Below are 216,964 nucleotides of genomic sequence, written 5' to 3'. Positions count from 1 at the left end.
GACCCTTTACATACATGGAACAATCCCCATTTCCTTTCCCTACCTGTAAATGCTACTTACAGCAGCAGAATCTCTCATTGCCAACCGATGAAGATCGGCGACCGATACCGACAGTTCCGATTCTCCATCCGATACAGTCGGGTCCTTATCCATATGTTCATAGTGGAGCAGGATCTTAAAAATTGACTCGTATAAATTTGTTCATATATGGTTAAAAACATCTTTAAAAGTCGTAGGTTTAAATCTTTACTTTGTATTTGTGATATAATACTGCAAATAATACGATATATTCATGAATATGTTGCGAAGAGATGGGTCAATCCCAATGTAGTCTAACTAATTAAAAGAACAAAATTAGAAGAGGCCAAAGCGAGCATAGTTCAACGGTAATTGACATATACCGAGGTTGTGAGTTCGAATCCTGTACTAAAAAAAAATAATAATAATAAGTGAGAAAAATAGTTTCTATCGATGCTTGTGGCTACTGGCTAGTCATACATATCTAAAAATAACTGAAAACTTAACTAATCGAGATTGTTAATTAGGCTATTTATTAGAGTGTTTGGGTATCTTTAAATATCAATTTGTATTTTTCAAAATTATTCTCAGCTGATTGAGCAAAAGCTTATTAATATTTATATTTTTTTCGACAGTAACATAAAATAAATATGTATTTTTAAATACTATAAAAAATTTAAAATAGTATAAAAATAGTACAATTCAAATGAAAGTCAAATTTAAATGTAATAGGTGACTGAACCATGACAAGTCAAACTTATGATATAATTAAAAAAATTGAAAAATAGTAACATTTAAAAAAATCCCTTAAAACTATATTATGGAATAAAATTTCTCCTTTTTTTTTCTAAAAATAAAGAAGGTTAATTGTCACGTTTTGCACCCATCAATTTAAAATATCAAAGATAGCCTAGCAAATTTTGGATGTTCAAAGATTTGGGCAATTTCTAGGTCTAATTTATATAATATTAAATCTATTTTGTTGAGACGTTTTATTCACATTTTTATTCTTCATATTATCACAACTTATTTAGTTTGAATATCCGTTATATTTATCTAACAAAAATGAGAATTAGAGAAAGTATGAAGTAAAATCGATTCAATTAAGATAAAGTCATGAGTTCGAATTCCATCTCTAGGTATACTAAAAAAAAAAGGAAAAAAAGAGTAATAAATACCCGAACATTAGGTGCTAAAATGAAGAAATGAGGAAATGAGAATGTAACATACTTTATCTTTCAATAAAAGAATTAATAATGATTTTTAATTTTAGCAAGGTCAACAAATTAAGGATCCATTCTTCATCATTAATAAATAATGACACGAAAATGGAGAGAAGAACAACTCCTCATCATTTTCAAGGAAACGTAACCCTTTTTTTTATTGAATTAATTTTTCTTTTCACATGCTAAATTTTAGTCGAACGACTTTGTGCATGTGTTTGATTTTTTCAATAGCAACTATTTTGCCTTTGAGAAGGTACATATTTCTTAATTAAAGGTCTTTTTCATAATTTTATTATTTAAATTACCTAAAATACTTCTTATTGTATATATTTGGCAAACTTTGAGGACTTTACCTAATTTTATTAACTATTATCTAAGTTGTGTGGTATAATTTCATTGGTTTAATAATTAATTAATTTGTTATTATTTTATTTTTATCACAAACAACTTAGTTGTCAATGATCCACTAGTAAGCATTCTATTTGTGAAGATAAGATAAGCCAATTGTATAGCTATGAAAGTAAAAAAAAAAAAAAAGTTAAAAGGTAATCACAATAATGAATTTGAATATGTTATCAAGTTGGACTAACTCAATGAATTATGTTTATTTTTCACTAATAGTGTTAAATTTTTAAGAAGGGTTTGAAAAGTTAAAAAATGAATAATATGAGACTAGACACTTTTGATCGTATAATGAAATGCTTTGAATTTTTTATAGGAAAATTATATATCATGTGTTATAACTTAAATTTACATGAAAAATATATATATCTATGTGTGTAAATATATATTTTACTCATATAGTCAATATCCTTCAATTTTTATCCTTGAAATTAATAATAAACAAGAAGAATGGAAAACTCATCATTATAAATTTTTATTAAAATTGATTCGCATATCAATTGATATATAATAGTTTATTCCCTAAAAAAAGATTTGATATATAAATTTATTAAATTATTTCACAAACGTGCTCTTAATGACATTTCGTTCAAGAGACAATGTCTCACATACAAATAACAAGTTGTTATCTCATTTTCACATCATCGATGACACCAGAACCTCTATTATATTTAAATAATTTGTCAAATATATATATATATAAAGTTATAAATTAAAGCCGGCATTATCCGTCTTCTTGATGATTCCTAAAAAGAAACAATCAATTCAAGATCAGAAAATGACACTCATATACTTTATAGTAAATATTTACAATATTTTTCTCAAAAAAGAAAATGATTTACAATATTTGTTAAATTTTGAAAAGAAAAGAAAACCAAACGTATTTGGCTTTTTAACCTACTAAATTGGCTCTATCCACGCGGTATTGATTTCGAGAAATAAAAAAATTTACTTTGATTTAAACCTTTATATTAATTCATTTTCATTTATTTTAGTACTTATGACCTTAATTTTTCATTAATCATTTAACAAAAAATTTGCCTATATACCAAGTTTCTATTATATAATTTATTAAAACATAAATGAGAAAAGACTAAAATAGTTCTCTAATGCAAAGTTGATGTTAGGACAAGGGCCTCAAATAAAAATCCTTAATAATAGGGTATTTGTTCCATTTGAGATTAAACCCCTGTGTCAACTTTACTTTTAACTTTACCTAAAAAAATTTGTATCGATAAGATGTAAGACTATATTCATTGTTTGAAAATTTAAATATAAATATACAACCAGCGAAAAAACATCCAAGTTGTGAATCAAGATAAGATTTAAGTTCAAACACAATGAAAATTTAAATATAAATATAGAACCAGCGAGAAAACATCAAAGTCATGAATCAAGATAAGATTTAAGTTCAAAAAGTTTAACGATCGAAACGTGAGATAATAATATTCCGACTAATTAATTTTATAATCATTTTGAATATTTCTTTGGTCTAGAAACATTTTTGAAAAAGAATAGAGAAGAAATGAAGTGATGGGCACTCAAGAAAAGTAGTTGCGTAATGGATGACACAAACATTTGGTTGGTTGCTGGTTCCCCATTCCCCATCTCTCGAATATCCCATTGCAAAAACGTGCAAAAAAAGTTGCCCATTTTTTTCCTCCATTGAATCAAACTACTAGCCATCAATACTTCTCTCTTCTCCAAAATTTCACGAATAACGAGCGAAGATTATAATAAATGGAGAGAAAACGACAAGGGATTTGAGCACGGACCTCCCACTCTTATACCATGTTAATTACAGATGAATAAAGCACCACTAAACTAAAAAATTTGAGCTGATGTGTTTGATAAATTTAATTCATTTATGAATATTTCAAAAAAATAGTTCATAAACTCTATGGCTTTTTTGGTGTCAAAGTTGAGAAGTAGTCAGATCACGAGACTCATTTACTTACGAAACTCACATGAAATTAGTAAACACAGAACAAAGAATTGCACTCCATGGCTTTGACTTTGGCTTTGGCTACTCCTTGCCATGCCATCGCTCCCCGAGGTCGGATTTTTCTTTGTGGTATTTTCACAAACACCTTCTCTGTGTAAATGATGAAGAAAATTTTTTGTTAAGGATCCCACGTTGAAAAAATAAGTGACCTAACATGTGTTTATAATAGAAGTGAGTTATTCTTTTCATTGTAGATTAGTTTTAGGATGAAATCTCATTAATATTAATAAGCTTAACCTTCCACCTATGATATATTGCAAGTTCCCTTGTTCTTTTGATCCCTCTTGTTTCTTCGATAAACGTCGAGATTTCATTTTTATGAAAAATGAAAATGTGGACGTTAAGTGGGATATTTTTTAGAAAGTTATAAAAATACAAAATTCATAATAAATATAAATAATAAATAAACATTTCCTCATTAATATTTTTGTATATTTTGCTGATTTTTTTATATTATGAAAATATTAATTCACTACTCATTGTGGATGTCGAACTTAATTATGAATATATTGTGGATGTCGAACTTAATTATGAATTTATGAAAATGTTAGCCTGTGAAATTCAGTGCCCTTTTTCGCACTTCCAAAATACCCACTAAAAACTATGAAAAAAATGATGAAGGTATATTTTTTCTACTCATCTTTGTTTTATTTTGTTTTATGTTTTTTTAGTGCAACAAATGTGAGTTGAAGATTCAACCTCTCGACTTTTGAGAAGGAACAAGATGCCTATTACTAAGTTATTAAATTCATATTGGTATCAATGTTATAGATTTAAATATTCATTTGTGCTAAATTAGTAAATTGAAACGACAACAATAAATGACTATATAAAAACACAACATGAAAGCAGCTAAAATTCTAAATATTCGACTTTACCGTTTAACTAATATTTTTTGAAACCTAACCCATTAAGTGTTTAGATCTAACATGGGGTATAAAAGAAAAATAATTTGAATTCAAATCTCTCCGCAAGTCAATTCGAACATAGCTTGATAGATAAAATACTTATTGCCTAGAGGTTGAAGGTACGATCACCGTTAAAACTAAAAAAAAAATAAAAATCGAACCTCTACAGTATCACTCCTTTTCCTATTATTTCTTCATTAAACTTTATAAATCGAGTCAAAATTAAAGTGGTTAAGAAATTGAACCAACTCCAACTTTGTGCTAGAAGGATTATATTTGTAGAAGATGATTTAACAACACTTTACCGACAAAACCAAAAGGGAACCAACAAGAAATTTGTGCTAAACCATTAAAAACACCCATTTTATTCCACATCACCCTTTTAAATATGATTTATAATCTTATTTTCGTCTCCAAATTTTTTAATATATTTTTTATTTTCTAAATTTTGTAGAAAAATTCATTTGGTTCGTCCTATTTATTTCACACGAGATTAAGATATATGTTTCTTTTGTCTATATGAACAAATATTATGAAAAATTCATTTTTACTTTAGGTGGTCTAATTTTTTAAATTTATATTAACTCACTAAGCTTCATAAGCTTCACGTCATCCCAACTAATTAATCATCGACTAATTTTAACATTCAATAGAAGAAATAGTATAATTAAAAAAATAAGTTTAAATACTATTAATGTTCTTTTACTTTCCACTTTTGATTTATTCATTTTAGTCTACATACTTTCAAAATATTCTTTAATCATCGTACTCCCACAAGGTTCATTTTTGTCATATACTTTTCTATTTGAAAAATTTTAACACAAATTCTATATATACATATGTAGTGGAGATCTTTTAATTCAAAGTTATGGCTACATATTAAAAAGGTTATTTAATCTAGTATTACATTGAAATTGTGATTAAAAAATAGTAAAAAAAACAGGACCAAAATGGACCATTCAAACCTACAAGACTAAAAGAGTGACAAAAGCTAAAGATTACTAAAAAAAACTTCAAATCCAAAGTTAAAAATACATGAACCTAAATAATTTTAAATTCAAAAAAATATTAATTGAAAAGAAAATTAAGAACAAAAACATATATATATTTAACCGTTATTTTTCCTCCAACGTCACACTGACTACTAATGGCTTTTGAAACTTCTTGTCTTGGCATAGCCATCTCTGTCGTGGAATCGATCTCATTACAGTTTGCACACATTATATAAAAATGTTTGATACTATTTTTAAAAGTTCTAGAATTTAATTTTTAAAACAGAACAATAAATAAATAAATAAATAAATAAATAAATATATATATATATATATATATAAATGAAATCTGGAAATTATTTCTCACATATAATGGCTGACAGTTATATATAGATGAAATCTGAAAATTATTTCTCAGATTGAATGGCTGACAGTTGAGTCAGTGGAAAACATCAGAACCAGAACCTTAAAGGCCGGTTTGATTTTATTTTTATTTTTAATTTTTTGTTTTTTAAAAATAGGATTGTTTCGCAGCCAATCAATTTTCTATAAAAACTATTTTGAAATTCTATGTAAATTTAAAATGTATATATATAGTTCCAAAAAACTGATTTGTATCTTTCAAAATAATTTTTTTAGGTTGATACTCAACTCTTTTTTTGTTTTTCTCGTATTATCTCTAAAAAATTTATTTCTGGCTATAAATTTGTTTTTTTTCTAAATTTCTTATTACAAAATTTATTTTTCTCTTTTTTGTATTTTTATTTTATTTTCTAATCGATTAGTTTGATTAGTTTCATTTATCTATCTAAATATGTGATATTTTTTCTAAGTTTTTTCTCTCTAAAATTCTTGTAATGATTATTTGAGTTGATTGGTTAACGCAAAATGAAATAAAACAAATACAAAAGTTTTGTTTATTCCATTATTTAAATAATAATCAAAAGCTTCCCTTGGAAGTTGTCAAAACCATGTGAATTGAAAAGTAGTTACTGTGTCCTCAAATAATGATAATAAATTAAGTTAAAAATTACCTAACATCTAATTAAGTCCTGTCAAAAAAAAAATAAAATAAAATTAAGCACGTGGAATATTGTTTAAAAAAAACTATACTTTAAATCACAATCCCATGACCAAATTAAAGTTTGTTCAAGAAAAAAAAAATTAAACTGATCAATAAATATTTTATAACTTCTGTGTTTGAATAATAATCCACAATTTTGATCTTTTACCTATTCTGTTTTTCTTATTTGTGACTCTTTTTGAAACAAGTTTAGTTAAATAAATATTATTTAATTTTATTGTGATAACATTCAAACGTCATTTTTAAGGATAATTTAATCACTTTTAAATTGTATTTATTGCATAGTGAACGATCAGTGATCTTGATCAGTGATCTTTGTACTTGAACAACTCATTTAGGTTTCCTTAAAAAAGAGATGAGTTGAAATTAAAAATTCCTTTTTTTTTGTAATTTTAAGTCTCCTTTAAAAAAGTTATACTAATTATGGGAATAAGTTTTTATACTAATATTGAACTGAAACCAAAATTTAATTAATGTTATATATTTATTTATTTTTTGAGTACATGTGGGGTGAGGATCGGACTCACAATCATTTGGTTGAAAATATATGCCAATTGCTACTGAGCTAGGCTCATTTTGGCGTTAATACTATTGGTAAGAAATCATAATTAATTAGAAAAATATATATAATTAGTAAAATGGTGATCATGATCATTATAGCACAATTATACCTTATAATAATTATCTAAAATAACATGTCGTGAGTTTGAACCCCACATGTTGTACTAGAAAAATATTGTCTTGGGTGTAGTTTACTATGACTCCTATAGTTTTAGATTAGGTTTTTTAATATGATGAAAAGATAATTAAAGTATTAATATTTATGTTTTTTTATTAATATTAAATGTTATGTTTTTTTCCTCAATAATATTAATATTTATGTTAAAAATATTTCACGATAATTTTTTAAAATAAAATAATGAATATATACTTTATTTTGAAATTTTGTACTTAAAAAGAATAAATTGTTGATTAAAATATTGTTTTCTTCCAGTATTTTCGGAGTCCATTATATTTTAGTCTCTATACTTTCAAATGGTCAAATTTAATATCTATAGGCTCCATAAATCTTGAAATTAGTCTCTAGTATAAGTTAAGAGTTAACGATAAGGACTAATTTTAAGATTAATTGAAATTGCACCGTAGCGACTAAATTTAGTCAAAGTGACTGAAATGAAAAGGACTCTTAACTAGAACCAAAATAATGATGTTTGATTTTTTTTTCCCTTTTAGTAAAACTTAACCTAAATTCTTTTAGTACAACTTAACCTAAATTACGACATTTCTTGCCAATCAGAGCATAGATGGTAGGTGAAGGCATATGTATCCAATTATGAAGTTGAGAGTTGGAATCTCCACCTCCCCATAATGAAATTTTAAGATGAATGAAGATGGGTTTTTTTAGAAGTCGGATAAATTAGCGAAATCGAAAAAGTCCATCTCTTGACAAAAACTCATCAGTATATAACATACTACAATGACTCTTTAAATTAAAAAAAATGAAAACAAATTTCCAAACCAAGTTGATATTAATTTAAGGTATTACACACTTGCATAAAAATCCTATTGTGATCCTTCCGTAACACCATGGTAATTACTTACTTTTTAAAATTTACAAAGATCAAAACAGAATTTTATGAAAATTCCAAGTATGGAAAAATAATATGTAAAAATGGAGTAAGTGTAAGAAATCAAGGTGTACAAATTTAGTAAAAGTGATATATTTGCATATATATAAAATATAATATTTTATGAGAAAGAAAAATTCTTGTTCGGAAGGAGCAAATTAAAGTCTACCTTGATGAGATAAGTATGTATAAAATATCATTAAGTGAGGACAATCTGATACTTTACGAGAGGATCAATTAATTATCTCCTAACAAAGTGGTATCTTCATGTCGTGTAAGTTTATGTTCAAAGTAGAAAATATTATACTATTGTAGAAATATGAAGACATCGGTGGGGTGATCTTTATCCGTGTCAGAAAGCGTTTATTTCCCGCTACTTGTAGTTCCATAGACAACATTAAAAACGATGAACTTGTCATTTATGGGAGTGTATAAATAGAGAAAGGCATTATGGTGTTTGATGGCATAACAATAACAAAACTGAAAGGATCATTATAAAGATGATTAGCGTAAAAGAAATGGCAAAAAAGAGCTCAAAAATCCCAGAAAACTTCATTCGTTTAGATCAGGAGCCTTGTTCAAGCTCAGATCCTGGTTCCTTCCCAGTGCCACCCACCATTGATATGAACCAATTGCTCTCTCACTCTGAGTCTGAGCTTCAAAAACTGCACTCTGCTTGCCAACAATGGGGCTTGTTTCAGGTACGTGCACAAAATAAACTCTTACTTTAATTTTCTTTGTTTTTAATTAGGATTAACAATTAATTAATGAATGAATTTATGTAAATGACAGTTGGTGAACCATGGGGTTAGGCGTTGTTTGTTGGAAGAGGTGAAGCGTGAGATTGAAGAGTTTTTTGAGGTTCCATTGGAAGAGAAGATGAAGTTTGGAATAAAGGGTGGAGAAGTTGAGGGTTATGGAAGCATGGTTCTGTCCCAAGATCAGAAACTTGATTGGGGTGATAGGTTTTACATCATAACCAATCCTATTTCTAGAAGAAGACCCCATCTTCTTCCCCGCCTCCCTTCATCTTTAAGGTCATCTCTCTTTCTCTCTTAAATTAAAACAGTATCGATACCAAAAATTTATTAGACACAAAATTGAAAATCGAATTTCTATCATGTTGAGAAGATCGATATTTTGTTTTTAGTTTTGTGCTTCTAAAAAAAATTGTGTTTGTTTTTTCATAATCTCTTAGGTGTTTTTTTTTACCTAATAATACACTTGAATTATTAGTCAGAAAAAAATTAATTTCTTTAGATTCTGAAAATATTTTTAAAAAGTTGATTATAAAAAAAAAATAAAAGTGGTATGTAGGCTAAATTTTCCAAAGTAAAAAATAAAAAACTTGTATTAAACAATCTTATCAACCTCAACTTTAAAAATTTATTTAAGCATGAGATCCTGTGGTACTGTCTATGAATTTAAATCTTTAGGTGACCTTAGTATAAAAAATCTTTGATGTCTTTTGAGTTCGAATTTTACCTTGATGTTGGTGTGCCCTACATAGGTGTTGAAAAGCTAAAAGCTAAAGAGCTAAGGATTTCAAGTTATAAAAAAAATTTATTAAAAATTTGGAAGTATAAGAATTAGATAGAAACAATTTAACTTGGTATGGTTGCAGAAACACGTTGGAATTGTACTTGAAAGAGACGAAGAAGATAGCAATGGCGTTGTTGAAGATGGTGGCAGGAGGTTTAGGGATGGATGTGAGGAAGATGGAGGAGTTGTTTGAGGACGGGATGGAGGCGATGAGGATGACGTATTATCCTCCGTGCCCGACACCCGAGTTGGTCGTCGGTCTGAGGCCGCACTCCGATGCGACGGGGCTGACCATCTTGAACCAGCTCAATGGAGTGGAAGGCCTCCAAGTTAAGAAAGATGGCGTTTGGTTCCCTGTGAGTTTCATCCCGGATGCCTTCATTGTCAACGTTGGAGATATTCTCGAGGTTTACCACATTCACTCTCAAATTTCATTTCTTTTCAATTTTTTTGTTAAGTGCAACGATTCAGTAACAATTATAATAATAATCGAGATAATTCAGTCACGGTCTCCACCGCACATATTGTATTAAAAAAATAAAGAAATCAAAATTTTATAATAACTAGAAACAGGAATTCAGTTACCCATTACATAAATTTGTATGGATTTGAAAAGTTTTGGGAGTTCCGTAAGGTCTTCAAATTTAATTTATCAAATGTTTTTCTTAATTAAAATGTTCTTAAATATCTGCTTCTTTCAAAAAAAAAAAAAATAATATATATATATATCTAATATAACTTGTTGCATTTATATATTCGATGACATGAATTTTATATCGTGGACTAGTACATGGAAAATACATAACTTTTTAGGTATTTTCTATTTCAAGAAATTAATTTGTGAGAAATGGAGTAAAAGGTTGAAATTCATAGTAATTAGCCATAAAAAATGTCTAGATAACTTGTTATAAATCATTTTTAAAAGAAGTTGGAACTAAAATAAAATTTTATAATTACTAATAATTATAAGTTTTTGAATGATATTATTGAAATATAGGCCAACTAAAACAATTTTAGCTATATAGGGTGAAAAGTTGGGATATATTTTAGCCTTATTAATTAGAAAAAAAAATTATTTTGCTCAAAACAAAAGATATAAATGCTTATTCATCTGCATTTAACCATATCAGCATTAAAAAAATTGAAATCTAAGATTATATTTTTTTTTATTACAAATAAATGTGGAGATAAAATATTGAAGTCCCATTATTAAGACATGAGCAAAATGCCTTAATTGTTAAGTTATACTCATGTTACTTAATTTTTTTAATATCATATTAAATTAGCATTATCAAAGGGTTAGGATGCTTAAATCACGATAAACTTAATAATTTAATATATCTCGAAGACACCTAACAAATTGAATTTAAAATATATTCTCTACATGTAACTTCACTCCTTTATTAAATATGTGAGGAAATGAAAAATCATTTTGAGAAGTAAAGTTTCCTAATTTTCTTCTTTATTTGACTGTCATCTTCAATTCTTCCTAATAACAGAGATTTAATTTATTTCAACAAAAAAAAAGAAAAGAGAGTTTCAATTCATACTTTTAATATTTGAAGATCATCAAAATGCCCCTTTGAATAAAGTTTTTATTTTTAAAAGATTAAGGTCATTTATTGGAACAAAACAACTTTTGTTTAATTATTCTCACTTTTCACGAACACTTTTAAACCCCTGGTAATTTTCTCCATTTCTGGTTTCTCATTTCTTGTTTTTGCTACTCGATATCGTTTCTTTGTGAGGGCAGATTGTGAGCAATGGGTGTTACAGCAGCATAGAACACAGGGCAGTAGTGAACTCAGAGAATGGAAGAATGTCAATAGCAGCATTCTACAATCCCAGATTTGATGCAGAGATTGGACCAGAAACTTGCATTTTGAGCCCTCAGAATCCTCCAAAGTTTAGGACAATTTTAATGGAAGATTATGTAAAGGATTTCTTCTCCCATTCTTTCAATGGAAAATCCCACTTGGAGAGAATGAAGATCCCAACCCATCACCCCAATGCATCTGCTTAACCATTTCCTTCATATATATATACACAAATATATATATATATATAGGGTTTAATTTTGTATGAATAAGCATGTACCATTACTTATAAATTACACCTCTTATTAATATTTGTGTCTTGTGTGTAATATTATTCTATATGTACCTATCAGAAATAAGAGTGTTGTATTAATGTATTTGTATTTGCATTATTTCTACACTGTCAGGCCACTGAACTTAATATATAGATTTATGTTTCTATTTCAATTCTAATATTTTTTAAATTATATTTTAAACTATAATTTTTTTTTTGTCTTTATACTTATAAAATTTAAGTATTTTTTGTCTTTGAATTTTAATGCTTATTAAATATTGAATATTCATTAACTTTAAAAAATTATACCTTAATTTTTCAACTTCTTAATATTTTGCTTTAATCTTCAAATTTTACATGAAAATTATTTGAATCTTAGCTTCTGATTGGTAAGTACCTGTCTTTATCTAAGACATATATTACTTGAAAAGTAAAAAAGATTTTTACTTGGGTCTACAAAATTGTTAACATTAAAACAACAAAGCTTAAAATGAAACAAACACAAAAATAGAAACATTAAAATCAACGAACAAGAATATAGACAAAAATTGTAATTTCACCTACCACTTACATTTAAACCAGAATCATAACAGAACCCAAAAAAAGAGAAATAGACAGCTGCAGCATCTAACATGTTTATTCACTTAATTTTAATTTTTCCATCTTTTTTTTTTCTTTTTGAGGTATCCTTGTCATTTTTCTGCTTCCCATTCATAAACTTCGGGCTATACAACACTACTTACTTCAGTTAGAGAACTCGAAAGGTCCTAAATCCTAACTCCAACAAAATATTGAATACCATTTACAAATATTGCTTCCCATGCACCAAACGGCAAATGGTCAAGCAGTCAAATTCACTCCCCTTAATAAACATAGATGGAAGTCTTTAACTTCTGGAAAAAATCTCTACCTCCTCCCCACAGATCATTTCGTCATCTTCGTCTTCCAGGTATTCATCCTTGATAAACAAACCGAGTCGTTCTAAAGGGTTCTGAAACTGAACCTTGTCAAATGACCTCTTCACCATTGCAGATGCGATACCACGGTGATGTTGGATGAAGAGGACTCCTCCACAGAGCTTCTCCAGCTCCTCTAGAATTTCTAGATTACGGTCCAGTTCAACAGTCCTTTTAATCTAAAAGACAGAAGCAACTGGTAAAGGATACTTGCTACGTCTATTGAATGGAATAGAATATAATATTAGTGATAGTAAACGCCAACGTACCTTCTGAACAGCCATACGAGAGGCTTCTCTTTCTCTGTCTCGTTGCTGTTTCTTTTCAGCCTCTGCTTTTAGTCGCAAGGCCATGTCAGCAGCCTTTATTTGTGCTTCTAGACGAGCTCTCTCTGTAGAATTTAAAGAAGAAAATGCACAATCATTAGTGTACGAGCAGTGTGATGCATAAGAAGTTTTAATGTGAAGCATTTTACGTTTTTATTTTCAAAAGAACATTAAAAGCAATAAAGCATTTAAAAGCAACTGTCATAATAGCCCGTTAATACAAGAGCAATCTTATCTCAAACTCAAAATGTGATTGTTGCCAATCACATTAAAATCCAATGGAATATTTGAATTACATTAAAATTTGATTCTCGGCCAACAAAATAGTTTTCCATCTAGAAATTTTACTCCATAGCATAAATTTAATGTGTTTTTAGAAATATCCAAACATAGCATAAATTAAAATTTAAACTTTCAACTATATTTAAAAGTATATATTTAGATTTTGCTATTCATGTAAATGTCTCTTTATTTAATCAAGTAAATTCTGATAGCAGTTAAATACTCAACAAAAATAACGTCCACTTTAATAACGATGAAAAGGTTGCATTTACCTTCACGCTGCCTCTTTTCTAACCTCTCTTTCTCCTGTTGCATCTTGAGTTGATCAACTTTATCACCCTAATATGGATGAGGCCAATGTCATTATACCACTGTAGACTATCAAGAGCTAAACGGTCACAACACCTTTGATTTGAAATTAATGAACTTACAAGATCAAGAAGTGTCTTCTGTTGAGCTTTCAAAATGGTTTCAGCAAAGCGACTCTTAAGCATTGCAGCACGGAGAGCCTTCTTTGGTGAAAGCTGAACATCAAAAATTGGGGTAGAACTCTCTGCATCAAGTAAGAAGAGATGGAGTAAATCCGATATGCCTGATTAAAAGGCTCACCATATGTTAAAGATATAAATAAATAAGAGACAGAGTACAGAACATAAACAATGAGAATGCACTCAACGAATACAAACAAATGCTATATCTAACACACTGAGATAAACTGACCTTCCTCGAGAGTAACATTTGCCATTAGGGTAAAAGACTGATCACAGGGAGGTTTGCTTTCATCCTCCAAAATACTTCTAATCCCTTCACATCATTCCAAGTAGTACGAGCATTATCAGATGATAAGGATATCACTACAAATAAAATTTCCCTTAAGAAATATGTGAACTGACCATCAGAATCTGGATCTGACTTGGACGTCTGGGAAGCTGACAAGCTCCTTGTTTGAGAATCCTAAATTTATATGTAAATCATCTAAGTGATACAACAATTTGTTAATGTTTATAAAACTCAGCCACAGTTACATACTGGTTTGCAGGGACAGGGACCACCGACATCTGGATTTTCTCTTGGCAATAAGCTCTCATTAGATTGATCTAAATAAAACACAGAACTAATTTTTTTAGACAATTATCAGAATAAACATAAAGAAAGTAATAGAAAAATCAACTAACCACCAGAAGATGCATGGCCAAAATCCAAAGAAGAGCAGCACTGACATGGAATGCTACCACATCTTGTACACTTACTGACAACCTGTCTCGAAGTTTGTTTATCAAAGGAGCTACAACCATGTTTACTGCCAGTTTCTGTGCCTATGAGATACATGGCTAGTTAGCTCCTTTACAGGGCCATAAAGCAGAACTTTAATCTGCCACTTCATACCTTTATGGAAGTTCTTCCTGGGAGGCTTGGGCGCACAAGTTGGAAGTGTTTTAGCACGATCAACCTGTAACATGGAAAAACTTAGATGAACAAGTTCTAGAAATGTTAATGAGAAAACACAGTCCATTAAGAAAGACAAGAACACTGCCCAATTCACCATGAGTGTTAACTAATCAAGTAAACAAAATGAGATAAAACCCACTATACCACTTCTAGTGTATCACCAACTGTACAACTTAAAAATAAACTTCTAGAACCTTAAATAAAATGCATGGGTATTACTTGCCTCAGCACCATTTGAATTTGAAGACGGCTTGGTGAAACTCTTTTCAGATAATATTGACTTCTTATGCGATAAAATATTGTGAGAAGATGGAGTTCTGGAAACCTTTTCTCCTGCTGGTCCATTTGGAAGTTTTTCACGATGAAGATTTGATTTTCCACTAACCCATTTTTCCTTTATCTGTTCCCATCTCTTCTCAAAAACTTCGTTAAGTTCCTTGGCCATCTTATGAACACTGTTATCAGGAGGATTGTAAAGCATGGCATTCGAAAATGTCAACCTAATGTCAGCTGCAAATTCTTCACTTGCCCGATACATATTTCCCCCTAGTTTGGATTTGACAGTTCCTAAATCCATAGGATCAGTGATGATTGAGAAGTAGTCAGGAATTTTCAATAACACAGGATCCACAGGCTTGTTGAAAACCCAACCACATGGATGGGACATCAGCGTTTTTAAAATCGAAGAGCATTGTTGTGTTGTGCTCCGGTCCAACTTCTGCTTCTTCTCTCTTGGAGATTCTATATCCTGAGTTGCTTTACGCTTAACATTGAGTGGGATAGAAGATTTTGACTTGCAACAGGTAGCAGCAAGGGTCTTACCAGTACTGAAAGCATTCAATGAATACTTGAATGCACTATCCACATTCAACCCATTCCTTCCAGTAAATGACAACTTCTGTCCAACAAGCTTCCCAAAGTCGCACGATTGTGGACCTGGATGATCTTCAACTCGTTTTCCAGAAAATTTAATTTTCAGCTTTTTACTTGGTACGATGGTTTCAGTGGCAATCATTTTGAACCAAGAAATGTCAAGAAATCTGATACTAGGAGAAAGCTAGATAATTAATCTTTAAAAGCAACCAAGACCATCAGAAAAGCAGCATCCCTCAAACAAACAAGGAATGATGAACGAACTACTGATCTCGAAATTAGACCTGCATAAAGCCAGAAAAGGAAAGGAATTTTAATCTTAAGAGAGATACTTAAGCTATTAGATAACTAACCACAAAAACAATGATGGGGTGTTCGTGTTATAACATCTCATAATCTCATCAACATCGTACAAAAGACACCCTGTATCGCTATTAACAAATAATAACAGAACATGTCGTAACAAAAATTCGTGCCCTAGAAGATCTTCAACCTTTGGTGGAAAGACAAGCTCTAAGGCAGTAAAGATCAAAAGTTTCGTACTTAGAACTAGGAAGAATTTCTACTGGTAGCGAGTCGAAACCCTGCAACTTAAAGAAAAGTCAGAATCGACGCTCGCAAAGCATCCGCAGCAAGAAAGTTGAGAGTTAAAGATCTACAAGAATATGACAGGTTAAAAAGAAAAAGTTACAGAGTTTCACAATCTCAATATTAAAACTCTGAAGAAATTTCTTGATCCAAAACGCCGAATGAAGATTTCTCGAAGCGATAAAAAACACTAAAAACAGAGAGAGAAAAAGAAACAAAGAACAGACGAACCCTATAACATATTCTGTCAACTCGAGTGAATTAGAACCAATAAAGATAAACATATCAAAAGCAGGCTCCAATCTGAAGAAACGCCGGTTTGCGGACGGCGCCGGAGAAGAGGAACTTACCGGAATCAAGTGGAGATTGAAGAGATGCAAGGACGGAAGCAGCGGAGGAAGTGGTAGAGAGAGGGCGAAGAGCCCCCCTCGAAGAAAACACCGCGCGAAGAGGGCGAAGGAAGAAGATAAGTCTAGGGTTTATGGGGCTCTCTCTGTTGAGTTGACCGTCTAGTGATTAACAGCTGTAGGGTTTTTCCCTCCACTTTTCTCCCACCCTCTCGTTAATATTTCGGTAAATTATTTACATAAATTTAGGAAACAAAATATCTGTTTTTATTTTTAACTAGAAATAATTATGTGCCAATTTTGCGGCTCTTTTTTTATTCCTTTTTGTAAGATCGTATATCTTTTTAAGGCGATTTATATTCTTTCCATTTTTTTAACAAGTCAAACGAGGTAGTAGAGTGTCTTTGTCAGCTTAGCCAGCGATGGTAAAAATATTCTCGTGGTATCCGACTCCCGCAGGTACTCGACTCGATCGGATCGAAGAATTCTCAATTTAACCGGCAATGGGAGAGGATTCCCTGCTCCGTCCCTTAATATTTTATTATTTTTTATATAATAATATTAATATATATTAATTTTATAAATACTTTTATTTAAAAAAAAAACTCAAACTCAAGCTAATATCCCATTTAACTACTTTTTGTTCACTTTTTATATATTCAAAATAACTAGTTAAATAGTTTTTAAAAAATTGATTTAAATTTCAATTTTTGCTAGATACGAAATAATAAAAAATATCAATTTTCCGTGGGAACCTATCCCCGATCGTGAAATCCCCGTTCCGTCCCTATCCCAAAAATTTCGGAGACGAGAGGGGATGAGGGAAAAAATCTCCAATGGGACGGGGATGGGGCTGGCCCCTCGACCTTATCTTGCCCCGTTGAGGCTCGAATTGATTATTTTTTTTTTTAAATTGATTTGTCAATTTTATAATTTCTTGATCTTTCTTTCCTGAATTTTTATGTATCTTTCTACTTTTCTTTATCTACTATTTCACTTATTTACTACGAATCCCTCAAATTATATAAACCCAACAAAGTAAACAGTATAAAAGTTAAGTAGATAACACAATTTTTTCTTGAAATTTTATCCTTTCACACACATTTTTGTCATTTATTATTCAATTTATACTAATTTTGTAACTTATCCCTCTATGTCTATATATACTTTTTTTTATTAACCTACGTAATTCAATTAGTTAAGATATATTTCTAAAGGTCATAGGGTATAGGATACACTTTTTTCTTCACTTTCATTTTATCTTAATTGTCTAAGGCAAATAAAATTACACACAAAAATGTATTACTCAAGCAAATATATTTTCATTTTGATATATTTATATGAATTTGTGTCAAGTTTTACATAAAGTTATACAAAGTTGTGGATTTTGCTCCAGCATATTAGTTTTCCCAATTATGTATAAGCTCCAGAGAACCTTGGGGAATGTTTAGTAAATAAATGCCATCATCTTTTGCATACCAAATGCAAGACTGAAAATTGCATCTATAAGATAACCACTCGTCTTTCTCTCTCCAAAACACTTCGAACGATGCATGTAAATTCTTTGGAGTTCTAAAGGTGCACCAATAAAGCATAGTCGAAAACATATTCTCTTTAAATTGCTATTGGAAGTTCTGGTCGACTTTCAAAACATGGTTGTCCAAATCATTGTCTTTTGATTTGCAATGGAGGAACAGAGCCTGATCCGAGCTCAATTTGTTCACAATCCCCACTCTCCATGAACTCAACGGTCGTTGGTATTTTGAATCCTCCAAAGGTGAACATGACTTTCCTGTTGTCATCAGTATCAGAATAAGAGATGAAAGTACATAGAAGTTTAATAAAGAATCCATTGTTTCTTTCTCTCGATGGGTTCTTCAATTTCTCCTTTCTTATAGGTAGCAAGGTTGAGAATTTGTTCGTCTAATTTTAGTAATGTTTAGTTTTTTTGTTAAATAATTTTAAGGTTTTATTATTTAAATTATTTAAGTTATTAATTTGGTACGGTAATCTCTATAATTAGAGGTTGTTTAACCTTTTTGAATTAGTTTTTAACTTTATCTAATAAATGATTAATTTTCATTTATTTGTGGTTAACCACCAAAATTTTAGGATTAGGCCAAGAATATATATGGTATGGGTATTGATAAGGGGATCGTGTAAGAACTTTTTTTTAAATATTTTCCGACACCTCTCTAAATAATAAAAAAAAAAACTAACATGTAAAATGAAAACTTAAACTAAAATTTTTTTTTTTTTTTGACTAGAGCCAAAATTCATTTCTCTACATATCAATTTGGTATGAAAAAGAAAATACAAATTTTAGTCGATCTTCTCAAAAAAAAAAAATTTATGTTTTTTAAAAATAATAAATCAAAAAGAAAAAGACATGACCCCTTGCAATATATATTTTTACCCTTTTACTTGCTCCCTTTCTCTTTGTCCTCTTCATGTTATTTCGACATCTGGTTTTTCATTTTATAAATAAAAAACTCAATAACTTTTATATGATTTTTTTTAGCCCAAAACGAGGATTTATCTAAAAGAAAAAGATGCCACATGGACTATATATAGGGATTGAGCATAACTCAAGGTTAATTGACGTATATCTTCAACAGATTGTGAGTTTCGATCCCCCACCCAATATGTTGATAAAAAAAATAGGGACTCATGTTCAGTCATAACACGAAGCAGCCACAGAGGGAAGTTTCTATCGCAAAGAATCAAAGATCGGAAATTTCTATCGCAAAGAATCAAAGATCTCGAGTGAACTGTCTCACAAGCTAAGCTATCCACAATTATATTAAATTTCTAGTTGAGATGTCTAAGCTCCACGTTTAGAAAATTCCTCCTAAGTTTATGAATTTCTAGAACCTAAGCTTCAACTTCAAATTTGTAAGTAATTGCCTCAAAGCAAATTAATTCCACTACAACTCGAAGGAGATTCAATAAAACATATTTTATAAGTCTATTTTATATATAAAGCATTAAGATATATACTATATGTATACCACGTATAAAAGAGTACCACATTCCCACATGTTAGTACCAAAAAAACAAGATTTTGTAAGAGTATATATTGATAATAACATACTTATACACATATACCATATTTACAATATTATACATACTTTATATACTAATTAATTAACTTAACAATTATTAACTTTAATGGATAAACCATTGAAAACTCAGAAGTTCAAATTACAAATATGTACATAGCTTGCACATGTATATATTAGAATATTTGACTAAATTAAGGTAATAGATGTCTTCGTCGGCATAGGTAGGCTCGAATCAAAGTTTTTTCTTTTTCTTTTTCTTTTTTTTTTTGTCAATTTTATAATTTCTTCATCTTTCATTCCTGAATTTTTATGCATTTTTCTACTTTTCTTATCTACTATTTAACTTCTTTACCACCGATCCCTAAAATTATATAAACCCAAAAAAGTAAATAGCGAAAAACTTAAGTAGATAATACAATTTTTTTTCTCGAAAATTTTTATCTTTTCACACACATTTTTGTCATTCATTATTCAACTGGTATAATTTTTTAACTTACCCTGAGTTAAGAAAGATATATTTCTCTGACAAAGAAATTGTAGGTTCAAATCTCCACCCTTCGTATTACTTACCATAAACTTTTTTTTTCACTTTTTTTATCTTTATTGTTTGAGGCAAATAAAATTACACAAAAAAATATTACTTAGAGACAAATATATTTTCATTTCGATATGCTTAAATTTCAATTTATAAGAACTTGTGTCGAGCTTTACATAAAGTTACATAAGGCTGTGGATTTTATTTGAGCATATTAGTTTTCCCAATTATGTATAAGTTCTAGCGAACCTTGTGGAATGTTTAGTAAATAAATGCCATCATCTTTAGCATACCAAATGCAAGATTGAAAATTGCATCTATAAGATAGCCACTTCTCTTTCTCTCTCCAGAACACTTCAAACGATGCATGTAAATTCTTTGGAGTTCTAAAGGTGCACCAATAAAGCGTAGTAGAAAACATATTCTCTTTAAATTGTCATTGGAAGTTCTGGTCGACTTTCAAAACATGGTTGCCCAAATCATCGTCTTTTGATTTGCAATGGAGGAACAGAGCTTGATCCGAGCTCAATTTGTTTACAATCCCCACTCTCCATGAACTCAGCGGGCGTTGGTATTTTGAATCCTCCAAAGCTGAACCTGATTTTCCTGTTGTCGCCAATATCAAAACAAGAGATGAAATTACACAGAAGTTCATTAAAGAATCCATTGTTTCTTTCTCTCAATGGGTTCTTTCAATTTCAATTTCTCCTTTCTCATAGGTGGTAGCGAGGTTGATAATTTGTTGATTTAATTTTAGTAATGTTTAGTTTTTCTGTTAAATAATTTTAAGGTTTTATTATTTAAGTTATTTAAATTATTACAACGAGGATGGTAAAATCTCTATAATTAGAGGTTTAACCTTTTTGAATTAGTTTTTAACTTTATATAACGAATGGTTAATCTCTGTTTATTTGTGGTTAAGCTACCAAAATTTTGTGATTAGGACTAAAAATATATATATTGAGGGTATTTATCAGTGGGATCGTGTTAGATGTTTTTTTAATTAATATTTTTTTAGATCTCGTTAAATCAAAAACTAACATGGTACAATGAAAACTTGAACCAAAATTCATTTCTCTACATATCACTTTGACATGAAAAAGAAAATACAAATTTTAGTTGATTTTCTTAAAACATAAATGTTATGTTTTTTTAAAAAATAATAAAGAAAAAGGAAAAAGGCATACCCCTAATTACCATTTATATTCTTACCCTTTAATTTCTCCCTTTCTCTTTGTCCTCTTCATGTTATTTCAACACATTTGGTGTTTCATTAAAAAAACAAAAAAAAGAAAGAAAAATCATTAATTTTATATGTTTTTTAGCGAAAAACGAGGATTTATTCCAAAGAACAAGATGCCACATGGGCTATAAACAACGACATATGTTCAGTCATAACACAAAACAATCCTGAAAGGAAATTTCTATCTTAGAGAATCAAAGATCTCGAATGAACTGCATTGTAAGCGAATCTATCTGCAACTGTGTTAAATTTCTAGTCGAGATGCATGAGCTTTACCTTCACGAAATTTCTCCTAATTCAACTCATGAATTTCTAGGACCCAAACTTCAGCTTTAGATCTGTCACTAATGGCCTCTATGGAAATCTGACTCCACCATAAGGAGATTCAATAATACATACATTATAAAGTATATAAGATATATACGATGTGTGTATCCCATATAGGAGAGTACCACATTCCCACATGTTGGATGTATAGAAGAGTATATATTGATAATAACATATATACGATTATTTAAAATACTATACATACTTTATATACTAATTAACTAATTTAACCGTCATTAACTTACCAAAGCGAGCGTAGTTCAATTGTTATTAGTATATATCTCCAACCAGGAAGTTAGGATGAATTCGATCCCTCGTTCCCACATGTGGTACTAAAAAATGTATGTAGCTTACATGTATATTAGAATATTCGACTAAATTAAGAACACCCGTTATCTCATCATTTTGTTTATTTCTTGCACAATAATACAAAATCAATATATATTAAAATAAGTGAACGCTACAATAATCAACATGAGATGTGCAATAAGACTCGATGAATCTTATTATATATATATATAATTTTTTTTCTCATACATTCTCTAATAATAATACTTCGGAAAGCAAGATATGTAGTTTAAACTATAAGAAAAGTAGTCGAACTGAGTATTGCTCAATTGATTAAGCATCTATCACCAATTAACCTTCCCAATTATGTATAAGCTCCAAAGAACCTTCAGGAGTATTATGCAGATAGATACCGTTATCTCGAGCAACCCAAATGCAAGCGGTATAATTGCACCGATAAGACAACCAATCATGTTGCTCCCTCCAAAACACTTCAAATGAGGCATGTAGGTTGGTTGGTGTTTTCAAGGTGCACCAAAAAAGAGTGGTTGAAAATGCATTCTCTCTGAATTCCCATTGAAAGTTCTGTTCAACCGGCACGTAATGGTCGCCAAGATCGTTGTCTTTGGATTTACAGTGGACGAACAAGTTCTGGTTTGAACTCAATTGGTTCACAATCGCCACTCTCCATTTACTGAATGGTCGCTGGTACTTTGTGTTTGTGGAAGCCAAACATTGCTTTCCTGTAATTGTCAAAATCAAAACAAGAGATGAAACAAAGTAATTTACCAAACAACCCATTCTTTGTTTCACTTAATTTTCCCCCTTTCTACCATTGATGCCCTCAAATTGAGAATTTATATATAGTTTAGTTGTTGCAGTTATTATGTCAACTAATTAAAATTTTCCCCTTAAATAGAGGTATTAAATGTTCTGCCTTAAATACATTTTTGACCTTAAATAGAGATGGGAGACTTTTAAAGAGATGAGTTTTAAATTTCACGAAAAGTTACAAAAACTACCGTGGAGTTGTTAGACTCTACAAACAATACCTCACAGTAGGTGATAACACAAAATGTCATGTCATTGCTATTGTGTCATCTTCAAGGATATTGTTATTATTACTATTATTTAGTATAACAAATGTGGGGATGAGAGATTGAGCCTCCGACTTTTGGAAAATGAATAAAATGTCTAAACCGTTTAGTTTGCTCGAGTTGACATGCATGCAGTTAATTTCATACCTTAGATGATCAAAATTGGTGCATTGTACAGATATATGATCATTCACCTTCCTTAAATCTACGATGTATTTCAAACGGCCTTCCTATAATTAAAATCAATTATGCAATAAGTCCGTGATATTAATTAAAGGAATTTAGGATTAGTGTCACCCAAAGGTGCCATCAGTTAAATTTTTTCTTTTGCTGTTTTGCATCATGTACATGCAGTTTCATAAAACAATATTTTGTTTAGGTAGAACATGTGTTTTTGTTTGTTTTGTTTTGTTTGTTTTGTTTTTTTTTTTTTGTCGTGCGACCTGTATTATTATATATGTGTGAGAAGTTAAAAATTATGGAAGATTTTATATGTTAAGATTGAAGTTTAATTTACGGTAGATTTGAAAGTCATATTTCAAAATAATTATTTATTTTTGAAAGAGAAAAAAAAATATTTTGGTGTAAAATAAATTTATTTTGTAGGATTGCTTAATACCAACAAACTTTTAAATAAAAAGAATAATTTGTATGTATATAATTACTGATTAATTTTTACGTGTGAATATATATTATTGTCTCCAATTATGGGTTTGTGCCTTCGTGGTTTTGAATCACTTTTTTCTTGTTCATAATATAACATTCTAGAAAAATAATTTAGATATAGATATGTTATATATTTAAATTAATAGAGATTAAACGAATGAAATCAAACAAACAAAAATATTAAAAAAATTAAAAATAAACATGGGATTATAGCTTTTAGAGGTTACCTTTTGATATACATGTGTATAGATACCGTGTGAAGAGATTCATAATCAAACAATAATGTCTTGATTAGATTGATCAATAACAATGCTTAGAGATTCATAATCGATACCGTGTAGCTTATGTTAGCAGGATTCCTATGGTCGGAACTTGTTACTAAGGTTGAGCAGCGTTGCGATTAGTGCATGCATGACTCGAACTCTTGACCTAGTGGTGTTGGTGATACCACAAGACTCCATATTGTGACCTTTCCACCAAACCATCCCAAGAACATTTGACCTAAATTATTTTGGTGGCAAAACAATAAATATTCCCATTTTCATTTTGTTTTTGATGTTGAAAGTAAACGTTTCTTCATTTGTCTTTAATTATCTCAAGATATATCCTTCAAATTTTATTAAGAAAATACTACGCCCTTCAAAAATATTTCTCAAATTCATGCCACTAATTTGAAATATTTATTAATATCAAGAAGACATAAAAGATAACTTATTATTCAAAAAAAAATAAGCATCCCTATCGGTGTGGATCCCAATTGATTAATTTTCCCACTTACGTACAAACTCCAAAGAATTTTCAGGAAGATTCACTAAATAAATACCATCATCTCGAGCAAACCAATAACCATTCTTGTAACCGCATCGGTAGGCAAGCCAATCCTTTTTCTCTAATTTCCATGAAAAATTTTCACCGCTTGCAACCTAAATCGTCATTGCCTGATTTGCAATGAAAAAATAGAGTTTGACAACATGCACTTGCCAACCACTAAAAGGCATTATTTTTGAGCTAAATGCCCAACTTGGCTAACCCATCGTGGCTATTAACACAACAAGATATGAAATAACACCATATTTTGCCGAGGAATTCATGCTTCTTCAACTCTAAAAAAATGTTTTTTTCTTCACCTTGTTTAATTTTAAGGGTGGACCAGCTGTCCCTTTTTTATACCCAAGAGGATTGTTTATTAATGGACACTCTTAAATTCTAATAGATATTATCGAGTCATTTAAGAAATGTTGATTTGCTAAATTTTATCGGATGTGGTGAAGTGTATGATGTGATTTTTTTTTAATTTTTAATTATTAATTTTGGTGGCATTTTCCAAATTGAAACATAGCTAACAAATTTCATTATTTTCATTTACCTTCGTCCAAAAAAAAATTATGCCATTAGTTAATCCGTTCTTAAATTTAATATATATTTTTTAAATAAAAAAATTAATTAAATCTTGTATATGCATTGTATTTTCCTCAAAAAAGAGAGAAAAGGGATATGCATTTGTAGTAGAGATATATATGAATATTCACCTCCCTTATTTAAGACATGTCTCAAACCTTTTTGTTAATTAAAATCAATTATGCAATAAATCCTGTATAGTCATTAAAGGAAATTATGATTAGATTATTGTTGTTTTAGCTATAGTTATATTCCTAATATGATTAATTGTTCTAGATTATGATTATTAATTGCTTGGCGCTGTTCAATTCACATGGAGAAATTACACAGCAAGAATTATGCATCAACTTATTGTGATTAATTTCTTAATGTGATTAATTTCCTTAGGTTAGTTTTAGCTATAGATATCTTCCTAATGTGATTTCTTGTTAGATTATATGTATTTGTAGTTATTAACCAAGTTTGTTGTACTAAAAAAAATTATTAACAAGGTTTTAAATATCGATATTGATAGAAATGTGGAGTCCTCAATTTCATGGAAATGTCGATGACAATATCAATAAAATGTTGATACTAATGATATTTCTGAAAAAATTATAAAAACAAACGAATTAAAAAAATAAATTAATTAACAAATAAATATGTTACCAAGTTAAAAATGAGTAATATTAACCTTTGTCTATATTAGACAGATGCATCAACTTAATTAAACGTAATACACATTTTTTTTTGTTCTTTTTTAATACAACTAACATACATACGTGGAGATTCGAACTCTCGATCTTTTGGTCGAAGTTTAGGTATCTCATGCAGTTAATCTAAGCCAGATTGAAAATATGAAGTTTTATGACTTCTTTTTGTTTTTCACTAACTTTGAATTTATTTGAATTATATCATATAATTTTGGAAAATTTTAAATTTTATGTTATATGTTTGAAAATAAATATTTATTTTATACTATTTAGGTAAAATCCTCTAAAAATTTTGATTATTTTCTTCCTTTTTCTTTCTTTTTTCTTCTCTTATTTCTTGAGTTAAAAGATTTTCTATGCTAGGATTGAAGTTTACAGTAGGTTTGAAAGTCATGCTTCGATTATTTTAAAAATTAATAAAACTATTATGATGTAAAATAAATTTAACTGTTTTGTAAGATCATTTATATAAATAACTTTTAAAATAAAAGATAGTGTTTTTTTAAACTATTCATATATAATTATTTTTTAAAATGTATTTTGTAAATAGTTAGCTCAAACATAACAAGCTGGTTTCTCAAATCACTTTTATTTCATTAATAATATAAGTTCCTAAAAAAATAATCTAAATATCTTATAGTTTTAAATTAATACAAAGATGAAATAAATGAAAACACAGACAAAAATATATCTTTTAAACAAGAAAGAGTAAATGTTGACATGTAAGTAAGCCTCTATATATATATATTAGTTGAGAACACAAAATAAATAAAGTACAACGGTAATTGACACACCTCAAAGAAGTAATTTCTTAACATCACATTAGCTATCCTGTTTACGCACAAACTCCACAATATTATTCTCAGAAACGTTCACTATATAAATGTCATCATCTTGAACTAACCAAATGCAAGTCTTGTTGTTGCATCTGTGAGAAAGTCAGCTGCTTTTCTAGGGCCAGAACATTTGCATTGACACATGTTTGTTCGTCGAGGTTGCAAAATTACACCAAAAAAGAGTGGTACTGAAGAAGTTTTCTATAAATTTCCACGAGAACTTCTCGCCCACTTGTAGCACATGGTCACCCAAATTGTCATCACCAGATTCGCAATGGAGGAATAGAGCCTAGCTCATCCAAATTCAATTTGTTATGAATTTGCACCTCCCAACGAGTGAACACCCCTATCGTTTTTGAGCCTGCCCAACATGGCGTACCCAACATTGCTATCATCACAAAAACGTATGAGACGATGCAGTAGTTTACCAAATGATTCATTCTTCTAACACTATTTTTTTCCGCCTTGTTTCAAGTGATGGCCACTCTACCCTCCCCTTCTTATATAACCAATTGGGTGTGTATTAATGGAACAATTTTAGATGCTAATAAATAATTTGTAGTCATAAAAGAAAGTTAGATTGACATATAAAATTTTAATTTATGTCGTTGTTGGAAATGCAATCAAAATTCTATATTGATCAAATAAACGGACATGGATTAAGCACTCTACTCGAGAAATATTTCATTGTAATCCTGCCTTTTTTAGATTTGTTCTCGTAACTTTTATTCCAAAAGAGGAGACCTAATTCCAGTGAATCCAACTAATCTCAATTATAGGTTTAAGGAAATATGAGCAAATTCCTAAATATATTATATTACCATGCGAGGCCGAGGCAACATGAAAAAAGAAAGAGGGAACAATCCATTGTTCTTATATTTAACTTCAAGTTCAATAAATAAAGAAACAAAATCACTAAATCAATACTCACAATGTATCTGGAATAAATTTCTTTAAATTTCACTTTTCTTTTCCTCCTTAAAATCTAATAATATCAAATTACAAACGCAATGGTAAAGATCTCACATGTGTAAAAAGATGCTTGACCTAACAAATATTTATAATATACATGTACTACTTCTCTCCTCTCGAATTGGTTTTCAGTTGGAACCCATGAATATTGGATATGGTATCAGAACTCAACAAGTTCGAACGAGCATCAAACTAAAAATGGAATCTAGCCAAGATCGAGCTCAAAATAAAACAAACAAGGGACATGTTAAGTTTATCCTATATGGAACAAACAAAGGACAAATTTCTCTAACTCCATAATTGTTTTAAGATGGAATTTCATGAATATTGATATTCAACCTTCATTTTGATTGCTGAAAAAATTACAACAAAATGTCTTATAAATTTGATATGGATGAAAATTAAAACTTATGATATTTATTTTAAGAGGGATCGGATTATTAATGCATTATATTGATTGATTTGGGCAATGCTAGAACGACTTTTTAATTTGACTTTGAAGGTTAACTTCACGAGTTATTGACATCTAATTATAAGAACTCAATTGAATGAAATTAAAAGCATAAATAATATAAAATGGACTCGCTAATCATTTAGAAAGATATAGTTTAAAGATTATCTTTTCCAAAATTTTAATTAGATACACTTGTGTTAGGACAATTCACTTTGAACACACAAATTGTGATTAATTTGATAATTACAAATTTACACTCATGGATTTTTTCTTTAAAGTTTATGTATCTTTTTTTTCCTTTTTTTTTTTTGATAAAAAAAATTTATACGAATCTTATCCTTGCAAAAATGGTATTTTAGTAAGCCCATTAATACATTCAACCATATTACATAGTTACATTCATATATTGACCAAAATTATTTAAACTTGAAAGCAACCTTTATTCTTTTGTCTCTTATTATCTCAAGACATAGTTTCCAAAAGATTGAAAACTATTAATATTAGAAGAAAGAAGTTAAGTTACTTTTTTATCTTATAAAAATCTTTATAGATTTATTAAAAAACACTTGCATATAGATTTTTAAAAATTACACTAATATTATTATTGATGTGTCATAGAAGATGGTTGTAATTACAATGTGTATTTAACTCTCATTTCAAACTATTAAAAAGAAGTATTCTAAATAACTGTGTGGACCTCTAAGTCTTTGCAAACAGATTAATTTATTCCCATCTACGCACAAGATCCGTAGAATTTTTAGGAGTATTCACTAAATAAACGCCATCATCTTGAGCAAACCAAATGCAATTCTCATAATTGCAGTGGTAAGCAAGCCAATTGCCTTTCGTCTCTCGCCAAAATACTTCCATTGCCACATGTTTGTCGGTTGAGGTCCTAAAGTTACACCAAAACAGAGTGGTTGAAAAGAAATTCTCCTTGAGTCTCCAGGAGAATTTTTGACCCCCTTGCAGCAATTGGTTACCCAAATCGTCTTCCTCTGATTTGCAATGGAGGGATAGAGTCTGACCCGAGCCCAATTTGTTGTAAATTTCCACCGGCCAATGAGTTAATGGCCACATAACTTTTGAGCTTGCCCAACATGGCCTACCCATCATTGCTATTGTCACAATAAAATATGAAATGAAGCAATAGGTTGCCAAATGATCCATTTTTCTCCTCGTTCAACGTTTTTTGTTTCAAAGGTCGGTCATTGTCATCTCTCTTATACTCGACAAGAGTGTCTACTAATGAAACAATTCTAGATGTAATAAAATAATATGTAGTAAGAAAAATAATACTTAATTATGCATACCTGTAATAGTGTAATCCTACCTTTTATAAAACTTTCTCTTAACTTTTATTTTAAAAGAGGAAAAGAAGTTTATCAATATAAACAAATTCAAATTAAATTCAATGGATCTCAATCATAAATTTATAGAAATTCCAACAAATTTCCTATAATATCTCTTCTGTTACCGTTATAGATTGGGGAAGAAGGGAAGATGAGGCAGTTGGTTTGTCTTTAGATTAACAAATTTATATTAAAAATTTGAGGTTTTAAAATTTTATCTCTAATTATTTCTCCTCAAAATTTTCAAAATTATATATACAAAAAATTGGGGTGAAAATTGTGACCCGCCCTTTAAAAATTTCTTTTAGCATCGCATCAAAGTTTAAAGTGATTATCATCTCTTGTTTGGAACTTTTTATTAATTTTAAATTAAAAATTAATATCGAATATTTTTTCGGTACAACAAATATAGGTAAGCTTTTCAATTTCATGAACTATTGACTTAAATAAAGGTTACAATTTTTACCTTCTATTCAATTTTTACTTTCAATAGGTGCTCATTGTCGGCATCTAAATAATGTTCCATTAATAGATATTCCATTATTTTTTTAGTACAATATGTGGAGGTGGGGATCGAACTCACAACGTCTTCTTGATTGGAGATATATGCTAAATACCATTGAGTTGTACTCGTTTTGACGATACCATGATAGTTGTGTTTTTATTATTTCTTTTAAGAATATTATATGAAAAACATAAGAATAAAATCATTTAATCTGTACTCAAGACCATTATTTTTCTTTTGTTTTACTTATATACTAGTGCAGAATTTGTTACTTTTACACTGATACATATGATTATATATTATCCTTTTCTGTCCCTCGAATTATACTTTTACAGTATTAAAAACCGTTAACAATCTAATAAGAGTACTTTAGTTTTAAAAATATAACACTTAAAAAGTATTCTCAAATTCCGAACTAAAAATATCAATATTATTAAAGGGAGAAGCGTTAAAATTACAACATGTGTATTAATTTATTTCAAACTACTAGAAAGAAATATATTCCCGATAACTATAGATATCTATGAAGTCCTACTATAACAATCATCGGGCAAGCACGAACCTTATGTTCTAAATCTTGACTAATTTTCCCATTTACGCACTAATTCCTTTGAATCTTTAGGAATATTTAGTATGTAAATGCCATCATCTTCTGCCATCCAAATGCACATCTCATTGTTGCATCTGGAAGCAAGCCAAGTGTGTCCTCGTTTCTCTGGCCAGAACACTTCCATTGCAACATATTTGTTTGCTGAGTTTCTGAAGGTACACCAGAAAAGGGTAGTTGAAATTAAGTTTTCTTTAAATTTCCAATTGAAATTCTCACCCACTTGTAGCAAATGGTCACCTAGATCGTTATCCTTTGATTTGCAATGGAGGGATAAAGTAAAGCCCGGGCTCAATTGATTATAAATCACCACCCTCCATGGACTTAAGGGCGCCATTACTTTTGAGCTTGCCCAAGATGGCTTACTCATTATCACCGTTGTAACAAGAAGATATAAAATGAAGCGGTAGTTTACCAAACGATTCATTCTTCTTCTATTCTAAATGATTTCATTTTCCTCTTTTTATATCCAACGAGTGTAGGAATTCCTTTAAATTTATATTTGAGATTTTGGATTGATTTTACACCTATACTTCTTCCTTTAGAATAGAAATTATGAGGATATACAAGGTAGGGTTGGGATGAAAATACATGAAAAGTCTTGTTGTCATTTCCCCTTGTGCATTGAACAACCAAGGCAACTAATAATTAAAAATTCTTATAATATGGAAAACAACCCACGTTAAGAAGATAATCTAAAATAAAAAATAAAAAAAAACCCAATTTGCTTTTATTACATTTCATTTATCAGCATTTAACATTGGTGTATTAACATATATACATACCTGTTGTTGACCAACGACGAGGTGATGAGTCAATGTTTGAGTTGAGGTGCACTCCCGATTAGTCTAGGTGTGACAACATGTAAATAAAACTTTGCATCCATGTGAGGCTCAACTATATACATACACTAAAACTTAAATTAGTACAAGATGATCGATATTGAGATAAGTTTAGTGAGGTCGCATACGATTACATATACCTTTATAAAGAATGGGATCTTTGGGAGAAACATTGCCCTTCCATCTCGACACTTTGTACCCGATGGCTAGCAAATTTTACGCTAGTGACATGCATTTGTGTTTCCAGGTCAGTGTAGAGTTTGTTGGAGGAAATAATGCAGCTATCTAATAATTATCTTAATCACAAATACAAACAATATTTGTTAACTAGTGTCAAATCAAGTTTTGGTTCTAGCTTGAAATTCAAATCATAATAAAGTTCTTCCTACCCTTAAATAAAATTAATGACAAATAGAGCTAATTATAATAAAGTCTTGTCGTCAACTTTCTTTGTTCATTATCAACATGAATATACACCAATTGATGAAGACATATGTGTTCGACAAAAAAGTTATCAGTTCGAATCTCCACTGCCGCATGTTGTAATATTTATTTATTTAACATTTTGACAATATGCATTGAACAATACAAAGTAATTAATTGATAATTTTTAATGAAAAATACTCAAGGCCATGAATATCTATCTTTATGCTCAGTCATCAAAATTTGACAACTCATTTTTTTATTAAAATAAAATTTCTTTTCTTGTTTTTTTTCTTTATAGGTTTTCACGGATCAGCATTTAAATATTTTTTTTTTAATAGTTTAATCATAGGAATATAACAACCTCAAATCAAATCAAGTAAGTCCATTTTTTTAATCATATTTTTATTATTACTATTTTTTTTTATGATAAGATTGTTCCACTAATAGATACGCCGACCTTTGTAATTTGTTATTGAATATCACCGATAAATTGAGTTTTTATTATTTTTTAAAGAATATTGTATTAAAAATCAGGTTTCAAGTAATTTATTTCAAACCGTTTGTTACCTAAGACTTCAAATCCTATTTTTACGTAAAAAAAATATTTAGATCAAAATGATTGGATTTTGTTTAATAGAATTATAAAGTAAATTACTTGTCATATTTTAATTTCTAATTAAATAATTTAGATTAAAAGCTCGAATTAGCTTTTCATTTCTAACGAACATCCCAACAAAGAAATATAATTTAGTTTATTTCAAATTATTCTCATTTTAAACAAGATAAAAAATTTCAAATCATATCTCGGATTTCAAATGTTTCTTGACGCCAAATCAGAGAGTTAAACTGTATTCAAGAATCAAGACCGTTGGTTTTGTTTGGTTGATTATATACTAATGCAGAATTTGTTATATATTTTACCTTATGTCTAAGATTATTATCCTTTTTGTCCCTTGTAATATATTTTTACAATACTAAAAACGTTAACATGTAGAGTTAGAATTTAAAAAAAAAAAAAAAAAACTTAATTAGTTAGTAAATATAAACATAACTTAGCAGTAATTGACATATAATTTTCTTCTTTTATGATCGAAAATTCAATCTTTTGTATCTCCAAATTGTTATACCAAAAGAAGTTAATTAATTAGTTTTATTTTTCTTTCAAGAACAAACAGAGTATTCGATTCAAAATAATAACACTTTTAAAAAGTATTCTCAAATTCCGATTAAAAATATTATTATTACTAAAGGGAGAAGGGTTGAAATTGCATCATGTGTATTATTAATTTATTTCAAATTATTGAAAAGAAATATATATGTTTCCAATAACTATACATATCTATGAAGTCCTACTATGATAATCATTAATTGGACAAGCAGAAACCTCATATCTGACTAATTATTTTTCCCACTTACGCACAAATTCCCTTGTATTTTTAGAAATATTCACCAAGTAAATGCCATTATCTTCTGCAACCCAAATGCAAGTCTCATAGTTGCATCGGTAAGCAAGTCAATTATGTCCTCGTTTCTCTGGCCAGAACACTTCCATTGTCACATATTTATTTGTCGAGGTTCTGAAAGTACACCAAAAAAGAGTGGTTGAAAATAAATTTTCTTTAAATTGCCAAGAGAATTTCTCACCCACTTGTAGCAAACGGTCACCTAGATCATCATCCTTCGATTTGCAATGGAGGGATAAACTAAAGCCCGGACTCAATTGATTATAAATCACCACCTTCCATGGACTGAAGGGCACCATTGCTTTTGAACTTGCTGAGGAAGACTTACTCACCATCACAATTATAATAAGAAGATATAAAATGAAGCAATAGTTTACCAAATGATTCATTCTTCTATGTTCTAAACGTGTTCTTTTTTCACTTTGTTTCTAAGAGTTCGGCCACGTTTCCAGTTTTTATATCCACCAAGTGTAGGAATTTCTTTAAATATATCTATATTTGAGATTCATTTGCATCTCCATTAATCTACCAAAATAATCTTTGTATACCTAAACTTCTTACCCTCCTTTAGAATAGAAATTATGAGGACAATATATACAAGGTAGAGTTGGATGACAATTCATGAAAATTCTTGTTGTCATTTCCCCTTCTGCATTGAACAAAACAAAGGCAATTAATAATTAAAAATTCAAAGGATATGGAAAACAACCACACGTTAAGAAGATGATCTAAAATTGAAAGAAACCAATTTGCTTTTATTACATTACATTTATTAGAATTTGACATTTGTATATTAATCGATATACTCATTGTTGACTCAAGATTCTCAACGAGGTATTGAGTCGAGATGGAGATTCTCGACCAAGTGTTGAGTCAAATGAGTGGGATGAGAGGATTAGAACTTATGACCTCAAGGTCGGAGACATATATCAATTGAGCTAAGTTTATTAATTTGTTATTGAAAATTAGTCGGTTGTTTTTATTTCTTTTGAGAATATTATATTAAAAATCTAGAAATAATATATCATTTAAGCTATTTTCAAGTCCGTTATTTTTCTTTTTGTTCAATAATAAGCTAATGCAAAATAGATTTACCTTTATATCTATGATCGATTGTGTTATCCTCTGTGCCCCTAAAAATATAATTTTACAGTAGTATTGAAAAGCATTAGCACTGGGGAAAAGAAACCTCATTTAGTTTTATTCTTCTTTTAAGAACACGAATTTGATCCTTTAAAGCATGTTTGTTAATATTTGGTTAATATTTCAGTTTCTTATTTATAGTTCCTCTATTTTAATAAAAAAAAAGAAAAATAGAATTGCATGCACCTAGCTAACACCCATTGATTCAAGAATTGATAAAATAATATTTTTATTTATGTTGTTACAGATTGGAAACCAGAATAAAAAAACAAAAAACTTAGGACCCGCCTGATAAGATTCTCGTTTCTTATTTCTCGTTTTCAATTTTATTAAGAATCTCAAATATTTTCCAACTAATTATTTTTATTGTTTTTCATTTTTGGAAATATTCTTAAAATTGTTCAAAAATTTTCGAAACAATCAAAACAAGTTTCTTACTTCCGTTTCCTACTTGTTACAAAATATAAATACAAATATTATTTGATCATCATTGAATTCGTGAGTGTTGGAGCTATATATGTAATTCTGTTTTTCTTTATTAAAAATAAGGAAACAAGAACAAGAACAAGAAATGACAACATTACCAAAGGATCCTTAATTATTTTTTGTTTCTGAAATTTCTATATAAGTTTGAGAATGTTTTTAAAAAATGAGAAACAAGAAACATAGGACCGTTCGTAACGTTCCCGTTTGTTGTTTTCGTTTCCAAACTTTATTAAGAAGCTTAAGCATTTTGCAACTAAATTTGTTTATTGTTCCTTATTTTTTGAAAACATTCTCAAAATTGTATAGAAATTTCGGTAACAATCAAATCAAGTTTCTTGCTTTTTATTTCGGTTTCCAATTTGTTACAATACATAAATATAAATATTATTTGATCATCCTTGAATTCATGGGTGTTGGGTTATACAATTCTATTTCTTTTTATTAAAAATGAAGAAATAGAAACACGAAGCGAAAATATTACCAAACGAGCTCATAATAATTATTAAATACTTAGATTTCTTAATAAAATGGAATACAAGATATAAGAAAAACCCGGTATGATCAAATGGTCCCAGAGGAGTACCTCATTTTAAAATAATAGCTATTCTCTTGAAATTACATCATGTGTATCAATTTATTTCAAATTACAAGAAAGAAATACATTTTCAACGACTATAGATATCTATGAAGACAAACCAATAACAATCATCACGCAAACACAAATTAAACCCATGTTCTAAATCTGGACTAATTTTCCCACTTACGCACGAACTCTAATGAATTTGTATTCATATTCATCAAGTAAATGCCATCGTCTTTGGCAACCCAAATGCAAGTATTTTGATCGCCACATCTGTCAGCAAGCCAATTGTGTCGTTTCTCTGGTCAGAGCACGTCCATTGTTACATATTTGTTTGTTGAGGATTTTAAAGTGCACCAAAAAGAGTGGTTCCAAAGAAGTTTTCTCTAAATTTCCAAGAGAAATTCTCATCCTTTCATAGCAATTGGTTACCTAAATCGTCATTTTTCGATTTGCAATGGACAGATAAAGTTTTACCTGGACTCAATATGTTATAAATCATCACCTTCTATCGACTGAATGGCTCCATAGCTTTTGAGCTTGCCGAAGATGGGTTACTCGTCATCACCATTAACACAAGAAGATATAAAATGAAGCGATAAACTATCGAAGAATTCATTCTTCCTCTATTCTAAATACTTTCTCTATTCTCTTCTTGTTTCTATGAGTTTAGCCACTTTTCCCCCTTTTTATATCCAATGAGTGCAGGAAATTTTAAATCTATATTTGAGATTTATTTGCATTCATTAATCTACCAAAATATATATTTTTTAAAATTTATTTGTATTTCTAAACTTCTTACCCTCCTTTAGAATTGAAATTATGAGGACCATTTAAGGTTGGGATGACAACGCATGAAAGTTCTTGTGTTGTCATTTCCCATTGTGCATTGAACAACTAAGACGACGATTAATAATTAAAAATTCAGATGATATGGAACCCATTACACCACCACACATTAAGAAGATAATCTAAAATGAAAAGAAACTCATTTTCTTTAATTACGTTTCATTTTGTCGGGTGTTAATAGACATATATGCTGTTTATATGGGATTTTCGATGAGGTGCCGATCAGTCAGCGTCTGAGCCAAAGTGGACTCCTGATTAGCTTAAGCGACGATCGGTAAAATGTTTGGCCACGTACACTCTAAAACTCAAGTTAGTCAAAGATGATGTTTGAGTTTAACTTATCGAAAGGATTTGTTTCTTCCCTTGTTAATACTTTAATTTTCAAGTTTTGACAAATTTTCTCGATCTAATTTGGGAAATTGACCAACTTAACCTAAAAAAGTTTAGGTTTTACTCAAATGACCTGTAATTGGAAAATTCACTTTTCTAACCCATGTGATTATTTAAAAAAAATAAAAGAATGTAAATTTACTATCACACCCCTCATTTGAAATGTAACTATTTTAGGGGTTTTTTTTTTCTCTTATTCCCTGATTGTGCGTGAAATACGAAGGGATTTTCATTTCCTTATTCCTTGATTGTGCGTGGAATTGCAAGGAGGGATTTTCATTTTAAATGTAACTATTTAGGGCTTTATTTTCTCTTATTCCCTGAATTCGAAGGGATTTCTCAAACGGTTCCTCCCTCTCACCAAGACACCAGCCGCCCTCCCTTCTCTCCATCTCTTTCCATCTCACTCTCTTTCTCTCGCAATCTCGCAAGCTCTCCCACTAAATTGAACTCAGGCGTGAATCGAACGAACTCGAGCGGGTTTCGTACAAAATCCTCAAATCAAACAATCCCTGAAAATCTCTCAACAGAAAAGTAAATCCTCAAATCTATCAATTGAAGAAAACAAATCGAATCGTTTTACTTATAAAAATGTTAGGATTAAGATAATTTAATTAAACTCGAAGATTCAAAATGTTAGACAAAATATGGCAACAAAAATCTCCTAGAAAATCTTTAGTCTCGAGGAAAATCGAAAAGATCTTAGAATATCTGTAATTTTGGGATCGTCGATCTCTTCCTTAAAGATTGAGATGAGTCGATGAAAGAAGCCCCAGCGGACCCCAAGGATAAGGAGAAAGGAAAAGCAGCCGAGCAACCGGTCGAATCGATTTTGAGTGTAGATAGAGTAAAATCTACAGGGGTCATGCAAATACATAGGCCCCTTCTCTTTTGGCCGCCTCCACCCAGACAAAAAAGGTGAGCGCCGGGAGCGAAAGGTTGCTTGCTTTAATATCCCGTAGGAGCACCAGAAAGAATGTTTTACAGTTTCTTGAGGCTAATCAAACAATGGCAGATAATTCGGGTGTTAAAATTTTCTATTGTTTCAAAAAAGCATTGGCGATGTCATCCCAGGATTTAAGGGTAGATTTGTCAATCTGTGTGAACCATCGCCCAGCGCAGCTTTGGCAATGTTGTTGATCAATTCCATAATGAGTACTGTTTTACCCACTCCAGCCCCTCCGAGGGAAAGGTCTCCATTCCTACGGCGGTTTTGTCAACGAACGCGTCTCGGGTAGGAGCACTCGACCCTTTTTAAATGCAAAGATTTTTTGAGGGTTTCCTTCCAATTTCACGTTTGCAATATGAATGAATAGTAAGTTTTTTTTATAGTTGGGTCATTTGACAGAAACCTAAACTTTTTTAGATCAAATGGATCAATTTCTCATCCAATTTAGTGTTAGAATTTCTTCAAATCTATTATTTTTTAGATTCATTAATCCACTAAAAGAATGAGTTTGAATTTATTTTTTATATACCTAAACTTCCTCTCTTCCTTTTGAATAACACTTACGTTCTAAAAAAATGCATTTGATCCTCGCATTTTTTGCTAAAATAACGATTTAGTCTCTAAACTATAGTTTGTAATGATTTAGTCCATATACTTTCAAATTGGTAAATATTTAGTCTCAAAACTTTAGTGTGTAATAATTTAGTCAATATAATTTAAAATTTGTAACAATTTAGTCTTTGCCATAAAAAATCTCATCAAAATTAGATGTCTATTATTATCATACAACAATTTAATTTTTGTAATTTATAAACACATTTTGTTCTCCATAGGTTTATCGATCTACGTATATAAGAAACTTAACAAAAAAAAAAATTTACAATAGCGACTAAATTGTTACATAAATTCTAAACTACAATGATTGAATTATCACATACTAAAATTTAGAGACTAAATTGTTACCAACTTTCATGATATCGATCTACATATATAAGAAAAGTCTTGTTATAAACTTTTCTCTTTTAGTACAACATGTAGAGGTAGAGATTCAAACTCACGACCTATTGATCGGAGATAGGTACCTTTAACCAATTAGATTATGTTCATATTTTCATTTTGTTATCAAATTTCCTTATCCATTGAACAATCAGGTAATTGATAACTTTTAATTGCTTAACCACACGTTTGGAAGATAACAACCTCAAATTAAGAAAATGATCAATTTTTCTTTGATGATTTTTTTTTCTTTTGATGATAATATTGTTCCAGTAATAGGTACCTGATCCCTCTCGTAATTTTTTGTTGAGTATCATTAGTAATTGAGTTTTGTTATTTCTTTTAAGAATATTATATTAAAAATATGAGAATAATATATCATTTATGCTATATTTAAGTCTCTTTTCTCTCTTTTGTTGACTTATAAAAATAATGCAAATTTTGTGATATTTACCTTCATGTCTATGATTATTCTCCCTTCTGTCCCTAGAAATAAAACCATTAAAATTATAACAAAACAAACTCAATTACTAAACAAGAACCAGAACAAGAACATGAGCAACTATTGATCATGTAGACACCATATTTGGTCCGGCTCGCTTTCGTTTTTTTTTTTTAATTTATTACTAATTTATTTATTTTTTTTTTAATTTTTTTTATGTTTATTGATTTAGTTTAAAATAACATAATTTACTTTATTATAAAATTTAATGTAAAGTTTTAATTAAATCAAATTAAGTTTTAAAATTAGATTTTATTTGAAAATAATTGGTTTTTTTTAAATTGATTTTAAGATAAAAAAAAAAAACAGTTCTCCCCTTTGATTTTTCCTTCATACGTGTATCCCCTCCCCTTCTTCTCCTCCCTCTTTTTCTCTCTTCTCTTCCCCTTTTTCTTTTTTATTGTTAGTTTTAGGTGTCTTTAAGGAGAGCTGCAGTGGGGAGGAAAGACGGACAGAACCCATATAGAGAAGAATTCACTTCCTTCTTTCTCTCTACCATCACCTTCTCTTCCTCTTCACCCAGGCCGGCAACCCCGACGATACACAGACTACACAAGTCCCCGGTGATCACAAGTTCAGACAACCTGCACCACAGTAATCTGGCGCAAAGTTCAACAATCGACGCACGGATCACCGACCACCTGAATCTGACCTCGAGTGCTCTTTCACGGTTTCAGACCCGCGGGCACATCCAGAATTTCCTCACTGCAGTACGTGGTATAGAAAAATGTTGTTTTAGAAATGATTTGATTTTTTTTATATTTGTTTTAAATAAGCTTGTTTTAAATTTGATATATATATATATATATATATATATATATTTTAAAATAAATTTGTCTAAATATGATTTGATAATTTTTAAAATAAGAAATATGATTTGATTATTTTTAAAATAAATTTGTTTTAAATATGATTTGATTATTTAAATTTTAAAAACAAGTTTGTTTTAAATGTTTTTTTAAATAAAATAAATTTATTTTTTTATTATTATTATTATTTTTAAACATTTTTTTTAAATAAAGATTTGTATGATAAGAATTAATACTAAGTTGTATCATATAGTGTTGGCATAGTGGTAGGTTACTTAGGAGTAATTCACATGTCTTTGGTTTGAGTCTTTGCTTGCTTAAATTAATGTTTTTTTATATCATTATTTTACCAAACAACTATTTTAGATAAAATGTTTTTTTTAATATAAAAAAAAACTTTCGAAAATCCCAATGACAGAAATTGGATCTTTCCAATATTCTCGAGGTGATAATTTGTTTTTCTAATGGTCTTTGCGCCACTCATGCTTGTTGGTGCATATTTTATCGTAAAATATGAACCAATAAATTTGAGACATTTAAAATCAAACAAGTATTTTTCTTTTTGGAGCAAAGTATAATAGGATAATTTTTTACAAAATATGGTACCGTTTTCGAACGGGTGTCGTAGGGTGCTAACACCTTCCCTACGCTCAACCGACTCCAAAACCAAAATCTGTTTTTCGTAGACCCAAGTTTTTAAAATAGGTGACCAATCACACCTCGTAGATGATTGGTGGCGACTCCAAATCCTAATCTCGAAAGAGACCCTTCAGGGGATGATGTCGGCCGCTCCGCGTCGCGATGACGTTGCGACAGATTATATTTAGGAGTACTTAATTTTAAAATAATACACTTGAAAAATATTTTAAATCGAAAAATATTCTTAAATTTCGATTTAAAATATTTATAAAAGGGAGAATGGGTTGAAATTACATCATATATGCTTTGATTTATTTATTTCAGTTTATTTGAAAGAAATATATTCCCGCTACAATAACAACCATCGAGCAAACACAAATTTTATCTAAATCTTTTACTAATTTTCCCAATTACGCACAAACTCTTTTGAATTCATAAGCAAATTCACTAAGTAAATGCCATCATCTTGGGTCATCCAAATACAAGTATGTTCATAGCCGCATCTGTACGCAAGCCAATCGTGTCGTTTCTCTAGCCAGAATACTTCTATTGTCACATGTTTATTTGTTGAGGTTCTTAAATTACACCAAAAGAGAGTGGTTGAAAAGAAGTTTTCTCTGAATTCGCAAGAGAACTTCCCACCCTCTCGTAGCAACTGGTCACTTAGATCATCATCCTTTGATTTGCAATGGACCAATAAAGTTTTGCGTGAACTCAATACATTATAAACCATCCACCTTCCATCAACTGAATGGCTCCATAACTTTTGAGCTTGCCACATCACCATTATCAGAAGGTATAAAATGAAGTGATAGTTTACTAAATGATTCATTGTTCTTCTATTTAGAATGCTTTTCTTTTTCAACTGGTTTTCTAAAAGTTTGGCCACTTTTCCCCTTTTATAACCAAATAGGAATTATTTTTTTTAATTCTATATTTTGAGATTCGTTTGCATTCATTAATCTACCAAAATTGTTTTTTTTTCTCTTTTTGGAATAGGAATTATGAGGACAATTTATACATGGTAGGGTTGGGATGATAATACATGAAAATCATTTCTCCTTATGCATTGAACTATGAAGGCAATAAATAGTAAAAAATTAAATGATATGGAACACAACCACTCGCTAAGAAAGATAATCTAAAATGAAGAGAGACCAATTTTATTTGATTACACATTTCATTTATCATCATTTAAAATTGGTGTATTAATAGATATACCCCATAATCTGGTAGGATTATGAGGGTGGAGTGGACTCCCAAAAAGTTTAAGAAATGACTTGCAAAAGTTAAAACTTAAAAAACATTTAGGAGTACTTAATTTAAAATAATACTCTTAAAAAGTATTCTCAAATTTCGATTAAGAATATTTATTAATATTTATAAAAGGAGAACATGTTGAAATTACACCATGTGTATTAATTTATTTCAACTTATTAGAAAGAAATATATTCCCAATGACTATAGGTATCTACGAAGCCCTACAATAGCAATCATCGGACAAGCACAAACTCCATCTCTTAAATCTTTACTAATTTTCCCAATTACGCACAAACTCTTCTAACTTTATACCCGAATTACCCAAATTCATCAAGTAAATGCCATCATCTTTCGCTACCCAAATGCAAATATGATAAGGGCCGCATCGGTGGATAAGCCAAGTATGTCGTTTCTCTGGCCAGAACACTTCCATTTTCACATATTTGTTTGTTGAGGTTCTTAAAGAACACCAAAAAAGAGTGCTTGGAAATATGTTTTCTCTAAATTTCCAAGAGAAAGTCTCACCCGCTTGTAAGAGATGGTCACCTAAATCATCATCCTTTGATTTGCAATGGACCGATAACGTTTTGCCTTGACCCAATTGATTATATATCAGCACCTCCCATCGACTTAGTGGCTGCATAACTTTTGAGCTTGCCGAGGATGACTTACTCATCACCACCATTAACACAAGAAGATATAAAATGAAGCGGTGATTAATCAAAGGATTCATATTTCCTCTTCTATCCTCAATGCTCTCTTTTTTTTTCAACTTGTTTTCTAAGATTTTGGCCACTTTTCCCTTTTTATATCCAAAAGAGTGTAAGAATTGTTTCTTTAATCTATATTTGAGATTCATTTGCATTCATTAGTCTACCAAAATATATATTTTTTAATTGATTTGTACACCTAAACTTCTTTTTCCTCCTTTGGAATATAAATTAAGAGGACAATTAATACGAGGTAAGGTTGAGATGATAATACATGAAAAATTGTGTTGTCATTTCCTCTAGATATTGAACAACCAAGACAAATAATAATTAAAAATTCATATGATGATATGTAACACAACCACACACTAAGAAGATAATCTAAAATTAAGAGACCAATTTAATTTTGTTATATATTATTTCATTTATCAGCGTTTAAAATTTTGTGTTTTGTCACTCCATGTGTTTAAGGTGAAGTATACTCCCAATCAGTTTAAACAATGACATGCAAATAGAACCTTGTACATCATTGTGGTACTGAACTACACTACACCTACATTCCTAAAGCTTAAGTTAGTTAGAAATGATGTCGAGCCAACTTAAGTGAGGTTGAATAGGATTATGTAACTTTATAAGGAATTGACTCCTTCGGTGGGAGAGCTTTGAGAAGCATTGTTTTACTATTTTGGTGCTTCGTTTATACCTGTGGCACCCACACTTCCAAATCGATGCAAAATTGGACTTTCGCTGGGACAATTATTATAAGTAACTTTGCTTGACCTTGCTCATCCTCAACCTATTTGAGCTGGGTTCAAACACGTGCTTCTAGCAAGAAGCCCATGTGATAAGTTCTAATTCCGCCTAGAACAACTGTCATAAAATTTTATGAGGGTAAATAAATTTTTGTTAGTCTGGATAAATTAACAAAAAGAACCTAAAACTTAATCGGGAGATGATGAGGGGTTTTCCACGTGATTAATTCTACCATCACTGATTCATCTTATACGTAGAAGCCTCGAGAACTATGTAGAAAGTAGAAGGAGAAGGATAGGTAGAGAAAACATTTCAAATTTCATAATTAATACTTATAGATTATGGGCCTCAAAGGGAGAAGGAAAAAATACTTCAAATTTCATAAGTAAAAAGTGATAATAAAATTGTTCATATTTTCACATTTTAAAGGCAAAATCAAGTGAAATGGAATTTTAAAAGATAAAAAATAAAGGAAGAGATGAATGGCTAAGAAATTTGGATGGGTGGAGAAAGAATGAACGAAAAAGAAATATAATAAGAGGATTAAGAGAGAGTCTTTTTTAGAGAGAAATGAATATTTGAGAAAAGTATAATCGGTAAAGGTGAAAATAAAGTATTTTGAAAGAAAAATAATAAAATATAACAATAAGTGAAAAGAGAAATTGGGAGAAGTTACGTGAAAGTGGAAGAGAGAGGGAGAGAATACGAGAAAATTTATATATGAATGACAAAATTGCACCAAAAATAATAATGAGAATATTTAAATTAAAAGCTGTACTAAAAGAAAAAGAAATGCAAAATGGAGGGAGAAAGTTTCTCCTTTACCCTATATATATATATATATAATATAACATACAATTAGCTAGAAAAATAACAAAAAAAAATTATTCTACAATTTTAGTAAACACCCTAATAAGTTTCTTGTTCGAATTTCAGAAAAGAATTATAGTAAATAATATTAAAAATTTTCATTTCGATTATTCTGATTTCTAGTAACTAAATTACGCCTATATTTTAAATAGTATCACTTATCTATTCTAAATGCAGAATTTTAGAGGATTAAATAAAAGTTCTCTTGACTTAAGGGAAAAATGGCCATTAAATTAAATTATGGAAGGACATTTTCAGAATTTTGAAATCAACCCATACGGCGTCGTAGTAAAGAAATCTTATCTGCCTTGAATTTTGCAGTCTGTATACTTCACAGAGTCGGTAGCCGTGCAGTGAGCCACGTCATTTACCCAGATGTCTGGTACTTTCCCAACAGCTTCATTTACACGTGGAGCAATATTACTGGTCGGATGTACACGTGGCTTCGTTGTCAGATAATTTTTTTTATTGGAGCTTTTTTTAATTATTTTTTAATGAGATGTCAAGATAACGACTCGTATTTTTCCTTCTTTGTTCTTCTTCTTCTATTAAATAATTTTGCAACCAAATAAACAAATTCGTGGAACTCAGAAGTTTTAGTTTGAATAATATCTTTCTTTATCAAATTATATGTTTGGTTTCAGTCATCGTCTTAAGAATACAACATTTATATATTTCTTTTTTGTTCATATTTTCTAAAGTGAAGGGCATTGCTTTTTTCTTTTTAATTCAAATTAAAGTTTTTAGTTTTTAAAATATTATCTTCTAGGTTTTACAATCCTAAATATCATCTAGAATTGTCCTATACTCATGTTGACATTTATGTTGACATTTGATATGATGTGTTAAAAAGATTAAAATGATACATAATAAATAAATATTCTTATTATTTACTCAAACTATATATTAGTCTAGAATAAAATAAAATATATTTTATTTTATATAGAACGAAACCTTTCTTCTATGGTAATCAGTTTACAATTTATTTTATATATTCTTTTTCTTTATATTTATAGTTGTTGTTCCGTTCTCTTTTCTTTAAATTATCCATTATTCTCTTTATTTTGAGATGAAAATAATTAAAATTCATGAACACCGGCTCTCAAATTTTGTAGTTTTATCTTAACTTTTAAGTTAAATAATATATTTTATATTTTCAAATTCGTCCATACAACCAAAATATATATAGATTATCCTTGCCATAACGAATCATTAATTAAAATATCATATAAATCATCACGACGTAAGCTCACAAAAATATCAAACTATCATATAATTGAAATTGTAATCCTTTTTGCTTTTTTTTCTTCTATTTTCTCTCTAATATTAAGTTTATAGTCAGTCTACGGCTACCTAACTATCACCTGAAATTTAAATGGGCCTATTTATAAAGTCGAAGGATTCTCATATAAACATAGTCATCTCATAAAATAAATTAATTGTAAAAATAGAATAAATTTTTTGAAAAGATGGAAATGGAAATAGGATTAAAAAAGAAGAAGAAGAACCTAGTTTCATTTATTGCGTGAAAAGACGACCTAATAATGAAACATGTTGTCTATCTTTCTCTCCTCGTGAAAGTCTAGCTGTTGATGTTGGGACTGTCCAAAACCAGTTACCTTTTAAAAATACATTATCATATATCTTTTTAATTCTGCCAAAAATATTAACAATAATATTCAGATGCTCCACCCAATCTGTAAACATGCATTTCTCCACATAATTAATTTTATGTTCTTCACATGAAAAATTACACAACCCCGATGTTAATTAATATGGACAAAACAAACAACATTAAACAAACAAAACTCTTCCTTCAACCTTAATCATGGCTCCTCTGTCGTCTGCCAGATTTACTTTAATTATTCTAAAACAAAATACGACATTCAAATAATCACAATCTTTTTTGTTTTCCCCCCACTATTACATTTGAATCCTAATGGCTAATCTCAATTCGAAAAAAAAAAAATGAGAGAGAGAGAGAGAGAAACAAAAAGGAAGAAAAATGGCTTCCCTTTTGTTTTACAAGTCGAGATTTTTACAATGAAATCATATTAATTTGGATTATTGGAATTGGGGTCAAGTTTCTAGGAATCCCGTCATTCGGAGAATTGAGTTTCGAACTTGGCTTAAATCTCTTCCTTTAAGAGTTCTTCCGTTGCCCGTGCAGACGGAGAAGGCCATTTTTCCGGCCACGCGCCGCCCGATTAGCACGTGCGGCGGAACTATGTCTTCGCTGTCCCATTCATCCTCCAGCTCCTCCGCGTCGGAGGTGTAGCGGAAAATGGATTCCGGGATTTGGATGGGGAGAGAAGAAGCGGCGAAATCTTTCTTCTTCTTCTTCTTGTTGGTGTTGTTCTTTTTGGAGTTCTTCCGGTGGGCGGCGGCGAGGAATTCGCCGTAGTCGATAACGCGGCGGCGGTGGTGGTGGTGGTCGGAAAAGATGATGTCGGATTCGTGGAACTCTTCAGCCATGGGAATGGAGAGAGGGAAGAAAAGAAAGAGTGGGTTGTGAATGGAAGGAAATTGTGAGAAGTAGAATGGAATTTATAGGAAAATAGGAGGGGCCGGGGGGCATTGGGAAAGGGAGAATCTTTAAAATGGTGGAGAGGGGAGAGTTTCGATGGAAATGTGTTTGTGAAATGGCGTCATCCAAAAGCCAAAGATTATGACATTATGTGTTATGCTTCTTTATTTTATTTTATTAGAGGGCCTTAAAGGTGGGTATAAAGTATAAACTCGAGAGGTTATGACATTAGAGGGTGTTTCGGATGAATATTTGAAGTTAGACACACATTTCGGACGAACGAGATTCTTAACTATGTCAATTCAAAATTATAACTTTCGTGAACTGTGATATCATCATCTTAATATTCATAAGGTTTCATCTCAAAATTAAACAGTGAAAAAAGCGATTGATGTATTTATAAAACTTTATTGTGTCTCTAGATCTACACTAAGCTGATGTTTTTTTATTAATAAGTGACTACCATATATTTAATGTTAAATTATTAGATTTTATATATATTAGTGTTTGACATTGGGGTTTGATTTTGGATTAGTGGGCTGGGAAAACAGCTTGGTTGCGTGGGAAGTGAGGGATTTTGGTGTGTTGGGTTGGGGTAGCTTAGCTTGTTTGGCTTCAACGTTGACTTAGCTAAAAATAAAATATGGCTTACTCTTTTTTCTTTCTTAATTATTGTTATTAATTTGGGATTTATGTTTCGTTTAAGGGTGCATCATATCTTAAGCTTTTTCCAAAATAAAGTTTATTTTATATTCGATGTGTGTTGGAATATTGTCATGCAAGTACTTATCCAATTCTAATGTTTCTACCCATGTCATCTCTAAGAAATTTCCTGGTCTTTTCTAATCTTTCTCTCTTTTTTTTTTCAATTCTATTTATTACTGTATTATTCTGTATAATTATTAGTGGTTGGTTGATTTTTCTGATCATTTTAATTGAACCAAATCTACTTTCATTTGTCGTGTAGGATTTCCTCAGAAAAGCCTATCAAGTAGTTGTGTAATTTCGTTGGAGATATATTTTTATACAGTAGTTTTTTTAAAGTAAAACGTTTATTAAATAACAAATTAATTTTATCTAAAGTTGAACCAAGTCCTTAATATATAATTGTTTAATTTAAAAATAGAAGGCGACACAGAGACTCCACCTCCGTCACTCATTATTTAAGTTTTAGTAGAAAATTGTGAATTAACGATCAAAATTCTACCCATTTTATTTTTATAATTACCGATAATAGCTGGAAATACGTGACAAAACAGAATACTAATTAGCAACATATTATTTTAAAATTTTAATCCCCATAGTCAGCGCGCCGAAGGGGGGCCGAGCCGAGGAACATTGGCTTACAATCGAATGATTAGATTGGGAATCCCGAAACGAAGAAGGCGTAACTGTAAAGGTAATTAGCCGCATCCGACGGCTCATGCGCCGCGTCGACGGTGCGGGGTGGGGGCCCACAAACTTTATGTTATTAATTATTAGTTATTATTTAGTAATTTAGAATTAGGTTTACCATGTCCCGAAGCTGAAAAAATGGTTTCGAATACGACAAGCCACTAATTATCCCACACGTCACCCCATCCCTCGCTTGCAGGAGAGATCCCGCCCAATCATTTTTTCCCTCTTTTAAATATTAATTATGTTTTCTATCATAAAATAATATTTTGGTTTATAACTTTATTTTAAAAGAAAACTTATAATTAAATATATAGTATTTAAATTCTAATATGAACTCATTCAATTAATTAAGATATCTATCTTCGATTTTTTTCAAAAAAAAAAAAAAAGATATCCATCTTCTATCTGTTAATGAATTTGAATCTACCTTCTCACATGTTGTTGTATTAAAAAAAAGTATAGGGAAAAATAGGAAAAATGATTAATTTGGAAATGAAAAATTGTGGAAACTGAACTAAATTTTTTTTTTCATTTTATATTTTTATAAGACATAAAACAGTTTGATGGGAATACAATTTTAAAAATTATCAAAAAGAAAATTATATAAAAGAAATTATCTACTTGAACTAAATTAGTCAATGTTAGAGTTTTTTTTTTAGGGTGGTTAATAATTTTAAAGTTCAGATATTATTATAGTCCATGTAATTTTAAAATTTACATTTTGGTTTCTATTCTTTTAATTTTTGTCTATTTTGTTTGCTAGACATTCGAAACATTTATTTTGGTCTCTATATTTTTTAAAATAACTGTTTTTTTCCATATTATGTATTTTATCTCATTTTTCGAATCACAATTTCAATACGACAAAATACTTCATAAATTATTTTGAAATGTATTCATAACTAGCTTTGTATTAAAAATTTTCATTAAGTATAAAATTTATATTAAACTTTTAAAAATGGAGACTTAAAATTGTTATGTTTCAAAAGAACATGAATCAAAGCAAACGTTTGAAAATACATTAACTAAAATGAAAAATAATTAAAAATACAAAGAACAAGATACTTAAAACTTTTTTTTTCTACTTAGTATGCATATACTTCAACTAGCTATGTAATTCATAGTATTGGCCAATCAATAGGAGATGCAAATATAATTCCATATAAATTTTGAAATGAGAAGGATTTATTTTTATTGTGTTAGTAAATAAATACAATATGAATTTAGTTTTGAACCAAACAAGTGCCTTTACATGATGAAGAATACAAAGCGAAAGATACCAAATATTGTGAGAGTGCCTTATCCCTTGTTTGTGTATACTATATATTTTATTTATGTTGATGATGTGTATACCTAAATTAGTTTTGTGGTGCATTCATCTCTATCATATAATTTTCTAAACCACATGCTCTAATAAATTGCATTAATTAATGGTAGAGCATGTATTTTATATATTTTTGGCCAAACATAGTTAGGCCATATATTTGTAGTGTTATTGCACCAAATATTGATGTAGATTCAACTTATTGTTGTATTGCCATTTTTGTGTCTATTAGGAATAAAAGCAAAGAAGCTTCATAATTTTAATTTTAATTGATTTATAATTATATAATCTCGACACATATGTAAAGGAAAAATGGAAAGGAAAAAAAAGCAATAAATTATAAATAAAAGAACTAAAGCACCAAGTAACTTTCTAAAAAAAGAAAGAAAATAACACCTTAGATTAATTGTCATAGATTTTGTATCCCATGTTGGATCAAAATGAACAATTTGGTTTTAATTTTCTGAACCTCCTTTGAGCACCTATTCCTGTACTCAGAACTCGATATTCATATGGTTTTAATTTGGTTTTTTTTTTTTACTAATCAGCTTATTTTTTCTATTTTAACTTTAAACATTTGATTTTCATTCATCAAAACTCCAAATTTAAATAAATACAATAGGAAAATACACATGAACCTAACCAAAAAAAAGACCAATCATATAAAAAATCTCAAGCTTATCAATAAAATACCGGCATTTAATTAATTAAAAGTATTCAACACAATTGAAAGAATGAATACCCACAAAAATAATTTTATCTAACCATAAGAATAATATTGATATACAAATCTTAATTGAGACTATTAAATGTACTACTAATTTAATGAATGATTTAAATTGTACGACCCATTCAAGTGTAAAATTTGTTAAATTATATTATTAAATTTCACAGCTATTAAATTAATATCTGAAAACCAAAAACTAAAGAGGACTCACACACAGACACAGCATCTACTGTTGTTTTACCAAATATATATTTATTATTTATACTATATATAATATAATGTGTGGTGTATATAATTAAAGAGAGAGATATATAACTAAAGAGAGAGAGAGAGAGAAAAAAAAAAGAACTAAGCGGAGGAGATAGCAATTGGGCTTCTTACAAAGTGGATTCCATCGGTCCAAGCGAACCAACCAAATGAGTAGCCGCTCCCATCAACACCACCAATCTCCGCCTTCCCACTTATTGTGATCGTGAATCTCTTCCTCTGCCCCATTCGCGAGAAGTACAGAACGCTGGGAGAGGCCCTCACGCTCACTCCCGCCGGCGCCGACGCCCTGAAGAAGTACGCGCTTTTACTCCCCCCCACGTTCCTCACCGTCCTCACAACTCTCACGCCGCCGCCGCCGCCGCCTCTCAGCCTGGGGACGGCCACGGAAGGGTAGTTCAGGTCATGTGCACGTGCACGCGCCGGGCACGTGAAGGAGGGGTCGATGGAGTGCGCCATTTTGAGGGCGCAGAGGTGGACGAGGTAGTCGGTGTAGTTGGCGTCGTAGACGAGGCCCGGGTCGGCGGCCTTGGAGGGGCGGAAGTGGCCGGAGCCGTAGGAGAAGGGGGTGGCCGGGGCGGAGTGGTCGGAGGCGTCGTCGGTGATGGGGCGGCCGTATTTGTTGGTGGTGGTGGCGGTGGTCATGAGGGCGGAGCGGATGGCGGCTTGGGACCAGGTGGGGTGGATGGCGCGGAGGAGGGCGGCGGCGGCGGCCACGTGGGGGCACGACATTGAGGTGCCCGAGTAGAGATTGTAGTGGACGACGCGAGGGTCTAGGGATTTGGGCAGTTTTGTGGGGGAATCCTCTCCCGACCATGCCGCTAGAATGTCCACTCCCGGTGCTGTTATGTCCGGCTGCCATCAACACCATAACCACACTCAACTTAATTTTGTTTTTGCATTTTTATCAAACATTTAATTTAATTGTGGTGGAGGATAAAATAGGAAACCAAAGGGTTTTTCATGTTAAATTGAGTTTCAAGACTTGCTTAAAACTTTTTCAAGGTTAAACCTAGTGAAGATGAGATGTCTTCCCCGTTGAAAAATTAATAACTCACTGTTTTTGCATTTATCTATAGTTGTCGAACGTTTGAAAGTGGTGAGGATAAGGACTCTTCCTCACCAATAAGAAATCAAGTATTCTTTTATAATTGAGTTTCAAAACTTGTTTAAGACCTCTTTAGAGTTAAAAGTCGGAATATAAAGGGACGACTTTGAAACTTTAGGTACCAAATTTCGTACACGTTTAGAGTTAGGTCATTAAACAACTTTGAATCTAACTAATAGGTCTCTAATAAATTCGTTAATTTCTAAAAATAATCTTTTTATGTCTATCTCTGAATTAACTTTTAAAGTATTAATAAGTTTTAAAATTTTCAAATTTGTGTCCCGGTTCCTAAAATTTTAAAAATATCTACTAAATCTAAATACTTTTTAAAATTTAGGAATTAAAAGACATTTAAAATCCAATTTTTTAGACGTTTTAAAAGTATCTCAATAGACATTATGACGAAAGTTGAAAAGGGGACAAAAAATTGGTTAAACGATCGAGATTCATGAACAATAACTTTGAATATATTTGTAAAAATAAAAAGTAAAAATACCTTGAGAATATGAGGGTCGATGGGATTTGGACCTCTGCTAGAGAAGTTGGCCATGGCCGGCGCTGGCCTGGAGCCGTAGATCGTGATCGGGGGAACAATAGTCGCCGTTGGATTGGTTCGAGATTTGATATATTTGAGGATTATATTTGCATCTTCGTAAGACACAGCAGTGGCCGGAACAAAATGGGGATCGGCGTGCAGCTTACGTCCGACCGCCGGGACGTTTCCGAGAATCATTCCGGCGCCACCGGACCTCTTCACTTCGAGGCTGCCGGCGTATCTGCTGATTCCTTCTGCTCTGTAGCACAGCACTATTTTTCCTCTCGCTTTCTCGTGTGAAAGCGACCCCGCAACACATACTCTGCAACAACAACAACGTCAACAAAAATCTTCCTTCAAAACTTTAATTAACGTTTGGTATCTATATTTTTGCTAAATAATGATTTATGTTAATTACAACGGTATCCCTGATATTTAAATATCTCCACAATAATATGATATTGTCCGTTTCAGGCATAGTCTTACGGTTTTGTTTGTCCTTTCTTACTTATATATCATGATCATTCCCTCCCCTATCTAGTGTGAGACTTGTTTGCAATCATCTTACAAACCCTACAATTTAATCATTATATTTATAAATTGGTAACAATCTCGTTCCTAAATTTTATTATATAATAATTTAGTACCTATAGTTTAAAATGTATAATAATTTAGTCTCTACTGTTGATTTTTTTTGTCAAAATTAAGTATCGAATTCTATCTTATAATGATTCAATCTTTGTAATTTTGAATATTTGTGGTTTTTCATCGATTTATCAATCTAAATGTATAAAAATTTTAAAACTGCTGACTAAATTATTACATACTATAATTTGAACTTATAAATCATTACAAGTTAAAGTTCAAGGGAACTGATCGTTAAGTTTTTTAATCTTTAGTAAATGATCTAAACTAAGATATAAAAAATTGAAATTTAATTTGATTTTAGAATAGAAATACCCGGATTGGTTTTTTGGTACATGCGGCTTCATTATATCTCCAGCATATACTAATGGGTACATCTTCTTCCTCTTAAGCATCGATGGGGCCACTGATAATCCCTAATATAAACAAACCAAAATTTTCAATTAAACTTTTATTTCTTCAAATAAATAATAATAATAATAATAATAATTAACTTAATTTTTACCCTGATCTTGAATCCATTTCCCAGAATTACGGGAGAGTAAAATTCCCTGTCCACAGTGCTGGCTCCGACGGTGATAATCCACGGCGCGAAATTGGACAACGCGGACGGCGTGGGCCCGTAGTTCCCGGCGCTACAAGACACCACAATGTCCTTTTTAACGGCGTGGAGGGCTCCGATGGCGATTCCGTCGTCGGTGTAATTGTACGGATCCGCCTTTCCGATCGACAGGCTGAGAACGTCGACGCCGTCGGCGATGGCGTCGTCCATGGCGGCCAACACGTCGGTGTCAAAGCAAACGTTGCCCAGAATTTTCATCTGCTTCGGAATTGCCCAGCACACTTTGTAAATTGCCAGCCGGGCACCCGGGGCGCCGCCCGACGCCGTGCCCCTCGCCACGCCGCCGAACGCCGACACGTTGAACACCCTCCGGCCGCCGGCGGTGGAGGCTGTGTGTGAGCCGTGGCCGTCCTTGTCGCAGGGTGATCGGTAGTCCTCCGTTTCATTTAAACGCCCAAAGTAATTCTCGTATCCCTTCAGGTAATATCGTGCTCCAATTATCTTCCTGAAATTTTCCGATTACAAATTAATACAATAATAATTCAACCAACGGTTCTACAGCCTTTTTTTTCCTTTTAATTTCTTTTTTGAGTCATTAAAAAATAATTGTTTGGTGAAGATTCAAGCCTTTCACTTTTTTTTTTTCAATTTTAATTAAACACGTGTATATTTCCAATTTATAAGATCATGCATTAAAATTAATTATGAATTTATCAATTCACACTGAATAATTAAATTTTTTATAAGTATTAAATTGAAGAATTCTAATCCTACAAATTTTTTTTCAGTACAAATCCTACAAATTTTTTAAAGCAATAATAGTAACAAAATTAATTATAAAATATTTATTTTTCAATTATAAAGTAACTCCAATATACTTGATTGGTACATGTGTTTGAAACTTAGAAAGAGAAAATTAAGTTGAAGAAGATAGTAAAACTATTAAAAAATTCCAAAATATCTGTAATTCTATTACTAGGTAAAGTTCAAGTAAAAAATTTTATAATTTAATTTTAGAATAAATCAACCAAACTTTTTATATTATAACTTTTCACATTTTTGTCGCTGTCAACTTTATTTTAAGGATAATTTTTGTATTATATTAAAAGCTAGGGTTAATATCATAAAAAGAAAAGAAAATCTTCAAATTTTGTACTTTCATCAAAAACTACTTTGATTTTAATATTAATTGGACAAAGAGAGAAAAACAAAATATTGAAAATATTTTAAGTATAAATTAATTAACATGGCACCTCACATTTTATTTACAGTGTTAACTGATCTGAAGAGAAAAAAGTTTGTGTGAATTAAGATAAAAAGTGAGAGAGAAATAGAGAGTTAATTAGTTGGAGGGAAACAGAGAGAAAGTGAATAATTGAAGAATAATTGCAGAGAAAATAAATAAGAAAAGATAGAGGAATTTGAGGGAAGTGATAAGAAAAAGAGAAAGTGGAATTTTGGAGAGAGATATTAGAATTTAGAGGATGAGAGAGAATTTTGTCAAACTAATAATGGAATTTTTTAAATTAAGAGCAAAATATGGAGAGGGAGTTCCTCCTCTTTTATACATGCTATACATATACTTATGTTGGCACCAATCACCATTTAACTATATACTCATGTTGGCGTGCAACAAATTTATTTAATAAATGTGATAGAGACTTGTTGAATTGTTTGGATACTTTTAGAATAAGAAATAAGAGGACAAAAGATGAAGATGAGGGTCATAAAATTGGCTTTATCCCACACCACTATCTGATCTGATAGAGTAAGATGTTAATCAAATATGCAAGTTCCTATTTTTAAGCATAAACATAATTTTCTATTATTTTGTAGAGTCAACCATAATTTAATGAGTGAAAGAGTGTTTCAATAAAACCTTATTCATGAAGACCTTTAGTTCGAACATTTTATCGAATCTTAAAAAGAAGCAAAACGACGAAAAGGGGCAATAAAAAAAAAAGAAGAATTATGGACCCATATGGGGACATTTCTCTTACCATCCATCATTAGTTTCCCATCTCTTTGCTCTTGTTTTTACTTAATAAACAATCCCAAGAGGGGAAAAAAGTGGTGGTCAATTCCAATGAAGTAGGAAGGACAAGTTAGTGGGAGGAACAGTAATTGGTTTTGATGGCAAATTAGACCAAAACCACAATGGGAGATCAGCTAGAGAGATAGAATAATGGTAGAAATATTCGAGAAAGTGATGGTTCGTTCTGGTGTTGGAAGTGTCCCAAATATAATGTAGATTCCACAAGATGCATGGCCAAGAAGATATTGGAAGAAAATTTGTTCGATTTTGAGGGCAGAAAAAGCCAAAGTCTCGCAGAACACACAAAGCCACAAAGTTGTAAAAAGGTGCCATGACAATCCAACGCAGGCCACCACGGGCTATATATGGTGCTGGCCAAGAACACTAACCAATCCACTGCTCAAAAATTCCAATTGCTAACTTACAAAACCAAGTGGGTGTTTCCCCCAAATTCTGTTTGGTTCTTTGTGAAGCTCAAAATTTTGCTGATACGTTGAATTCAAGCACAAGTTAAATTATTGCCTAAGAAATTTGTGTGTTTGGACTCTAAACTCAACAAAATTACCCACTAAAATCAACCAAATCAATCCATCCAAACTTAAAAGACTTTTTTAATGGCTTAAAAAGAAATTAATAGGTCTATGTCATTAATTTCTTTAATTTGATAAAACAAAGGGAGGAGGTGAGAAAAATTAGATGCCTATGAGTTGACCATATTCAGAGCCTGACAACAGAAAAGAACCATCACTGATAGGGACATATTAAGAATCCTATATTAAAAAAATCATATTAATATTGACATGGTATTAGAGTTCAAATTGAATTTTCTCTCAAAAAGAAATTTGGTGGGGAGCCTAGTCATCATCCGTAGAAGAAAAAATCCTACGTACATCCTAACAAAATTTATAAGATTTATGAGCTATTCCTCCCATTTTGAATTCCAGTTACCAAACCTATCAAAAGAAAGCAAGAGAGGGAGAGAGAGAAAGGGATGAGAATAATGCACCTATTACAATGAGCAGATTGAAAGGCAGGTCCTGTTTGGCAGATTCCTCTCCATGATTTTGGAATGGGCCCCATCCCTTTATCACTAAAGCTCTTGGATTTTGGCCACACACCTGAATCACAATATATCATCAAAACAAATTAATGCATCATCTCTTCACATGCAACCAAATCCTTGCTATGCTAAGCTAGCTACACCATGTCCATTTTCCATCACCAAACTACTTGTTCATTTACATATAATAATAATAATATATTACACAACACAAACAAAATCCACACACACACAGATCAGAAAGATTCTGCAAAAAGGGAATCACATGGGAAACAGTGAAGAAGTAAAAGACAACAAAAAAGTTGAAAGTTTTTATTTATTTTTTTACCACTGTCAAGCATCCCAATGACAACATCTTTCCCAAATTTAGCTCTGGAAACCAAGTCATTAAGCCTCGGTTTATCCTCTTCCACCCCTGAGAACTCCCACGACCTTGTGGTTTGAGTGCTGTACTTCTCACTCCGAATCACACGCACAACCGAATCCATTTCTGCACCAAAAACCAACCCGTCAAACAAAATACACATATCAGAAACATGGCATTTAAATTTTTGTTACACTACTCCTAGTTACCTGAAAGTTTAGAGGCTTCTTCTGAGCTGAGGACTGCTGCAAAGCCATTGATGCTGTGTTTGTAGCTGTAAATAAGAGACGATCTTGCTTCTTCTTCAGTGTCCTTCACAGAGGTCAAATACGAATGGTGGGTTGCTTCTATTTCGTGCCATGCCTTGTCTCCACGGTGCTCCCCAAAGTACACAATGTAAGCCGCCTGACAATACATCAAATAAAGTTAATATCATCATCACTTTCTTTTCATTTTTTTTTCTTTTTTTTGCAGCATTATTATTGTTGTTGTTAGTATTAATTATTAATTAGAGAAGGAAATGGGACCTGGTCGTTATTTGGTGAAGGAGAGGCTTGTTGAAAAAGGAGGAGGAGGAGGAGGAGGAGAAGGCAAACGAAAGTTGAATATTTCTCCATTTGATTGTTAATGGAAAATGCAGAGATTGAAGAGTGAAGAGTGAGATTTTTATATTGTTTTTCGGTAGAGGGAGAGAGAGACGATAGGGACATTTTGCAAATATATTTGTTGTGATTTTCATGCCATCTCTCAATCCCAACCCACCCTCACGACGTTACCGATTATCTGTTATTGATATTTATTATAAAATTATTCCTATTTTTCTTATCTCTGCTTTTATTTTATTTTTATTGTTAAAAAAAAGAAGATTTAGAATGTGATACTCTCGAAAGTCGTGGAAACTTGTTAGTTACTTAAAGCTTGCAACATTTTATTAAATTTCAACTAATTGCGTTGCGCTCTTTATTTAAGGAAAAATTTTCCTACTTAAAAACATTATTTTAGTGGGGAAGGAACAAATTGTACGCAATGGAACCACATCCCATTAGAAATGTCAAAATTTCTCGTGAGATGGGACTCCGCGGGGACCCGCCCCAAGCAAAGGTAGAGTGATGAAGAAATTTTTTTCTCCATTTTAATTTTTGAAATGGGTCTTCTCCATATATCATTGCGAATGTTGAGTTATTTCCACCACTTTTTTTTTTTTTTTTTAAAATACATATATATAGTTAATTCATTGGAATGTATTATAGATTTTTTTTAGTACAACATATTGGGGAGAAGGTTCTTGATTGGAGTTATCGCTGAATTATGCTCGCTTTGGCCGAAAAAAATATTATAGATTTGTGGGGGTAGGAAAGAATTTTTTATCTCCACCTTACCAAATTGACACCCCAACCTCCTATATCAATATTGAGAGAAATACCTGAGTATCTGTTTTATCACAAAATTGATCAAGTTCAATTGCAAACGTGAGATTTCTGTTACCAACATACAAACGACCAAAGTGATCTATTCTCAAAAGTAATATATATATAATTTCATCTACAAATTTTTATTTATAGAGAAGAGTTCCTGAAAAAGCTTCCAACTCGCTGCATCCACTATCTAGTTGTCTGGATTTAACCAAATCAAAAGAATTCATTAAAAGAATTCATTTAGTTCTTCTGGTCATCACAGGGTGAATAAAAGATCTGATTCGTCTCCAGCGCTGGAAGGAAGAAAAAAAAATCTTCAAAGGGTCAGATATGAAAATTTTCTCAACTATTTATGATTATAATATCTTAACTTGTTTAGAATTGTTTGAACGTTATGAACTTCTTCTAATTGATACGTGTGGAATCAAATCCAATAACGATAGAGAGATTTGAGCTATAAATGGAATCTTCATCCCTATGAGTTTTCATGGATTGGATCCAAATCTAATATACTCTCTATAATTGGATTCCTTTTTCTTTTCTTTTCCCTGGATGAAACCTTTAGTCAATTATCCGTAGGGAATGGTAAATAGAGAATGTAATTAATGAAAATAAGTTTCTAAATTTTTCATAATGCTTTAGAACATAATGAGAACTAGTTTGATTTTTTTTTTTTTTTTTAAACACTACTCTGAGAAATCATTCCAAATTCACTTTGAAAACATCATTCACCGAACAAATTCCAGTAAAGGATATCACACATATAAATCATACCCTTACGTTTTAGCATAAAGTAGAAATATTTGGCCATATTGTTTTAGATGTTATTTTTGGTTTATAAAGTTTTGTGAGTATTGTTGTTACAAAAATGGGGATGGTGGGTGACAAATGGGTATAGGGCTTAGGGATGGGTTGATCTTAGAAAATGAAAGAGATATGGGCTTGGACTTGGACTTCCCATCTCTCTCTCAACACCAAAAGTCCAATTTTTTGGCTCACAAAGGACCATCCATTTCCCATGCGCTACCTATGGGAATTCTCAGTTGTGAGTCACACCATACCTATATGGAAAAAGCTTCCTCAGTACTATAGCCAACCCTTGCCTATATATGGACCAAGTTTTTTTCTCCAAAAACGAATCTCGACAAATATGCATCAAAAATATTTTACCAAGATTTTTTTTAGTTCAACAAATATGGAAACTTCAAAAGACTGAAAATTATTGAATGAACAAAAATGAAAATAGTTATATACCCCAGTAATGTAATGATACTGAATGAAATATTTTAAAATTAATAATAAATTCGACACAATTTTTAGTTTAATAAAAACTAATTTTAGGAGAATTTTTTAACCAGTCATTCCTGCATGGTTGAGATTTCCGTCATCACTATAGTATATATCCGCATATATACAAGTTGAGTTATAAGATATATCCTAATCAAATCACTATAATATATATCCTCGTATATACAGTATTTCACACGAAATCAGAAATTGAAAACAACCGTTGGAACGCAAACCTTTCGATCGAGAGATGAACTGCTCTGATGACTGAGAAAATTAGAGGCAGTCGGAGATGAAGGTAGGTAGACGTCGGCCGGAGACAAAGGCAGGCATAAACGATCGAGGAAGAATAACCGACGGAAATCTCCTTTCGAAGGGAGTAAACGCAAACGAAATGCTCTTGCGACAGAGAAAAATGGAATCGGCCGGAGAGGAAGGCAGACAACGACGAACAGTCGAAAAAGAAGAACTAACGGTCGAAGGAAGAAGAAAGGGGTGAGTTTCGAAAATAGATGGTTTTTTGGGTTTTGAGATTTTTTTTTTTTTAATTTTGGAAGGTATCATTGACACATTTTAACGGATTTGGCATCCCAATTTACTAATTCTAGATTTTAATAATTATTTAATATTGAGATGGATGGATCATTTTCAATCTTTAAGTAATTATGATTTCTAAATAGATCATATATTACTAATCCCTTTTATTTATTTATCATAGCCATATTATATTTAATGTAGTTTTATTCAATGTTCCTTTTTATTTTCTATTTACCTTTGTTTTGGAAAATCGATGTCGTGTCGCTGATTCTTACAATTGGAGTTCATTACTTAAATTGAGCAACATTAATCATGGTTCGAACTTGAAACTTCAAAGCAGGTGGTCTCTCAAGACTTCAAGCACTTGTCTGACCATTTTCAAAAAATTTCTATTGGTGTAAAAACACTGGAAAATGTTTCCTATTATTTGAAAAATATTCTTTTTACCTGATAACACAATTTTGTATAGCAAATCTATATATACATATATTTAATGAAATTTTTGTTAAAAAAACTTTTTATTATGTCTTAATAATTTAATCATGAATAGAAATCAAATAGATGACATGGATCAATAAAATGGTTCCTGAGAAGACGTAGATAAAGAAAAACTAAATATTTAAAGTTTTTTTAGTACAATACGTGGGTTGGGATCGAATTTGAAACCTCTCGATGGAAAATATATATGAATTACCACTGAGTTATGCTCTCGCTTTGACAACTAAATACTTAAATATTGATTGTTTTTTAATTCAATTATTGATTCAAAAAGTAAGGTAGATAAGACCATACCCACATTTGTATTTGTGTTGGTAAGCCTAATAAATGATACCCTTTTATTATAATTGGAAAAACCAATCAATCATTTCTTTGGCCTCACATCTTAATTGCAAATTTGCAAAAAAAAAAAAAAAAAAAAAAGGTTCATAAGATTTCACATTGCTTTTTTCTTTATTAAATTCAAAATCAGAAAGATGGAGATAGAGTTTTTTTTCCCCCCTATTTTTGAAAAAGAATGGAGTAAGATAGCTTCCAAAGGACATATAAATAATTAAATTTAAATATATTGATTTCTATGTCTAGTAAGCATAATTAAACTTTGGACCAAAACTTGGTTTAATTTTGTTCAAATATTACATTTACCCGTGAAGGGACAGAATTCCAAGTTCCAGCTCACAAATGATAAGAATAAATAATAATATATAACATCTAATTTATGAAATGTAGTTTCAATTATTTGCCCATATTTTGTATAAGGGTGAGTTGGGTATGAAATTTGGATTCTATTCTTATTCTATTGACAAAGTTATTTTAATTATTTTTTAATTCTATAATTCAAATAATGAAAATTCTAAAAACGTTTTTCGGATTTCAAATTGAAATTTTAAAGTAGAGAACATTGAAAAAATATAAATACTTTGATAAATAAATTATTTCATGCTGTCACTCAATTTATTATTTTTAAATTAAAATATTATAAATTATATAATATTATAAAATAATAATTATATAAAATATATGTTACTTTGAAATAAATATTTAATAGGTAGCTACACTAATTTACAAATATATTATCAAACACACGTGGATAATTTTTTAAATTGAAAATCCATGGAATACAACTCCATATCTCATCAAATCTCTTGTTTTCAAATTGGTTAAATTATATTCATGTTGGGTCGTAATTATGTTAAATTTCTATGAAAAAACTAATTAAAAAGATTAAGAGCAGCAATCAGTAGAGGAGGTTTTTAGGTAAAATATTCTTCACAGAATTAAAATAAAAAAAAATTGAAATTTGGGAGTGGACACGTCGGTCAAATCGGAAAGGATTTGATTGTCAAAGGTTGGCAAATTGATAGGCCATGTTAGTTGTTACTGGGCGTGGACTTCATCCCCCAAACATTTAATTTTGTCACCCACTTTGCTTTTATCTTCATTTATTTCGTTGGATACGTGGAAACCTTTTACTTTATTTCGTTGATCTTGACATTTATCCAATGTATCTTACTCCTTTAATGTTCAAATTATTATCAACTAAGATTTCCATCAATTCTTTATTATCCTTATTTTATATCTAAGTATCCAATCGAATTTATACGCAATCTTGACTAATCTCGCAAGACAGCAGTCTAACTTTACAAAATATTTTTACGTCAAAAAATGTCTAAGAAATTAATTCATAAGGTAGATAGCCATCATGAAATTTGAACATTGATTCTTTATTAATTACTAATTACATTGTTACGTGAAAAATTAATATATTATAAAGTTTTTATTTAACCTTTAAATTTGTTTCCACCTCTTAGATTACCTTATCTATCTACCTAGATGGCCGAAGTTTTTCTTTCTGTTTATTTATTTATTTATTTTTGGAAAAGAAAATGCAGTGCGGGGGATCTTTTTCATTTGTCAAAGAATAGCTTTAAATGATCCTCCCAGATGCAGCTACCGACAGACTCTATCTTACTCAATTTCAATTTTCAAAACTAAGGCTTTTTTATGTACATTTCTGCCAAAACCCAACTGGACGAGTTGCATCTTTTTTTCGTAATTAGTGAAAATAATTATGGAGGATGGTTTGAATCTAAATAGAAAAAATATATATAAAAGTTTTTTTCATCTATCTCTATTATTCTATGTCTTATCTTGTTAAGTGATATTTATATTCTTGCTATTATATGGACGGATAGCGTTCGTTCTAGCCTCCTATTATTGGTTAAGTAATTTTCTTGTTTGTGTTCGTGTTTTTTGACGAGTCTCTTTTTGTTTCCTCGCACCTTAATCCTGGACTGTAAGATTCATACAATAATACTTTGAAAAAGAAAAATTATTACAGGGAGGAAGAAATTTGGAGTAGTCAACTTTCCAAATCAGCCGCCTTCATAGTTCATACTGTGGAGTCTCATGCATACGCGTGAAATTAATACCAAAGACTTTGTCTTCGTTTCCTCAACTGTAAAAGCCAATCCTTGGATCCCTTCTATTTAAACAATTCTTTCCCTTTTTGAATTTCCATCACTACTTTCCACTTCAACTCACACTCGAGTTTAATTTTTGTCTTTGTGGTAGTGTGGCCATGGCGCAACTATGGAGTCTGCTTGTGGCGCTTCTGATGACTGCATTGTGGCGCTGCGACGCTCAACCCCAGCCCCAAGTCCCTTGCTACTTCATTTTTGGCGACTCTTTGGTTGACAATGGCAATAACAATGGGCTTTCTTCTTTGGCCCGCGCGAATTACCTCCCTTACGGCATCGACTTCCCCCGCGGCCCCACTGGAAGGTTCTCCAATGGAAAGACTACCGTTGATGTCATCGGTATCGTCATCTCACTTCACTCCTTTACTTAACTCCCCTCCTTATTAACGGCATGTTTAACTGAAAAATGTTAAAACATAAAAGACTAAATTGAAATTTTTAATTAATATATATGTGTTGTACGTTTGCGGTTGACAGCGGAGTTGTTGGGGTTCAGCAGCTACATCCCTCCCTATTCCAACACCAGAGGCCGAGACATACTCAGAGGAGTGAACTATGCTTCTGCAGCGGCAGGAATCAGAGAGGAAAGTGGCCAGCAACTGGTGAGATTAATAAATTCGAATCATTACCCAATTAATAGTTTTTAAGAGTTTGATATATATGTGTGTGTGTTTTTCAGGGAGCTCGGATTAGCTTCAGTGGGCAAGTAAGAAATCACCAAAACACTGTTCAACAAATAGTGAACATTCTTGGGGATCAAAATGCAGCTGCTGATTACCTTAGCAAGTGTATATATTCTGTTGGATTAGGCAGTAACGATTACCTTAACAACTATTTCATGCCCCAAATCTACTCGTCCAGCCGCCAATTCACCCCGGATCAATACGCTCAAGTTCTCATCCAACAATATACTCAACAATTATCGGTCAGTTTCTTTAAACCACTTCAAATTAACGAAAACTTCTCACTGAGATCATGTGAGACTTTGGTCGCATTTCGAATGTTTGAATTGGATTTTTTATTGGTTTAGATTATGTACAACAATGGAGCAAGGAAGTTTGTGCTGTTTGGAGTGGGCCAAATTGGGTGCAGCCCAAATGCATTGGCAAATAGCCCAGATGGGAGAACTTGTATACAGAGGTACAACTCTGCCAATCAAATGTTCAACAACAGGCTTAGAGCCCTTGTGGACCAACTCAATGCCAACCAGCCTGACGCACGATTTATCTACATTGACTCTTTTGGGATTTTCCAAGACATCATAAACAGCCCTTCATCTTTTGGTAATAAGTTCTTCCAAATTTCTCTTCTTTTTTTGTGTTTCTTTTTAAAGAGTCATCTTAATAATGAGGATATTTTTGACATGGGGTTTGTGTTTTGAATGTCGGGTGGTGCAGGTTTTAGGGTTACAAATGCTGGGTGCTGTGGAGTTGGGAGGAACAATGGGCAAATAACATGTTTGCCTTTCCAAACCCCTTGTCCCAATAGAAGGGAGTATCTATTTTGGGATGCATTTCATCCAACTGAGGCTGGAAACACCGTCGTCGGAAGAAGAGCTTACAGCGCCCAACGACCCTCCGATGCCTACCCGATCGACATTCGCCGCCTTGCCCAACTCTAGTTCGGTTATCGAACTAATTTTATGGTTTATGCATAAGTTGAAAGAGTTTTTCTTTATCTTTAATTTCTTCTGTTTTTCACCATTGTTCCAAAGAACATGGTGTGCTGCTTAATTTACCACTTATGTTGTTGTGTATGTTGTGTATTTAAGGTTTTGAAATGTAAACTAAATCTATAATGAAACAATTAATCAGTGAGAATATGAGAATATGAGATATGTTATGATCATTTAACTTGATCTTATGTGGAGAAATGCTTCATTTAACATTTTTGAGACAAACAGATTGCCTCGATATTTTAATATATGAGGTAACTTTATTTTTTTTAGTACAAAAAGGTGTTAGGATGAAATTGAACTTGCACCCTTAGAAAAAAGAGGCAAGATGTCTTAATTGATAAGCCATACTCGCGTTCGTATTCTATTTTTTTTCATTTATTTACACTTTTTACAAGTCAATGTATAACTATCATCAATTAATTTATATGAGCTCTTTATTTACATAAATCGATTTTAATAAATTTATGAATATTAATGTATGTTTATGAAATATAAATGTAATTTAACTAAATATTAGAGAATGATTTGCTTAAAATGTCAATAAAAAAATAATTTAATCTTCACTGACAGCATATATCCGCTATACATTACATAGTTTGGGACAACAATCTTGTATTAATTAAAGAAAACAAATTTTAAATATTGTTATTGACAAATAGTAAAGATTCTTAACAAATACCTTTGCAAAAAATCAAATATAATATTAACTACGCTTACACTTATGCTTTATTTGGGAAAAAAAAACACATATTACATTTATTATATAAAGTGAAATTTCTCTAATTTTCTAATAGTATCATCTTTTTAATGAGAATCAATGATTACTTAAGCATCAGTTAACAAATAATACCTCAAGAAAAAAAGTAAAACAAATAATCGATCTTTTTTTTATAATAACAAATAATCAATCTTGATTTATTATTATCTTAGTAAATCAATCTTAATTTATTAGTAATCAATGAAAGATTTAAAAATCACAAGCTAAACTTAAATACAATTCAACTGTTTAAAACAAATATTCTCGGGTTCAAATCTCTAGGAGAGGAGTAAATAAGAATTACATTTGCAATAGAAGAAGAAGAAGAAGAAAAAAAAAAGAAAAAGGGGTAAGTTCGAAGAGAAAATGCTTTGAATTTGAGTTAGGTTTGAGTTTCCAGTTTCAACACCGTCAATAAATGAGCATTTATTATTAGTGTAAAAGCAAGGGCATATGTGGAATTGCACTTTTCTTTCTGATAAATATGGAATTGCTCTTCCTTTTTTTCCTTTTTGGGAGAAAATTTTCATTTTTCCATTGTATTTTTTAAGTCCAATTTTACCATCGTCAAACTTGTTGTTGATTAAATTTAACCTTAAACTTCAATAAATATTAAAATCAATATTTTTTATTGTGAATCAACGAACTAATAAATCACAAAAAAGAAAAATATCTAAAACAACTAGAAAGCATCCAACATAATCAAAATAACCAATATCCACACAAATAACATCATCTAGTTACCAAAAATAAAAAATAATAAAAATGCTCTTACATGACAAAAAAAAAATATCTTCAGCTCTTTTTTTAATAATTAAAATTGATATCAAACCAACAAATAAATTTATGAATATAACACAAATCGATAAAAAAAATAAATAAATACTTGCTTAAAATTTTGAACCTCGTCGCATCCGTAAAAATTTGAGGAAACTAATTAAAACAAGTTAACCCCGCTGAAAAATAAATGTTCAAACTGACCAAAGTAGCTATTAGATTGATAATAAGAAATTAAAATGTATAATAAAGTTAAAAATAATTAAACCATGGTTGGATTCCCCACCACCTTGTACTAAAAAAATCATTAAATTTTAAACTTTACTAATTCAAAATTTAAACTTTATTACTCAAAGCATTTCTTAAAAAAAAAAATCAAACATAATTATATTTAATGAAAAATAAAAAAGAAAAACATTACCCAACAATTTATAAGAAAAGGAAAGCATGAGATTCACACTATTTATATCTCCTGTTTTTAATTCATTATTACAAGTATTTGATTATTCTAATACAACGGCCAATAAAGATGAGCTTCCTTATATGACGGACATATATATATATATAGTATAATATGTAGGAGTGAGGCTAAACTCATGACCTTTTGGTCAGAGATAGGTACCTTTAATATTCATAGGTTCCTAAATCATTATTGATCCTATTTTTAGGACCAGATGCTTGTTTGAACGTTTTGGGTTTTGATAAGATATTAATATTCATGATTAAGTTTCATGTCAAAACCAATTGACAATGAGAGGAGTAGCCGATGTCTATTATAAACCATTGTTAGGTCCCCTTTTATTTTCAACGTGGTTTTCTAACATACTCTGGTATGTTTCTCTCTTTTTATGCTTGTCAAAATATAAAACACTGCTATCGAAACTCTTATTTATATCATTTTCATCACAATACACTCAGACCAAGATTTAAATCATTCTCTTTTCTCTTCTTTGTAACTCAACATGACTAATCTAACAAACTAAAAAGTTTATCTTTTAGTCACTCTCTCATTTCTCTTTAGTAAGCCATTATGAAATATCCCTCTTGATGTTCTACTTCTACCATTTTTTATTATTTTTATTATTTTTATATTTTCAAGCTAAAAGTACAATCAAAAGCTCTCGATCGAATCATTCTCTTTTATCAAGCCATTATGATACATGGAGTTAAGGGACACAATTGCTTCCCACTTAGTTTATCGTAAATTCAAAAAGTAAATATAAAATAATAAATATTGAGTAGTTTTTTCTATTTTTCCCTCCAAAGCTAAGAATATAAAATTTTGCCCCTTTCTCACAAAATTCCCAGCTCTACCCCTGAAACCAACTGATTGAAAAGTTTCTATCTTTAATTCCTGCCCATCTTCTCTTTAAGCAGCAATTATGTAATAGTAGAAGCAGAAGATGTGAAGAAAAAAACCAGAGAAAGTTGAGACAGTAAAAGCAACAAGACAAAGTGTGAAAGAGTATGTTAGTTGTTTGTGTCACAGACAAAGACATAAATATAACACACAGAAAGGTTATTAATGGTGTTTGGATAATGCATGCAAGACAACAACATTATATATATATATATATATAAATTTATATATTAAGAAGTCTTTTTGAGTCCAGAAGCTAAGACTTTGTTTAGGCATAGATGAGAATTGAGATGGTCTCCAACTTCCATAAGCACCTTTCAATCAGCAGATGAGGCACTCCTTATAATCCACCAACAACCACACACAGCTTCAAACCATATTATTATTAACTGCAACCAAATGTTTGGTCAGTGTTTTGGTTAGAAAGAGAGATAGAATTTAGAGTATGGCTTCATTATGTAAACTGTAAGATAGATCAGAAACCTTAAACTAATTGAAGAGCCATGTTGTCTTGGCGTGGATACTGATGATTATTATTATGTTGTAAGCCGTTCACTTGGAAGAAGTCCCTTGGATCGTACGGATGAGATTGCATCAGCTCGAAATCTCCCCCTATCATGCTGGCATTTCTTTCACTCTCGGCTATCTGCATCCATATTTCTATAAACTCAATATTTCTCATTAAGAAACACAGAGAGGAAGAGGAAGAGAAAGAGAGAGATAGAGGGACCTTGGCTCGAAGCAGCTGATTGTTGTTGTGCAAATCAATTTCCTGTAAAGACCACATTTTTTCATGTCATTCTATAAATATTATCCTTTTTAGTACTTTTGCAACCAAGACTTCAAAGGACTAATCTTTTCTTCAAGTTATAGGAAAATCAATGGAACCCGGATTGGAAAATTGAACTTTCATACAACATATTGGGAAAGTTGTCCCATTTTTATCACAAAATTACTCTAAATTAGCTGTGACCAGACGTTGTAGTTGAGAAGAAGTTCATTCGAGAAAAAAAAAATGAAGGAATGCAAAAGGGTCAGCAAAAATATGCCCTGAACATATGAAGGGCCTACGAGAAAATTACAAACACCTAAAAAATGAACCAAATCGATCCTTGACCTAATAAACAAGAAAGAGCTCCAATCTGGGGAGAGGAAAAAAAAAGGGTTAGATTCTGATTCATAAAGTCCTCCATTTATTGTTTTGACGCTTATTTGTTCTTGGTGCTCTTTCTCTCCATACTCATTCACGTTGGTGCATGTTCTTATCAGCCACACAAGAATTTGCACTCGCAGTTTCCCTTTTGTTTTGCTTCAAATTGATCATCAGTTTTGCTAAAAGATTAGGTTAAACTGTAGACTGAAATAGATGTTCTTCGTGCTCTTGAAATTTAAGTTGCCTCAAATACTGGTTGTAGTTTGAATTCTTCAAATGACTTTCCAACTCAGACCCTTCATCATTCGATGCACAGAATTTCAATTTTCAATACCAATGCTTCACTTTCCTTCTATTCACACACACACACACACACATATATATCTAAGAAATTTCTACTTCCTCTTAAAAAATTAAATAAACGAAAAATGGCCTAGTAGTTTACTCTTTAAAAAGAAATTAGATGTATTAGTTTTTTCTCTCCAAATTCAAATACCCAAATGCAGTAAAAGGTTATATATGTTTCAAAAGAAAAGACCACAACAGAAAACATATATAATGCGTTCATATTAGAAAACATGCAAAAGAAGCACTTCCCAAAAGGATGAGTATCAAATTAGGATTTGCAAGCTTACCCTTTTCCGCATATACTCAATTTCAGCAAAGAGGAGCTCATTCTGGAAGAGAGAGAGAAAGGGCAAAAAGACATTGTTAACTTATTAAGTTGCGTGTTATACTTAAACTAACAAAAGATACATATGAAAAACGAGGATGAAAACCAACCTTTTTGGACCTAATTCTGCTAATTCCTTTCTCTAATTTACTCTCCAGGCTTTTCAGATCTTTTACACTCAAAGAACTTAGGGACTCACCCAGCATGTTCCTGGAATCAACATTCGTTAGAAGATGATGTTTTTGAAGTTGGAAATGATCATGGAATGGAATTGGATTATATTAGATTCCTTTAAGATACCTGTTTGAGTTCTGCAAATTACCAATCTGGACTCGAAGTTTGGCAGCTTCTTGCTGATAAAACTGGCATGTAATTCAATAGTAAGCAACATATCATAATTCAATCATAATAAGTTGGTTACCAAAATAAAAAAGCTGGACCCAGTTTGAGGGATACAAAGTTGGTTTTTGTACGTTTTTTGGGACTGGAATCTCAATAAAAAAGATACCTATTAAGGAAAAAGCCAAAAGCTTAAAGGATTCTTGTGGCTAGTATTTTATGGTCTAAACCATATGGTTCATTAGGGAATAAGTAGTTAGGGTTAGGTTATTAAAATTTGTGGTTATTTGGTGGGATAAAGAAAGGAATTTTAGCTAATCAGAATTCATTATCAGCTTCATGGAAAGCATATATGCAAAATATGCATCTACTGCACTGATAATTGCTTGGTGTCTAATTGATGTCAGTGATCAAAAGGGTAAGATAAAATGTGCATGCCCTAAGATTAGTATTTTTGTAGTTTTATTTTTCTATTTAAAGTTAGATTCGAACTTATGATATTTTGGTCGAAAACATAGGACTTAACCGCTATTTAAAATTACTCTTAATATATTTCTCATGATAATTAGCTAGATTAGTCCAAATACTTTTAAAAAGAACTCAAGCAGTTTTTTTTATTCAAAAGTATTTAGGGAACTTATAAAAAAAGTGTTCAACTTGAAAACAATATCTAAGAAGTCATTTCAAACATTTAAAACTAATAAGAAATTTATATGTAATTGTCTCAATCATTCCTATCCGACTTATAGTATGTTTTGGATGATTTTTTAGGATAGCGTTTTTAGGTAAAACATCTTTTAAAGATGTATTTAGTGCCCTAAAAATACTTTAAATTTTTACTAGAATCATAAAAAACTCTAGTAAGATTCCAAAAGCTTTTTTCGGTTAGTTTAATTTAAAAGTACCTTTTACCTTTTAAAAACCTATAACAAACAACCTCTAGATTTCTTGTGCTAGGAATTTTCATAAAACCAATGTTGCTTAATTTCCAAATTTCCATCAGTTTAGTTGAAGACAATCTCTTAGACCTCTGGAAGTATTTAGAACAAGTCGCTCTTGTGTATGTGAATAAGAAACAATCTTAGAGAAATGTAATAAACCTGCACAAAGAAAATGTGTGGGCTAGGGTCCCAATTAGCCAAATTAAAGCTCACACAAAAAATTGAATACAGAAATGGAACCCCTACATGAATAGATAATTACAATTTTGTTTTGGTTTTCTGTTTTTAAAAATTTAGCTTAGAAACCCTCTTTCCACCCATGTTTTTCTTTAATTGGTTATCTACTTTTTGATAACATTTCCAAAACTTACCAAAATTTGAAAACTAAAGAAAACCAGTTTTTAAGGAAGGTGAAAAAACATATACCAAGTAAATAGTGAGAAATCAAACAAGACCTTAATATAAACGTGCACTGAATTTCAAATTCATAAAAAGTTTCAAGTTTCCATTCGTTATAAATGAAGCTCAAGAATTTCACTAATCGTTCCTGCATATTTTAGTTGACCACCCATTATCAGTATATAATCAGTCAATTCTTCTTCTTGAATAACCATTTCCTTTGGACTCAATTGTTTGACATATTATGTCTTTGCCTTGTAAAATTTATCCCTTTTTCCCAAACTATTAAGTTACACTCATATTAACCATTCCTCTCTCTACATTAACTAGAAATTGAATTATACCTGAGTGTTAGCTTCAGAAGTAGATCCAGTGTTGGAGGAATCTGAGGAGGCCTTCTTGTATCTATCAATTGTTGCCTTCACACTGCCATTAATCATATTATAATCCAAGTTAACACCAAATCACAGTGATTACATAAGACTAATTAATCATGCGTCTTGATTGAACTATATATATATATATATATATATATATATATATAAAAGGACGGCATTGAAACATGTTTTTGATTCTCAAAATGGGACATCTCTTTTAACTGTCACATTAACCCAACTATCTCAGTTAACTGAATCCTATACGAAACCCCACAAAAAGCAAAGTGAATGATAGAAATCACTTCAAAGGGTCAGTGGTTTCTCAATGGATGTGATGGAATCTAAAGTAAAGGAAAAATAGTTCCCAGATTTTAAATATCCATGTTTTCTTTACCGATGCACTGATATGATACCTTAATTTCGTCGAGCCGGTGATTGGCTGTCTGAACCATGCTGGCAGAGATCACGCATTATGATTGGCTTAATCCAATCGAGGGTTAAGGATTTGCCAAGTGTCATACACACATTTGTACATTGGATAATCTGCTTAGTTACACCCTCTTATCCACCTCGATTCAACACAAAACCAATTTTTTGTTCTTAAAAAACAAGAATGGCGGTGAAAGCCTTCTGTCTCAAACTCTGTGTACTTCTCAGCCGTCCATTTCTATCAGTGATAGCAGGAGCTGTCCTATTAAGATAAATGCTCTAGCTCTCCCATTTGCTCTACCAGTTTCCGTACCCTATCTTCTCTCTCTCTCTAAAAAAAACACTTTTATTCGTATCCCCTGTTGATTTCTTCTTACTTTGTTCTTCAAGTCTCTTCTCTTGTTAAAAGAGAGGAAAGAAAGAGATTTTGGTACATGGGTATCAGAGAGAGAGAGAGATCTATGGTTTTAAAAGAAAATTGCTGGGGAGACTTGAAATCGAATTGAATCTGAAGTAAGAAAATAAAATGGAACCCATTTTAGAAATCACGACAGAACCCTTTTGTCAGAGAGGCTGAAAACTGGAAAAATCTTGTGTGACGTGACCAAAGATTCTTGAAGCCCTAGACGAAAAGGCACAACCAAACCCTAAACCAGACCAATCCCATTTCCCAAACAATGGAGACAAAGATAAAACTTGTGTAAAGTTTCTGACTTGCTATTGGCTGGGTTTGATTTTGGTGGAAAAGCTACGCCCTTTCTCTTCTTCCATTTTATTTTTTATTTTTCCCCCTTTCCCCCACCTTTCCAACAGAGTTTTAATCAGGGTTTTGTTTTCTTTTTAGAGTTTAATCAGAAAGTTACCTCTTAATATAATATTCCAGACTATTAACCTTGATGGATTAATTAATATTTTGAAAAATGAAGAAGAGGTATGGAATTTTTACATTCTAGTTTTGAAGGAAACCCCAATGGGGTAGTTAGTTCCATTCCATCTTGACTTTGGGTGATTGGTTGGAAAAGGGTGTTTTATCATGTTTCAAGGAAACCCACAAGTTCTTTTGTTTCTTTTTCCCTTCTTTTGTTTGAAACCCTAGTAAGCTTATTGTATATGGTCTTTTCTTTTGACAAGTTTTGAAACTGTACTTTTTTCTTTCTTAATGTCCAACTGACGTTTCTATTAAGGAAATGTCAAGGAGATGAACGGGATTGGACTAATGAAAGAAAGAGAGAGAGAGAGAGCGCTTTGTGGTTGGGACTTCCTTCATTTCAGAAATGACATATAGAGAGAGAGAGAGCAATGGAAGTAAAAGGAAAGAAATAGAAACTTTAAACAATGGAGGAAGAGGTAAAGAAGCTGATCTCAGAACACCTGCATAATTTTACCAAAACCCTTACTTCTTTCCACCTTCCAAATAACCATTCCTTAATATGCCCTATCTTTCCATCTGTTACACCAGATCTATGTATCCACCATACCAAGAACCAGAAAACTCATCAATTATAGAAAAAACAAAAACAAAATCAGAAAGAAAAAACCCCCAAAGCTCATACAAGTTAAAAGCAGCTGAGGGAGGAAGGGAAAATAGAGGAAATTTTAATTGCATAGAAAGAACACAATCTTCCAGAATCATTAGGTTCTTAACACAACCCAGATTCCCAAAATCTTGGCCCTCCACAAAAAACCTAGAGCTGAAAAGTTCCCACACCCAAATCAGCAACACAAATTTGGGGACACAAAAAATCAATCACAGAAAGAACCATTAGAACAAAACAGTATAAAAGTAGACATTGGAAATGAAACAAATAGCCTTAATAGTGTTGTGTGGTTTACCTATTGTTAGCATACTCATAAAGGCGGCCACGGCTGGAGAAAACGATGAGAGCAACCTCAGCATCACATAGAACAGAAAGTTCATAAGCCTTTTTGAGCAGCCCATTGCGTCTCTTACAGAAAGTGACTTGACGATTGGTTGTATTTTCGATCCTCTTAATCTCAATCTTCCCCCTCCCCATCTTCCTCTGAGGTGAATCTGACATCCTTTCTTCTTGATTCTGGAACCCTTTATTTGCTACTAACCTAAATCAAATCCAAACAGAGATCAGCTATCAATCAAAACCCAAATCTTCATTTTTCATTTTTCATTTTCCCCTCTACTGTTGATCCCCAAAAGAGGTGGAACAAAAGAGAAGATATGTAGAGAAAGATGGGACCAAAAATCTGCTCTCCCAGTCTCCTTTTTATGGATTTTCAGGTGAAGGAGCAGCATAATCAAGAGCTGAATCTAAGCTTTCTTTTACGAGACATACAGATTTGAGACACTGAAAATAGTGCTCATGGATTGAGATTTTTGGTCCTACTATACTTTGATTCACTAACCTGTTGAGGAAAAGAGCTGGTTGGAGGAGGAACTTTTAGGACAGCCAAGAAAAAGGCGGTTTGCTGTCTTTAATGAAACCTCTCTACACACAGCTTCAAGTCTGAAAGATTAGGGGAGGGAGGAGAAGAGGGAAATGGAAGGAAGGTAGCTAAAAGGTGAGTGTATTTATAAAAGTAAAGAAAATGACCCTTTATCAGTTATAGAGAGGATTATTTAACAAATCATTCTACTTATAACTTAATCCAGTTCAAACTTTTTAGCTGTAAACTTTTGTTATTGTATATTTGATAATGGGGCTTTTCCAGAAACAAATTCTTTTTTATTTTATAAGAGTAAACGATGCAGCAATAGAGAAGGTTAAAGATGTAAGAATCCATTATATTAAAAAATCTTTCCTTTTCCCTTAATCATTCTTGTGAGTGGTGACTGTTAAGGTTTGGGCATTCTTCTTAATTCTCTAGCTCTTTCTACAGAGAGAGAGGAAAAGGACTTATTAATGGGGTTGACAGGGATGTTGGAATAAGTTGCATTATTGGGATTGATGCTAAAATTCTTTACAAAGATTAGAGAATAAAAACACAGACAATAACAAAAATCAAGGATAATGACATATAGCTTTTATTATATAGAGAGCATTCTTTATCATCTCACAATGATCTTCCAAACTAATACTCTCTCTAGACCTCATTTACATTCATGAATCACAATAATCATTGAAACCCAAATATAGTGTTCTTGATCATATGTATATGTTCAAATACCTTTTGAAGTGTTTTTGAAATGTTTAAACAGAGTGATAATATTGTTGAAGTTATTGATCAGTGTGCTTTAATAAAGGTAAAAAAAAAGAGTGACATGTGATATGACAAACTAACCCAACTCCTCCATATCCATTTCTTTGCAATGGCAATAATAGAAGCATCCTCAGCCCCATACCATACATCAAAAAAAGTTTCCATTTTCTTGTATGCTGAGGGGCCATACATTTTTTATTTTTGTAAGCTCCCATCCTCCATTACTAAATGCCAACCCCTTCTTGTTTTCTTTCTTTTCTCTCATATTGTCACTCGACATTTAAAACTTGGTGCGTTTTCATTTCGTATGGTCCGATAACGATGATTCGACCTGGTAAAGAAGTTCAACTTAACTTTTTTCGAATACTCAACTCAATTGGATGACAACACAGTAATGACAAGTCACTCGAGTGATGGTGGTTCCAATATCATTAGAGATTGCCAAGATTGTTCAACCCATTAAAAAAAAAGAAGAAGAAGAAGAAGCATCCATAAAAATAGATGGAGAAACATGGATGATGGATTTGCCTCAGCATCCAATTGGCCAATCTCACACGAAAGGTTCTTATTAGTCCTGTGGACAATGGCTGAACAAATCACAATGCTCCTGGGAAACTTGGGATATATATATATATTTTTTTAACTTCAATAGTTGAAGCATATAAATGTAGTTTAGAAGTTTAATACTTCTTAGGCTCGTTTGGCAATGTTCCTATTTTTTGTTTCTCGTTTTCAATTATATTAAGAAATCTAAGTATTTTGCAATTATGTTTCTGGTTTCTCTTTGGAGTACATCCTCAAAATTGTATAAGAAATTTTGGAAACAACTAAAACAAGTTTCTTATTTCTTGTTTCCATTTCTAATTTGTTCCAAAACATAAATAAAAAAATTGTTAGATCATACTTGACTTCATGGACGTTGGAGCCATACAATTCCTTTTTTTCTTTTTAAGATACCGAACTATTTCATTTACAAAAGTATGTGAGAAACATACAAAGATACAAGGAGGTTAGATAAATGCACTCCAATTGAGAGAAATGGTAGAGATATTGTAATTACAAAAGAGGTTGGATTTGGAGGACCAAGATGAAGCTAAGACCTTTATGTCTTCCCAGAGGAGAGAAGATGACTTAGGCATCAGCAAATTGGTCAGTTGTTCCTCCCAACCAAATGGACCATAATATCGTAATTACAATTCATTTTTATTTATTAAAAATGAAGAAATAAAAACAAGAAACGCAATTTTACCGAACATCTCTTAATTTTTTGTCCACTCCCTCATTATGCAGATATGGTATCTATTATGTATCCAGAGAAACAGAGTTGGGATTATTTAATCAAGATTCATTAATTTGGTTTTCGAGCTCATTTGCTTCAATCATTTGGCCTAATCCTATTCATAGATTATTGTTCTTTGATGATATTTTTTAATCAAATTTCGTTTATTAGTCATTATATTCTTAAACTATTTTTAGAAGAATGGTTGGACCAAAATGTTATATAAAAATAGAAGTATGGTTTAAGCTATTGATTTTCCAGATTTAATGAATGAACTGTAAACAAATATAAATATATAAAAAAATTAAATTAAATGTTCTGACATTTAAATTGTAACCATTTCTTTATATAATATTAGATGGAAATTTGAATTTATGGACTTTGAAATTAGGTATACTAAATCTTTGATTAACTCAACCATGCTTAATATAATTTTGAACGGTTTGGAGTTAATTAACCACTCAAGAAAATCAAATGAATGTCCAAGTTGATTTTTAAGGTTATGTATGTTTTTGCTTTTTATTTTTTATTTAAAAGTTAAAGTTTTTTTTCCTACAAATTTTTTTTGTTTTATTTTTTAAATTTCATTAAAAAAAAACTTTTCTCGATTTGGTTAAATTATACAAAATTCCTCTTAATTATGAGGTTGGTTTCAATTATATCCTCAACCTTTAAAGTTGTTTATTAATTTTTTTCGTTAGAAAGAAAATGAAAATATGACATGCAATAAAGTTGTAAAAAGTGTCATATACATGGGCACAAGTAGTTTCAATTATGCTCTTAAACTTTTGAATAAGTATCAATTATACTTATACCTCATTATTCCTTCTTCCTTCCAAAAGAAAAAAAAAATCATCATTATCTCAAAAGTTTCATTTGAACTTATAATCTTAAAATTGTTTCAAAACAATCATTTCAGTAACTTCCCCATTAAAAGGAAGACAAATATGTGACATTAAGATGAGTTGTAAAATAATAGAAGTTACACATGAGCACAAATGGTCGTCAATTGAATTTTAGTCATATTCAAAATGGTGCCGATTAGGGAGATAAGTAGATTATATTAAATCATTAATGAATCCAAGTTTTGAAATTGAGAAACTACCATAAATTACATACATGGTCTAGTTTCTAATTCGAGTATGAAAAAAAAGGGAAATGAAATTAAAATTAGGAAGAAAAAAAGAGAGATATATTGGTTGTTTGAAGACTAGAAAATCATCTCCTTTTTTCTACCCACAACCACAAGGAAGGACCATTTTGAGATGGAACACTAATGATTTTTTTTCGATAGAGAGAGAGAAGAAATGCAATAATACAGAGTTCCTTTTTAATGAAAGTTCCCCATATCAAGGATCACCTCACAAAATTTCTTCTCTCTCTCTCTCTCTCTCTCTCTCTCTCTCTCTCTCTCTCTCTCTCTCTCTCTCTCTCTCTCTCTCTCTCTCTCTCTCATCAGTTTGGTTAAGTCAAGATCAAGACCTAAATTACAGCAGACAAACAATCCCAAGAATTTCACTTATCATTCATTCCATTTAAACTTTGCTCTTAATCAAAACTCAGCTTCAATTGCTTACCAAAAACAGATATTTCATCATATTTTTCAAGTCTTAATTTTGTGTTCAAACAATTGGAAGTTGGAACTCTCTCTCTCTCTCTCTCTCTAAATTTGCAATTAGAAACAAGTACAATGGGAAAAGGCCAATGTGTTTTATATATTCTCTTGAAATGGGACCACAAAACTCAAAAAGTAGTGTGAATTTGTACTTAATTTCTCAAAAGATGCTGTGGTGAAGGGCATTGAAACTCCATAAATGCCATATCCCGTACCTATACATTTCAACCTTCCCCTCTTCAAAATTTTCCTAATCTCTGCATCAAACCAACTTAATTTCTTCAGCTAACTCAGCTTAACTTCACCTTTACTTCCAACACAAATCAATAAATAACCTCTCAATTGAAAGAGGCTCCTACCCTACGCCTATCACAAATCGACATTTGAAGCGCTTTTCTAGCGTATTCTTAATAAACTAGCATTTTGTATTATGGATGTAGGTGGGTCCGTTTTTGCAACCAAAATGGCCGTATAGTTCAACATGTAGTGGCTCGTAGCCCATCCCCTATCGGTCCTACCTCCACGCCGCTGCCAGATCTTCCCAAGGAAAAAAGGTGTTCTATAAACTTCACACTCAGCTGCCTCAATCTCCAGGCTTTGCCATATGTATGAAATCAACCTCTCACTATACCAATTACTAAGTACGGCACTTCACATTCAACATTCAATTTGGTTTCTTTTCTTCTTATCTCTATCTGTGACTTCAACAAAAACTCCATAATTAGCAGTTGAGTGTGAGAAGGGATAGAGAAGAGCAAACAAAGCATTAATAACACACAAGGCAGTTCTGCTCGACTGACATACTTTTTTCTGCAAAGCTTCCTTTCCAGCATGCTGAGCTCTATACCTGAATAAGTTGCACCTCTCCTTTGCAAAAGGAACATAAAATTGGCAGTGCTTTTATACCTTAACGAGAATATGTTTCAAAGAAAAGCATATGGTGAAGCCGCTGTGTAATATTTGGCTTTCAAGCCACATAAACAGAGCACACCTTCTTGCTAAAGCTTTCACTGAAAATTTGTCCAATAGAAAAATCTGACCAATTTGTTGTAAATTGGAGATTTTGATGGAGGTTGCTTGGCCTGTTGCAATCAAAGAGACATGTAATGAGAATAATAACTAGCTTTTCATATTTTTCTTCAATGTTGAATATTGGTCTAAAAGTGTGCTCTTGTTTTCTATTTTCTCATTGTCTGATGAAATTTTAGTTGTCTCTTTTCAAGGAAGATTTCCTGAAGGTGGCCATAAAAAAATTGTTATAAAGTTGTGGTCAGGTAATTCTACAAATCGAGACATTACACAGTGCTATTGCCTTCAAAACGTTGACCATCAAAACTGTTAAAGTATAATATAAAAGAAAAAAAGGCATTGCTTGGGAGACTAATAAATTAAAAGGTACGAAATTTCTAAAGGCCATGTGATGAAGAAGCTAACCAGAAAATCTGATTTCCCACGTGTCTCTGATACGGTTGCTTGGCCCGGAAATGGAGATTTTAAGGAATGGATGTTCTTAAGATGCAACAACCAGTCTTTTCAATCTAAAAGAATTGGGATTTTCCAATTTGCCAAAATGAGCTATTGACAACCAATTCTCCAACTTCAAATTCAACCCCAGAATATCTCTGATTGGAGGCTTTGCAACCCACAAAGAAAAAATCTTTGCTTCTTATGTCAGCAATTTAGTTTTCCCATTTTTTTTTTTTTACCACAAGATCAGATTTGAAATTGAAACTTACAATTTGGTACTTTCCTGCCACATGTACCTATACCTTTGTCAAACTTTTCCAATTTGATGACTCAGATTGGCAAAAGTTGGTATTGGTATCTCCTGGATGTGCACATTAAGAGAATCAACTTCAAACAGTAATCAAAATGGATATTTCTATATCTTGTTTGTACCAACTATCCAATCTGAAGGACCATAATTTCTGCAAATCTTAATATCCGATAAGTGGAGAATGAAGGAAATTGCCACTTCGAGTGTACAAGAATTCTCTGAATTAGTCATTATCTTCACATCCACAGGTTTCCTGAAAAACAATAACTTTTAGAAAGAATGAAGCAATCTTTTTTTAATCAACAAAGTTGGAAGATATTTGGGTGTTTCATTTAACCAACCATGATCCTGCAGTACAGACTACAGCCACAACTTGAAGGTTCTGGTTTCACAATTCCTGAATTTGAGACTCATTCAAAACTCAAAAGTAGTACTTAATAAACAATGGTGCACGTGTTTATCATCCCAGAAACCGGAACCAATTTTGAAATCAATGACAATTGATGCAATTAGGACACTGACAAAAAAGTTACTTCTGACAAATAAGTTTATCACACGAAGCTGGGAAGGTAAACACAGTGTGGGACCGAAATCTGACTAATTATATACTACTGGCAGAAGAATGTGTTGATAGACTGAAACTGCTTCGACGGGAACGATCTTTCTTCAACATGGCCTCAATATTTTGGAAGCATTTCAATGGCCTGACCTGTATGTATTATGTTGAAGCCAATAAACCTTCAGAATATTTCCATATTCGGTCCAATAAAAAATGCTAAAAGAACACCTCTGAATTATGCAAGTAGGATAGAATAACTAATGAATCTTGGACAATCTTCGTGTAGAAAATGACCAGAAAGATAGTGCCACGTGAACAAGTATATGGCTTATCTTCCTTATGGATGTACATATCATCTTGTGCACTAAAACAATGCTAGGGAACGGAGCCGAGGAAAGCAGAGAGGCAATGAGTTACCTTCCAGCGCCTCTTATGACCGAATCTGTTGTAAATGAATTCCAGCTGTGATATTATCTGCCTAAATGTTGGTCTCATAGCTGGCATCTCATTCCAGCATTCTTCAATTAGCCTGCAACCAAATTATTTTCCATTGAACAATATGAATATGTGGATTGATGAAGAATTGATTCGACTCTGAAGGCAATTTGCAAGTGAGAAGAATCGTGAAATAATTCTCTAGGCAACAAAAACAGTTCCAAATTTCCAATGCATGATAGCTGGGAGAACCAGCCTCGCTCAAGTGCATATTACCATTATATAAAACAGAACTTCCAAAATTTAAACAAGTAAAAAAAGGGAAATTAAAATCCTGACTAATTCTGACCGATAAGAAACACATGTACAAAAATTATCCACTAAAAGTCAAAAACCCAAGCCCAAGGGCTTCTCAAGTACGCCCCTAATTTTTTAATTTTAAAATAAAATAAGAAACAAATTGGATATTTACCATTGCGCATAACAAATTAGAATTGACATACTTGGGTAGATGACTTACTCTTTGAGTCCATTTTCATAACGTTTAAGTGGTGCTCTAAATGGTGGACGTTCTCCTGCTGCATACAATTTAGGAACTTCACTATCTGGCGTGTCAGCAAATGGAGGACGACCTTCAATCATCTGAATTATATCCAATCACTAATATCAATGTTCAAACTTTCGAAGATAGAGAGAGACTTACTTAAAAGACTGTCTATGTTTCAGATGATTTATATGCTCAAGCATATTGTTCCCTTAAATCCCATTAATGTAGATTATTATTCTCAGAACCAGAGAACTACACGTCAATAGTGAAATAAAAGCATGGATGATACATTTATCTATAATGTGCAAGCATGTAACGCATACAAAACGGTTAAGGAGAGAGAGAACTGTAGCATAAAATTTCAGAAATCAACTGCATATGGCACTATAAAGGAGACAAAACCAAACCAATACAGGTGCAATCGGTAGCCTTTTCTTTTTAAACCTTTCTTGGTCATTATGTTTCATAAATAAATCAAAGAACTGTTTCTCCAAAGAAGAATCTCTCTCATTGCATAAGAGCACAATGGTGCCACGCAATCAACCTTCATGAGGTGTGGCAATGTTATGCAGTTTCTGAACTAGAAAGCCATTATTCATGTCAACGTCTTTCTAAATCATTGAATGCTGCATCAACAAAGATGCTGCCATTCTCTAAAATTAAATAAACTGAGCTTACAAACATGTGCAACCACAATATACAGAGTTTTAGAAAATCATTTGCCTACTAATACATAAAACAAAATACAATTCAAAAGAGGAACATGTACCTCTTGTAGAATCAAAGCAAATGAAAATACGTCCACCTTGGTATCATACTTTTCATTTTTGAAAACCTCCGGAGCCTCATACCTTCCTGTAAATAAAAATAACACACCTGAGTTCCAAGCAATATATATCACGTGTCATTAGACTTCACAAGAATTAAAGGTTGCTGCATCAGTAGGGCAACATATGAAGAGTTATTTATACCAATAAATCGTATATTCCATTTAAAAGGAAAAATAAAAAACTGTGTTGTTGTGTTGTTTATGGACAAAAACAAAAAGTTGTAGATAATATCATAATTCATGACAAAAGAACTCACGAGAAGTCTCTGAACAAGCCGAAGGTCTATCTTCTTTAACTGTCAATAATTTGCTTACTCCAAAATCTGCTACTTTCAGGTGGTCAGAATCATCCCTCAGAATATTTCTGAAATCTTGATCAAAGCAATATTAAGAACTGTCATCGGTTTCAGAAATTTGGTGAAAGAATTGTATTCTCAAGTTCTACAAAGAATGCTATGTGTAATCCACGCTTGTAGGAATGCACAGAATTTTCAGGTAAAAGATCTGTGGTATAAGAAAGCTTACGAAGGCTCAAGATCACGATGAATAATTGGTGCCGGCTTGTTCTCGTGTAAATAATTCATCCCCCTGATTTTTTTCCCCAAAGCAGATGGAAAATTGAATTTAGAGCAATGACTACTGGATACAAGGATCGTATCTTAAATAGCAAGAAGTTTTACAATAGGAATTGTGGGATGCATAAAGAGTGAATCCATCCACCAATCACTATTGACGAGAACTTTACAGATTATCTATAAAATGGTTAATAACTTGGTTTCACATGATTTATTAAGTTGAAAGTCCCGTCAACAGCTCAACCCAATTCTCGTTAATCAAGTGTTCTGATTGCTTTATTTCCAAGGCTGCTTCATAATGGTACTAAGTTTTACTAACAACTCCCACGAGAGGACATGAAGCCCAAATAAAGCTAAAACCTAGCATGTAAAAACTTCTAAGAAACCATGATGACCTAAGAAACCATGATGACTCTTTTTTCTGTTCTTTTACTATTATACTTCAAAGAAATCAGTTTTTTTTTTCATTAGATCCGAAGTTAGAAATAGATATCACCTTTACATAGTTTATTAGCTCTAGAGATGAAAAAATAGATTGCAATATAATGTCCCACTTCAATAAAACTTGACTAATAACGGAAACTGCATTTCTAAATAATAATTATGTATAGCAGCCCAAATTAAGTTCTAAAAGATTAGAACAAGTAAAAACTCCTTAAATTGAGAGACAGACCTTGCAATATCAAGGGCAAGTCTCACAACAGTCACTGTTTTTATTGCTCCTTTTCTTTTCAATAATGCTCCAAGATCTCCCTGTAACAAAAACAGCACATTACAAAATTCAGTCAAGGTTCCAATTTAAATTTATCAATCTCTGAATTAAGTATATCTCTCTATTTTTCCACATTGAATGATTGGAAAAACCTTAGGCAAATATTCTGTGACGATCATCATCGGGCAACTTTGAGTAACAGCACCTAGAAACTGGACAACATTGGGGTGTCGTATTTTCTGAAGCAATGCAAGTTCATCCCTGAAAGCCCTCCTGTACAAAAAAACTGGTCTAAGTGCCATAAAAGCTACAAAAAGATGTGAAGACCAAATAGGGAGATTTAAGGACCCACACTTTATCCTCATCAGTGAACAGGTCTTCTCCAAGCTCTTTCACAGCTACCTCAGTTCCACGCCAAGATGCTACTCGGAATGTTCCCTAGAAGTGTTTCCAATATGCAAATGACTAAATGTTTGAAGGCAGAAGATGGAAATAATAGAACCTAGTTAATAAAACAGTCTAAGATAACTCTAGCTACTGTGACAGACAAATTAGCATAATGAAAATGTTGAATCGAACACGTAAAATTACACTTTACCACGACTTGGAATACTGTGGTTCCAAAACAAAAATTCCACAAAATATGAACGAGGCATGGCAACTGGCAAGTTATATTTCATTGATATACAAGAAACTAATTCTGAGTATCTCTTGTCCATCCGATGATATATGACAAATAGAAAGACAAAACATAAAATCAAAAATAAATTTGGAAAGAAATGAATTTTCACCATTATTTTATTTTCTTCCATTTTCATTAAATACAAGCACATGGGATTTTACCTTGGAAATGTTCACACTGTTGGTAAAATCAAGTTCCTCGGGATCAATTTCATAATCTGGCACTTCACGGGCATTCTTGACGAGCATGGGGGCCACCTGAATTGGACCATTACCTTTCCCAATCAATCAGAATTCACCAAAATTGTGATCAATCATACAAAGTTATGAATTTGTGATCATACCAGAGGCTCTGCACCATGCTTCTCCAAAAGTTTGATCACATCGTGGTTTTTGTAATGTACAGCATCCCTAAGAGGCTGTTAAGGAGGCAGTAGACAATTTAACATGGTACGTATGTTGTCACGAACATTTTGAATATTTAACATTGTATTGCATCAGAAAAGGTAAAACGCAAACAGAGATCAGATCCTGTCCCATATCACCAACTTCCCAGCAACAGATTTTACAAAGTCCATTATGTTTGATGTTACGTCAATACATGTATGAACTTCAATCCACGTGATCGCATAATTGGCCGGACTTGGGATTGGAATTGGAATTGGGCTGGAGTAGAAGTGGAACTACTTTTTCGTGCAGTTCTTTACATGCAATGCTAAATTTAGAAAGGCAGAGAGAGAATACGACATTTTCGATTTCGAAGACATTAGTAATGGAAATTTAGGAGAGAGGCAGAGCAATGTTGTTAGTTACCGTGCTCCCCCAGCGATCCTTGGAGTCAACTTCAGCGCCACGCTCCAGCAACAAAGCAACAACGTCGGCGAATCCCTGGCAAGCAGCAATATGCAGAGCCGTCCGGTCATCGATATAATGGAAATTAACATCAACTCCCGAATCCAACAGTTCCTTAATTCCTTCCAAATCGCCCTCATTGGCTAAATACATCAGCCTCACCCTCGGATCTATCCCCTCCTCAGTTTCGTGCTCCTTGACGAGCTCCACCAAATCATCAAGGTGGCCATCCGGCGCCAGGGACGACTGTTTACCCAACTTATACCTCACCGGACTCTTCATTTGCCCAAATAAACAGCGGAGGATGTCAGAATCAGAACCAAAAGAATGAAACAGGAGTTTGTCCGGGAATGTGGATTGGAATCGAAAGGAAAGGTTTAGGAGGGTGAAGTTAAACCCTACTGTATCAAAAACCTGACCCCAATTGGTCGCTGGATCTGAAGATGCTTCACTGTAATTGTAAATTGAAATTCTGGAGAATCAAAGGGGGGCTATTAGAAAACTGAATAATTAACGAGAAAATGTGAGAGGATCTTGAGGAAACTGGGTGGGCCTGGCGATAATGATGAGGACTGACCACTACTTTGTCTCCTGAGTTCTGAGTTCTAATATGGAAGTTTTAACACGCGCTCGCTAGAAGCGCGTGGATAGGATGCAGCGGATGTCGCTGTGGAGTGGAGTGCTAGTGCTCGTAATTTGAGAAATGGCGATTGCCGTTGAAATTGGTAAAAGGATTTTTTGCCTTTCTTGTATGCTTTCTTTCCGTCCATTACACTCTTATTTCTGCTAAATAAATTGCACTCTTATTTAGAAAAGATTGTTTTTTAGTCCAAAATGTGAAGTTCTACCTTAGAATTTACCATTTTTCTTTGTTGTCAAAAATGTTTCAATCAATTGAATTAGATATTGTTATCAAAGTCAGAGTCTTTCTTTTATTCATTTATCTAAGCTCAACCATGTAAAAAAGATTTGTGGGCTCATAGTTCAAATCTTATTTCCACATGTGCTAAACAATAAAAACGTAAAGAAGATTTGAATCTTACACGTAATATAACATCTTAACTAATTGAATTACATTTAGATGGTTAAATCTAATTCATGTTGTTTTATTATTCTTATATCAATGATTAATAAATACACGTTAAAATGAGTATAGGTCAGCGATAATTGGCATATATCATCATCCAATAACAAGTTGTGAGTTCGATCTCTTACCCCACATGTTGTACTCGGAAAAAAATTATTAATAAATATATAATTAATTCTTTGAAATAGTATTAATTAAATTAATGTTAGCCCTCTGTACTATGGGGATACAAAGGTGGATCCCTATCCTACTACTAATGAGCTTTTTTTTAAGAGTATTACATTGTAAGCAAAGGAAACATATTCAAATTCCAAATTAACAGCATTCAAGTTATTGGCTGACTTCGAGACGTCGAAAATTGACCTAGTTGGTTCCCCTTTACTATGTCAGCTTGGGCCAACCGATGGATCAATAGGTTCTGTCGGTCAAATCAGATTTTGTAGCAGTTTTTTTTTTTTTTTTTTTGTGGGGACACCGGTGCCAAAATCATGGGCAGGCTTTTGTGCGAAATGAATAAGAAAAAGACGTAGAGGCCTGGGGAATCAACGATTCGAGAGACGGGAAAAAGAATAATGAAGAAGGTGAAGAAGAAGAATGAGGTGGATGAATGAGTGGAGAATGAAAAAAACGAATAAAGATTAAAAAAGATCATTAAATGCTAGCGGGTTTTCAAGGGTTTAAATTTTTAAAAAAATAAAACATAAATGATTGTTCGAACTGACCGACCAACTAGTCAGTTATGTAATTAAAAAACTCTCCAATCAAATCTTTCATCAAGCCGATCTTTGGTCGATTTTGGTCAATCTGAAAAATTGGTCAATCAGATAAATTTTTCAGAGTTATTTGCCCACTCCTACTTAGCACCCACGTGGGTGAATGGGAAGGAAGGGAACACAAATTTATTTGTCAAACTTCATGTTACAAACTTGTTTTCTACCAAACAAAAGAGATTCATAACAACCTAATTACCAAGCTTCCAGACGTGGCCTTCAATCCCTTAGATCTAAAAAACAATGTTATTTTTCCAATATCAACAACAGGTTGGGCTAACTTTTATTTTCATCAGTTAACAAGTCTACAGGAGTAGAAACATTGTCGAAAAGACGATAAACCAAGTAACAGGACACTCTTAAAAGGGACAAACAAAAACAAAAACAAAAACAGAAACAGAATCGGAAGCTAACTTAAACGAAGATTGTATTCAGTAATTTTCTCCCAGGACTCTAGAGTTTCATCTTCGGTGTCTGTTTTGTACAATGCAAGTCGGGTAACTGGGAAGCTCAGGCCAGTAATCCCTTCATCCAATTTGTCCGCTATATCTTTCACCTTCGTCTTTTCTTCATCTGTTAAGTGCGCATACAGTAGGCTCAAATGCGGCATGTAGGCTGATACAGAGATCACATTCATATTATTAGTTTAGCTAACACTTCATTATTCTATTTCTTTATATAAACAAACCATAGTTCTTTGTTCTATTCTTTTCCATCAGATCATTTCAGCGATTTACACAAGGTTGCAACAGTAGCCAATCTCGAATGGATGTTAATTTGTTTGTAAATAAATGATGTAAAACAAGAAGATCAGAAGGTACATTAATTCAACGTCTAAACTGGACAACACACACTAACAAAAGTAATGTTTTCACGTTTATTTCTGATAACTCAACTCAACTCCTTAGACCATTTTGGAGATACTTGCCAATCAACATGCTTGTCAAGTCGTAATATCCGGATGCTTGTGCTATAAAATTAGTCAGGTACCTAGAATCGAATGTGATGGTAAGGACAACAGTATCCAAAGATACTTGTCTACTTTAAACATAATCCCCCCAACTTTGCTTTTTGGTGGTTCACCAAAAAGACTTCATATCAATAGAGATAATTGTCATCACCTATATAACATAGATCCTTCCATTCTCTACCCAATTGAAACTTTGTTTGTTTACAATCCTCACGATCCCAACAATCCTCCCCTAAAATAAAGTGTCATTTGTATCTCGCCTCGAATCAGATATAACCCTCACGGAGATGATAATTGTCCTTCGACCACTCCCTTCCCTAACAAATGTAACTTTGTTTGCACCCTTAAAACCCCAAGGTATGATACATGATTAGATTTAACAACCAACAAGCTATATTGTCTCTGATAAAGTTGTATATTCTAACATTGAAGAAGATAATGCATCGAATTTGAATAAAACATATCAAAACAAAAAACACAAATGAATACAAGATAGCTTACGGGTAGAGTTCTTATAACCAAAAATTCTGCAGCAGTGTGAACTAATATCCACGACCTGGAAATAGAAGGGCAGTGAGAGAAGAATCAAACAGATAACAGAAAGATGAAGGGAGGAGGGGAAGCAGATGCACCTCAGGCGTAGGACGAATTAGGAGAAAAACGCACTGGTAGAAGAAGGTTCCAGTGGCCACATGATCGACGGTGGCTTGATAAGCCTTACGCCCCTCGCAAGCGGTGCGGAATTTGATGAGGGCGTCGTCTCGGGTGAGAGGGATTGCCCCAACGACGGTGATGTGTGGCTCGAATTGGGGCCCCCTGAACTCGGATCTGAGGCCGCTCATCAGAGTCTCGATTCTGACAGCCACATCTTCTGGAGGAAGAGCCCACACAGAATACACGTTCTTCTGCTCTTCAGATTGTTCGGTTGGGTTCGCCATCAGAGCCGGAGCAGATCAGAAGAGAAGCCGAAAATGCAACGGAGTGATAAAGTTGGGGTTCGATTTCTGTTTGATAAAGCAATTGGCGTTGACCAAACCGTTGTGAGAATTTTGGGGAGGTTTTGATTTCGAGGACGATGACGATGGCAGTAGCAGTGATTGTTTGTGACTTGAGGAAGGGGAAAAAAACACTTGGTCGACATGTCGTTCTGGATGGATATTTGTTAAGTTGCTTCGGTTACGGGCTTATGGTCACGTGTACTCAGGAAAAAGGGGGAAATTTTGGCACTCGATCCCATCCCACCGGCATTGCCAATGCATACGGGTAATTGAGGGGATTCAACTCTATTCCTATCGAATAAAAGTATATGCTTTTCCTTTTCTTAAAGAAAAAAAAGGCGTGAGCCGTGAAAGATTAATTGATTAAATAATATAGTAAATTAACTATTTGGTAAATTTTATTGAGCTATTTCAAAAATAGCATCAAATTAAATGTGTATATATTTAAATATGGTAGGTTAGAGGCTATTTATTGTTTGTCAACATGAACTTAGCTCAATAATAAATGTACATGATTTAATTCAGTAGTAAATCGTCACATATATATGATCAAATATGATCATGAGTTATATATATATGATCAGATCATGAGTTAGAGAGATCACCTGTCATCGCCTGCCAACATGAACTTAGCTCTTAGCTCAGTAATAAATGTACATGAAATTAGTTGAGTAATAAATCGCAACATATATATGAGTAATAAATCGCAACATATATATGATCAAATTATGAGTTATATATATCAGATCATGAGTTAGAGAGATCATCTGTCAAGTATCAACATCAAATACTGAAAACCAAGTTACAGTTGAACAATTGAGCTATATTCTATCTTCTAGACCTTTGCTAAGTTGACAAATTGAGCCATATTCTATCTTCTAAACCTTTGCCAGGAGCTTTAATTTCCGCTAAGTTGACAAATTGAGCCATATTCTATCTTCTAAACCTTTGCCAGGAGCTTTAATTTCCATATGATCCATAAGAGTCGTGGGAGTGCGGTTGAAAACTGTGGGGATGAGAAAACTTTGTGGGAGTGCGGTTGAAAACTGTGGGGATGAGAAAACTTTGTGGGGATGAGAAAGCACAGAGTACTTTGTTTTACTGGTATATCTTTATAGGTACTTTGAGATACACCTTTGTTTTACTGGTATACCTTTGTTTTACTGATATATCTTTGTAGATACTTCGAGGTACACTTTGATAGGTACTTCGAACTTTGGTACCCTATCACATAGTTTGATAAGGTACTTCGAACTTTGGTACCCTAGTTTTACTGATATATCTTTGTAGGTATATCTTTGTAGGTACTTCGAGGTACACCTTGATAGGTACTTCGAACTTTGGTACCCTATCACATAGCTTGATAAGGTACTTCGAACTTTGATACCCTATCACATAGCTTGATAGGTACTCGTATACCTCAAACTTTGGTTCTATTGAAAACGGCCTTGTAAGGAGGAGAGAGCAATAGTGTTGAAATACTTCTTTGTTTGGTAGGTACAACCTCCACATGTACTTTTAATTTTGGGACACCTCGTCCATTGTAGGTCAAACTTTAGTAGAAGATCAAACAAAGTTCAAAATTTTATCAAATATAGTGAAATTTCTCAACTTCTCAAATTTTGAGAAGTTTAAAATGGGATGCTAAGGCCCCATTTGACATTTCGTTTTTCTGTCTTTCACTCAGAATTTCAGCTCTTTGATTTTAAAAATGATGCAATAATCGAAGCCTAAATAATCGAATTACTATGCTCAAACCCCAAAAACCCTCAAGACCACGTAGATTGACTAACGTATGACACGTAATATATGCTCCACAGACATGTAATTAAGTTGAATAATTAAAATGCCACTTTCAAGTTTTTAGTTCTTCAATCTTTTGCCACGCTGGATCCTGGATCCTGGTCAAATACCACCTCCACTTACCGGATGGCCGTTTAAAAATTTCCCTCGTTTATTCCGATAATTTCACCGTTCAGCGTCCAATTACCCTTTTTTTTCCCTTCTTATATCCTAAAGTTGAAAATGAAGATGCCAAAGTTTTGGCGCTGTTATTTACACAACGAAAAACTGTGCGACTACGAGACTCACTCACGGGAAACGCGGTGCCCTTAACTTCATTTCAGTGCCGACAATATCAACGGCGAAACCCTTGCCATCGTGCAGCTTCCAATAATCAGCCTGCGGATTGATCCACTCCGGCTCCTCCAACTCCACTCTCGATTTCTTTATCGCCTCTGTCGATATGTTGTACTTGTCGTCCCTCTTCTGCACCAGCTCCTCCTTCACCACCCCACCATCCGCCGCTTGCGGCGACATCATCAGCGCCGGAGCCCCCAGCGGCAGCTTGTCACCTGTGTAAAAATACCACAAATGAATGGCCGGCCGCCGTCCATCTCACTTGTTTTAATTAACTTAAAACTATAGATACATAATAATATACCTCTATCCACCTGCCACGCGCACCAGAATTTGCCGTAGGTTTTGGCTAGATTTTGCAGTTCTGGCTTGGCTACCATCTCCGGGACGCGTGGCTGAACAAACAGCCCTGATTTGATCTGCGCCGTTCCTTAAATTAGAATTAGAAACTAATAATTAACGCCTAATTTTGGTATTTGGTATTTGAATTATTAATTTGTTAAAGAAGAAATTAAAATTAACCTCGTATGCATGGGAATGCCAGAGCTTCTGTTCATCTGGAGACAGAGTTTCGAATATTTCATCAGACACAATATATTCGACGCCTGAAAAACGAGAGAGAGAATCAAACTTCTGTAATTAAGAATTTAAGAGCATAGAGAAAATTAATTAATGTGGTGGTGGTGACCGATGAGATGGGCGTCGGAGGCGTCGGAGTCGTAAAGGGCGCACTGGAGGAAGTCCTGGTTGACGCGGGAGACGTAATGGTGGGTCTCGATTTGACGGCTGAGATCGTGGGCGTAGAGGGCAAAGGAGCAAGCGTGCTGGCTGATCTGCTTCACGGGCTTCAGCGATTGCATCATCTTAGCCCCTTTGTCCAGCAGCTGCTGCCCCATCCTCATTTTCTCGCCCGGTGGCTGCGGCTGCGTCAGATGAGCTGCTGCGCCTTGGTCCATCTTGCTCTGGTTCTGATATCTGCGGTTCCCTCCGGTGGGATAATTATGATATATAATAATGAGATGAGGAGAGAATTAAAAGGAGCCACGTTCGGGTGCACGTAGCACCCAGGTGGCTGACCCTAGGGGATTCAGTTTCATGCAATATGCCAAATAATCATTTTATTGACATTGTTTCTTGAATATTCATTCATTTTTCACATTGTTTTAACTTCTATTTCAAAGTTTGGTTCAATTTAAAAGGATTTAATTTGATGTTTATGGTCTCAAAAATTTCAGTTGGGTTGTATAAAATTACAATAATTTAATTAACTATACACCATAATCCGCTAAGAAAAAAAATGGATTTTGCTAAGAACAATACTTCTCATATTGCACCGTTCACCACTCGTTTTCTTCAAAGGTTTATTATTTTGAAAAAATAAAAATTCTATCTTATACATATTCCTTTTTCTTAAAGGTACAAAAGTTAATGGTGTGCAACTATGTTATACGGAAATAGCATTTAGCAAGTATGTCTACCTAAGTTAATAAAACAATTATTATTTTTCAAAAAAATAAATAAATAAAATAAAACAATTATTTGATGGTGTATTCATTTTTTGTTAACCATTCTTTTAACAATTTTTTAATTCATTAATAAAATTAAAAATTCTAAAATACTATTAATCCAATTAAAAATTACCCAAGGAATTTAAAAGTTAAAATAATTAGTTAAAGTTTTATGGGAAGAAGTTTTTAAAATTTAGAATATAATATTACAATATTCCAATTTGAGAATTCAAAACTTCACCAAAAAAGCAACTAATAATACTTGTACTTAGAATATTTTAAACTAAGTGAGAAATGTAACAAATTTTAAATAATGAACGGTCAGTGGTTAGGATCATATATAAGTCCAGTAAAAAGTTAAATATTTTCCAAAATAATATAAGAAAAAACTCCATTCCAACTTTCAAGAGTATTTTCCAAAATAATAAATAATAGGTTAAAAGACACCTTGCTACAAAATAATTTATAGTCTCCAAACTTTTGTTTGAAACGATTTTAGTCTTTCTACTCTTAAATTGATGACAATTTATTCGTTGTAGTTTAAAATTTATAATAATTTAGTTTTGAAATATGTTTCCATTTAAAAGTGTCTATTTTTATCATATAACAGATTTATTCTTTATAATATATAAACACACATGTGTCAAAGTATATCCAGTTGAGCAATAATTGACATGACCATCGGTCCATCATCTATACATATATAAGAAACTTTAACAAAAACATTTTACACCAGAATTAAATTATTACTGCTAAAATTCGTGAACTAAGTCATTACCTTTAAAATTACACATGAACTAAATGGTTGGAAACGAAGTTGAGGGCTAAATGGAGGAAGAAAGTGTTTTTTAACCTGTCTCTCATGGCTTCCTATTGTCAGCATCGGAGATGGCGGGCTTATTATGGTTTCTGTATTTGTATCTCTTTGCAACAAATAAATAGATCGAGAAGTTGATCAAGCTCAAGATTGAAAGCAGCCAGTAGAAGAGGTTCAGATGGTTCCGATTAATGTTGTTTCCAATCAACCAGCCTCCACTGCTTGTAATCCCCTTCGTAACACTGTTCACAACCTTCACAACTATGGTGCTCAAGAAGTAGCCCAAGGCCATCGAACTCCACAGGAAGCAAGTGGACACGGATTTCAGGGCTTTCGGCGCCTCGGAGTAGAAGAATTCCAGAAGTCCCACGTACGTGAACAGATCTGCGATTCCGAATATGAAGAACTGAAAGGATAGCCAGAACGTGCTGATTGGCAATGGCTGCGATACAGGGGTTGCGTCCAGCATGTTGTGGTCTCTCGCCACGCCCTTGCGCTTCACTTCCATTAGCGCCGCGACGGCCATGGACATGCTCGACAGAACCAATCCCACCCCTACTCGTTGCAAGTGGGTGATTCCGGTGGGGATGCCCGTGAGCTTTCGCGCAAAAGGTACGAAAATCCTGTCGTAGATTGGAACTATGAGGATGATGAAGGAGACTGGGATGATGGGGAGCGAGGCGGGGGGGATGTGGAAAGAATTGGTGAGTTTTGTGTCCATGGTGAGCCCTTGTTGGATGGAGAAGGTTTGGAGCTGAGCCAAACAGAGGGTCATTACAATTGTGCAGCAGAATATTGGTACCATACTCAGAATTATTTTCGCATTCTCTACTTGGGTGACTCTGCATAATTTCCAAGGATTTGAAGCTTCGGGCGTTTCAACTTGCCCTGAAGGTGTTTGTTGAATTGCCGCTTTGTCTAGAAACCTGTACATATTGGTGGGTTATCCGAACGTTTAATTCTATTGTTGGACTGCCAAATTAACAGAAGGTTCAAATACACAAAACCTGTAAATGTTTCTATGAGGCAGAAAGTCTTCTTCCGTAGCAGCCTCCTTGTCCCTGACAGTCTCATAGAGATCTGCAGAGTCTTCAGGGAGAACAAGGTTTCTATTACGAATGGCTGCACCATAGACCTGAAAAGAACATTCGTATGGACAGAAGTGAGAATGTATTTGGATGAAATTCTTTAGAATGGAACCTCAAACTCTTCTTTTACTCTGTTATACGTACATACATACCTGTAGAATTTGGACTATTGCACTAGATCCAGAAATAATATGCATCCGATACAGGGGTATTCCAGCGACAAATATGACCACGCTGAAGAAGATGGCTGCAGAAGATACCCCTAAACCCCAGTCCCAACCTTTATAGTCTTGGATCCACACAATTAGAGTTAAACTAACAGCACCACCGAGGCACACTCCGAGCAAGAGGTGGTTGAAGAAGCTGGACATTTGCATTGCTTCCTTGGGGTCCTTTTCATCAAATTGATCAGCACGATGTGATGGTAATGCGGCCTTAATTCCTGCAGTACCAATGGCCAATATGTAGAGAGCAACATAGAGGAGGGCAGCGTTTCCGCCTTCAACTGTCTCGCAGTGGGACTGTTTATCAAACATATTACAAGGCGGTGGCTTGAGCTTTGGGTAGTGAGCTTGTATCATGAGCAATATTAGCGCCTGAAATAACAGTTGCAGTTAGAATATGGTGGAATGGGAAATAGGTAGCGGGGGCGGCAAACTGAAGCCAGTGAAGTTGGGCAGACCAGAAACTCGAGGCAGCCGGAAATGATGACGGTTTTGACTCTGCCCAAGTATGTGTCTGCGAGAATAGCCATCAGAATAGAGATAATGTAACCGGTACCCAAGTAATTTGTCAGCTGGTTGGCCGCATCGGCTAGTTCAAAGTGCATCACAGAATTGAAATACGTAATCAAGTTCACTGCAAGCGCAAAATTCGCCAGATTCTCGAAACCAAATGCAACTGCAACAGAAACCCAAAAGGTAAAACAAGACTGTCATGAACTGTGTTGTGATTACAATGGAATGCAGGGGTGTGAGTGTAGCCAGCTATGAAGCTCGCTCTGTCATCTTTCTTTTTCTTCATAGGCCCCCATGTTATGTTAGAATATGTTTGGCACTACATTTGAAAAACTTGATGAGCAAATGATTTTTCTACCTAGTATGAGAAAAGATGATCTGGTTCCTCCATGTTTGTGTTTGAAAGCTGATCTTGCCTTCCAGTCCACCTTTCCTTCAACTACCTCAAACTTCTCCTGCATTGAAATCGACAAGCAGTTAAATTATGCAACTTACGAGATCAGCAAATGGAACAAAAATGGTTGATCGAACTCAATTAGAACTCAAATGAAGAGATCAACATCAAGCATACCATATAATTTTGCTAGGATCTACTGGTGTCGTGGGGCAGTATACTCGATAATAGTTACAAGCGATGATTCAGTTTAATATGCATATATAATAAAGGCTTTCTTATTGCATGGGAAGGTAGTGTGACGTCGGATGATAGTTTTGTTCCTGAAAGCAACATGCCTCTACTTTGTTTGTTTATAATCAGTTGCCGACTTTTATACAGCTATGTCGAGATAATGAGTCTCTCTGTTTTTCACGATAGTATGATATTGTCTATGTGAATCTAAGTTTCCATTATTTTGAGATTCAAAAAGCTTCTGCACTAATTGTAGTTAAGATCTTTTACTTATATATTCAAGATCTTTTCCACTTTCCTTGCTCTGTTGTTTCATCATGCACTTTTGTTTCATTTTGATCAAGTCATCATGTCTCATGTCAACAGTAACTTCGTCATTTGAATCATTCAAAGTGAACTCTAGTAAGCATATAATTAAATAGATCATCGCGAAGATGTCGATAAGGAAGCTTCAATTACTTGTACATCTAAATGCAAAATTACAAGCAGAATCAATTTGGTAATGGTCCAAAAGGGTTGGCATCATGAGGTAGAGGTTGACAAAGTCTAGGATCTCATTTAGAGGGGTTTGTTTGTTGGACACAAGATTTGGTTGTTACTATTTAGCCGGACGAAAGACAGACATATGAGAGAGTGGGAATGTAGGGTCTGGAATTATGTCATCAAAATGACATCTTGTTGGTGTTACAAAAGGAGACATTCAAGTCAAAACAAGACATAACCAATCATGATCTCACATGAATTGTCTAATGTTTGGAGTGTACATACAATTATACAATATGATTTAGCTTTGCTGTTTACAACCTCAATGATATTTGTTCTCTTTTATATTGAATATGTTGTTTATGTAGGTGAGTATTTAGTTTAATATTTTGTAGTTCTTTTTTTTTTTTTCACAGGTTTAATCTTTTTTAGTTAGTAAGGATTATTTTGGACTCATTTGGTATTGCTGTTATTTCTTTTATTTCTGGTTTCTAACTTTGTGTTTATTTTTCTAATTTCCCCTTTTCTAAGGGGAAAAAAGAAGTGTTTGATAACATTTCTCATGTCTTATCCTCTTAAAATTTAAATTTAAATATAAATAAAATTATAACATTATATTTAATATTGATTGTGCATTTTTTAAATAAAAAGTGATAAAATATTAGTTTTATCTATGTCTTTGAAAAATTGGTTACAGGCCAGAACCATAAATAATAGTTTAGATTTTGTTGCTTACAAAATGTGTATATACAATTTTGAGATAAAAAACAATAAACAATAACATTCACTAAGACGTGTTTCTCAAAAACTAGAAATAAGAAATAGGAACATATTCAAAAAAAAAATTAATTTTGTTCCTAATTTTCCATCTTAAAAAATTATGCTGCTCTTTTCTTGGTTATTTTAAAATTTACACCTTAAATTGTTTTAAAATCATTGTCAAATATTAAAAAATAAGAAAAAAATGTAGCTTTCAAAAAATTATGAATTAGATGGGAGATAAATACACTTTCTTTAGTTATGAATTATGAATTTCATTAATTCAAAAAATACACTTTCTTTAATTCAAAAAATTATGAATTAGATGGGAGATAAATTATGAATTTCATTTTTTAGATTTTGAAAATAATCTATTTTAGTCTCACCATTTTTAGAGAAAAAAGGACATAGGCGTTTTAAGATGGTTTTAATCTTATACCAAAAATAATGATTTTATAATTTTTAAGGTGACATGGAAGTTAATTCTCGAAAAAAAAAATCTTTTGATATATTTAGCAAGATTTTAATAAACCTGAAAATTGAAAAAGGGAAAAGCTTATATTATTTAAATTAAAAAATAAAAATTGGTTGTTATCTGAGGACTGCTCAGCGGGTACCGTTGAGCCCAAGAGAATAAGCCCGTTATCCTTCCACCGACAAGAGAGGGAGGTGAACGCTGCTCTGTGAAACCAGCCTCACGCAGTGTCCTCCACTCTAAGCCCATCAAACTTTGGGCCTTCGCCCAAAGCCCAATGATCAACTCTTTACTTGTAACGGGCGGGCTAATACACAATCTCTTGTAGCTCTACCCGATGGGCCGAACTAAGTTTCAACCACTTTAAAGCCCCCGCTTGGGTTACAAGCCCTCACTACTGAGCTCGGCGATGTATGGTCTCGCAATCCGTATTATAAAGAAAGGATTTAGTTTCAATTCTATCAATGTGGGATTCTGGCTTAGAACATATCTCATCAACCATATAAAAACCTATTATGTATTATGTATTGTGTATCCATTTTTACTCTAAACTTCTAATTTCATCAAATTGTATTTTAATTTAGATGAATATTGCAGTCTCTATCTTAAATTTTAATAAGAAGTATTGCAATTTTTACAATATGATATATTTTTGTTCGAAGAATTATGCGATAATTTCTCATGTGCACCCAATGAATTATAAACATAATTTTGGTATGACATTAATAGGTTTTAAACAAAAACAACTTGTAGAGATGGTTTTAAAAAAAAAAAATTGTAGGTTTTGGAAGTGTTATCTAATAATCAATTTTATGAAAAGCTGGATTTTATGTATTTCTAACTTTTCAAATATATTTTTGAAAAATTAAGCACTATATACAACAATCATAAAAATTTCATTAAATAATTTTATTTAGTTAAAAGCTCTTTTTGAAGACAGAAAAAAGGACAGGCTACTATAATTATCACAATATTCTTCTTATAATAGAGTTTGAGTTGGGGTATACTTAGAGGTTGTTGTGCCCTTCTAACAGTATATCCATGTTTCATAAAAGAGAATAATAATAAAAATAGAAAATGGTGTTCTAATCCTACTTTTGATTATCAATTTGCAGTAAAGCCATTGTCCTCTAACAAGAACTGTGATTAATGCAGCAAGAGAATGACTATAATTTAATGATTGTGACAATCAACAAAAGGAAAAAATGGCTACAAACTAAACTAATAAGATGTACAATGTAGGAAGAGGAGGAATAAAAGAACACATGAATTCCTGTGCAAAAAATGCTCAACTTTTGTTTCTAGTTCGTAAAGGGAAAACCGAAGAAGGATCGATGATCAGTAGTTCAGCAACGAGTACTTGATGCGCAATACTATCCTTCCCTTGTCGACCCCAAGCTTAGCCCCAGTAACCAACCAATGACCTGGAATATCCTGGGGTCCCTTTGACATTTCAGTCAAATCGACAATTTTTGCGAGTTTTCCTGCATTACTTGAACTGTCTTCCTTTTTATCTTCAGAAGTTCTTGTTTTAGAAGATGACGAGGCACCATCAGATCTCAGTGGTGTAGCAGGGATGGAGGGACTATGATCCCAGACTGATCGCCGAATCGTGCAGCCAGGTACCTTTGAGAAGAGAAGTTTTAGATATAATACGTTTTTCGCACCGAAGTCCCAAACACCGAGCTGCGCTCCAGTTACAATGTGAACACCAGACAAGTCTCCAATGTTGGCTTCTGTGTACTCTATAGGCGCGGTGCTTACATGTGAGAAGTTCTTCCACTTGATGGGTTCAAACCACCGGCTGTCCTGCTCCTCAGGGCCATGCCATTTTGGGGCACCTATGGCGACATGTGAGTCCCAATGGGGTTGGAGAATCTTTGGCAGCGACACAAGATGTTGCAGATGGATAGCGAGTCGGTTCTGCTTGCAGCCTTCGAGGTTAAGCCGAAGACCAGTTACTGGTTTACGGCCAACAGTAATCTGCAATAATAGGGGGTGATTAATAAGATAGAGTGAAATAGAGCATGTTATGGAACTGGATTGAGAAAGAAAAGTTACAGCTTTTCCCAAGAAGATATTTATATTAGTGTCTAAAACACAAACATTTAATGCAAAATACAACCATTTATGAACGCTATTAGTAAATTTTGACTTCCCTACATCACCGACTCTGTTACCATGGAAGCACCTTAAACTTTTACTGTCCAAAAATGCAAGAGTATTATTTTTCATACCAATACTTCATCAGCAGAACCCCATCTGATTTAGAAACAAGGTCAAACTCATTTTGAAGGCAGTAGAATTAAGGAGATGGAGAATACCTGATCTGGGCTAATATAAAGCTTCGGACCCATCAAGCTGAACTGAAGTGATGGACACAAGGGCTCTTTTCTTTGCAGGTTAGTTTGTTCAGGAGCCCATGCCCTACCAATTTGAAAATCCAAAAAGTACTGCAGATCCTCGATCGGAGGCTTGTCTGTTAGGATAACAAAGGTTCAGCTATTTAACTAAAATGTTGGAACAAAAAGCAAGGTATTCATATCAAGCAGCATTAACTAACGCCTACACAATGCACGAGCAAATATTTAATATTTACAGTGTTCTAGTGAATTTCATGTAGAATAAGTTACTCTTACTTTTATTGAAAACATTACTTCTTTTTCTTAAAATGTCAAAAGAGGGAAAGGGAAGTGGTAAATTTGACCCTTTTCGAACATCTAATACAACTTATGAGGAGGATAAGCCATCCCCCAACAAGAGAGGAAAAAATAGAATCAGTCTGCTGCCACCAAAACATATTTCCAAGCAGGTTTGTACTTCTCCTTTATTTGTTAAGACTGATAGAAGTGCACTTACATTCCAAATATAGGTCAATAGCACGGGCTAAGTGCTTCACACCAGGCACTCCTTCAAGCATGGAGACGATGGGGGTAAATGTCATGTTAATCACATCTGGAGCCGTCTTTACAGTGTCTGCCCATTTGGCATGACTCTGAACAAGATCATCACCACCTCTTCTCCTAAAAATTACAGTAACATCCTGCAAGAAACCGGACATCATGAAATTTTTTCTTCTTTAGACTCAAGTTAACAGAAGGAACGGTTTACTATAGTTCATTGAGGTCCCAAGATATACACTGCAACTTGACAGTGAAACAATTGCTTCATAAAAATGATTGTTTACTACTAACCTTATCCTTGTAACTCAAGGGGCCAACAGTTGACTGACTTTTGGAGTCAAGAAATCGCTGTTCCCCAACCTCTTTCACGTAGTGCTCAATCTCGGACTCTGACAAAGGAGATGACTGGTGTTGCCTGATGTATACCACATCTCTTCCACCAATTGTCGCTGATGTAATGATATGCGTACCAAAATTTTCAATAAAACTGATGAAGGAAAAGAAATCCTAGTTATAAATTATTTTCAAGTCACCACTACTTATGAAACTTGCAAGCGCAGATACAGAGGACCAACTTACCTTAACCTCACCCTAACCTCTAAAAATTTACAGGGGTTAAGCGTTCAGTGTAAAACGTATTTGCCAAAACTACATGATAAAGGTTAGAGGATACACATACTTTCCTTTATGTTATATAAAGTATGTTACCTTCTCAAAAGATGGGACTGTGATAAAAATTGATCATGACACATACTTTCCTTTATGTTATATAAAGTATGTTACCTTCTCAAAAGATCGGACTGTGATAAAAATTGATCATGACTTGAGTCATCTAGGTGTCTATAATAAAATACTTTTGAAATAGGAAGGAAGACAAAAACATCACCACTACACCAAAATATTGAATTATTTACTCATCACTCAAAGCATGATTAAGGTCCTTAATGAAAGTGTTCACTTCCTATTTTACAGTCATTAAGTCATTCTTTCACATGCAAGGCAGCCTTTCACGCGAGGAGGGTATAAATGCAAATTATTTCTACCAGGCAAGATGCATTGTCTCATGACTCAAAAATATTTAAAAAGTGATGCAGACTTAAGTTTTATCTGGAAGATGAAGTGTTCTGCTTCGAACTTAATCCCTCCCATGAAATGAATTTTGAGCACAGCACATCCAATCGCAGACAAGAATGGACGGCTTACCTAGCCAAGGACACAGGATCCCATGTATACGGCACAGCACGCTTGATATCCTCCCGCAAAACTAAATTTGAGTTTTTCAATTCAACTTTAAAGAGAGGAATCAAATATCCAACCATAGCAAGTGATTTTGTAGCTGCAGCGTCAACTTGCCAAGAACCACTGAAATTGAACATGGCATCGAAGCTTCCAAGTGGAATGTTGCCTGATATACCCGATTTCTGGTTGAAGTATTCTGCCATCTGAAAGTTGAAGTATCAATGCAACACATTACGCATTTGAACTTCAGATTAAGAGCCCTTTCTTTTTCAATAGGCTTCCACATGGACCTCATTGATATTAATTACCCAGTCAAATTTAAAACTAAGTACAAAGCAGAAAGCTTCCTCCAAAAATAAATCAAAAAACTGTTGGGCGTAACTTTCACAACTCAGTAGCAAAATCAAGTCTGAAAAATGCACCAACATTATTCACAGAGCTGCTTGAACTTAGGGTTTGAACCTTTAACTTCATTTCAAGCTTGTCAAATACCCGATTTGATCTCTTTTACTGTATCCGCCTATCAGACATTGATCAAGTTGCAAACTTACAATGATTTCAAAAATAATTTTCATAATGTACTCTTAATAGTTATACCAAGCTTGTGCTTTAATACACTCTATAAGGACAGCAACAAAATTAATTAAACATAATGATAAAGCTGTAAGAATGAGTCATTGGGTTAATCGAAGAACTTATACTCATACAAGATCATCAAAAATCAGACCACAAACTGTAAAGATTGACAGAATCATATATGTACAGGAAAAAGGAAAAAAACAACAGCAGTAGAGTAGAGATCAAGAAGTGCAAGTCCCAAAATTGTAAGGATTCAAGTATCAGATGCAAACAAGCTGGAGAGGGAGAAAAAAACTGAAGCAATAAGCATTCAGGAGGGCAAATACAAGAAGGGATGAAAAGGGTTGATCAGAAGAAAGCCAAAAAAAGGACCAATAGAAAGAAGAGCTCCAAAATGACCTTGTGGAAGGTGCAAACGGGGACGTTTTCGGTTGCCCTGTTATCTGAAGAACACTGAATATCATCAGGCACATTGGGAACCATAACCCCATCAGTCAAAACTAGATCCCTGGTATGGGCATCATCGAGCTGAATCAACCTCGACCCAGGTGTTCCTTTGCAGTAGAGAAGGCGAATATCGGCGGTGACATCGAAGCCACGCCCTAAAGCTTGGATGGAATTGGAAAGTGTGGCGGTCAAAGCGTCCATGCTTGAAGTTGAAGTAGCTGTGCCGGCGGCGGTGGTCTGAGAGGCGAAGGGATCTTTCATCACTGAAGGAGAGGATGGGGCAGAGAAGATGAACCCCCAAGGAATTACTACTTCGCTTTCAGTTGAAAATTTCCATTACTCCCTTGGGGAGTTCAGAAAACGATCTTTATGATTTGGGTTTTGTTTTGTTTGTTCATTTATCCCTCTTTTTCATTTTTCCTTGAAAATTTTAAAAAGAAAAGGAAAAGATTTTATTTTTATTTTATTTGGTAGTGGTGGGACAGGTTGGACTTTGTCATTGCTGTTATTGTTTTCGGTTGTTCTTGTTCCAACCAGAGGCACATAAATTTGACTGTCATAATTTCAAAAACGAAGAACGCGTTTTTGTGTGTTGTTCCAATTAGAGCAGAATTGAATATGGGGGATTCTGGGTTGACTCTCCCTCTGCAACCTTTTTTTTTTCTTTTTCCATTTGCTTTGGTTTGAATAACATCACGTGACATAAACTTTTGAGAATAATTTTTTGCCTGTTACATAAATAAATATTGAGCGAGCCAACCTTTCAAGAAAAACTGTAAACAGATCATATGGTATAGATTCAACTTTTACTGTGAAGGTATGTTTGACATTAAAGTTATCCGTTATTCGATATGAGATTGCTTTTGAATTCAAGTTGATTATAAAAAGGATAAAGATGTCTTAAAGATGTCAAAATTCAACGGTAATTAGTATATATCAATTATGTTTTTTTTTTTGACAATCTAATTTTTTATCTTGTTGAATTATGTGGAGGGTGATACCTTTCAATCTATAGTTCAGGTAGTGTTTTCTCCCCTTAATCAAAATCCGTCCTTCTACAAAAAAAAGGGGGATATAGAATAAATTGACTTTATAATTGTACTAAAAAAATTTGACTTTATAATTATAACTCAACGAAGCTTATAAGGGTTATTATTGATAAAGAGAGTGCAACTAGGAAATTCCCTTTTAATATTGTTCCAAGGGTCTATTAGTCGTTACTTTTGGGCCAATTTATTCCAAAGTTTGCTGGACCAAAATATAACGGCCCAGCCAAGAAGAATATGGGTCGCTACATTGTGGGCTGCAAAGATTTATATGGTAGCTCATGTTTTTTTAAAAAATATTTTATTGTAATTTTGAATTGTTTTAATGTACATAATTTAATTGCCAAAAAAATCTTTTTTTTTTATATAACATATGGGGAGGGGAACGAACTCATAGCCTCATAGTTGGAGATATATGTCAATTACCGCTTGCTTTGTAATTGCCAAAAAACTTTGTCTCTAATGTTTTAATGATTTTAAATTTATCATGTAACTTAGTTAAATTTATACTCAATAATGTAATTGAAATAAAGGTAATTCCAACCCACAACTTTTTGATAGATGATAATAGACTAAACTAATTAGTTAAGTTATACTTGTTAATTGAAATAAAATAGTGGATTGAGGATTTGACAATCAAAAAAAAATTATTTTTTTATGACGTGAACGTATCTTAGTGTTAAAGGTTTGTTAATAGGAAAAAGAAAAAGTTTAAATGTTTCCCTCACGTTCTTCCTATAATTACAAAAACACATCTTTAAAGACGAAGGTAGATTGTATGAATTTAGAAAGGAGAAATTTTGCATGAAGAGGAAAGTGTGGTATTTAGTAGTGACGTGATTCGAAAATTTTGATATATTGAAAATAGAACTAAAAACTTTGAAGATAACATGAACGAAAATTACACGGAGAGATGAAAAAATGAGCTATTTTGTTTTGTTTTTTTTTTTTTTTTTCCTTCCCTCGTCTCGAACGTCCCATCATTTTGAGAAACTTCATCCGAATCTTGTGTATTTAAATCTCAAAATTTAGAAAGATGGGTTTGGCTTTGGATTGCGCATTTCGATGCAACATTTGGGAATGGGATCCCGTGACACCAAAGACAGCGAAAACGGTGATGGCTTCTTCGACACTCCCGATGAATTCCCGTCGGAGGAATGTTCTATCACCGATCAACCTGAACTTTCCACTTCAGGCTCCTCCGTTTCCCATATCGGAACCGTCGCAGACCCATCCGAGCCTTCACCGGTGCCTGAGATCTCTTCTGAGAATACCTCCTCCGCTGCCAATTCATTACGCCGTCGGCTATCTGTTCGCCGCAGACTCGCGGGCGAGAATCCGAGTTCAGATTCCTCTATCAGTTCTGTAACGAGTACAATCGACGGTTCGAAGAAGATGAGCCCCGGGGAGAAAATCCCAAAAATTCACCTGAATTTTAAAGACGATGGAAAGCAGCCCGAGGGATCCGAGTCTTTCTCGGGACAGTTCAGCTCGTCGGGAGGTTCGAGTAGCGTAAATGAAATGAATACTGAGGTATCGACGGTGACTACCGCGGAGGTTAACTCGGACGGCGACTCGGGCGATTCGGTGGTGGAATCCGGCGATTCTTCGTCAAGCATACTTGTGTTGATTTCGGGATTGCTCCTCAAGGCAATTGGGGCTCAACTAAGCTTCTTTGTTTACAGTATCTGCTTTCCCCTGTGGTTCTTATATCATTGTTACACGTTTGTTTTCCATCCTTTTCAAACGATTAAGCTCGGGAAAGCATATGTGACAGGAAAGGTATTTGGAGTTTGGGAACTTGTTTTTTCTCTTGTCAGTTCCTTGATATTTGAACGGTTGAAGGAGCGCAACTCTCTTTGGAAAATTGGCCTCCGCTGTGTGTGGGGTTTGTTGTGGTCGGCTTATGTTTGTTTCATTTTGTGCGGTCTCTTGATTTCGGCTCTTATTTTTAGTGGGTTTCTTATGAGGTTCTTAGTTCAGGAGCCTATCAAGATGAAAGAGATATTAAATTTTGACTACACTAAACACAGTCCTGAGGCATTTGTGCCGATCTTGCCTGATTTAAATAATCTTAATGGTCAGAATTGTAAAGAAAATATCGCAAGTGGGAAGACCCAGTCACGGGTTATCCCTCCTGATCACCAATTGCAGGTCATTGTCTCACTAACATTGCCGGAGTCTGAATATAACAGGAATCTTGGGGTCTTCCAGGTATGTCTTTATTTATTCTGTTTAGGGAGTATGCTTTTTAAATTATTACAAGTAACATAATTTTCTGATTCTTTTGTTGATATGTGAACCCTTGATCTTCATTGAAGTTGAACGATATTATTTTCTCAGAACCAAGAAGTGAACTTGGTATAATCATAACATTAATCGAATGGATAAGATTGGAAATGAGGGTTGAATTCACATTGAGCGTCGACAATGTTAGAATTTGCAGTTTTTTAGTAGAAGAAAACTATAAGAAAGTGTGCTTCTGAAATGAGAATTAATCACTTTGTCTAAGCTTCAATGATCAATTTGGTTGGATAGAGAAAGATATGGGAATTGTAGCTTAATATTCGATGAAATAGGAACTGCCAAAAACTGTATTTATACATCTATGTTTTCTAGTCATGTGCATCAGTTCCTTTCTGCATCATTGTTCCATGAATTTTAAATGAATATAAAAAGAAACGCCACATTAAGAAAAAAAGTTCAAAACAGAGGAGCCTCCTGCAACAAAAATAAGGCTAATATAGTGGTTTTAGTTGTCTGAGTAGAAAAACGACAGGACATTAGATTAAAACTTTCTAGAGAACATTTAAAGAGTTTTCTAACTGTGCGAATGATGAGGGTGGGTTGGTGAAGGCTAATAGAATCATTAGGATCAAACAATCGCACATGATCGTTAATATATCATTAAGTATAGCTAGATTTTGATTTTACTTTGTCTGAAAATTCTATTTTCAGTTATCAGTACCATCAATGGGTGTATATGCTCTCTCTTAAGTGTCTTTGGACTATGTGTATTATGTGAATCCTTGTGGGATATTTGGTGGTTATGCTGCAGGTAAGAGTAGAATTCCTTTCTGTTGGTGGTAACATTCTTGCAAGCTCAAGCCATCCATGCATGTTACAGTTTAAAAGTGAGCCCATTCGCCTTTTACTGACCATCCTGAAGCTTGCACCCCTTGTTACTGGCTATGTATCAGAGACCCAGACACTGAATCTGAAGCTTGGAGGTTTCACCGAAGGAAATATACCGACAGCCTGTCTGCGGGTTACACTTGATCAGCGAGCAGAGTTCAGTCCTGGTGCTGGTATACCCGAAATATACGATGCATCCTTAATCCTTGAATCTGAACTTCCCCTGTTCAAAAGGATTATATGGTTCTGGAGGAAAACTTTATATGTATGGATTAGCATGACATCATTTATGATGCAGTTGCTTTTTACACTGGTCTGTTGTCGACCGATAATCCTTCCGAGAATAAGGAGAAGCGGTGGATCAGCTAATGCGAGCTCCACGGGCAACGGCGCCTCGGCACAAGGTTAATAATTTTGTTGCTCATGTATAAACCCAACAATTCCAACATTGTTGGTTGCTACACACCTAAAGCTAAATATTTAGTATCACCAATTCTTTTATTATTCTTCTTCTTTTGCTTTGACTTGTATGTTCTTGGTCTGAAGTGAATGAGAATGAGAAAGTAGCAGATCATATTTATGTCCTCTTTACAGCATTTGAAACCATTTCAATTGAGCATGAACAATTTGGAGAGCAGTGTTTCTGTTTAACCTGCATTGGAGTGAAGTTATGTTAAACTGTTAACTGATCCATTGTGTGTGTGACCCGATAGTTGGGAAGATGCAAAACCTCAATAATCTTTGACTTGGAACCTTTTATTAGAGTCATAATCAGATTATTGTTTTTTCTTTTATGTTAACTTGAAGCAAGCAACTTGTGCATTGATGAACAGTATTCATGTGAACTTTCATGCAGCCATCAAAATTTGAACTTATCCTGATCCAAATGGTGGATTATTAGTTTTGCACGAGAATCCCAACACCAATCTTTAGTTATGTGAAATCAAATACTCGTTCATTTGCAATCTTTGAATAAAGTAGAACAATTTATCACAGGAGTAGCATGTGAGTTTCTCCATGCACTTTTAAGCCATTTGAAGTACAAGAAAGAAAAATTGGTGGCACAAAGACAAGCCTTTCATGATGAGGATCCATTACGACTTCTGAGAAAGGAAGCACTTTTGGTGATCTCTCCTAGAGGCTTGTCTGTGAACCTAATGGTATTATAGACCAAAGCACCCGAAATCGCCCCTAAAACAGGCGCTATCATGTAAATCCATAGCCCTTTAAATTGTTTCCATACTATAGCAGGTCCCAAGCTTCTGGCTGGATTCATGGATGCTCCAGTAATTGGCCTGAGAGAGAATAAATAGCTTTTTACTTAGAATAACATCGGTACCGGTACTGATGCTCTTACAAGGTGAACAGATTAGGCAAGAGATATAAAACCCAAGTACAACATTGGTCTGGAGATTCATTGTTCAATAACTCTCATCAAAAAGAATATCCCATGATAGTGGTACCAAATAGTTTTCTTGGAAGATATAAAAATTTAATACCCTGCAAACATCACGTTGAGCAGCACGGTAGCACCGACAGCAAGTCCAGCAAGTTCGCCGATCTATTAGATCAAGAAAGGTAAATCAGTTATTAGTCCGGAAGAAATTGTGAGGAGAAGATGAAGAAGAGGAACTAACGGCTCTATTGTCAGTGGCAACACCAGACACCACAAACATGAGGTAAAATGTGATAATGAATTCAATCACAAAGGTCTGCAAATACGAGTCACTTGGGAGAGTCCCTGCAAAGTGGTCTTGTTTTCCACTAAATATTAGCCTAAGTGTCCCACTTGCTAATGTTGATCCAAGAACTTGAGCCACCACAAATGCAGGCACCTGCAACAAATTTTTGATTATCTCCACATCAGAATTAAATTAGCATACCATTTTTGTCTTATTTGATTTGAGATTTAAATCGAATAAGACAAAAATGGAAAAGGTTTTGATTTTCCTGTTTTACAGGTCAAGAATAACTTCATTTCCATATCAAACCAAGCAGGAAAAAAATGGAAATGACAAGAGGCTGGTTTACCTCCTTCCATGGAAATCTCTTGGTAATGGCAAAGGCTATGGTGACAGAGGGGTTAAAATGGGCACCAGAGATGTGGCCAACGGAATACACCATCACCATTACAACTAAACCCCAAGCAATAGAAATCCCTGGGAAGGTGATAATTCCATCTGTGCTCAAATTCACCACTACTGATGCTTCCCCTGCAAATATCAAGAAATATGTCCCCACCACCTCTGCAATCAACTATTTCCACACCAAAGCAAAAATATCAGCCATTAACGAAAACTTGGAAATGGGTTTTCCACCATCTGGATTATATGACTTGATTTCAAGATTTTCAGACTTAACAGAGAGAGAGAGAGATGAGAGAGACCTTCTGAATGAAAGGAACAGAGACACAGTCAGCTGCGGGATCATCTTTCACATTCAAAGAAACACTGTGGTGTCCATTGCTTGATCCTGAACTTTGAGCCATGATTGGTGGATAAAGAAGCAAGCAGAGAATTGAGAATCAGAGGAAAGAAACTTGCCAAAACCCAGATGGAGAGTTGCAATATATAGAATCCCAAAAGGCCAAAATGGTGAGAGAGAGAGAGAGAGAGAGGGGAGTGATCAATGAAGATTTGTTTCCTTGTGGTTATGGAGGTTACTGAGAATTGCGATGAAAGAAGCTGGGAAAGAAGAGGAAGTGATAAAATTCACCATTTAACATTGCTTTACTGGATATACAGAGAGATATGAATGGCTTTCTAATCAAAATTACCAATTTTGCCACCCCCCTTACCTGCCCCTTCAAAGGACTTGGGGGCACTTTGGACCCAATTTTTACTTGGTTTTAGTATGGGGCAATCTGATTCTTTAAAAAGGAAATCTTTTTTGAAGTTTCCAAATTCAAAGCTGTCAAATGAAGAAGAATGTTGTTTCATTGGATATGGTTTAAAAGTGGATAAAACCACGAAGTTCTATTTTTAAGCTATAAGATAAATGTTTTCTAACTTTGGAGGGTTTAATAAGTTGGATTTGGTAGGAAACAATGCTAGCTTGAAATAAAGAGGAATGAACGGTCTGGTTTTGAAGAATTGTATGCAGTTAAATTCTTTTACAGGTCATCACTTTGGATCCTATATCAACAAATTCACCCGTGCCCAAATGGCGCATTTTCAAAATATTTTAAAAGTAAGTAATTTCTTTTCTTGGTTTCACAAAATTTCCTCCGAGTTGTTACGTCTTGGGAAGATTGATGTAATTTCACCTTTTGCTCATGTGGCTTAATGATATTTCTCTTTTTTTTTTTAAAGTAAGATGAGTTATCGATTTTCAATGGTGATAAATACTCACTGCGAACAGTGGAGATTCAAATTCATAATCTTTTGGATATAAGTGTCTTAATTAATCAGTTGAGCTATATTCAAACTGACATTTTTTTCATCGTTTTTTTTTAGTTTTAGTTCGAATACTTTATTATCTGTAGTTTGTACTCACATTTTTCAATGATTGGCTTATACGTGAGGTGGGATTCGAACTTCGAACTCACAACCAAAGGTTGGAGATTTGTGTATCGCCTATGCTCGCTTTGTCACCTCAATAGAAATCTTTTAACGTTACATTATTGTTTGATTAATTTTATAAGCGTGGAGTATATAAAATAATGATCACATTTGTAACGTTTTCTTTTTCCTCATTTTTTGTTTTTTCTTTTTCCAAAATAATTATCTCTGGTAAATATTTTTTGTTTATTGTCTTTTTAAAGAAAAAATGACAAAAAAAACATTTTTTAAAAACTATTTCCTTTCTTGTTCTCTAAAATTTTATATAAAAGTTAAAATTTCAAATTTAATATTCAAAATTCTCATGTTATACTTATTTTTTTTTATATTCATTATGCATCCCCTATGTATAAATGATATAATAATGTTTTTATCTCTCCTTCAAGAAAATTGGAAACTAAAAATAGAAACAAAAAAACAAAAAAATTGATTTTATTTTTTAATTTTCTACCTAATTTTAAAAACGTTTCTGGAAGATGAGAAACAAGAAATAAAAACAACTCCAAATTGAAAAAAAAAAAAAATCAAATAACCACTACTTAGATATACCTTGTGCATTGATGAACAGGATTCATGTGAACAAGTTCGACAGCCATCAAAGTAATTTGAACTTATCCCTTATCCTAATCCAGAGATGTGGGATTCTTAGAGTCCCAACACCAATGAAGTTCATGTGTGAAATCAAATACTTGTTTTATTTCAAAAGTAAAACCAAAAACAATTTGGTATTCGGAAAAACATGCAAGTTTCTCCTCGCACTCTAAGCCATCTAACTCTATTTCTACACTAAATTTTGAAGTACAAGAAAGAAAAAAAAGGCATTTTGCCATAACCCCTGCTTTTCAAGGTGAGGCGCTACGACCCTGTCCTTTGAGAAAAGAGGCACTTTTAGTGATCTCTCGTAGAGGCTTGTCTGTAAATCTGATGGTATTGTACACCAAAGCACCTGAAATTGCTCCTAAAATTGGAGCTACCATGTATATCCACAACCCTTTGAACTGTTTTGACACCAAAGCTGGCCCCAAACTTCTCGCTGGATTCATTGATGCTCCTGTAATTGGCCTGAAAAAAACACCATTCACAAATAAATACATACCAAATACAAATGGTTGGTTCTACTTTCAAAATCCTTGCAAGATATCATAATTTAATACCCTGCAAACATGACGTTGAGAAGCACTGTGGCGCCGACGGCAAGTCCAGCAAGCTCACCGATCTGTAAGATCAAGGAAGGCAAGGCAAATCAGTGATTGACTAAACAGAGAAAGTTTGAAGCTTTGAAGCTTTGAAGATGAGGAACTACTAACGGCTCTATTGTCAGTGGCAACACCAGACACCACGAACATGAGGTAAAATGTGATTATGAATTCAACCACAAAGGTCTGAAGATATGAGTCACTTGGGAGAGTCCCTGAAAAGTGGTCTTGTGTTCCATTAAATATTAGCCTCAGTGTCCCACTTGCTAGTGTTGATCCAAGAACTTGTGCTACCACATACGCTGGCACCTGCAACAAACAAATTTCGATTAGCACACCCCTTTTTGTCTTGTTGGTGAAAAACAAACCAGATTTGACAGAAAAGGCTAGCACAAGAATCTCCCTACCTAACCTCCCTAGAATTCTCACCCAAGTGGGGAAATTTTTGGGTTTCTTGTTTTGGGGTTCAAGAAATTTACCAAACGAAACCAAGAAAAAAGAGTTGGTTTACCTGTTTCCATGGAAATCTCTTGGTGATGGCGAAGGCTATGGTGACAGCAGGATTGAAATGGGCACCGGAGATGTGGCCAACGGAATACACCATCACCATTACAACCAAACCCCACGTGATTGAAATCCCTGGGAAAGTGATGACTCCATTTTTGCTCAAATTCACCACCACTGATGCCCCGCCGGCAAATATCAAGAAATATGTGCCTACCACTTCTGCAATCAACTGTAGTTTCCACCACCAAGAACAAAAATTTCAGCCATTCAATCACAAATCCAGTTAACTTAACCAGAGCTTGAAAATGGTTTTTCGTTTTCCATCAAAAACAGAGAGAGAGAGAGAGAGAGAGAGAGGAAAGACCTTCTGAATGAAAGGAACAGATATGCAATCGGCTGATTCTGCGTTGGTCACGGCTGTGGAATCATCCTTGATGTTCAAAGAAACAGCGTGGTGTCCATTGCTTGATCCTGAAATCTCAGCCATGATTGATGAAGCAGAGAAGTGGGATTCAAACAAAGTGGCAGATTTCTTAAGATTAAGCTCTGATTTTTGTTCTTTCCCAGGATTGTTCCAAAACCCAGATAAAACAGGTGCAATTTATAGAACCCCAAAAGTTAGAAATGGGAACAGGGAGAGAGGGAGAGAGAAGATTGACCAATTTACGTTTGTTTTCTGGTGGATATGGGGGTTACTTTAGTATTATATTGCAATCACTTTGACATTGTAGATATCGTTGAAAATTGTGATGTAATAAGTTGAGAGAGAGAAATTGAAATTCACAGTTGAACGCTGCTTCGATCCAACCACCCGCCGGATATACAGAGGGAGAGAAATGAATGCATTTCTGATCAAATTTACCCATTTTATCTCAATAACTTGGGAGCACTTTGAACTCAAAATCTTTGCTGAAATTTTTGGGTTTTTTTTTGGTGGAAGTGTCAAAATTCAACGCTGTCAAATTGGAACAAGGTTATTTCACTGGATATGGATAACAGGATTGACCATAAAAAATCCCATTTTTAAGAGACATGCATATTAATATTAATATTTTCTAATTTCGGTTTAAGTTTAATCATCTGGATTTGGTAAGCGGCAACTCAGTATCTAGGTATAAACAGTATGGTTTTTAAGTTTATGTTGGAAAATGGAAGTGGTTAATACTCCGAAAAACTTAATATATCTTAAGATAATTTTGAATAATTACTCTCCTTTTTAATGTCGGTGATTAAATTTGATTCAATCATTGTCCAACTGGGTTAATTGAAATTTTTTTTTAATTTTTAAATACACGTATTATCGGCTTATTTAAGAATTTAATCTTGTAAAAATTACTTCAAACAGTTAAATTTATTTTCTTTGTTCGTCTAAATTTTAAAACAATTTTCTAAAAAGTCAAATATAAATAAGTAAAATAAGTCTTAATTCTCTACCTACAATTTTTCTCACTACCTTCTTTATAAATACATTAATTCACTCACTTCTTTCTATACCCACATTTTATAATTTTAATGAGTTAATATTAATCATAACAACTTATTCTCTAAAAATTGTTTGAAAGTAAAAGTCATAAAAGAAAGTATTGAATAAAATAGAATTAAAATAGATATATACATATAAAATTTTATTGACGGTCTCGACATTCTTGTGCATCTCCTTGCGACTTGGATGCGTCACTAGATCAGGATCATTCGCATCTTGTTGGTATTAAGGAGTTGCTATCAATTCTTCTAAGTCATTTTTAATCGTGTTTCTATTATCTCACTTTTTCATCCGGGCGTGGTGTTGGTAAATTGAAAATTTTGAGTTAATATAACTCTGATAAACTCGAATTTGAATCGTTCAAATCGAAGAATTTTTTAACGACCCGTAATTTATGCAACTTAAAGTAGTAAAGAGTTCTGAAAGAAAATTTTGGTGCGTCTTGACAAACCCATGTGTTTTGTGGAGTTATTTTCCCATTCCTTTTGGGCATTCAACCGTCAGTGGGTGAGTTTGATGTTCAGTTGGGGTAGGCCTAAAGCTAAATTAATAGCACGTGGGACCATGTTTGGACAAAGGTTATATGGCTTTTAATTTTATGGGCACATTTCCAAATTAAATTAAAAACAAATTATAATTTAAATATATTATCAAATACAACGAATGGTATTCATATTCAATATGAATGACTTCACACTTTGTCATTCATTACGTGGTTTAATTTTATGTATATAGACATTATAATCTTGTTTCTTGTTCATTTCTACAGCGCACAATGGAAAATTTTCAGTCCCAATATCTTTTGCTGGGTTATATAATAATTATATGCATAGTTGAGCTCTAATGATTGTAATTATTGGACTTTTGGACTTTTGATTTTCTGAGGGATACTACCTAATCGAAGTTTAATCCTACAATTAATGGTTTTAATTAGCTCAATAAATGGAGCGCTTGTGTATACGACAAAATAAGTTCAATTATGAACCATCTAAATATAACTCTACTGATTAAGATATATATCTTTGTTAAAAAAGTCGTGGATTCAAATCTCCACACCCACATGCCGTTGTACTAAAAAAAAGTTCAATTATGTGTAATTAATATATTAGTAACATTCTCCACGTGCAAATATATCAAAGAAAAAAAACCAATCCAAATTTATTTATAAAAAAAAAAAGTTAAAATAATCTTAGTTTATCACCAACAGAGGAAGAACGTAAATGGGTGATATACGATGGTAAAAAGAAAATTATGTAAAAAATTTTAAATTGGCATGTGAAACATAAAAAAACAAAAAAAATTGTTATATTTGTCAAATAATAATAAATTGGTAAGTGAGACACTTAAACTAACTTTTCTTGTTATTTATTTCTAGTTTTATTGATAAACTTAAACATTTTACCATTGTTTATATTCCTTGTTTTTCATTCGTTTTTATAAAGGTTCTCAAAATTGCCCATTAAAAAAAAAGTTCCCAAAATTATATAAAATTTTGAAAATAAAAAGAGGATTAATTTTGTAACATTCTTATTTCTTGTTTATAGTTTTATCGAGAAACTTAAGCCTTTGTCAATTATTTATGTTTCTTTTTTTTCTTCATTTTTTTAGAAACATTCTCTTAATTGTATAGAAACTGAAACAAAAAAATAAGGTCAATTTGGTAAAGTTTTCGTTTTTGTTTATATTTCTTTATTTTTAATAAAGAAAAATTTAATTTGCATGGCTCCAACACCTCGTGACCAAATAATATTTATATTTATGTTTTGCAATAAATTAGAAATGAAAACAAAAAACAAGAAACTTGCATTCATCGTTTTTAAAATTTCTATATAATTTTGAGAATGTTTCCAACAAATGAGAAACAAAAAACATAATTAGTGGAAAAATGATTAGGTTTCTTAATAAAATTTAGAAATAAAAAACAAAACATTTTTAACTTTTTATTTTTATTCTCATTTTCAGTGAAATAAAATTTTGTCTTTTAAAATGTAATTATTTTTTTATTAAAAAAAATAAGAAAGGAGGAAAAAAAAAACAGCCCTAGTCTTAGAGTGAAAATTGGTGCAAATTTTGAATTAATTGATGAAGGAAAGTGCAGTCAATCATGAGTCATGACCCAAATTTCCAACCTCATCTTAAAGAACAGTTTAAGTTATGTTAAATTAGAAAAAGGAATTACCATTTTCAATGCGCATGCAAAATCCAACCTCCCATTATTTCACACTCCAATCCCACAATCACCATATCGGAGAATTTGGAAATTTGGAAATTTGGAATGTGTAGTTTATAATTTATTAATCAAAACTGATTAATAAATTATACATACATTTTTCAAAATAAACTCATTACTAATTATTTCACATTCCATAAGTGACATTAAGTATTCCAAATATTTTATGATATGTAAGTGTAACCTTTACTTTTGATTTCTTTTAAATTAATTAAAGGCACTTTTTTAAATTTGAAAAGAATCTCCAAAACCTTATTCTCAATATCAGAAAATATATATATTTAAAAATTATTTTCATTACTATACTTTTTTAGGTTTAAATCCTGTAATTTTAATCGTGTAATTTAAAAAAGTGACAAATTTTAACAAAAAATTCATTCACAATGGACACAAATTTATAGCTACACTGCAAAAAAATTAAGTAAGTAAAAAGTCAGGTTAAAATACTATTTTGGTCTGTGTACTTTTCGCTTTGGTTTATTTTGGTACCTTGTAGTTTTAAAATGTTCGTTTTGATCTCTGTACTTTTAATAAGAAGTTTACTAATAGAGACTAAAATGATCATTTTTTAAAAGTACTGGACAAAAATGAACATTTTCAAAGTTTAAAAACTAAAATAAACTAAAGTATAAGTATCAAAATGAACATTTTCAAAATACGGGGACTAAAATGAATCATAGTAGAAAGTACAGGGATCAAAATAATATTTTAACCATAAAATTATGATTAAAAAAAGTTTGAAAGTACAGAAAACACGAAATTGATATTTTGAAAGTACAGCTAAGATACCAAAAAATTAAGATCAAATCAGCATGTCAAATATTAGACTTGTCAAGATACTTGTGATTGCTTTAGCGGTGAGGAATCTACTAATTTTTTCATAAATATGATGCTGTTCACATGGAATTTTTCTCAACTTTAGTTACGAGAAAAGTTAAAATATGACTTTTTTTTTTTTTTTTTCCGTAGTGGAAGACCTGCTTTGATGGGGTTCCCATGATTCATGGAGATCTCCTATTTGGTTTTTCCTCCAATTAAAGTAATGGAAACAAATAAATAATTCAAAATTGTGGTCTCAAATGGCAGGCAAAGACTTATCTTCCTACATTTATGTATTCCTCTTCCAAAATTTATGTAATTTACTTATTCATCAACTTTTTTTTTTTCTTGTTTTGAGTAAACATAAATTCTTCAACTGAATGTATGCCAAAATTGTCTAGCAATTAATGAATATTAATGTTGAGGATAGAATTTCAACCGATTCATTATTAGAAATACTCCCACGTCAACAAATCAAATTAATTCAATTTAACATAATTCAAACCATTAAAACATAAAATAATTTTCTACGAGGTTAGAGATTCAAATCACTAATAGGATGAATTAAATAATAATAATAATGATGAAGGATAATGAATAAATCAAATTAAATTATATATATTTTTTCTCTATTTCAAACATAAAAAATTTTCGACTACATCCCTTTATTTAAATTATGTTTCCTTTCGTCTATGTCATAAGTTTTATCTAAAAATTAATGGGATGAATATATATATTTTTTATATCCATGAGTATTCGGACTAGTTTACGTGCATCTCGATTGGACAGCCTACGACATTTGGTGCCCGAAATTACTAATTCCTAAAAATTCCTAAGATAGGTGACCATCATGGGGTTTGAACTAGCCTCTTTGGATGAATTAGAAATTGATATATAAGATATTAGCTAAGGTTAGTAAATTAGAGGGAATAAGTTGGAAAATAAGTTGAAACTAAGTTGGGTTAATTTTAGCTTTAATGAAACAAAACAGGTATAGTTAATTGATAAAATCAATATTATTTGATTTTGTAGAAAGAAGTGGATTGGAAGCATGAAATGATTATTTTAAAATATAAGATAATGGTCGTATAAAATATTTTTTGAAAAAGAAATTGTCTCCAAATAGATGAATGAAATGAGATTGAAGAGATTTTTCTGGAAGAGTGAAATAACAATTCCCAATTTCGGGGTGGACTCATACTTTGAAATTTTTTTTTATTATTTATTTTGTTCAAAGGTCGAATAAAATTACAAAAAAATAATAAAAAAAAAGGATGTAAGCTTGAGGTAAGGCTCAACAAAAAGATTATAAATAAATCAAAGCCAAAAGAAACAAAAAACAAAAACAACAAATCACATCCTTGGGTAAAGCTAATCCAAAATCAACACCATTTCAAAAAAACAATATTTTCCTCTCTCTCCCTCCAGTTTCTTTATTCTTTGAAGTAAAAATGCTCTAAATCAATTAAAGTTGGTTGATTTTTAATGATATATTTTGTTAATTGAGAGGAGTGATTCAGGTATTTATTAAAGTTAAAAAAAGGTTAAATTATATTTTTAATATTTATATTTTAACTTTAATTTCAATTTAGTCATTTTCTTTAATTTTTATTAATTAGAAAACACCACTTGGACTACATTGGATATTGGATTCTAGTAAGCTATTACACTCAACAATCCTCTGAATAAGAGGATATTTCAAAAAAAAAAAAAACAAAAGAGAAATAGGAATCTAAGTTTAAATCGATTTGATATCTCTTTATCAATTATTCGATCTCCATCCTAAGAAGCTTTGAAACCTTGAAATTTCAATTAAGCTCTTTATGTCTTTAACAATTTGACTATTATATCTATAATTTGCTAAAAGATTTCCACATCTAAGAAGTAAAGATAAAAAAAAAAAAAAAAACCGAATTTAGGTAACCTTGAAGTAAATAATAATATATATACGCACACACAATAATGTCTTAGTCTTAGAAGTTAATCCAAATTCATGCTCTACAACAGTTTTGATTGCTAACATTAAGTTAGATGTTTCAGTCTCTCCCCTACGTTATTAACTACATAAAAAGATGATAATTACATTTTGTTACTCCAGTAATCATAGAAGGAGGAACCGGATTATTGAGTAATAAATGTCTTATTTATTTAACCACGCAGTATCAATCTAAATTGTTTTTTTTTTTCCTCCAAGTACAAATTACAATGTAGGGTTAAATACTTGACCGGCTGAGATATATTTTGGTACCAATTCAATACTCCCAAAAGATTTTTACGAATATTTTAGAGGTACTTCCAAACACTGACTTTGTTCTCAATTGGTTGCCCAGGTACTTGGGAATGGTGCCTGCTTTTGGCTTCGGATGCTATAAAAGGCATTTGGGAATGGTGTGCGATTCAGCAAGAAAAAACAATGCCACCATTAGATGCCAACTGAAGCTCTGGTTTGGTTTCTAACGTATGAGGACTTCAACTGAACCTCTGGTTAAAGCTCTCCTCAATAGTCCCACTACCATCAAATCCAGATCCCAGGCTCAACAACTCCACGCCCAAGTCCTCAAACTTCAACCTTCTTCTCTTTCCAATCTCTCTCTCCTTCTCTCCCTCTACTCCCACATTAATCTTCTCGATGATTCACTCCGTCTTTTCAACACCCTTCACTTCCCTCCACCTCTCGCTTGGAAATCTATCATCCGTTGCTACACTGCTCATGGCTTTCCTCATCAGTCCTTGGCTTCTTTTATTGGAATGCTGGCTTCTGGGCAATATCCAGATCACAATGTCTTTCCTTCTGTTCTTAAATCTTGTGCATTGCTTATGGATTTGAAGTTGGGGGAGTCCGTTCATGGGTACATCGTTAGGATTGGTTTGGATTTTGATTTGTATACTGGCAATGCGTTGATGAATATGTATTCCAGACTGCGGTTTCTGCAGGGAATTGGGAAGCAGAGACTTGCTGCGGGTGAGGTGTTCGATGAAATGTCTGAACGGACACAAAGTGGTAGAAATGGGTCTGGCTTCCTTGGTAACGAGGGGAGAAACGTGAGTTGCATCGAAGCATTTCATAGTGATGATTCTTGCGGAAACAGGGAGTTTGAATCACAAGTTGTTGATATCAATCAGAAGGTCGAATTAGACCTCAACCAGAGAAATGAATATAGCGAATTGGAAGCCTGTAATATTGAGGAAACCAAGGATGTTTCTCATTCGAAAGGGCGCCAAAGTGAGGATAGTGTTAGAAAGATCTTCGAGATGATGCCTGAAAGGGATCTTGTCTCGTGGAACACCATAATTGCAGGAAATGCTCGGAATGGTCTACATGAAGAAACTTTAACGATGGTTAGAGAGATGGGTGATGCTAATTTGAAGCCTGATTCATTCACTTTGTCTAGTGTGCTTCCTCTTATTGCAGAGTATGTAGATATTAATAAGGGGAAAGAGATACATGGATGTGCCATAAGACAGGGTCTTGATGCAGACATTTTCGTGGCAAGCAGCTTAATTGATATGTACGCAAAGTGCACCCGAGTAGTGGATTCATCTCGGGTATTTAATCTCTTGGCTAAACGAGATGGGATCTCATGGAATTCTATCATTGCAGGGTGTGTGCAGAATGGCCTATTTGATGAAGGTCTGAGATTTTTCCGCCAAATGTTGGTAGCTAAAATCAAGCCCAAGAGCTATTCCTTCTCAAGTATTATGCCAGCTTGTGCTCACTTGACAACATTGCACCTAGGGAAGCAGCTCCATGGATACATCATAAGGAATGGCTTTGATGACAACATATTTATAGCAAGTTCACTAATCGACATGTATGCGAAATGTGGGAACGTTAGGATGGCCAGGCAGGTCTTTGGTAGGATGAGATTACGAGACATGGTATCATGGACTGCCATGATTATGGGATGTGCTTTACACGGGCATGCGCTGGATGCTATTGACTTATTTGAACAAATGGAAACAGAAGGAATAAAGCCCAATTATGTGGCCTTCATGGCTGTATTAACTGCCTGTAGCCATGCCGGATTAGTTGATGAAGCTTGGAAATACTTCAATAGCATGACACTGGAGTTCAGGATTTCTCCAGGTGTGGAACACTACGCTGCTGTTTCGGACCTCCTTGGACGAGCTGGAAGGCTGGAGGAAGCTTATGACTTCATCTCTGGGATGCAAATGGGACAAACTGCGAGCATATGGTCTACTCTGCTGTCTGCTTGTCGAGTTCACAAAAACGTTGACATGGCCGAAAAGGTTGCCAAAAGGATTCTTGAAATTGATCCCAAGAACACCGGAACTTATGTGTTATTAGCAAACATATATTCTGCTGCCAAGAGATGGAAAGATGCCGCGAAATGGAGAGCCTCACTGAGGCACACGGGCGTGAGAAAGACACCAGCCTGCAGCTGGATTGAAGTTAAAAACAAGGTACATGCGTTCATGGCCGGTGACAAATCCCATCCATATTATGAGAAAATAAGAGAAGCCATGGAAGTTCTAATGGAGTTGATGGAAAAAGAGGGTTATGTGCCGGATACAAGTGAGGTTTATCATGATGTGGAAGAGGAACAAAAGAGGACTTTGCTTTACAGCCACAGTGAGAGGCTTGCCATAGTGTTTGGTATCATCAACACGCCAACCGGGACGACGATTCGTGTCACAAAGAACCTCCGTGTGTGTACAGATTGTCACACTGCAACAAAGTTCATTTCAAAGATAGTTGGGAGGGACATTGTTGTGAGGGATAACAGTCGATTTCACCATTTCAGAAATGGAATATGCTCTTGTGGAGATTTCTGGTAACAGAACAGTGAGGAGATTTTGTGATATGTATAATTTAATATAAGTTGGAAGTTTCTCAAGGAGCACAGTGTAGGGGAAAACATCAAACACCTTGCTTTTGGAAATGCCTCCAATCTAACTTCTGAGGAAGACTTGGAATTTCTTTCGTACATAACAAGGAACTTCCGATCCTCTTACACATTCTTTCTGTTCCGTGCTTGAATTGCCCCAGCAGGTGTGAAAAGAATACAAACACGATCGACATGTCCTTTTTAAAATTATTATAATATTTTTACCTATTTTGACATTTACATTCAAATTAAAATAATTTTTAGTTTATGATATTTACATTTAAGAAACAATACGAAAAAGGTGATTAAATATGGAATAATCAAAAGGAAGTACATGTTTTTTTGAACACATGTAAACCAAATAAGCATTTATTTCGATGACTCAATACCTTATATAAAAAAATAATAAATAGCCAATCTAAATGTAATTGAACGGGTTAAAATATTTATCTCAAACTAATAAGATGGTAAGTTCGAATTCCCACCTAAAAAATAATGATAATAAATAGTTGCGTTGCTGCATAGAAAAAGTATAAATAAATTTAATTTTTATTATTTACCACTCTCAACATATTTCTGTGTTTGGGGAACGAAATTGTTAGAAGGTTGGATTTGGATCTCTTTCTTTTTCTTTTATTTTCTCCTTCATTCTTTTACTTTTTTTTTCAATGGAAACCTAATTGCAGCCGTTCGCGAGTGAAATTGATATTTGGATCTTGCAGGATCTTTCGCTCGCTCATCTTCTCTGCTTCGTCGCTTCTATCGCAACTACCTCGAAAGCGAAAATGCAGGTACGAACTGCAGACGAAACCTCTTATTTGTTGTTTCCTTTCCTATACTTTTTCATCGCCAATTTTCGGTTGTGTGTTCTTACTAGAGCAGTAATTGTTTCCTTTTTTCAATTTCCGCTTATTCAACCCTAGGGAGACGATTTTATAAGTTATTTTTTCCTTGTACTTGTTGCTCAACCAATTCGTTTAGTTGATTGGAGGCTTTTCTCTGATGTGATATTCCTGAATCCAGTATTTGTGGGATATGAGGAATTTGATACTGTTTCTCCGTGTCCGTGGAATTAATTCTCCACTTAGCTCACGAAGGAAATGAAAAAAGATATACACCTTTATTAAGGGTTAATTTATTTTCAGTTGCTATGTGAATCCGAATCATCTCATTGCTCCGGATGAAGTGAATAACAAAGAACTATAACGATTTTATATTAAGTCCTTAATTTCTTTATTAATTTTCCCATTCTATTCAGTTGTTTATTTGTGTCATATGCGGATGTCAAACCTCTTAATTAATAATTCGTCTTTCAAATTTCAGTTTTGATTTTGGATACCTGTCATTGCTTGAGGTTGCTTTAGATGGACAGGGCGCTGATATTGATTTCTCATATTCGATGCAGGCCAGCGATAGATTTAACATCAATTCCCAGCTTGAGCACCTTCAGGCTAAATATGTGGGAACTGGGCATGCTGACTTAAATAGATTGTTAGTTTTCTTATTCCTTCCGAGTCTTGATCTTATATTGCTTTGCATACTAGTTTTCAAGTCTCACTTCACATTCTGTGTGTACAGTGAATGGGCCGTCAATATTCAGCGTGATAGCTATGCATCTTATGTTGGACATTACCCCATCCTAGCATACTTTGCTATATCAGAAAATGAATCTATTGGGAGGGAACGCTACAACTTTATGCAGGTTGATATGTTTTTTTTCATTTATTTTTATTTTTTCTATTTGTATCTTTACTAGTGAGTTGCTGTCACAACCCGCCTCAGATTACCCCACTGTACCCTAAGACAGATCATGCTGATGGTAGATCCCAACTATACTATGGAACCCACTGCCATTCTCCCCGATCTTGCATTTAACTCCCAAAACTTACCCAACTAGCTCTACTAACTGGCTGTAATGGGCTGTCGAATGAGATCATATATTTTGAAGTCTAAACATTTATTTTCAAGTTTGTTTTATCCAAATTTATTACGAAATTTGTCGAAATTTTTATGATTATCTTTCAGTCAAAGTTGTACTATCCACAATTTGATTTCTAAAAATTAGTTCCATTCGTGTTAGTTGGACAACGGGTTCCAAACCTTAGTTGGTGTCTATTGTCGGCACATCACACCCTAGGTTGGATAGGGGGTGATCTAGAGCGGGTCGTGTGAGTGCCCTTTGCAGGTTGCTTTTTTGTTTAAGCTAATCCTATCTGGTGGTTTCTGCGTAAAATTGTTCTTATCTCTGAAAGTATCGATTATTACCTTCTGATGCACCATGTTAACTTGCCTGTGCCTTCCACCCATGAATATGAGTTTTAAACCCTATTTGTTTCTTATGTAAATGTTCGTTTCATTCTTTTCTATTTTTTGTTTTTCATCCCATCTATATGGATTGTTATCTTCGCCTGAACAGTGATTCAAGTGAATTCACTCATATTGCTTGAGTTTTCTCATGAACAGTGCTGTAATATATGTTGCTTGAGTTTCAAAGTGTGGAATCATACACATCACGTAACTAGCGGTCCTTTTCTTAACAAGGGATGGCTAAATTTCATTGTATTTCCTCCTCGATTTCATATAGGACATAATTAAATGCACAGTGGTTGTTTTTCTTGACATTTTTTTTCCTGTCTGCAGAAAATGCTTTTACCCTGTGGCCTTCCTCCAGAAAGGGAAGATGATTGAATTGTTATTAACAAGTTGTAGTCAAAGATTGCAAACGACAGATCTTTGTTGGGTTGATGAGTTTCTCCTTTCTGAACCAACTGTGTTTGGTTAAGAGATGGTAGGAAGTGTGAATTATTTTCTCATGTAATGTTCTGGTCAAAGTAAGAATTTGTTTCCACTTTTCCAGGACACATGAAAGTTAGTGAACTTGTGTACTTATACTATTTCTCGTATTCCTGGCCCTTTTTGCCGTTCAAAATCACGGATAAACTCAAAAACTTAAATTGGTAGACTTCGATAATTTTAATCTTTTATAGATGGCTTAACAATCTTGAAGAGCAGGAACTACCAGCTAAAACTGTTATTACTTTGAATTTAAGATTTACTTTTTTTTTTCTTTGACAATTATTGACTGCGTAACTATGAAACCATAAGTATCAAGTATTTCATTGGAAAAAACAATCAAATGAAAATTTTTGTTAAAAGAAGGTTAAACAAAAAGTTCGATTATTCAATCTTTTAGAATTATGTTGTATTTTAAAACAAGCTCGTGTCTATGTTTGTAAACTTTAATTCTGTATCAATATGTCTGTCACTAAACTTCACATCTAGCGCTTGTACAGTCAAATACCTAAAATTGTTTTAAACAATTCATATAATCAGGTGTATCTTATTGATATGAGAAAAATGTTCCCAATGTAGTTTACATCAAAGTCATACTTTCTAGTCAGTTAAACAAATTCAAATTCAAACTTGAAAAAAAAAAATCCCTAACAAAAAAGTAAATCAAATCCTACTAATTCAAGCTTGAAATAAATACTGCTTTCGAGTGGAATCTACATCAAATCTTACTTTCTTGTTGCTTAAACTTAAAAAAAAAAAAAAAAAAAAAACCCACCAAACTTTTAATATTTAGAAACCAAACTTAAATAGTATTTCTTAAAATTAAAAAAAAAAATGAAAAAAGGTAAAAAGATGAGGAAAGGTAAAGAAGAAGTAGCCAAGTAGGGTTGTAGCCAGTAGAGAAACGGTATTTGTTGGTTTGGTTGGAACTGGAAGAGGTGGTGACAATTTCTATTTGTTTTTGGGAATAAATAAAAAACAAAGCCATTTAAAAATTTGAAACTAAAAAAGAACCTCGCTTTCTTTCTAGTTTCTCCAGTTCTGCTTTTGTTTATTCAGTTTAAATCTTGCTACGGTTCCGAACCAAAGCACTCGACCGTTGTACCGAACCTAACATTAAAAATCTCTTCTCCCTGTTCCCTATTCCCTATTCCCTAATTCAGTTCAAATCTTGCTCCGCCTCCAAACCCATTTTTTGGCCTCCAACAACAATCTAAAAATGGTGTCCAAGATCATCAAAAGAACCCCCACCAGAGACTGCCGCCGCCACCGCCGCAAATCCCCCGTCAACGCCAACAATGCCGTCGCCACCATCGGCAGCTCTCTCTTCACCTGCCACCGCCGTCTCCTCAAAATCTTTTCCAAGTTGATCCGCATCACCACCCCCAACCGCACCAAAGGCAAGGGCTACAGAGCTTTGAAGAAAACCTCCTCCGCCTCCGCCTCCGCAGAACGCCGCATCTCGCTCCCCCTCCCTCCCCGGACCCTCCTCTTCGACAACGCCCTCCCGCCTCTCATCTCGCCGGCCAAGCGCACCGTCTTCCTCGACCTCGACGAGACTCTCGTTCACTCCAAACTCGACCCGACGCCGGAGCGGTACGATTTCGTCGTCAGGCCCTTCATCGACGGCGAACCACTCTGCTTCTATGTGCTCAAACGCCCCGGTGTGGACGAATTTTTGGATGCTCTAGCCGCCAAATTCGAAATCGTGGTGTTCACCGCCGGATTGAAGGAATACGCGTCCCTGGTGCTCAACCAATTGGACAAGAAATCCGTGATTTCTCATAGACTGTATCGGGATTCTTGCAAGGAAATCGACGGGAAATTCGTGAAGGACTTGTCTGAAGTTGGGAGGGATTTGGGAAGGGTAGTGATCGTGGACGACAATCCAAATGCATACTTCTTTCAGCCGGAAAATGCGATTCCGATCCCGTCGTTCATCGATGATCCGGCGGACGAGGAGCTTGGGAAATTGGTGAAGTTTTTTGAGGTATGTGATTGCTACGATGATATGAGGGATGCGGTGAAACACTATCTGAGTAGACAAGAAATTTGAATTCTGAGTGTGAAATCTGAATCAGAGGAGTTTCTTGCTTTGTTGATTGAAATGATTATGTGTAGTTGAACAATCACTGTTCAATTAAAGATGAGAAAAAAAAAAAAGCAACTTCTTCTCTGCTTCCTCAACAGATCAAAATTCAATTCATAGAGCGTTAGATTTTGCATCTCCAATTTGCAGATCAGATTGGGCCTTTTTTTTTTTATATCGGTTTTGTAATTGTTCATGATTATTGATTATTAATAGTGAAATTAGTAATTAGTAGATACAGACTGATGGAAGTAAGCTCCAATCGTTATATATAAAAATTGATTTACCACTTGTCTTGTTTAGAGGACTTTTTTTTTTTAATAATGTTTTTAAATAAAATTTATTTTCCAAAATAATGCTCCTTTCAAGCTTATTATTAAAAAAAAAATAATGTGTTCTTTTCAAATTTATTAAAAAAATAATGCGTTTGGACCGTTATTTCGGAAACATGTTTTAAATAAAACATTATAATTAGTCAAGAAAATATTTTAGTTTTTATCGATTTTAAATAAGTATTATATTTCTTAAAAGTTATTTGAGACTTAGAAGTTTGAAAATTGATTCAAAAAATTATTTTAGTTTTCTAACACATGAGTTTATATTTGACAGCAATGTCTTTTTACTACAAAGATATTGAGGAGTGAGAATCCAAGCCTATGTCCACCGAATATAAAAAACCTTACAGCTACCTAACCTGCTGACATCCCAACAAAGAGAGTCATTGTTTTGTGTCACCTCCACTCATTTGGGAGAAGGCATTCCAGTTATCTCTCAAATTAGGGGCATTAAAGCGATCGAGCAGGAGAAAGAAATAAAGAAAACTATTGCACACGCCCCTCATTCGCCTTTTACTAATATAATAGAAAGCTTAAGCTCTTCCAATTGATCTCCCGAGAAGCCTTCGATGAACCGTCTATAGTTTGATATATACTAAAAAAAAAATTTGGAGTAGTACTAATCTGAGAGAATCGTAGTTCGTACACCTTGTGTGGCGTCTCCCAATCCACCACGGCTTGCACGCACCTTCTCTTGATCCAACCAACTCATGTTGTCACCAATACAATGCCCAAAGAACTAGACCTTATGCAAAGAACCTTTTTCACATAGAACGGATTTTCCCGGGTCGAAAACATTTATCTTAATCACTTAGTTAAAATTGACTTGAGGTAAATGCTATAATTTGAAGATCTTTTTTATCTAGAAAAATAACATGCAGAAATCATAACACAAAATTCAAAATTTTAACCTTTTATTTTTATTTTATTTTATTATATATATATATATATATATTTAACTCTGGAAGTTGTCCCTCCAAAAGTTAATATATGGAATTAACTTTTTATTCAATGATAAACTAGACTAATTTTTTGTCAAATGAAAAAATGAAAAAAATGAAGATGAGATAATATATATTGACAATGGAGGAACACAAGCATGGGATGGGATCAATGATGTGGTCAAATCTATTATTAATATTGCTTGTCATTTCATGAATTTTTTTTTTAACTAAAAAATATATAGAGTGTAAATTTAAACTTCTCACTTTTTAATAAAAAAATATATACATTTTATCAATATATATGCACCCACTTGACCCGTTATGGAAACAAAAATGATAGTTAAGAATTGCTATTAAATAAATCAAATCTAATTGACAACCTAAAATCAACAGCATCATCAACTCTCAAAGTGAGTACAGTGGCATGTACAACACATGTGAGATGAGAGATTCGTTAGTCTCATTGTCCATTTCTAATCTTTTTTTTTCTCTTTTACTATCGTCACATCATTTTTTTAATTTCTATAGTATAATCATAATTATTTTTTACAATCATTACTATATATTTGAAAAAATCGTTCATTTTTCCTCTTTTCTAATGAGAAATTCAAACCTCAAACTTTTGAGGAGGAAAGTTATATTTTTTGACCAATAAAACTATGCTCATGTTAGTGCCTCGAAATTGTTATTATAATATGAATGGAACAATAAAAATATAATATGTATGACATTTGATCTTACAACCATCTAATCTTCAAAAAAAAAAAAAAAGAATGTCAAGGTGAGCCTAGCTTAGTGTTAATTGACATATATCTTTAACCAAGAAGTTGTGTGTTCAATTCTCCACCCTACATGTTCTACTCAAAAATAAAAAGAAAGAAAAAAACAATCATTAAATCTTGATAATAGATATTTTCCCATGCACTCTCCATTACTGCCTCCCCTCCATTCTCAAGTTGGGGAATGGCTATTAATAAATTTATAGAAAAAACTGACTCGAGATTAACTCGATCACTTACTCTTTTTTGAGGTTTAAATTCCTCCACCTTTTATTAAACTAAAAAAAAAAAAAAAGTTACATATACACGCACCACATAGATTACAAATTATAGCTAAAAAAGATTAAATTTATTTAATAATTTTGTGAGATCGTCAAAATGTCAGTTACGACGCAATCATCAAACGGCCGTTAAAGTTTCAACATCTCCGCAACTTCGGGTGCCGCTTCGTTTTCTACGCCTTTCCTTTTCTTTCTTTACATTTTCAAATTAAAACTAAAAAGCAATTTTTAAATATTACATTAAAACAAAATTAATAATTATTATTCCCTTGAAAAATCTGATTATTGTAATTTGTAACGAACGACGTTATCTGCGAAAAAGGAAAGGAGAAAGAGAAAAAGAAAAAAAAAAAAAAGGAATTGGCCTTTTCGGACAACGACAACATACTTTCACAGAAATTTTTGAGGCAGTTCGAAATGATTTGCTCTGTCGATCAAAGATGGTGGACTGCTAATTTGTCTCTTAATTCGGGAGCTGACCGATTATGGCGAACGGAAGTGGAAGCGCGACGTTTGGTAATCCTCTTTTTCTTCAGCTGACGACTTGTTTTGGTAGCGACTGCGGAGACCGAGAGATTATTTACACGATGGAGGGTCCTTTGATTTCTATTTCCCAATTATTTGAGAGAATTTTCAGCTACACTTGACTGCTGGGGAATTCACTTTCATACAAGTTTCTGTTTGGTCGAAATTTGGGAACATTGCGGGAGACTTAAGGTTTTTTATTAGGGTTTCTTAGCCTACACTTCAATACTTGCGGGAAACATCGATGTTGTGAAGATTTTTCTTTGTGGGGGATGTAACAGTTTCTTTAGGTCTCTTTCAATAAACCCTGTGAAACTTGAAGCGGAGGATTGAGCTTTCGGTTCTGAATTTTTGTTCAATTCCTTTTCTTGGAATTCCAATTTCCAAACTTCCGGAAACTGGGTTTGTTCTGAGGGTTTGAATTTAGCGCTTTATGGTTTGTGATTGGGGGTCTTGAGATTCAGGATGGACGAAGCTCAGGGCAGTGCGAATACGTTGCCTCCTTTCCTGACAAAGACTTACGAGATGGTCAATGATCCTTCCACAGACCCGGTTGTCTCCTGGACTTCTAGTAATAAGAGCTTTATTGTATGGAATCCACTGGAGTTTTCGAGCGACCTGCTGCCGAGATTCTTCAAGCACAACAACTTCTCTAGCTTCATTAGACAGCTTAATACATATGTAAGTCAGTACTTAAGTCTGGCTGTCCCAATTCATTTTACTCATAAGCACTCATTTTCAGATTTCTTTGATTGAATTAGTTATTGATTTCAATAGGGTTTTAGGAAAGTGGATCCGGAGAGATGGGAATTTGCAAACGAGGATTTTGAAAAAGGTCGGCCGGACCTTTTGCGGAACATCCACAGGCGAAAACCGGTTCACAGCCATTCGCTGCAGAATGTGCAAGGACAAGGATTGTCATCTTCATTACTGGATCTTGAAAGGAAGAGATTTAAGGAAGAGGTTGAGAGGCTTAAGCACACCAATGAAAAGCTTCTTTTGGAGTCAGAGAAACATGAACTAGAGCATCGTGAATTACAGCTGCAAATGCAATCAATGAAGGAGCGGTTTCAATGTGTGCAGCAGCAGCAGCAAACATTGCTTTCTAATGTAGCGCATGTTTTGAAGAAACCAGAATTGACTATTTATTTTGTGCCAGAATCAGAATCTCATGATAGAAAGAGGAGGTTGGCATCAGTCACCTACTACTACAATGAATCCAGTGCTGAGGATGATCAGATAGAGCATTCCCATTCAATGTCAAAACAGCATACGGATTACTCTTCTGCCTCAGATCTAAACATGGAGCAGATTGACCAGTTAGAGTCATCCCTGACATTTTGGGAGAGGACCATTCATGATGTTGATCAATCTATCACTCGACCTACTCTGAAGTCCAATCAAATCGAAAGTGGCATCAAAAGCCCACTTATTCCTTCTGTACAACTAGATAGGAATCTTCAGTCCAAGTCACATGATATTGACATGAATTCAGAGCCTGTTGGAAGTAATGCTTCTGATCCATTTGCCTCAAGAAAAGAAGCTGGTGAAACCACTGCAAATATGCGCAATGGGGCTAATGATATGTTTTGGGAACAATTCTTGACCGAGAATCCTGGTTCATCTGATCCTCCAAGAGTTGCATTCGAAGGCAAGGATTCTGATAACGGGAGAAAGAATGAGAGTAAATCCATAGGCTTTGGAAAACTTTGGTGGACTGCAAACAAGATAAATAACCTTACAGAACAGATGGAACATCTTACTCCAACTGAGAAAACGTGACATTTTGATATTTTTTTAAGTGTTGGTGCCCTTGTTGCCCACGTGTAATAAATTTAGGTACTAATGAAATCAATAGATTGTCGATAGATTGTGCAGCTATAAAGAGCATTACTGTCTGTGAGATTTAACTCTTTCCTATGAGCATCTTCTTTTTTTACTATTTGATTGTGAATAGTAGCCAACTATACAATATCTTGTGTCTAATTCTTTCCTTTGGACTTATCCTGAATGTGAGGTTTAATATGATATGTACAACAGAACAGGCATGATGCATCAGATGGATGAACGAAGGAAACTTGTATGTGGAAGCTCCTCATCCAACTTTCAATTGTTTGTACTATAAACATACTTGCAATTTTTTTCTCCTCTTTGTTCATTGAAATTAGCTTACTGTCATTTTTTAATAACTTCCAATGGTGTTTCATTTTTAAATTTTTTGGTCACAAAAAATGAAAACGTTCATAATGTGTTGATGATAATCTTGGTTTTGACGATGAGGATGTTGCCTTCTAGTTCTACCCTTTGAGATCAAACATTGTTTAGGGTGGTGGTAAATAATTGTTGGCTTATCTCATTATTAATTTATCACATGATTTGTTGCTGTCTTAGTTAATAAAGAACATCTTTCCATCTTCCCATGCTTAAGACGTGATACTCTTGTGTCCTACTGACAGGCCATAGTCGTGATATTTTTGGACTGCATCTCTCTTTCTTTCAAACTGCTAATAGTTTTCTTTTTTCTGTCTCTTCCCCAAACTTATGCCCTGGGGTTTAGTATTCAAGTAAGAGTTGCTGTCTCTGCAGCCAACCGTGGTAACGCTGGCAACTCAATATTCCTAGGTATCCTTGAACAATAATTTTCTTCACAACTTGATTTCCATCTACGATGCTGTTTCAAATTGGTGCTGCAACTGAAAGGATATGATGTTTGGAGTTTCTTATATTGTGGATTTATCAATTTAATATCAGTTTTGACTTATTCGATAGGTATATACACTCTAATCTTTCATCATGGATGTTATTAATGTGGTTTGACTTGTACAAACTCTGGTGACAGATTCAGATACAAACTAATGTGGTCCCAACTACAGGGACAAAATTAGGTTTATTTATCTTCGATACTTGGCAGGTTTACTCTTTAAATCCCCCATGTTAAAAATACTGTAGCTTTGTGCCAAATCACTGGAAGAGATTTGACCAGGAACTATCATGATTGCTGATATTTGTAGAATTATGGCTTCAGACTATCACACCACCACCCCCCCCCCCCCCCCCCCCCCCCCCCCCCGAAGAAGTACAACAATAGTAATTAATGGCATCATAGGTAATTTTGAATGCACAACAATCTGCAACTGCTGTTCTTGAAAATCTCCCTTCATCAGGAGCTGTTGCTGTATCATAACCTCAAAAGCCTTTAGTAGAATCCTTACAAAGTTGCAGAAGTGGCTACTGGTACAAGCTATGGAATCACTTGTTGTCATGGTTATACTGGATTCAAGTGTAAGCAAAGGAAGAGAGAATAGCTACTTTTACCCACTTAAAATTTCTTCTCATATATGTGTTGTTTCTGTTTTTCTTTCAGGTCATGAATCCCATGCTTGCTTTATGTTTAATGTCACCTTCTTTAATCAGTTTGGTCATATATATTTTGAGAAAAGAAAGAGCAAGTTTGCAGTTGTATCCTTCAGAAGAAATGGTTTTTTTGCTGTTGCAGTTTGCAGGACAATCCCAGGGCCCTGTTTGTCTCGAAACAGAGTTATTTGTTTTGTTTGTTTCAAAACTTGCAGTGAAATTTTTGAGGATGCTGATGAAGATCAATTTGACAGAGCTGATCTCCTTATTCCCAAGCAGAATCTTTCTTATAAGTGGAGAGGGAGGATCCGTTTTGGGTTTCTTTTTTCTCCCCTCGTGGTTGTAAATTTTCAGGATTTTTTTTCCAGTGTTGTATATCTCAGAAGTATTTTGCAGACTACATCTTTTAATGGAATTTTGAAAATTATATTAATTTTTAAAAAAATTTTCTTGATGTGGTGATGAGCTAATTAAAATTAAAAAAAAATTGTGATTCCAAGATGATATATACACCATAATATATATATATATATATATATATATATTTTTTTTTTTTTCAAACTTGTTCCTTCATTAAACATTTAGTTGTTGTACAAAAAAAATATTAATCATGAATTAAGTTTTTCGGACAGAAAAACAATGTTTACATAATTTCATGCAAAAGTACATAAATTAAAATTTCATACACAAAATTATGGTTCAAATTTTTATAGAGGACAATTCTCTCTCCAATAGAATTCCATTTTCAAGTCATCTAAAACTGGCATGACTTTTGATTTATTTTCAAAACACAACAAAAACCAAGATTAGAAAAAACTAAACCAAAATCTAGGTGTGTGGATCGATTCGAACTAATTTAACGAAAAATAATTAGCTACCCTTTTATTTGAAGATAATAAAATTGAGATTAGTTGTCCTGTCTTTTCAATAAAGAAAAAATATTATTGTACTGTTAAAATGAATATTGTCTAGTCAGCTTTCCCCTAAGTTTTCCTTTTTTGTTATTTTTCTCTGGAATTCTATAAGCTGAGGCAGTAGGCAACTCCACAGCCACATCCGCCGCAGCAACACATCGTTTATGGTTTGCTTGTTTTTTCAACAAAGTCGTTTATTTATGACAATTATTGGACCAACGTTTCAATTTTTTACTCAAACTTTAATGATAATTATTTGTACCATGCCCCCATTTGCTTCAATTTATTGTCCTTTACTGTCTGTAGCAGCAATCTTTTAACGTTTTGGCAACTCTGGCAGCCAAATCCCCAACTTGGCTCCAATTTCTTCACTGAGGATTGCCAGGTTTTAAATATTTGACACTGTTTATAGCCAGATGGTCTGTTCAATTGGACCCCAGATGCCATATTCTACAATGGGATTGAAACAGCAGCTTTCTCTTCTTCAATTACAAAAACTCAGAACTTTGCTTCTTAAGGAAATGGAAAGGGTTTCTGAGTTTGTCTATTTCAAGACGATCCTGTCTTACACTCGTAGAACGGTTCACTTTCTGTAGCGTAGCTCTCTCGTTCCTCATATCAAGGACACAAAAAGATGAAATTCCGGAGTTACACTTCGAGACCAGGGACAATTTTAATTCATAAGCACAGGAAATAATGAGCATGGAGAAATGTAAAAGAAAAACAGTAATTCAACATTACATTTTTGGAGTTTATTAGAAAGAACAAGGGCTAGTAATGTTTATAAACTAAGATGTTTTCAACAGATAAAAGTTCTACATTTGTCTGTAACTGGCTAAACAAGTTGTTCATTACAAGGGAATTGCTTATGTAATTCAGAATCTAAAGAAGCCTGATTTAGATCGAACCATACTTGCCTAAATACCTTGATGATGAGATCATGATATTGATCGGAATTCAATGTGAGATAACAAGCCAACAGTTCTTCAAGCTCTTCTGCTTTACTGATCCTTCTCTCCATGATCATCTCAACCATCGAGTCTCGGAAGTCTTGCTGTGGGTCGAATGAAGATTTCACGACTGCAAAGCTCTCCAAGTCGGTCTCATCCTCTACCGTGCTCTCTCTTATCTTCTTCTTCATCTTTAACTTGGCTTTCTTCATATCTTCCAATGCTTTGATTTTGCAGATCTCAATTTTAGTGGCTGTTCTAGGAGAGTAAACTCTGATTTTTCTTCTGCCTTTTGGATTTTTCTCATTTGAGTCCTTCCTTAAGTACATTGATTTTCTCTGTCTCTCATATCTTGACTTCAATTCTTCAATCTTCAACCCTTTCATCCTTTCCCAGTCTGAATCAATTTCAATACCCAGCATGTCAAGTTCATCACTTTCCTCTGCCTTCATAGAAGAAAATACACAGTTTTCTTCTATAGTTCCTAAACCGAAACTTTTTGACTTGGTGGATTGAACATACTGATGCTTCCTTGAACTTTTCAATTTGGTTCTGTCTCTCCCACTTGTCCGAACTCCAGATTCTTCTTGCAGCTCCAACATTTTCTTTCCCACTGATTTTCCTGCTCTCTCCTTTGCTTTATCTATCTCGCTCTGTGGTTTAAACCCCTTCTTCTCCACCAGTTTTTTACCCAAATTCTTGAAGTTGCCATTTTCTCTGTGTCTGATCCTCGGAGTTCTTGATTCAATTTCATTCTCCCTTCGCAAAATCTTCTCTTGGGTTGGACCCTCTCTCCTCCTCCTTCTCCTTGTCATTCTCGAAACCATGTCCTCCAAATTCTGAATCTCCTCCTTTCCTTCAAATTCTGTACATTTTGATCTGCAGCTCCTACAACTTGTACGTGGAAGCTCATGCTCGTCCTCTGAGTTGTACCTCACCGACCTCAAAATCCCTCCACTCTTCCTGACATCAAAATCATCTTCTCCAAAGGATAGCTTCCAAAAATCACCATTATCTCTACAGAATTGACTGCGATTCCCATTTGCGTGATCTGGCGAGTCGGTCCGATTTGCAAAATCAGGTGATTGAAAGCAAGGAGAATTTCTCTTCTCAATTCCCTTTACTTTTCTGGGTCTGGCTTCTTGGTTGCTTTTCTTTTGCTTGAGCTTTGAGAGCCACGAAGCAGGCAAGATATTAGACATAAAAGAAGGCCTAGAGGAAGAAGAAGAAGAAGTGGAGGAAGAAGATGAAGGATTATGCGGTTTTCTCCTACCCCATTTCATAATTTCAACAGAGGAAGATAGGTTTCCGTTCAATTGGAACAAAAAAAAAAGGTTTCTTACGTTAGAAAAGTTTTTGGGCTATGGAACATCGAAGAAGAAAGTGATTCCGGAGAAGATAATGGCAGAGAGAAGATGGTAGCAGTTATTGAGACAGTTAAGCTGTTAAGTAGGAACGTGGGTTTCATATTGGTCTTTTTGCTATTTTTTTCAAAAGAAAGACCCGCCATAAATCCTGTGACCACTTGCTCACTTTTTATCACTTTGTGGATGGTTCTCAACCTAACAAAGAATTAGAAAGAAATTAGGAACAAAAGAACAAACATGGGGCAAAAATAAAAAAGAAAAAGAAAAAAAAAAGCCCATTTCTTTATTTTTTTCGGCTTGGCTAGAGCAAATAGGCTCTAATTTACAGAACGTACAAGAATCGGCTCTGTCATTATCACAAACACCTGTCGGACAGACACACCAGGGAGAAAAAATGGGGTTTCTTTACTACATTTAACGTCACATATCAAACATTCAACATGGAGAGGGCCTTGGTTCTAGTTTTGGGAATTCCTTGTCAAGCTTTAGTGATGGAATTTTATTGAGTTTCCTGTCTTTCTGCTTTATTGCTTTTTCCTTCGCTTCTAGATTTTCCGACTTTTGCCTTTAGTCAAAAGCCGAATGCAAGTGGTCCAGCAAGCTGACTGGGTAACCAAAGACCTGTAAATTTCCCATGGAGATCACAAACCTTTTTTGGGCCTAAAATGGACAGTGGCTCCATTGGACTCTGGGTTTCTCCTATCAAGAACAGTGATCTAGAATGTTTCTAATAGCTACTTTGAGTGGTTGGTGAGAGAGTTTCCAAATACATAAAGTTACTGTTCACAAATTTATAATGATAGAAGACAAATATCCATGTGTGGGCGCTTCCACATGAATGAATTTCCATCTGTTGGAGTGTACAAGTCTGGTTGTGTGGACAATATAATGGACGTGCATTTGTTGAAACTGTCCAACCTACGTTGCCTCAGAGGCTATATAGATGGAGAGACAGTTTGACCATTACTTTTCAGCTTCACCCAACAAGTGCTGTGAGCTTCTTGCAGATTATGTGTAGACAGCTTTTGAGAAAGTGAGTTTAGCAAATGAAGAGGAATGATTCAATTCAACTGTTTCATAATCATAACCTTGGTTCTAATTAGGCTGTTTCGCTTTATGGGTAACAGAATACAGCAAATAGAAATATAAACAACTAGCAAACAACAGATATTATGTTGGTGAGAAGAAGCATTTATGGAATAAGGCAAGTTTAGATGAAAAGGTAGTAGACAATTTCATATCAGTCTAAGTTGGAAGTTGGAAGTTGGAAGTTGGAACTTCTGGTGCCCACTCTTCCTCTGTTATTACTATTGTTATTATTATTTTATATTGTTAAAGAGTAAGGAAGTTATCTTAAATTCTACTATGAAAATTTTGAAAAATTGTTCTGGTTCACTGATTCTTTCCCCCTCACTTAACAGGAGAATGGAGTCATGATGTTTAAAGGCCTTCGACTTAGGGGAACTTCAACGGTCAGGAACTGTATAAAGCAGCAGAGAAGCTTTGTTTATATAGCTAAAAGCAGCAGTTTTCATGCATAGAAGGTACAAAATTGCAGCTTAATATTCCGCAAAGGAAAAAGTAAATATGAGTAAGTATGAACTACTTGCGTATTCTGTGAAAATGCCCTGGAAGAAAGCCTAACTTCCCCACGTTCTCCTGCATCATCATATTAATTGATTCCTGGAGATAAAAACATCTTCAGCATTCATTATGTTAAAGGGTAAGCTGGGGCACCAGTTTGACATGATGAGGAAAGCAGCCTCTCATCCAGAGGAAGATGGATTGAGAGTGAAACCTGCACTAAACTGTTAGGAGGGGACGAGGGCAAGAAAAGCTAGCTGTACATCAACAGAAGTATCTTTTTTACTTCATCTATCAATTCTCCAGACTCAAGCTCACTCCAAAGCTGATAATATGAAATTTACGTCAATAATTAGCTTTCTACGTGGACAGACAGTGTTGCCAGATCCAAATGTAGAAAGGAAAAATACGAGATTGACATCAACAATTAGATCTGTAACTCAGATGCATTACTACATCTAGATGCATAAAGGAAGAATCCACGAGGCCTCAGAAAGTAAGTTGGTAACCTATCAATCCTCCATGACCTCTTCTAATTGCAGAGGTGTCTGAAAAAGGTTGGAAGGGAAAATTCATGCATTCCCTAACAATTATTCAAGTGACACAGATTTTAGAAATAGAAGTCCTTAAACATTTGAATACAAATATCAGATACAATTTCAATGAAATCTGATGTCACTCTGTTAAATGCTTTCAAGATACTGATTACTGTGGAAGTGAAGTTAGAAGTGTATCGTAAATCTCAAAAGAACTAATCTTACAAGGCGGAAATTGAATTTGAGGGGGCAAAGATCAAGCAAATGAGGACTGCATTCTATAATCCTCTCCTATTTTTACCATGAAAAATTAATAGATTTCATAAAAATGAATTCACAGATAAAAATCAGCCTAGTAATCAACATGGGGCCAAAAAAAAAAAAAAAACTAAATACAACTAAAAGAAAAAACGAAGTTAATCAATCCCCAAAACAATTCTCCCTCTTCTTCCTTTCCGGCTGGAATTATTACCTTGCCAACTAAGCAGAGAGACATTTCCCACAGGAGACAAGTTTCAGCAATGACTGTGGCCTCCGAGTTCTAATTTTTAAACGTGAGAGCTGCACAGGAAATTGTCAATAAGTACATTTTTAACAGAAGCGACAGAAAATAGGCATTATTTGCTATTATTAATACCACATATTGACTGCAACTTATACACAGAACCAGAACCTGGGAATAACGGTCATGAAAGGCAAAAGGTCATGGGACTGTCCTAGCAATAAACAACAAATAGGACAACTGCATTGAGCATACGATTATAACCTCCTCAAAGAGAAACAAGGACTCTTGCTCAATTTTCTAAAATTTAGTCAAAATGTTGGGTTCTCAATATTGAAGCTAAATAACAGTAAAGTGACCAAAGTGATACAACATGCTTCATTATCATCAAACAGAAACCTTGTTTAACTATAAAATTACTAATCACACGGATGGAGAGATTAGCATAATTAGCTCATTTTCCTCTGAATGGTTTTGAAATACTTATTAACGGATCAGTTTTGACAATCAACCTGCTCAAGCCAAACTGAGTTATGTAAATAGTGATATATACGCATAAGAAAGACGCTGTCATATATGATGAATATAAAAAATAGTTAGAATTTCCAGGCCCAGACAAGAGAAAGTGGAAGATACTAGTATATAGAATACCCTCCATCATCCAACTATTACCAAACAACATCTGATGGATATTATTTTCCTCAATTTATCTTTTCCCTGAGAAAACATTGATGCTACTGTATGGCTTTGGAAATATGACAGTCAACACCAAAATTGCTCTAATATATTATCTCCATTAAGCAAGGACAAAACACAAGACCGCGAACAAAAAATCATGAAAATGGTTTCTTGAGATTTATGACAAACATTTGTATCGTTATGTGGCCTCACTCTACTATGATCAGTGCCTTGAAATAAGTAACAGAAATGAGAAATTGTAAAATGATGTCTTCCACCAAAGGAAATGAATGAAAGACATCCATCCTAGCAGAGTTAATATCCTATTCTATTGAGGAAAAAAATTGAGTTGTGCATTTTCTCAAAGAAACACTGTGATATCAAGACTGAAAAAATCCATTTATAAGTTCTATTAAATCTCTTTCTTGACCTACCTTTCTTCGAGTTACTCTAGATGCTTTCCAACATAACAAGCTTCTTGATTGTGGTTCAAGTCGCCTGCACAAAATGTTAAAAATAAGAAGAGAAGAAAGAAGTTTAGAAATTTGAAAGTCGATAAAATTTTGTGAAACATAAGGAAGCAAACCTTATCATCAAGGTCAATTAATAAAATCGGCTTCAAAAGAAATATAGAAACAAAAAATGGAAATATATTATGCTTAACAAAGAGAAACTCAGCACATGTAGAAACTAATTTCCATATCTTTGCAATTTTGAGTAATAAAAAGGCATCCACATTAGCTTCAATATAATCATATAAGCCACGCGGTGTATCCTTAACAGTTTTTCTTTTAACAAGATACGAACTTTTCATTGAAAGTATGAAAAGGAACAAAAATTGTTCAAAGATACAAACTCCCGAACGAGCGAGAGAGAAAAACTAAAAGAATCTGTATCCTTAACAGTTAACAGTTCTCTGTTGTACATAGGATTGGACTGTAGGAGCTTGTAAATTATAATGGCTAATATCACCCCTCTCTGAATTATTTAGAGGTCCCTTTTTGGTCATGTATATATTTCTGAACTTCATTATTCGAGTAAACTTATTTAGTGTGTGTCATGCAATTTCGTTTTCTATATTCAATGAATTATGCTCTTAAACCTATATAAATTTCGGTAACCTTTCATATCTTTTCCTGACATGAGAAATATTTTCTTTAACAGCCTATAATCTACCTCATGTTGCTAAGCGCACTGCTTTAGATGCATACACTCTAAACGAAATTTAAATATGTAGCCTTTTATAGGACTAAGCTCATGCAAGTAAAGCCACAGCCTATACAGTAAGGCCAGTTAGACATAAGCTTCATGAACAGGTTTTTTGAATGCTGAGATTGCAAAGTAAGAGGCTGTTTGAAAGACTTTTGTACATCTTTGCTTTCAAAATTATGATCAGATTACTCTTAAAAATTAATGTGATAGTAAAAACATTCATATCTATGATGTTAGAAGGAATAATAAATTTGTGATTTAAAATATGTCAACTATAACATAAAAAAATAAAACAAGAAAAAGGGTCTAATAAAAACACATTTTAAAGAACTTTTGTTCTATAAAATAGAAAACTGTTTTGATTTTCCAAAGAACCTCGAAAGCATGGGAGTTCTTTTTTTTTTTTTTTGCTTTGCCAAGAACCTAATATCATACTACAAGAAGAATTGAAACTTTGAGATTGCAATACGTACAAGTTCTCCTGCTCAAGTTTTTCAGCTATAGATACAGCTTTGCGTTTGGACCATCCACTTCGCTGTGAACATCCTTCTGCCTGCTGAATAACATGTGCCAGAGATACTTTGCTTCTCACAATACTTTGACTCTGACTTTGAGCTCCGCCTTCCCTTCTTTCTGAAATTGATGACATGGTAGAGTTCTTACGTGAGACTGATACTTCTCCTTGCGAACCTTCTAAATTCCTTTCATTTGATTCTCTTTTATCATTATAGGTTTCCCTTGGTGAAGCATCAATTTCGACAATTTCACCTCTTCCAACCTCACTGGAGCCATAGTGCAATAACTGAGCTTGAGGCTTATAACCATTAAAGTCCCTAATCTGCAATGAACCATTCTTGGAGGCAGGTAATGTAACCGACGAATGATTCCCAACTGTAGTCTCCCTTTTCAACTCACATCTAATTTCAATTATCACTGAGGACCCAAGAGCAGATTCAAATGCTTGTAAGATTTGCTCTCTCAACTTCTCTGCTTTTGATTTTGCATGATGTGAATTGAATATCAAGCGCACTGTTGGTGCTGCCAAAAGAAATATAGTAGATAATCAAAAGTCAAAACACTTGGCTACAGATGTTAGAATAACATTAAAAAAATTTAACACGCTTCCAAATACTAACATTAAAAAATTTTAACATGCTTCCAAATACTGACGGTAAAATTGACTTTTGAAAAATATAAATATTTTTTGATAAATGAAGTGAACCATTGGGGCATGAAAATGTGCAAACAGGATGCAACAAAATGTACCTGCACCAAAACTCACGGATGCAAGCTTCCCTTCTTGAATCAAAAATTCTTTAATACTATTTATCCGAATTTTTCCTAGCACCTCCAACCAAATTTCTTCAGTGTCTTTATGAGTTTTACCAGAAACCTGCTTTCCACTAGACTTGATTATATCATCAGAGCTTGCAATTGTCTGCTGAGGAGCCACGCCAACTCCAGTATGTTTTTTTCTGTCTAAACTAATGCCTTTGGCCACTCTATTGTCATATGAATCATAATGACCAGAAAACTTAACATCTGTTGACAATCCTTTCCCACTACCAGGTACTTCAACATGCTGGTCAGTGTTCCTTGATACACCCCTTCCATTCACATTATTCAAGGCTAAGGGACTGTGATTAAAGCTAGTGTCAGCAGAACTGGACAACATATACTGCTGATCAGGAGCAAGTTGAAGTAATGCAGCTGTAAGCCAGGTTAATTTATCATTAGACATTCTCAATTGCTTCTCAGCTTCAGATAGTGTTTTCAGAGCTTGACGTAGCTTTTCCATATCTTCTTTGGATACTAAAACGCAAAAGGAAAGTGCATCGTCAGTTTGATAGATGATAAAGACTTGAACTAGAAAAAATAATAATAATAATAATGTTGCTTGGGTTGTTGGCTTCGTAAGCAGACCGTCATCCTCTAGTGTGCAAGTTCAACTCCAATTGTGGTCATTTTAAAAAATAAAGACTTGAACTAGTTAATTAATTAATTGAAACCAATGAAAGGCAGCAAGAGATGGCGCAAAGTTCCAGATGTAAAAGCTTAACATAAGCAACACTAAATTTGAAAAAGAACCAAGAACCATAATGCATCGAAGGAAAGAAAAATGCTTCAATAATAAAGTTACAGGTGAACTGGATTAATGAAGGTCCTTCACATTTAAAATAGGAAAGCACATGAACCACCTAAATTTAATTTTACTCAAAACGAAGTCATCACAAATTATGTAAATGTTCTTTGACTTACATGGCTGACGTCGGAAAAACTTCCTCCGAGGCCTTTCTTTCTTGAAATCGTAACTACCAGCAAGAATATCGGTAATTACAGTTGCAATTTGTGACATCAAGGCCATTGGTTCCACACCACTTTCAATTATCAATCTCAAATTTTTCACAGTGTTTACTGTGTCTGCAGACAGAGCTAGGTCAAGAAGATCCACCAATTTTTCGTCAGAGATGAGCCCAACCTGGAAAGAAATTGGGTACGTAGAAATATAAGAATTTAAACAATAAGAACATTATTAAGACTGTAAGGCAACTAAACAATGATGATTAAAATTATAAGATGCGTGTTCCACGTGCACCATGTAGCAGATTCAAGTTTAAGAATTTAAACGATAAGAACATTATTAAGACTGTAAGGCAACTAAACAATGATGATTAAAATTATAAGCTGCGTGTTCCACGTGCACCATGTAGCAGATTCAAGTTTTTAATAAACCAGAATGAATATTCGTATGGGGTTCTTAAAAGCAAATATGAGGGTGAAAGAACACATTTAGGTTTGCATTCTTTTACAACAACAAACAAGTCAAGAACTAAAAAATAAAACAACTCAAGAATTACCAGCCCAAGATCACTTTCGCTCTCGCAAAAATTTCATTTCAAACTTCAAATTAGGCAGAAAATTTTCAATCACTAGTGTCAAGGCATGAAATAGTAGCCTCTGAAAAGTTTGAACCTAACTCTTGCACTCTTTGGAATTAAAATATATAACTCACCAATTCCTGAATTAGAGGAACAGAAATTCTCTGTCCAAGCAAACTCAGCTGCTCAAGAGTCATTTCAGCATCCCTCAATGATCCATCAGATCTTGATGCGATAAGTTTTAGTGCATCTCTGTCAATTTCTAAATTTTCTTGGGTTGCAATCCACTGTAAAGTATGGATAACATCAGCATCCTTCAGCTTGGGAAAAAAGAATTTCTGACACCTGGATATGATTATATGAGGTAAAACATCAAGACTTGAACAGACAAGGACAAAAACTAGACGTCTGGGTGCTCGGTCAATGACCTTTGTGATGGCACTCCAGCAATTGGAGGAAAAGCTGTCACAATCATCAAAAATGAACACTGTATACTGTGATGGAAGCTGAGAAGCTATCATATGGTCAAGTAGTTCCATAATGCTCTCAAAGTCGAGATTACTGACAGGAACAACTTCCCTTATATTCCTGCTCTTTCCCACGTCATATCCAATGCAAGAATTGCATAATCCACAGGGTTTGGAATGTTCCAAAGACTGGCAGTTCAATGCTCTAGCAAAGATTCGAGCACAGGATGTTTTTCCTGTACCGTGAGGACCATAAAACACATACAGCAACCCAACCTTCTTCTTCAAGACAGCATTTGAAAGCGCTTGGGCTACTAAATTTTGTCCCACCAAATCTCTGAATGTTCGTGGCATGTATTTTTGTGTCAGATTTTGATGTCTAGAACGATGGTGCCCTCTCATTCTTCTTCGGTTACTACACCTTGCTTCTGAAGCAAGGTCAGAATCAACTTCATGTTTAAATAAATTATCAGCAAATATTCCCAATTCCCCAGAGTAGTCTCGTTTCCAGCCAGCATTTTCAATGCTTTCCTGTGACCCAGATGCCTCAACCAGTAAAGGCAGTGCCTCGGCATCAAATTTTGCAGATGAGCTTGAGTGATCAGACGCTAAGGGTGTGTCAGAAATACCTCTCCCACGTGTAGTTGGACTGCATTTTCTTAACATTGAATCTGAAAGGCCACAAGAAAAACTCCTTCCAGCCATGTCTAAAAACGTTTTCCCTCTATGATGAATTCTTGACCAATTCCAAGGCATACCACACCCATTTCCAGGTCCTCCAATGACATTTTTGTTGGCATAATTTTCATTTTCCTCTTCCATTTTATGCTTTGAATGAGCTGAACCATGAGCTAATGTATTAGAAGCAACAGACAATTCATTGTGAACCCCAGTGTCTCTGGAAGGTAAAGCCATACGGCTTCTCCTTGTACCTCGAAATTTTCGCCTTTTAACCCTATTCAATCCACTGCAGTTTCCACGGATGCTGGGTTCAGGTTCGTCAATGGTTTTCTCCAGGGATCGCCTCCCATATACATTAGCACTCGAAGATGCAATATCATCAGTATCTATTGGAGCAGAATTCAATTGCTCCGATAGTGTCTTAAATTGAAAGCCCCTGACCTGCTTATCCTTCTGTTCATTCCTTCTATCTTTAGATTCCGATTTTCTAGAAATAACCTCGAGCAGAAGATTCCCATCTTGAACAGGTGACGATTCTTCATGCCCATCCAGAACACTGTTTTTATCACTCCTCCTACTTGACTCTTCTCTCCGAATTCTTCTACCATCTCGGAGTTCACTCTTAACACTGTGTTCACTAACTGCTGTGGCCCCATCAGTGCCCACATTCACCTCAGCCGGAGCAACTTTTGATGTTGCAAAACTTCCCAAGGGTGGAGAACTTCCTGACAGTGTCCTACCTACCCTGCGACTCTCAGTTCCTACTGACCTTCTTCCTTCACGAATCACAGCATTATTTTCCCCTATCCTTGCTGGCAAATCGGTAATTGAGGGAGACTGCCATGAGGGAGGACTTGCAGAAGGATCCCTGAGCGATCGCGACCTCTGAAGGACGATGAGGTCCCTCATAAGAGACCTGTCAGCCAAGATAGGGCTGTGCTTGTGCATGTGATTCTTCAAGTGGATGCAGTTTGTCAAGTGAATGTGGTTCCGTAGATGATCACCGATATCACCATTCGCCTCCTTGAGAATTCTATCGCGGACAGCTCTAGTCATGATGAGAACATAAATGCATTTGGGCGAGGAATTTCTTGGCAATTAAGGAAACAAATCGAAAAATATTGCATTATCAATAAGGCAACGAGAGCTCGAATCTTTGCAATTACGACACATAAATTCCAAATATCCCACAATTTAGGCAAAAAGTTCCTTCCCTTTAAAGAAGGAGCTTAAATTCCATCTAAACCAACCCATTTCAAACAATTATTTCCCAACCTCGTCGACTTTCCGCCAAGTAGAAAAGGAGAAACAAAAAAAATCCATCACCAAAGCACTTTCCAATCACCCACCCCAGGGAACCAGCGTCGAGCTGACCCTGAAGCTCAGCACTCGAGATCCAAGCTGAAGTAGCAGCAATATCAAATGCTATTCCAACTGAATCCCAATAAGCGGCCAAAATAAAACTCCAATGCAAACTGTAACAAGCTGAAGCCAGCCTCAGCAAGCAGAAACCCGAGCAGGAAAAAACACAAATGAACCCGCGTTTCCAAAAACTGCGAGAATCAAAACCTCATTCGTACTCCCGTGAAATCCCTAAAAAATGCGGCAAGTCTCTGTCAAAACGGGAGTAGAGAAGAAAACGAGGGTGACAGCGAAAGAAGATACAATAAAAGAAAACAACGAGGGGAGGCCAGAGCCAAACTGGAAAGGCAAAAAAGAAAAGAGAAGCAATCACCTGAATCAGAGGAGGGAAAAAGCAGTGTCCAATCTCCCGCTTCGAGTATTAAAGGCCAGATCCCTCGCCAAGTTTCCCATGAACTTCACGAGCTTCCGTTTCACAGGAAAGTGAAAACTCCGATTCATAGACACACTGCAGAGAAGCGAGCAATGGGAGAGATCTGCTGCAGCCAGATTCACAGACACCCCCTTGCAGCGGAGGACACGTCAGCAAGAAATCGGTGTGTCCGTTTCCCAACACCAAATACAAACAGCCCTTTTTTCTTTTCTTTTTTTTTCCCCTCTCTTTTGTTGCTTCTAATTAACTTTCATTTTTATGCTTTTTTGAATTTTTAGTTTTTCTTTACTTTTTGGTTGTGGGAAATTAGCATAACTGCCAGTCCACTCCCAAAAAAATAAATAAAAAAAATAAAAAAGCAAGCTTTTTGGAATGTGGTCCATTCGAATGAAATTTGGCCGTTTGAAAAACCTGTGTCGTGGCGTGGGGTTGCCGGTTGCCCGTTCTTCCGCCGTCTCTTTCGTACAATTATGAGAAAAAGAAAGGCTATACATCCAAAAACAAAACAATAACTCATTTTACAAAATTATATGTTTCTGTTTCAGTAAATTTTAAATTATTGTATTCAAAACGTTTACTCCATTTATCGCACGCTGACCGTAGAATTTATGCCGTTGGTTCATATTTTAAATTTTTCATAGCTACACCCAAAACCAAGACCAACACCACTTTTCTTATTTTAAAGATAGGAGTTAAATATCCAATCAACTGAACTATTTTTTTCCGGTAATAAATAGGGTTGTTGAGCTTTAACAGATTTTGAAAATAATAATAATTTATTAGTGGTAATAGTAAGATTAAAATGAAGACAGTGATTGGTTAAAGAAAAATCAAGATTAAAATTTGAAGTGGTGATGTCGACTTGGTGTGCACTGACGAGACGCTTCAATTAATTGGTTCAATATTTTGTATGGAAAATTTACCTTTTTTTTTGGTACGATATGGAAATTTAATCCAATGTCATTCTTTCTTCTTATGAGTAACTGAGATTTCGTGGTCCCAAGAACTGTACAGGTAAAACATATATTTTTTTATCTCCAAGAAAAGAGGGAAAAAACAATCTTTCTTTTTCTTCCTTTTTTTTCTGTCAAGGATATTGAAGACGCTTTTTTTTTTTTTTAATGTGGAAGATGTTGGAAATTAAATGTAAACACGGTTTTTTATTTTTAAAAATAAAAAACAATTTGTTGACGTTGGGATCTTATCTGGCTGGATAGTGTTTTTTTTTTTAACAAAATTTTAGAATAAACAGTTGTAGAAAACATAAAATAATTTTCCATTATTATAAGTATTTAAAAAAAGGCTTAATGATAAATATTTTTTGTCTGGTTTAAATGTTTTCTGTTGGTAGTTTCTTCTGATTATAAGTATTTCTAATAACTGATATTTACTTAACAAATATTTATTGGATTCATAAATTACTAAAATTCAAATAATTAAAATAATACAAAACTACAAACACAACCACTAAAATGCAGTAAATGAGAAAAATGTGTAGAGAGAGATTAGTGAGAGAATAGTAATAGAGATTACTAAAGTATAAAAGCAAGATTAACAAGAAAAAATATACACGTGGACAAAAGTTAATAAGAGAGTATTTATACTGAAATAAGTATTAGAAAGTGGGCATAATAAACAAAATAGCAAGGGAAAAAAATTGTGTGAAGAGTTGTTAGTGAGAAAATACGCGTAGATTAAAGTTAGATAGAAAAAGTAGGTTGAATATTGAAATAAAGTTATTGAAAAAAATTTATGTATTAGAGTGTCATTAGAAGAAATAATTTGAGTTGAACGTGTAATTATTAGAGATTGAAAAGTCAAGAAGTCAAAAGAATAGTCTTAAGAACTTCCCATCGTGATAGTTGCCCCCACCAGTCGACACGGTATAAATATCTAAATTTTCTATTTTTAAATATTTTTCAGACGTATTGTCAATACTAAGTAGCAGCCAAAAATTGTATCCATTTTTCATGGATGAAGTGTTTGAGCTAAAAACTAGTTGATTGAAACACTTGAAGTGTTAGTTGGCGGCTTTTATGAACAATACTATAAATTGTAGCTAAATACAAACAATTAAATTAAAAAGTGCCTTTAACCATTGGCAAATGTCATTAGTTATATAATTTTCTTTTTGAGAAAAAAAGTTCAAGTTTAGATATTATTGGAATCTATAGTTGATATTTAATATTTTACCAAGATTTCAAATTAACATAAATGAATGTATTCTCCGTAATAAGATTCAACTTTAATATAAATTAAATAAAAACCAAATCGTTAAATTAACAAAATACATAAAAGTCAATGTAAATTATATGAATATTTGTAAGGATTTTTGAGACTGGGTAGGTACAGTTTTAAGATTTCCAAGTAGAAATCATGTAAAACATCATTATAAAATTTTATTTAAAAAAAAAAAACATGACTATCTACATATATTGGACATTTGTATTTCCAAACCTCCAAAATACCGAACATCAAAGATCCCTAAAAACAAATGGCACCTAAATGACTTTTGACATTATCTAAAACGTATCATTTTATTCAACGAGCACTCATAATTTAATAACAATGTTAGAAAAATCAATAGTTTTTTAGTATAACGTATGGGGGTGAGAGATCAAACTCACAATTTTTTGGTTGGAGATATATATGCTAGCTCGTTTCGAGAATAAATCAAGGCTTAATAAGACTATTGTATGCATCCATATGCAGTCATTAGCTAAAAGTGTTATTGGAATTTGATCATAAAATTGGATGTGTGAAGAGTGGTTAGTTCTCAAAAGTGAAAATTAGTGAGAATTACAAAGGAATATTACGTACGGCAAAAGGGGAAGGCTGGCCCATGGGATTCCCCCAAACCAAATACATCAAACAAACAAACCCTGTCCACTACCATTGCCTTTCCTTTCCATGCTTTTTCTTACAATATCATTCCCTTATTTTTTTCCATCCTCTTAATGTCATGTGGGAGTGTTGGAGTTTACGACTACAAGATTAATACACACAGAGCAAGAGCAAGAGCAAGAGAGAAAGAACATAACAAATAGTTGTCAATTTTTTAATAGTGACAAATAAAAAGATAAAATTTTGTTAAATTATGGATTTCGTCGATAAACTTTTGCGATGACGTCTATATTAAAAAAATTTATGAAAGTCTATAAATATTTTCTAATAGTTCCACGAAATTTAAGAGTTTAATCTATCCAAATACTTTAAAAATATTTTAATTGGTACATGAATTTTTTTTTCTTTTTTTGTAATAATAGATTAATGCCTTAAACTTCATAGACTTAATACTCGCCCCACTAATTGCCAGAAACTACCAACTAACCTTTAAAAAAATAATATATTTAGTATGTGAGATAAGCATTAGTTAGCAATATAGACCTACATTAGATACTAAATTAAAATTTCAAGGATTTGTTAGGAATTTTCTAAAAATATAGACATAATTTTAAAAGTTTAATGATCTATTATAAATTTTTAGAGCACAAGGATATAAAAGACACTACATTTAAAGTTCAAAGACAAAATTTATAATATAACCAAATTTATATATTTTACACCAAATGAGAACAAGAAATTTAAAAATTTAAGAATGACAATACTAAAACATAGTTAAGGACTAAGTTCAAACATCATCTTATTTAAAATGAATAGGTTTGAAAATATTAATAAAAGAAACCTTACATATGACAAGTTGTATTAATCTTCGTCCTAAACTTTTAATTTACGTTAATTCACTCACTAATCTTATAATAGAATCGGCTAGCAAGTAGGTCTTTTAAAAAACAGAAACCAACAAAACAATAGAAAAAGAGAACAAAAATCCTATTAATTTCATATCAGATATAAAAATTGCAATTGAGCAGAGGCAGCAAGGGCTTACAGTCTGGATTCCTTTGTCTCCACATATATTTATATTTTAGAATTTATATATTATGGTATAGTACATTTTTATTGATATGTACCTTATTGGATTCTCTGTGAAACCCATCAAAATCTCAACTCAGACCATCACATGTCTCTTGTCTTATGCCCTCTCTCTCTCTTTATTCCCTCTTATTATATATATATAGATATATATAGGGCACACACACCAACAGAGAATCACGCCATTTATTGTTGGGCTTAATATGAGAGAAGTTATTACTGTGGGGCTTTTTCTCCACAGTCCACACCATCTCTTTGCATTTGCAGTTACAGCTTGCCTTAATTTGCCAAATTTTTCATTCTTTTTTTTTTGTTTTGTTTACGAGCCAAACTGAGAATCTCAATGCCCACCAATTGACCCACCTGGGTTAAGTTGGGTCTAGGCTAGGCAATGGAGGCGGGAATGTTTTATTTAATTCACAATAAAAAAAGATGATGGCAGCGCCAGGGGAATTATGAATTATAAAAAGTTATAAACTACATCCATTGGTTGATGAAGAAACTGACAAAGTCAGCAAAGATCGACACGAACTAACTTCTTGAGTGAGTTGAGGTCGAATGCAAGTGAGAGACCTGCAAAATAGAATTAGCATTTAAACGCCCAAGTTAGTAGCTGACTAATCTATATTTGGGAGAAAATATAGTTTCACGTACCTAAAAATGAAGTAAGAGGTCTCTATTTATAGGTGAGACTTTCAATAGAACATCCGACAAGCTTCCAACAGCTCAGAGAGTCACGACTTGTTGTTTTGGATTCTATTAGAAGTTTGTACTTGCAGAAGTTAACATAGTTCGACTCGATTGATAACTCAAGTGACCGATGTATAAGTTGTTGGTCGGTACATGAGTTTTGATCATCTCTAGTAGTTCGACTCTGAACCTCTGTAAAGGTTCAAGCTATCTTGCTGACTAGACGTCAACATTGGGTGTGAAATCACCTCAAACCCCCTCTTTGAAATTTTCAACAACAAATCTTTGACTAACCACGCCACAGAGTTAGCTTACCTAGCCAGTAATATAGGATCCAAGTATTGTTGAAATCATCACCTAAAAAGCAAGGTGGAACAGCCCTCAATAAACAAAACTTACATATAATTAACATCGTTCACTTCACTATGCAAATGATTAGAACAGCACCCCACGGTCAAATTAGTGAAAAGAAGCAACAAGTGCAATTGTGTCAGCCTAGGTGATTTAATTAAGTAAATTTTTTTGTAGGAGGAGTGGAGGCTATGATTCAAGTGGATTGGGAAAGTTGAAAGGTGTCTAGTTCCCAAGAGACAAGGCCATGGGTATGTGGTTTTCTTTTCCTTCTTCCTTTTTGGGATGAACAGAAACTCAAAATTTTTCATTGTAATGTGATTAAATTAATTGAGTTTGGTAGGCAGCCATTGAAATTGAAGGCTTTCACGTGCCAATACCAACCTTTGCGGCTGCTTCAAACTTCAAAGTTTAGGGCGGGAGTTATCTTTTCAAATCATAAAAGTTTTGGAGAATCTAGGGAATGATTTTCTTGGATGATGCACACAATGCAAATCTAACGTTTTTTAATTTTGTCAAACTCATTTACTTTTTTATCCCTCTCTATTTTCCTCCCTTTTCATTTTTCCAATATTTTACTTTTTCGGCCGCCTTTTCAAATTGGATGGGCCGAACCCAACCCATGACCGACTGGGCTTTTAGCTCGGGTTGGGCTTGGGCCTGCGCCTATGATCAAACGTCAGAACCCAACTGCCCATTCTGGCAGGGGGGAAATATAATGCAAAATTTAATGACTGTGTATATATAATTTAGAAATACACAAATGTAAAAAGTCAAGAGATATAGACTTATAGTGATGTGGTCAAAATGACAGGACATCGTGGAGGCAGAGGACGTTTCCAATTGCCACGTTTGTTTTCTCTTCCGTTCCGTTCAAAGTCCTCTGCGTTTCCAATTTCCCTCCTCTCGTCTCCCCAGCTTCCGCGCTCCCCCTCTTGCCGAAAATCTAGGTGGGAATCGTTTTCTTCGCTCAGAAACCATGAATATTTTCAGGTTCGCCGGCGATATGACTCACTTGATCAGTATTTTAGTTCTTCTCCTCAAAATCTACGCTACCAAATCCTGCTCCGGTAATTATCACCTCCCCTTGTCTTTTCCTTCGTCTTCTGTTTAGTTTTGGCTTTAACGAGGAAGATAGGGCACAATGAAATTGAAAACGAGAGTGTGGGTGCCGGTTTATTCTGTTGTTTTTATGCCTCAATGGTGGATCCCACTGGAAGAGAATTGGTAATGAGATTCTGATATGGACTCCTTGAAGCGGAGTTTTAGTCAGTTCAGCTCCCAGATGGTGTCATAATTGGTCAATTGAATTTTGATTGAACTTTTTTTTTGTAAAGTTTTGGTACTTTTTTTGTACCGATGGTTGGAGGATTAGGGTTTTCTTTTTCTTTCTTCTTCTTAGTTTTCGGGACAAATAGGTTAAAGATTGATACTTTACCGAGTTGATTTTATGGGCCGGATATAGATGGATATACCTTCTTCCATTGGGCGCGGTGTAGTGGAGCTGATTTTGCTAATTTGGAATATTAACGCGGAGCTGATTTTTAAAATTTATATTTTGAAGGAATTTCACTCAAGACTCAGGAGCTGTATGCCCTCGTTTTTCTGACTCGGTACTTGGATCTATTCACGGGCTTCATATCTATCTATAATACTGTGATGAAGCTGATCTTTATAGCAAGTTCTCTGGCAATTGTTTGGTGCATGCGGGTGCATCCAATCGTGAGGCGGTCATACGATAAAGATCTTGACACTTTTCGTCATTATTTTCTTGTTGCTGCAAGTTTCATTCTCGCCCTTTTATTGTATGAGAAGTTTGCGTTTAAAGAGGTGAGACATTGTTAGTATATATTCATAGTCCGCATTTGATTGTTTGAGGTGAGGCATTGTTAATTTACATAATTATCCTTTCGATACTTGATAGCTTCACCGGTTCATCTTTTCTCGGTTTCATCCTCATTAGGCGTCTTGCATGTGAATTTAAAACCAAGGTGATAATTTGTTCACATAACTGTAAAAGTTCATAGAATTGGATTTGTGCAAGCCTGCACAAGCACACTATAGCATTACTGGAATTATCATGAGAAAAAAGACCGCGAGCAGTTTGCTGTCATGATTCATTGGATTTACGACCCAGACCAGGCCCAAGTATGAATGCATCTTATTTATTCTCATGAACTATCCACGTCCCTTGAAAGAAAATTGGAAGAGGTCCTAACAGATACCGCAGTGTTGAAACAAAATTTTGTAATGTAGTTTTATCTTTTGTTCCCTATTTATCCTTCAAAGGCACGCTGACTTTGTCTTTTGTCTATACTAGTCCGTTAGGAATGCTTGTCATTTTATTATTGTATAAAAAATCCACATTATTACTGTGATCTGATTTCCGTTTCCTGTGTTCTATATTAATTAGTGAGAATATGATGCAATATAAAATGACATTGTTGAGTTTTTTCTGCTCCAGATTTTTTGGGCATTTTCAATATACTTGGAGGCCATAGCAATTCTTCCTCAATTAGTTTTATTGCAACGAAGTGGAAATGTGGACAATTTAACCGGCCATTATGTCTTCTTTCTTGGGTTTGTATATTTCCTTTATTATTGGTGATGCTTTATTGAAGAGTTACTTTCTTTCTTTGAACTTCATCATTTTTTTAAAAGAATATGATCACTGATTCTTTTTCCATTTCTGCTGTTCGTATTCGATGTAATTGCATCATTTACAGCTGTGACCCAATAAATTTCCATAGATTTAACATATATAAGTGGGTTCTTGTTTTCACGTGGTCTAGGATTTGTATCAATTGCTGACATGAAAATTTATAGAGTTTCTTTAAGCTGATTCCAATAAGGTATTAAACACTTTTCGAAGCATGATGATGATACCTATTTCGGATGGTGTACTAAAAGTTCTACATGTTCAGTGTCATTGGAAAAAGCAACCAAGCGTTGTGCATCCAATTTTTTCTTTCTGAAAATTTGTATATATTCGTTTTGGTATCTTACCAGCATTTTTGTCATCAGGAAGGCTTCCATAAGCATTTTGTACATGGAATTTGTCCCACTAATAGGATAGAAGTCATTAATAACATTCTCATTGATCTTCTTGGGAAGAAGAAGTCCTTATCCTAGCTTAGTTCCTAGCTTCTGCTTGGTGTACCCTCTCCTACTTGTTTTGTAATTATAGTTCTTCTGATTGTAACTAAAGTCAATCTGCAGAGCCTATCGTGCGTTGTACATCCTCAACTGGATCTACCGATACTTCACAGACATACATTTCAGCCGGTGGATAGGTACGTTTGCTATTGGTCTTCAGTCACACTGGAACTTTTAATTGCTTGTTATCTTTTATTGTCTTACATGGTGTTTCATTTCTTGTAGCTTGCGTCTCTGGCCTGGTTCAGACTGCTTTATATGCTGATTTCTTTTACTACTACTACATTAGGTGATTGAATAAAACTCCTATGCAGGGTATTATTTTGGTTTTGCTTTAAACTGCCATGTCATATCAAGTGATAAGTTCCAAACTTTCTTTTGCAGCTGGAGAAACAATGCGAAGCTTAAGTTGCCAGCTTGATTAAGGCTGGGATCACTGTATAATGCTGTGAAGCTTGAGATCCAGTAATGTTCTTACACCATGATAGGTAATCTTGCCTTGGGGATGGGGATACAACACCTAATTTCAATCATCACAAATTCCTTCATTTCCGGATGGAGATACCTTAATTAACTGCCAAGATGCAGGAGGGTTCTTGTTGAAAACTGACATTTCGTAGGGACTTTTTGACTAACCTTTCTTCATAGGGTAATTATAGTTTCTGGGGTTGGGTTTCTTTTCTTCATTTCTAACTTGCAAAGGTATCCTTGGAAGGACTAACATCAAGATAAGCTGATACGGTTTTCTGTTCTGTAGTTTCCAAAGTTTATTGCTAATGAAATCGATGGCTTTCACATTGTTATTGTAAATACAACATTTGATGTTTTATTATCCTCCATTGTTATTGTGATCAAATCTTTATTTTGATAATTCAAACAAGTTCTCATTTAGCAAATGTATTTTCTACTTGAATAAAGTCACGGATGGTTCCTGACTGCTTCTCTCTACTCCAACCGTAAGTATCTTAAACAGCTCTCTACTTTGTAAACTGCAATGCAACCACTGCTCATCAAGGGCAAAGGAGAAGTGGTTATGCATGAAGCGAAATTATTTCTTGTAGTCTAAATTAGTATAGCAAGTAGAAGGAGAAGTGGAAGTCTATGTATCCATTGAGTCTTTTGAGGTGAGTTGAAGGCCCACTGGTAAAGCAGAGAGAGCAGAAGCACTTGGAATTAGAATAGGAATAGGAATAGGAACAGGAATAGGAATAGGCCTACCAATGTGCTTTGCCAGCCCTCAAAAGCTTCAGCAGTCACTCTCTGTCCACCACTCTTCCCAATTGTTGATTGCAAATATGAACCCCTTTTCCATCCCCAGGCCGACTTGCCTGGCTTCGCTTCCACTTTGGACACCTGCTGTCATTTGTGTCTTATTCCCACTACTTTTTGAATACTCAATAATACTGCTAGGGATAATGTAACTCAAAAGTCAGCATTATGATTTCTAAGTAAGAAATTTTTAATTCTGTATTAGTTGTTTCGGGCTGAAGTGTATCTCCCTCAGAGCGAGGTATACCTCCAAAGTAGAGCATGAGGAGAGGATATTATTACCTTGCTTGCCTAAAGAGAGTGGATGAGTGTACCTTCCTACCCAGTAAGTGTGAGAACTCATCTTGTGACAGATTATTGTTATTCGAATAGCTAGATGCCTCACGATGACAGGGTGATGAGCTAAGCCTGCAAATACATTGAAGTAATGAGTATGAAAAATGCATTAAATAGGATGCTTTACGCTTGCTATCAAGGTATGCGAAAATCCGCTTAACTTGGCTCGACTGCAAGCATAGCTTTGATTTGGCTTAAGCATTGGGAGGTGACTACACCAGGGCCAACTTCATCCCACTCTTGCTCTTTATTCAACTTGCAAAATTTGGGAAATGTTGACGTGGAGCGGGTCTCCTCGAGCAACTTCTCAAACCAAAAATCAACATCAACACCTCGAGCAACTTCTCAAACCAAAAATCAACATCAACATTAAAAATAGAGAGATTGAAAGAAGAGATTGATAGTGTGGTTTAGAGTTCATTATGTTATTGCGCACACAATACATATGACCATGACACATTCCAAATCTTGATCACAGTAGATTTTTTCTCTATTCCTTTTTTTTTCTTCGTCTCTCTCTAAAATCTGTGTAATTTTTTTAAATATATTGTCTTCTTCTAGCCATTTTTTATTGTCATCTTTATGGCAACGGCTATTTTAGAATCGAGAGGGAAAACAAAAAGGTGATTGACCAGGGAAGAAAAAACCACGAAGCTAAACAGGGAAAGGCCAGAATTGACCCAATATTATAACTTTCTGCTGGTTATAGTTATAGATCTGCATGTTAATATATATTGATGGAACCGATCGATTGAAGCATGCTTAATGCCTTCATTATAATCATTAAATGCCCCAATAGTTTTTTAAAGAGAAAAGTGACACTATATTCCGGCAATAGACGGCTACAAAATCTTGGGCCCCGATCTTTTTGCATGCCAGAAAAGAAAATTCAAAATTCAAAAAGCAAAACTAAAAAATTGGTAACCTTATTGATTAGGAGTAATCAAACTTGGAAATTTGAGTAATGGGAAATATTAAAACGAATGCTGGACCTTTGGTAGAATGCATGATTGATGGTTAAGAGAAGAAGCAAACATTGTCCTGTCCGCCATTGAAAGTTAGCTGAGTTTAATGCACTAATTTTGTCTCATTTGTGTCGGAAACATGGAGCAAACAGGACCCATTTGCCCATCGACAACCCTCTTAATGAAGACTCCTCATTTTTCACTTTGCATATTAATTCCCTCTCCTTCACTCCATTACCCTTTTTCTACCCCCAAATAGTCACAGTATCATGATCATTTTAGAAGGCAAATTATATAATATGACTGTCCTTTCTATAACCATTAACAAAATGAAAAAAAAAAAGAATAAGAGAGAGAACATTCGATTAGCCATTTGATCGTTTCGTTACTCAGACAAAATTAAAATATTGATTTCTGTATTTTTATGGGACCCAAATGAAGACGTTGCAAAGGGAGCCGAAAGAAGATGGTGAGGTGACAAGATGTCAAGAATACAGCTTTCGTTAATTCTCTTCTTTTCTTAAAATCTTTTCTGTTTCAGTTCATTCTCACTCATCACATGATAAAAATAACTATTTTTGGTATGGCTCTATGCCTTGTCCTTTTTTGGCTCTACATATTCTCAAGTCAAGTGTATTAATTAAAGAGGGGGTAATTATTGGGATTGACACACATACAAAACAAAAACCAAAGCTTTCCAATTGGTTTGACATATTGATATTATAAATGGGTCCGAGGCTCAGTGAAAGGGGCCAGGGCAGTTGTGTTTAAGCTTGGAAGATCTGTGCTGTGCATGAAGATTAGTGAGAAAAAACAAAAGACCAGTAATCCAAATGATTAAATTTGGGTTTAGTGTAGTGTAGGGTCCATGGTTTGATCGCAGCTGAAGCAGGCATCAATCACTCTACAAGCGTAGACTTCACAAATATTTGTAATAATATCACCTCCAGCCTCAGCCTGAGGCTGATGGCGCCACCTAAATATTCTTAAAACCATATTATTAAGTTCAGCTTGAGCCTCGAGGAGTACCCTTTCTTCAATTTGAAGCAGAATCATTTCATTTCAATGGAAAATCAGAGAGTATTATTAAGTTGTTGATGGGGTTCTGTTTCGTACCTGTACTTATCTCCTCTGTAACTGCAAGTGATGTGAACTTATATTCTTGACAGGTCTCGGTGCTGTACGATGGCAATGGCAATAGCTTTGGTTTCCTTTTCTTTTTCCTTTGTTTCCTGCGCTTTAAATCTTTGCTTTTTTCGTGCCTGACCTCCATTTCCGGTAATATAAGATATAGTCAAAGTTTGCGATTTGCTTTTCGCAAAGAAATTCTGCTCTTTTAATCGCTTTTTCCCTTTTAAACCTTTTTCTAATTCCTCTGTTTTCCTTCGCCAATCACCAAATCTTCCACTTCTATGCTCCATTTTGGAACCCAGCCCTTTTGAGTTCAACATAACTGTGTTTTGGGCGTGTGGGTGTGTGTTTTTTCTTTCTTATGGAAGCGATCAAACCCAAATCATCTGTGAAGAGCAAGACGAGATTCGCCAGGACTTTTCAGAAGGTAATCAATCTCAGGAACGCAACTCGGATCGCGTCAAGTAATGGCATCTGCGTTCTGGCTTCCCATGACAAGTTCAAAGAAGATTCGAGTGTCCATGGAGGAAAATCCCAAATCTTTGACAGGACTGAAGAAGATGTCAAAGCTCGAAACAGGGCAGTCATGGAAGCTCTGGTTGCGAAGCTTTTTGCGAGCGTTACTTCAATTAAAGCAGCCTACGCCGAGCTCCAAATGGCACAGAGTCCTTACAACAGCGACGCGATTCAAGCTGCAGACCAGGCGGTGGTAGACGAATTGAAGAACATTTCAGAGTTGAAACGGAGCTTCTTGAAGAAAGAACTCGATCTCTCACCCCAAGTGACATTAATGCTATCAGAGATTCAGGAACAGCAGAGTTTGATGAAAACCTACGAGATAATGATTAAGAAATTGCAGGCTGAATCGGAGCAGAAGGATACCGGCATTGCCTCGTTGAAGAAAAAGCTTGGCGAATCGGTTTCGTTCAACAAGTCATTGGAGAAGAAGCTAACGGCAAGCGGTTCGTTATCCATGTTCGATAATCTTCAATTTCCTCTGCTGAATCCAACCCATTTTGCCCAATTCCTCCACTATACTCTAAGATCCATCAGAAATTTCGTGAAATTGATGATTCGCGAAATGGAATCCGCAAGCTGGAACCTCGACGCGGCCGTCCAATGTATCGTCGATTCCGATACCATATTCCCGGAGCCGACACATCGGAGCTTCGCTTTCGAATCGTTCGTCTGCAAAACCATGTTCGAGGGCTTCACTACCGACCCGAGTTTCATACTCCAAAATGACTCTCTACCACTCGGAAAGCAACAAAACCACCTCATGTTCGATAAATTCAAGAAGCTCAAACCATTAAACCCTAAAATCTTCCTCTCTCAAAACCCTAACTCTTCCTTCGCAAAATTCACCCGGTCCAAATACCTCCACCTCGTCCACGCGAAAATGGAGTGCTCTCTGTTCGGTAATCTCAACCAGAGGAAAATTATGAGTGCCGGGCGTGTCCCCGATACGGCGTTCTTCGCTGCCTTCGCCGAGATGTCGAAGCGCGTGTGGCTCCTCCGGTGCTTGGCATTTTCACTGAACGACGACGTCACGATCTTCCAAGTGAGGAAGAACAGCAGATTCTCCGAAGTTTACATGCAATGCGTTACCGAAGAGACGTTGTTTTCGCCGGCCGATATGAACGATTCCACCATAGGATCCGGATCCGAGCCTCGGGTCCGGTTCACCGTCGTTCCGGGTTTCAAGATTGGACACACGGTGGTACAGAGTAGGGTTTATTTATCGCCGCCGAGTCGCTAAATTCCACGGCGGCTCGTAAGGATGGAAGGAGAATGTTCGGCCAATGTCAGCCGTTGGATGCTTAGCTTCCACGACCGTTAGATCAAAATCGATGAGAAGACGCAGATTACTCGGCGTAGTAGTACTGTATAAACTATTTCCAATTTTTTTTCCAATGAATTGTATAAATATTTGTATTATACAGTCACACTTATCCTATAATATATGGGTTACTGAACAATTTACAAAAATGTGCAATCATTTAATCTTCAGTTTATGAAAACCTAAAAAAACCCATTTTTGACCTAACTCTTGTTCAATAAGGATTCATACATTCACATTCAATCTAATGAATTTAATCGCTTGAGCTAACCTAGGTCTGTTATGCCATTAATAAAAAAGACCCAGCTCCATTATGATTAGAAATTCAATTGAAAAAAATTTAATCAAGCAATTGTTATATTTTTTTGTAAAGAAAACGACACAAGTCTTTTAAAAAAGAAGCCTAAGAGTAGGGTATAATGACATTATTGGAAAACATAATTTAAAAATTGAAACTTGGACACAAAGATTTGTGGTGTAAAGGCGGAATGGACGATGCTTGCAAGTTGAAGTTGAATGGATATAAATAAATATAATGCACATAATTTTGAGGTCACTATCATGGCATCTTCCTTTTTCTTTTGAATTAAGTGTTGGCAAAAATGATGACCCATGTCCTCCATTCTTTTTATATACTTTATATTACTGTATTTGGTACCCCACTGCATAAATATACACACACTCAAAGTTTAATTTCCACATTAAAAAGAATAATAATAACAAAATTATACATCAAAAACTTATATTAATCAGGAGATTATCGTTTTGTATTCGATTCGAGTGAGAAGATGTTAGGTAGAAAAAATTAGAAGTGATTAGGTAGAAGAGAGAGCATAAAAAGGTGGGAAATGTTTGTTGGTTTAAAGGAGGGGAGCATGAGAAGAACATGAGTATTGATGGTATTAATGTGTTGTATTGAGTAGTTAGAATTTAATACGTTATGTTTGTTGTTTGATGCTAATATTATTATTACTATTATTGTTATTCTCAATCCGACATGAAAACTTGTTTCCAGCTCAAAAGGCAGCTTCATTTCACCCACCCTCCAACATCATATGCAACAAACAACTCATTAGTATTTGGTTGTTGAAGGATTTTGATTGGCTAAGATGGACTTCAAAGTTATATTAGGACACACCAACTTCAACTTCAACTTCAAAGAGACATGACCACAGCAAGAGAAGAGAGGTTCTTACCTACGTCAAGATTTATTTTCCAGTATTTATGCAACAAGAAAAGTGTGATTAGTACAACTAAAGTTATATTGTGGATGACATATTAGGTAAAGTATTACGTGAGGAAATATACACTACTAAATAACTGATCGGTGTTTAGGTTTGACAAGATACATCAAACAAATTATGTCTAGTAGTAGAATGTGACATGCTTACACAGGTAGTAGACCAAATACAAAAGCGTCAATCACCGCATTAAATGTGTCATATGCAACAATATGTGTCTGTCTAATAAATTGGAAATCAAGAAGAAAAAGAAAAATCTAAATTAATTTGTTTATTAAAAAGGGAAATATTCAACAGCTTTGCAATTAATAATGCCGGTCTCCATCAAAAAAATAAATAAGAATAAAGTAATGGCGACCCTGTTGGAAATTAATTTGCGAGGAAGTACGAGGAAGCAGCTGAGTCAGAGACAGCAGAGCAATGTTTGCCCTTTGCCTTCACTTTATCTACACTAATTAATTAATCCAACACCTCAAAAGAAGAAGAAAGAAAAACCCCACATTCTAGAATAAACCAGTCCAATGTTACCAAACACATTCTTGTTAACAAAAAAGTACTGCAAATCTAAACAGAAAGGCTTTAATATAGGAGAGATTTACAGATTTCTTATAAGCAAATAAAAATGGTCCCAAGTATCAATGAGAAAACAAATGCACTCAAGAATTTAACGAAGTAAAAATGAGCAAGAAAGAGGCTAAGGACATCATTATGTTGTCCAGTTGATAGAGTTTCACAATACAAGACGAGCTCAGGCTTCTGTATCTAACTTTCTACTCCAAACAATCTGATCTGAACATCCCACCACCCAAATACTTCAGAACCAAAAGAATGGAAGTGAGATTACAACACTCGCTTCTGAGGATTGTGGAAGTAACCAGTGGTTGGGCCTCAAAGATTATTCACAAATCATTCAACCATTGTCTTCCAGATTCTTGTTTCTGTGACATCCCAAAAGTCAGTCAGTCCATATAAATCCCATTCCATCCTCACCGAGTCCTATGCCAAGAACGAATGCCTTTCCCCCATTTCATATTTTGCATCCACTGTACGTTTCAGAACAAGACGCAGATGTGGTTCTAATTTAAGCCATTTCCATTTTCCTGCGTGTTAATTTACTTCCAAAAAGAGCAGAAAATGAAATATGATACTAATCGTCCGCCAGCGACGTCCGTTTTGTCACTCGCTTATAAGGAGAAGAGACTGGAGCATGTATGTAACTGCTGCCATGGAGAAGATTCTCAAGGGGATTCTGGTGGGGAAGAAATATCTGAAACTTCTGCAAGGGCTTCAAGCATGTTTATGACCTCAGTTGTGTCATCCAAGTAATACTTGGCTTTGCTTGGTTTCTGTCCCACTGTGCATGCAAAAACTAATGTATTGGAAGACAGGACGCCACTTGATACAGCATTACCAATGATCTCAAACATGTCTTCATCAGATCTATCGTCACCAATGCATAGCACAAAATCAGCCCGTCTTCCTGCATCCGCCATTGACGCAAAGATCTTTTCAGCCACCAAACCTTTACTGACTCCCTGAAAGTTAAAGGAGATTTTGGATTCAATCTTCATAAAGTCTTAGTAGGCGAGATAACTCTCAAGTTTCGGGAATGCAAAAGGTATGTCTCATTATGTATGCAAGGGTCTACAAATAAACCATGGACTAGAGGCAAAAGACAGGAGCAAAAGCACAGACAAACAGAAAAATGCCAGAACCCATTTGTCTACCAAAACACAACGAATCTTTTATCTCCACATGCATGAAATATCATGTAACGCCATTGACATTGACAATCTTTGATCATTGGAAAAATAAAGGCGACTATCTTTCAATTAAATAAGTTGACTGCTTGCAAAAAGATATGAACTTCTCATATTCAAGCTTTATAGTATAGTCAAAATGAAACAAAAGAAAGGGGAAAAAAAAAAGTACGAATGAGAAAGGCCAAAAAAAAAAAAAAGAAAGTGGTTAATTTCTCCATCAAAGCTTCTCCTCACACAAATAGACCAACAAATCCTCCCATCAAAACAAGTTGCCAAAAAATATTGTTATTTGTAACCCCCTCTAGAATGGTCAAATAACTTTATAGTACCGATGAGCTTTGAGGTGAAAATTATATATTTTATTTGTTTAACAGCAAAGCATAACGAACTTTAATTTTTACTCATTCTCCATCACCATGGAAGGTCAATCTTGATTAATTGTTAACAAATGTGAACGTATCATCTTCTCCCTCACAGATCTTTCGTAAGGCATAAGATGGCTTCTCCAGAATGGCCTATGATTGCCTACTGCGCACTGGCACCCCATTTCTCAGAAATTTCCCACGTATGAGAGGGATACAGAAATTCCTCAGTTCAATATATAACGATCAGGTAGATAGAAGTAATAACTGATGAGGTAGCTATTCTCAAGGTCTCATCCTATATAAACTTATTTTCTACTTGAGCTAATATTTAATTGTGCCAAGTCTAATAAGTTAGGACACTAAGTATAGTTTATATTTCTTTCCACCCATACATTTAATAACTATTACACACTTCTACCGTGGTCCCCAACCCTGATTTCATAAAACTACCCTATAACACGGTAGATTTTCCCTACAAGATTACTACTATTTCTGTATTTATAATCTATGCACGTGAGTGAAAAGTGGCTTGGAGCATATCAAGACAGGGCTGCCTACCAGTTCTTCAAAACCACAGCCAAACAACCAAGCACAACATAATATGGTAACGTAACATGCAGTTATCGATTTAAATTAAAATGAAAGGCTCAATTTATGTTATTTAAGAAGTTTAATGTACAAATAAATACCTGTGGCTTCACTTCTACAATAAACTGACCACTTTTAACAGCAACTGGTTCATTTGCCAGCACACTTTCAAGGTGATCCAACAGTTCCTTGGCCTGGCTGCAACCAAAATCAGGGTCCGCATCTTGATGGTGCCACACCAAGGCGCTTTCCTTAGTTTCAATAGAAGAGCCGTCAGTAGCTTCTGTATATAGTTTCATGACTGGCTCTGCAATCTGTATCCAACCAAAATCACTACCTTGCCCACAGTGTTCCCACTCCTTATCAGCAGACCACCTGATAAATTACAAGATTCAAAAAACTGCAATATATATAGATAAACGGGTAGATAGATGGATGAACAAGATTTCATGGGGGATATTGTAAAAGGAAATGAGAAAAAAGACAATACCTCATAAAATAGCCATGCTCAGCAGCAATCCCAAGTTTTTCACAAGGAGAAAACCAGCTGCCCAAACTATCACGCCCTCTTCCACTGACAACAAAAACAGTATTCCTAACATCATCACAAAGTGAATCAATGATTGAAATAACTTGTTTACTTGGAGTCTTATCAATTGAAGTTTGTGGCATCACGGTGCCATCATAATCCAAAAGTATAGCCCTTCTTTTAGACCTCGAATATGCAGCTACAATGGCATCAATAGACAACTTTCTAAAACTAGGATCAAGTGCTACAACTCTGAAACCAAAGCCCAATCCAATTCCCCAGCACCTTCTTCTGAAGTGATCCTTACAAGTTCTGTCCATATCTTGGAAAAAACTCCTTGACCAGTATGCCACGTCATGTATACTCACATATTTGTAATGCTTTTCATGGCGTAATTGCTTCTCAGCATCAGCCATTGATATTGCCTCATTCAATGCTTCGGCAGTTGCTTCGATGTTCCATGGGTTGACCCGTATTGCACCACTAAGAGAAGGGGAACATCCCATGAACTCTGATATGACTAGCATGCTCTTTTGTGGTCCATTAGTTTCAGAGCTATAATCTGATCCAGAAGTTCCCTGCCTGCAGACAACGTACTCATAAGGAGTTAGGTTCATACCATCCCTCACTGCTGTGACTACAACACATTCAGAAATCGTGTAATATGCAGCTCTTTCAGCGAGAGAAACGGGCCGGTCAATGAACACAATTGGTTCATAATTTGACTGTCCAAAACTTTCATTAATCCTCTTGCAGCATTCCTGTATTTCATCTTGTATTTCCTCAAGATCTTTCCCTCTTCCTCTAGCTGGATTTGCAATCTGTACCAAAACGGCCCTTCCCTGCCACTTTGGATGTTGCCTTAGCATTTGTTCCATTGCCAACAACTTCAGATTGACCCCTTTAAAAATGTCCATATCATCAACCCCAAGTAAGACAACTTTTCCTTCAAACTCTCGCTTGAGCTCCTGCACCCTCCAGTCTTTATCAGCAAGTCTTAAAACTGACTCCATCTGGCCCATGTGAATTCCAACAGGCATGATCTTTATCCCCACGGTCCTTCCATAATATTCCAACCCAATATAACCCCTCTTTGACTGATATGCCAAACCCAACATCCGACTACAACAAGACAGGAAATGTCGAGCATAGTCAAAAGTGTGAAAACCAATAAGGTCTGAATTCAAAAGTGCCTTAAGAATCTCTTCCCTCACTGGCAGAGTCCTATATATCTCTGACGAAGGAAATGGACTGTGAAGAAAAAAGCCCATTCTCAATCTTGTAAACCTTCTCCTCAAGAAGGAAGGCAGCACCATCAAATGGTAATCATGAATCCATACAAAGTCGTCATCTGGGTTTATGACCTCAATCACCCTTTGTGAAAAAATTTTATTTGCGGCTACATATGCCTCCCACAGAGACCGATCAAACCGACCACCATGAGTAGCTGAGAATGGAAGCATATAATGAAAGAGTGGCCACAAATGTTGCTTACAAAAACCATGGTAAAATTTTGATAGAATGTTATGAGGTAAAAACGCAGGAACACACTTAAACCTCTCCAACAAAAGCTGTGATACATCATCTTGTTCGGTAGAATCAACATCCACCCGCAAAGATCCTACATACAAAATCTCCATATCTTCAGGTAAACCATCCTTTAGCTGCCACAGCAAAGAGTCTTCATCCCAACTAAAACTCCAGCCTTTATTGTCTGGTCTACGCTTAGCTTTAATAGGAAGCTGATTGGCAACAATAATTATACGGTCTTGCACAACTGAGGAAGGACCTTCGGAAGTCACACTATTTGCCTGCTCATCATCAAGCTCCGATATTACCCCCGCAACAGTCATTACTCGTGGAAGTCGTTTTTTCTCACGACCCATGATGGGAAAATTCCCAGAAGCTAAATCTAAAAGATTAGTATACGATTTTGACATCATCTTTAATAGCCTACGATAAATTCCCAAATCAAAGAAGCTTCACAAAGAATCTCAAAGAGAGTATTCACAAAACACAGGGACGGGTTTTCCTCCTCCTCGGGTGTCTATAATTAAGCAAGATCTGCAACGGGTATCACATAAAAAGCGTCACCGCAGAGACCAAGAACTAATTACACAGGAAAATCGCATATCCAAAGCACCAAGAACTCATATGCATCAAGAAAATGATGTACAAATTATGATATGATCCACCAATATCCTTCCGAAATACCATATCCTGCATAGATATGAGCTGTACGATGAAAGTAAACATGAATATAACTAGAAAACAAAAATTAAATGCAAATTACAGAGCAAGATGCAGAAAAGATTACCACCAGAAAGAGAAGAACGGGAAATGGAAACTAACCAGCGGCAAAATGATGAAAGCGAGGAAATATCGTTGGGAGTGGAGTATGTGGTCGGATCTGAAATTGTTGGGAATAAATGAACAAATTTGCTACTTGGGACTGAAAAATCTAGGGTTTGGTCTTGGTCTCTCTCCAAGCCAAGGAGTCACATTACAGCCTCTCTTTTTCCTCTACCTTTTCTTTGCTCTAAACAATTCCCAAATTGCATTCCTTTTCCTCTCTGGAGAAAAAATATTTATATATTGCAATTAAAAAAATGTAAGAAAGAAGAGGATAAGGTCGGCCAATCGACTACCCAGTAATGCCAACTGGCTACGAGTAAGTTTCAGCCCACGCGCTCCCGGTTGCCGCTGCTCCTGCAATCGCGACGTGTTGGCCGCCGGAGCTGGCCACGTCGGAGGACTGATAGAGTAAGGTGGGACCCGCAAATGGAGGGAGCATCGGCTGCGGCGAGGACCAGCGGAAGAACCGTGGTCCTGGTCAGTGAGGGTTTTTCATTTTTGTTATACGGACACGTGCTTGATAAGGGCGCCGCGTGAAGGTAAAAAAATGGCGTGGTCCACGGCGTACCTGAGTGGGAGGTCCTGTTGCGGTCCCGAGGTGTGTCCACGTGGACGGCTGTAATAGGACTGTTTCGGATGAGGAGGAATACCAAGGGTAACTGGGACTTTTTGGTGGGGGGATGTCACTGGTGACGTCATAAGCCAAGCGAAGCCGTGGAAAATCACGTGGATTAAAATAAATCAAATTTGGGGGAAAATGAAAAATGAAAATTGCAATGTATTTTGTGGTTAGGGTTTGGTTGGGAGGATGGTGAGATTAACAAGGTTATGTGAGATCAAATGTCCTTTTCTTCTATTTTCTTGTCCTTCCCCATCCCCCCTATATTTTTCTCCTACTATATTTGTCATTTCCAAAGTTTTCATATATTTCATAAACATTTATTCCACCACCAATAATTTAATTAAAAAAAATCTTGAATTTAGCTGTCTTTTTACTTTAGTAATGAAATTAATACTTCTCTCAAATAAAAATTACAACATTACTAAGCGATAGACAAGTAAATATCGTGAAACTCAATTAGTAAGATACTTGAAATTAAGTTACGATAAATGTACCAATTCAACCATAAAAATATCCTAGATAATAAATAAATTTAAAAAAAGGTCCAAATTCAACAAAAGCAATAAAAACAAAATCAAAAAATGAATAAGTAACTATAAATATAGTTTAGTCACTAAAAAGAACACTCGTACATTTTTTGTTGTCAACCTAGTTAATTTATGTTCCGACCAAAAATTGAATTACTAATTTCTTTTAAACAATATTTTTATTAATAAAATGAGGAAGATAGACTAGATCAGGTTCTTGTTTTTTAGATTTTTTTCCTTTTGTTTTTAGTTAGCATATATTTAAGTTTAAAATGAAGACGTTCTTCAATTGATATTTCTAATACATTCAAAATCCCTCCTAATCTAAGTATATGTTGTATGTGGATTAATTTCTTTAATATAAATTTGACTATATAACATAAATTAGATATACAGTTTCAAACATGTCACAAATTTTCATTTCTTCGAATATAGTATAAGTGTGATTTTTTTCTTCTCTTTTTTAATTAAAAAGTTAAAATGAGAAATTGAATCGTTGACATTAAAAAATAGTAGTGAATGTTTTATTCCCTTGAGTTATGCTAAGAACTTTTTTAGCACGTTTTATATTACATTTGAGTTTGTGTTGATATTTTGATTATGCTACTTTTGTAAAATTTCAAACTTTTTACTATATTTAAAAATACATATTTATGTTATATATTATTTATGTAAATGTCACTTTCTTTAACTATTTTCATTTTCTCCCCTCCTTTTACCTTACGTAATAAACTTAAATTATTTTATTTTTTTTCACATAATACATGTAAAGAGCTCGTTACTTTCATTTTTCATAAAGGCAAAAAATAATTTTCTTGTAAATATCTGTTTACTCACATTGAGCAAACAAACAAACAACCCCAACAAACCATCAAAATAGACAGTTAAGAGTACAGAGGTTATACTAGTAAATTCAGGTTGGGAGGAGTAGGTTCATGATACTTCGATCATTTATTGTTCTTTTCTTTTTATATATATAAAGATATAATTAAACTACACATTAAAGAAATGAGATATAATTAGATCACCCATACCAAATCGGTGGGTACATTATTTTTTATTATAATACATTTCCTCATTTATATTTGCATTGTAAACTCTATTGAGAAGATTCTTACCCTTAGTGATACACAAATAATTACAAGTTTTAGTGGCCATTTGTTTGATGGATTGAAACTATCCAAGATATTGAAATAAAATATTATTGGAATATGCTTATTCTTGATGATATATTATTAGATTGCCTTTTTCATTTTATAGATACGAAAACTAACTACCATGATTTCATTTGTACTTATATTCTTGGAAATAACTAAAAAGTTAAATATTTCATACTTTCAAAATATTCATAAATTTTTATATATTAGATAAGAATTAATATTTATATAATGATGCTATAGGTGTGTTACAAAGAAATTTATAATAATGTATAGTGTGAATCGAATCTCACGCCAACTTAAAAATGAGGAAGATATAGTATAGATATATATATATATATATAATCAAATAGTATAGATCTTTTAGATGTACTCAAAAAATGAATTTATGTGTAGACAAATTTATGAATTTATTCTTGCTTGTTTCAGATCGAATAAGGAACTAGATTCATAATGAGTGTTGTTTCAAATATATACTAGAACGAACGATCGCCCTAACATTTATAACAAATTTACTCCTTCGTTTAAAACAAATAATTTGTCCTTTCATTATTGAGATTTGAAGATGACATGTAGGGATACCGTGACTAGACGTAATCAATGGTGGTGATAGCCAAGGAGCGATATAGATCGAGCTTCACGATGACAACAAACGAGGAACGAGGAATAATAACAATGATTTAGTGGTGATCGACAGGGAGGACAACAATAATGATAATAGTGATCGATAAGGATTTAATAGATTATAAATTTAGAAACATATATATATATATATATATATATATTTTAATTTAATTATTTTTTTGAAAGGATAAAAGTAAAAGTCATTCTTATCCATAATAGAATGGTTTAGAGTATGGATAAAGATCATTATCGTCTTGCTAAAACCAAAGTAGAAATCATTACTCCTTTTTTAAATTTTGCCCCTTTTACCGTTAAGTAGTATTTTTGTTACCAAGGAACCCCTAACCCCTAATTGGTTAGGTAAGGAGGTAGGCTTGTAGTGGTAGGGGTTTTTGCGTAATAATCCAAAGGGTAAAAGCCAGAAAAAAAGTGGGTCCCACGATGAGTCAGATTGTATTAGTGTAGGTGCAGGGGCGTGTTTGTTTGACTTTTATAATGTCGTTTCGTTAATAGCAGAAACAGAGCAGCCACGTACGGCACAACTTGGAGGGGTTTTAGGGGAACCTATCCAATTCCAGAAACGCCCTTTATTTTAACCACTCAAATATCAACTGCCTACTACCTACTAATTAAAGAAACTTTATTCAAATTTTCTTTTTTCATGTATGTGAGTTTTTTGAACCAATTTACCCCACCTTGTCTAATTTCATAAAAAAAACGATATAATATACAATAAATTAATTTCTAGATAGGAGATCGTTTCAACTTTATCAAACTCATTTTCTTACCATCTTTTTTCTTTTAAATTTCTATAATGTTCTAAAATTTATTTCTTACATACATCTTGAGGTCACAGTAAAACTTTAGAAATAAACCATGCCGGATCAAATTAAGAACTTTTTATATAATATATATTCTTGATTGAGAATATATTTATAAATATAGTAACAAATAGACAAGGATCCACAAGGGCACATGAGATTTGTGAAACATTATAGAAATGAAATTCCTTATTGGTTTTGGAGTGGTCAAAGTTGCTCTCTTTATTTAATCCAATTAATTAATTGGTCTGCTTTCCACAAGAGGCAAAAGGAACTTTAGGTGACCAAAGTGTGTATTTGATGTGCACCCACTACAAATAGTGAAAGTGGAAATATTCCTTTAAGGTGTTCATAACTTCATTCAATCCATCAACACTATATTTTACCATCAATATGTAACAGATCCACCCACCTTGTAATTTTCATTTCTTTCACCCATATCCATTAATGTTTTGTTTCCTTTCTCCACGTGGGATTTTTTTTTCACTTCTTTTTCTTCTGTTTTGACATGACATTCAAATGAAATAAAAGAAAGAACACTGTAGAAGAAAGATAGCATATAATATATACATGCTATTGCTATCCAGAGAACAAGTGGAGATGGCTTGAAAAACTTGCCCAAAAGTTAAGCACATGCTGGGGACTTTGTCCATAGTTTGAATTTCAGTCAAACATGCTTTTTTAATCTTCTTTTGGCATGGAACTTAATATTTGTGAATAAATCAACCCTTCCCATCACAGTTAAAATTTGTCTTTTCACTTCAAATAATAGTGTGACTCCAATTTTAATGAAATTATATTAAGTCTGTAATTATAGTTCTCTTCTATTTTTAAAGGTGAAAGTTCAATTTTCATCTATATTTATTGTGCTATAACAAAAGTCAGAAATTGGATAATGATTAATGTTAAACTACACATAGCGTACCACCTTTGTTAAAAAGTTTGACTTTTGAGGCTTTTGGAGGAATGGGTTTTTGATGGTACATACTTCTTTTAGAAATTAAAGATATATAAATAAATCTCTCTTTCTCTTTTTGGTTGGAAATCTTGGTTAAAGTGGCTTTCTCTGATCCTCCCATCATGAGCGTATTGAATTGGAAAAATCTTTGTGATAAAAATCAATCAAAGGTTACAATACTGAATTTAACACATTATAATATGATAAGTATTTTACAAAGGTTGTAGTTTAATTTATGGATAGTCTAATTCTATTATCTATAATACATGTTTTGTTATTATTGATTATTTTATTATAAAGTTTTACGAGGATAATTTACTCTACGTACCAGAGATGTTTAATCTTAACAAATAAGAATGTTAAAGGAAGAAAAAAGAAAGTAATAGATTACTCGTAAGGAGAAAAATGTACGAATATTGGATTTGTCCAACACCATGCTTAAGTTAAACCACATCTAGTGCCGACCAATACTAAACCAAGGAGAAAATTAAATCTATTTACCTATATATTGATCTCAAATTAAGCTTGTTTATTATAAAAGGGAAGAAATTCATGCATCATTATATTCGCCCTACCTATAAAAAATGATGACATATATTTAAGAACAAAAAAACATCACTTAATTTGGTCGAGGTAATTAATTAATTTTATCATCAAAAGTTCAAAACTTCCTATGATATAATGCAACCTAACTTTGTTGCCAAATGTTTGGGATAAAAGTTTTTAAATTAGAAAACACTTATGGCAACGAAGCCAAAGTTCGTTCGTTATAGGATATTTTTGGCAGCTAAACTCATGTTTTGTCGTTATAAATGCACACACTTAAAGTGTCTTACATTTCTCACTTGCAACCAATACAACCACAACTAACTTGTACGAAATTCTACCATCGAAACTACTTGTAGTCTCGAGGGGACTAGCAACGAAATAAGTGCATTATAGCGACAAAATCTGGCTTCCCCGTCAAAAATTTTGTTGGCAAATTTTATTTATTTATTTTATTGTAGTGTAATCTTTTTTACCTTAGCCTGAAAGGAATCTATTCAAGCTACTTGGATGAGTGGGTACGTACAGGGTGGCACAAATTTAGGGCAAGTTCTCTTAGCTACCTAGGTAGCTAAGTTTAAGTTTTGATTTGATGTGTACTCATTTTCTCTTGTTTTAGGAAAATCTTATTTTATTATGCTTTAAAAGAAAAAGATATTCGTGCTAAAGTTAAGTAGATATGTCATAATCCTTGTTTATCATTTTAGTAGGCTGTTCAATTAATTGACATACGTGATCTTTATTTATTAGTACCACGAGGAATAATTATATATAATCTTATCATTATAAACAATAATACATGAAAGTCAAAATAAAATGAAAAGAATGAAAGAAAAAGCAAACAAATAGAGAGGAGAAAAGGGATGAGTAGATTCAATTAACAAACAAAATCGTCATTATTTGATTCATGCAACCATGCCCCAGCCGTCTTCTTCTCCTCTTTCCTTCTAATATATTTTTAACTTTCTAACTCTATCATTATCATATTTTTCCTATCAAATAATAAGTAATCAATAGAAGAGCAAGAAAGTCGAATATTTATTGTGCTTTTTATTTGATACATTGAATTTAATCAAGTGGAAATTGTTCTTTAATTTAATTTAATTTAATCGATTCGATTTTTTTTACTATTTTTGTGCACCCTTAATGCTATATATTGGAATATTAAGTTAATTTTCCAAATTTAGCCAGTAGACTTTTCGCTTTATGCATTGTTAAATGTGGTGCGACTCAAAATCCATTTTGACCTACTTCTAAATGATTGCAAAGATTGGGCCTTTTTGTTTCTATAATTTTAAATCAAACTCAACCAACATTATTTATCCATTTGCAACATGTGCCTTTTTTTTTTTTTTTTAAGTTACTTTATTAATGCAACTTTTGATATTGATCATCCACTAGTCATTATAGCTTCATTCAAAATTACGATTTCCACCCCGTGTCTCTATAATGATGTTTTTATCATTTAGTGAATAAAAATAGCTATAATTATAATTCAATAAAATAAATATATTACTTTAGTTGTTAGTTCTCAAGAAAAGCGGTCTCTCCTCCTTGTCCCATTGGTCTAGTAGCTTTCAGCCGACGGTGCGTGGCTTGGCCCACTATATTCAGGGCCAAGGGAAGATGAGAGCCCAATTATTTATGGGCCTTGAAAGCCCTATTCTTCGCTTCCTAAACGGCGTCGTCCGGAGAAGAAGAAAAAGAAAAGAACCCAGAAAAAAAAAATATTATCATATTTGAGTGGGAAAAAATGGCATCTTCCACTTCCAGATGGGGGACAATTGTCTCATTCTCACAGTCCAGAGCCTTGATTTATGATCACAAATGTGCAGGAAAATTTTGGTTTGGGAATTGGAAAATGACATATTCCAACCCAAAAAAGAAATAAATATAAGAATTCCATTCAACGGAAACTACGCCTAATTTTCCATCGCAAGTCCCAATCTCCAATAGTCAAAAGCACGAATATAGGATAAGATCCTCTGTTTGAGACATTGGAAAAATGAAACGGAGGATCATGATTCATTATTTTGTAGTGCAGTTAATATGAAGGTTTAGTTAATTAAGTAGTAGCAGTTTAATTAATTTCACTTCTTCGCTCGCGTATTATGTAATCTTAATTAAAGATTGGAAAAAAAAAATAATAACGTAATTAATTAAGGACGGTGACGTGGACGTGGGTTTTTTGAAGTTTGTCAAAGTTGACGGCTAGCGATATCAAAATATGCCTTGCTTTCCACGATATTCTTTTCTTTGTATCCTTATTTGGAGTTGAAAATAACAACAAAGCCTGCGCTATTTGATATTTCTTTTTCTTTTTCCTTTTCTATTCCACGTTTGTCGGAAAAAATAAAAGAAAAAAGGCATCCATCGTCTGACTGCCTTGTGTTGAAACTTGCCTGTATCATCATTACGTACACTGATACAATAATCAAGCCATTTCATCATGTTTTGGATCTAATTAATTTGTTTATGAAATTATCATTTGGGTAGACTTAATTTATATAAATAAATGCCTGAATCAAGAGCCTTGATTTATGACCACAAATATGTAGAAAATCACATAATCCAACCCAATATATTATCGTTATAAAAGCATGGACGATCCGGAGGAGTGATATAGAATGACTCTAATGTTACGTTGTGAGCTATAGAGTTAGTTATATTATTTTATCATCCCTAATATTCTTTTCCGGATAATGTCATTTACCAATTATCACTAAGATATGCTCATGATTGTTATTGTCTAATTTATCTATATATTATTTTATTTAATGTTTTTATTAGTTCTGATTTTTAAAAAATTCTAACAAATTATTTCATCTTTTAATTAGGTAAATCATAATAAATTATTGAGTTCTTAGAGTTTGTAATTTTTTTTATAGAATAAACTTTGAAATTAAGCTACTAGTCTTACTCGTTATATTTTAACAATTAAATAAGTATTCAAAAGACTAATATTTTCAGTATTTTGTAACAAAAATTTGGACATCATGTTGAACAAATATATAATCCAAACATTGATGGGATCTACTGGGAATCCAATTAATAAAAATGAAAAAATGGCTCGTGAAAAGGAAAAGAGAAATCATGCAATAATGATTGTGAAAACTACACAAGTGAACCCCAGGAGTAGACTTTAGTATTGGTCACTAAAGATTGATACATTGGGATTAAACCCACAGGGCATATTGGCAGAAACTTAACTTTTGATTGATGAGGATTAATCTTGTCTCTTCGTTACTATTAAATATTTAATAATTAAAAAAGAAAAATGTAAGAATAATGAATTGTCATTTTTTTAAATGATTGCGAGAATAATATTTGATTTTTACCGGTGAAGAGTCAAATATTTCTTTAATTATGCAGTGGCTCTATCAAAATAAAATAAAAATAATCTCTCCCGTGGGGATGATGTGATTTTTCACCTCAATTTCTGAAAGAAACGCACCGACGGTGATTATCATCGTGGCATTTGGTTTTGTTTGGCTTTAACATATATTTAGTGGGTCCATAGAAATATACGACAACGATTGATTTACAGGGACACCTTTTTATTTTTCCTTTTCTTTGCCATTCATTTCAAGATTTGGTTTCACCCAATTTTATGACGCCACTTTTTACTTATTTCAATCTCTTAAAATAAATTTCGATCGGTTAAAAGCTTAAATTATAATAATTAAAACTCAATGTTATGGGTTCTTTTTTTATAGTATTTAGAGCACACAAATATCTTTTTTTTTTTATGCGAGACAAATTTTAATTATAATATTTTATCAAAATCTTATAGATGTTTCTTTCATTTTTTATATTGACTAATAAATTAAGAACAATATAGGTTGTATAGGTATTGGAGTTCTGACTCATTTAAAATCTTTCCAATTTAGTTTTGGCCTTTTTTTTTCTTTCTTTGTAAAATTATCCAAATATAGAGAAATTCTCGGTAATCTTGATTCCTTTCGTCAATCTCTCACCTTAAACTCTGTAGTCTCTTTTTTATTTAATATAAAAAAATCTAACATTTTTAATTTAAATGAATTAGGAAGAAGTAAAGAATTTCACAAAATTGATCAAAACTGTGTATATATGTGTTGTGAGTGGAAAAAGAAAAGAAAAGATGGAGAGGGGCACGGCAGCAATGTGGGAATAATATGTATGGATCCGGTATGATATGATATTGTGTACAGGTGGTGAAGGTGTATATCTATATATTTAATTAAAGAATAAAATCCTCCAATACGAAAAAGAATTTGAGAAGTGATTGAGCTGGGTGAGAGATCCTAATGGCCGACGCCGGGGCTTGGGACGGACTGTATAAGGTGTCGGCCACTGAGCTTCTGGTCGACGGCGGCGGCATGGCCTCTGTTGCTGGGAGTAGAAGCCGGCACCGGGCCCTTCGGGAGAGAGGCCAGAAACAGGCTGCTGCACGGCGTCGTTCTGGCGGCAGAAGATGCGAATATGAGGAGGAAAATGAGAGCCCAAGTGAGGATTAGAAAACGAGCCATGGAAAAATGCAAAAATATTTGAGTAATGAATAATTAGAGATTTGGAGATCAGAGGAGAGTGGAGAGAGGTTATTTATAGAAGAAATCAGGGGAAGATTGGCGTAAGGCCTGAGGGGGGTTGAGAAAGAAGGTCAACATCAAATGGGTTTTGCTTTTGACTATTTATTTAAAAAGAAATGGGAATTGAAGGGCGAAGGGGCTGTGTCGTGAGGTCGCCGCCGACCACAGTGGCAGTCAGCAGAAGATCAAGATACAGAGACAGAGAGAATCCCGTGTCTCCACGGCAGACTCAAATTGAATTGTATTTGCTTCTTTAATTTAATTTTGTGGGAAGATGATTTATGAGCACTCCAACGCTGAAATCATGCTGCGCTGTTGCATGTTGCCTGTAATGGCGGAAGCGAATTTGGCACCTGAGTTCAACGTGAGGTTAAGAGAGTAAATGAGAAGACATCGTAACAATGAGTAATTTCCCTTAACATTCAAGATAATTATTGCAACATTTTATCAAATTTAAGGTCAAAGTTGTAACACATGTCCAAAATTTAAAGTATAATTTAATGAAGTTGAGAGTTTTAAGGGAAAAAAATGGTAAATATTAGTTTGTTTCTCTTATTTGTATGATTATTTATTTTCTATGTGCCGAAACTAATAAATTTCTGCCATGTGCGAACTTGAAAATAATAAGATTTCTCATAATTTTGGCATTTTCTCTCTCTAGAGGTTACAAATTATAATTGATTTTTTTTTTTTGTTTCTTATAATTTGTTAAAATTTATTTATTTATCGAAGAGACCGTGTTTTACTCTGTGTGCTGCGGTTCCCTAAAATAATTAAAAAAAAGATATATATTTGAATTTAATGTCATTTTTTTGTGATGTAGCAGGCAGAGGTGTAGTGGAGGAGACGAGTGTCATTAATATAGGCTGCTTCAAAATGCTTTATTGATTCAACTCTTGAGGCGGCGGAAAGAAGAAAAATTTATTACATTTTCCACCCAATAAAGCTTTTTGAAAGCCGGCATTAAAAAGGCCAAAAGAAGAAAAGAAAAAAAAGGACAATTGACGAAGCATATAATCAGCAAAAGATTGTGGATACTTCGAACCATGAATGAATACTAGCACAAGTATCCATCAAGTATTCAAGAAAAGTAAGCAATTTGTAAATATGAATGATGTCAAAATTATTTTTCTTATTTCTCACGAGCACGTAGATTCTGTAATTGAGGTTTTTCGTTGTTGGATTTGTAAGATGATTACAAACAAAATCTCACATTTCTAGAAAAGAAATAATCTTGAGTGTATAAGAAAGGACAATTATCTCATTGAAGATACTTGGGTACTAAAGGTACCGTTGTTCTTAACAGTTGTCTAGATTGAACATTGTAATAAGTATAAAACGAGGTAGATGATACTACAAGAAGTCTTATGTCCTTGTCATTGTATCATCTCAAGCAACAAATTTGAGGAAAGGGATCTGGCACGAACATTAAACCAATCATTTCCCAAACAATATACAGATGATGGATCAAAGTAAAAATAATTTAAAATTAATATATTACGATGCCAATTAGAACATAGATTAACGAGTCAAGGCATAAATCCCTCATTTTTCCACTTATTGACGTTGGATTTTGTTTTCTTTTATACAAAAAAGTCAAGCATAAAAAGAAAACCCAACAACAAGAAGCCCATACCTCAAAAAAAAAAAAAAAAAAAAATCCATCCTTTTTAATATGTTAAGATAAGAATATTATCAAGACAACCCTCGTGCCCATTGTCATACCCCTCTCAACCATTCTTGCACCTTTTATTTATTTATTTATTTTTTTGAAAATATGGTCCATAAGATCAATTCACTCAATAAAAACAATCTATTTGTCCAAAATTTGACACTAATCGCTGTGTATATACATCACTAAACTCTGCGTGACTTTATTTTTTGTTTTATCAAATAAATTTTAATATTCTATTATACATGGATATTCTTCTTTCTTAATCAACATGGTACTTTTGTCGCACACTTGTCACATTAGATTTTGGAGGACAAGGTGGGGACACGTATTTGTTTTGTTTAAATTTGAGTTGAATTGAAGAGTAAAGTGTGACCCGGAAACAAAAATAATATAAATGAAAGGAAAGCAAAGGGCGTCGGCACAAAATTGGGAGGCAGTGTGGAATGTTTACAAGAGGAGGCCCCCATTGTCAACAGCTTAGGGGTCTGCGCTTGGACAGGATTTATATTTTATCCATTAATTTCCAATTCCATGCCCCCAAACCTTTTATCCTGTTCTATTCTATTCTCTGATTCCAACCATTTTTTCACCAACATACACAACGAACACCATGCCCTTCATTTTTTTATTCGTTGCATTAATTATACCCCATCTCTCTTCTTCAACTGCTTGTGTCTATGTGCTTCTACATAATTTAAAAGTACATAATTAGTATTTACTCCAACCCCACATTATTCACCAAAAATGGTTCTGGTTCTTTTCATTTTAAGCGGGAAAAAAAGGGATGGGCCTGAAGAACTTAATGGGCTGTGAATTCTCCTGGGCCGCCAACCCAGAACAACTTGGTCCATTTTTATTATTACTATTGTTAGTAGGTGAAATAGGTACTTGTGGCTGTGGGTGGATTGTTCCCAATAAGTGGTAGAAAATCTTAATTTAATGAAAAGAGAATAAAAATGTGGCAGACTCTTCAGAGTCACAGCTAGAACTGAGCATGTGAGACTTGAGAGCATTAGATTTAAAAAAACTATATTATAAAAGAAATTCAAATTCAAATATCCAAATCTACTGCCAAACATATATTTGAAAAACAAAAAATTATATTTCCATTAAATCCTTGTTTTCATATTTATATTTTCAAATTACCAACCAAAATCTACAGTGTGACCCTTTTATTGGTTTTGTAATTTTGCATGCAAAGGTATCAATTACAGGACCCACTCCCTTGAGTGCGTGAGTTGTGTATTTTTGGACCTCTCCCAATTTTAATTCATCCATGTATATTTTTTCCAAACTCCAAAGTCCAAAAATGCCTCAGCCTATAATACTATATATATATTGTATATCGTATAGCTCAGCCCTCTCAGTGGCTCCAAATTTGAGGCAGATCCATCTGTGGATTCTAAACTCACCCTTATGCCACTTTGTTTTATCCACACTTTCCCCAAAACAAAACCCCCCCTCTTTTTTTTATCTCTTTTCCTTTTTAACCATAACATTGGATTCCATCCAATCTCACCTCCTCCTTTTTTGTGTATTAAATAAAAAATTTGTGTCAATGCTACGTGTTTCTCTTCAAATCACATCATTAGCAACATAAAATATAACAAAAATCTCACCCGGAATCTTGAAAATAAACAATAAGTTTCTGACCAGACGCCTGACTATAATTAGTTGAAAGATAGAAAGAAAAAGAAAAAGAAAAAGGGAAAAATGATTGAACAAAAGGGGATTTCGTGTTGCAGGGTTGAACTCTGGATTAGCAACAATGTGTTATCAAAATAGAGAAGTACTACTGTTGAAGTTGTACAAAATAAACAAATCAAATTAGAACTGTATGTAGTTTTGTTGTCTACCCTCGAACTGTGGAACTCCATTAAAGAGCAAAAGTGGAAGCCGTACTAAAGATGGAAGCTTTTAGATTTGCCTCACAGAGCACCAAAACACCTACAACATTTGAACTGCATTCATCTAAATAACCCATTGATAAACACACATTTACAGATCTCAAATTGGAACCAAATAATTAATTAAAACACATAGGAAATCTAAATTAATTAGATAGAGAGAGAGAGAAAGTGGTGTGATTAAGCAGCTTACTCTGAATTTGAAACAACTTTTTTGCCTCGAGCTCAACAGAGTCTCGAGTCTCCTTTGCAAATCCGTTTGATTGAAAACTTGACCCGAAGAGCTCAAATAGACATTGCGTTGGAGAGGGGGAGACCAGAGGCCACTTGTCTCGTAATCGAACCCAAATTCTGTGGCATCGAAGAATTTCTCCAGCAGTCTGTCCGAAGTGTATTTGGATACCCTCTGAACCTTGGGAGTGGAAGTGACGATGTTATTAGGAGGTGAAAATGGCAGTTCGGAGATGGACATTGATGGAGTTTGGAACCCAATTGGAGCCCAGAAAACACAAAGGAAAAGAAAAAAGGGGATCGGATTAGGATAATGTGATGAAAATACAGGGGGGTGTTTGAAGAAGACAAAGGTGTTTTCTTTTTCAGAGGTTTAAATGTGATGGCCGATGGGTGAGGAATATTGAAATGGACGTATGTGGCTGTGCAATTCAATGATAGAGAAGACGTGACAAGCATGATGGTCAATTTGGGGGTTTTTTCCTTTGAATTGGGGGCCAGGCCGAGGTCTATTATTCTGGGTTATGTTCCATAATTAATAATAATAATAATAATGATAGAGTTGTTGGGTTCATTTGATTGAAGTGTTAGGTGGAGGGTTGAGAAATCAGAATAATGAGATTATTATTTGGGGGTAGAGAATCGAGATGATTAAAAAGGAAAAGAGAGCTTGTTGACCCTACCTTATTGGGGGGTTTGAACAGAGTCAGAGTGAAAGAATTGGTAATTAATGATCGACCCATTAGAACATCTATGAAGGATTTTAAAGATGGAGGGAATCAGAGGCTGATGAGGTAATTGGTCCATGTGACATCACAGATTCCAGGGCTTTGGGTAAGGTTCTGGTTGTGTTTGGACCATAAGAAGAATAGGGAGAAATTGTCCAAAACGGCGTTGGGGGATGGGTACTGGGTAGCTCGTTTTTTTCTCAAGTACTTGATTAGTGAAGTGAGGATTTAAAAATGGGTTGTTTGATCAGATTGGCAGCCTGAAATTGTCTGCCTTTTTTGCTGATTTTGACTTCCGATCACTGATTCCTGGTGGGTCTCGGTTAGTTGGTGTCATCTCCATCTCTCTTTCACTGTGAATTGAATAATGTATGTTATCCATTTTATGAAGCATGAAAAAAGTTAAAAGGGTGGAATGGAAGAGAGATCAGAAGGAAAATGGTGGTGCCTTAACTTTTGGTAAGTGAGGGGAAATTGTGCAATCTCATTCACTGCCAATTTCCCACACAGCCTCTTCTCTCTCGAAGGATGATATGTTTGTTTGGTGATTTCTTTTAAAAATAATATAACAAGTGAATGTGTAAGAATTTGAATTCATGATATCTTGGTCAAGATACATATATCAATTACAAACTCATGTTGATGTTGGTGCATTTATTTTAATTAACCATAATTTTATAAGCTATTGAATGGCGTGTTTGAGAGTTTTTTCTTTTATTTTTTTTTTTTTTTGTTAAAGATAGTATTTGTGTCCCAAGTACTCCTATAGAAATCATTTGTCTTGAAATACCATTTTCATAAGTATCCATAGTATGAGTGGGTTTGAGATGTCTATTTTTTTTGGAAGACTAGAGCGTGTATTTTGCCAAAATTTTAAGGCTAAATTTTGGTAGTTTGTGTATTCAAAATTTTAGTTGGATCTATTCACAAAATAACCATTGAGTGCCTTTGTCAAAAACCCTCAAATTTTGTATGAAAACCAATTTTGATATCTATTTCTTTCCAACTTTATCAATCTAATACTCGACAAAAATACATTTAATCATTCATTTAAACAATTCCTCACACAATAATTTATTAGTAAGTCAAAATTACTATACTAGTTCAAATTTAAGGTAAAAGTTGAAAGATACGTCTATAAAACACAATAGGATAAAATAGAAAGCTTAGAATACAAACTGACAGTTCAGTATAAAAATAAAAATTTTTTGTTGTTGTTGTTTTTTCTTTTTTTTTTTTTTTTAAATACTTGCAAATAAAAGCACTAAAACTAAAGAAACAATATATTCAAATCACAAAATCACATACATCAACTGAGGTCACAATTAAAGTTAAAAACCATATGTTGTGAGCAAATACCATAATTATCCTTCTGAATTCCGACAGTGGAATCTAATCGAGGGAGGACAGTGACGTCATTTAGACAGTTTCCTCGGGTTAATCTTAATCCTGTCTGCTCGAAGTTGAAATGTTTTGAAAATGGACATTTAATTTAATTTGTAAACCCTCTCCCTTTGTTTGGCTTTTGACTGTGGAGTCCTGCCCAGGTCCAGAGGGGTCCTCCGCATTTCCCACTCTCTTGATTTGAACAAAACAAAGGCTCCAAAAAGAAAAAAAACACAGCTCCGGTAGAAAAGAAAGGAAAAAGAAAAGATTTTTACAGTGACTGTGGTCTGTGAGAGAGTGGAGAGAGAAAGTCCGCGATCTGGAAGAAAACCCCTCTCTCTCTCTCTCTCATTGTCCTTTTGAAGGGGTTCTGAGAAATGGCTGCCTACAGAGCTGAAGACGACTATGACTATCTCTTTAAGGTGGTCTTAATCGGAGACTCTGGCGTTGGCAAGTCCAATTTGCTTTCTAGGTTTACCAAAAACGAGTTTAGCCTCGAATCTAAGTCCACCATTGGGGTCGAGTTCGCCACTCGGAGCTTGAATCTTGATTCCAAGGTTATTAAGGCTCAGATTTGGGACACCGCTGGTCAAGAACGGTGAAAAACTCTTTTCTCTCTGCCTCTGCTTTTCCATTTCATTTCTATTCTTTGTTTCTGATTTTATGATCTGGGTCCTTGTCTTTTTTAGTGGAAACATTGTTATGTGACATATGGGCCTCTGTTATTGTTTTATTGCTTTTTGCCTTCTGGTCTTTTTGATATGTAATTGCCCCTAAATTAATTGCTCTATTACCTTCGATTTCTTTGTTCATTTGTTTAATAGGTTTAGTTGTTGATCGATTGTAATGGGGTACCAGAAGGGTTTGGTGGATCTAAGGACGTTTATTCAAACGTAGATTATTTATAGCTAAACAGGAGTCTTTTCTTTTCTGATACTCACTCACTATTTGAATTGATTGATTTTTTTCCTTCTTTTCCCTGGTGGGGAAGAGGGGTTGATTTTTGTGTTCTCTGGTATGGTAGTGTCAATGCCATGAATATGAGTAAAGAATGTGAAGTAAAATGTGGAAACTTTGTAGTGGTTTTGAAAATGGTACAAAGTTTACTGTCACGAGGAGGTTGAGAGATATTTTAGGAGAAAATAGAGCTCTGTTTTGTTGTATAATTTGCATCGGTAGTTGGCACCTAAATGAAAGGCTTCCATCACTATCATGCTAGATGCTACCTTCTCCATAAAACACCACAGAGAAAGGAACAAGAGAGATAGCAAATCAAAATGATAGGCCTTTTGATAGATCCAAATGCAATTTTTCATTTGGTAATGCATATGCTCGAAACGTGTCTTTTAGGCTTAAAGTAGAAGGTCCCGTTGCGTAATTCAGACATTATGTGTTTGCCAGTACAAATTGCACAACCGAAGACTTTCAGCTGTAACATCAACTTTTTATAAAGCTTACTGTTTCTCTACTATTCTCTTCAAAATAATTACCACCTTTCCATTTTTAGGCATTGTGTTAGGTTATTCCACCTCAATTATGGAAGTGGTTGAGTGTTGGTTTATAAATGTGAAGAAGAACTTCACCTCCTTAAATTAGTGTTTGGGTTGAGAGTGCCAATGAATATCATTTAGTAGTATAGGTTAGGCTACAGTTTATGCGAGATTGTGTTTATGTGAACATCTAATTCAAAGATTGATACACATCCCTTATCGTGTAAAAATGGTTGACATGGAGTGTTGTTTATAAACTATATGAGACAGTTTCACCTCCTTAACTGGTCTTTGAGGTTGGCAGAACCCATTAACGCTAATATCTTGGGGTTCTGCAGGCAGCTATAAGATCTACTTTTACTGTCTTATTTATCTGGAAAGATTGACTCAGTTCTCATTATATCATGGTGAGTGCAAGTTAAATGGAATTCTAACCTTTCACAAGAGGGGTAATTTTAACGATTGATGGATGGCTGCCGGTAGATGATTGTCACATTTTGTACTGTTAGGCAAGGAATTTAGGAAACGATCAAAAAAGTTACATTTAATGCCTGTATATATCTCATGTATAATTCTCGAGTGAACAAGCTTTATCTGTACTGAAAATGGGAGCTTGACCTGCGTGACAGACTTTTAACTAGTTTCACCTTATAATTTAATTGCCTTACATTTCCACATCTCTCTTCTGTCATATAATCTTCTCAAATTTATAGGTACCGAGCGATTACAAGTGCTTACTATCGAGGGGCAGTTGGTGCCCTGCTTGTGTACGATGTTACTCGACACTCCACATACGAAAATGTTGAGAAGTGGTTGAAGGAGTTGAGAGATCATACTGATCCCAACATTGTAGTGATGCTAGTTGGCAACAAATCAGATCTACGCCACCTAGTGGCGGTCTCGACCGAGGATGCAAAATCATTTGCTGAGACAGAGTCCCTATACTTCATGGAAACCTCTGCCCTTGAAGCCACAAACGTGGACAATGCCTTTGCTGAAGTGCTTACACAAATATACCACATAGTGAGCAAGAAGGCGATGGAAGCTAGTGACGATGCGGCTGCATCAGCCGTTGTAGCTAAAGGGGAGAAAATCGACATCAGTAAGGACGTCTCTGCGGTAAAGAAAGGTGGTTGCTGTTCCAGCTAGAGTTCCAACCCGAAGTTGCTGCGCTGGTTTGTCTCCTCGCCCGATTCCTATTTTACATTTTGTTTTACACATGGTACACCGTGGTTGTGTGAAATTTTTTCCAGGGATGCATAGAGTAGGAGCAATTCATGGGGATTGATTTGATGTACTTTACTGTTTCGTTTACTGATAATGTTAACTTCTTATGCAACAAAAAATACTGATGCTTTAGCTGCTAAACATGGGAGTTGGGGATTACGGTTTATACTTATTTGACTTTTGAGGGACTTTGTTCCCCAATTACAGAATTGTTATGGCTTTTAGTTTTCAAAGTCCAAGATAGGTTTCACCTATTTTCTTCTTTTCTTATAGTTTATTCCTGCTGTGGTTTGTTTCCCAGAATATCTGAAGTTGTTAGAAATATTAATAGAACTCCAACTCCTACACATAATTATTTCATTATTTGTGTTTGCCGTTTACTTTTATATCCATTCGAAAGCTTAATGATATCGAACATGAGCATAGCTCAGCGGTATTGATATGCAATTCCTCCCTTTGAGGTTGCTATATCTCCAAATTATTGTACCCTAAAAAAAAAAGCTCAATGATATCGGGTTTCACAGGTCGAGTATATGGTGGATCGGATACTAGGCCTCACCCTCCAGATATGTAAATATATTTTGTTGTTGTTGAAGATATATTGCCTAGCAAGATGGCTCAGGTTGGCTTTATACATATTATTATTATTTTATTTTTTATTTGAAGTTAAATAATTGGCTAAACAGCCGTTCCTAATCTTTTAGGTAATGTTATATTTAATTCTTAATTATTTAAAATTTTAATTTTCCCGTATTATATTAAAAATTATTATTAGATCATTCCAAAAATAAATTAAACAACGAATAAATATATCATTAAATTATTACTTTAATAATATGTTTCATCCAAGCATTTCACTTAAAAGAACATAAATTTTGTTCGTGAACATAGACTTTTTGTTAATTTTAATTTTATTTTTATATAAACTAATCAAGAACTTTAAATATATTGAGGTTAGACACTTTTGGACACGTCACCTAAAAAAATGGATTTTCTGGATGGTTAGACATATTTTGTCATGTTAATAAAATAATAATTTAATGATATACATTTTGTCGACAAATTTTTAATAATTTTCGTATGAAATGATTTAATAAAGAACTTTTAATACATCAAGGTCAAAAATTAAAATGTTAAAAAATTAAAGATTAAATTAAGAATTTAATGTTAAATGTAGCGTAGATATTTCCAATCAATTTAGTTTATTTCTTTGAAACTAGAATTAAATCCAAATTTTAGTTTTTTCTTTCTAAAATTAAAAATAATTTCGCTGTCGGGAATTGAACCCAGCTTTCTCGAGTGAGAGCAAGTATCCACTTTTGTTGATGGTAATAAAATAATAATTTAATGAGACATCCACTTTTGTTAACAAATTTTTTATGGGATGATCTATTAAAGAAATCAAGGTTAAAATTAAAAATCTTTAAAAGTTAAGAACTTAATATTAAATGTACATAGATATTTCCGTTCAATTTAGTATCATTCTCTGGAATTATAATTAAATCCAAATTTGGTTTTTCTTGGAAATAAAAAAATTCCGTTGCCGGGAATCGAACCCGGGTCTCTCGGGTGAGAGCCGAGTATCCTAACCAACTAGACTACAACGGATATTTGTTTAGGCCTTAGATATAATCTAATTTAATTTTAATTTACAAAATCTTCTCCTCATATATACATATTTTTTAAGTAAATCTTCTCCCCATATTTTAAATAAATTTTCACGATTCTCTTTCCATATTTTAAATAAATCTCGGTTCTCTCTCATTATTTGGCCTCCCCTCTTCCTGCCATGGGTCACTCTTAATTAGATTATACAAAATACCATTTTAAGTTTTAGTTAAGCGTTGAACTTTAAAAGTTTTATTTTTATTATTGAACTTTAAAAATTTTAAAAATAACAACTGTCGGTCAAAACATATGGTGGAAATCTAATGTGGTAAGTTGTGAAAGTAGTGGTACACGTACATGGCTACTTAAAATTTAGAGTCGGTTTATGCCCACATGATTTCAAAAAGTTAACATATAATGGAAATCTAATGTGGTGAGTTGTAGAAAAACAACAATTTTTCGTTAATTTCCTATTAAAATAAAGATGAAATTATGATGTGACAAAGGTGTAAAATTGAGATTACATAATCTCAATTTTATATATCCAATTTCATAGATCACACTGTTGACTTTTCCTATGTTTGAACTATCCATGATTAAATAGGTTGTTAAATTTTATTGATGACTTTTCTCACAATATGCGATTTCGCAAACAAATTCAACTAAAACTGTAACTCTCTCAAGTTTCCCCCTCTAATCAACAACATTTCAGATGTGATTGACGGAAAAAAGAAAGACAATTTTTACTTTTCATATCAAAAAAAATTTATTGAGCAATAGTACCTAAATTTGTGGTCTACTTACCCCATAAATATAAATATATATACACACCATCTGTTCGAGATGTTCGAGTTTCCACGAGAAATCCTTCTCTATACAAGTTCTCAGATGGCCAGTTTTTGGAGCTTCTCTTTACGGTTCGAGACATAAAGAAATTTCCTAAATATTTTGATTAGGGGAAGAAAACAATATTTTATTTTAATCTCCAAATTTCTCCTCCCCTCCAAATGATAATAATAATAATAATAATAATAATAAATAAATCACACTCTTTTGAATTAACCAAAGATTCTTCATTTTTATTTTAACAAGAAAGCTAACAGAATCGTTTGTTGAAGGTTAAGGATCAACACGAAAATTTCGGAAATAATAAGTCCATAAATGAAACCTATCTCAAATTTTAGGGATATAGTTGAAACTTACCACTTATTTTTCCACGTGTATCTCTATTTTTACCTATCACATTTTCATCTTAAAACTCACTATCAATTTATAGGCATTTTGTATAATTTACCCTTCCAATATATAATTTTAGGTAATACTGTATTGATTTTATAGTAAATTAAAATTGAAAAAGATAGTGGTATTGCATATACAATAGAATTAAATTTGAAATGAGAGTGGGCGAGAGGTGCAATTGTTGAGCGTGGTGAAAGTTGACTAGTCAACGAAACGGTAAAAAAATAAAAATATCTTGTGAATGGGACGTGTGTGGAGCATTGGAAGTGAGCGCGGGCGTGGTACTTCGGGCTCCACTCCAAAGATTACATTTAATTTTGTATTACCCAAATCTCTCTACTTACCCATCAAAATTCTCCAAATATTGGAGAGGAAAATAATAATTCATCTTAATCTCGAAATTTGTCCCACCGCAAAAACAACAATAATAAATAAATAAACAAATGATACTATTTTTGTAGGTTGAAAAAAAACGACACTTGTTTTATAGAAACCAAGCAGATCCACATTTTTATTTTCATTTTAGTGAGAAAGCTAGCTAATAAAATTATTTTGTTGAAGGACGTCAAAAGGTTGTTAAAATGAAAAATTTGAAATAATAAGCACATAAATAAAATGTGTCTCAAATTTCAAGGACATAATTGAAACTTTGCACCTATTGTGTTGATTTTATAATAAATTAAAATTGAAAAAAATATAGGTATTACATATATAATAGAATTAAATTTGAAAGGAAAAAACCGGAATGTGATTGTGTGGAGGGTGGTATGAAAGTTGACCAAGTCAACACAACGGTAAAAAAAAAAAAAAATATTTTGTGAATGGGACGTGTAACGACTGGGGAGCGTCGTGGGAAGTGGTGCTTCCCCTCCAACAGTTACATTATTTAGTTTTATAATCTCTCTATAAAACCCTAATTTGCTCTCCTCTCCTCTCCTCCATCACAATCGATGGACAAAAAATAGGGTTAGGGTCAGAAGAGATGTGAAGAAATAGTCGAGAATTGAGCAGATCAAGATTTCTTTGTTTGCTTCGCATTCCGGTAATTTCTTTCTCTTCTTGATCTTTTTCTTCCTTTCCAATTGGTATGCCTTACTTAATTATTATAATTATTTGATTAATTACATCGTCTAGATCATGTCATGTATATGTTTATATTTAGGTGTGTTCTTAATTTCTCTTGCTTTCGAAACTTCTTTCATCCATCAGATTTTATAATTAGTTTTGAATACTACTCTATATCGATGGAGGATCCAGTGGGATATATCTCTCTGATCTGTTGTGTTGTTTTGTATCAACATCTGGGTCTCAAATTTGGGGGTTTTGCCCTTTCTTTCCTCCTTCTTCTGTTTACTATTATTTCATACCCTAAACCCTAATTAGGTCTACATAATATATTTGGACTTGGCAACTATGTATCGAATTCTTTAATTTTTTATGGAATTAGTTACATATTTTTAAGTGTTCAGTTCACTGATTTGATGATTTTGCTGGGTTGTCTTGCAGAAAACAATATATTTTAATTTCCTCCACTGTGCCGGGTTTAGGGATTGGAGCAGATTAATTAATGAGGTAATTAATTAAAAAGATGATGTTCTTGTTCTGAACTCAGCCACAGCCACAGCCACAGCCACAGCCACAGCCACAGGTTGAATATATATTGTAAGCTAATTAATTTAATTTCTGTTTTGGATTACAGGTTGGCATGGCATACGCATATGCATATCGAAATCATCCTCTACCAAATCTCACACACAGGACTCTTAAGAGGTATGTCATGTAATTCCCATTAATTTTTTGGGCTTCTGTGCTGCGTATTATTCATTTTTTTAGAGCAGTTTTTCTTTTCTCCTCTCTAAAAATTAAAATTATTTCCTCTCTTTTTAACATTTTTGTGAATCTCTTTCAATTTTTTTCCTACGCTTTTCTTTTCTCCTCTCTAAAAATTAAATTTTTTTTTTTGGTAAAAAGTTTTTCCCTCCTATTAACTTTTCTATCGCTAAAAGTTTTTCCCTCTGTCACAAAAACTATCTCAAAAGTTTACGTATAACTCTTTTAACTTTCTTTTCTTCAGGACCTTTTCTCTTCTAATGTACTTTCTAAAACATTTTTTCTCTATTATTTTTCAAACTTTTTTCTATTTCAAAATTTTTTAAATCTCTTTAAATCTTTAAAGTTCAAATATTTTCTCTCATTATATATTACTTTTCTCTATAAAAAGATTTTTTCCCTTCAATTTTTATTTCATTTTATAATTTTTTCTCTGTCAAAAGTTTTTGTGCATCTTTTTTTAACTTTTTTTTTTATATTCAATTTTTCTTTCACAAAACTTATTTTTAATCTCTTTTTAATTTTTATCTTCAAAATTTCTCCTAATTTAATGTTTGATCTCTTTAAAAGTTTTTCCAATATCTTCTTTTCACTCTTTTTCTTTTTCTAAATCTCTTTTAACTAATATTATCTTCAAAGTTTCTCTATTTCACTTATTTCTATATGTTAAAGTTATTTCATTTCTTTTAAATTAATTTTACAAACTCTTCTAATTTTTTTTTCATATTTTTTTCTCTCTAAAATTTTTAATGTACTTTTTACTTTTTTTCTCTCTCAAAATATTTTTAGTAAATTTACTTTTAAAATATCTACTTTTAACATTTTTCCAATCTCCATTTAATTTCCCTTTTCCCTCATTTTTTTCTTTTTGTAAATTTCTTTAACTCTGTTATCCTCAAAATTTCTCTATTTAACTTCTTTTCTATAGGATAAAGTTATTTCATCTTTTATTTTTAACTTTTTCTTCTAAATTAATTTTAAAAACTCTACTAACCTTTTTTTTCTCCTTCTACTTTTTTCTCTAAAAGTTTTTGCTGTACTTGTATAACTTTTTTTTTTATTTTTAAAAAGCTTTCCCTCTCTTTCAAATTTTCTTCTCTCCCAAAAGCTTTCCTTTTTAATTTCTTTTAACTTTTTTATTTTTAAAATATCTCTCCTACCATTTTTATCTTAAAAAATTCTCTTATTTTACAAACCTTTTTCACTCTAAAAGTTATTTCTTTTCTCTTTTTAAGGTGGTTCTCTCTTAAAAATTTTGTGAATCTTTTTCAATTTTTCTATATCCTTTTTTTACACCTTATTTTTCTCCTCTCTCAAAATTTCTTTAAAACTTTTTCAAAAATTATATTTCGAAAGTTTATGTAAAACTCTTTTAACTTTCTTTTCTTGAAAACTTTTTCTCTCATTATGTATTTTTTTTGTCTCTCAAAAACATTTCTTCGCTATTTTATTTTCAAACTCTTTTCTCTCCCAAATTTTTAAAATCTCTTTAAGTTTTTAATGTTAAAATATTTCTGCTCATTATATCTTTATTTCCTTCAAAATTTTTCTTATTTTATAATATTTTATCTCTAAAAGGTTTCCAAATATTTTTTAACTGCTTTCCTCCTTCAAAATTTGTTGTGTATCTCTTTTTAACTTTTTCATCTTCATAATTACTCTGATCCTATAAAAGTTTTTTATCTAAAAAACGTTTCTTTATCTCTCTTTTTAACTATTTTTTTCTCTAAAATTTTTTAAAGATTTTTTACTTTTTTTCTTAAGAAAAATTATCTAATTATATAACTTTTTCTCTCTTAAAAGTTTTTCTCCAATTCAAAATCTTCTCGATCAAACCTTTTTGTAAATATCTTTTTTAACATTTTTATCTTAAAAAAAAAATTATTGTACCACTTTTTCACTCTAAAAATTATTTCATCTCTTTTTAACGTTTTTCTCCCTTAACATTTTTAATCCAATTTTTTTTTTCTATCATTTTTCGAACTTTTTTCTCTTTCAAAATTTTTTAAATCTCTTTAAATCTTTAAAGTTCAAATATTTTCTCTCATTATTTATATTACTTTTCTCTATAAAAATATTTTTCCCCTTCAAATTTTATTTCATTTTATAATTTTTTTCACTCTCGAGAGTGGTTAGTGCATCTCTTTTCAACTATTTTTTTTATTTTTATATTCAAAATTTTTCTTTCACTTTATAACATCTCTCCGTAAAAGTTTTTCTCTCGGTCAAACTATTTTTCTTTCACAAAACTTATTTTTAATCTCTTTTCAATTTTTATCTCCAAAATTTCTCCCATTTTAATGTTTTCTCTCTTTAAAAGTTTTTCCAATATCCTCTTTTCACTCCTTTTCTTTTTCTAAATCTCTTTAACTAATATTATCTTCAAAATTTCTCTATTTCACTTATTTCTATATGTTAAAGTTATTTCATTTCTTCTAAATTAATTTTACAAACTCTTCTAATTTCTCTCTAAAATTTTTAATCTACTTTTTACTTCTTTTTCTCTCTCAAAATTTATATTTTTTTAAATGATCTCCTTTTTATCTTCAACAATTTTCTTTCATTCTATAACTTTTTTTATTTATAAAAGTTTTTCCCTCTCTCTTTCAAATTTTCTTCTCTCCCAAAAGTTTTCCTTTTTAATTTCTTTTAACTTTTGTACTTTTAAAATATCTATTTTAACATTTTTCTAATCTCCATTTAATTTCTCTTTTCCCTCATTTTTTTTTCTTTTTGTAAATTTCTTTTAACTCTGTTATCCTCAAATTTTCTTTATTTAACTTCTTTTCTATAGGTTAAAGTTATTTCATCTTTTCTTTTTAACTTTTTCTTCTAAATTAATTTTAAAGACTCTACGAACTTTATTTTCTTTACAGTTTTTTTTTCTTTCTACTTTTTTCTCTCAAAAACTTTTTTCTTCTCTCCCAAAAGCTTTCCTTTCTAATTTCTTTTAACTTTTCTACTTTTAAAATATCTCTTTTAGCATTTTTATCATCAATTTTTTTTATTTGACCATCTTTTTACTCTAAAAGTTATTTCTTCTCTCTTTTTAACGTTTTTCTCTCTTAAAATTTTTGTAAATCCTTTTTAATTTTTTTATAATCATTTTTTTTCTACGCTTTTTTTTCTCCTCTAAAACATTTTTTCTCTAACTTTTTCAAACTCTTTTCTCTCCCTATTTTTTAAAAAATCTCTTTAAAATTTTAAGGTTCAAATATTTTCGCTCATTCTATACATTATTTTTTTCAATTTTGGTTTCATTTTATTTTTCTCTCTCAAAAAGTTTTTTGCATCTCTTTTAACTTTTTTTATCTTAAAAATTTTTCACTCACTCTATAACATCTTTCCATAAAAGTTTTTGGGTTTTTTTTTTTTAACTTCTTTTGAACTTCAAAATTTTTCTTTCATTCTATAATATCTCTCCATAAAAGTTTTTTCCTCTTGCAAACTATTTTTCTTTTACTAAACTTATTTGTTTTAATCTCTTTTTAAATTTTCTTTCTTCAAAACTTCCCTCATTTTAATGTTCTCTCTCTAGAAGTTTTTTCCCAATCTCCATTTAATTTCTCTTTTCCCGCATTTTTAAAAATCTCTTTAACTATATTATCATCAAAATTTCTCTATTTAACTTTTTTTATATGTTAAAGTTATTTCATTTTCTTTTTAACTTTTTCTTCTAAATCAATTTTACAAACTCTTCCAACTTTTTTTTTCTTCACATTTTTTCATCATTCTACTTTTTTCTCTCTCAGAAAATTGTTGAAGATAACGTTTTTTTAATTTATAAATGTTTTCCCTCTCTCTTTTAAATTTTCTTCTCTCCCAAAAACTTTCCTTTCTAATTTCTTGTTATTTTTAAAATATTTCTTTTAACATTTTTATCTTCAAATTTTTTTCCCTCATTCTACCACCATTTTCACTCTAAAAGTTATTTCCACTCTTTTTAACGTCTTTTTCTTAAAAATTTTGTGAATCTTTTTAAATTATTTTGTATCCATTTTTTTCTTTGATTTTCTTGTAAACATCTTTCTAACTTTCTTTTCTTCAAAATTTTCCTTACACTCCATTAATTTTTCTATCTCTAAAAGTTTTTTCCTCTATATACAAAAAATTATCTCTTAATAGTTTAACTTTTTTGTTCTTCACAGTTTTTTTTTCTCTCTAAAAGTTTTTTCTGTACTTTTTCTCTCAAAATATTTTTGTAAATCATATTTTTTAACCTTTTTATCGTCAACAAGTTTCTTTCATTCTATAACATTTTTTTTTATTTATAAATGTTTTTCCCTCTCTATTTAAAATGTTCCTCTCTTCCAAAAGCTATCCTTTTTAATTTCTTTTAAATTTTTTATTTTTAAAATTTCTCTTTTAACATTTTTATCTTCAAAAGATTTTCTCTCATTCTACTACCTTTTTACTCTAAAAGTTATTTCTGGTCTCTTTTTAACGTTTTTCTTTCTTAAAAATTTTGTTAATCTCTTTTAATTGTTTTATATCCATTTTTTCTACGCTTTTCTCCTTTCCTCTCTCAAAATTTTTCTTTTAAATTTTAACGCTTTGAACTTTCTTTCTTCAAAACTTTTTCATTATGTACTTTTTTTTTGTCTAAATCTCTTCAAAATTTCAACGTTGAAATATATTCTCTCCATAAACGCTTTTCCCTCTTTCAAACTATGTTTTTTCACAAAATTTATTTTCTTAATCTCTTTTTAATTTTTTATCTTCAAAACTTCACTCATTTTAATGTTCTCTCTCTAAAAGTTTTTCCCAATCTCCATTTAATTTCTCTTTTCCCTCATTTTTTTCAAAATCTCTTTAATTATATTATCTTCAAATTTTCTATATACAAAAATTATCTCTCAAAGTTAATGTAAAACACTTTTTAACTTTATTTTCCTCAAAACTTTTTATCTCCTGTACTTTTTTTTGTCTCTCTAAAACATTTTTTCTCTATTTTTATTCAAACTCTTTTCTCTCCCAATTTTTTAAAATCTCTTTAAGTTTTTGACGTTCAAATATTTTCTCTCATTATCTTAAAAATTTTTCTCTATAAAAAGATTTTTCCTTCAATTTTTATTTCATGTTATAAATTTTTCTCTCTCAAAAAGTTCTTGTGCATCTCTTTTAACTTTATTTATCTTAAAAATTTTTCTTTCACTCTCCATGAAAGGAAACTATTTTTCTTCAACAAAACTTCTTTTTTAATCTCTTTTTAATTTTTTTTTTATCTTCAAAATTTCTCTCATTTTAATGTTTTCTCTCTCTAAAAGTTTTTTTCATTCTCTATTTAATTTATCTTTTCCCTCCTTTTTTCATTTTGTAAATCTCTTTAACTATATTATTTTAAAAATTTCTGTATTTAACTCTTTTCTTATGTGTTAAAGTTATTTCAGCTTTCTTTTTAACTTCTTTCTCTAAATATATTTTAACTTTTTTTTTTCTTCATCATCTTTTTTAACCTTTTTATTTTAGAAAAAAGTTTTCTTTCATTCTATAACTTTTTTTATTTATAAAAGTTTTTCCCTTTCTCTTTCAAATTATCTTCTCTCCCAAAAGCTCAATTTTTTTATATCTATTTTTTAAAAAGTTTTTTCTCTCCCAATTCTTTTAAATCTCTTTAAAATTTTAATTTTCAAATATTTTTTCTCATTATATACATTATTTTTCTCTATAAAAAGATTTTTTTCCTTCAATTTTATATTTCATTTGATTTTTTCTCTTTCAAAAGGTTTTCTCTCTCAAAAGATTTTTTTGCACTTTTATTTTCTCTTCTCTCAAAATTTTACTGTAAACATGTTTAACTGTTTTTTCCAAAATTTTTCTCCCATTCTATTAACTATAATATCTCTCCATAAACGTTTTTCCCTCTTGCAAACCATTTTCTTTTTTCACAAAATTTATTTTCTTAGTCTCTTTTTAATGTTTTTTTCTCTTTTTAATGTTTTTTCTCTTTAACTATATTATCTTCAAATTTTCTCTATTTAACATTTTTTTCTTCACAGTTCTCAAAACATTTTTTGTAAATAATCTTTTTTAATATTTTTATCTTCAACAATTTTCTTTCATTCTATAACTTTTTTATTTATAAAATTTTTTCCCTCTCTCTTTCAAATTTTATTCTCTCCCAAAAAGCTTTCCATTTTTATCTTCAAAAAAATTTCTCTCACTATACCATCTTTTTCACTCTAAAATGATTTCTTCTTTCTTTTTAACGTTTTTCTTTCTTAAAAATGTTGTGAATCTTTTCAATTTTTTTATATCCATTTTTATCTTCAAAATTTCTCTCATTTTAATGTTCTCTCTAAAAGTTTTTCCCAATCTCCATTTAACTTCTCTAAGTTTTCTCATTGTATATAACTTTTTTCTATATGTTTTGTACTTTTTACTTTTTTTTTTCCTCCCAAAATCTTTCATTTTTAATTTCTTCCTTTTATAATGTTTTTCTCTTTAAAATTTTAATCTCTTTTGAACTTTTTTTTTATCTACAAAATTTCTCTCATTCTATATATCATTTTCTATCTCTAGGAGTTTTTAAACTTTCATTTCAACCATTTTTCTCTCCCCTTTTTTTGTTAATCTCATTCTATAACTCTTTAAAAAACATTCTCTCATTCTATATCTATATAGATATATATATATATATTTTTTTTTCTCTTTAAAGTTTTTCCTTCTAGATCTCTTTCAATTTTTAATTTGAACTTACAAAAAAATAAAAGAGATTAAGAGAGAAGAATTTTGAAGTTCAAAATACTGTGCGGGATTGGTTCAAACTTGACCGGTTTAGGACTTAAACAAAAGAAATGAATAATTTTAAAGAGAAAAAAGTCTCCACAGCTTTCATCGAAATAGTCATTAATTTACAGTGAAGGATCGAGGAATGATATTAACAAGTTAAAAGGACATAAAAAGACGTAACTTCGTATTCGAGCGCCGCCGTCTATGCTGAAAATGGTAACTAATTTCTCGGAATAAATCGGATCGAAAAAATCTGCCATTGAGTCGTCGGAAGGGATAAATTTCACATCCAACAATTTCTATATCAGAAACCTCTAATGAAGAATACGCAATTTTAAAGTACAGAGTCGTTAAGATCTATCTCATTTGTTGACCTAAAGGTCACAACTCCAAGAAATTCCATACATAACATGCAATCTAATTGATCCATACAATTTATACTTGCAAACGGGCATGATCCAGCATAAGTTTATTATTATTCTAAACAATGGAAATCATTTGTAGATGAATTTTTTCATTCTTCGGTCTTATAGGTTTGTGATAAGAAATTGAGCCACTCTTTAAGAACATCCTCAGTTTGAGCCAACTGATTAACTTGAGATTTCGACCAACCCAGGTTGGGCAGCACCAATAGTGAAGATGGTATCATAATTTTTCAAAAGCTTTGAGAGGATCATTGAAGTCTATTTCTGAAAAAAGTGGGAGATCAGCAGGTAGCGTTTCTGAACTCAATCCTTCTTCTCTCAGCTTCTGGATGACTTCCTTGAAAACGACCCTATTGCCATTTTCAGTCAGGTGCAGCCCATCACTGCAAACAAATGGACAGATTTCTCTTTCAAGAATGAAAATACTACAGATTCCCATATCAAGAGCAAGGAGAAGTAAGGAGGAGCAAAAAAGTTTCTCATAAGTCGTTCTTTGAAATCTAGATACTTATTAATACAGAAATCTTTTTGGATAGTGAATTTTTTAAAGTTGTTTCCATTTGAGTTTGGTTACTAAGAGTCTCTAACTTGGGAACACTAAAGATGAGGAAAAACACGAGCCATGGATGGTATAAATAAATGCACATTTATGATAAACGTGATCTTATAAAGCAATTTCTAGATAACTAAAGAAAAGGCACCCAACAACACCAGAAGAACCATGGGCAACAAACATGTTACATATAAGCTCAGCCTCAGAGCAGCTCAATTGGTTGAGTTGGCTTAGACTTGCTGTCTGTATGACAGGCCTCCAATTTGGTGCACCTATTCAAGGAAAGTTGAGGGGAAATCAGGCAGGGGATCGTCAGCTAAAAGCAATCAGCCGGAAGTGAGACGAGTAACTTGTAATTTGCATTATCGGGTTCAATAGTTTGTTCGACAAAAGGAATATTTGTACAGGGGATTGCCATGGGGGAAGGGAGTGAGGGTGGGGGGAGTGAGGGTGGTGCTAAGAGTTATTAGACTACCAACCATTGAACCCAAAATCTTAACCTAATAAGTACCGTTTATAGATATTTTAATATCCCCTCACTTGTGGGCTTGGGAATTGGAGAAGGCCTAACAAGTGATTATCAATATTAACTGGGGAGGAAATAACGTTATAGAATGAACTCAAGATCTCTGATACTATGTACAATCACTACTAATTCTGAAAGCTTTGAAATTTTGGATTGTTTTATAATGCTGAATGATAGCTCTCTTTTAAAGCTTTTTCAATCTATTGCTAGATCCTTAACATCGTACAGAGTAAAATCATTAGGAAATGGAAACTTTGACTGGCCTAGTCCGCCACAGAGAGGTAAAAGGGGCAGCTTAAGATTAAGCAATCACACCTAATTCTGTGGCCACATATGTGACAAAAATGTACATTTGTCCAAGTTTTACAAATTTGAATGTCCTGAAATAATTCCATATCTTGTAAATTCCAGGCATACATGATCAGTTCAACAAAACTTCCAAATAATACTGCAACAATGCCAACAGATCATTCGAACCATTTGCCTTTGTAAAAATATCAAAGCAAGCACGTGAATGAAAACAGAAGTACCTTAAACAAGCCTTTTCCCAGCCAGGAATTTGCTGCATCTTAGTCCAAATATCAATCACAGGAACCCCACATTCTGTAGCAACAGCAATGCAAGCCTTGGCATAATCACCAGCTGCATTGTTAGTCCTCTCAGGCTCATTTGATGGATTTTTAATATAAGGGTTTCTGCAGAAATTGTTTTAAGAGAATTGTTTTCATTTCCAATTATCAGACACATCATTTAAAAACTTGACTTAGATTAAGAGCGCAATATAATTTGAGCTAAACCAAGACAATAGTAGCGATAAGCATACAGTAGGCGCCCTTCTTCATCAATAGGAGGAGGAGTGATAAGTAGAATTCGGGTTGCTGGCCATTTCTTCTGAGAATCAAATAGAAGCAAAATTCAGACTCTTTTGGAATTGCAAGTAGAAAAAAAGGAAAAGTGAAACAGAAAAAATCATTGTGTTCTTATGTTGTTTGTAGGCACCACCACCAGTAACTTTTATGCAAATAACAAAAAGTTCCCACAGCAAGATTTGTATAAAGGTAAATTTGCTTTTCTCTGAAGGATTTTCTTGCAAAGTATACAGTTAACAGTCCTTTACATATGCATTTCGATAAGGGAATCCAACTAACCATAAAAACAAAACCCAGTTCAAAGTAATCCCCAATTATCATGCCAACCAAAAGGGTGTCTCCTCCAAAAACTGAGTTAAAAGCTGCTAGTCATATCGTCACATCGTTTTACTTTTAGATTCTACCAAAAAAAGTCTTGTACTAATAAAGACGTTATCCTTACTTATGTATATAAAATCTTCTCCACTTCTAACTGACTTGATCTATGTTCACATTCAAGCACAATATAAATCTAAAACTTTGGATATGGGGTATATTCCCTTTTCAGAAATTATTGACCAAGAATATGGCAGCATTGTGGTGCGAGGGGATACCTTGAAAAAGGAGACGATGGAATTGAGGTTTTGCTTGTATTCATGGAGGGGCACGTGTTGGAAGGCGCCATATCCATCTGGAAGGCAAGCGTCATTAGCTCCAAAGAACACCGTCACGGCAAGCGGCGCACCGTCGCCTCCGCCGTCGCAATATTCAGGGAAGACTCGTTCCAGCACCTTGAGCGCCCATCTCGTATTGTAGCCGCTGTACCCTCTCACCACCACATCGACCTGATCACAATCAAACAGATGAAAATTGAAAAATACACCTCGTATAGAGCTCCCAAAATCTCGCCGATTCAGGATCAGCAATTCACAAAAATGAGGAAAATAAGGTTGGGAGTTGTTCTTGTTAGTGGCTCGAGTGGAATGATCCAGGATTTACCCTGCGAGAGAAATGATGGGCAAGAGCGGCGCCCCAGCCCCCATCAGCAAAAGAAAATTCTGTAATTGAATCGCCGAAAAGATAAATCTTCGGCCTCATCTTTCAAATCGGTTGCTTATTTGCACAGAAGCAGCCGAAACCTAACGGAGTACCATCATCTACTGCACCGGCACGGTGCACCTACATTAGAGCAGTAATTGTGTCATTAATTAGCTGCTTATGACTTTTCGTGATGAAGTGGTTGATTATCTTACTCCGGGTACCTATATCCAAACTTTACAATACTTTTTCGAGTACCCGAGCTTTACAATTGTGGAGTATAAAGGATTCGCACCCAAAACCCTGAAAACTGGGTCGGAATTGTCGCCCAACTGTTCGACGCTTTGCCTCAACAAATCTAAGGAAATTCCCCACAAATTAGGGCATTTCTTTGATCGGTTATTGAAGTACAATCTCTTGCCAGTTGCCCCCATCAATTGCTCAACAACATGCAACAAAAGAAAAATCCAATCCAATCAACATCATCGAGTTCTCCTTTAAGTTGGCCTAGTTAATGGGCCAATGCGAAATCGAAGACTAAGTTGTGGCCTAAACGATGGATACAAAAACCATCGCCATTTATGCCACACGTAGTTGCCGATGGCAGTTTTGAATTACAATTGTAAATAGAACATTCTCAATTCAAAGATGGGGAAAAGGGAAGAAATTCTGTATACGATAGCGCTAGTAGTCATAAACAGCAGCACTCACATGTGGTTTGAGAAAACGAGGTCAAACTTCAAACGTCAAACCTCGTGACAGCAACAGTTAACAAAGCAACAATTTGTCGTTAGATTTCTTATTTCTTCGTTCAAACATCTCCTATTTCTACTTCGTTATACTAAAAAAAAAACTAAAATAAAACATTTTTATTGGGTTTCAATTCTATTTTTTAACTTTTGTCTGTTTTGATCTTTGATATTTATAATATTAATTTTTGTCCATTTTAATCGTATTATTTCAAAAAAAAAGTTCATTTAATTTTTCTTTTTACAACAAATTTGAGGACGGAGAATTGAACTTTCTCCGAGGAGTATCAAAACCTTGATGATTTTAATTTTTGTAGTACATTGTGTAATTTTAATTATTGTTATAAAATCCTAACATCTATTCTCTACAAAAAAAAATCTTTATATAAAACTATGATAATATTTATTTAGTGTAGTATTTATATTGAAACTGCAATATAAAAAATGAGATAATATTTTTTCAAGAAAATCACATTTTTTTAATAACATGTGAACATGTGGAGGTGGGGATTAAACTCACAACATCTTGGTTACTACTTAACTCTGCTCACTTTGACTAGAGAAAATCACTTTTTAAAGAAACCTAAACCTAAATGGATTAAGACAAAAATTGTGGTCGGAGGCTGGAGAAAATTTGTACAATCAAATTACTATACTCCCTCCCATTTACATAATAAATAGAAGAAATGAATCCACATCATTTTTAATACATTGCTGATATGACAATACATTGCTTATATGGCAAGTAGAAAATAGAAGAGAGTATGGTACTCCTATAGTACCATAAATTTTTCGAGATATTGGAAAAGAAAGTATTTGGCTCTTTAACGGTGAAGACGAGAAAATTTTTGGTATAACGACAGTACCAACTATTCACACTACAATTTTTCATTTATAAATAATTTTTTAATATATGTACATCATTTTCAAATGATGCTGATGTTGAACACAATGAATAGTAGTAGTATCTATACTACCATAGTGTAGAAAATCTTCTCGAGAATGTCCTCTTAGATTAATCAGCTTGGACCTCTACTGATTTGAGTGTCAAGTCTTTTTGTCCTTCAGATGCACGAGATACATGAATACTAATTTTGTGCTAAAAAAATATTGAAAATGATATATTTTGAAACTATGTGAATAAATAATGGGAAAAGTTTTTTTTTTATCGAAGATGGAGAGGAATAATCAAAACAGTGGTGCACCAGATTAGACCAAGATCTGTTGGTCGGACTTCACAGTGCAAGTTGCAGGTAGAAGTAAAGTAAGGAATATTGTAAACAGCTGAAACCGAAACCAAAAACAAAACCAAAACCACAGTGCTGACAAACAGGTTGTAATTCAAATGGGTCGTGGTTTCAAGTTTCAACATATTAAAAAATTAAAAGGATCCACCGGTTGCAATTTGCAAACGCTGCATTTTCTTTTTCTCACACGACGACAAGTGCTGGACTTCACTCTAAATACTAAAAAGTAATCATCCCATCGCCCATGGTTTCAGAAACCCCATCTCCAGTTTCAAGGCTTTCCCAATCCTCTATAATTAGTAATTACAACAACTCCAAAACCCACAATAGAAACCTCTCATCTTCCCTTCACAGTTCACATGGAAGCTGCTAATTCCATTGGCTCTGCCTCTGCCTCTGCCTCCCACCCCACTTCGGCGCCACTGCCGCTGCCGGTGGCTCCCAATGCCTCGAGCGGCACGCTCGGCCGCCACCTCGCGCGCCGGCTCGTAGAGATTGGAGTCGGCGACGTGTTCTCTGTTCCCGGAGATTTCAACTTGACCCTTTTAGATCACTTGATATCAGACCCAGAACTGAACTTGATCGGCTGCTGCAACGAGCTCAACGCCGGCTACGCCGCCGACGGCTACGCTCGAGCCAAGGGCGTCGGCGCGTGCGTGGTCACTTTCACTGTTGGTGGGCTCAGCGTGCTGAACGCTATTGCTGGAGCCTACAGCGAGAATTTGCCCGTGATTTGTATTGTGGGTGGCCCCAATTCGAACGATTATGGTACTAACAGGATCTTGCATCACACAATTGGGCTTCCCGATTTCACCCAGGAGCTTCAATGCTTTCGAACAGTCACCTGTTTTCAGGTAACAATCAGATACGAGGATTTTAATTTTGGTTACAATTTGTTTGTGGGTTTAACATTAAAGGCTGAATAAATGCCAATTTAAGCAAAAGTGAATGGTTATTTCAGTGTTCTGTTTTGTTTTTTGGTTTAAAGTGGGAATGTGGTGGTGGCAGGCGATAGTGAATGATTTGGATGATGCGCATGAGTTGATAGACACAGCGATTTCAACTGCTTTAAAGGAGAGCAAGCCAGTCTATATAAGCATAAGTTGCAATCTTCCTGGAATTGCTCATCCTACTTTTGCCAGAGATCCTGTCCCCTTCTGTCTTGCTCCCAAGTATGACCATTTCCTTCTATAAATTGAAAAAACTCAAAACCTTATCATGAGTCAATTAATGATATGTTATAATTTGGTAATTCATATTACTATTGAATCGAATTTTGCATGTGCTTAAAAGTATATATATGTGTGTGTGTAAGTGTGAGAATTTGTATACCTACGACGGCAGGATAAGCAACCAGTGCGGGTTAGAAGCAGCAGTTGAAGCAACTGCAAATTTTCTGAACAAGGCAGTGAAGCCGGTGATTGTGGGCGGGCCGAAGCTAAGAGTGGCGAAGGCACAACGGGCGTTCGTCGAGCTGGCCGATGCGAGCGGATACCCGATCGCGGTTATGCCGTCGGGGAAAGGCCTGGTGCCAGAGCACCATCCACAGTTCATAGGGACGTACTGGGGCGCTGTGAGCACCAGCTTCTGTGGGGAGATAGTTGAATCTGCCGATGCTTATGTATTCGTTGGCCCAATTTTCAACGATTACAGCTCTGTTGGATACTCTCTGCTTGTCAAAAAGGAGAAGGCTGTGATTGTGAATGAGACCCGTGTGACCATCGGCAACGGCCCCTCCTTCGGCTGGGTTTTCATAGCTGATTTTCTTACTGCATTAGCCAAGAGGGTGAAGAAAAACCCCACTGCTCTTGAGAATCACCACCGAATATTTGTCCCTCCTGGCGTGCCTCTAAACTATGCAAAGGACGAACCTTTACGAGTCAATGTTCTCTTCAAACATATCCAGGTTAGCCTAGCCACACGACACCCACAGGATAAAAATTGAAACTTCGAATATATATTTTAAAATTTTCAATTGCTTGAGGAGGGTGAATTTTGTTATTTTCCAACAGCATATGTTGTCTGGAGAGACTGCGGTAATTGCTGAAACGGGCGATTCATGGTTCAACTGTCAGAAGCTTCGCCTTCCTGAAAATTGCGGGTAATTAAGTTTTAGACCTTTGATGGGCTGCTGCGGTTTCTTGTTTTTTCTTGAGTTGTGATCCCATTTTTTTTGTGGCTCTATGTTCAGGTTTGAATTCCAGATGCAATATGGATCCATTGGATGGTCTGTTGGTGCCACTCTCGGATATGCTCAGGCCACTAAAAATAAGCGTATAATCGCCTGCATCGGTGATGGGAGTTTCCAGGTTTGTAAACCAAACACATTTTTGTTTCACTAACGTAGTTTTTTATTTGTACTGATTGAGACAAGTTTGAACATTGAGTTTCAGGTAACAGCTCAAGATATTTCGACGATGATCCGATGTGGGCAGAGGAGCATCATCTTCCTAATCAACAATGGCGGATATACCATAGAAGTAGAGATTCACGACGGCCCATATAATGTGATAAAGAATTGGAATTACACTGGACTAGTTGATGCCATCCACAATGGCCAAGGAAAATGCTGGACTGCCAAGGTTTGACATCCTAACTCTAACTCTAACTCAGTAATGTATGCTTTTGAATTTAGTGATGATTTAAGTTAACTTGTTGGATCCGCAGGTACGAACCGAGCAAGAACTGATAGAAGCGATATCGACCGCAAGCGGCGAACACAAAGAATCTCTGTGTTTCATTGAAGTTTTGGTGCATAAGGATGACACGAGCAAAGAGCTGCTAGAATGGGGCTCTCGCGTGGCTTCTGCAAACAGCCGCCCTCCAAATCCTCAATAGCGACTGCTGAAGGATGAAGTAACGTTAACTGGCGAATAAAAGTAGGCTCAGTTTTTCATTCTGTTTATTAAGATGGAGAAACCTACTCTGCTTCTTTGGATCGGCTGTAAATGCTTGCTTGTCGTGGGATTCACTTTTTTTTTTTTCCCTCACCGTGTTCAATCATTTAAAACATTTTATGTTTTATCTAAGATTTTAAACGTGATACCGATATAAATGTCAAATTCTCAGTTTTATAAAAATGTCTATAGAAATATCTATTGATGTTGATGGATAGATATGAAAAAATTACGAAACTGAAAAATTAAATTAGCAAATAAATATTTTATCATTTTTAAACTAGTTTAAAATTATTAGTATTAACATTGTCTCTATATTAATTATATTTTGTTGATATTTTGTCGATTTTATTGTGATATTATATAAAAATGTGGATACTACAACCAACAAAATGTGGCCAGGAGGGAACCAAAATTTAATGGACTACTCTGGTTGGTGACCAAAACTAAGTGTTAGACTTGAAGCATCTTTGTCCTTTTACAGTTCATTTGATTACGTTAATAGAGATGAACCTGAACCAGATAGAACGGGTGGGGACTCACTCCACTCTAGGGATTAATTACTTTTTAAATCAAAGATAAATTAATAAGTATATTATAATTATATATTTTGTGACAAAATTAGTATTCATATTATTATAGTAATGAATCCAATTTAGCTTTAATGATGTGAAATCTTACCTAATTCATTCATTATGAATTTAAAACAATTCAACTCCTTGGATGGTGTATTTACCAAATAGAATTAATTGGTGGAGCATACCTTAAAATTAAAAATCAATTGTTCTAAAATCAATCTCATTCACATTATTTATTCCCTGGACCCACACATTTTTTAAAATTATTTTACCATTTTTACCTTATCTCTACTCATAACTCTTTATTTTGTATTTTATTTTGTTTTTTTTAACACTAATAATTTCTTTTTCTTTTCTAACAACAAATTATCAACGTGATTTTATTTGTAAATTTCTATTGAAGTTATAAATTATTCTATTTTTACTCTGTCATTATTAATTAATATTGATATATGGTTTCATTTTTATTACATATAAAAATAACAAAATAATTTCATCAATGATAATTGTTGCAATCAATATTATATTTTACTTTTTTAGTTCATATAATTTCAATTACATATATATTTGTTAATATTAAATAAATTATTATAATTACAAATATTTACTATTAGTAAATAGAACTCAAATAAATTATTATTATTATTATTTTAATTAAAAATCATATTAGCATAATTTTTGTTAATTATTTATAATTAGCTAATAAAAATAAGAAAGAAGTATTTTAGTAATGGTTAAATATCTTATTCTTATTTCGTTTCGAGACAGTTTTTGTAAACAATATCAGTATATTTATAATTTCTATTCCAGAATTCTAAGTAAACTATATAAAAAAAAACAATATTTTCATTATAATTGATTTAATTCCGATTCTTCATTCATTTCAAAAACAAGGCCTAAAAAATTATACTAACAAAGCTGGGAGACCTTAATATAAGCAAGATATGAGACTCATCACCACCTCTTCTCACCTGTATCCCTCTATTGACAATAATTTAGGAAAATTTTTAATGGATAGCAAAAATATTTATCATATTTACAAATATAGTAACAAAATTTTAGTCTTGCAAATATAATAATATTTTTAAAGTCATATTTTCATTTTATTTGCTATTCCAATTTTGCCCTTGTTACTAATCTACTTCATATTATACACGCTAGTAACATAACTGATATATTTAATATGAAGTATATTATTGACATACTTGATATATTTTGTATATCTATTATATAATTAATACACCAAATATAAAGTATATCATTGATATAACCAATATGCATAATATGAAGTCTATTAATCACACTAAATATATGAATGATATACTTCACACTAGATATATCACTAATAATTCTTCTTCGAGATTTAAGATTTTGGTTGAAGTAACATTATAGTTTTTTTTAATTGATATATCAAGTATAACAGTGATATATTTCATTTTAGGATATCACTTATATAGCTGATATATCTAATATGAAGTATATGACTAACATACCTAATATGAAGTTTAGGTCAGTCACACTAAATATATGAATAATATTCTTTAATATTACAGTATATTTCTATTAAATCGTTTTCAAATTAAATATTTTAATTGAAGTAATATTATAGGTTTCTTGTTAAAGTATCAAGTATATAAATTATATAAGTTTATCACTCTCGCATGCATATACATACATACATATATAAAAGTAAGTTAGTCACACTAAATATATGGATGATGTACTTCACATTTTAAATCTTATTCGAGTAGAAGATTTATAAATTTCTTATTCATATATCAATTATATTATTAATATATTTATTCTACTTCATATTATGTATATTTTTTTTATGAGTATAATATGTTGAAGAGGGAATTCGAATTTACAATTTTTTGATTTGAGATAAATGTCAATTACCGCTGAGCTATGTTTGCTTTGACCGATATTATGGAATATATCTAATATAAAATATGTATATTAGTTATATATAACTGAAATATATATCAATTGTGATATATTGAATATGAATTACATTATATTAATGTAAATGATATAATCTTAAGTTTTTTTTTTTCTTTTTAATTTGGGTTCGACATCCAGATATGTGTGTATATAGTATAGATATATACTTGCTACATTTGTCAACTAAAAAAGTAATTTCTGTTATGCAATTAACTACTATTTTTTGGGTAAATGATATACAACTCATCCACACGTCACATGTTACATTGTGTGGGGAAGATGGTGGATCTCGATGTTGAAGTTCAATCAGAATGAATTTGTTTATCTTCCATCTACCAAATCGTCGTCTTCCTCCTCTGACTTCTGATAGAAATTAAATCAGAGCTTTCTCCTCCATGGATTCGTCGAATTCTTCCTCTATCATATCGCTGATCATATTTTCTATCGCAGTTTCGTCTGCCTTTGCGTTCGCTCCACGCGCTTCTGGATGCGGCTACAGCTCCATCTTCAATTTTGGCGATTCGCTTTCCGATACGGGAAATCTGTTCGACGAATGTTCTTCCGGCGAACCTCACAAGTCTTGCTTTGCTCCGTATGGAGAGACCTTCTTCCGCCGCCCCACCGGGCGATGCTCCGACGGCCGTCTGATTCTAGACTTCATTGGTTCGATTTTTTGACTACCGACGACTCTGATCGTTTAATTAATCTGATATATTTATATATTTTGACACGATGATATATTGTGATGGGCGCGTACGTGTTAATTAATGGTTTTACAGCCGAATCGCTGGGGCTTCCACTGGTACAGCCGTATCTGGGTGTCAGAAGAAAGGGGATCACGGCTGAGGATTTTGAGAAGGGACTGAATTTCGCAGTCGCCGGAGCCACCGCGCTGGATGCGTCGTTTCTCCGAGAAAATATGAGTTGTAAAGTACATACCAACTACTCTCTGGCGGTCCAATTGGAATGGTTCAGGGACGCATATTCCTCAGTCTGCAGATCGTCTTCAACTGCAAGTGAGTTCCCTTCCCTTCTGGGTGTCAGTTACATAATTAAAGGAAATAGTAAATAGAGCATTCTACCTATATTTTCCGTTAAGATTTTCCATCACTGCAATATAGACTATGATTAATCATGTTATGTTTAATGTAATATTTGATTTAAAGGGTGCAGAGAAATCCTAAAAAGTTCACTGGTTCTCGTTGGAGAAATAGGAGGCAATGACTACAATGATCCATTCTTTGAGCGACGTAGCTTTGAAGATATTAAGTCACTCGTACCATTAGTGGTTAAACAAATTGCTTCAACTATCATTGTATGACCCTATTCTTTTCTACTATTTCCCACATTTTCCTAACGCTCAACCCAAATTTAATAAAGAAAACTAGAATAGATCCTAATCCTATTCTTTTTTATTTTAAAAAACATTCATTTTTTTTTTCATGTAATTTCACTTTTTAGTTATTTTAGTCCATGTATTTTCAAAACATCTATTTTGGTTCCTAGATTATTTTTAACTTCTATTTATTTTAGTGATTTCTGTACTTTGGAAACGTCAATTTTGGTCTTTGTATCTTTAAAAATGATCAGTTTGATCTTTTTATTTTCATTTTTATCCTTTTTTTCGATCATAATTCTACCACAACGATACTTCACTTACTAAATTTCTTGAAATGTAGTCATAAATTTGTGTTAAAAAAGTTTCATTGCGTAAAATAGAATTTGTGTTAAAAAATTTTAAATAGGGACTCATTAAAGTGGTCACGTTTTAAATAGAGAATCAAAATTAATGTTTTGAAAGTAAAATTAAAATGGATCAAAGACAGAAGTATACTATTAAAATACTATTTTAATAACGTAACATTCTCTGGTACTGCAGGAGTTGATTAAATTGGGTGCCGAAACTTTAATGGTTCCTGGGAACCTTCCAATCGGGTGTAATCCAACTTATCTCAAACTTTATGGAACTTCAGTAAAAAACTCAGAAAATGGTTGTTTGGAGTGGCTGAATGAATTTTCCGAGTACCACAATGAACTTCTTAAAGAAGAATTGAAACAAATTCGAGCCAACTATCCTCATGTCCATTTAATTTATGCAGATTATCACAATTCTGCCATGCGTTTCTTTAATGCCCCACAAGATTTTGGTAAGTATAATCTTGATTCCTTCCTTCTGAAATAGCACGTTTTGGATAATTCAATGGCTTGCTCCTAAGTTTTTGAATGTGTAATATATTTTGCAGGATTTACAAATACCTTGCAGTCTTGTTTGGTGTTGGAGGATCAAACATCTAAGAAACATACAAATTATGGAATATTGCCGCCAAAGTTTAAGACAGTGTGTGCTGATCCTTCCAAATATGTTTGTTGGGATGGCATCCACTTAACAGAAGCAGCCTATAGGGCAATTGCTATTGGTCTGTTACAAGGCCCATACACTATTCCTCAAATCACAACCTCATGCATTTCACAAAATGCCACAACAAACTTACCTCAATTGCTCTGAACTCCCATTTTATTTTCCTTGTAATCTTATGCTTTGTATGTGAAGTGCTCCGGAGCCCCAGGGTTTCAATAGTATGATATTCTCTCTCAGTAAACTCGTGTTTTCTTTCATATTGTTAATTAGTTTGAGAGTCTGAGTTGCATTGAAGTTTTAAACCTCTAATATAAATCTTGCATCTGCCAATCTGAATCTAGCTTAATTAATTTAAGGTATATATCTCGAACAAAAAATCGTAAGTTTGAATTCACATCTTCACATGTTAAATTACTCTGCATCTACATGAATGTTTGGATTTGATTGACAACTTCTCACCCTTCAATCATGAAAATATCTTATGTGATTGCCTTAACATGAATGTTTGGATTTGATCGACAACTTCTCACCCTTCAATCATGAAAATATCTTTTGTGATTGCCTTAACGAAATAATTTGATTCGGAACTTGGAAGGGTCACACCATCTTTCACCAATAATCTAGACAAGAACAACTACCATTTTTAAAATGGTGAAATCTACTGCCGTCTCTAACAATTATCTCTCTTTGAAAGACTTGAGAAATTATCTTGCTTACCTCGTGGCAATCTCCACAAACTCTTAAATTCTTGATAATACGAATGCAGTCCCCAGCTCGAGTCACCAGCAAGCCAAAAGCAATTGCCAACCTTTCACTATGCTCTTTAATGGCAGTCTCTTTTTCTTCTTCCTCTATGTCATGTAGTACAGATGAAAGATTTGCTGAGTATCCCGCTGCTGCTATTCGTACTCCAATTATTTCCAACATCTTGTAGATCTCTGTACATCGCTCGTGCTCCTTATCTCCCGCGAAAAAGCGGTGAACTCTGCCTTCTGCTTCAATCAAGCTCCATCCTGCAATTTTGTTAGTGTTTCTTTCAGCCATTAGTCTCCTAACCTTGCTTACATCTTCCCACTTTCTTAGTGTGGCATAGATACTGGATAACTGGACGTAATGCCCATTGTGAGAGGGATCCATTTGAACCAACTTGTTCCCAATCTCCTCACCCAGTTCTACAAATCCATGAACCTTACAAGAACCAAGCACCGTCGCCCACAAGACGGGGTCTGGAGCAGCAGGCATCCTGTCAATCATTTCAACAGCATCATAAACTAACCCAGCACGGCTGAAGAGATCAACCATGCAACCATAGTGTTCCATCTCTGGTTCAATGCAATATGTGTCCGTCATAAGCTTAAAAAAATGTCTTCCCGCGCTGACCAAACCGGCTCTGCTACACGCATTCAACACTCCAATGAATGTCACGTTGACTGGGTAGAAACCCTCAGTTGTAAACTTCTCAAATAGTGCAAGTGCTTCTTGCCCAAGGCCGTGCGACGCCAACCCACAAATCATTACGTTCCAAGACCATTTATCTTTCTGTGGCATTCTGTCAAATAAGAATTTGGACTCGTCAATACACCCGCATTTGGCATACATGTCAACTAGTGCTGTGCCAAGAGATGCAGTCATTGGAAATTTCAACGAGTCTGCAATGGAATGGATCATTTTTCCATACTCAAGCATACCCAGTTGGGCTGCTGCTGCGAGCAAGGACACCAATATTGCCTCATTTGGTCTCATTTTTTGCTCCCTGATCTCTTTAAAGCAGTCTAATGCCTTCTCCAGTTGCCCATTTTGGACATAGCCAGATATCATGGTGCTCCATGAGATCACATCTCTATGGGGCATTTCAACAAACAGTTTCTCTGCAACATAAATTTGTCCATCTCTAACTAAACCAGCTATCATTGAATTCCAAGATACTACATCTCGACCACCGGGAATTTCATCAAACACCAGTCTAGCACATTCGACTCTGCAGCAAGTACAATACAAATGAATCAACGCATTCCGAACGAAAACGTCTTTGACAAAACCAAATTTTATCACATGGGTCTGAACTTGAATCCCTTCGCAGATGGCCAAAGCGTTGCTACAAGCTTGCAACACAAAGGTCAGAGTATGTTTATTAGGCTCCACAAAACTTCGGCGCATGTGTGAGTAAAGAGAAATCGACTCGCGAGGTAAGTCCCCTTTCGCGAAGCACCGGATCATGTTATTGGTGGCAAAAACACTTGGAAGAGCAATAGACTGATAAATTGACCAGGCGTACTCATATGGAAGAGAAGAGGAAGAAATGGCAAGGAAAGCGAGGAGGTGACCCATGATGCGGCCATCATTAGCAAGGCCAAAAACGACACTGCGAGCATGGGCTTGCTTAATTTGGTTGATCCCAGGCGTCGGTGGAAGAGAAGAGAGCGGAGGAGGCAAATGAGATACAGTGGATAAGACGTGGAAATTCAATCTCTGTTTCGAAGTCCAGAAGAAGAATTTAGGCTTCCAGACTAGCATAAAGGATTCGTCACAGATTCTGTCCTGAAATTAAACTGGGTTCGATTGCGTAAATAACAGCTCCTGGAGACTAAATTTTCTGGGGCATTTCATCAAACATTTGAGAGACGCAATTGAAATAGATGTTTAAGTTCTCACAAGAATGCGATTTAGATGCGAAAGCAAGTTTTGGACTCACGAGTGTGCGCCTCTGGTCCACATCCAGCAACTGCTCTGCTCCGGCAAGTTTGTCGAGGCATCGGTGCCGATTCCGAAATGTCCACAAAACGAAAGCGATTCAAATTTTAATATAAGGTTAAAATATGTGTTTCGTACATGAACTTTTATTATCACGTTAAAATACAAATTTATTATTTAAATTTTGATTGTTGTATCTTGGGCAAAGTTTAAAAATAATGTAATTTAAATGAAAATTTCTAAAAAATGGAGTGGTTTAAAAGAAAAAAAATTAATGTAGTTTAAATAAATTTGAAATCTAATGATAAAATGGGTAGATTTTGACAAACAGGCCAAAAATCGTATGTCCCAAAATCGAAATTACCTCTCAAATAGTCATATATGTTTTGACTTTTTGGTTGTTGGAATTGCACTGCAAATAATTCAAAGTTAGCTTATAAGACATGTCTGCATAATGAATCTACATGGATGAAATCATGTACTGCATAATTATTAGAGGTTTGTTCGGTAAGAAATTTATTTTTGTGCTCATTTCTTTTTACCAAGTAATTTTTAAAGCCGGTTAAGAATATAAGAACAAAGTGAAAATCATAACGTTGTGTCCAAAGAGAGAAAATTAAAACTAATTTATAAGATAGAGAATGGGTCTAAATTGGATACCAACTTAATGTATTTTTTATTTTTTGAGTTTAACCCATCTTCCATTTTTTTTTAATATATACTTTAACCAGTTAAGCTATCAGCTATGCTCAAGTTGATTTGTAAAATGGAGTGCTTAAATTTATTTTGAATGAGAACCTACGTTAATTATGCAAGGTTTATTTGATAACAATATTTTTTTTAAGTAACATTTTAAAGCATATATGAAAAAGATTAACACAAAAAGATGTGATCTTTGAAGAGAAGCAGTTTTAACAACCTTTTAGTTGGAGGTATATGCCAATTACCAATAAACCAAACTCGTTTTAACAGTAAAAAATAGAAATGTTTACAATATAGAAGCGCTTTTGAGATTTTAGATCATATATTATTATTAGTAATTATTAAAATGTGCGGTTGGCAATAAGGATCCTTTTTGAATTTTGAAGTAAAGCGGTTTTCTAAATAATTTATTTGTTTTATATTTTCTACTTAAAAAGAAGTAAATTATTAAACACAGTTTCATAAATGAAACTGAAATTACTTTTACTATTCAGAACAAAAGTGAAGTGAAGAGAGAAGATATAATTCTGATTTTTTTCTATAGAGAATAATTATTTTCTTTTTTTTTCCCTAAAATTTATTTTGTTTAATTCATAAATTATACTTTGTTGTGTGCTCATTCACCGAATTAGAGAGGTCTTTTCTTAGGCCATTTAATCTTTCAATTTTAAAAATTTTCAATTACATCCAAACCTAGTAATTCAATCTGTAGACACTAGCTAAACGGAGACTTTCAAAGTGGAACCCACACCCCAAGAAGAGTAAGTTGTCAGTTAGTTGAAATAAGGAGTTGGGTGTTGGGATTGCGGGATCGGTTAGGAAAGCTGTGAAAAGTATGTCTGGACAATATACTTAGGCAGGAGGAGGGTCCAAATGTAAATTCCAGTGGACAAAACTAGTAAATGAATTAGTTTGTGCAAATCAAACCAGAAACTCACCGTTTAAAAAGAGGGACACGAAGGAGGAATAATGAATGAGGTATCAAGATTCAAGGATCAGGATCCTCCTGATGATCCATCAACTTCCACGACCCATCACTCTGCTGAACCATACCCTTATTCTGCAGACACCGCCACGCCACAGGCACAAGAAACTCGTCCTTCAGCGCATCCAGGCTCTTATTAACCAACGCAATGTCTCTCGCTATCTCCAGCTTGAAGCCTCCCCTGTTCCCCTGCGTCCCCGCAACCCCATGCAAATAAGCCTCCAAATTATGCCAGCTGCTCACGCTCCCGGGGCTCTTCAGGTACTTCGATTTTCGAGTGTCGATTTCCAGCTCCACTCCCACGTCCGAGTAACCGATCACCGGGTAGTTTGGGACCACGTCCATGCCATTCTTCACTCGCAAAACGCGTAGCTCTTTGTACCCTGAAAACGCCCTTTTGAACTCCGAATCCCCCACTCTCGGGCTCGCAAACACAAACGACGTCACTGGCACTGCATACGCCCCGCCCGCGCCCTTCACTCCGTTTGCTACCATATCCACTGCGTTCAGCGTTGCTATTGCCGCGCCTAGACTGTGCCCTGTCGTGATTATGCTCATCTCCTCCCCCTTGTACTCCTCCACCAGTCTTTTCACTTCCCCCACAACCTAATTAATCAACAACCCTAATCATTATACCAAATTAAATAATTAACATTAACAAACATATGATATGGTAATGGGACTTGCCTGCTCTCGGACGCTGCTGTTTGTAAAGGGCGATCGGCGATCCGTTGAAGTGTAGATTGAATACCAGCCTTGGTGGACCTTCACGTCGCTGGATTCCCCAAATATTTTGGGAGCCGAAACCAAAGCGAACTCGAAATCGTCGATCCACTCCAGGCTTCGGACGGTGCCTCTCCAAGCGACCACAATGTCTCTCCGCCCCAGTTCCGCCTTCCCTTCGTCCGTCGCCACCGCCACGTACCCAATCCAGTTCGATTCCTTACTCCACGCTTCCCTCGACAACGGCTTCACAATAAAAGCCTCCGGAACCTTCACTTCCGAGGTCGCGTACAGAAATTTCGTCACTCTGTATTTGTACGGGTTCCCCTTCTCCAGCCCAACTTTCGCGAAGAAATCCTGCTTCGAGTAGCGGCTGCTTCCGGCGAATTTCGAGGCCTTCTCGGTGTTGAAACTGTCGTAGGTTGCCTGTGCCATTTGGCCGTAGTGGATTAGGCACCGCCGGAGGTCCATTTCCAGAGGATCCAGAAGGCCTTTCCAGTTGTGTAATCCGATTAAATGTCTCCAATTGATCTTTACATTTTCCTCGCTGCTGATTTTATCCATCGTCTTCTTCTTACCGAAACACCTCCACAAAATCAATTTTCTTCCGCACCTGAATCGCGCACCTCTTCTCTGTGCATTTCTCCTTGCATTGTAATTCATCTATACAAGAATATTTATCTTTTTTTCCTAATTTAACTTGACGAATGAAATTAAGTTTGTATGTGTCGTCTATCAGATATGGAATAATGGAGCTTTTAAATTTTGAATGCGCAAGCCCAGCCCAACTGAGAAGATCCAAACTTTTGTTTTGGGGTTTGGTTAGAAAATGGACATCTGGGAATATGGACAGAGATATGCTTGGCTTTGAAGTCATAGATTGCCAAAAGTGAGACCATGGAAATGGAAAATTGGAAATGGAAGGTGCTCTGGTTGCGAGCTTGTCAAGGCAGGTATTAGTGTTTTACACCCCAACTTTCCTTTCTCTCTCCCACTCGCTATTTCTTTTTAATTAATAAAAGAATTTTATTTTACATGTTTTAGATAAGTTTCTCTTTTATAGTAATTTTAAAAAATAAGGTATGAAAAGTACTACTAAACATAGTTAAAGAGTCTAAGACATCTTGAGTTTGAATCTCTATCCAGTATCTTTAAAATATGTTATTCAAATTAGTATATAATTTCATATAAAATAAAAGTTTGAATTCAAAACTTCTAAAATTTTTAAAATTTATTTGGACTATGACTAATCATGATATTGATTATTGATGTTAAGTACTTTAATTCATGAAAATATTGAGATGTATAATTTATTAGAACTTGAAGTTAACAATGCGTGGTATATGAAAAACAAAGTGGGAGTTCCCATTTCCTTTTAATATTTATGCATATGAAATGATTGATACATTTATAATTAAATGGAATTTTAATTTTTGTATAAATTTGTTCCATCCTTTACAGAGAGGAAAAAATAAGTCTCTCTACCTATGGGACTCTAATGTAGAGAAATTGTCGTAGTTTCTACGACATAGACATACATGTGAAATTATATATATCTTAATTTTTCAATTATATTTTAAGTTAGAACAACTTCTTTTTTTCTTTCAAAACTCAATCTCTTAAGTCTTAAAGATCGAAGTTCAATTTTCTACGTGTAATTGTTGAACTAAAAAATATATTTGTATTTCTTAAGAAAAATATATTTTTTCAAGTATACTATGTAGGGGTGAGAGATCGGACTCACAACATCTTAACTAGAATTATATGTCAATTACCATTGAGCTATGACCGCTTTGACCTCGTAAGAAAACGTTAGTCATGTAATGAATTCAAGACCCATCCACGTTTAACGATCTTAAATGCTTGAGCGACCCATTGAATTGCTTGGTTCCGTACTATTGGGCCTACATCCATAACAAAGCCCAAATTTACTTCAGCCCATCGCAAGTTCAAATGTCTTGCACCTACCATAGATACTAGCCTACCTATGTACAAATACAACAACTATATTAAATGAATATATAAAAAGATTCTTTTGCAAAATAAAAAATATATATATTCAACAAGATTGTTGACTCAAAAATA

General features: G+C 33.5%; 28 protein-coding genes, 2 long non-coding RNA genes, 2 other non-coding genes and 2 pseudogenes across 46 annotated transcripts; 14 read left to right on the top strand and 20 right to left on the bottom strand.

The window, feature by feature from the left end:
* The first annotated feature begins 8,744 nt into the window (after positions 1-8,744).
* On the top strand, positions 8,745-11,913 carry LOC111012449 (oxoglutarate-dependent flavonoid 7-O-demethylase 1-like). Its single transcript, XM_022286603.2, has 4 exons — positions 8,745-8,964; positions 9,056-9,300; positions 9,888-10,212; positions 11,559-11,913. The coding sequence occupies exons 1-4, from the start codon at positions 8,764-8,766 to the stop codon at positions 11,826-11,828; spliced, it is 1,041 nt and encodes a 346-aa protein (XP_022142295.2). The 5' UTR covers positions 8,745-8,763; the 3' UTR covers positions 11,829-11,913.
* A 521-nt stretch (positions 11,914-12,434) lies between these two features.
* Positions 12,435-16,879, bottom strand: LOC111012380 (DNA-binding bromodomain-containing protein). Of its 2 annotated transcripts, none has more exons than XM_022286518.2 (11): positions 16,721-16,879; positions 15,133-16,066; positions 14,847-14,910; positions 14,636-14,776; positions 14,490-14,557; positions 14,354-14,414; positions 14,181-14,264; positions 13,892-14,013; positions 13,733-13,799; positions 13,122-13,243; positions 12,435-13,031 (listed from the first exon to the last, which is right to left on the bottom strand). In XM_022286518.2, the coding sequence occupies exons 2-11, from the start codon at positions 15,922-15,924 to the stop codon at positions 12,783-12,785; spliced, it is 1,770 nt and encodes a 589-aa protein (XP_022142210.1). In that variant the 5' UTR covers positions 15,925-16,066; positions 16,721-16,879; the 3' UTR covers positions 12,435-12,782. The 2 variants fall into 2 exon arrangements, with proteins under 2 accessions (XP_022142210.1, XP_087981911.1); XM_088125785.1 differs by having other exon boundaries at positions 14,636-14,770.
* Positions 16,880-46,236: 29,357 nt separating this feature from the next.
* LOC111012434 (protein S40-1 pseudogene) lies at positions 46,237-47,043 on the bottom strand (annotated as a pseudogene).
* A 3,586-nt stretch (positions 47,044-50,629) lies between these two features.
* Positions 50,630-57,683, bottom strand: LOC111012300 (subtilase family protein). The gene is made up of 8 exons (XM_022286393.2): positions 57,501-57,683; positions 57,183-57,378; positions 56,938-57,099; positions 56,556-56,667; positions 53,458-54,019; positions 53,268-53,368; positions 52,269-52,629; positions 50,630-51,519 (listed from the first exon to the last, which is right to left on the bottom strand). The coding sequence occupies exons 1-8, from the start codon at positions 57,681-57,683 to the stop codon at positions 50,746-50,748; spliced, it is 2,451 nt and encodes an 816-aa protein (XP_022142085.1). The 3' UTR covers positions 50,630-50,745.
* On the top strand, positions 57,231-57,798 carry LOC148213462 (uncharacterized). The gene is made up of 2 exons (XR_015792138.1): positions 57,231-57,369; positions 57,448-57,798. It is a non-coding gene; the product is annotated as an uncharacterized LOC148213462 (long non-coding RNA).
* A 5,421-nt stretch (positions 57,799-63,219) lies between these two features.
* Positions 63,220-65,038, top strand: LOC111012306 (GDSL esterase/lipase At1g29670). Its single transcript, XM_022286400.2, has 5 exons — positions 63,220-63,529; positions 63,668-63,792; positions 63,870-64,115; positions 64,221-64,473; positions 64,588-65,038. The coding sequence occupies exons 1-5, from the start codon at positions 63,292-63,294 to the stop codon at positions 64,809-64,811; spliced, it is 1,086 nt and encodes a 361-aa protein (XP_022142092.1). The 5' UTR covers positions 63,220-63,291; the 3' UTR covers positions 64,812-65,038.
* Positions 65,039-67,830: 2,792 nt separating this feature from the next.
* On the bottom strand, positions 67,831-74,632 carry AG (K-box region and MADS-box transcription factor family protein). Its single transcript, XM_022286371.2, has 9 exons — positions 74,453-74,632; positions 73,907-74,152; positions 71,612-71,693; positions 69,889-69,950; positions 69,699-69,798; positions 69,551-69,592; positions 68,493-68,534; positions 68,246-68,408; positions 67,831-68,151 (listed from the first exon to the last, which is right to left on the bottom strand). Exons 2-8 carry the CDS (start codon positions 74,110-74,112, stop codon positions 68,247-68,249), a joined length of 696 nt encoding a protein of 231 aa, XP_022142063.1. The 5' UTR covers positions 74,113-74,152; positions 74,453-74,632; the 3' UTR covers positions 67,831-68,151; position 68,246.
* A 5,594-nt stretch (positions 74,633-80,226) lies between these two features.
* On the bottom strand, positions 80,227-85,753 carry LOC111012399 (serine/threonine-protein kinase 12). Its single transcript, XM_022286541.2, has 12 exons — positions 85,070-85,753; positions 84,601-84,675; positions 84,419-84,514; positions 83,928-84,013; positions 83,728-83,848; positions 83,537-83,616; positions 82,814-82,876; positions 82,546-82,652; positions 82,229-82,314; positions 81,433-81,554; positions 80,895-81,006; positions 80,227-80,627 (listed from the first exon to the last, which is right to left on the bottom strand). Exons 1-12 carry the CDS (start codon positions 85,388-85,390, stop codon positions 80,520-80,522), a joined length of 1,377 nt encoding a protein of 458 aa, XP_022142233.1. The 5' UTR covers positions 85,391-85,753; the 3' UTR covers positions 80,227-80,519.
* Positions 85,754-87,211: 1,458 nt separating this feature from the next.
* Positions 87,212-89,063, bottom strand: LOC111012510 (cyclic phosphodiesterase). The gene is made up of 3 exons (XM_022286681.2): positions 88,568-89,063; positions 88,437-88,491; positions 87,212-87,580 (listed from the first exon to the last, which is right to left on the bottom strand). The coding sequence occupies exons 1-3, from the start codon at positions 88,871-88,873 to the stop codon at positions 87,375-87,377; spliced, it is 567 nt and encodes a 188-aa protein (XP_022142373.1). The 5' UTR covers positions 88,874-89,063; the 3' UTR covers positions 87,212-87,374.
* Positions 89,064-90,869: 1,806 nt separating this feature from the next.
* LOC111012267 (oil body-associated protein 2B-like) lies at positions 90,870-92,071 on the bottom strand. Its single transcript, XM_022286351.2, has 4 exons — positions 91,761-92,071; positions 91,595-91,677; positions 91,377-91,491; positions 90,870-91,287 (listed from the first exon to the last, which is right to left on the bottom strand). The coding sequence occupies exons 1-4, from the start codon at positions 92,026-92,028 to the stop codon at positions 91,025-91,027; spliced, it is 729 nt and encodes a 242-aa protein (XP_022142043.1). The 5' UTR covers positions 92,029-92,071; the 3' UTR covers positions 90,870-91,024.
* A 1,247-nt stretch (positions 92,072-93,318) lies between these two features.
* LOC111012279 (protein NRT1/ PTR FAMILY 4.6) lies at positions 93,319-95,683 on the bottom strand. Its single transcript, XM_022286365.2, has 5 exons — positions 95,581-95,683; positions 95,168-95,385; positions 94,638-95,081; positions 94,405-94,532; positions 93,319-94,323 (listed from the first exon to the last, which is right to left on the bottom strand). Exons 1-5 carry the CDS (start codon positions 95,681-95,683, stop codon positions 93,441-93,443), a joined length of 1,776 nt encoding a protein of 591 aa, XP_022142057.1. The 3' UTR covers positions 93,319-93,440.
* A 1,989-nt stretch (positions 95,684-97,672) lies between these two features.
* LOC148213461 (signal recognition particle RNA) lies at positions 97,673-97,975 on the bottom strand. Its single transcript, XR_015793119.1, has one exon.
* A 738-nt stretch (positions 97,976-98,713) lies between these two features.
* LOC111012420 (MAC/Perforin domain-containing protein) lies at positions 98,714-103,128 on the bottom strand. The gene is made up of 6 exons (XM_022286566.2): positions 102,688-103,128; positions 101,674-101,912; positions 100,762-100,957; positions 100,427-100,610; positions 99,892-100,046; positions 98,714-99,550 (listed from the first exon to the last, which is right to left on the bottom strand). The coding sequence occupies exons 1-6, from the start codon at positions 102,994-102,996 to the stop codon at positions 98,906-98,908; spliced, it is 1,728 nt and encodes a 575-aa protein (XP_022142258.1). The 5' UTR covers positions 102,997-103,128; the 3' UTR covers positions 98,714-98,905.
* Positions 103,129-104,708: 1,580 nt separating this feature from the next.
* On the top strand, positions 104,709-107,501 carry LOC111012375 (seipin-2). Its single transcript, XM_022286514.2, has 2 exons — positions 104,709-105,995; positions 106,840-107,501. The coding sequence occupies exons 1-2, from the start codon at positions 104,847-104,849 to the stop codon at positions 107,323-107,325; spliced, it is 1,635 nt and encodes a 544-aa protein (XP_022142206.1). The 5' UTR covers positions 104,709-104,846; the 3' UTR covers positions 107,326-107,501.
* A 144-nt stretch (positions 107,502-107,645) lies between these two features.
* Positions 107,646-110,195, bottom strand: LOC111012376 (aquaporin NIP1-1). The gene is made up of 5 exons (XM_022286515.2): positions 109,303-110,195; positions 108,948-109,172; positions 108,554-108,751; positions 108,416-108,477; positions 107,646-108,211 (listed from the first exon to the last, which is right to left on the bottom strand). The coding sequence occupies exons 1-5, from the start codon at positions 109,402-109,404 to the stop codon at positions 107,995-107,997; spliced, it is 804 nt and encodes a 267-aa protein (XP_022142207.1). The 5' UTR covers positions 109,405-110,195; the 3' UTR covers positions 107,646-107,994.
* Positions 110,196-111,152: 957 nt separating this feature from the next.
* LOC111012302 (aquaporin NIP1-1) lies at positions 111,153-112,876 on the bottom strand. Its single transcript, XM_022286395.2, has 5 exons — positions 112,544-112,876; positions 112,184-112,408; positions 111,784-111,981; positions 111,631-111,692; positions 111,153-111,538 (listed from the first exon to the last, which is right to left on the bottom strand). The coding sequence occupies exons 1-5, from the start codon at positions 112,664-112,666 to the stop codon at positions 111,319-111,321; spliced, it is 828 nt and encodes a 275-aa protein (XP_022142087.1). The 5' UTR covers positions 112,667-112,876; the 3' UTR covers positions 111,153-111,318.
* Positions 112,877-118,922: 6,046 nt separating this feature from the next.
* LOC111012280 (Tetratricopeptide repeat (TPR)-like superfamily protein) lies at positions 118,923-121,682 on the top strand. Its single transcript, XM_022286366.2, has one exon. It carries the CDS (start codon positions 119,172-119,174, stop codon positions 121,509-121,511), a length of 2,340 nt encoding a protein of 779 aa, XP_022142058.1. The 5' UTR covers positions 118,923-119,171; the 3' UTR covers positions 121,512-121,682.
* Positions 121,683-122,092: 410 nt separating this feature from the next.
* LOC111012262 (uncharacterized protein At4g14342) lies at positions 122,093-124,543 on the top strand. Of its 4 annotated transcripts, none has more exons than XM_022286345.2 (5): positions 122,093-122,166; positions 122,284-122,352; positions 122,967-123,052; positions 123,140-123,263; positions 124,202-124,543. In XM_022286345.2, the coding sequence occupies exons 2-5, from the start codon at positions 122,347-122,349 to the stop codon at positions 124,247-124,249; spliced, it is 264 nt and encodes an 87-aa protein (XP_022142037.1). In that variant the 5' UTR covers positions 122,093-122,166; positions 122,284-122,346; the 3' UTR covers positions 124,250-124,543. The 4 variants fall into 4 exon arrangements, with proteins under 4 accessions (XP_022142037.1, XP_087980700.1, XP_022142036.1 ...); XM_088124574.1 differs by having other exon boundaries at positions 122,148-122,166; positions 122,248-122,352; XM_022286344.2 differs by lacking the exon at positions 122,093-122,166 and having other exon boundaries at positions 122,173-122,352.
* Positions 124,544-125,293: 750 nt separating this feature from the next.
* Positions 125,294-126,685, top strand: LOC111012436 (Haloacid dehalogenase-like hydrolase (HAD) superfamily protein). The gene has a single exon (XM_022286583.2). It carries the CDS (start codon positions 125,574-125,576, stop codon positions 126,408-126,410), a length of 837 nt encoding a protein of 278 aa, XP_022142275.2. The 5' UTR covers positions 125,294-125,573; the 3' UTR covers positions 126,411-126,685.
* Positions 126,686-129,123: 2,438 nt separating this feature from the next.
* On the top strand, positions 129,124-131,184 carry LOC111012512 (heat stress transcription factor A-4c). The gene is made up of 2 exons (XM_022286683.2): positions 129,124-129,988; positions 130,085-131,184. The coding sequence occupies exons 1-2, from the start codon at positions 129,773-129,775 to the stop codon at positions 131,087-131,089; spliced, it is 1,221 nt and encodes a 406-aa protein (XP_022142375.1). The 5' UTR covers positions 129,124-129,772; the 3' UTR covers positions 131,090-131,184.
* A 3,102-nt stretch (positions 131,185-134,286) lies between these two features.
* OFP5 (ovate family protein 5) lies at positions 134,287-137,601 on the bottom strand. The gene has a single exon (XM_022286565.2). The coding sequence runs from the start codon at positions 135,806-135,808 to the stop codon at positions 134,411-134,413; it is 1,398 nt and encodes a 465-aa protein (XP_022142257.1). The 5' UTR covers positions 135,809-137,601; the 3' UTR covers positions 134,287-134,410.
* A 665-nt stretch (positions 137,602-138,266) lies between these two features.
* Positions 138,267-146,409, bottom strand: LOC111012328 (AAA-type ATPase family protein). Of its 2 annotated transcripts, XM_022286435.2 has the most exons (7): positions 146,167-146,409; positions 143,418-146,024; positions 142,664-142,883; positions 141,671-142,216; positions 140,878-141,442; positions 139,627-139,690; positions 138,267-138,573 (listed from the first exon to the last, which is right to left on the bottom strand). In XM_022286435.2, the coding sequence occupies exons 2-7, from the start codon at positions 145,485-145,487 to the stop codon at positions 138,493-138,495; spliced, it is 3,546 nt and encodes a 1,181-aa protein (XP_022142127.1). In that variant the 5' UTR covers positions 145,488-146,024; positions 146,167-146,409; the 3' UTR covers positions 138,267-138,492. The 2 variants fall into 2 exon arrangements, with proteins under 2 accessions (XP_022142127.1, XP_087977582.1); XM_088121456.1 differs by lacking the exon at positions 146,167-146,409 and having other exon boundaries at positions 143,418-146,044.
* A 5,573-nt stretch (positions 146,410-151,982) lies between these two features.
* ERD2 (ER lumen protein retaining receptor family protein) lies at positions 151,983-155,188 on the top strand. Its single transcript, XM_022286647.2, has 6 exons — positions 151,983-152,270; positions 152,765-153,030; positions 153,665-153,780; positions 154,420-154,493; positions 154,582-154,645; positions 154,741-155,188. The coding sequence occupies exons 1-6, from the start codon at positions 152,180-152,182 to the stop codon at positions 154,775-154,777; spliced, it is 648 nt and encodes a 215-aa protein (XP_022142339.1). The 5' UTR covers positions 151,983-152,179; the 3' UTR covers positions 154,778-155,188.
* Positions 155,189-158,418: 3,230 nt separating this feature from the next.
* On the top strand, positions 158,419-160,046 carry UNE1 (intracellular protein transporter, putative (DUF641)). The gene has a single exon (XM_022286685.2). The coding sequence runs from the start codon at positions 158,419-158,421 to the stop codon at positions 159,814-159,816; it is 1,398 nt and encodes a 465-aa protein (XP_022142377.1). The 3' UTR covers positions 159,817-160,046.
* Positions 160,047-161,616: 1,570 nt separating this feature from the next.
* On the bottom strand, positions 161,617-166,951 carry LOC111012295 (putative alpha,alpha-trehalose-phosphate synthase [UDP-forming] 7). 2 transcript variants are annotated; one of them, XM_022286387.2, is made up of 4 exons: positions 166,736-166,951; positions 164,345-166,618; positions 163,956-164,229; positions 161,617-162,673 (listed from the first exon to the last, which is right to left on the bottom strand). In XM_022286387.2, the coding sequence occupies exons 2-4, from the start codon at positions 166,324-166,326 to the stop codon at positions 162,377-162,379; spliced, it is 2,553 nt and encodes an 850-aa protein (XP_022142079.1). In that variant the 5' UTR covers positions 166,327-166,618; positions 166,736-166,951; the 3' UTR covers positions 161,617-162,376. The 2 variants fall into 2 exon arrangements, with proteins under 2 accessions (XP_022142079.1, XP_022142078.1); XM_022286386.2 differs by having other exon boundaries at positions 164,345-166,447.
* Positions 166,952-179,950: 12,999 nt separating this feature from the next.
* On the bottom strand, positions 179,951-181,076 carry LOC148213460 (uncharacterized). The gene is made up of 2 exons (XM_088125532.1): positions 180,337-181,076; positions 179,951-180,183 (listed from the first exon to the last, which is right to left on the bottom strand). Exons 1-2 carry the CDS (start codon positions 180,613-180,615, stop codon positions 180,154-180,156), a joined length of 309 nt encoding a protein of 102 aa, XP_087981658.1. The 5' UTR covers positions 180,616-181,076; the 3' UTR covers positions 179,951-180,153.
* A 1,566-nt stretch (positions 181,077-182,642) lies between these two features.
* Positions 182,643-185,467, top strand: LOC111012453 (ras-related protein RABA1c). Its single transcript, XM_022286608.2, has 2 exons — positions 182,643-183,086; positions 184,692-185,467. The coding sequence occupies exons 1-2, from the start codon at positions 182,866-182,868 to the stop codon at positions 185,125-185,127; spliced, it is 657 nt and encodes a 218-aa protein (XP_022142300.1). The 5' UTR covers positions 182,643-182,865; the 3' UTR covers positions 185,128-185,467.
* A 1,273-nt stretch (positions 185,468-186,740) lies between these two features.
* Positions 186,741-186,813, bottom strand: TRNAE-CUC (transfer RNA glutamic acid (anticodon CUC)). The gene has a single exon. It is a non-coding gene; the product is annotated as a tRNA-Glu (tRNA).
* Positions 186,814-188,939: 2,126 nt separating this feature from the next.
* LOC111012463 (uncharacterized) lies at positions 188,940-197,696 on the top strand. Of its 2 annotated transcripts, none has more exons than XR_015792577.1 (4): positions 188,940-189,094; positions 189,559-189,624; positions 189,752-189,822; positions 197,231-197,696. It is a non-coding gene; the product is annotated as an uncharacterized LOC111012463 (long non-coding RNA). The 2 variants fall into 2 exon arrangements; XR_002601580.2 differs by having other exon boundaries at positions 197,148-197,696.
* Positions 196,947-200,614, bottom strand: LOC111012462 (SGNH hydrolase-type esterase superfamily protein). Of its 6 annotated transcripts, none has more exons than XM_022286628.2 (6): positions 200,229-200,603; positions 199,966-200,145; positions 199,581-199,811; positions 198,942-199,009; positions 198,649-198,813; positions 196,947-197,422 (listed from the first exon to the last, which is right to left on the bottom strand). In XM_022286628.2, exons 2-6 carry the CDS (start codon positions 200,062-200,064, stop codon positions 197,260-197,262), a joined length of 726 nt encoding a protein of 241 aa, XP_022142320.1. In that variant the 5' UTR covers positions 200,065-200,145; positions 200,229-200,603; the 3' UTR covers positions 196,947-197,259. The 6 variants fall into 6 exon arrangements, with proteins under 6 accessions (XP_022142320.1, XP_022142321.1, XP_087982969.1 ...); XM_022286629.2 differs by having other exon boundaries at positions 200,300-200,603; XM_022286630.2 differs by adding an exon at positions 197,774-197,864 and having other exon boundaries at positions 197,282-197,422; positions 199,966-200,614.
* A 1,529-nt stretch (positions 200,615-202,143) lies between these two features.
* Positions 202,144-205,080, top strand: LOC111012435 (pyruvate decarboxylase 1). Its single transcript, XM_022286582.2, has 7 exons — positions 202,144-202,854; positions 203,009-203,172; positions 203,345-203,906; positions 204,013-204,101; positions 204,192-204,309; positions 204,394-204,582; positions 204,668-205,080. Exons 1-7 carry the CDS (start codon positions 202,360-202,362, stop codon positions 204,836-204,838), a joined length of 1,788 nt encoding a protein of 595 aa, XP_022142274.1. The 5' UTR covers positions 202,144-202,359; the 3' UTR covers positions 204,839-205,080.
* Positions 205,081-207,673: 2,593 nt separating this feature from the next.
* Positions 207,674-210,072, top strand: LOC111012455 (GDSL esterase/lipase At1g28600). Its single transcript, XM_022286611.2, has 5 exons — positions 207,674-208,082; positions 208,199-208,435; positions 208,586-208,734; positions 209,299-209,566; positions 209,663-210,072. The coding sequence occupies exons 1-5, from the start codon at positions 207,815-207,817 to the stop codon at positions 209,923-209,925; spliced, it is 1,185 nt and encodes a 394-aa protein (XP_022142303.1). The 5' UTR covers positions 207,674-207,814; the 3' UTR covers positions 209,926-210,072.
* A 243-nt stretch (positions 210,073-210,315) lies between these two features.
* LOC111012454 (pentatricopeptide repeat-containing protein At3g62890 pseudogene) lies at positions 210,316-212,611 on the bottom strand (annotated as a pseudogene). The gene is made up of 2 exons (XR_015790257.1): positions 212,431-212,611; positions 210,316-212,327 (listed from the first exon to the last, which is right to left on the bottom strand). The product of XR_015790257.1 is annotated as a pentatricopeptide repeat-containing protein At3g62890 pseudogene (transcript).
* A 131-nt stretch (positions 212,612-212,742) lies between these two features.
* LOC111012407 (phospholipase A1-IIgamma) lies at positions 212,743-215,796 on the bottom strand. 2 transcript variants are annotated; one of them, XR_002601567.2, is made up of 3 exons: positions 214,844-215,796; positions 214,110-214,762; positions 212,743-212,881 (listed from the first exon to the last, which is right to left on the bottom strand). XR_002601567.2 is itself a non-coding variant. In XM_022286552.2 (2 exons), the coding sequence occupies exons 1-2, from the start codon at positions 215,540-215,542 to the stop codon at positions 214,160-214,162; spliced, it is 1,302 nt and encodes a 433-aa protein (XP_022142244.1). In that variant the 5' UTR covers positions 215,543-215,795; the 3' UTR covers positions 213,993-214,159. The 2 variants fall into 2 exon arrangements, 1 of the variants encoding a protein (XP_022142244.1); XM_022286552.2 differs by lacking the exon at positions 212,743-212,881 and having other exon boundaries at positions 213,993-214,762; positions 214,844-215,795.
* Positions 215,797-216,964: the final 1,168 nt, after the last annotated feature.

This window comes from Momordica charantia, assembly GCF_013281855.1.
Source record: "Momordica charantia cultivar OHB3-1 chromosome 1 unlocalized genomic scaffold, Mcharantia_2.0 BLBB01000001.1, whole genome shotgun sequence".
Lineage (NCBI taxonomy): Eukaryota > Viridiplantae > Streptophyta > Magnoliopsida > Cucurbitales > Cucurbitaceae > Momordica > Momordica charantia.
This window is presented reverse-complemented; position numbering and strand designations above follow the sequence as displayed.

Bases quoted from the DNA above. Each gene is read 5' to 3' on its own strand.
- LOC111012449 (XM_022286603.2), top strand. From the start codon at position 8,764: ATGATTAGCGTAAAAGAAATGGCAAAAAAGAGCTCAAAAATCCCAGAA. The intron at 8,965-9,055 runs GTACGTGCACAA...TGTAAATGACAG, and splicing joins AACAATGGGGCTTGTTTCAG to TTGGTGAACCATGGGGTTAG. The intron at 9,301-9,887 runs GTCATCTCTCTT...GTATGGTTGCAG, and splicing joins CGCCTCCCTTCATCTTTAAG to AAACACGTTGGAATTGTACT.
- LOC111012380 (XM_022286518.2), bottom strand. From the start codon at position 15,924: ATGATTGCCACTGAAACCATCGTACCAAGTAAAAAGCTGAAAATTAAA. The intron at 14,777-14,846 runs GTATGAAGTGGC...TGTATCTCATAG, and splicing joins CAGGAAGAACTTCCATAAAG to GCACAGAAACTGGCAGTAAA. The intron at 13,800-13,891 runs GTAAGTTCATTA...CATCCATATTAG, and splicing joins AGAAGACACTTCTTGATCTT to GGTGATAAAGTTGATCAACT.
- LOC111012300 (XM_022286393.2), bottom strand. From the start codon at position 57,683: ATGTCCCTATCGTCTCTCTCTCCCTCTACCGAAAAACAATATAAAAAT. The intron at 57,379-57,500 runs GTCCCATTTCCT...ATGTATTGTCAG, and splicing joins CTTCACCAAATAACGACCAG to GCGGCTTACATTGTGTACTT. The intron at 52,630-53,267 runs GTATTTCTATTC...TTGTTGTTGCAG, and splicing joins GTACCAAAAAACCAATCCGG to AGTATGTGTTGCGGGGTCGC.
- LOC111012306 (XM_022286400.2), top strand. From the start codon at position 63,292: ATGGCGCAACTATGGAGTCTGCTTGTGGCGCTTCTGATGACTGCATTG. The intron at 64,116-64,220 runs GTCAGTTTCTTT...TTATTGGTTTAG, and splicing joins AATATACTCAACAATTATCG to ATTATGTACAACAATGGAGC. The intron at 64,474-64,587 runs GTAATAAGTTCT...CGGGTGGTGCAG, and splicing joins AAACAGCCCTTCATCTTTTG to GTTTTAGGGTTACAAATGCT.
- AG (XM_022286371.2), bottom strand. From the start codon at position 74,112: ATGTCAGATTCACCTCAGAGGAAGATGGGGAGGGGGAAGATTGAGATT. The intron at 71,694-73,906 runs GTAAACCACACA...GATTAATGGCAG, and splicing joins TATGAGTATGCTAACAATAG to TGTGAAGGCAACAATTGATA. The intron at 69,593-69,698 runs GTTGGTTTTCAT...TCTCTCTTCCAG, and splicing joins GCAGAATTAGGTCCAAAAAG to AATGAGCTCCTCTTTGCTGA.
- LOC111012399 (XM_022286541.2), bottom strand. From the start codon at position 85,390: ATGAAGAGTCCGGTGAGGTATAAGTTGGGTAAACAGTCGTCCCTGGCG. The intron at 82,877-83,536 runs GTCTGTCTCTCA...GAAAAAAATCAG, and splicing joins CTTGCCCTTGATATTGCAAG to GGGGATGAATTATTTACACG. The intron at 82,315-82,545 runs GTGAGTTCTTTT...TTTTATTTACAG, and splicing joins GGCTTGTTCAGAGACTTCTC to GAAGGTATGAGGCTCCGGAG.
- LOC111012510 (XM_022286681.2), bottom strand. From the start codon at position 88,873: ATGGCGAACCCAACCGAACAATCTGAAGAGCAGAAGAACGTGTATTCT. The intron at 88,492-88,567 runs GTGCATCTGCTT...TTCTATTTCCAG, and splicing joins TAATTCGTCCTACGCCTGAG to GTCGTGGATATTAGTTCACA. The intron at 87,581-88,436 runs GTAAGCTATCTT...TCTCTGTATCAG, and splicing joins TGGTTATAAGAACTCTACCC to CCTACATGCCGCATTTGAGC.
- LOC111012267 (XM_022286351.2), bottom strand. From the start codon at position 92,028: ATGGACCAAGGCGCAGCAGCTCATCTGACGCAGCCGCAGCCACCGGGC. The intron at 91,678-91,760 runs GTCACCACCACC...CTCGTTTTTCAG, and splicing joins CTCCGACGCCCATCTCATCG to GCGTCGAATATATTGTGTCT. The intron at 91,288-91,376 runs GTATATTATTAT...ATTTTTACACAG, and splicing joins CGCGTGGCAGGTGGATAGAG to GTGACAAGCTGCCGCTGGGG.
- LOC111012279 (XM_022286365.2), bottom strand. From the start codon at position 95,683: ATGCAGGAGAAGTTTGAGGTAGTTGAAGGAAAGGTGGACTGGAAGGCA. The intron at 95,386-95,580 runs GTAGAAAAATCA...TTTCTGTTGCAG, and splicing joins ATCATCTTTTCTCATACTAG to TTGCATTTGGTTTCGAGAAT. The intron at 95,082-95,167 runs GTCTGCCCAACT...CTGTTATTTCAG, and splicing joins CCGGCTGCCTCGAGTTTCTG to GCGCTAATATTGCTCATGAT.
- LOC111012420 (XM_022286566.2), bottom strand. From the start codon at position 102,996: ATGAAAGATCCCTTCGCCTCTCAGACCACCGCCGCCGGCACAGCTACT. The intron at 100,611-100,761 runs GTTAGTAGTAAA...GGTTTCTTGCAG, and splicing joins CCTTGAGTTACAAGGATAAG to GATGTTACTGTAATTTTTAG. The intron at 100,047-100,426 runs GTAAGTGCACTT...TTATCCTAACAG, and splicing joins TATTGACCTATATTTGGAAT to ACAAGCCTCCGATCGAGGAT.
- LOC111012375 (XM_022286514.2), top strand. From the start codon at position 104,847: ATGCAACATTTGGGAATGGGATCCCGTGACACCAAAGACAGCGAAAAC. The intron at 105,996-106,839 runs GTATGTCTTTAT...GTTATGCTGCAG, and splicing joins GGAATCTTGGGGTCTTCCAG to GTAAGAGTAGAATTCCTTTC.
- LOC111012376 (XM_022286515.2), bottom strand. From the start codon at position 109,404: ATGGCTCAAAGTTCAGGATCAAGCAATGGACACCACAGTGTTTCTTTG. The intron at 108,478-108,553 runs GTTAGTTCCTCT...TTGATCTAATAG, and splicing joins TTGCCACTGACAATAGAGCC to ATCGGCGAACTTGCTGGACT. The intron at 108,212-108,415 runs GTATTAAATTTT...ATTCTCTCTCAG, and splicing joins CTCAACGTGATGTTTGCAGG to GCCAATTACTGGAGCATCCA.
- LOC111012302 (XM_022286395.2), bottom strand. From the start codon at position 112,666: ATGGCTGAGATTTCAGGATCAAGCAATGGACACCACGCTGTTTCTTTG. The intron at 112,409-112,543 runs GTCTTTCCTCTC...TGGAAACTACAG, and splicing joins CTGTTCCTTTCATTCAGAAG to TTGATTGCAGAAGTGGTAGG. The intron at 111,539-111,630 runs GTATTAAATTAT...TGTTTTTTTCAG, and splicing joins CTCAACGTCATGTTTGCAGG to GCCAATTACAGGAGCATCAA.
- LOC111012280 (XM_022286366.2), top strand. From the start codon at position 119,172: ATGAGGACTTCAACTGAACCTCTGGTTAAAGCTCTCCTCAATAGTCCC.
- LOC111012262 (XM_022286345.2), top strand. The intron at 123,053-123,139 runs GTTAGTTTTCTT...CTGTGTGTACAG, and splicing joins CATGCTGACTTAAATAGATT to TGAATGGGCCGTCAATATTC. The intron at 123,264-124,201 runs GTTGATATGTTT...TCCTGTCTGCAG, and splicing joins AACGCTACAACTTTATGCAG to AAAATGCTTTTACCCTGTGG.
- LOC111012436 (XM_022286583.2), top strand. From the start codon at position 125,574: ATGGTGTCCAAGATCATCAAAAGAACCCCCACCAGAGACTGCCGCCGC.
- LOC111012512 (XM_022286683.2), top strand. From the start codon at position 129,773: ATGGACGAAGCTCAGGGCAGTGCGAATACGTTGCCTCCTTTCCTGACA. The intron at 129,989-130,084 runs GTAAGTCAGTAC...TGATTTCAATAG, and splicing joins TTAGACAGCTTAATACATAT to GGTTTTAGGAAAGTGGATCC.
- OFP5 (XM_022286565.2), bottom strand. From the start codon at position 135,808: ATGAAATGGGGTAGGAGAAAACCGCATAATCCTTCATCTTCTTCCTCC.
- LOC111012328 (XM_022286435.2), bottom strand. From the start codon at position 145,487: ATGACTAGAGCTGTCCGCGATAGAATTCTCAAGGAGGCGAATGGTGAT. The intron at 142,217-142,663 runs GTAAGTCAAAGA...TTTGCGTTTTAG, and splicing joins GTTTTTCCGACGTCAGCCAT to TATCCAAAGAAGATATGGAA. The intron at 141,443-141,670 runs GTACATTTTGTT...TTCTTTTGGCAG, and splicing joins ATCCGTGAGTTTTGGTGCAG to CACCAACAGTGCGCTTGATA.
- ERD2 (XM_022286647.2), top strand. From the start codon at position 152,180: ATGAATATTTTCAGGTTCGCCGGCGATATGACTCACTTGATCAGTATT. The intron at 153,031-153,664 runs GTGAGACATTGT...TTTCTGCTCCAG, and splicing joins AGAAGTTTGCGTTTAAAGAG to ATTTTTTGGGCATTTTCAAT. The intron at 154,494-154,581 runs GTACGTTTGCTA...CATTTCTTGTAG, and splicing joins ACATTTCAGCCGGTGGATAG to CTTGCGTCTCTGGCCTGGTT.
- UNE1 (XM_022286685.2), top strand. From the start codon at position 158,419: ATGGAAGCGATCAAACCCAAATCATCTGTGAAGAGCAAGACGAGATTC.
- LOC111012295 (XM_022286387.2), bottom strand. From the start codon at position 166,326: ATGATGTCAAAATCGTATACTAATCTTTTAGATTTAGCTTCTGGGAAT. The intron at 164,230-164,344 runs GTATTGTCTTTT...GTAATTTATCAG, and splicing joins GAGCATGGCTATTTTATGAG to GTGGTCTGCTGATAAGGAGT. The intron at 162,674-163,955 runs GTATTTATTTGT...TTTAACTTTCAG, and splicing joins TTGTAGAAGTGAAGCCACAG to GGAGTCAGTAAAGGTTTGGT.
- LOC148213460 (XM_088125532.1), bottom strand. From the start codon at position 180,615: ATGTCCATCTCCGAACTGCCATTTTCACCTCCTAATAACATCGTCACT. The intron at 180,184-180,336 runs GTAAGCTGCTTA...CAAATGTTGTAG, and splicing joins AAAGTTGTTTCAAATTCAGA to GTGTTTTGGTGCTCTGTGAG.
- LOC111012453 (XM_022286608.2), top strand. From the start codon at position 182,866: ATGGCTGCCTACAGAGCTGAAGACGACTATGACTATCTCTTTAAGGTG. The intron at 183,087-184,691 runs GTGAAAAACTCT...TCAAATTTATAG, and splicing joins GACACCGCTGGTCAAGAACG to GTACCGAGCGATTACAAGTG.
- LOC111012462 (XM_022286628.2), bottom strand. From the start codon at position 200,064: ATGAGGCCGAAGATTTATCTTTTCGGCGATTCAATTACAGAATTTTCT. The intron at 198,814-198,941 runs GTATGCTTATCG...CAATTTCTGCAG, and splicing joins GATGAAGAAGGGCGCCTACT to AAACCCTTATATTAAAAATC. The intron at 197,423-198,648 runs GTACTTCTGTTT...ATTTGTTTGCAG, and splicing joins TGGGAAAAGGCTTGTTTAAG to TGATGGGCTGCACCTGACTG.
- LOC111012435 (XM_022286582.2), top strand. From the start codon at position 202,360: ATGGAAGCTGCTAATTCCATTGGCTCTGCCTCTGCCTCTGCCTCCCAC. The intron at 202,855-203,008 runs GTAACAATCAGA...TGGTGGTGGCAG, and splicing joins GAACAGTCACCTGTTTTCAG to GCGATAGTGAATGATTTGGA. The intron at 204,583-204,667 runs GTTTGACATCCT...TTGGATCCGCAG, and splicing joins GAAAATGCTGGACTGCCAAG to GTACGAACCGAGCAAGAACT.
- LOC111012455 (XM_022286611.2), top strand. From the start codon at position 207,815: ATGGATTCGTCGAATTCTTCCTCTATCATATCGCTGATCATATTTTCT. The intron at 208,436-208,585 runs GTGAGTTCCCTT...TTTGATTTAAAG, and splicing joins CAGATCGTCTTCAACTGCAA to GGTGCAGAGAAATCCTAAAA. The intron at 208,735-209,298 runs GTATGACCCTAT...CTGGTACTGCAG, and splicing joins AAATTGCTTCAACTATCATT to GAGTTGATTAAATTGGGTGC.
- LOC111012407 (XM_022286552.2), bottom strand. From the start codon at position 215,542: ATGAATTACAATGCAAGGAGAAATGCACAGAGAAGAGGTGCGCGATTC. The intron at 214,763-214,843 runs GCAAGTCCCATT...TTGATTAATTAG, and splicing joins ACAGCAGCGTCCGAGAGCAG to GTTGTGGGGGAAGTGAAAAG.